Raw genomic sequence first — 288358 nt, forward strand, 5'->3', positions numbered from 1 at the left:
AGCCGCATACTTTCTAAGCACTGTGTGCATCAACGCAAACGTTAAAAAATTTATGAACAATGCAAGTCGAAGGATTAATAGAAAGCGAACCTTCCTTTTTAGTCATCATTGCCATTAAAGTTTATTCCTTGCCTTGGTTAAAAATTATTTCCAAGCACCGAGTACCTAGAATACAAATTTAAAACAACATCCAGTATGTAGGAATGATTTTGTCTTCAAATAGAAACTTCCAGTGCCTTCACGCAATATCATTTTGTGTTTTCCTAATTACCTGCTGTCTTTCTGTAGGACACCGAGGAAGTCACAATGGAACTGTTAGGCCCATTCATTTATGCCATGCACAATCTGTGATTGAAGTCCAGTAGGAATTTTATACAAATAATATTTCCCAGTAACACATTTCACAATTTCCTACTGTTTTGTTTTCCCCCAAAGTAAAACCAGGAGCATGTTACAACTATGTTTATGGCTATAAAGTAGCAATTCTGACATTAGAAATCCCTTGTGTAGAGGATTAGTCTTTGAGCGAGTAAGCTTTATAAGATGCAATTGTTGGCAATGAATTCATAACTGCCTCACTAAATCCTGCATAGTAATCAGATCTGTTGAACCAGAGAGGTCATTGTCTTGAATATCTGCCCTCTTTTGCTGTTTGCTCATTCTGACTGATTGTGTGAACTGGAATAAATTATGTGACTACCTGGAGACATGAATTTTGAACAACTCGATGTAAATGCATTTCCATATATAGGTTTTCTGTATTCTTTTGCAGGATGTGAATATCATTGGCTGGCCAACATTTTTATTGTCCATTCCTAATTGCCCTTGAAGGTGGTGATGAGATGCCTTTTTGAACCATGTCAGTCCACCTGTAGGTGTAGTCCACCTGACCCACACGGCGTTAGGGACCAAATTACAGAATTTTGGCCCAGTGCCAGTGAAGCGATGGGTGATATATTTCCAATTCAAGATGGCGAATGGCTTGGAGGGGAGCTTGCAGATGGTGGTGTTCCCATGTATCCACTGTCCTTGTCCTTCGAAAGGGAAAGGTTCGTGGGTTTGGAAAGTGTTGCCTGGGGATCTTTGGTGAATTTCTGGGGTGCATCTTGCAGATAGTACACACTGCTGCTACTGAATGTCGTTGGTGGAGGGGGTGGATGTTGGGCCTGTGTGAAAGTCAAGCAATCTGTTCGTCCTAAATGATATGAAGCTTATTGAGTGTTGTTGGGGCTGCACCCATCCAGACAAGTAGTGGTACTCCATCATACTCCTGACTTGTGCTTTGTAGAGAGTGGATAGTGTTTGGGGGTGTTAGAAGATGAGTTACTTGCCACAGTATCCCTAGTCTCTGACTTGTTCTTGTAGCCATTGTGTCTGTGTGCTGAGTAAAGTTGAGTCTTTGGTCAATGGTAACCCCAAGGTTGTTGTTAGTGGGGGATTCATTGATACCATTGAATGTCAAGGGGTAGCGATTGAAATGGTGATTTCCAGGTATTTTTGTAGCATGAATGTTACTCACCATTTATCAGTCCAAATGTGCATATTGTTCAGAGCGTCTTGTATTTGAAAATAAATTCCTTCAACATCTGGGGAAGTGAAAATGTGTTGCTGGAAAAGCACTGCAGGTCAGACAGCATCCAAGGAGCAGGAGAATCGACGTTTCGGGCATGAGCCCTTCTTCAGCCCGAAACGTCGATTCTCCTGCTCTTTGGATGCTGCCTGACCTGCTGCGCTTTTCCAGCAACACATTGTCAGCTCTGATATCCAGCATCTGCAGTCCTCACTTTCTCCTCAGCATCTGGGGAGTCATGAATGGTGCTGGACATTGTGCGATCATCAGCAAACATCCTCACTTCTGACCTTATGTTGGAAGGAAAGTCATTGATGAAGCCTCTGAAGATCGTTGGACCTCGGACACGACTCTGGGTAACTCATGCAGAGATGTCCTGGAGGTGAGATGACTGACTTCTGACAACCACAGCCATCTTCCTCTGTACCAGATATGACTGTAACCAAAGAAGAGTTTGCCCCCGATACCAATTGATTTCAATTTGGTTTGGATGCCTTGATGCTACATTCATTGAAAGCAGCCTTGATGTCAAGGGTTGTCATTCTTGCCTTGTTTCTGGAATTCAGCGTTTTTCTCCATGTTTGAACCAAGGCTGTAATAAGGTCAGGAGCTGAGTGGCCTTTGTAGAACCAAAATTGGGCATCACAGAGCAGGTTATTGCTCAACAGATGTGTTTGTTTACATTGTTGATGACACCTTCCATTACTTAACCGATGATGGAAAGTAGACTGATGGATGGCAATTGACTGGGTTGAATTTGTTCTGCTTTTTTGTGTACAGGACATACCTGAGCAAACGTCCACATTGCTGGGTGGATGTCAGCATTGTAGCTGTGTTGGAACAGCTTGGCTGGGATGGCAGCACATTTTGGGCCACAACTCTTCAGGACTTTTGCCGGAATGTTGTTTGGGCACATTGCCTTTGCAGGGCCCAGTGCCTGCAACCATTTCTTGGTATCACATGGAATGCAAAGCATTGGCTGAAGATTGCTATCTGTGATGATGGTTACTATAGAAAGAGGCTAAGATTGATCGTTCATTGGGCACTTGTGACTATTGATTGTTGTGAATGCTTCAGTCTTACCTTTTGGCTTGGGCTATTCCATCATTGAGGATGGGGATATTTGCAGAGCCCCCTCCTGCAGGGAGTTGTTCAGTTGTCCACCACTATTCACGACCCAATGTCACAGGACTGCAGAGCTTAGATCTGATATGTTGATTGGTGGGATCATTTACTCTGTCTATCACTTGATGCTTAAGCTGTTTGACATACAAACTGTTTGGTAGTTTCACCAATATGACAACTCACTTTTAGATATGCCTCATACTACTCTTGACAATCACTCCTGCGCTCTTCACTGAAGCAGGATTGATCCCTGGCTTGATGATAAGACCTGAGTGGAGGATATGTTTAGCCATGAAGTTACAGATTGTGTTGGAGTACAATTCTACTGCTGTTAATGGTCCACAACACCTCATGGATGCCCAGTCTTGAGTTGCTAGATTTGTTCAAAGTCTGTTCCATTTGGCTCACTGATACCGCCACACAGCAAGTTAGATGGTATTCTTAATGTGAAGGTCGGGCTTCATCTCCACAAAGAGGCACTATGGTGGCTCAGTGGTTAGCCCTGCTGCCTCACACCACCAGGGGCCTGTGTTCGATTCCAGCCTATGGTGCCTGTCTGCACATTCTCCCCATGTCTGTGTGGGCTTCCTCTGTGTGCTCTGGTTTCCTCCCACATTCCAAAGATGCGCAGGTAAGGTGGATTGGCCGTGCGAAATTGCTCATAATGTTCAGGGATGTGTGGGTTAGGTGCATTAGTCAGGGGTAAATGTAGGATAACAGGGGAGTGGAATGGGCCTGGGTGGGTTATTCTTCAGAGAGGTCAGTGTGGATTTGTTGGACTGAAGTGTCGGTTTCCACACAGTGGGGATTCTACGGTCACTGTTACCGATAAGGACATAGACAGATAACTTGACTCTTGACTGATTTTGTGTTGAAGTGGATATTAGTAATCGAGAAAATGAAGGTACTGAATCAAAGTGTAATGCTTATTATTCACTCATTATGCCATCCTAAATGAATCTGAGCATCCCTAATATACTGCACACATCAAGAGGAAGCTACTTACCGGATTCCAAGGAGATGATCAGAAAAAGAAAGACAGATTGCCAAATAATGTATTAATACCACAACAAAAAGAACATTTTTAACAGCAACAGAATGAAAATAAGATCTCATTTGGATCAAAAATTTCAAAAGTATGTAGGGGGAATCAATAAAAACTTGGTGCCTGCCTTCCTCCACTGATTTCAACTATAATATGTACTTATGCAGTACCTTGAATGGACTGAAATGCCCCAGACTGCTTTGCAGTTTTGATCAACAAATGTAATTTGACAATGAGCCCGCCGGGAAACATTAGCACATGTGACCGAAAGCTCGGTTTAATCCTAGGTTTTAAGAAATAAACCATGTGAGCAGTAATGAGACTTCACAGGGAACATCAGAGTTCAGAGTTGTCAGTCTTGGAGAGTTTAAAATAGATATGGACAAAAGTCCATAACTGCGAAGGGAAAATATAGTGGTGGGATATTGGGCCAGAGATAATTCCAGGAGAGAGAGGGCACATCTGTGTGGTAAGGTTACTGGAAAACAAATGTAATTGTACTGATTTATTTTGGCTTTTTTTTTAGCTATCTGATTACTGCCCCGAATATCATTCACATTGGGGTGGAAGAAACTATCACTATTCAACTACATGATGGCAAAGACACTGTTCACTTTCAAGTTTATTGCTGGGACATAATCAGAAGGAAGAAATGTTCAGAGACGGTATTGTTTACACTAACTGCAGCAAACAATTTCCAGGAGACAAAAACGATCACGGTGAGTCCCCAACAAAATATAATTAAGAACCAAGATCGAAGTTGAATATTTAGATTCAACTAAATGTTGAATATATGCATTCAACATTTATCGCCCAGCACACTCGTCAGAATGGCGTCCCTGCCGCAAAGAACAAAGCTTAATTAAAGAAGTCAATTTTAATCCTTCTTGCAAAGTGGGAAATGAAGATGGAGATATGAAGGCAGGATGGATCCTGACCGTTGTAATCTAGGCCCATAATGGTGACGGCATGTCAAATTTTACTTTCCCTGAATGGCATTCACAATAATTTGACAGGGTATGTAATCCTGAGACCAGGCAAGACATCACATAGATATATGGTGCATCCCAAACATTCATATCCATCAACCTTCCAACCTGATGAAGGAGCGATGCTCCGAGAAGTAGTGCTTCCAAATAAACCTGTTTGACTGTAACCTGGTGTTGTGTGATTTTTAACTTTGTCCAACCAAGTCCAACACCAGCACCTCCAAATCTCGGCAACCTTCAATTGATTTCCTTCAATTTTACCCTCTCAGTGATCCATTTTTAGAGTCATTGAGTCTGGCAACATCGTTGTGTCTTATTCTATGAATTTAGAAACCAAACGTATGATCCCAGTATGATTTCTTTGGCTTCTAACTGCAGGGTGATCTGGATTTGTCTTCATAAATCATTTTGTACATATTTTATTGAAGCATTTATAGTCAATTATCATGCTAGGAGAAAGTGAGCACTGCAGATGCTGGAGACCAGAGTCGAGAGTGTGGTGCTGGAAAAGCATGGCAGGTCAGGCAGCATCCGATGAGCAGGAGAATCGACGTTTCGGGCATAAGCCTTTCATCGGGAATGATTCTGTAATTTTACGTTCAAATTCTAAATTCAAACATTTAGCCTTCCGTTGCAGCATTTGAAGTTATCTCCAATCCTCACCCTTGATGCATCTTTTAGCCAATGTTATATGTCTCCTCTCTGGACCTAATGATATCTGTATTCCAAATAGCACTCCCAACAATGGAGTCGTGGGGCAGAAAGCAAACATGCATTTTTGGAAGCATCTTGCACACTGTTCCACAGCTTTTTATGTCAGTGTGTCATTCACAAATTATATGTGCATCTGCACAGAAACACGCAACATTGAAACACTATTTGGAGGGCTAGGGCAAGGGTGGTGTGCTGTGTGTTTGGGTCCACCACTTATTAAAGATTCTCCAATTTATTCTCGCTAATTATCAATTTTTTAAACTAATGTTTCATCTTATTAGATTCAGGTTTCGAGGTTTGGATTCAAGTATTTTCCACTTTATCTTAACAAAGTGTTCCATCATGATGCACACTGGGGAACCCACGCAACAAGTTTGTTCCATTTAATATTTTCTTATTGCACTGTGCACAGTCTGATTGTTTCCTCAATGTATTTTTTCAAGCAGAATCATCATGTGCACACTACAGGAAATGCCCCACCATAATTCAATCACGAGTTTTGTTTGTCCAAACTCTACGTGATTAAAGTCACCCATGGTTACAATTGTACTCTCATCGCATGTATTTCTAATTTCAACTTTAATGTCCTCCAGGAAGTCTCCACTATTATTTTGAGGCTTATAGATTTTTTTCCAACAACATTTTCAGCAGCTTGGTGTTTCATATCTTGATGCATACAAATTCCACATCATGATTTTCTGAAACAAAAGTCTTCCTCAGCGTATACTCTACTCCTCTATAAACCCAACTCTCTTTACTTTCTTGTCTCTCTTTGAATACGCTGTGAGTTGAGTACTGATCCTTGGTCGACCTTCAGTCATGTCTCTGCAAGTACATAATATGATATATTATTGCTGATGCCTCATGTACATTATTACTAATTAACCATATATGAAGACATAAGTATTTAGACTTGTTATCTTTAGCTTTGCTTGAAATTTTTTTTTAATCCATGATGGTCCAATCATTCCTCCATGTTTTATTCCACATTGCAATTTTGCTTCTTACACTTGTCCATTGATCCTAATCTTCTTTCAACCTCTTCTGCTTCCTTGCTTAGCTTTCTACACCCAGTAACATTCTTGGAAAATATCAGAAAGCACCATCTCTTCCCGAACTGAGATCACTGGAGTGTGGCTTGCCCAGATACCTCCAACCTTCTTTTACTTGTTTATCTTGCCCAGAACATGCCTAGAATCTTACTCCCACTTCTCCTAAATAATCATCTGGCTTACACTTTTAATTTTGTTCTTGTGAGCAGTATCATTGGAGGTAATTCTGAGAGTACTGCAATTGGGATTCTTCCTTTCAATTTAAGTACTAACTCTATATATCTGGCTCTAGGACTTAATCATATACCACAGCATTGGCCATTTACCCCCAACCTTCAAAATATTGTGCTGCTGCTCTGAAACAAGCTTGAATCTGGCAATAGGGAGGGACCACATTCTTCTGGAGTCTCTCTTTTTTCTAGTCACTAAAATGTGGAGATGATATTTCCCCACTGCTCTGCTTGGACCCAACATCCTTTTGGACCCCATGCCAATCATTGGAACACCAAACATAAAAGTTAACCTGAAAATTTTCTACTCCAAAGTATCACATTTACACCATACACAACATCCCCTCTGTCACACCAGATAGAAGCATTGAGCCCATTTTGTCCGTGCTGACCTAAAGACACCTAGATGCCCTTTCTAATGTCATACATGCAGCCTGTTCTTGCAGTTTACAACACTTACATAGAACATAGAACATAGAAGGATACAGCGCAGTACAGGCCCTTCGGCCCTCGATGTTGCGCCGACCGAATCCTACCTAACCTATACTAGCCCAATAACTTCCAAATGCCTATCCAATGCCCGCTTAAATGACCATAAAGAAGGAGAGTTCACCACTGATACGGGCAGGGCATTCCATGAACTCACAACCCGCTGTGTGAAGAATCTACCCCTAACATCTGTCCTATACCTACCACCCCTTAATTTAAAGCTATGTCCCCTAGTAACACCTGACTCCATTAGCGGTAAAAGGTTCTTAGTATCTACCCTATCTAAACCCCTAATCATCTTATACACTTCTATCAGATCTCCCCTAAACCTTCTCTTCTCCAATGAGAACAGCCCCAAGTGCCTCAGCCTTTCCTCATAAGATTTTCCTACCATTCCAGGCAACATCCTGGTAAACCTCCTCTGCACTCGTTCTAAAGCTTCCACATCCTTCCTATAGTATGGCGACCAAAACTGCACACAATACTCCAGATGAGGCCTCACCAGAGTCTTATACAACTGCAACATGACCTCAGGACTCCGGAACTCAATTCCTCTGCCAATAAAGCCCAGTACACCATATGCCTTCCTCACAGCACTATTTACCTGGGTGGCAACTTTCAGAGATCTGTGTACATAGACACCAAGATCCCTCTGCTCATCCACACTACCAAGTAGCCTACCATTAACCCAGTAATCCATCATCTTGTTATTCCTACCAAAGTGAACGACTTCGCACTTAGCTACATTGAATTCCATTTGCTACATTTCCGCCCAGCTCTGCAACTTATCTATATCCCGCTGTAACCTATCACTTCCTTCCTCACTATCCACAACTCCACCGACTTTTGTGTCATCCGCAAACTTGCTTACCCAGCTTTCAAGTCCTTCCTCTAGATCATTTATAAAGATAACAAAAAGCAATGGTCCCAAAACAGATCCTTGTGGTACACCGCTAGTAACTGCGCTCCAAGATGAACATAATCCATCAACTACTACCCTCTGTCTCCTTCCAGCCAGCCAATTCCTAATCCAAACCTCTAATGTATCCTCAATGCCATACCTCCGAAGTTTTAGCATTAGCCTACCATGGGGAACCTTATCGAACGCCTTACTAAAATCCATATACACAACATCTACTGCTTTACCCTCATCCACTTCCTTAGTCACCTTCTCAAAGAACTCAATAAGGTTTGTGAGGCACGACCTGCCCTTCACAAAACCATGCTGGCTATCCCTGATCACGTTATTCCTACCCAGATGTTCATAAATCTTATCCCTTACCATTCTCTCTAAGACTTTGCCCATCACTGAAGTCAGACTCACTGGCCTATAGTTACTAGGGCTATCCCTACTCCCTTTCTTGAACAATGGGACCACATTCGCTATCCTCCAGTCCTCTGGTACTATTCCCGTTGACAATGACGACATAAAAATCCAGGCCAATGGCTCTGCTATCTCCTCCCTAGCTTCCCATAGGATCCTGGGGTAAATGCCATCAGGCCCCGGAGACTTATCTATATTCATCCTTTCCAATATTCCCAAAACCTCTTCCCTGCATATTTCCAGGGCATCCATTCTAATTATTTGTGATTCCATATTCACATCAGCAACAGTGTCCTGTTCCTGAGTGAATACTGATGAAAAGTACTGATTTAATGTCTCTCCAATCTCCTCCGCCTCCACACACAACTTCCCACTACTATCCTTGACTGGACCGATACCTACCCTAGTCATCCTTTTATTCTTGACATACCTATAGAAAGCCTTTGGGTTTTCCCTAATCCTACCAGCTAAAGACTTTTCATGTCCCCTTCTCGCTTCTCTTAGCTCCCTCTTTAGCTCCTTCCTGGCTACCTTATAACTCTCAATCGCCCCTACTGAACCTTCACGCCTCATCTTTACATATGCCGCCTTCTTCCCTTTCACAAGGGACTCCAATTCCTTACTAAACCACGGCTGCCTCACAAGGCCCTTTACACCATGCCTGACTGGTACATACCTATCGAGGACACGCAGTAGCTGCTCCTTGAACAATCCCCACATCTCATTAGTGTTCTTCTCTTGAAGCCTGTTTTTCCAATCCACACATCCTAAGTCATGCCTCACTGCATCATAATTTCCCTGCCCCCAGCTATAGCTCTTGCCCTGCGGCGCACGATTATCCCTCTCCATCACTAAAGTAAAAGTCACCGAGTTGTGGTCACTGTCCCCGAAGTGCTCACCTACCTCCAAGTCTAACACCTGGCCTGGTTCATTACCTAGAACCAAATCCAATATAGCCTCCCCTCTTGTTGGCCTGTCGACATATTGTGTCAGGAAACCCTCCTGCACACATTGTACAAACACCGACCCATCTAATGAACTCGAGCTATAGCTCTCCCAGTCAATATCTGGGAAGTTAAAGTCCCCCATAACAACCACCCTGCTACCTTCACTCTTTTCCTGAATCATCCTCGCAATATTATCCTCTACTTCTCTAGGACTATTAGGAGGCCTGTAGAAAACACCTAACAGGGTGACCTCACCTTTCCTATTTCTAACCTCAGCCCAAACTACCTCAGATGGCAAGTCCTCTTCCATCGTCCATTCCACTGCTGTGATACTGTCTTTGACAAGTAATGCCACGCCTCCCCCTTTTTTACCCCCATGTCTGATCCTACTAAAACATTTGAACCCTGGAACGTGCAACAGCCATTCTTGTCCCTGTTCTACCCACGTCTCTGTAATGGCCACAACATCGAAGTCCCAGGTACCAACCCACGCTGCAAGTTCACCTACCTTATTCCTTATACTTCTGGCATTGAAGTATACACACTTCAATCCACCTTTCTGGTTACAGGCACCCTCCTTAGAGATCGCTGCATTATTCCTAACCTCCCTACACTCAAGGTCCTGTACCCTAAAGCTACAGTCCTGGTTCCCATGCCCCCGCGGAGTTAGTTTAAACCCTCCCAAAGAGCACTAGCAAACCTCCCCCCAAGGATACTGGTGCCCCTCAGGTTCAGGTGTAGCCCATCCTTTTTATAGAGGTCCCACCTTCCCCAGAAAGGACCCCAGTTGTCCAGAAACTGGAATCCCTCCCTCCTGCACCATCCCTGTAGCCACGCATTTAACTGCTCTCTCTCCCTATTCCTCGACTCTCTATCACGTGGCACGGGTAACAAACCAGAGACTACAACTCTGTTTGTTCTAACTCTGAGCTTCCAACCTAGCTCCCTGAAAGCCTGTCTGACATCCTCTCCCTTCTTCCTACCTATATCGTTGGTGCCAACGTGGACCACGATCTGGGGCTGCGCCCCCTCCCCCTTAAGGACCCGGAAAACACGATCAGCGACATCACGTACCCTTGCACCTGGGAGGCAACATACCAAACGTGAGTCCCTGTCGCCCCCACAAAACCGTCTGTCTGTACCCCTCACTATCGAGTCCCCAAGAACTATTGCTCTACCTTTCTCCACCCTACCCTTCTGAGCAATGGGGCCAGGCTCCGTGCCAGAGGCCTGAACCTCGTTGCTTGCCCCTGGTAAGTCATCCCCCCCACAAGTATCCAAAACGGTATACTTGTTCTTGAGGGGAATGACCGCAGGGGGTCCCTGCACTGGCTTCCTCCTCCCACTCCCCCTCACTGTCACCCATCTATCTTGAACTTTCGGAGTAACTACTTGCCTAAAGCTCCGATCTATGACCTCCTCTGCCTCCCGAATGATCCGCAGTTCATCCAACTCCAGCTCCAGTTCCCTAACACGGGTTTGGAGGAGCTGGAGATGGGTGCACTTCTTGCAAGTGTACTCAGCAGGGACGCTAATGGCTTCCCTCACCTCATACATGTTGCAAGAGGAACATTGCCCTCTCTGCACTGCCATCCCTCTAAAAGTAAGCTTTCCTTAAAAAAAAACAACAACAAAAACCAACTAAATCTAAAGAAACAAACAAGGAAAATGCAGCACTTACCCACTAGTCACAATTGGTCTTATTATTAGGTTAGAGGAGGTGGAAGGGTGGGAGGCACTACTCGTGTAGTGCCTCGGGTGACTCGCCTACGCGTTTAAATAAGGGGAGAAAAAAAACACCTTACCCAGGTAACCTAGCGCGCCTTCCAGTCTGCTACCGCTTTTTTAAAGGAAAACTTTAAATTTTTAATTATTAAATAAACGACCAAACTTACCCACCAGCCGTCGCGAAGTCTTTCGAGAGACTTGAGGTGTAGGTTCAGGGATTTTTAAAAAGATCTGTGTCTCTGCTTCTATCGCCAACTCTAGCAGTGAATTCCAGACACCCACCACCCTCTGCATGAAAGAAGTTTTTTCTCACCTTCCCTCAACCTTTGCCACTTAGCTTGAGCCCATGACCACTACTTTTTTAACTCTCTACCAAGGCAATATATTCCTCCTCTCTAATGTACATCTCCCTCTTACAATTTTGTATACCTCAATTATGTCATTCTTTAGCCTTTTTTGTTTGAAAGGAAACAACTTCAACATCTCCAAGCTTTCCTCATAGCTACAAGTTTTGATCCTTGGCAACATACTAGTAAATCTTTTCTGCACTACCTCCACAGCAATTATATCGTTCCTGTTGTGTGTTGACCAGAACCTCACACAATACACCAGATGTGGCCTCACCAGTATCTGATACAGTTTCATCATTCTATTCATAATTTTGTGTTCCACACTATTGCTGGTGAAGGAGTGCATTTCATATGACTTTATTCCTACCTTATTTCCATGTACTACTACCTTTAGGGACCTGTGTACTTGCACACCAAGATGCATCAAATTCAATCAAATTTGGAAAGCATTAGGTTCCCTTAACAAAGCCATGCTGACTATCCCTGACTAGTCTGTCTTGTCAGTTAATCTGATCACTTAGGATTGATTCTAACAATTTGACTACCGCAGGAAGTAAGACAAACTAGCTTACAACATTATCCTCAGAGCATTCAGTGTATCGTCCCTTGTTTCTTTGACAACCTAGGATGCTATTTATTTATCTTTCCACTTTCAAGTTGGTAGTTTCCTGAAGTACTTCACTTCTGAGTATGCTTAATTTAATGAATAGTTCAAATTATTCTTAAGTAGAATATGTCATCATTGTCTCCTTTGAAAATAGAAATAAAAACTATGTAACACACTTGATCGGCTGTGTTAGCTCTGTTTTTTATAACTCAAAGAATATAGATAGAAAAATGATTCAACATTTGAACATTTACTGGGTAGTTCTTGCTTTGCACCATTATACATCGACAGATATTCAATTGGCAACAAATGTTGTGACTTTCTCAAAAATCTTCTTTTCCTTTGTTTAGCAAGAAACAAGCTCGACAATCTCCACCTGATTCTGCTTTGTAATTATAAACCGACTAATCATTTCTGCATTTGAGTCCACCTCTGAAAAGAATGGGGAAAACTGAAATATTTGATTGATTTTCAAGAAGGATTGGTGAAGGCACTTATGTAATTGTGTAACTGGGAGTAAAAGAAAAAAGAAATTGACATTAAGCATGGTTTTATTGCTGAAGTCAATAATTAATCTTCAGACATATTTGACATCTAAATATGCGTTTAATATATGAGTATTCTTATTTATTTGATGGTATTTACATTTATGGGTTCCGTACTGTTATTTCAAGCTGATGATTTGGTCTTTGAAGCAAAACAACAGGAGGAGGAAATGAATGACATGAACAATATTGAGCGTGGGATACTCTTTGGAGGGTCGGTGTGGACTTGTTGGGCTGAAGGGTCTGTTTCCACACAATAGAGATTCTAAGCAAAAATTGTAACAGAAGGAAAAAGAAAGGTAAAAAAGGATGTCTTAAATATAAAGCAAAAAGTATTGGAGAAGCAGAAGCAGAAGTGGCAGCGATTGTGGAATAAGAAAGAGAATTAACATGTGTACACGTCTTTGTTAACACTTGCAGGTTTCCTCAAAGAAGGTAAAGGAGCTTTCTCTGTGGCGACGTCGGCGAAAGTATATTTACCTGGCCGCTGAGAGTCGGGAACTTCTCCAGCAGCGAAGGATGGTCCCTATCAAACTGTCTGACAAAAAGGGTTACATTTTCATTCAAACCGATCAGCCAGTATACACCCCCGGCCAAACTGGTGAGTCCCACAGTGCATGAGGTAGTGGGGGTTTGGGTGAGCTCAGAATTGTAAATAGTTCTGATCAACACGAACAGATATAATAACAGTTAATATAATAAAACCAACAAGGAAACTTGCAGTTCTTGACATTGAACTTAAAACTGGCTATGTATGGACATGTGAAAGTTCATATCCCTTTTGATATGCGTTTGGGTTCCTAAGTGCCATCACAACTTGAAAGGGTTCAGACAAAAATAGACAAGGATGTTGCTAGAGCTGGACAAGGATTTGAGCTGGAGGCAGAGTTTGAATGGGTTAGGGCTGTTTTTGGAGGCTAAGGAGTGACCTGATAGAGGTTTATAAAATCATGAGAGACATGGATAGGGTAAATAGACAAACTTTTCCCTAGGTAGGGGAGTCCAGAACTAGAGGTTTAAGGTGAGAAGGGAAAGGTATGAACAAGACCTAAGAGACAACTTTTTCACACAGAAGGTGGTGTGTGTATGAAATGAACTGCCAGAGGAAGTGGTGGAGACTGGTACCATTACAACATTTAAAAGGCATCTGGATGGTGATATGAATAGGAAGGGTTTGGAGGGATATGTCCAAGTTATTTCAATGTAAGGGGCCTAACAAGGAAGGCAGATAAACTCAGAGTATGGTTAGAAACTGGAATATTATAGCAATTATAGAAACATGGCTCACGGATGGACAGGACTGACAACTTAATGTTCCAGGACGCAAATGTTACAGGAAGGATAGAAAGGGAAGCAAGAGAGGAGGGGGAGTCACGTTTTTGATAAGGGATAATGTTACAGCTGTACATAGGGAGAATATTCCCAGAAATATATTCAGGGAAGTTACTTGGGTAGAACTGAGAAATGAGAGAGATTTGTATCATCAATAGTCACAGATGAAGTGCTGGAAGACTGGAAGTAGGCTAACGTGGTACCATTATTTAAGAAAGGTGATAAGGACAAGCCAGGGAACTATACACCAGTGAGCCTGATGTTGTGCTGGGCAAGTTGTTGGAGGGAACACTGAGAGTCAGGATTTCCATGTTTGGAAAGGCAAGGACTGATTTGGGGTAGGCAGCATGGCTTTGTGTGTGGGAAATCATGACTCACTCACTTGATTGAGTTTTTTGAAGAAGTAACAAAAAAGATTGGTAAGGGCAGAGTGGTGGACATGATCTATATGGACTTCAGTAAGCGTTGGAAAAGGTTTTCCATGAGAGACTTGTTAGCAAAGTTGGATCTCAGGGAATACAGGGAAAACTAGCTATTTGAATACAGAATAGGCTTGAGGCTAGAAGACAGAGTCATACAGTAGTAGAGTCATAGAGATGAACAGCACGGAAACAGACTCTTCGGTCCAATGTGTCCATGCTAACAAAATATCCTAACCCAATCTAGTCCCACCTGCCAGCACCTGGCCCATATCCCTCCAAACCCTTCCTATTCATATACCCACCCAAATGCCTCTTAAGTGTTGCAATTGTACCAGCTTCCACCACATCCTCTGGTAGCTCATTCCATACACGTATTATCTTCTGCATGAAAAAGTTGCCCCTTTGATCTCTTTTACATCTTTCCCCTCTCACCCTAAACCTATACCCGCTAGTTCTGGATTCCCCAACCCCAGGGAAAAGACTTTGTCTATTTATCCTATCCATGCCCCTCATAGATTTGTAAACCTCTATAAGGTCACCCCCCAACCTCCGACGTTCCAGGGAAAACAGCCCCAGGCTGTTCAGCCTCTCCCAATAGCACAAACCCAATGCTGGCAACATCCTAGTAATTCCTTTCTGAAGCCTTTCAAGTTTCACAACATCTTTTTGATAGGAAGGAGACCAAAATTGCATGCAATATTCCAACAGTGGCCTAACCAATGTCCTGTACAGCCGCAACCTGACCTCCCAACTCCTGTACTCAATACTCTGACCAATAAAGGAAAGCATAGCAAATGCCTTCCTCACTATCCTATCTACCTGTGACTTCACTTTCAAGGAGCTATGAACCTGCACTTCAGGGTCTCTTTAGATCATAGCACAGTACAGCCCAGAACAGGCCCTTCAGCCCAGGCTGTTATGCCGACCATTGATCCTCATGTAAGGTAAACCTAATGTATGAACCTTCAAATTTCTGTGACCATATGCATGTCCAGCAGTCTCTTAAATGTCCCCAATGACCTCACTTCTACAACTGCAGCTGGCAATGTATTCCATGCTCTCACAGCTCTCTGTGTAAAGAACCCGCCTCTGACATCCCCTCTATACTTTCCGCCAAACAGCTTAAAACTATGACCTCTCATGTTAACAATTTCTGCCCTGGGAAGAAGTTTCTGGCTATCAACCCTATCTATGCCTCGCATTATCTTGTACACCTCAATTAGGTCCCCTCTCTTCCTTCTTTTTTCTAATGAAAAATGTCCGAGTTCAGTCAACCTCTCTTCGTTAGATAAGCCCTCCAGTCCAGGCAGCATTCTGGTAAATCTCCTCTGAACCCCCTCCAAAGCATCCACATCGTTCCTATAATAGGGCGACCAGAACTGGATGCAATAGTCCAAGTGTGGTTTAACCAAAGTTTTATAGAGTTGCAATAATTGTTCAGCAACATTCCCTAGGACCCTAAGTGTGTAAGTCCTGCTATGATTTGCTTTCTCAAAATGCAGGACTTCGCATTTATCTAAATTAAACTCCATCTGCCACTTCTCAGCCCATTGGCCCATCTGATTAAGCTCTCATTGTAGTCTGAGGTAACCTTCTTCCACTACACTTCCACTTTTGGTGTCATTTGCAAACTTACTAACTATATCCCTATCCTCAGATCCAAATCATTTATGTCAATGGTGAAAAGTAGTGGACCCAGCACTGTCCTTGTGGCACTCCACTGATCACAAGCCTCCAGTCTGCAAGAACACAGCGTCGGAGGCTGAGAAGTGACCTTATAGTGATTCATAAAGTTATGAGGGGCATGGATAAGATAAATAGACAAAGTCTTTTTCCTAGGGTGAGGAATTCCAAAACTAGAGAGCATAGATTTAGGGTGAAAGGGGAAAGATATAAAAGAGACCTAAGGGGCAACTTTTACACACAGTGGGTGGTGCGTGTATGGAATAGAGGAAGTGGTGGAGGCTGGTACAATTGCAATATTTAAGAGGCATTTGGATGGGTATATGAATAGGAAGGGTTTGGAGGGATATGAGGTGGCACTAGATTGGGTTGGAATATCTGGTCGGCATGGCCGAGTTGGACCGAAGGCTCTGTTTCCACGTTCTACATCTGTATGACTCTATCAGTGACAGTGACTGTTTAAGTGGGTCTGAGTTTGTTTGCAAACATGACTGCATGTGTGCAGACTCAGCATCTACTTATCATTCCGGAACTGGCAATTGGTTATTTGTGTTTATGTTAATATTTCTCTAAAACATTTGTCTTATTTGTGTGAATGTAACTGTGAATGTGTCTGTGTTAATGATATTTGTGTACCTTTGTGTGTCTTCTGTATCTGTATGTAAGTGTGCATGCCTGGCTGACGGAGTATATCATGCTCCGTGTCTTTGTGAATGGCTGTAAGTAATTGTGCAGAAGGTTTAATGACAGCATGTTGGTGACTATATGAGACTGGCGTCTGTATCTGAAAAGTACGGACAGTTTGATTCAATGTGTAGTAGACAGTGTGATTCAATGTGTAGTAGACAGTATGATTCAATGTGTAGAAGACAGTGTGATCCAATGTGTAACAGACAGTGTGATTCAATGTGTAGCAGACAATGTGATTCAGTGTGTAGCAGACAGTGTGATTCAATGTGTAGAAAACAATGTGATTCAATGTGCAGCAGACAGTGCGATTCAATGTGTAGAAAACAATGTGATTCAATGTGCAGCAGACAGTGTGATTCAATGTGTAGAAAACAATGTGATTCAATGTGCAGAAGACAGTGTGATTCAATGTGTAGAAAACAATGTGATTCAATGTGCAGAAGACAGTGTGATTCAATGTGTAGAAAACAATGTGATTCAATGTGCAGAAGACAGTGTGATTCAATGTGTAGAAGACAGTGTGATTCAATGTGCAGCAGACAACGTGCTTCAATGTGTAGCATAAAGTGTGATTCAATGCGTAGCAGACGGCGTGATTCAAGGTGTCGCATACAGTAAGATTCAATGTGTAGTAGACAGTGTGATTCAATGTGTAAAGACAATGTGATTCAATGTGTAGTGGACAATGTGATTCAATGTGTATCAGACAGTGTGATTCAATGTGTATCAGGCAGTGTGATTCAATGTGTAGCAGACAGTGTGATTCAATGTGTAGCAGACAGTGTGATTCAATGTGTAGCAGACAGTGTGATTCAATCAGTAGCAGACAGTGTGATTCAATCAGTAGCAGACAGTGTGATTCAATCAGTAGCAGACAGTGTGATTCAATGTGTAGCGGACAGTGTGTTTCAATATGTAGAAGACAATGCAAATCAATGTGTAAAGACAATGTGATTCGATGTGTAGCAGACAGTGTGAATCAATGTGTAGAAAACAATGTGATTCAATGCGTAGCAGACAGTGTGGTTCAATGTGCAGCAGACAATGTGATTCGAAATGCAGCAGACAGTCTGATACGATGTGTAGCAGATAGTGTCATTCGATGTGTAGCGGACAGTGTGATTAAATGTGTAGCAGACAATGTGATTTAATGTGTAGAAAACAAAGTGATTCAATGCGTAGAAGACAATATGATTCAATGTGTAGCAGACAGTGTGATTCAATGTGTAGCGGACAGTGTGATTCAATGTGTAGCAGACAGTGTGATTCAATGTGTAGCAGACAGTGTGATTCAATGTGTAGTGGACAGTGTGATTCAATGTGTAGCAGACAGTGTGATTCAGTGTGTAGTGGACAGTGTGATTCAATGTGTAGTGGACAGTGTGATTCAATGTGTAGTAGACAGTGTGATTCAATGTGTAGCGGACAGTGTGATTCAATGTGTAGTGGACAGTGTGATGCAATGTGTATCCGACAGTGTGATTCAATGTGTAGCAGACAGTGTGATTCAGTGTGTAGTGGACAGTGTGATTCAATGTGTAGTGGACAGTGTGATTCAATGTGTAGTAGACAGTGTGATTCAATGTGTAGTGGACAGTATGATTCAATGTGTAGTGGACGGTGTGATTCAATGTGTAGTAGACAGTGTGATTCAATGTGTAGCAGACAGTCTGATACAATGTGTAGCAGATAGTGTCATTCGATGTGTAGCGGACAGTGTGATTAAATGTGTAGCAGACAATGTGATTTAATGTGTAGAAAACAAAGTGATTCAATGCGTAGAAGACAATATGATTCAATGTGTAGCAGACAGTGTGATTCAATGTGTAGCAGACAGTGTGATTCAATGTGTATCAGGCAGTGTGATTCAATGTATAGCAGACAGTGTGATTCAATGTGTAGCAGACAGTTGATTCAATCAGTAGCAGACAGTGTGATTCAATCAGTAGCAGACAGTGTGATTCAATGTGTAGCAGACAGTGTGATTCAATGTGTAGCAGACAGTGTGATTCAATCAGCAGCAGACAGTGTGATTCAATCAGTAGCAGACAGTGTGATTCAATGTGTAGCAGACAGTGTGATTCAATCAGTAGCAGACAGTGTGATTCAATCAGTAGCAGACAGTGTGATTCAATGTGTAGCGGACAGTGTGTTTCAATATGTAGAAGACAATGCAAATCAATGTGTAAAGACAATGTGATTCGATGTGTAGCAGACAGTGTGAATCAATGTGTAGAAAACAATGTGATTCAATGCGTAGCAGACAGTGTGGTTCAATGTGCAGCAGACAATGTGATTCGAAATGCAGCAGACAGTCTGATACGATGTGTAGCAGATAGTGTCATCCGATGTGTAGCGGACAGTGTGATTAAATGTGTAGCAGACAATGTGATTTAATGTGTAGAAAACAAAGTGATTCAATGCGTAGAAGACAATATGATTCAATGTGTAGCAGACAGTGTGATTCAATGTGTAGCGGACAGTGTGATTCAATGTGTAGCAGACAGTGTGATTCAATGTGTAGCAGACAGTGTGATTCAATGTGTAGTGGACAGTGTGATTCAATGTGTAGCAGACAGTGTGATTCAGTGTGTAGTGGACAGTGTGATTCAATGTGTAGTGGACAGTGTGATTCAATGTGTAGTAGACAGTGTGATTCAATGTGTAGCGGACAGTGTGATTCAATGTGTAGTGGACAGTGTGATGCAATGTGTATCCGACAGTGTGATTCAATGTGTAGCAGACAGTGTGATTCAGTGTGTAGTGGACAGTGTGATTCAATGTGTAGTGGACAGTGTGATTCAATGTGTAGTGGACAGTATGATTCAATGTGTAGCAGACAGTATGATTCAATGTGTAGTGGACAGTGTGATTCAATGTGTAGTAGACAGTGTGATTCAATGTGTAGTGGACAGTGTGATTCAATGTGTAGTGGACGGTGTGATTCAATGTGTAGTAGACAGTGTGATTCAATGTATAGCAGACAGTGTGATTCAATGTGTAGTGGACAGTGTGATTCAATGTGTAGTGGACAGTGTGATTCAATGTGTAGTAGACAGTGTGATTCAATGTGTAGTGGACAGTATGATTCAATGTGTAGTGGACGGTGTGATTCAATGTGTAGAAGATAGTGTGATTCAATGTGTAGAAAACAATGTGATTCAATGTGTAGCAGACAGTGTGATTCAATGTGTAGCAGACAGTGTGATTCAGTGTGTAGTGGACAGTGTGATGCAATGTGTAGTAGACAGTGTGATTCAATGTGTAGCAGACAGTGTGATTCAATGTGCAGCAGACAGTGTGATTCAATGTGTAGCGGACAGTGTGATTCAATGTGTAGCGGACAGTGTGATTCAATGTGTAGTGGACATAGAACATAGAACATAGAACATAGAAAAATACAGCACAGTACAGGCCCTTCGGCCCTCGATGTTGCGCCGACCGAATCCTACCTAACCTACACTAGCCCAATAACTTCCAAATGCCTATCCAATGCCCGCTTAAATGACCATAAAGAAGGAGAGTTCACCACTGCTACTGGCAGGGCATTCCATGAACTCACAACCCGCTGTGTAAAGAATCTACCCCTAACATCTGTCCTATACCTACCACCCCTTAATTTAAAGCTGTGTCCCCTAGTAACACCTGACTCCATTAGCGGTAAAAGGTTCTCAGTGTCGACCCTATCTAAACCCCTAATCATCTTATACACCTCTATCAAATCTCCCCTAAACCTTCTCTTCTCCAATGAGAACAGCCCCAAGTGCCTCAGCCTTTCCTCATAAGATTTTCCTACCATTCCAGGCAACATCCTGGTAAACGTCCTCTGCACTCGTTCCAATGCCTCCACATCCTTCCTATAGTATGGCAACCAAAACTGCACACAATGCTCCAGATGAGGCCGCACCAGACTCTTATACAGTTGCAACATGACCTCAGGACTCTGGAACTCAATTCCTCTACCAATAAAGCCCAGACAATGTGATTCAATGTGTAGCAGACAGTGTGATTCAATGTGTAGCAGATAATGTGTTTCAATGTGTAGTGGACAGTGTGATGCAATGTGGATGAGAAGTTGGCTAAAAGATAGGAAATAGAGGGCAGGCATAAATTGGCATTTCTCAGATTGAAGACAAGTTGAAAGTAGCGTTTCCCGGGAATTGGTGTTTGGATCCTTATTTGTTCTAATTTATATAAATGGGTTGGAGAGGGATGTCGTCAGCATAATCTTGTAATTGGCAGATGATAGTAAGCCAGAGAGAATAGCGAATTGTGAGGATGATGCTGAGCAACGTTATTATTTAAGGAAGGTTGTTGAAGCCCTGGAAAGAATTTAAATGAGGTTTACACGAAAGATATCAGTAATGAGGGATTTTAGGTACAGCGAATGATTAGAAAGATTGGACTTATTCTACTTGGAAAAGCGATGACTAGGAGTTGATAATACATTTTAAGGTTTAAATGCAGTTTTCAAATGGACTCAAAAACAGCCTCTTCCCACTTCTGTCAGACTTTGAATGGATCTCTCAAATGTGACTTCTGATCTCTCTCCCTCATATAATACAATATATCCCTATAATCCCTATACAATACATCAATCAGTAATGAGGGGTTACAACTTCAAGATTGTCAGCAAGAGAGCGAGGAGGGAGATGAGGAGAAATGTCTTTACTCAGAGTTGTTAGGATGTGGAATACGTCATGTGAGAGAATTGTGGAGGCAGATTCCAAGGGACATTTCAAAAGACAGCTGGATACAGAGTTGAAAGTAGTGAGTTTAGAGGGATACAGAGCTAGGGCTGAGGGAGCAATGGTATGAGCTTGGGAGCTCTTTTGGGAGCCGATGCAGAAATGTTAGACTGAATGGCCTAAAACAAAAAACTGCACAGCACAGAAATGAGCCCTTCAATTCACGATATTGTGCCAAACCTGACACCAAATGAAGCTAATCCCTTCTGCCATTGGTTTATATCCCTCCATCCATAGAGATTTGGACTCTATAGCATGGAGACAGGCCCTTTGGCTCAAACTGGTCCATGCCAACCAAAATGTCCATCCATGCAAACCCCATTTCCCTGCACTTGGCCCATATACTTCTAATCCTTTCCAATACATGTATTTGCCCAAATGCCTTTTAAATGTTGTTAATGTACCCTCCTCCAACCACTTTTCCTGGCTGCTTATTCCATACACGTACTACCCTTTGTGTAAAAAGGTTGTGCCTCAGGTTCCCTTTATTCTTTCCCCTCTAATCTTAACCTCTAGTCCTCGATGTCCCAAACCTGGGAAAAAGACAGTGCCTCTCGTGGTCTTATATACCTCTATAAGGTCTCCCCTCAGTCTCTTTCACCCCAAAGGAAAAAGTCTTAGCTTGTCCAACCTCTCCCTATAACTCAGACACTTGAGTCCAGGCAACATTCTTGTAAATTTCTTCTGCACTCTTTCCAGTTTAACAATATCATTCCTATAACAACATGATCAAACCTGAACACAATACTCCAAGTGCGGCCTCACCAATGCACTGTATAACTGCAACATAACTTCCCAACTTCTAAGCTCAATGCTGTGGCTGATAAAGGCCAGTGTGTCAAAAGCCTTCTTCTCTGCCCTGTCTACCTGTGGCTCCACTTTCAGTGAACTGTGAATGTGAACTCCAATGTCCCTCTGTTCCACTACACTCCTTCAGGCCCTATCATTCACCGTGAAACTCCTATCTTGATTTGACTTTCCAAAATGCAAGACCAGACATTTATCTATAGTAAACTCCACTTACCATTTCTCAACCCACTTCCCCAGCTGATCAAGGTCCTGCTACAATTTATGATAACTGTCCTCACTGTCCACAATACTGCCTACTTTAGTGTTACCAACAAAATTACTAACTGTGTCTTGTATATCCTCGTCCAAATCATTGAAATAGATAACAAACAATAATGGATGCTGCACGGACTGCTGAGGTGCTCCACTACTCACAGGCCTCCAGTCTGACAAGCATCCTTCCATTATTACCCCCTGCCTCCCACCATCAATCCAACATTGTATCAAGTTTACAGCTTGCCCTTGATTTCCAGAGCAGCCTACCATGTGGAACCTTATCAAAGGCTTTACTGAAATTTCTTGTATATCCTTGTGCTAATCTAAAAGTCCCATAGAGTACCCAAAGTGTGGAAACAGGCTCTTCAGCCCAACAAGTCCACACCGACCCTCTGGAGAGTAACCCACCCAGACCCATTCCCCTAGCCTATCATCCTATGTTTACCCCCAACTCATGCACCGAACCTACACATCGCTGAACATTATGGATAATTTAGCATGGCCAATTCACCTAACCTGCACATCTTTGGATAATGGGAGGAAACAAAGCACTCAGAAGAAACCCACGCAGACACAGGGAGAATGTGCAAACTCCACACAGTTGCCTGAGGTTGGAATCGAACCCGGGTCCCTGGCGCTGTGAGGCAGCAGGCTACCCACTGTGCCACTGTGCTGCCATAAATGCCCTCAGTTTACCGGCCTCCACAATCATGTATGGCATTGTAATCCAGACTCTTATCAGTCTCTGTGTCAAAAAAACCTGACCCTTATGTCTCTTTGAACTTAGCCCCTCTCACCTTCAATTCTTGCCACCCAGCATTGGACATTTTAACCTTGGGGAAAAAGATCCTGACTCTCAGCCCTAACCATGCATCACGTAATTTAATAAACTTTTAATAAGTCCCCCCACAGCCTCTGCCACTCGAGAGAACAACTGAGCTTTTTCTAGCCTCTCCTTAGCGGTCAGGCAACATCCTGCCAATCCTCTTCTGGTAAAGCAGTCCTGAAGGAGGGTTATGCCTGAAAGGTTATACTCTTTAAGTACTATGTGAGCTGCTGTGCTTTTTCCAGTGTTACACTTTATTGACGACGCCTCTCTATCCTTCCCGTAACTTGCCGACCAGAATTGAATGCAATGCTCTAAGTGTGGCCTAAACAAAGCCTTATAAGACTACAACATGACATCTTAGTTTCTGTACTCATTTTCCCCAGCAATAATTGCAAGCATGCCATATGCCTTCTTCTACTACCTTATCTGCTTCTGTGGCCACTTTCAGGAGGCTATGGACTTGAACCCCAAGATCTTTCTCTAACATCAGGGAATGAACTGATGGGAATTTATATTTGCCAGGAATTGGTGTTGGAGAGACTGTTAGGTCTGAAGGTTGATAAGTTCCCAGGGCCTGATGGTTTACATCCCAGGGTACTGAAGGAGGTGGCTCAAGAAATCGTGGATGCGTTGGTGATTATTTTCCAGAGTTCGATAGATTCAGGACCAGTTCCTGCGGATTGGAGAGTGGCTAATGCTGTACCACTTTTTAAGAAAGGTGGGAGAGAGAAAGCAGGAAATTATAGGTCAGTTAACCTGACCTCAATGGTGGGAAAGATGCTGGAGTCTATTATAAAGGATGAAATTACGACACACCTGGATAGTAGTAACAGGATAGGTCAGAGTCAGCATGGATTTATGAAGGGGAAATCATGCTTGACTAAGCTTCTGGAATTCTTTGAGGATGTAACTCTGAAGATGGATGAGGGAGATCCAGTAGAGGGAGGTCCAGTACCTGGACTTTCAGAAAGCTTTTGATAAAGTCCCACATAGAAGGTTAGTGAGCAAAATTAGAGTGCATGGTATTGGGGGCAAAGTACTAATTTGGATTGAAAGTTGGTTGGCTGACAGGAAACAAAGCGTAGTGATAAACGGCTCTATTTCGGAATGGCAAGCAGTGACCAGTGGGGTACTGCATGGATCAGTACTGGGACCGCAGCTTTTTACAATATATATTAATGATATAGAAGATGGTATTACTAATAACATTAGCAATTTGCTGAGGATACTAAGCTGGGTGGCAGGGTGAAATGTGAGGAGGATGTTAGGAGATTACAGGGTGACATGGACAAGTTAGGTGAGTGGTCAGATGCATGGCAGATGCAGTTTAATGTGGATAAATGTATGGTTATCCACTTTGGTGGCAAGAACAGGATGGCAGATTACTACCTAAATGGAATCAATTCAGGTAAAGGGGCAGTACAAAGAGATCTGGGTGTTCTTGTACACCAGTCAATGAAGGTAAGCATGCAGATACAGCAGGTAGTGAAGAAGACTAATAGCATGCTGGCCTTCCTAACAAGAGGGATTGAGTATAGAAGCAAAGAGGTTCTTCTGCAGCTGTACAGGGCCCTGGTGAGACCATACCTGGAGTACGGTGTGCAGTTCTGGTCTCCAAATTTGAGGAAAGACATTCTGGCTATTGAGGGAGTGCAGCGTAGGTTCACGAGGTCAATTCCTGGAATGACGGGATTACCTTATGCTGAAATACTGGAGCGACTGGGCTTGTATACCCTTGAGTTTAGAAGACTGAGAGGGGATCTGATTGAGACATATAAGATTATTAAAGGATTGGACACTCTGGAGGCAGGAAACATGTTTCCGCTGATGAGTGAGTGCCAAACCAGAGGACACAGCTTAAAAATACAGGGTAGACCATTTAGGACAGAGATGAGGAGAAACATCTTCACCCAGAGAGTGCTCTGCCCCAGAGGGCAGTGGAGGCCCAGTCTCTGTATTCATTTAAGAAAGAGTTGGATAGAGCTCTCAAGGATTGTGGAATCAAAGGTTATGGAGATAAGGTAGGAACAGGATAGTGATTAAGGATGATCAGCCATGATCATATTGAATGGTGGTGCAGGCTCGAAGGGCAGAATGGCCTACTCCTGCACCTATTGTGCATTGTCTATCAGTGCTGTTCAAGGTCCTGCAATTAGCCGCATACCTTTCCTTAACATTTGATCTCCTAAAGTGCAGCATCTCACCTTTAACTGGATTAAACTCCATCTGCCATATCTATTTCCCATTCTATCCTTTGACAACCTTCTACACTAACCACATCTCCAATGACCTTTGTATCATCTGCAAACTTATTCACCCATCCATTTATATTTTCATCCAAGTCTTTTATTTATATATAAGTATCACAAACAGCAGAAGTTGTAACATAGATCCCTGCAGAACACCAGTAGTCACGGACCTCCCCCCTAAGGAAAAACATTCTGCCAACATTCTCTGACTTCTCTGGGCAAGCCAAATCTCAATTCACGTGGCCAAATTCATTGTGGATCTCACTGCATCTTAATGTTCTGGATGTGCCTACCATAAGGGACCTTGTGAAAAGAATTACTGCAATCTACATAAATAACATAATCTACCCTCATCGATCACTGTGTCACTTCCATGAAAAATTCCATCAGGTTAGTAAGTCATGACATGCCCATGCTTTTCCAAACGTGCATAACTCCAAGCCCAAAGAATTCTCTCGAATAGCATCTCAAAAACTGATGTGAAACTCACCAGTCTATAGTTTGCTGGATTATCCTTATTTCCCTTCTTGAAAAGAGGAGTAACATGAGTTACCCTCCAGTGGTCCTGGACCTCTCCAGTGGTTAGCAACGATCTCAGCCTGTAAAATTGCATGAATCTATGTTTCTAAATATTAATTATTCATAGAGTCATCGAAAATGAAAACAAACCATTTGATCCAATTCATCCATGCTGACCCAGTTTCCCAAACTAAACTAGTGCCCATTTGCCTGTATTTGGTCCATACCCCTCCAATCCTCTTCTGTCTATATACCTGTCCAAATGTCTTTGAAATGTTGGTTGGTTGTTCTGCTATAATGCACATTTGGTCAATGCTAATTGGCAATAACACAATTGATGAAGTGGGGACACTGTTTCTAAAGTGTGAGCTTTTAAAACATGTGTTGGCTAAAACGCGATGGCATCACCAACTCTTTAGGTGTGATTTTTATATAGCGCACAAGAATGCAACCAGCACATTACAGAAGAACTACCAAAAATTATACCCTCTTCTACCACTTCCTCTGGCAGCTCATTCCATAAATACACCAACATCTGTGTGAAAAAGCTGACCCTTTGAACTTGTAAATCTTTCCCCTCATCTTAAAGAAGGATTCTGGGTAATCAAAGATGGAGGATGGGACAAAATTGTGGCTATAAGAGGTTTTGAGGATTTTGTTCAGTGTTGGGGCTGATTTCCTCGAATTCTAGAAGGAGTAGTTGCTATTTTATAAACTGTTGCATTGTTTCGAAACTTTGGGAAAGAAGATCAAAGGAAGAAGGGAGACAAAGACAGTGGTCACATGGACATTGAGTCATACAGAGAAAGAAACCTACGCTGCTGTCTGACCTAGCAGGGACCTGCACAGCTACTGCCTTTGCTGTCTATTTGCAAGTATCTCTTAACATTGGAGTTTGTTTAAAGAAAAATAAGCAAACAGTGAAATTCACAGCTGAACTTGGAGAAACCTGTGCGTGGGAGCCCACAGCAGGGGAACAGTTTGGTGGCTTTTTAAGGTGCAACATTACTGGTTTTGTAGTGTAAGTATGCAATAGTAAATAGAGTGAGGTTTTTTATTATATTTTGTTATTGAGATCTGTCTCTTGATTAAAGGTTAAAAATATAATAACATAGGTACCAAGCTCGCCTGGAGCAGTGTTTTAATGTAGTAAGACTGTGCTACTTTCTGGGTCTGTAAATTGTTAACGTGCAAAGATGGCCTTTAATAGAGTAATGTGCCCTTCCTTTTGGATTTGGGAGTTTAGGGAGAGTTTCTATCTTATGTCTGCAAGAAGTGTGTTTGGTTGTGAATCCTATTGGATTGTATAAGATTGTTTGGAGTGACAGTTAAAAACAATGAGAAATTTACAGAAGTTATGGGGTGTGATGGATGGCAGTTAGCGAGAAGGAGGTAAATCGAAGATATAGCCAGGTAGTTGGGTGACTTCCAGGACAGGTAGGAAATGGAGGCAGGAAGTGCAGGAGACTTCTGTGGCTAACTCCATCACAAACAGGTACATTGTTTTGGAAATTGTAGGGAGAGATGGAACTCTCAGGGGAATGTAGCATTGATAGGTTTCTGGTACTGAGATTACTTCTAATGTAATGAGGGATATGCCCGGTTCCAAACGATCGATTGTGATAGGAGACTCCCTAGTCAGAGGCACAGGCAGATGATTCTGCGGCTGATAGCGAGACATTAGAATGATGCGCTGCCTCCCTGAAGCCAGGATCTAGGATATCTCAGACAGGCTGCAGAACATTCTCAAAAGGGAGTGGGATCAGCAAGAGGTCATTGTACACATTGGAACTAATGACATAGGAGGAGAAAAGGACAAGATTCTGAGGACAGAATATAGGAAGTTAGGCAGGAATTTACAAAGTAAGTCCTCAAAGGTAGTAATATTTGGATTACTCCCAGTGATACAAGCTAGTGAGAGTAGAAATAGAAGGATAGAGCAGATGCACAGAGCCCAGGGAGACAGTAAGAAAAGTGATCAGCTAGAGACTGGTATAGTTGGGGAAAATGAGTAAGTGAAATAGATAGGGCAGGCAGGTAAACAAAATACAGATCATTCTGCTATTACATGTGTTTCATCAACATGAATTCGCTGTAACATGATTGAATAAGGGATACTCTTTTTCGAAAATAAGAACTTTTAAAATGTGTGTTGGCTATAGGGTGATTGCATTGCCAACACCTTAATGTTATTTGTATTGCGTGATTCATGTATAGCACAGGGTCATACAGGAACACAACTATTGTGCTGTGGATGAAATAGCTGTAGAGAATGTGGTTGGACTGATTAATTTAACTGCACTTATTTCAATGCAAGAGGCCTAACTGGTGTAGCTGATGAACTCAGGGCATGGTTAGGATCTTGGGACTGGGATATCATAGCAATTACAGAAACATGGCTCAGTGATGGACCAGACTGGCAGCTTTATGTTGCAGGGTACAGATGTTACAGCAAGCATCGAAAGGCGGGCAAGAGAGAAGCAGGAGTGGAGTTTTTGATTCGGGATAACAGCTGCATTTAGGGAGGATAATAAGTGCAGGGAATTCCTGCAGGGAGGGTATTTGGTTGGAACTGAGAAATAAAAAATGGATGATCACCTTATTGGGATTTCCAATAGATGCCCCCTAGTAGTCATCAGGAAATTGAGAAACAAATTTGTAAGGAGATCTCAGTTATCTGTAGGAATATTGGGGTGATTATGGTAGGAGATTTTAACTTTCCAAACATAGACTGGAACTGCCATCGTGTCAGAGGCTTGGATGGAGAGGAATTTGATACAGTACATGGATGTACCTATTAGAGAAGGTGCAAAACTTAACCTACTCTTGGGAAATAAGGCGTGGCAGGTGACTGAGGCGTCAGTGGGGGAGCACTTTGGAGCCAGTGACTTTAATTTCCTTACTTTTAAAATAGTGATGGAAAAAGATAGACCAGATCTAAAGGTTAAAGTTCTATGTTAGAGAAAGGCCAATTTTGATGGTATGAGGCAGGATTGTTCAAAAGTTGATTGAGGGCGGATGTTCACAGGTGAAGGGTCGGCGGGAAAATTGGAAGCCTTCAAACAGGAGATAATGAGATTCCAGTGGCAGTATGTTACTGTTAGGGTGAAGAGCATGGCTGGTCAAAGTACGGAATGCTGGATGTCCAGAGAAATTGAGGTTTTGGTCAAAAATAAGAAGGAAGCATATGTCAGGTATAGACAGAAGAAATCGAGTGATTCCCAAAAGTGTATAAAAGCAGTAGAACAGGGAAATCAGAAGAGCAAAAAGGGGACAGGAGATAGCTTTGGAACATAGGATTTAATAAAATCCAAAGAGATTCTACAAATACATTAATGACAAAGGGGTAACTAGGGAGAGAATAGGGCCCCTCAAAGATCAGCAAGGCCACCTTTATGAGCACCCGCAGGAGATGGAGGGGTGGGGGTGCATACGAATGAGTATATTGCACCAGTGGTTCCTAGGCAAAAGGATATCGAAAACAGACATGGGGAAATATATAGAAACACCTATACATGGTGCTGGATGTCTTAAAACGCATAAAGGTTGATGAATCCCTGGGACCTCATGATGTGTGCCCTTGAACACTGTGGGAAGCTAGGGAAGTGATTTCTGGACCCCTTGCTGAAATAGTTGTACCATCGATAACCAGAGTTCAGGTGTTGGATGTCTGTAGGTTGGTTGACATTCTGCCACTATTTAAGAGAATTGTTAAGGAAAAGCAAGGGAACTATTGACCAGTGAGTTTGACAATGGTGGTGGGAACATTGTTGAAGGGAATCCTGAGGGACAGCATTTACATGTATTTGGAAAGGCAAGGACTAATTGGCGATAGTTAACATGACTTTGTGCATGGGAAATTGTGTCTCAATAACTTCAGTGAATTTGTTTTTGTCGAAGTGACAAAGAAAATTAATGAAGGCAGAACAGTAGACATGATCTATATGGACTTCAGTAAGGCATTCAACAAGGTTTCTCACTGTAGACTGGTTAGCAAGGTGAGATCATATGGAATTGAGGGAGAATTAACTATTTAAATACATAATTACTCAAAGGTAGAAGACAGAGGGTGATGGTGAGGGTTGCTTGTCAGTCTGGAGATCTGTGACCAGCAATGTGCCATGGGGATTGGTGCTGGGTCCGATGCTTTTCATCATGTATATAATTGATTTATAAATTCATAAGATATAGGAGCATAATTGGGCCATTCAGCCTATTGAGTCTGTTCCGCCATTCGATCATGGCTGATCTGCCCATAACCCCCATTTTCCTGCCTTCATCCCATAACCCTTCAACCCATTCCCAAAAATCTTTCAAATTCTTCCTCAATCTTACTCACTGTGCCAGCATCCACCACACTTTGTTGGCGTGAATTCCACAGATTTACAATCTTTTGGGCGAAGTGGTTTCTCCTCAACTCTGTTTTAAATTTGCTAATCCTTATCCTAAGGTTATGTCCTCTCTTCCCCACAAGAGGAAACATGTGCTCAATGTCTACTTTATCCACACTTTTTATCATCTTGATTATGTCAATTTGATGTCCCCTAATTCTTCCAAAATTACAGAGAGTATAGGTCCTAACTGTTTCATCTCTCTTCATATGACAAGCCCTTCATGTCTGGGATCAGTCTTATGAACCTCTCTGAACTGCCTCCAATGTCACTCCAGATGCAGTCTCTGCCTTACCTTTATATTCTACTCCAACAACTTTGAAGGCCAATATTCCATTTACTTTCTTTACTATCTGTTGTACCTGCATGAAGAGGACTCGTGAAGAGGACACCCTGGTCCCTCAGTACCTGAGCACCTCAAAGTCTCTCCCCATTAGATAATAGGTCGCCTTCCCCATTTTTTCACCAAAATGTATGACCTTTCACTTCACCATTGGCCACATTTTGGCCCACTCTCCTCACCTATCAACATCCATTTGTGAGGTTCTTCGAAGAACTCTAGTAGATTATTCAAACATGATTTGACCTTCATAAAACCATGCTGACCCTGATGGATAGCATTTTGTCTATCCAAATGTCCTGATATTGCTTTCTTCATAATTGATCCTCACACTTTCGCAACAACAGATGTTAAACTAAGTGGTATGTAATTTCCCACAAATTACCCCACTACCTTTTTAAATAACAGTGTTACGTGAGCATTTTTCCAATCCACTGGAACCTTTCCCATGTCCAGAGAACTTTAGAATATTGTAACCAATGGATTTGGAATATTGTAACCAGTATCTCCGCTGCCAGTTCTTTTAATAACCTAGCTTGTAGATCATCAGGCCAACGGACTTGTCTGCCCTCAATCCTAATAATTTTGCAGATTACCTTTTCCCAATTGATCTTGGTTGTTCTAAGTTCTATCCTTTCTATCACTCTGACTTGCCTGATCCAACAGGAATGGTAGGTTTGTCCTCCACAGTGAAAACTGAAGCCAAGTTTTCAGGTATTTTGTTCAGTTTTGGTCACCTTGATACTGGAAAGAAAGTAGATTAAATTTATAAGGGTGTTGTCAGGATTCAACTGTCTGAGTTACAGGGAGAGGTTGGACACGCAAAGAAGTTCTTCTTTAGAATGTAGGATACTGAGGTGGGGGTGGGAACCTTCTAGAAGCGTGTAAGATCATGAGAGTCATGGATAAGGTGAATGCACTCAGTCTTTTCATCAGGCTGGTTAATCAAGGACTGGAAGGTATCATTGAAGTTTAGAGGAGGAAGAGTATTCACATGTGGAATGAGCTGTCAGTGGAAGTAGTTGAAATGGGTACATTAACAACATTTAAAAGGCATTTGGACAAATACATAGATAGAAAAGCTTAATAGGGAGATGGGCCAAGTGTAGGGAAGTGAAGTTTGTATGAATTGATATTTTGGTTGGCATGGACCAGTTTGCGCCAAAGGTAAGTGCCTCTTGTAAGTGCCATTTCTTCCCTGGAGAAATAAAGATTCCATCAATCTGTTCTATCCACACCTCTCATAATATTGTAGACGATAATCAAGCTCGTTCATTATCCTGTGATATTCGAGTGAAAACAAGCTACGTTGGTCCAATCGCTCCTCACTATTAATACCGCCAAAATGTGGGGCCCTCTCCAAAAGCCTCCACATCCTCCCGGCAGTGCGATTAGATTAGATTAGATTCCCCATAGAATGGAAACAGGCCCTTTGGTCCAACAAGTCTGCACTGACCTTTTGAAGAGTAACCCACCAGACCCATTCCACTACCCTGTATTTATCCCTGATTAATGCACCTAATGCAATGGGCAATTTAGTACAGCCAATTCACCTGACCTTGGACTGTGGGAGGAAACTGGAGCAAACCCACGCAGACATGGGGAGAACATGCAAACTCCACACACAGTCACCCGTGACAGCAATCAAACCAGGGTCGCTGGCACTGTGAGGCAGCAGTGCTAACCACCGAACGACCGTGTGATGATAAGGACGATACACAGGATTCAAACTGTGGCCCAGCTGAAGTTCTAAACCAATGCACCGTGACTTGCCAATTTTAATGCACTATGCCCTGACCAATGAAGGCAAGCATGCCATATGCCTTCTTGATCAGCTATCCAGTAGATTAGATTACTTACAGTGTGGAAACAGGCCCTTCGGCCCAACAAGTCCACACCGACCCGCCGAAGCGCAACCCACCCATACCCCTACATTATTCCTTACCCCTTACCACTATGGGCAATTTAGCCTGGCCAATTCACCTGACCCACACATCTTTGGACTGTGGGAGGAAACCGGAGCACCCGGAGGAAACCCACGCAGACACGGGGAGAACGTGCAAACTCCACGCAGTCAGTCGCCTGAGTCGGGAATTGAACCCGGGTCTCTGACGCTGTGAGGCAGCAGTACTAACCACTGTGCCACCGTGCCACCCACTGTGCCACCAATCTGCCCACATGTGCTCATGCTTTGTCTCTGTTGCTCACACTCATACTCACAGTCTGTCCTTCTCATGCTCTGTCTCTGTCTCTGTCTCTCTCTCTCAATCGTGCTCACCCTCTGTCCTTCTCTCTCTCTCAGTCACTCTCACCTTATCTCTCTCTCTCTCTCACTCACATGCTCACGCTCTGTCATTTGCTCTCTCTCTCTCTCTCTCTCTTTCACACAGGATCACATTCTCTCCCCCTCTCACCCTTGCGCTCACGCTCTGGCCATCTCTCTCTCTCTCTCTCTCTCTCTCTCTCACACACACACACACACACACACACACACACACACACACACACACACACACACACACACACACACATGCACTCATGCTCTGTCTCTCATTCTCAAACCCACACTCTCACACTGTCTCTCTCTTGCTCTCACACTCAGGCTCTGTATCGCTCAGGCTCTCTCTCTCTCTCTCTCTCTCTCTCTCTCTCTATCTTTCATTCACATAGATCCTCTGTCACTCTCTCTCACTCACAGTCACACTGGTTCTCAATCTTACACTCATGCTCATCCTCTGGATCGCTAATGCTCTGTCTCTCCCTCCCTGTCTCTCTCTCTCTTTCTCATTCACGCTCACCCTCTGTCACTCTCTTTTACACATGCTCACACTCTGACTCTCAATCTCACACTCATGCTCACCCTCTGTCTATCTCTCTCTTACTTGCACTCTAGCTACGTTTCTCTCTCTCTCTCTCTCTCTCTCGCTCTCACTCATTCTCAATCTCCATCTCTCTCATGCTCTATCTCTATCTCTCTCTGTCACCTTCTGTCTTTCACTCTCTCTCACTCATGCTCATGCCTTGTCTCTCTCGCTCTCACCCTCATGCTCACAGTCTTTCTCTCACACACACACTCACACACCCATGCTCACACACTACCTCTCTCTTGCTCTCACACTCACACTCAGGCTCAGGATCTCTCATGCTCTGTCTTTTTGTCTCTCTCACTCATGCTCACCCTCTGTCTCTCACACTCTGTCACCTCATTACAGGAAGGATGTAATAGCGCAAGATGGGATACAGAGGAGGTTGACTTGGATGTTGCCTAGGATAGAGAAATTGAGCTACAAAGAGAGACCAGATAATGTTGGATTGCTTTCTTTAGTGCAGAGATGCTGAGTGGGGATACAGTTGAGATGTGGACAGAGTGAGTAGGAAGCAGCTGTTCCCCTTGGTTGAAGGGTCAATCACAGGGGAGCACAGATTTAGGTAAGGGGGAGGAGGGAATTCAGAGGGGATTTGAGACAAAACATTTTCACTCAGAGGGTGGTGTGAATCTGGAAGGGGCTGTCTGAATAGGTCATGGAGGGCTAAACTGTACAACTTTAAAAAAACATTTGGATGAGCTCGTGAAATATCATAGCATTCAAAGTTATGGGACAAGCAGAAAATTGGGATTAGCGGACCTTTAGTGGTAGTTATTGTCAATGAAGACTTGATGGAGTGAAAGATCTTTTCTACATTGTATAACTGAATTTTCTTGTCACTGATATAGCGCTCACTGGCCTACAATTTGCCAGATTTTCCCTGTTGCCCTTCATATGTTAAAAACAAACAACGTTCGCTGTTTTTCAGCCTTCTGTGATTTACGAGAATACAACAATATCATACAAGGCACCTGAAATTTCCTCACCTGCTTTGGTCAGTATTCTTCAATAAATCCCATCAGGTCCTGGAGATTTGTCCACTTTAATGTTTTTCAAAATACCCAACACCTCCTCTATTTTTATACCCTGTTTGCCAAAGATGACCTCTTTTAGCCCTCCTAAATACTTACTTCAGCAATTTCCTACTATCTTTGTGTACTTCAAAGACTCAGTCTGATTTCATGTTTCCTATATCTTATGCACGCCTCCTTTTTCTTTTTGACCAAGTTCTTAATTCTCTTTGTTGTCCAAGGTTCCAGAACCTTGCCAAATTTACCTTTCACTTTTACCGAGTAGTGCTGGCCCTGAACTCTAATCCAGTGGTGTTTAAAAGATTACCACATGCTAGATGTGGCTTTACCCTCAAACAGCCACCTCCAGTTGACCTTCTCCAGTTATCGATGAAGAGTTTACGTCCTAAACATCAATTCTCATGGTCCTCGGATGCTGCCTGACCGGTTGTGCTTTTCCAGCACCACACTCTCAATGTTTCACTTCTTGCCTAAAAAGCTCCCCCACTGTAACGTCAAACCTGTGGCCGGGCTTATTCCACAGCGGCAAGTCCGGCATATCTTCTCCCCTAGTTGGACTATTCATATATTGTTTCAAAAATCTGTCCTGGACACATTCTACCCATCCAAGCTCCTGGCATTAAGCAAGTCCAGTCACTATAAGGGAAGCTGTAAATTCCCACCTGAACAGCCCTGTTGTTTTTACAGTTTTTCACAATTTGTCCACATATCTGTTCCTCGATCACCCACAGGCTGTTCCGAGGCCTGCAGTACAATCAAGTCAAAGTAATTGCACCCTTTGTATTCCTGAGTTTTAACCATATTGACCTCTCTGGATGGGCCAACAAAGGTGTCCTCCCTCAGGGCACCAAGGTAGGTGATAGTGGACAGTGAAGAAGATTATCTCGGCCTACAACAGGAACTTGATCAGATGGGCTAATGGGCCGAGGAGTGGCAGATGGAGTTTACTTTATAGAGTTATAGAACTGTGCAGCTTGGAAACAGACTTTTTGGTCCAACACAGGTATCCAAAATAAATAAGCCTCCATCTGCGAGAATAAATTGTCCCTTAGTTTTCTTTTGTACCTTCCTGCTCTCACCTTAAACCAATGCCAGTGGACTCTCCACCATGGAAAAAAAGAGCTATTTACCCTATAAATAAAATCATAGAATCCCTTGCCTGCAAACAGCTCATTAGGCCCAACAAGTCCACACCAACCCTCCAAGAAGTATCCCAACAAGACCCTATTACTTCACATTTCCCCTGACTAATGCACCGAACCCACACATCCCTGAACGCTATGGGCAACTTAGTGCCACCAATTCACCTAACCCGCACATCTTTGAACCACGGGAGGAAAACGGAGTACCTGGAGGAAACCCACACAGACAGGTGCTGGGTGCCTAGTGCTGTAAAGCAGGAGTGCTAACCACTGAACCACCATGCCCCCATGCCTCGTTTACAAACCTTTATAAGGTCACCCATCAGCCTCAGATGCTCCAGGGAAAATAGATGAGGTGTTGTATTTTGGTAAGGCAGACTGGTGCAGTATTTACAGTATACAGCTAATTGTTGGCCACTGGGAATGTTGCTGAACAAAGAGACTTAGAGGTCAAGATGCATAGTTCTTTGAGAATGGAGATGCAGGTAGACAGGATGATGAAGACATTGTTTGACACACTTGCCTTTATTTGTCAGAAGACTAAGTATTGAAGTTGGGATGTCATGTTGTGACAGTATAGGGCATTTTTGAGGCCACTTTTAGAATACTACAAACGATTTTGCTTGCCCTTTTATAGGAACGGTGTTTAACAAGAAGGATGTTGTTAAGCTTGTGAAGGATGCTGCTGCGACTGCAGGGTTTGAGCTATAAGAAGAGCATGAATAGACTAGAATTTTTCCCCCTGGAGCATCAAAGGCTGAGGGGTGACCTGAAAGATGTTTATAAAACATGAGGGGCAGAGATAAGGTGAATAGCTAAGGTATTTTTCCTCTGGTTAGGAGGTCAAAACTACAGGGCATAGGTTTAAGGTGAGGGGGAAAGATTTCAAATGGACCTAAGAGGCAATCTTTTTACTCAGAGGGTGGTGCGTATATGGAACAAACTGCCAGAGGAAGTGGTAGAGGTGGGTACAATTACAATGAAGGGTTACATGGACAGGGTTAGGGGTGGGTTGTGTATCTGACCCTCTTTGGAGGGTCAGTGGACTTGATAGGCCGAATGGCCTCCTTCTACATTATGGATTTTAGAAAAAAATCAACCTCACTTTTTTTCCCTTCATCTAGTTCAGATGTATCATGCTTGATTCCCACAGTCTAACTTTTGGTATATATTTGGGGTAGGGGGTGACAAGAACTGCCTATTAAGTGCCACTTAACTGCCTATTAACTGCCACTCTGAAAAGAATATCTATGAATTCTTGCTCTCGGTTTCCAATTCTTAATACAGACCCAGGTCTTTTTCCACTGCATAATAATGCCTTGTGTAAAACGTTACCAAAAATATATGCAAAAATATGATAACACCACAAACACTGGTTATGACTTATCTACTGCTTATGCCCAAAAATAAATCACACTCTAGTCAGCTTTATACATATCATATTCGTAAATCTATGTTAATCTGTAAAATTGTTCAAAGTTTGGGAGAAGATTTGTAGCTCGGGTGCTCGTTGTTGTGGTTCTGTTCGCCGAGCTGGGAATTTGTGTTGCAGACGTTTCGTCCCCTGTCTAGGTGACATCCTCAATGCTTGGGAGCCTCCTGTGAAGTGTTTTTATGATCTTTCCTCCGACATTTGTAGTGGTTTGAATCTGCTGCTTACAGTTGTCAGTTCCAGCTGTCCATTGCAGTCGTCGGTATATTGGGTCCAGATCGATGTACTTATTGATTAAATCTGTGGATGAGTGCCATGCCTCTAGCAATTCCCTGGCTGTTCTCTGTTTTGCTTGTCCTACAATAGTAGTGTTGTCCCAGTCGAATTCATGTTGCTTGTCATCTGCATGTTTGGCTACTAAGGATAAGGTCGTGTCGCTTTGTGGCTAGTTGGTGTTCATAGACGCGGATCGTTAGCTGTCTTCCTGTTTGTCCTATGTAGTGTTTTGTGCAGTCCTTGCATGGGATTTTGTACACTACATTGGTTTTGCTCATGCTGGGTATCGGGTCCTTCATTCTGGTAAATTGCCACTCTTAGACAACAACTCCATCACCAGCCTCTGTCTTCTACCTGCGAGCCAGTTCTGTATCCATATGGTTATTTCTCATGATCTTCCATGTGATCTAATCTTGCTAACCAGTCTATCATGATTGTGTGTACATTAGCCAAAGCAAATGCTGGCTAAAGACAGGAAAGAGCATCAATACAGAAAAAGGCAAGAAAGCCAAAAGGTATGGAAAATAGAAAGAATAGTTACACAAATCTGATCTGCAATGACCAAAGTTCATCTTTCATATCATATTTGATAATATTGCGATGCCAACTATAGCATAACATTATTGGGAAGATAGAACATAGAACATAGAAAAATACAGCGCAGTACAGGCCCTTCGGCCCTCGATGTTTGCACCGATCAAAGCCTACCTAACCTACACTAGCCCAATAGCCTCCATATGCTTATCCAATGCCCGCTTAAATGACCATAAAGAGGGAGAGTAAAAAATGAGGTCTGCAGATGCTGGAGATCACAGCTGCAAATGTGTTGCTGGTCAAAGCACAGCAGGCCAGGCAGCATCTCAGGAATAGAGAATTCGACGTTTCGAGCATAAGCCCTGAAGGGGCTTCTCCCAAACTTTGAACAATTTTACAGATTAACATAGATTTACGAATATGATATGTATAAAGCTGACTAGAGTGTGATTTATTTTTGGGCATAAGCAGTAGATAAGTCATAACCAGTGTTTGTGGTGTTATCATATTTTTGCATATATTTTTGGTAACGTTTTACACAAGGCATTATTATGCAGTGGAAAAAGACCTGGGTCTGTATTAAGAATTGGAAACCGAGAGCAAGAATTCATAGATATTCTTTTCAGAGTGGCAGTTAATAGGCAGTTAAGTGGCACTCTATTCCTGAGATGCTGCCTGGCCTGCTGTGCTTTGACCAGCAACACATTTGCATAAAGAGGGAGAATCCACCACTGCTACTGGCAGGGCATTCCGTGAACTCACAACCCGCTGAGTTGGGCTTTAATTCCATTTATTTTAGATAGAATCAAGTTTTTAAAAAAATGTCCAATTGCTCCTGAATAATCAAATGAATTAATTAATCTTTCTTCTATTCATTTACAGTAATGTACAGAATTTTTACGCTGGATCACTACATGAGACCAGTAAATGATAAACTCAGGGTTTCTATATATGTAAGTAAACTCAGTTTGGAGAGGGAGAAAATACGGTGGGTGCGTGAAATCAGTTAAAAAAAAGACAAAATTGCTGGAAAAGCTCCATCAGTTTGGCATCATTTGGGAGAGAAAGTAGATTTAATATTTTGGGTCAAGTGACCCTTCTTCAGAATTTATTTTGCAGGGAAAAGTTTGGTGTATAGGCTGAAATGGGCAGAGGAGAGTAGGAAATGATAAGCAGAGTTGGGGCCCAGGATAAGAAGAACAATTGGTTAGACAAAGGAATGGGTCTGGGATAATGAATGATTTACAAATGGGGACCATTAGTGGCTGAAAAAGAGTTGTTTGAGTGAGCAACCCATGCAGGTCTGGTGTGTGGGGAAATTGGTTCAGGACATGGAAAAAGTTGCTCAGCTTTAAAATTGTTGAACTCGAACTTGACTCCGGAAGGTTGCAGTGTTTCCAAGCAGGAAATGAGGCATTGTTCTTCCAGCTTGCACTGAGTTTCGCTAGAGCGCTGCAGCATGCCCAAGACAGAGATGTTGGTCAACGCGGTACAGTCAGTTCTGAAAAAGGGTGACTGGATCCAAAATGCTAACCGCTTTCTCTGCACAGATGCTACCCGACCTGCTGAGATTTTCTAGCAAATTGTATTTTTCTTTACAATCTGGGCAAATGCGAAGTGATGCATTTTGGAACATTCAATTCAAAACAAACTATACAGTAAATGGAAAAGTCCTGGGCAAAATTGATGTACAGAGAGATCTGGGTGTTCATGTCTATTGTTCCCTGAAGGTGGCAACACAGGTCAACAGAGTGGTCAAGAAGGCATATGGCATGCTTTTCTTATTGGACGGGGTATTGAGTACAAGAGTTGGCAGGTTATGTTACAGTTGTATAAGACTTCAGTTCAGCCACATTTGTTGGAAGTGATGTATGCTAAACTAATGGGGTTTGCAGACAGGAAAGATATAGGGAGAAACTGTGTCTCTTTCAAATTAATAGTATAGGTGACATCCATTTTCTGAATTGTTTGCACAGGCAATGCCTCAACCAACCAAATGTATTGCATTTGGTTTTAAATTGAACAAATCTTGGCAATTAACTGTCAGTCATAATTACCTGTGTAGTCTCCATAGCAACATTTCTACAGTTCAGAGTCCATTTTCATGTACTCTGTTCTCATACAGAATCTGTGCTATGTTTTCCCCATTTAGTGGATGATTGCAAGATGCAATGTTTCAACAAAATGTGTCTTTTTTCCCCACAAAGTTCATGCTCTACACTGTGAAATGATGATTTGGAATATTTTGAACCTGTTGTTGTTAAAAAAAACAAAAAAAAACAAGTATTGCCAAAATGGTGTAATGTTGTATACTGCTTCCTGACAGAATGTGTGACTTTACCATTGTCAATTTGCCTTGATAACAAAAGCTGACCACCCTATACATGAGCCCCGCCCTTGAGCAACGTGATCAAGACTTGTGGTTTCACACTGAATCTATTTTGGCTTTTTTATGTACCAGAACTCCCGCAACATGCAACTCATGGCCGCTAACTGGATGTCAGAGAAAATGAAATTGCTCCGCACAAAAATCCCTGATATTGAAGAGTAAGTTATTAATATATTTCATTTCACATAAGTGTGGGGAGATGCACTTATGCAGGACAGACAAGAAAAAACATGATCCGTAGCATGGCCCTTGGAAGCACTGAAGATTATATTTACTCACTGGTGTGAATGCCCTCAGCCTTATTTCAGCAGGGCTGGTTGATAAAATAGTTCAGAAGATCTATTTAATAGTTGCCTTCATATGCTGAGGTATGGGGTTCAAGAGCAGGGAGGATATCCTGGAGCTGCATAAAATGCAAGTTAGGCCATAAATAGAATGGCCTTACCACACAGTAAGTCCAACTTCATGATGTAAGTGGTTTGTCCAACTTTCTCTTCACAGTCCTCCAACCTTGATATTGAATAGGATTTCGATTTAGTCACTAGACTGACCTTCCGACAGTTCACAAAAAATCGTTGAGTCCCACCAGGTTTGGAAACTAACACAATTGACAAACTCCACCCGCTCAAACTCGGGTCGATGATGTCTTCCTTCTGGACCTGTGTGGCTCTGAGAGGATTAAGCCTGTACGGGTGTTGTTTTATCGGAACAGCAACTCCATGTTGCTCACTTCCACCTCACGCACAATAGCATTAGTCTTCCCTACCTTATTCCTGCACAAGTCCTCATACAGCTGCAACAAACCATTCAACTCTGTTCATTGGTCCTGAGATAGATAGCCCACTAACCTATCCCACTCCTCAAGGGCGTCCCCATTATTCACCTCATGTTGAGGCACATCAAATCCATGTCACCTGGATTTGATTCCCCACCCTGTGGGGCAGTAACTAACACGTGTTGCTCTAGTTCTCTGTCTGTAGTATACTAAGGTTTCAACACACTCACATGCCATACCTGATACAGTTTTCTTTCCATCCGGCATCTTTACCAGATAGTTTACCTGACTCAGCATCTCCTCGATTTGAGAGGAACTACTAAACCTGGTTTGGGAGGGATCTCCTACAACTGGTTACAACAATTATATGTTATCCCCTTGGGAAAACATTGGAATTTTAGAGTTTTAATCTGTCTCCTGCTTTGTTCTATGCTGTTCCCTCTTCAGGTGCTGTTTAGCTAATCCACCTAAATTTACTCCCTCCCTCAGCTCAGATACATAATCCAAGTGTGAGGTCTCCGACTTCAGCCCGATCAATTTTTCATTAATTGGTTTCAAAGGTCCTCTCACTTCAGGTCAAAATATTAACTCAAGGGGACTAAACTGAGTAGATTAATTTGGGACACCTCTAATTGCAAACAATAGGAATGGGATACCTTCATCCCAATCATTTTGGTAATCCTGACAGTACACTCTTAACATGTTTTTCGTGGTCCAATGCTATCTTTCCAAGGCTTCCTGAAATTCAAGATGGAATGCAATTGTTTCAAAGTGCTGTCTGCTTAAAATAGCCATGACACCCATTAACTTAAGGTCTTCCATTAAATACATACCTTGTGAATCAGCGACCTCCGTGAGAGCAGTGGGAGTAATGTTCAATTCTGATGTCCTCATTACAGGAATGATGTGGAAGCTTTAGAGACAGTGCAGAGGAGTTTTACCAGGACACTGCCTAGACTGGAGAGCATGTCATATGAAGGAAGGTTGAGGGAGAGAAGCCTTTTTCTTAAAGGAGCAAAGAAGGGTTAGAGGTGTGGAAGGTGATGAGAGGCAGAGATGGAGAGAGACTCCTTCCCAGAGTAGAAATGGCTATCAAGAGGGGGCATAATTTTAAGGTGATTGGACGAAGGTTTAGGGGAGATGTCATAGGTTGGTTCTTGACACAGAGCGTGCTGGGTGAGTGGAATGCACTGTCAACAGTGGTAATAGAGTCAAATATATTAGGGGCATCTAAGCGACTCTTGGATAGGCACATGGATGATAGTAAAATGAAGGTAAGTTAGTTTGATCTCAGAGTAAGATAATAGATCAGCACAACATCAAGGGCAGAAGGGCCAGTACTGTGGAGTACTGTTCTACAATCTATGTTCTATGCTGTAATTACATTTGAGAAGATGTTTCATACAAGTGATTAAAATCACGAATAGAATCAAAGAATCATACAGTTCTGAAACAGACTCTTCGATCTAACTCATCCATGCCAACCAAACTAAACTAGTCCCATTTACCTGGACTTGGCCTATATCCCCCTGAATCTTTCTTATTCATGTACCTGTCCAAATGTCATTCGAATGTTGTAACTGTACCCGCAGTTACTACTTCCTCTGTCGGTTCATTCCACGTGCGAACCACCCCAGTATGAAAAAGTTATCCCTCAGGTCCCTTTTAAATCTTTCTCTACTCAGTTAAAAATATCCCCTATAGTTCTGAGCTCCCTTACCCTAGGGAAAAGACCACTGCTATTCACCTTATCTAAGCCCCTCATAATATTATAAACCTTGATAAAGTCATCCCGCAATCTTCTATGAATCTGTGAAAAATGTCCTGGGTTATCCAGCCTCTCCTTAAACTTGCAGTCCCAGTAACATCCTTGTAAATATTTTCTGCATCTTAATCCTGAATGCTGAGGAAAAGGAGGAAGAATTGTGCAAGGGGCTAGAAGGTGTGGATTGAAGGTGGGTGTCACATGAAGCTTTAACAGCATTATTATATTCATGACTTTGCAGTTTACAATTGGGTTGTGGAATGTACTGCCTAAGCCTGCTTGACAAAAGTTCATTCAAAGCACAAAATTAGAAATTGAGTAAATTGATGAGCTCTTGCAACAGATATACATTGCACTGGTGAGGCCTCATCTGGAATACTGTATACAGCATTAGTCAGCCAATTTAAGGAGGGATAAAGGCCCATAGTCTTAAGAAACCACAAGGCTGCTCTCTCATTAAAAAGAGAGATGACTGGTGGTAGTTTGACCTGAGGGTCATCGTGCTTCTGGAGAGGTTACAGTTTAAGAAAGAGAATCTTTCACAGCAGCCTCAACCACTATCAGAACTGAGACCATGCTGTTACTATCATTTTCCAAAGCAAACCAGTGGTCTAGCCAACAGAGCTAACCAATCCCATTAATAAGTGATTGAAATTCATTGGAAGTGGTTCGGTGCAGTTAGACTTATAGAGTCATAAAGTCATGGAAACAGACCCTTCTGGCCAACTCACCAGATATACCAAATAAATCTAATCTCATTTGCCATCACTTGGCTCATAAACCCTTCCTATTCAAATATCCATCCAGATGCCTTTTAAAAGTTGTAATTGTACCAGCGTCCTCCACTTCATCTCGCCACTTATTCCATACACGCACCATCCTCTGCATGAAAAATGTGCCCCTTATTTCCCTTTTAAATACCTATGCCCTCTTCAGACTCTCCCTATAGCTCAGACCCATTCTCCCTTAGCATGCCACTCATGATATTATCAACCTCTCAAAGATCACCCCTCAGCCTCTGGCACTCCAGGGAAAATTGTCCCAGCCTCTTCACCCTCTGCCTATAGCCCAGACCCTTCAACTCTGGCAACATTCCTGTAAATCTTTTCTGGACCTTTTCAAGTTTCACAACATCCTTCCTATGGCACAGAGACCAGAATTGCATGCAATATTCCAATAGTGGCCTCACCGATGTCCTGTACAGGTGCAACATGACCTCCCAACTCGCACTTGTCAGTAAAGGCATTCATACCAAATGCCTTCTTCACTGTCCTATCTACCTGCGATCCCACTTCCAAGGAACTATGAACCTGCACTCGAAGGTCTTTTTGTTCAACAAAGCTCCCCAGCACTTTACTCTTAAGTGTATAAGTCCTCCCCGATTTGTCTTTCCATTTATCTAAATTAAACTTCAACTATCCTTCCTCGGCCTATTGGTCCATCTGATCAAGATCCCTTTGTTCTCTATGGTAACCTTTTTATGGAAGTCCTAACTGAATAATACTTCAAAAAGTATTTTCTCTTCTGGTCATATGTTCAACAGATTCAGCTTTAGTCCATTGAAATTTATAAGCATTGGAGCCAATGCAACTGAAACATAACAAACCCCGAGCAGTGTGCACATTACCGATGTAGGGAGGAAATATTTCATTACAGGATAATCTTGAGCTAACTGTCTATTTCTAAAGGCCATAGATAAAACATTGGAACTAAAAATCAGACTTCTTTCCCACACAACATCATTAGTATTTGACTTTGTCTACTTGAGAATATGGTGGAAACTGGAATATATATAAGCCAAAGGTATATCATTTCTTGGTAAGCAAGGATGTGAAAGTTTATCATGGGCAGGCAGGAAGGTTTAAAATCAGGTAAGCCATGACTTTTTTCATTGGAGGTTGATAATATCATGAGTGTCATGGTTAGGGAGAATGGGTCTGAGCTATAGGGAGAGGCTGAATTACATTGTTGTTTCCTATGTTCATATATTCATATATGGAGGTAAGAACTTATAGTGCTGGAAGAGGAGAGTGAAGGGGCACTCTGTTTTCACAAACAACACTGTATGTAATGATCAATGTTATGCTAGAATTGTGGGATTCACCGATTCTGTTTTTCTTCCCCCAATTTAAATATTTATTTGAATGGCGGGAGGTACCATTTGCTTTCAGGTTAAGTTGAATATGAGTTGGTCCTACATCTGCTGGAGTTTAATAAGTGAAATGCAATCTTAGTCAAACATGTAAGACAGGAAAGGATTTGACAGAGTGGATGCTAAGAGGTTCTTTCACTTGACTGTACAAACCAAAGGGCAGAACAAATAAATGTTTTATTCATTCATGGGATGAAGGCATCGCTGGCCAAGCCAGCATATATTGTCCATCCTCATTGCTCACAGGGCATTTATGAGTTAACCACAGTGCTGTGGGTCTGGAGCCTGACCCAGTAAGGATGGCAGATTCCTTCCCGAAAGGACATTAGTAAACCAGATGTCTTTTTTCCCAACAATCAACAATGGATTCATGATCATTATTCGACTCTTAAATCCAGATTTTACTGAATGCAAATGACATAATCTATCCTGGCAGGATTCAAACTGCAATCCCGAGAACATTACCTGGGTCTCTGGATTAATAGTCTAGCAATAATGCTACCTGGCCATTACCTCCCCTTCTGTTTTTATTCTCTGAATACATTCACAACTGAGGAGCATTTCTCTTTCGGTTCATGGTGAACAAATGGGAGCACAGCAAAGAGCATTTCAAACTGCAAATAAAAATGATGCAGCCTCCAGTGATATGTGACTTAATACTTCTAATCTCATGTTCTTCTGACATATTTTATATGTAACAGATTCCCAGGAAATTATTGAGAAAAGTACATCAGAAAATGAGCCTTAGTGCAGTTTTTTTTTCTTAAAGTGTCACATTGATAATTTACTTTTTTTCTCTACCTTTTGTTTGTACATTAACACAAAAGGCCTGGAAATTGGCGAATAGAGGCAGAATTTTTGGATTCACCTCCGTCCAAAGTGTCAGCGCAATTTGAAGTGAAGAAATTCGGTAAGTGATCATTCATGATCGATGACACAATCCAAACAATCCTGTGATCTGTTATTTAAGTTTATCGTATATCGGGAATACAAGTCCAGTACAATTTCTCATTTCACCAAACTTAGGATGTGGTGTTTCATTCTTTTGAGAACACACGTAGCCACAATATCTCAAAATCAAGCTGAATGATTTCTCGACACACTTTCAGGTATATTTCAGAAAATCAGAACATCCAAAACTAATTTATAACCGTGGAGTACCATTGAAGTGTACTTGCTACTGTGTTTCAGGAAACGTAGTAGCCACATTTTTCAAATCCAATTCACATTGAGACCAAAAGAAAGGCAAGACCAAGAACATCTAACTTGTTTTCGATTGTACAGATAAGTCGGGGATAAATGACCTGCTCTTCAAGTTAAAGGTTATAAGGTCAGCTCTGAATGCATAAAGGGAAAGGGTTCTTTGTCATACCATCTAATCCCCAGGACTGGTATGTGGCAGAGTAATATTTCCTCAATACCACACTTTGAATGTCATGATACATTGCAACTAAATCGAATCAATGAAACTAACCAGAATAGCTAGCTTAGTCAAATTGGGGAATATCTCAAAGCTTCACTTACTCAGTTGGATACACATAGTTAAATAGTGCAGGATGAAATTGCTATGGAAACCCTTTCTGCATACTTCATTTTGAATATCAGAGATGTTGCAGAAGGCGACACATTCAACATAATGAATGGCCTTCCCTTCTGTATAATCGATTGCACCCATGAAAAGTTAATATTTAATTGAATTTAGAACCATTTCACGACTGGAAATGTTTGGAATTGAATGAGTCCTTGCCAGCATCCTCAAGGTGATTAATGATTTGGAGGTGAATGTTGAGAGCAGAATCTCTAAGTTTACAGAGGATACTAAACTGAGCAGAACAGTAAATTGTGAGGATGTTGCTGAGTGCCTTCAGTGGGACACTGACAAAACTGGCAGACACCAGGTCGTGGAATTTCAGTGCAGGGAATTGTTGGGTAATGCACTTTGGTCGAAGGAACATAGAGACAATACGGGCTGAATGGTACAAATCTGAGGGGAGTACGGGAGCAGAAGGACTTCGGGGTTCATGGATATAATTCTCTGATGGTAGGCAGGGAGACAGGCTGAAATATTTGAACAAAGATTAGGCCTTGGCCCTCTCAGACTGCGCCAGCACATGATGCTCACCTACACTAAAAATCCTTTTCATCTTGTCAGTCCATTTCCCTTTATTCCCTGTCTATTCATATATCTGTCACGACGCAGCTTTCATGTTGCTGTTGTAGCCAGCTTCATCATGTACATTCCACCTTCATCGTGTACATTCCACCTTCATCGTGTACATTCCACCTTCATCATGTACATTCCACCTTCAGCATGGACTCTGGCAGTGCATTCCATGTACTGTTTGCTACCCTCTGAGCAAAAAAACCCTTGCCTCCACAAAGCTTCTTCAAACACACCCTCCTTGCCTTAAATATATATCCCTAGTATTTGACATTTCTACCCTGGGGAAGAGATTCCAACTAACCATTCTGTATATGCCTCTCATAATTTCTTAAAATTATATCAGGCTGCCCTTCATTCAGTTGAAAATAAAACACGTTTGTCCAATCTCTCCCCACAGCAACAATCCTCCAAACTGGGCAACATCCTGGAATATAGGACATAGAAAAGTACAGCACAGAACAGGCCCTTCGGCCCACGATGTTGTGCCGAGGATTAATCCTAATGTAACATAAAATAACTTAAGCTACGCACCCCTCAATTCACTGATGTCCATGTGCATGTCCAGCAGTCACTTAAATGCCCCTAATGACTCTGCTTCCACCACCACCATCGCTGGCAACGCATTCCATGCATTCACAACTCTCTGCGTAAAGAACCTACTTCTGACATCCCCTCTATATCTTTCTCCTAACATCTTAAAATTATGACCCCTCGTACCAGTCAATTCTGCCCTGGGGAATTGACTGCCCTGGGGCTATTGACTCTATCTATTCCCCTCATTATCTTGTACACCTCGATCAGGTCTCCTCTCTTCCTCCTTCCCTCCAGAGAGAAAAGTCCGATCTTAGTCAACCTTTCTTCATAAAGCAAGCCCTCCAGTCCAGGCAGCATCCTGGTAAACCTTCTTTGCACCCTCTCCAAAGCCTCTATATCTTTCCTATAGTGGGGCAACCAGAACTGGACACAATATTCCAAGTGTGGTCTCACCAGGGGCTTGTAGAGCTGCAGCAAAACCTCACTGCTCTTAAACTCGATCCCCCATTAATGAAAGCCAAAACACCATATGCTTACTTAACAACCCTATCCACTTTGGTGACAACTTTGAGGTATCTATGTGCTTGAACATTAAGATCCCTCTGTTCCTCCAAACTGCCAAGAATCCTGTCTTTACTCCTACATTCAGCATTCAAGTTTGACCTTCCAAAATGCATCACTTCGCATTTATCCAGGTTGAACTCCATCTGCCATTTCTCAGCCCAGCTCTGCATCCTGTCTATGTCGAGCTGCAGTCTGCAGTAGCCCTTGATACTATCGACGTTTCCTCCAACCTTTGTGTCATCTGCAAATTTACTAACCCACCCCTCAACCTCCTGATCCAAGTCATTTATAAAAACTACAAAGAGCAGAGGCCCAAGAACAGACCCTGCAGGACCCCACTCAACACTGACTTCCAGGCAGAATAATTTCCATACTTGTAGCACTATTTTTTCTAAATGCGTCCTAACCAACGTTCTGTACAATTGCAATATGTCCATATTTATACTCTGTGCCCTGATTGCTGAAGGTAGCATATCACATGCCTTCTTGACCAACTTACCCATTTATGTTCCTACTTTCAGAGAACTGAGGACCTGTACTTCTAGATTCCTCTGCGATGTGACTAAAGATTCTGCCATTTACTATGTGTTTCCCACTTGTATTAGATCTCCCAAGTGCATGAACTTGCATGTGTCTGAATTAAACTCCATCTGCCATTTCTCAAGTGTCCAACTTATCTATATCCTGCTGTATTCACCGGCAATCATCCTCACTATCTATGCCTCCCACAATTTTTGTGACATCTACAGGCCACTTACACTCTCCTTCAAAATATTTATACAACAAACAATACGGATCTGAGCACTGATCCCTGCACAGCAACATTGGTCACAGACTCCCAGTCAGAAAACACCCTTCCACTGCAACACTTCACTTCCTATGACTAAGTTTTGTATCCATCTCACACAGTCACAGAGTTATATTGCATAGAAACTGACCCTTTGTTCCAATTCATCCATGACATCCAGATATCTTAAACAAATTGAGTCTAATTTGCCAGCATTTGGTCCATATCGTCAATTCATGTAGCCATCCAGATGCCTTTTAAATGTTGTAATTGTACCAGCCGCCACCACTTCCTCTGGCAGCTCATTCCATACACACACCAACCTCTGTGTGAAAACATTGTCCCTTAGATCCCTTTTAAATCACCTTAAACCTGTGTCTCTTGGTTGGGATTCCCCTACCCTTGGGAAAAGACCTTACCTATTCACCCTATCCATGCCCTTCATCATTTTATAAACCTTTTATGAGGTCACTCGTCAGCCTCTGATGCTCCAGAGAAAAGTGCCCCAGCCTACTCAGCCTTTGTGTATAGCTGAAACACTCAATCCCAGCAGCATTCTTATAATCTTTTCTGAACCCTTTCACATTTAACAACATCTTTCCAATAACAGGGAGACTAGAATTGAATGCAGTATTCTAAAAGTAGCCTAACCAATGTCCTGTACTGCCACAACACTTGTTGGGCCGAAGGGCCTGTTTCCACACTGTAAGTCTAATCTAAACATGACTTCCCAGCTCCTATACTTAATGCAAGACTGGTGAAGTGTTTTCTTCACTATCCTGTGATTTTTCTTTCAACAAACTATGCATCTGCACCCCACAGTCATCATTCTCCAGGACTCTACTATTCGAGTCCTGCCTGATGTTCTTTACCAAACTTAATGCCTGACATTTATCTAAATTAAATTCCACCTGCTATTCCTTAGCCCATTGGCCCATCTGATTAAGAGTCTGCTGAGAGACCCTTCCCCACTATCTATTACACTACCAATTTTGGTGACATCTGCAAACATCCTAAATATTCAGATATATACACAACAAAAAGCAACAATACATGCAGCACAAACCTGGTTACAAGCCCACAGTTAGAAAAAGAACCTTCCATCACCACTCACTGTCTCCTCCCTTCAAGCCAATGTTATATTGGATTTATTAGCTCCCCCCGGATTCCAAGTGATGTAACTCGCTAACCAGCCTATCTTCTGGATCCTCACCTTGCTTAAGTTCATACAGACAATGTTTACTGATCTGCCTCCATCCATCTTCTTTGTCACTTCTTCAAAAGTAGCTGAAAATGTGTTGCTGGTTAAAGTGCAGCAGGTTAGGCAGCATCCAAGGAACAGGAAATTTGACATTTCGGGCATAAGCCCTTCATCAGGAATGAGGAAAGTGTGTCCAGCAGGCTAAGATAAAAGGTAGGGAGGAGGGACTTGGGGGAGGGGCGATGGAGATGTCATAGGTGGAAGGAGGTCAAGGTGAGGGTGATAGGCCGGAGTGGGGTGGGGGGGCGGAGAGGTCAGGAAGAAAATTGCAGGTTAGGAGGGCGGTGCTGAGTTCGAGGGCTTCGGATTTGTTGTAGGTACAGGTTGTCCTGGTTGGGTCCAAATTTTGTTGGTTGGAATGTAGTCCGGAGTCCGTGCGGGATCAGTCGGTTCCATAGTCCGTGCGGGATCAGTCGGTTCCGTAGTCCGTGCGGGATCAGTTGGTTCCGTCAAAAAACTCAAACTTCTTCAAAAAACTTCTTCAAAAAACTCAAACAAGTTAGTGAGACAAGATTTCCCAGTGCAACACCATATTGACTCTCCCTAATCAGTCCTTGCCTTTCCAATTACATGTTAATCCTGTCCCTCAGGATCTCCTCCAACAACTTACCCACCACTGACGTCAGGATCACCGGACTATAAAGCATAGACTAGACTCATGGAATGTATAGTTCTCTGCCTTTTCCTTACCACATTTTTAAAATAATGGCACCACATTAGCCAACTGCCAGTGTGCTGCAACCTCACCCATGGCTATCCATGATAAAAATCTCCCAGCAAGAGGCACGTCAACCTCTTTAGCTTACCACAACATTCTGGGATACAGCTGATCAGATCCCAATGGTGTATCCTCCTTTATGCGTTTTAAGACATCAGGCACCTCCTCTTCCTTAAAATGGACACTTTTGAAGATGTGGTTGTTTATTTTCCACAAGTTCTCTATCTTCAATATCCTTCTCCACAGGAAACACTTACATGAAATATTTGATTAGTATCTTATCCATCTCCTGTAGATGTTGGTCTTCAAGGGGTCCTATTCGCTCTAGAGTTAACTCTTTTTGACTTAATATATTTACAGAATCTCCTTGGATTCTCTTAACCCTGTTTGCCAAAATATTTCATGCCTCCTTTTTGCCCTCCTGGTTTCCCTTTTAAGTGTATTCCTATTGCCCTTACACTCTGCTAAGCTTTCACTCGATCCCAGCTCTCTATACCTGACACATGTCTCCTTTTTCTTGACCAGAGCGTCAATTTCTCTAGTCATCCAGCGTTCCCTCCACCTCGCAGCTGAGCTCACCTTGGGTCCCATGTGCCTTCACCTCGTGTATTAGCCTGCCATGTATGTCCTTATCAAAGACCTTGCTAATGTCCATGTAGACAGCATTTACAACCCAGGCCTCATCAACCTTCTTTGTCACATCCTCACAAAACTCAATCACATTTGTGCAAGGCAGCCTTCCCTGCACAAAGTCATGCTGCATATCACGAATAAGTCATTTTTTAATCAAGTGTGACTAAATCACATCGTTAAAAATCTTCTCTGATAGTTTCCTTTCCACTGATGTAAGATTTACTGGCCCATTATTTCCCGCATTATCCCTGTTGCCCTTCTCAAACAAAGGAACAATGTTGGCTATTCTCCATGATGCAGAGGGGCCACTGTTGGACTGGGGTGGACATGATTAAAAATTACACAACACCAGGTTATAGTTCAACAGGTTTATTTGGAAGCACTAGGTTTCAGATGACTGCTCCTTCATCAGTTGGTTGACAACTACCTGGTGAAGGAGCAGCGCTCCGAAAATGAATGCTTCCAAACAGGCCCATTGGACTGTAACCTGGTGTTGTGTCATTTTTAAACTTGATTATTGTCCAGTCCTCTGAGGCCTCACCTGTTCTATGTTTAATGATTTATCCACCTCCCACTCTGCAAGGCTATACTGGTCGAATAAAATCCCAGATTAAGTTAACAAAAAAAAAGTTTCAAAACTAGCCAGCTCTTTATCTTCCTCTGTAAGCTTTCCAGTGTCTTGTCTTCAGTCTTCTGCTGTACAGTCTTTCATTGATCAATGTACCTTTCAGACAGCAAGTTTGCAGGCAGTCTGTATTGGTGCTCATGCCTCTCTCTCTGGCTAACTGTTCAAAATACCTGATTTTTATACCTCAAAACATCAAATCGTCTCATTGATTTGATGTTGTCAAGACAGTGAAATTCAGATGTGATTGAATTTTGTTATCTTGGAGCATAATTTAAACTGATTGGCTAAATTTGAATTGTTCTGTAACATAGCAACTCAGCTCCAGCTGTTTGTTTCACAGCCAAATGTCACATCTTTAAATTTTTCAGCACACTGTGTGTCTGTTAAGTCCTTGCCAGCTTTCACTCTCTTCAAAGTACAGTGCACACCTACAACTTCATAGCAAAGGATTTCACTCACTTCCTTTCCTTGCATTAAAATTTGCTCTTTGTCCTTGTGTAGACCTATCCTTTTCCTCGTTACCCTGTTGTTCCTAATATGTGTAAATTTCCTTGAAATTTCCCTTAATCCTGTTTGTCAAAGACATTTCCTAGCACCTTTTTAACCCTCGTAATTCCTTCTTTGAATTCTTTGCTGCCAGCTTTGTTTTCTTCAAGGGCTCCATCTGTCTCCAGTTTCCTAGAGCTGAAGTATGCTTCTTAATTTGGATGTACATCGTTGTCCCATTGTGAAGCTATGTGCTTGTCTGAGTGTGAAAAAATGTCATGTATTTTCGTGTGAGTGCAAGAGTTTCTTTGTATTTGCCTCCCACAGACGGCAGCCACTGCCATCCTTGACGCTGATCTCCATAGAATTGTTTCGCATGATATTGTCATTGCATAATGCCTCTTGCTTTCAGTTTCCAAATCATAACCAGCATAGCACTAACACTGTCTCTGCACATATAGATATACACACATACCTATATATCCAAGCTCACTAGTAATACAATGTATGAATAAAGAATTTTAAATCCTCATACCGCCAATGGAATACTGCTCCAAAACTGCAGATTCTGTGAAGATGAAAGAGTCTTGTTTTTCAGTCTCTGAAAATGAGCAGATTAATTATGTAATGGGGACCTCTGTCAACTTGTCACATATAGGTCTCGTGTGGAACTGATGGAGAAGCTAATTTTGATAAGAATGTGCATTGCATTTAAAACATTTTGAACTGTCAGTTTTTGCAAGATTCTCCAATGATTGAAACATAACTATATGCTGATGAAGTTCTCCCCAGGTTTGATGTCAAGATACAAGCAGATCAAATGTTCTACCTTGTGACCAAGGAGGAGTTCAAGTTCAAAATAGTGGCAATGTAAGTGAGTCCACAGGTAATACAGCAGCCAATATATTTGCAGTATTTTAAAGGGTGAAGTTTGCTGTGGTTTCTAATGACATTGTTTAAAATGACATTGTTTGCATCCTAATTAAAATATCTTTAATTCATAAATTATGGATCCAGAGCTTCTTATGCACAGGCGAATATCTGTACCTTTATGCAGTGAGTGTCAAACTTCCTTGCTAAAAACTTGAGAGACCTAGCCAGGGTTTGAAAAAATAAGCATTTATTTAATCAGAATCAATAACACATTTTGAATGAGGGATTATGCATTTTGACCATGGATAGCTCAGATCTTGGTGTATTGTCACAGAAATTGCAGAGTTGCTTGTTCTATGATCAATTGGTCACTGCTTGCAATGGCATCAGTTGAAACAGTGCAAGTGCTGCTGTTAGCAGACTTCGAGCTGTTAGGTGAGGATGAATCATTCACTGACAATGATTGGCTTGTCCTAGGATGGATGTGTCCCAGTCAACTGGGACAACACATCCATCCTAGGATAAGCCAAGCAGAGACATGCACAAAAATTCCTCGAAGCATGGCATTCCAACCGGAACTTTATTAGCAAATGCGTTGACTTGGATCCCATTTGCCACTCCCTGAGAAAAAGAACCGGAAATGACATCACCATAGGAAATGATATCACCACAAGAAATGACATCACCAACCAAGGAAACCCAAATATATAAATATAAAGTGGACTACACCATCAGTGCTTCATCCGGAGGCTCACTGTAGATGTTACTTAGTCTGGCGACCAAACGTCTGAAAATGAACCTTCCAGCTCAGTGATCAAACCTACATCCAGAATCGATGTAACTGTACGTTTTTGGTAATGGTCATTTTCCAACTGTGTGACAAATTTTCATGTTGCAATATTTGCAAGGGCCTCCATTTATGGTAAAGCATTCACCTTAAATGCTTTACCATAAATGAAGTTGATAATCTGTAATATTGCCTCTAGTCATGTTGATTATCTGGTTGCATTTACATGCAGGTTAATAAATCTAATTAGAGCTGTTTTTAAAAAAAAGGTCGTAAATGCAATAAATTACAAGTTATGCATGTTATGTCATTACCTTCTTCTAAGATCAAACTGTTATTTTGAAAGGCATACATTTGGGGAGGCTGTCGAGGGAAAGGCATATGTAAGATTTGGAATCCTTCATGGAAGGAACAAGACGTACATTGGAGGTCTTGAGCAAGAACTAACAGTAACTATGCCTTTATTGCTTTACTTTGTAGAGATGGCTAATTGATAAAAATATGAGTTATACCTCAACCAAATTTGGATTAATCATTCTCACCTGTATATTCCTTGTTTATTTCTACTGTCCTGACTCTACAAATGGAAAATTGGAAGAAACAAGTTAATGTTCCATATTTTGGCACAGTTTCAGAAAGTCCCATTTAGCTTAGCCCACAACATCTTCCTGCATGTTTTAAGCTTTAAATGCTTTTAGAATGATATTCTAACTGTGTTGAAATTGAATACATTCAACAGAGTTTCACCCTCAACATTTCATCCACTCACACATCAATGACGATTTGTTTTCTCTTTTGCATGTTTGTTCGAATGTTGAAATCTGTTTTGAATTTTTCACTTGAAGTGATAAAACTCTTGGACTATGCAGCAACATCAAATCATGGTTTTGTCTCAACACCAGCATATTTGTCACTTTGAATTTATTACGTCATTTATTAAATCGTGACTGGTTGGATTGCGATCTCATCTCCACTCTCACATCTGCACGCCTTAGTCCTTGACCCCTTTTAGTATCACAAGTGGTTGATTCTTCTTTACATAAGGTGGCAAAAAGAAATACATGAAATACAAGAACAGGAGTCAAACATTTAAAAATCATGAGTTTGTTCATGATAAGATTAATTCTTGAATTGTCTGTGGTTTATTTTCATTTAACCATATCTGTTGCAAGCCCTCCTTAAACTTAGCCAACAAAAGATAATCTATCAATCAATGCTATTTTGGACATTTTCAACTGTTCCTCACAAATGGATGAACAGTATCTTCAAAAATACACACCTTCACTAACCTCAGAACAATGAAATGTTATCTGTAAGGATGTTTGGGTTGCGGCTATCCCTAACCCTAACTCTAATGCTAAATCTAACCCTAATCCTAATCCTTTTACTATATAATAGTAATGTTAGGTGTATTCATTTATTTTTCTTGCAAGTTTCGAAAAATTAGCCAGACAATAACTAACATATCAACTCTTTTAATCATTTTATAAATGCACACTTATATACACTTGTTTATACTCTCAGAGAAGAATGTAATGTTTAAGCACCCTGCACATAATCTGTCAATTTCTTTCCTTTTATACTCTGGGCCGATGGGTGTCTTTTCTCAAATAAGATATCCTCAATATAACACACAGGCGACTTCAGTACATGAGGTAGTATCTCAGAAATACATTGTGTATCTACAAAGTTTTGCTTTCATGTACTATTACCTTGTAGTTCAAAAGCAAACCAATATATTAAGGCACTTGTCATGCTTAGGTTATTGATATGCAAATTTATTTTTCATTATTTTTAGATGGTGAAGGGTGAGGTCGAGTCATCTCTCAACACACAAAGACTATTGGAAAAATCCAACCTGCTGTCCATTGATGAGCTTGTGGGTTTGCATCTCTATATGGCAGTGACTGCTGTGGAATTAGTCAGTAAGTAAGCTGAATTATCCAAACCACATGTACGTTTCTCAGTCCCTAACCCTGACTGAGGTTACAGCAAAGTCCTAACTCAAGGGTTAGGCTGTTTGCTGCAGATTTTGTAAAATATATTGCAGCTTGAATGTAGAACTGCACATGGAAAGCAAGAATTTTTTGAAGAATTAGTTCCCCAGGATATGAGTGTTGCTGTTTGGGTCAGTATTTATTGCTCAGCCCTAACTGCCAAGAGAACAGTTGGGAGTGAACAGTGGGTTTAGAGTCTATGTAGACCAGACCGAGTAAGGGTGGGAGATTTCCTTCCCCAAAGGACATGAGTGAGCCAGATTGTTTCATCCAGGTTTTGTTTTTAAATTTCGCTAACTGCTTGGTGCAATTTGATCCATCTTCTCCACAACATTAGCTGAATGAGAGCTGAAATAATAGTCTCCAATTAGTACCACTAAGCTATTGTTGGACCAAGAGAATTATTTGCTTGTAGATGCCAGTTATGTTCAGGTTGAGCTATGGCAGTTTTTGCTGCATTAATTCAAATTTATCTCAAACATACGAAGAGTTCATCCAGTTAGTCACCTCAGTACAATATGGAGCCAGATGTGCTAGATACAGAAAAAAAGTCTAAAAATGAGGCCAACTCAAATGAAAGTAAAATATTGTTGCACACAAATGTAAATAAAAAGAGATGATTTTTCCACTTATGCCCTTGACCAATCTTAATCCTACACGCAAGCATTTTGTTTGGAAATTATAGCTTAGAGTTCATTACTGATCTCATGATCCAACTTGTTTGCCTGAATTCTCACAATATGAATTCACATCTGTCAAAAATGGAACAGCAGTTCCGGTCTCAGATGCATTAAGCAGAAATTGTCAGCTTTCATAATGAGAAAGAAAAATCTACTCCACTTCAGTATTGATGAAGGAAATCTGCAATGAGTGACCCTACGCACATGACTATGTGATGCTGAATGATTGGATTCTCTTATGATGCATTTTCGATGGAGAGTGCTTGTTTAAAATGAAATTGAGAGTGTGGTGCTGGAAAAGGCACAGCGGGTCAGACAATATCCGAGGAGCAGGAGAATCAAAGTTTCGGTTTGCCTGAAACATTGGTTCTCCTGCTCCTCGGATGCTGCCTGATCTGCTGTGCTTTTCCAGAGCCACACTCTCGACTCTAATCTCCAGCATCCGTTTAACATCTTTTTTCACCTTGTTTACACTGGAGTTTATGCAAATGAAGGGCGACTTGAGAGAAGTGTATGAGATCCTGGGGTCTCACTGATATGATTCTGGAAAGGAGTTTTCCTCTTGTGGGCCACTTTTGATCTGTCTCAGATTCAGGGCTCACCATTCCAAGATAGGGACTTTCTTGTCTTTTAGAAAGTTTGGGTGCAGCTTTGGAACTCTCTATTCAGAAGACAGCACAGGAGAGCTATTAAATAATATCATTATAAAGACTGACTCCTGTTATGAATGGATTACAGGGACAAGAGGGGTATCGGGGATATGTAACATGAAAGCAAAAGGATCAGCCATGCTTGTATTGAATAATGGAGCAGCCTTGAGGGCTACATGAGGTATTTCTGCTCCTGTTATTTTATGATGTGGAGGTGCCAATGTTGGACTGGAGTGGGCAAAGTTAAAAACCACACAACACCAGGTTATAGTCAACCAGGTTTGTTTGGAAGCACGAGCTTTCAGAACATTGCTCCTTCATTAAGTAGCTAGTGGGGCAGGACCGTAGGACATGGAATTTATAGGAAAATATCATCCCATACAACTGATGCGATATATTGAACAAACCTAGATTGCTGTTAAGTCTTTCATCTTTTAGAATGGGATGCTAGTTTTGATTAATTAATATATGAATCCCAAAACTTCTTTCAAGTCACATTCCTGAGATAGCGTAAGGTTTTATTTTTTAAAAAGTGACATCTTAGCTCAGACAATTCATTTACGGTGTCTGGTTAGAGTCTGTCTGTATTCCAATCTTGAGTCAGATTGGTTCTATTTCCAAAGTAGGAATTTATAAAATGTCTGCCGACGGATTTGGTGCTTTTTCAAAAAAATAGAATGCATCTGTAAATACAATCCTGCAAATGCAAGTTGACTCCATAGAGTTAGATGTCAGTGTGTGTGCATGTGAGGGAGAGAGGGAGAGAGGGAGAGAAAGAGATAGAGAGAGATAGAGAGAGAGAGAGAGAGAGAGAGAGAGAGAGTGTGTGTGTGTGTGAGAGTGTGTGTGTGTGTGAGAGTGTGTGTGTGTGTGTGTGGAGGAGATGGAGAGAGTGTCAGTGTTTGTGTGTGCATGTGAGAGTGTATGTGTGGGGTGTGTGAGTCTGAGAGAGAGCATGTGCATTAGAGAGGGTCTGCATTTGTGTGTGTGTGTGTGTGTGTGTGTGTGTGTGTGTGTGTGTGTGTGTGTGTGTGTGTAAGAGTATATGTTATGTGTGCTCGTGTGCGTGTGGAGTATAGTGCACTGGGGTCACTATAGTGTGACATGAACCCAAGGAGCTGATTGAGGCCCTACTCATGATCACAGAACTTGGCTATCAGCCTCTGCATTCTGTGTTTCTGCATATCCTGAAGTCCACCTTGGAGGACGGTCACCTGAAGATCCGAGGTGAATGCCCCTGACCACTGACAGGTTCCCCGACTGGGAGGGAACACCCCTGTTGGCGATTGTTGTGCATTGTCCATTCATCCATAATCATAGCATCTGCTTGGTGTCTCCAAATTACCATGCCTTGGGGCATCCTTGCCTGCAATCTGTAGGCAGTGAATCCATGTGACATTGTATAAATTCCTACTTTGGAAATAGATCCTGTCTGACTCAAGATTGCAATACAGACAGATTCGAACCTTACACCTTTCACGCACCAATTGAGCTGAGTTGTCACTTTTCTATATAAAATTTTAAGTTAACCCGGGAATGTGACTTGAGAGAAGTTCTGGGATTTACATGTTAATGAATCAAAGCCTGCAACCCATTACAAAAGATGAAAGACTTAACAGCAATCTAGGTTTGTTCAATATATCACATCAGTTGTACGACACTCTGATCTTTTACTATAAATTCTGTGTCCTATGATCCTGCCCCACTAGCTGACAAAGGAGCAGCGCTCTGAAAGCTTATACTTCCAAACAAACCTGTTTGACTATAACCTGGTGTTGCCTGATGTTTAACATTATTTTGCATGTTTATGTAAGAATCTCAAATGAGCCCTGAGATGGATTCAGTTCAAGGAAAAAAATTGATGAAATATTAATGTGAGCTTTTAAATCGGTCATCATGATCTGAGAAAGGATAATATGCAAATATAAAACAAAAATCACCTTTTCTCAAAATTCTGTTCTGAAGTAATTGTTCTTGGGAAGAAATTAGATGCATTGTTTTCTGCAACACAGCAGGGAGTACTCTTTAAGACCACAGGACCATAAGACATGGGAGTGGAAGTAAGGCCATTCGGCCCATCGAGTCCACTGCGCCATTTAATCATGGCTGATGGGCATTTCAACTCCACTTACCCACACTCTCCCTGTAGCCCTTAATTCCTTGTGACATCAAGAATTTATCAATCACTGCCTTGAAGACATTTAGCGTCCCGGCCTCCACTGCACTTCGCGGCAATGAGTTCCACAGGCCCACCACTCTCCGGCTGAAGAAATGTCTCCGCATTTCTGTTCTGAATTGACCCCCTCTAATTCTAAGGCTGTGTCCACGGGTCCTAGTCTCCTCGCCTAACGGAAACAATTTCCTAACGTCCACCCTTTCCAAGCCATGTATTATCTTGTAAGTTTCTATTAGATCTCCCCTTAATCTTCTAAACTCCAATGAATACAATTCCAGGATCCTCAGCCATTCCTTGTATGTTAGACCAACCATTCCAGGTATCATCCGTGTGAATCTCCGCTGAGCACACTCCAGTGCCAGTATGTCCTTCCTGAGGTGTGGGGACCAAAACTGGACACAGTACTCCAAATGTGGTCTAACCAGAGCTTTATAAAGTCTCAATAGCACATCTGCTTTTATATTCCAACCCTCTTGAGATAAATTACAACATTGCATTCGCTTTCTTAATCACGGACTCAACCTGCATGTTTACCTTTAGAGAATCCTCAACTCGCACTCCCAGATCCCTTTGTACTTTGGCTTTATGAATTTTCTCATCGTTTAGAAAGTAGTCCATGCTTGTATTCTTTTCTCCAAAGTGCAAGACCTCGCATTTGCTCACATTGAATTTCATCAGCCATTTTCTGGACCACACTCCCAAACTGTCCAGATCCTTCTGCAGCCTCCCCTCTTCCTCAGTACTACATGTCAGTCCACCTAACTTCGTATAATCAGCAAACTTTGCTAGAATGCCCCCAGTCCCTTCATCCAGATCATTAATGTATCACGTGAACAGCTGCGGCCCCAACACTGAACCCTGCGGGACACCGCTTGTCACTGGCTGCCATTCCGAAAAAGAACCTTTTATCCCAACTCTCTGCCTTCTTTCAGACAGCCAATCCTCAATCCATACCAGTAGCTCACCTCGAACACCATGGGCCCTCACCTTACTCAGCACCCTCCCGTGTGGCACCTTATCAAAGGCCTTTTGGAAGTCTAGATAGACCACATCCACTGGGTTTCCCTGGTCTAACCTACTTGTCACCTCTTCAAAGAATTCTAACAGGTTTGTCAGGCACCACCTCTCCTTACTAAATCCATGTTGACTTGTTTCAATCTGACTCTGCTCTTCCAAGAATTTAGAAACCTCATCCTTAACAATTGATTCTAGAATTTTACCAACAACCGAGGTTAGGCTGATTGGTCTATAATTTTCCATCTTTTGTCTTGATCCTTTCTTAAACAAGGGGGTTACAACAGCGATCTTCCAATCATCCGGGATTTTCCCTGACTCCAGTGACTTTTGAAAGAACTCAACCAATGCCTCCGATATTTCTTCAGCCACCTCCCTCAGAACTCTAGGATTTAGCCCATCGGGGCCAGGAGATTTATCAATTTATCAATTTTAAGACCTTTTAGCTTTTCTAGCACTTTCTCTTTTGTAATGGCAACCGTACACAACTCAGCCCCTGATTCCCTTTAATTGTTGGGATATGACTCATGTCTTCCACTGTGAAGACTGACGCAAAGTACTTATTAAGTTCTCCAGCTATTTCCTTCTCTCCCATCACTAGCCTTCCAGCATCAGTTTGAAGAGGCCCAATGTCTACTTTTGCCTGTCATTTGCTTCTTATGTATTGAAGGAAACTTTTACTATCATTTCTAATATTACTGGCTAGCATACCTTCATATTTGATCCTCTCCTTCCTTATATCTCTCTTTGTTATCCTCTGCTTGTTTTTCTAGCCTTCCCAATCTTCTGATTTCCCACTGCTCTTGGCCACTATATAGGATCTCTCTTTTTCTTTAATACATTTCCTGACGTCCTTTGTCAGCCATGTTTGTCTAATCCCTCCCCGGATAATCTTTCTTTTCTTGGGGATGAACCTCTGTACTGTGTCCTCAATTATACCCACAAACCCTTCCATTTTTGCTCTACTGTCTCCCCCACTAGCCTCTGCTTCCAGTCAAATTTCGTCAGTTCCTCTCTCATGCCCTCATAATTACCTTCATTTAACTGTAACACCATTACATCCGATTTTGCCTTCTCTCTTTCAAACTGCAGACTGAACTCTACCATATTATAAACTCTGCTTCCTAAGTGTTCCCTTACTTTAAGATCTTTTATAAAGTCTGGTTCATTGCAAAGCACTAGGTCCAGAATAGCCTGCTCCCTTGTGGGCTCCATGACAAGCTGTTCCAAAAAGCCATCCTGTAAGCATTCCATGAATTCTCTTTCTTTGGATCCACTGGCAACATTATTTACCCAGTCCACCTGCATATTGAAGTTCCCCATGATCACCGTGACCTTGCCTTTCTGACATGCCTTCTCTATTTCCCGGTACATGTTGTGCCCCTGGTCATGACCACTGCTAGGAGGTCTGTACATAACTCCCAATATGGTTTTTTTGCCTTTATGTTTCCTCAATTCCACCCACACAGACTCCACATCATCCAACCCTATGTCATTCAGTGCAATAGATTTAATTTTGTTCCTAACTAACAAGGCAACCCCGCCCCCTCTGCCCACCTCCCTGTCTTTTCGATAAGTTGTAAATCCTTAGATGTTTAACTGCCAGTCCTGAGCCCCCTGCAGCCATGTCTCTGTAATGCCTCCCATATCATAATCATTCACGATGATCTGTGCTGTTCGTTCATCTACTTTGTTACGAATGCTACGAGTATTCAGGTAAAGTGCCTTAATGCTAACTTTCTTATCATTAGAGATATTGGAAGTCATAAGATATCCTAAGTTACCCTTCCTTTTTGCTGCATTTCTAGTCTGCCTCAATCTTAAATCCACCTGCATACATGCTATCCTCTGCTTATCTTTCCATTTAACTCCATTCTCCCTGTCGCTTTCACTTTCCCTTCCTCCCAACTCAGAAGTTTAAAGTCCTCCTGACCACCCTATTTATCCTCTTCGCTAAAACATTGGCACCAGATCGGTTCAGGTGGAGACCGTCCCAACGGTACAGATCCCCCCGGTTCCAAACCTGATGCCAATGCCCCATGAAATGCAATCCCTGTTGCACAAGGTCCCCTAAGGTCCAACTTTGGTTAAAAAAAACTTGGAGATGCTAGCATGCTGAACTTCAATGCATTTAATGTTTTTCTTCCTCTGTGCTGTTGTGTTTAAGCCATCGGATTCTATTTCCCCTAAGACCATTGTTATATTTACTTCACAGTTATAAAATATTCCATGATTATTCCTTTCGTGGATTTGTAAAGAGAAAAAGTTCAATCCTGCTACAAAATGTTTCACTTCTGCAAAGTGAGCCTTTGCCTGGAGTGGAAAAAAATATTTATATATTTACAAGTAATGTTCTGTGACAGCAAAGCAAATGGAACATCGGTGTCACTGAAATGGCCAACATCTAGCAGTTATCTTTTTGTTAGCCCTCAAGAAACTGCTTGTGAATCCCTTGCCTATACAACTGCTCTCGATCTGTTCAATATAACAAGACAGACCTGGTGGGGTGGGATTTCATGGAGCTTAGATCAGAGTGGTGATGGAAAAGTACAGCAGGTCAGGCAGCATCCGAGGAGCAGGAAAATCGATGTTTCGGGCAAAAGCCCTTCATCAGGAATGCAGGTAGGAAGCCTCTAGGGTGGAGACATAAATGATGTGGTGGGGTGAAGGAATGCTGAGGAGAAGGTAGAAAAGGGTACAAAAGGTGAATTAGGGTGGGGATGAAGGTGATAGATCAGAGGGGAGGGTGAGAGAAGTAGCAAAGCGTATAATAGGCAAATAGGAGTGGGGACGGAGGTGATAGGTCAGAGAGGAGGGTGGGGGAAGGTAGCAAAGAGTCCAATAGGTGAATGTGGGTGGGGATGGAGGAGATAGGTCAGAAGGAAGGGTGGATCAGATAGGTGGGAAGGAAGATAGGCAGGTAGGACAGGTTCTGAGGACAGTGCTGAGCTGGAAGGTTGGAACTGGGGTAAGGTGGGGGGAGGGGAAATGAGGAAGCTGGTGAAGTTCACATTGATGCCCTGGAGTTGAAGTGTCCCATGAAGTTTTCATGGAATTTGTCCTACAGTGCAGGATTCACGATATTGTTTGACTGGATTATTACGTTCATTTTGTTGTGATGCACTTGCTGATCTTGTCCATTCTGAGTTCATAGGTTTTGTACTTACTGTCAAAGGAAGTCAGTCAGAAATCAAAACTGATTAATTTTCCGTGTCTCCGACTGTGCGCAGGTGGTGAAATGGAGGAGGTGGAACTCAGCAGCATAAAGTTTGTTTCTTCACCCTACGTCATCGATTTGTCAAAAAACAGGCGCTTCTTCTCTCCAAAGTCTTTTTTCACTGTCATCGTAAGTAAATCTTAAAGTGGTTGATATAGTATTACATTCAACCCCAATTAAATTGTTCCTCTGGCATGCTTTAGCATGATTTGGAGATGCCGGTGTTGGACTGGGGTGTACAAAGTTAAAAATCACACAACGCCAGGTTATAGTTCAACAGGTTTAATTGGAAGCAGTAGCTTTCGGAGCGTCATTCCTTCATCAGGTAGTTGAAGGAGCGACACTCCGAATGCTAGTGTTCTTCGAATTAAACCTGTTGCACTATAACCTGGTGTTGTGTGATTTTTAACTTTACGCTTTAGCACAATGGCGAGAATCGCACTTGCTGCCAAGATAAATCCAGCCGATCACAGTTTTCATCTGCACATGTGGTCTTACTGAACAATCTCTTCACATAGTCTCTGAGATTTGCAGATAGCAAAACAATATTACGACAGAGGAGGCTGCTGTCACTTCAAGTGTAGCACTCTCTGCTGCTTTTGGAGTTTGCGAATTGAACACATTCCTGTGTTATAGATCCTACTTAAGAAGTTAACTAAGGTCATAATCTTAAAATACTCAAGAAATCTGATTTAAATAAGCCAGATCGATGTTTTGAATTGGTGGACAAGAATTTGAAAGAGATATTCTTATGAACGATTTCCGTTAATTTTGTCAACAGGCAACCATAACCTATCCGGATGGGACTCCAGCTGTCAATGTGTCGGTAAATATTGATGGAGACCAATCAACAAACACCAATGAGCAGGGCCTTGCTGTCTTTCAAAAGGAGACTCCAGCAGATGCAAGTGTTCTGAGCATCAAGGTAAACACAAATGATTTTGGGACATTAATAACCAAAATACATGTTATTCGTGTTGCAATTTGAAAACCAAAGCCAAAACTATAAAGTCATAATGTGAAGATGCTGATGTTGGACTGGAGTGGACAATTTCAGAGGTCACCCCACACCAGGTGATAACAGGTGTAAACAGATCCAACAGGTTCCTTTGAAATTATAAGCTTCTGAAGCCTTGCTCCTTCCTTGGTGAAGTGCTCTCGGGACTTCATCTGATGAAGGAGCATCTCTCCGAAAGCTTGTTGTTTCGAATAAACTTGTTGGATCAAAGTAAAAAAAAAATCTATTCTCTTTTGTTTTATGATTTGGAACCACCTGATGAGGCAGCAGCGCTCTGAAAGCTAGTGCTTCCAATTAAATCTGTTGGACTATAACCTGGTGTTGTGTTCTTTTGCTTTACTATTTCTTAACTGTCCAATTACTGCTTTACTGTCCAATTCTACTTTCTGTCTTTTTAACAGCTTTTGAGTTGTTGCTTGTGAGTTTATAAAGCTTTAACAACCTTCGGTCTTTCAATACTATGGTTCTCCTTTGAAACAAGTAAAACACTGAAGTTCTTGAATGAGTAGAGATGCATATTCATCTTTGACCATTTTTCGCTGTAATGTACTTTTCTGGCAATCCTTCCCTCATATATAAGTATTTTTTTTTGGAATCAAACATATGTTTGCCTTTGCTTCACAAACCTAGAATCATAGCGAGATCCAATTGTATAATGATCATATTCTGTGAGGATCATTGATGACAATGATACTAATTGTGCGAGATTCATTACACAATATTAAATATTAACAGGTTTACAACCTTGGCTGGTGATACAATGTCACACTGACACACACACGTTCTAAAACTCGTCCTCTTCAGCACTCTTAGCAATTCTGTTGTGTCAGAAAGCAATGCATGTGCCCCAAGATCATCATGTTGCCTCTTCTAAAAGCTTCCATATTTATTATTCAATGATCCTTCCAATATTACATGACTGTTAAGGATTTTTCTAAGAGATCCCATGAGCTCTTCATAGAATCCCTAGAGTGTGGAAATAGGCTATTCGACCCCAACAACTCCATACTGACCCTCTGAAGAGTATCTCATCTTATCCCTACACATTCCTGGATACTACGGGCAATTTAGCATGGCCAATCGACCTAACCTGCACATCTTTAAACTGTGGGACAAAATCAGAGCAGCCAGAGGAGACATGGGGCAAATGTGCAAGCTGCACATAGACAGTTGCTCAAGGTTGGAATTGAACTCCAGCTCCTGCTGCTGTGGGACAGCAGCACTAACCACTGAGCCACCCTAGAGTCAGAGCACTGCTGACTGATGTTATTCCTAAGTTCCAGCTACACTGAATATTTATTATGATCCTCCTGAAGACAGATTTATTTCACATGTGACTTAATGTCAACATTTACTAAGAGGTAACTCCTCCTTTGTGAATATTCTGCATGTCTTTACCAAAAATTGTGTGCCCTGGAATATTTATTCACCAACATGATAGTTTATAACCATTATAGTGTCTATAGCTCTGACCTCAAGTTCAGCTGGACCATCACATATACCTCCCTCCCCTTCCTGGACCTCTCCGTCTCCATTTCCGGTGATTGACTCGACATGGACATTTACTTCAAGCCCAACGAATCCTACAGCTAGAAAAAAATTTCTGATAAAGGGCTTATGCCTGAAACATCAATTCTCTTGCTCCTCGGATGCTGCCTGATATGTTGTGCTTTTCCACCACCACGTTTTTTGGCTAACATGCAAAATAATTTCAATCCAATTATGACACTAATTAATTTATTTTATTGCATATGTGCCTTCAAATAAAGGCTAACTTAATTTATTTAATGTCTACTTTCTACAAAGATAATTTTCTGTGATGTACAGTTTTAGTTAATGATTTTGTCCCTCATTTTCAGAATCTGCTTCTCTTTACTCATGTCACTACACTGTTCTGATCTTTTCGTTTTTCTCTCATTTCTATATCATTCTTCTCACAAGACAACCGTTTTGGACCTCTGTTAGTTTAACTCGATGCCCGTAAGTAGTAGAATATGGAACGTACAGCACATGAATAGGCCCTTCTCCTACCACATCTTTGTCGATTCCATTCTAAACTAATCCCATGTGCCTGTACATAGCTTGCATTCTTTTATTCATAAAATATTCATTTATGTGTCTAAGTGTCACTTAAATGTTCCTGTCAATTCTACCTCTACCACGCCAGAGACCTGGGCTCAATTCCCGCCTCAGGCAACTGTCTGTGTGGAGTTTGCATATTCTCCCTGTGTTTGCATGGGTTTCCTCCGGGTGCTTCCCACAGTCCAAAGATGTGCAGGTCAGGTGAATTGGCCATGCTAAATTATCTGTCGTGTTAGGTGAAGGGGTAAACATAGGGGAATAGGTCTGGGTGGGTTGCCCTTCGGAGGGTCGGTGTGGACATGTTGGGCCGAAGATCCTGTTTCCACACTGTAAGTAATCTAATCTAAAAGTAATCTAATCTAAAAACACCTCAATTGCGAAAATGTGTCTCAAGAATCTCCTTTATACTTTCCGCTCTCACCCTGATTGGATGCCATGAAGGATTTGACATTTGGCCCCGGTAAAAAATTTGAATTAAGCACCTTATCCATGCCTGACATAATTTCATATCTTTCTATCAAGTCACCATTCAATCTCCGAATCTCCAGTGAAAATGATCCAGGTTTATCCAATCTCTCCTTCTATCTAACCTAGTACGCTGCAATGTAGGCAATATCTTGGTAAGTCTTTTCAGCACCTCTCCAAAACTTTCACACCTTTTCTGTAATATGGTGGCCAGAACTGAACACAGTACTCCACGCCTGGCCTAATGAAATTTTTATACAGCTGCATCTGACTTGCCAACTTTTATATTCAGTTCCCCAACCAATGAAGGCAAGTATGCCATATGCCTTCTTTATCACATTATCCAAATGTGTTGCCATTCTCAGGGAGTTGTAGACTTGCATCTCAAGATCCCTGTGATCAATCCTCCTAATGGCCCTACTATTTACTGTATATTTATCTCTTGCAGCTGGCCTCCCAAAATGCATCACTTCAATGTTGTCTGGATTAAACTTTGTCTGCAATTTCTCCCTCCAACTTGACAACTTATCCTTCTGTGTCCTTAAACAACCTTCCTCTCTATCCATAACTCCACCAATTTTTGTAACGTCTACAAGATTACGAAACAGACCACCTACGATTTAAACCATTACATTTATTTTTGTATGACAAAGAACAGAGGTCCGAGCGCTGATCTTTATGGAACACCACTGTTCTCAAACCTTCACTTAGAAAAAGACACCCCTCCACTGTTACCCTCTGTCTTCTATGAACGAGCCAATTTTGTATCCAAGTTACCGATTTACCATGGACCCAGTGTGACTTATTCTTTTGGTACAGCCTACCATGAGGTACCTTGTCAAATGCTTCAGTAAAGTCCATCATGGAGACATCCACGACCCTACCTTCATCACTCATGCTTAACACTTCCTCAAAATACTGAACCAAGTTTGATTAGATTTCCTACAGTGTGGAAACAGGCCCTTCGGCCCACACCGACCCTCCGAAGAGTAATACAGCCAGACCCATTTCCCTCTGACTAATGCACCTAACACTATGGGCAATTTAACATGGCCGATTCACCTAACCTGCACATCTATTGGACTGTGGGAGGGAACTGGAGCAACCAGAGGACACCCACACAGACACGTGGAGAATGTGCAAACTCCACACAGCCAGTTGCCCAAGGCTGGAATCAAGCCTCGGTCCCTGGTGCTATGAGGCAGCAGTGCTAACCACTGGGCCACCGTGCAGCCCCGTGCATATGAAACATGAATTTAACTCCACCAATCCACGCTCACCATCCCTCAAATGTCTCTATTATTTTCCAAATGTGAGCAAGTTCTGCGCCTAGGAATCTTGAGCAATAATTCCCCTATCGTTGACGGAAGGCTCACTGGACTATCATTTTCTACATTATCCTCATCGCCCTTCTTAAACAAAGCAACAACATTGACTATTCTCCAGTCTTCTGAGACACTGCCTGTAGCTAAAAAAGATAGAAAGATCTCTGGCAAAGCCCCAGCAAGCTTCTCCCTTACCTCACTCAGTATCCTGGGATAGATCAAAGCAAGCTCTGCAGATTTACCTAACTTAAGGTTTTTCACAACACCCAACAATTCCTCCTCCTTAATGTCAACATGCCCCAGAATACCAACATACCCATCCCTTGTGCTACCATCATCCTTGCTCTCCTTGTTCAATACCGATTTAAGAATCTCACCCAGATTCAGAACCTCACCCACTTCCTCTGGCTACTGATATAAATCACCTTTTTTTGTCACTGAGTGGATATACCTTTTCACGAGCTAGCCTCCTGTTCCTGATATAATATACATATTCTTAGGGTTCTGCTTAATTCTACTTGCCAAATACATTTTAGGTCCATATTAGTCCTTCAAAATTCTTGTTTAATTTGTTTCTGCTTCCTTTGTATTCCTCAAGAGCCCTGCCTGATTTCAGTTTTGATTTCAGTTCTGTAAACCTTACATAAAGAACATAGAACATAGAACAATACAACGCAGAACAAGCCCTTCAGCCCTCGATGTTGCACCGACCTGTGAACTAATCTAAGCCTATCCCCCTACACTATCCCACATTCATCCATATCCTAATCCAAGTACTGTTTAAATGCCCCTAATGTGGCTGAGTTAACTGCAGGTCATTCCACGCCCTTACCACTCTCTGAGTAAAGAACCTGCCTCTGACATTTTTTAGATTAGATTAGATTACTTAGATTACTTACAGTGTGGAAACAGGCCCTTCGGCCCAACAAGTCCACACCGACCCGCCGAAGCGCAACCCACCCATACCCCTACATTTACCCCTTACCTAACACTGCGGGCAATTTAGCATGGCCAATTCACCTGACCCGCACATCTTTGGGCTGTGGGAGGAAACCGGAGCACCCGGAGGAAACCCACGCAGACACGGGGAGAACGTGCAAACTCCACACAGACAGTCGCCTGAGGCGGGAATTGAACCCAGGTCTCTGGTGCTGTGAAGCAGCAGTGCTAACCACTGTGCCACCGTGCCGCCCTGCTGTCTTAAATCTATCACACCTCAATTTGCAGCTGTGCCCCCTCGTACAAGCTGACATCATCATCCTAGGAAAAAGACTCTCACTGTCCACCCTATCTAATCCTCTGATCATCTTGCATGTCTCTATTAAATCCCCTATTAGCCTTCTTCTCTCCAATGAGAACAGACCCAGGTGCCTCAGCCTTTCCTCATGAGACCTTTGTTCCAGATCAGGCAACATCCTGGTAAATCTCCTGTGCACCTTTTCCAATGCTTCCATTTTATTCTGTATGCTTCCTTTTGTTCTGTATCATTGAACTCTCAATAGCTTTTATCATCCAGTGTTCTTGATTCTTGCTCTCGTTATCTTTCATTCTCATAGAAAAATGCTGATCCTGAACTCTGACAATTGGCATTTGAAAGACGCCAACATATCAAATGTGGATTTTCCCTCAAACAGTTGGGCTCCCCCCTCCCCCCCCCAGTCTAATTCCTCCATTTTCTACCTAATACTGTTGCAATTTGTATCCTGCTTATTCCATACATTAACCAGAAAACCAAACTTATCCTAACCCATGATAATCTTCAAACTTACAGAATTTTGATCAATGTTCCCAAAATGCTCTTCAACCAAACTTTTACTCACCTGATCAGGCTTTTCCCCCAATAGAAGGTCTGCCTAGGATGGCCCCTTTCCTCATTGTACTGTCTGCAGATTAGGAGAAAGTGAGGACTGCAGATGCTGGAGATCAGAGACAAGAGTGTGTTGCTGGAAAAGCACAGCAGGTCAGGCAACATCCGAGGAGCAGGAGAGTCAACGTTTCGGGCATCAGCCCTACATTATTCGTAGAGCTGTACAGCATGGAAACAATTCCTTCAGTCCAACTCATCCATACCAACCAGATATCCTAAATTAATCTAATCCCATTTGCCAGCATTTGGCCGATATCCCTCTGAACCCTTCCTATTCCATATCCACCCAGATGCCTTTTAAATGTTATAATTGTGCCAGCCTCTACCACTTCCTCTGGTAGCACATTCCATACCTGCAACACCCTCTGTCCCTTTTTCGGTCCCTTTTAAACCTTTCCCCTCTCATCTTAAACCTCTGCCTTCTAGTTTTGGATTCCCCCGACCCTTGTGAGTAAACCGTGTCTATCCACCCTATCTCTGCCCCTCATGATTTTGTAAACCTCTGTGAGGTCACCCCTCAGCATCAGGTGCTCCAGAGATAACAGCCCCAGCCTATTGAAACCCTCCAACCCTGGCAACATCCTTTTCTGAACCATTTCACATTTCACAACATCCTTCCTTTGGCACAGAGACCAGAATTGTATGCAGTATTCCAATCGTGGCCTAACCAACATCCTGTACTGCCGCAACATGACCTCCCAACTCCTATACCCAATACCAGTAAAGGCAAGCAAACCAAACACCTTCTTCACTATCCTATCTACCTGCGACTCCATGTTCAAGGAGCTTTGAACCTGCACTCCAAGGTCTCTTTGTTCAGCAACACTTCCCAGGACCTTATATCCTGCCTTGATTTGTCTTTCCAAAATGCAGTACCTCACATTTATCCTAGGCCCATTGGTCCATTTGATCATGATCCCGTTGTACTCTGAGGTAATCTTTCCTGTCCACTACATCTCCGATTTTGGTGTCATCTGCAAATTTATTAACCATACCTCAGGTGTTCATTCCAAATCATTTATATAAAAGATGCAAAAAACCAGAGGACACAGCACCGATCCTTATGGCACACTCCTGGTCACAGGCCTCAAGACTGAAAAACAACCTTCCACCATCACCCAATGTTGTTTCAAGCAATTTCATGGATGCACCGAAATGTTACTGCAGCTAAACCCATGGCACTTAATGAGCCCCAGTCAATATTGGGGAAGTTAAAATCATGCATGAGAACAATCCATAAGACCATAGACCATAAAACATAGGAAGTAAGGCCATTCGGCCCATTGATTCCACTCCGCCATTCAATCATGGCTGATGGGCATTTCAACTCCACTTACCCGCATTCTCCCCGTAGCTCTTAATTCCTCGAGACATCAAGAATCTATCAATCTCTGCATTGAAGACATTTAGCGTCCCAGCCTCCACTCCACTGCACTCTGCGGCAATGAATTCCACAGGCCCACCACTCTCTAGCTGAAGAAATGTCACTTCATTTCTGTTCTGAATTGACCCCCTCTAATTCTAAGGCTGTGTCCACGGGTCCTAGTCTCCTCGTCTAACGGAAAAAGGTTCCTAGCGTCCATCCTTTCCAAGCCATGTATTATCTTGTAAGTTTCTATTAGATCTCCCCTTAACCTTCTAAACTCCAATGAACGCATTACCAGGATCCTCAGCTGTTTCTCGTACGTTAGACCTACCATTCCAGGGATCATCCGTGTGAATCTCTGCTGGACATGTTCCAGTGCCAGTATGTCCTTCCTGAGGTGTGGGGATCAAAACTGGACACAGTACTCCAAATGGGGCCTAACCAGAGCTTTATAAAGTCTCAGTAGCACATCGGTGCTTTTATATTCCAACCCTCTTGAGATAAGTGACAACATTGCATTCGCTTTCTTAATCACGGACTCAACCTGCGTGTTTACCTTTAGAGAATCCTCAACTCGCACTCCCAGATCCCTTTGTACTTTGGCTTTATGAATTTTCTCACCGTTTAGAAAGTAGTCTATGCTTTTATTCTTTTTTCCAAAGTGCAAGACCTCGCATTTGCTCACATTGAATTCCATCAGCCATTTCCTGGACCACTCTCCCAAACTGTCTAGATCCTTCTGCAGCCTCCCCTCTTTCTTAGTACTACCTGCCTGTCCACCTAACTTCGTATCATCGGCAAATCCTGCTGTTTTAACATCTTTCCATGATTTGCTTATGTATCTGCCCTCTATGTCCCACTGGCTGTTAGGTGACCTTTCATTTAACCCCTATCCCTGAGTTCTCCCCATATAGCTTCTCTTGATGAGCCCTGCAAAATGTCCCCTCTGAGAGTGATTCTCTCTTTCGTCTGTATTGTTATGCCCTTTCACTTGTTATATTGCTCTGTAGCTCTCCTGAAACATCTAAATACTGGAATGTTAAGCTGTGAGTCCTATTCTTCTCTCAACCAAGTTAATGCGATATCCCATATACTAATCCCAACTCGAAGTTCAGCTGCTTTACCTGTTATACTCTTTGTATTATACACGTAGGACCGCCAATCCCGCTGTGTTAGTTAACCCCACACTGCCTCTTCTTTCTGTTTAGACTTACTTGACCAAACCTCTACCTTCTCCTCAATCATTCCAGGTGTTGACTTACTGTTCTCATTCCCATCCCCATAACATTAGTCTAAAGCATCCTAAGTGGAACTAGCAATCGAACTTCAGGTACGCAGTGCATCCTGCTGTCCAGGATGCTTCTAAAAATATGAAAAGAATGGCAAGTGAAGTTATCTCGGGCCTGCTCATGAAGTTCCTGCCTTCCGTAGAGTCTTGCTGCATGATTAGAGAATTACAAACCTTGCAATCTTAACAAAGAAGTTGTGTAAATGTGGACTCTCAATTTGAATTTAATGATTGAAATATGCTATAAATCTTATCTCCAAGCAAAATTAACAACCACTCAGACAAATTAACTTTTTCAATGCAATGCATTTCTTTAGATCAAACAGAACAGCTGGGTGTTTCAGGTATGAGTGAAGAGTTGACTGTTGTAGAAACCGTTGTTGATGTGCAGTTGATGGATGTACAAATACTTGTGTTATAATTCCACACAGCAGATTGGAGATAAGAGAACACTTTTAGAATGCATAGCATTGTAGGAGGATAGCTACAATATTTGCCTACAGAAAACAGATATTATGTATAATGAATATTTATGAACTGAAGAAATATCAGGAGGAGAGTTTCCCAGGTGTTGGTGTTGCTTACTATGTTCGTTCTTAACTACTGCTAAGTGAACCTCAGGGCCAGAGTTACTGATGTGTTCATTGTGGAGCATTCATAATGCTGCATATGTTCAATAATGCTGTCACACCACAGGGGAAAAATGGGCACGCTGAAAAGGCATGGCTGGAAAGCAGGCGGAGTAGAGGAGGTCCGGGGGGGCAGGGGGGTGGGGTGGGGGTGGCGGTGCGCAGAAGCCCCTGCAGCCATTTCCTTTCTAACAGACTTGGATACAGTTTGTATATCTTTGGAATCAGTGTTTATGCAGTGGGAGCCAACATCATGGTGTGTCTGCTGACCATGATGAAAGGTGCAGCAATGGTATTGGGGGATTTAACTATCAGGAGAACAGAGAGGTACTTATTGTTGTCTCAATGAAACTACATAATGGCAAGTTGCCTCAGGATGTCACTGAATTCTGAAGCCCGTCAGCAAACAGCCAAATACCGTGCTGTATGTTTTAATCAATGGCGTAGGCAGTAAAAAGAATGAGTTCCTGCAAGTAAAGTTTGGAAAGCTAGGAAGTCTATAACAAAGGTATTGTCTGGATCACTTTAGTGCCACCTGCTTGTGAGTATGGAAATAGAAGGTTAGCCCAAATGAAAGTCTGTTTGGAAGGAGAGCACAAGAAGGATGACTTGAGATTTCAGGGATGTTGAGGATGATTTAGGATTGGTAAGACATGTATAAGGTGAATGGATTGCAATTGGTTGGATCAGTTTATTGGAATTGAAAGGGATCAGCATTCCTGCAGGGAAGTTTTTGGAAAAGTTATAAACAAATTCCATGAAGTGTGGAATCCTGTTAGAAAGCTCAGTAAAGGAACTGCATGGTCAAATGTTGAAGAGACAACAAATGACTCAGGACAGCTCATATATTGTAGCCCCGGTAAAAGTATAAAAGATTTTGTCAAAGTTGCATGAATAAAAACTTTAATGAAAGGTGTTTGACGAGTAAGGTAAATGAGTTGAGTGTACAAATTAAAACATGGGTACATGATGTTACTACATCATTAATCTAAGGGGCAACTTTTTCACAGAGAGGGTGGTGCATGTGTGGAACGAGCTGCCAAAGGAAGTGGTGGAGGTTAGTACAATTACAATATTTAAAATCTTTGCCTTGGTTTATCAAGGCAAGTACCACAAATGCCTTCTTGACCACATTCCGTAACTCCCACAAAACCTGAAGGGACCGGTGGAGATGCAGACCATGTTTCTATTGACTGTGGGAACAGACCACCACAGGCGTAAATCTTTTAAGTAATAGAAGGTGCCAAGTGCATTTAAGTTCTGGCTAATGAAGTAATGTCTTGTTAAAAGCCAAAAGAATACACAAACAGACAAATAATGTTAAATTGCGTGAAGCACTGTTTCATTATTTCTTGTTATGTTGCTTTGACTTCACCTTCAAGCTGCCATTGTCAATTCCTTCATGGATATTAATAGTTTCTCTGATTAACTCTGTCAAGACACATCATGATGTTGATGCTTTAATAAATCGTGCATCAGCCTTATTTTCAAGTAAGACTGCACAAGCAATTTTTGCAAGTTTACCACAATATCTTTGCTCTATTTATGTATATTTTTATGATCAAAGCTTAAAATGTTTCCACAATAATTCTCATGAACTGTCTTGCATACTCAGTGATTTCTAGATTTGTGTAGTCTTTACATTCCTGCAACTTAGGATAGCAAATACGGTTCCCTTGTTCAAGAAGGGGAGTAGGGAATAACCCTAGTAACTATAGGCCAGTGAGTCTCACTTCTGTTGTGGGCAAAGTCTTAAGAGAGAATTGTAAGGGATAGGATTTATGAACATCTGGATAGGAATAAAGTGATCAAGGATAGTCAGCATGGTTTTGTGAAGGGCAGGTCGTGCCTCACAAACCTTATTGAATTCTTTGAGAAGGTGACTAAGGAGGTGGACAAGGGTAAACCGATAGATGTGGTGTATATGGATTTTAGTAAGGCATTTGATAAGGTTCCCCATGGTAGGCTACTGCAAAAAATGCAGAGGTATGGCATTGAGGGTGAGTTGGAGGTTTGGATTAGGAATTGGCTAGCTGGAAGAAGACAGAGGGTAGTAGTTGATGGTAAAGCTTCATCTTGGAGTGCAGTTACTAGCAGTGTTCCGCAATGATCTGTTTTGGGGCCATTGCTGTTTGTCATTTTTATAAATGACCTAGAGGAGGGGCTTGAAGGCTGGGTGAGCAAGTTTGCGGATGATACGAAAGTCGGTGGAGTTGTTGACAGTGAGGAAGGATGTGGCAGGTTACAGCGGGATATAGATAAGCTGCAGAGCTGGGCAGAAAGGTGGCAAATAGAGTTCAATGTGGGTAAGTGTGAAGTGATTCACTTTGGTAAGAGTAACAAGAAGATGGAGTACTGGGCTAATGGTCAGATACTTGGTAGTGTGGATGAGCAGAGGGATCTTGGTGTCCATGTACACAAATCTCTGAAAGTTGCCACCCAGGTAAATAGTGCTGTGAAGAAGGCATATGGTGTACTGGCTTTTATTGGTAGAGGAATTGAGTTCCGGAGTCCTGAGGTCATGTTGCAGTTGTATTAGACTCGGGTGCGGCCTCATCTGGAGTATCGTGTGCAGTTTTGGTCGCCATACTGCAGGAAGGATGTGGAGGCACTGGAACGGGTGCAGAGGAGGTTTACCAGGATGTTGTCTGGTATGGTAGGAAGATCGAATGAGGAAAGGCTGAGGCATTTGGGGCTGTTTTCATTGGAGAAAAGAAGGTTTAGGGGTGATTTGATAGAGGTGTACAAGATGATTAGGGGTTTAGATAGGGTTGACAGTGAAAACTTATTTTCACTAATGGAGTCAGCTGTTACTAGGGGACATAGCTTTAAATTAAGGGGTGGTAGGTATAGGACCTATAGGTGTAGGTTAGGGGTAGATTCTTTACTCAGCGAGTTGTGAGTTCATGGAATGCCCTGCCAGTAGCAGTGGTGGACTCTCCCTCTTTATGGGCATTTAAACGGGCATTGGATAGGCATATGGAGGTTATTGGGCTAGCGTAGGTTAGGTGGGCTTGGATCGGCGCAACATCGAGGGCCAAAGGGCCTGTACTGCGCTGTATTTTTCTATGTTCTATGTTCTATGTTTCTCAGCATTGGGATGTTTAATGTATTTTTTTCTCTCCAGTTTTTCTACTAAAATAAATGACCTTCCCTTCTTCCAGAAGACAGCATTGAATTGCAGAATAACAAAATAATTATGGTGAAACGGAAGGCACTATTTCTGCTCTCTGGTGCCAATCTCCTCCTTCTTCTCCCTATCCCTACATACTATTTCTATCCAAATAACCACCCAATGCTCTCTTGAATGCTGTCAGCACATTTCCAGGTGGTACAATTGATACCCTCACTATCCACAGTTTGGAAAAATATGTATTTTTTTAATCATATCACCCCTTCTCCCTTTGCACATTATCTTAAATAGTAAACCTCTCTTCATTTTAACTTTATTTTACAAGCAGTAACAGCTTCTTCCTATCTCTACACAACCCACCCAATGATGTTGAAAATATATCTGAAATCTCCTCTTAATCTTCTCCTTCCAAGGAGAACTGCCCCAGATTCAATAATCCAATCAGTCAACTGAGCTTTCTCTTTCCCTGGAACCATTCTTGTAAATCACATCTTGATGAATACATTTACAATTTGATATCGACTGAGGAAATAAAAGCTGCCTGTATGCAAACAAAACCAACAGGTATCTTTTTTTTTACAGAACACCAATACAGGCACAAAGGTCAAATTGATCTTAGATGAGAAAACAACTCAGCTTTTGTTATCAGTTATCAATTATCTTTAGTGTGGATATGTTACAAAATAAATAGAATATTCATGGTTGAGTAAGAGCTGTGGTGTATGATTCAACTTTGATGGACCTTTTAAAGGGGTCTTCATTCTCTAATACAGTTGACATAAATAACTAACAAACACGTGAACAGGGCAATATCACATCATTGCAATATCACATCATTGCAATGTACATGATCAAGGATGTCTTGAACCTATAACCTGTTGAGAACTACCAACAACAATGCCACTCACTGAATAATGGGTTTAAAACTCCATTTTCACAGTAGCAACAAAATACCTTTGATCAGGTATGATGAACTGGGATCTCAATTGCATTATCATTTGGTGGCCCATTGTGGTTTTGTTTTTGTTTAGGTGACGGCTGGTGATAGGAAATCTGGGACAGAATCCCAAGAAACAATGGTGACAGCAACTGTCTATCAATCTCCCAGCAAGAGTTTTCTTCATATAGAGGCACCTCACAAGGTGCAGAAGGCGGGTCAATACATGATTATCGAATTGACAGCTATCACAGAACTGGGCAGCAGAGACATTGATTACTTTTATTACACAGTAAGTAGAATTATACAAAATTATGACTTGCTTACTTTTTTTAAAAAAGGAAAAGACATTAGGCAGGACAATAATCCATTGGCAGTTTGAAGTAACTTTTCCACAAGTACAATGCTGACCGAAATATACGAGAAGCACCCACACTCTTGTCTCTGTATTGTGCTGTGGGATCTTCTACGTCCACTTAGATATGCGGAGAGACTCGCATTTTAATAAGGCACCCAAATGCAATATGACCAGCAGTGCAGTCCTCCTTTGTTTTGAGAAAAAAATGGATTGTCAGCCAATAATATTCACACAAGTCACTTGAAAAAGCCTGAAATTGTTGCACATATAAAAGATGTACTATCTGTGGATCTTATACAGGGATTATCCATGAAATCAGTGAAATGATTGGAATAGCAGGTTTGACTGCAAACATGCTTTGCTGCAGCCAGCATAATATGATGTCACAATTTGTAGACTGATAATTTGTCAGTAGATGTTTTGTGCCTTCCTGTTTGCCAGGGAATAGGAGCCAAAATGTGCCATTGTTCCCTTATGTCTTTTTCATCCACAGATCTTAAGCAAAGGCAGGGTGATTGCATCTGATAGGATTCACAAGGCTGATCCTACAAAGCTCCGCCTTCAAGTGGTACTTGACATGGTACCCACATTTCGCTTTCTTGCCTACTATTACATTTCCACTGGAGGAAGAAAGGAAATTGTGGCAAACTCAGTGTGGATTGATGTGGAGGATCAGTGTGAGGGGCAGGTAAGCATATTTTGGTGGTTTCCCCTGTGTTTTCTTCTGTCTCTAAGTGTCATTGGATGTTATGAAGTTATTGAGTCATACAGCACAAAAACTGGTCCAACCCAGTTCATGCGGAACATAACCTCAAAATAAACTAGTTCCACCTACCTGCTCCTGTCCAATATCCTTCAAAACCTTTCCAATTCATGTACCTATCCAAATATCTCTTAAATATCTAGATTCACCATTTCCTCTGGAGTGTGATTTCACATGTGAACCACCTTCGGTGTAAAAAGGTTGACCCTCATCTTTTTAAAAAATATTTCTCCTGTTAGTTTCAAAATGTAAAACCCTAGTCTTGAAACCCCTTTTTTGGGGGGGGGATCCTGATGAAGAGCTTGTGCCTGAAATGTCGACTCTCCTGCTTAGCGGATGCTGCCTGACCTGTCGTGCTTTTCCAGGGCCAGAATTTTCGATTCTGACTCTCCAACATCTGCAGCCTTCCCTTGCTCTCATTATTGGGCAAAGACAAATACCATTAACTTTATCTACATCCCTCATAATCTTATAAACTTCTAACAGATCGCCACTCAACCTCCTATGCTCCAGTGAAAAAAGCTCCCAGCCTATGCAGTCTTTCTTTCCAGTTCAAAACTACTAAAACTGGAAATACCTTGATAAGTCTCTTATGAACCCTCTTCCGCTTAGCAATATACTCCTATAACTGGAAAACCAGAAATATGCACAATATTCCAGAAGAGACCTCACCAATGTCCTGTACAACTTGAACATGACTTCTCAATTCCTACACTCGAAGGATTGACCAACAAAGGCGAGTATGCCAAATGCCTTTTTAAACACCCTGCCTATATGTGATGCTTGTACATTAAAGGATACTATTTACCTTTCTTACTTGCACAAGAAATTATAAACTCTCTGGCATTTGGAACGCACCACATATATCTGCATGAAAAGAATCACAAAAAGAAAAAAAACTAAATGTTCATATTCTTGGCCTCTCCAAGGATGGAAACATCAAAGTACTTGATTTATGTTTCCCTGCCACACCCCCCAACAATCCTTTGTTTGCCAGTATAATATTCTCCACTGTGGAATATTTCACAGCTGTACTTCATCCTCATACATTGAAATGAAGGCCTGGCCTTACTTGGGGCCTGGCCAATTAGACTGTCCAATTAGAGTTTAACATTTCCTCATTTGAGTTTTTGAAACTTTTTTTTGTGTGAAGCCTGATTTTGATAGATAGCAATGGAGCTAACATTTTGCTATTAGGATTGCTGATGCAAAGTGAAACTCAATCCATTCTACCTGTTTTCCAATCCAATGTACTTCAAAGCCCGAGAAGCTTAGCTTTCAGTTTTGGATTCTGCTTTATGCACATCAATGACAATATTTTCAAATTTAATACAATCACCCCACAAAAATATGCATTATTAAGATTTCTGAAAACTGCCCCTCATGATTCCAAGAAACTATGGCAAGATCGCCTTTCAACTAAAAACAACCCAAATTTAATCAGACAGAATGGACTGAGAAATACCAATGTATGCACTTTCATTCAACTTCCAGAATGATCCCACAGCATTTGCTGCCCCTTTTGAAGAATGAAGAGACATTTCCCTCTTCAGATAGTCTTCCTGGAGAAATGCTACTTTAATATTAATTGATTTACATTGGAAGAAAAACTAAATCAATCAAGGAGAAAGCAGCCCTGTAAAAGCAAAATATTGCAAATGCTGGGAATGTGAATATTAAGTTAGTTGTATTTTAGCTCCTGCCTCCCAGTTTGGACCCTCTGTTGTCAGCCTTTGACCCTGTTCCAGTGCAGGTCAGCAGGAGGTCACATCGAAGTATGTCAGCTTCTGCTTGGCCCTTGGATATCAGTCTTAATTTGGGAGGACATGCTGTTGGAGTGATAATTGGACTTTAACCCAGGCCCCTCTGTTGCATCCCTGAGCGCATGGAATAAAATTGCCTCAAGGCACTGAGTGGAATTTAATTTTAATTCACGTGAATATAAACTTCTCAGAAATAGAATAATTATGATATCTTAGATTGTTCTATGAATGTACTTGGTTCACCAATGGCCTTAAGAAAGGAAATCTGTCTGTCTTACTGAGCTGGGCTGACATGTGGCTCTGGAAATACAGCATTTTGATTGACAGCATTCTCAAATGCCTTATCAAGCCACTCGTAAAGTTCAGATAGACAAGCAATGTTGTCTCATACCTACATCAATGTCTCATGGAAATGCATGAAATAATGAAAAGCTTAGCCATTTCTAGCATTTAAAAAAATGGGCGCATGGTGGTTCAGCGGTTAGCACTGCTGCCTCACAGCACCAGGGTCCCAGGTTCGATTCCACTCTCAGGTGATTGTCTGTGTGGAGTTTGCACTTGCTTCCCCTGTCTGCATTGGTGTCCTCCCATAGTCCAAAGTTGTGCAGATTAAGTGAATTGACCATGCTAAATTGCCTGTAGTGTCAGGTACATTAGTCACAGCTGTGTGTTACTCTTCGGAGGGTTGAGGCCAAAGGGCCTGTTTCTACACTGTAGAGAACCTAATCTAAATGATATTGTGCATGCAATTTTGTCCTTACCACTCTTCCCTTCTTCTGTATTCATTTAAAATGAATTAGATATTTCACGTTTCTTTTTATAGTTCTTATGAAGAGTCACCAACTTGAAAGTTTAACTAATTTTTCTCACCTCAGTTGCTGAAAATGATGCCAGGTAGACTTAGACTTAGACTTACAGTGTGGAAACAGGCCCTTCGGCCCAACAAGTCCACACCGACCCGCCGAAGCGCAACCCACCCATGCCCCTACATTTACCCCTTACCTATCACTACGGGCAATTTAGCTTGGCCAATTCACCTGACCCGCACATCTTTGGATTGTGGGAGGAAACCGGAGCACCCGGAGGAAACCCACGCAGACATGGGGAGAACGTGCAAACTCCACACAGTCAGTCGCCTGAGTCGGGAATTGAACCCAGGTCTACAGGCGCTGTGAGGCAGCAGTGCTAACCACTGTGCCACCGTGCCGCCATAGTAATAGGTATAGCTTGTTTTAATTGCAAGTTTCAAATATTTGCATTATTTTTTATTTCTGATGAGCATTTTCATTTGCTCAACAACGAAAAACGACAGTTGATTTTCACTGATGGGTTTTCCTATATTGCACGAAGATATCTGCTGATAGAAAATGCATTACTTACCTTGGCTTCGCAGCCAGCCACAGAATGGGAACAACAATTAAAAGACTAGAGGGAATAGCTAATGATTTTTTTATGCAATTCCTATCTTTGGATTATGGAGACGTTATGCTAAATATAATTAAAATTTCTTTGAGACATATTTATGGTTATGGATAATTGCTTATTTGAACATTATGAGACTCAGAGCTCAAAAGCAGCATGCACATTCCTCTCTGCTATGATGTTTTACATTGTTCTACATGTTGATTTTCTCTCCTGCCCATGCTTATATGCAAAAGTACCTATATAGCAGATGGTTGTATTTTGCTCACTTAATATCAAAACATCTTTTTCCAAAAAATGTGGCAACTGTGGCATTGTTAAGAACTTTTGATTCTATTCACATCTGCTTGAAACATGAATGAAGCATAATTTAGAATTTTTATCAAGATTTGTAAAGACTTCCTATGCATGAAGGTGAAAAAACATTACAGTGAATGTGTTTTCCATATGTTTGTGCTTTTGACAATTGAAAGGTTGGTTGATCTATTCTGATTAAATTAAACTTTTACAGATAGAAATAACGGAAAGCGATGTTCCCTACGAACCAGGTGATTCATTTGACCTGCAATTCTCGACCAACGATGCAGCAAACGTGTCTTTTGTTGCTGTTGATTCATCAATGTACATCCTAAACAACAAGAATAAACTCACAGTCCGGAAGGTACAACTTGTGCTTGTGATCTTTCCTTTCTGTATCTTTCCTGTTATTTTGTAATCAAAATACAAAACAATTATATAAGCAAAGAAAGGTGGTTAGTTGAATGAGTGAATTACTTTTCGAACATGAACATGGATCTTGGGACCCATTTGTATTGTTTCCCTGGTGCTCTTGTCAAGGACATCATTATTGCGGTACAGAACTGCCTGGCTCGGAAACTGGAGATATGCGGGAGATAGTCAGGCGCTGTTGTTAGGCACAAAAGATCTGGAGCTGTTGTCCCATGTTATCCCAATGACACGTATAGAAGGAGGGGTGGAAATCTACCCACAGAGTATCTGGAGGGAAGAAAAGGATACAAATGCATTTCAGTTCTGCATCATTTGAGTACCAGCATTTTCTGAGGAATTGTAGAGTTTTTAAGAAAAATATGGTGTCATCCAGATAAGTTCAAGGAGCAGTTTTCTGGGTATTAAAATGTTTAAGAATAGTCCAGTCAGAAAATGTGATGCTAATTATTTGAAATTCAAATTGAATGGGCTGAGATCAGATAATGCCTATGTAAATTTCAACAACAAAAGGTATGCAAAATTGTAATTGATGAATATGCAGTCTTTAACTGGTTAATAGTTCTGGTAGGATTAAGGTACAGTCTCAGGATGGGTTAAAAAAAGTAAAAATATCCAGAGCTCACTGCATAATGAAACAAATGAAGCAGAGAAACAAAATACAAATGACTTTTCAGTTCCATTTGATTAAGATGTTTAAGTTTCTCATGTTGTGTGAGGTAGTGGAGGGAGGAGGGGGTATTTTGAACAAATAACAAGAATGCTTGTGATAAGCTTAAAGGCTAGGTAGCTAACACTGCAATGGTTTCAGGCTGAAAGAGCATGTAATAAAGATAGGAAGAATAGGCACAAAAGGTTCGTGAATTGAATTATATAAATGTTTTGAACGTATGATGCAAAATATAAAGTACAAGACAAAAAGGTGCTAAACAGGCCGAAATGAATCAGAAATATGATCTGGGATAATCTGGATACAGGGGTTATGATCGAAAGTGCTTGTTTGTAAAGTTGAGTCTGTAGACTTTAGAGCACTAAGTCAAATGACAGTCATGTCCCATGGGCTGGCTTTGAAATTTCCCACAATCCTATAGTTAGCCCTGGGGTAATGTGTCAGTCACGAGTTTCAATGTGATTGTTGTTACAACACAGGGATTGCAGGAAAAATCAAATCAGCCTCATTATCACTGGATTCAGATCACAGTGATCTCAAAAGGTTCACTGACCACAGATTTCCTTCAACATATTTTACAGATCAGAGTTCTTGGACAGCATGCTTATAACTTCAATGCAGATTAACCATTTATTGTAATTGAAACATGCCACCCATTAACTATTAGGCAATCTAATTAGGCAACTATCACAGCACCAGGGATACAGGTTCAGTTCCACCATCAGGCCAAATAGCCTGTTTCCACACTGTAGGAATTCTTATGATGGAAGTTCTGAGAAAATAATCCATTCTGTAAGTAATAGGTCAGATATTTCCAGAGATCTGTTGAAGTTGTTTGTGTTGGCTTTCAAATTTAAGCAAGGGATATAATCCTACGTGCTTTTAATACAGCCCATCATCAAAGGACTTTCTGAAGGCCTGACAGTCATCACTGAAAGAGTTATCAAACAAGCATATCATGATTTGTTTAACTTTTGATTTATCCCTGAACTGTTTGGTCTGTAAGTAGGGGTTAATGTTGACATGTGATTGAGCTTAGATCGCAGATATTTAGATAGAATCTTTACTGGGCAGAAGCAGGCCATTTGGCCAATCGAGTCCATACCCACTCTGAGGCGCATTCCGTATAACTCTGCATATCACAAGACTAATCCTCTTAACCTTCACTTTCCTGGACACTCTAACATGATCAATCCATGAAACCTTAAATACTTTGAACTGTGGGACGATTCCAGATCACCTGGAGGAAACGCACACAGACACAGGGAGAATGTGCAAACTCCACACAGACTGTTGCCCAAGGCTGGAATTGAACCTGGGTTCCTGGCGCTGTGAGGCAGCAGGGCTAACCACTGAGCCACAGTGCCGGTGTAATGCTTAGGAAGTTAAAATTGGACAGGGCCCATGAGGAATATAAAGAAAGCATGAAAAAACTCAAGCAGAGAATTAGGAGAGCCATAAAATGATCTTGGCAAGTAGGATTAAAGAGAATCCTAAAACATTCTGTAGATACCTTTAAAAAAACAGCAGGATAAACCAGGAGAAGATAGGACACTCAAGGATAAAGGAGGGAACTTGTGTTTGAAGGCAGGGATGTGGGAGAGATCCTAAATGAGTATTTGCATCAGTACTCACTCTAGAAGGGAAATAGGGATAATCCAGGGAACTTGACACCGGTAAGTCTCACATCAGTGCTTGGTAGCTATTGCAAGTAATGCTTAGGGCTAGGATTTATGCACATTTGGGAAAACATGGCCTAATTAGCAACAGTCAGCAATGCTTCATGCAAGGCAGGTCATGTCTCACTGATGTGATTGAATTTTTCGAGGACGTGACAAAGGTGATCCGTCAGAGTAGAGCAGTCGATGTTGTCTACTTGGATTTTAGTAAGGCCTTCGACAAGGCACATACAGAGGATTTAGATGCACTGAATCCTTGGCGATTTGGCCACATGCATTTAGAATCAGCTCACCCATAGAAGATAGAGAGTGGTGGTAGAAAAGTGTTCTTCAGGTTGGAGGTCTGTTACTAGTGGTATTCCGCACAGATCCATATTGGGACCTTTGCTGTTTGTGATATATATATATAAATGACTTGGATGAAAATGTTGCTGGGTGGGTTAGTAAGTTTGCAAACAATACAAAGATCAATGGAGTGGTGAATAGTATAGATGGTTGTCAAAGGATAAAACGGGATAAAGTTTAGTTGCATATATGGGCAGAAAAAGGGAATATGGAGTTTAATCCAAGTAAATGTGAGGTGTGGCACTTTGTTAAAGTGTTAAGGAAAAGTATATAGTTAATGGCAGGACCCTGAACAGTATTGATGTACAGAGGCATCTTGGGGTTCAAGTCCATAGCTCCCTGAAAGTGGCCATGCAAGTAGATAAGATGGTAAAGAAAGCGAACGGCATGCTTGCCTTCAATGTTTGGGAAACTGGGTGCAGGGGTTGGAATGTAATGTTGGAGCTTTATAAGACTTTGGTCAGGCCACGCTTAGAGTATTGCATTCAGTTCTGGTCGCCACATTACAGGAAAGATGTGAAGGCTTTGGAGAGGGTGCAGAAGAGGTTTACCACGGTACTGCCTGGATTAGACGGTATGAGCTGTAAAGAAAGGCTAGAAAATCACAGGTTGTTTTCTCTGGACTGGTGGAGCCTGATGGGAGACGTGATCAAAGTCTATAAAATTAGGAGATGCACAGACAGGTTTGAAGGAAGACTTCCCAGACGTAAATCCATGGTCTCATGAGACGAACAGATGCCACCACCAGATACGTTTGGCCATCTGAATTCTTTTCCCAGAGTTGAAATGTCCAATACTAGGGGGCATGTCTTTAAGGTAAGAGGAGTGAAGTTCAAAGAAGGTGTGAGGAGAAAGTCCTTTTACACAGAGAATAGTAGGTGTCTGGAATGCACTACCAGACATGCACATAAGTACACAAATATGCAAGGACTGGTGGCATATGGACCAAGGACAGGCAGAAGGGATTAGTTTTTATACGGTGTCACGTTCAGCAACCATCGTGTGCCGAATGGTCCATTCCTGTACTGTAAAGTTCTACATGCTAAGTCAGTAACTGGTGCGTAGCTGAACAGAACAAAATAAAAATAAAACTTTCCAGTCAAGAATCTTCTAAAATAAAACTGCTTCCTGTACCAAAACTAAGTCAGAGCCAGTTCAGTCTTAATTCCTTGTTTCCCCTTTTTTTTAATCACTGTCTATGGCTGGGCTGAACGGAACTGTTCCTCTCTCTATTAAGCCAATCAACATCTAACCAGCAGCATGTGCCTGAGCACAGCAATGTCTTGGTACTGGACTGTCTGCAGTATTCTCAGAGTAGAAATTTAACTGCATTATCTTCAAAGTTTAATTCTCAACTCCAACTGATGGTTCCAAACTGAAATTGAGAAAAAAATGGAAAAATTGTGATGATCGATACATTACTATTTCAACTGGATCAGTACTGACTTCTGAGCACAGCAATCAGTTATCTCTCAGGAAGGATTACTTAAGGATATTGTTTTATAAAAGCCACACTCACATGTTCAAGTTGACGCAAAATTTTATACTGCATTTCCAAATGTGTTTACCTTGGTGTCTTGGTGACATTTTTTTCTCAAGAAAGAGACCTACCAGATCAGATAATCTCACCATCAACCACATAGCAGTCTGTGAGAGCTTTTACAATGTTTCATCATCCTCAGGATTGAATGGTCATACTCCAATATTAGCAGTTGAATAGTTGCCCGGTGTTTTGAAAAGTGTGAGAACCTTGATTAATTTAATGTGTTAATTTAATAAATTACCGTATACGGAAAGAGATTTTAGCAGTAGTTGATATTAAGTATTTAGTGCATAACTTTCTTTTTTTTTAATCTTTGTGTAGGCATTTGAAGCGATGAACGCTTATGACCTGGGATGTTTCTATGGAGGTGGAGTTAACAGCGTTGGTGTTTTCAAGGATGCCGGACTGAGTTTTATTTCTGATGTGGGAGTAGCCTCTATTAGACACGGTAAATCTCACACCACATTAAAGATTATTTTAAAATTGATAAATGGAGAATCAGTAAATGACTGCTCTGTGCATAGCTAAGGCTGTCTGAAAGACTGACCAATCAGCAAAAATTGGAAGAAAGATAGAAAGTCCGATGTCCAGAAATGGTGCACAATGGATAATGCAGATAGATTCACAGTCAAACTGCTAGTGGCAAATAAATTAGCATAGGAAAAGTTTTCTTAAACATATAAAATGGGAAAGGGTAGCTAAAGTGGACATAGGTCTCCTGCAGGATGAGGAAGGGGAAGTAATAATGGGTATTGCTGAATGAGTCAGTCTGCACAATGGGAGATGTGTCTAACATGCCAAAAAATGATGCTAAAGATACGCTGGGAGGTGAGGACCTCAATTCAGTTGTTATCATTAAAGAGGTCATGTTGAGCAAATTTGAGGGCTTAAAGGTAGATAAGTCCCAGAGTGCTGAACAAAAGGGCAGAAGCAGTAATTTACTTAAATTCACTGGATTCTGGCCAGATCCTGGCAGACTGGAGGACAGCAAATGTCACACTGCAGGTTGAAAAGGTCTCTAAGCAAAAGGTAGGTAGCTCTAGGCCAGTTAGCTTAACATCTGTATTTGGAAAATGATCAAAGAAGAAATAATGGAAAGGGTTCCATCAGGCAAACACAGCACGGATTCAGGAATGATTTGGAGGTGTCGGTGTTGGACTGGGATGGACAAAGTTAAAAATCACACGACACCAGGTTATAGTATAAAACAATCTGAACATTGGGACACAGACATGCATTAACTTCACACCTTCAGTGCAGTATCTGAGCTGAGATGGCAGCTGTTCTTAACACTAACTTGAGGATGTAACTTTAAACAAGTTCTGGGATTTACATATGAAAGAACTAAAACTATAATGGTCATTGGAAAAGGTTAAAGACTTAACAAAGAATCCCATTTTTTTTCAGTATATCATTTCAGTGGCATCACATTGTAATCTATTGCTATAAAATTTGTTGTTGTGGTTCTGTTCGCCGAGCTGGAAGTTTTTGCTGCAAACGTTTCGTTCCCTGGCTAGGGAACATCATCAGTGCTATTGGAGCCTCCTGTGAAGCGCTGCTTTGATCTTTCTTCCGATATTTATAGTGGTTTGTTCTTGCCGCTTCCGGGTGTCAGTTTCAGCTGTAGTAGTTTGTATGTGGGGTCCAGGTCGATGTGTCTGTTGATGGATGTTCTTGCCGCTTCCGGGTGTCAGTTTCAGCTGTAGTGGTTTGTATATGGGGTCCAGGTCTATGTGTCTGTTAATGGAGTTTGTGGATGAATGCCATGCCTCTAGGAATTCCCTTGCTGTTCTCTGTCTGGCTTGTCCTATGATGGTAGTGTTTTCCCAGTCAAATTCATGTTCCTGGTTGTCTGAGTGTATGGCTACTAGGGATAGCTGGTCGTGTCGTTTTGTGGCTAGCTGATGTTCATGGCTGCGGATTGTTAGCTGTCTTCCTGTTTGTCCTATATAGTGTTTTGTGCAGTCCTTGCATGGTATTTTGTAAACTACGTTAGTTTGGCTCGTGCTGGCTATTGGGTCCTTTATTCTAGTGAGTTGTTGTCTGAGTGTGGAAGTTGGCTTGTGTGCTGTTATGAGTCCTAGGGGTCGCAGTAGTCTGGCTATCAGTTCTGAGACGCTCCTGACGTATGGTAGTGTGGCTAGTCCTTTTGGTTGTGGCATGTCCTCGTTCCATGGTCTATCTCTTAGGCATCTGGTGATAAAGTTGCGTGGGTATCCGTTTTTGGCGAATACCTTGTATAGGTGTTCCTCTTCCTCTTTTCGCAGTTCTGGTGTACTGCAGTGTGTTGTGGCTCTTTTGAATAGTGTCCTGATGCAGCTTCGTTTGTGTGTGTTGGGGTGGTTACTTTCATAGTTTAGGACTTGGTCTGTGTGTGTTGGTTTCCTGTGTACCCTTGTGGTGAATTCTCCGTTCGGTGTTCTCTCTACTAACACGTCTAGGAATGGGAGTTGGCTATCCTTTTCCTCTTCTCTCGTGAATCGCATTCCTGTGAGTGTGGCGTTGATGATTCGGTGTGTTTTTTCTATATCTGTGTTTTTGATGATTACAAAGGTGTCATCGACGTATCTGATCCAGAGTTTGGGTTGGATTTGTGGTAGGGCTGTATGTTCTAACCTTTGCATAACTGCCTCTGCTATCAGTCCCGAGATTGGTGATCCCATGGGTGTTCCGTTGATTTGTTCGTATATCTGATTGTTGAATGTAAAGTGTGTGGTGAGGCACAGGTCTAGTAGTTTAAGTATGCCGTCCTTGTTGATAGGTTCGGCCTCCTGTGTTCTGTTATGTACGTCTGTTATGTCTCTGGCTAGGGTTTTGTCAATTGATGTGAACAGTGCCGTCACGTCGAATGATACCATGGTTTCTTCTTTGTCTATGTGTGTATTCCTGATGATGTCCAAGAATTCCTGTGTTGATTGTATGGAGTGTTTGGATCCGCTGACTAGGTGTTTCAGTTTTTGTTGTAGTTCTTTGGCCAGTTTGTATGCTGGTGTCCCTGGTAGTGATACTATGGGTCTGAGTGGGATGTCTGGTTTGTGTACTTTGGGTAGTCCGTAGAATCTGGGGGTGTTGTTGCTTTCAGGTTTCATTCTTTGCTGGTCCGCTTTGGTTATCTGGTTGGCTATAAAATTTGTATTGTATTATCTTATATTCCATAATCACCTGATGAAGGAGCAGCACTCTGAAAGTTAGTGCTTCCAAATAAACTTGTTAGACTATAACCTGGTGTTATGTGATTTTTAATGGATTCAGGAAGGGAAGGTTGTGTTTGACAAGCTTCCTGGAGTTCTTTGAGGATGTAACAAGCATGGTAGATGGAGGGGAATAGGTGAATGTTGTGTGTTTGGATTTCCAGAAGGCATTCAATAAGGTGCCACATAAAAGACTCGTTAATAACATAAGAATGCATGGCGTTGCAGCAAATGTACTAGTATGGATAGAGGGCTGGGTAACCATTGCAAAGAGAAAGTTGGGATAAATGGGCATTTCTCTGGTTGGAGATCAGTGGTGAGCAGGTTGCTGCAGGGGTCAGTGTTGGGCCTGCAACTGATGATGATATATATACAAATGATTTGGAAAAGCACACTAAGTGTAGTGTAGTGTATCCAAATTTGCTGCTGACACTAAATTGATTGGAATTGCAAACTGCGCAGAGGAAGTTAGGGGTCTGCAGAGAGATTTAAACAGGTTAAGTGCGTGGGCAATGGGGGTCTGTCAGATGGAGTATAATGTTGGTAAATGTGAGTCTATCCACTTTGGAAGTCAAAATAGTAGGACAGTGTGTTATTTAAATGGTGAAAGATTGCAGCATGCTGTCGTGTGGAGGAACTTCAGAGTGCTCGTACACAAAATGCTAAAAGTTGATTTGCAGGTGCAATAGGTAATCAGGAAGGCAAATGGAATATTGGCTTTCATTGCCTCAGGAGACTGGATTGTAGAGCAGGGAGGTTCTGCTGCAATTGTACAAGGTGTTGGTGAGGCCGCACCTGAACTATTGGGCACAGTTCTTTGCTGACTTTGGTGACAGTGACAAAGGAGGTTCACCAGGATGATTCCGGTGATGACGGGGTTACGCTCTGAGGAGAGATTGAGCCACATGGGACTGTACTTGCTAGAATTTAGCTGAATAAGAGGGGTTCTTGTCAAAGCATATAAAATTATGACAGGGATAGACAAGATAGAGGCAGATAAGTTGTTTCTGCTGGTGGATGAGTGTTGGACTCGGGCTCATGGCCTCAAGTTTAGGGGAGTAGATTTAGGACAGAGATGAGAAATGAGTTGCTTTTCCCAGAGAGTAAGTCAACCTGTGGAATTCTTTGCCCAAGGAGAGCTTCATTAAATATATTCACAACACAGTTGGATGGGTTTTTTATTGGTCGGGGAATTGAGGGTTATGAGGATAATGCAGATAGAGGAACTGAGACAATGGATCGATCAGCCATGATCTTAATGATTGGTGGAGCAGGTTCAACGGGAAAATAGCCTACTCCAGCTTCTATTACTATAAAAGTATGAAATTGAACAGTTAGATAGCTGTCCATTCATAAAGGTAGATGGTGATGGAAAACAATGAACACACAATATAAGATTCTTTTCTTCTCTTTGTTCTTTAGCCAGATGTTCACAAGCCAAGATCTTTCTTTTACATTTCATGATTATTTCTTGAAGGTCATTTCTTATACTGCTAACTTATAGAGCAGTCAATAGCAAAAGACTTTATTGTAAGCCTGAACCCGCAGGCAGGGCAGACCAGGCAATGATGCCAGACCTCATTCTGTACAAGGACATTGGAGAAGCAGGAAGTTTGATGCAGTCAGTGATTATTTTTAATGGTCTGAATTGTTAGATCGAAACATATTTATTTTCAGGTTTGTTGATATGATTTAATTATTGCCATGTGTTTTGGTGAGCTTTGAAGCTGTGATGGCAAAACATTAGCCAGGACTTCTGGCATGGATGCTAGTGATGGATGGACAGTAAGATAGTTATGCATCAACTGGCATAGAATGATACAAGGAAATATCAGGAATCACAAAGGCTAAAAACAGCTTATTGTAGCTCTCGAATAGGAGTTTCCTGTAAATTTCATTTAACTTAGTTCAGCAGTGCATCCCTGAATATCATTCGAATGTATGAGCAGCAAACACGAGTAGGCTGCTCCATTCTTTAAATGTGCTCCAGCATTCACTAACATAATGGCTGATCTGAGGTAAGCTCAACCCTCCATTCCTGTATATCTCTGATAATCTTTCATTCTGCTCTGTTGAAGAATCTGTCCACTTCTGCTTTTAAAATATTTCATAATTCTACATGCGCTGGCTTTTCGAGAAAGGAATTCCAAGGTTTCACAAAGCCACGAAAGGAAAAGCTAAGTTTCCTCAGAGCTGACTTAAATGGATGGCTCCTTTTTTTTAAACTATGAGGCCTAGTTGTGGATTCTCCCACAAGATGAGCATCCTTTTAACATCCACTTGCTCAAGTCCTATCAGGTTGTTGCATATTTCAATTGTGTAATCTCCGACCCTTCAAAGATTCATAAGGCAATCCACTTATTCCGGGGATTTGTCCAGTAAACATTTTCTGAACTCCTTCCAGAACATTAATATCCTTCCACTGGAACCATGACCAGTACAGTACAGAGTAGTCCACCTGGGATCTCACCAGTGCTTCATCACAGTGTCTGTGGTGGTGATTATTCACCAGAAATTCAGATTCTGTTAAACAACGTCATGTCACCATTTGCGCATCTGTTCATATCTATCTGATTCCATATGCAGGCTACTATCATCTACTAACTTGTTAGTGTTATACAGGCACACATCAATATAGTATGGCAGTCCCAATATAGGTATGCGAGTTAAAGAGGTTTGAGAATGAAATTTCAGACTTCAGGGGACAAGAAATATAAATTGTAGTTAGTCCGGTTGACATAGCTGAAATCAAGAGTGTGCAAGAGGAAGGGGATGAACAGAGGACCATGATCTAGGATCCGTGGGGATGTGGGGGGAGAGGGGCATAAGGAAATGCTTCAGTTTGCAAACAAGTGACAGAAGTTGATATTAAGCTTTCTTTTCTGGATAGCATATGGATGTAAAAACTGGAAGGTAAGGAGAATTGTCCAGTTTGATTCATGTTTCTCAAATGAATAAAAGTTCAAAAATTTATGTTATTCGCTGTCGCACAACTTTGAGTTGGAATTTGCTTTTGTTCAATTTTTTTCAGAGTACTCTTGCGGTAACGAGATCAGGAGGATGAGGAGGGAACTAAATCTGCAACGGCAATTTGCTGGAAAATGTGAGTTGGAAAGGACAATCTGGAATTTGCCATCATCGGTCTCTATTAATCACACTTGCTTCAAATATTACCTAAATGTCAATCTTTTCCATCAGTGTTACCAAATGTTTTTAATACATGAATGATACCGATCCACGATGTATGGGACATAGAACGTAGGAGTGGGATATAGAACGCAGGAATGGGCCCTACAGCCTACGGCATTGTTGCAAGTTAAATAATATTATAAAAAATGCATGAATGCATTGGCAAAGAGTAGGATAAAATAGATCTGATTCATAAGGCTGACATCAAAACAGAAATGTTATACATATGACACTGCAGCATTTTCTTTTGAAAAGAGAAGTTTGAGGATGAGATATGATGGTGTGCAGAAGTCAGAAATAGCATAATGGGTAACCATGGAACTTGAGTTTAACACAGAAGTGGTCGGAGAAAAGCCTAAGGAAATATTTAATCCTCATTTTTGCAGCAAAGGTTTGATCAGCATTGTCAACATGACTTGACAGATTTGAATTAATTTTTCGAGGAGGTGACCAAATGTGTAAATTAGTGATATAGCTTATATGGATTTCAGCAAAGTCCTTGATGAGCACCCACATGAGAAACTGATAAAGGGGGTAAACACACCACAGGATCCAGGATAAATTGGACCCAAAGTTGGCTTAATGGCAAGAGACAGACCATGGCGATAGAAGGCAATTTGTGTGACACAAGGCCAATGTTCTGTGGTGTACCATAGGAATCAGTGGGGTGTCCCTTATTGGTTGCAAACCATACTAATGATGTAGATGAGTATGTTGGGAAGGGGGAGGATGATGAGTAGGTGTTGTCCACAAATCCCTGGAGATAGTAGGCCAGTTGAAAACGGTAGCTTAGAAGGCCAACAAATCACTTATCTTTATTAACTGAGGTGAAGATTATAGCAGCAGGAAAGTTTTGTTGGCACTGTTCATGACTTTGTTGAAGACACAGTTGGAGAATTATATTCAGTTCTGGCCTCCACATATGAGGAAAATGTTACTTGAAGTGTATTAATCAATGAAGAATGGCTGGAGAAACTCATGTTATTTCCTTTGGAAATTGATCATTTGACTTTGCCTGTGATAGAAATCTATGCTATTAATGGAGACATGGACTGGGTGAATAGAAAGCAGCTGTTCCATAACAATAGGGCATATCTTTAACTTTAAGGACAAGAGAGTTAGAGGGGATTTGAGGAAACAAAACAGACCTTGCTGGGATCCTGGAATGTCTATAAAAGGAGTTGAAACAAGTAATCCTACGACCTTTGGAGAGTATTTGGATGCCCTCTTGTAATGTTCTAACATTCAATGTTATAGGTATCATGTTAGAAAATGGGACTAGTTTATATTTAGTGCCAGATAGACAGGACAATGAAGAAGGCAGTTGGGATGCTTGCCTTTATTGGTCAATGCGTTAAGTATTGGAGTTGCGAGGTCATGTTGCAGTTGTACAGGACATTGATGAGGCCAGTTTTGGAACATTGTGTGTAATTCTGGTCTCCCTCCTATAGGAAGGATGTTGTGATACCTGAAAGGGTTCAGAAAAGATCAAAAAGGATATTGCCAGGGTTGGAGGGTTTGAGCTTAGGAAGAGGCTGATAAGGCCGGGGATATTTTCCCTGGAGAGTCAGAGGCTGGTGGGTGGGACCTTACAGCGGTTTACAATATCGTGAGGGACAAGGATAGGGTCAACAGCCTTGGTCTTTTCACTGGGGTGGGGATGGGTCCAAAATTCAAGGGCACAAATTTAAGGTGAGAGGGTGGTGTGTGTATAGAATTTGCTTCCAGAGGAAGTGGTGGAGGCTGGTACAATTACAACGTTTAAAAGGCACCTGGATGGGTATATGAATAGGAAGGGTTTGAACGGATATGGAAAATGGGACTGGATATATTTAAGAATTTTAGTCATGATGCGTGAATTGAACCAAATGGTCTGTTACCATGTTGTACAACTGTATGGCTCTATGACGATTTGATGGATGGAAGGGCATCTACTTTGTTGTGTGACTCGGTGTTTCTCTGATGCACGAGACAAGAATCATAAATATATCTTAAACACTACTAATTTTGAAGAAATCTCTTATTGCAGAATATATTTGAATGTTGAACTCACTTCAGGGAGGGAAAGCTATAATATATAATGGAGAACCATTCAACAAAGTTGATTCGAAGCATGAAAGCGAAGTGAGAGAGCAGAATACTTGCTTTTCAAAAAGAGAATCTTAGAAATATCAACAGGCCATTTCACCTTTCATGGTAAAGTCACCCAAATGCAATCTGAGATTAGTCATATTAGAAAAGGCATATGTCCAACCGGGGTCCTTGGTGATCTCATGTGTAGAAATGACCCAATGCACAGAAACTTGTAGGTGTTCTGCCACATCTGTGAGATTGACAGGTACATGAATTTGCAAATTTAGAGGAGTAGTCAGACCAGAGCTCAAAAGTCAGTGGATGACCACCAGCCGTCTGAACTGATCAGACAGGAAGTGCAGAATGTCTCCGGGATCCTGCTCACATATCCATGTTCCAGTTTGGGCACTGGTTAATCAAAGGACTCGAGACAAAGCCAAGGGGCCTCACAAGCGAAGAAAGCAAGTGGGAAAGAGAAGTGATACTAATAGGGGATTCGTTTGTTGGGGGAGCCAATAGATATTTGTGCAGCCGCAACTGTGACTCCTGCATCGTGTGTTATCTCCGTGGTGCAGAGGTCACGGATGTCATTGAGCATTCTAAAGTGGGAACTTGATAGGTTAGAGGTCGTGGCTCACATTAATGCCAATGGCACAAGTAGGATGGGGATGAGAACTTGCATTCAAATTCAGGCAACTCAGCAGGAGACTAAGGAACAGAGCCTCAAATATTTGGGTTACTCCATGCTTCCATGTGCTAGTGAGTTCAGGAATAGGAGAACAGGGCATATTAATATTCAAAGGTTGATACAGGAGAAAGCATTTTGGAATTCTGGCTGACTGACCATTTCTGGGGAAGGTGAGAACTGTACACATGGGATTGGCTGAAAGGGTCATTCAGAATTGGCTAGGAGTGCAATTGAGGCAAGAGACGTTACAACTTTCAATATGTATTTGAATGAGCATTTAAAATCTCATAAGGCTATTAGCCAAGTACTGGAAAATGGGACAATTTCAGAGTAATTTTTGTCTTCATTCAGATTCGATGGTCCAGAGAGGTGTTTCTGCAATGTTTGCTTTTATGATTTCATGAATCTATCCCTCCTCCTCTACTCGAATTCTCTCATAGTTGTGGCCAAAGGGCCATTTTTTGCCTTCTCCACTGATTACACTGCATGCTTCATTTCAGGGATGTTCACTTCTCTCTTTCCCATCCTATCACAATTCAGACAACAATCTGTCTTCTGATTTTTTTTAAACTGTGTGGAGAACCTCACAGTGATTTACATTATATTTCATTCACTTGTCTTGTTCAAACTACACTGAAGTTTTGCTGCATTTTCGTTACAACTCATCTCCACAGTTCGTCTGTTTAGTTCCCTCATGTAAAACATCAATACATATTGTGAACAGTTGGGGTATGAGCACTGATACCTCTGATGCACCTTTATTCACTTCCAGCCATTCAGAGGAAGACCTGTTTACTTGGTTCCTGTCTACCAACCAAATCTTTATCGATGTCAGTACCCTGCACTCAATTCCATGCACATTTATGTAGAACCTTACTCATACCCCTCAGAAAGTCCAAACAAGCAGCATCTACTGTGCACCCTGTCCCTCCACCCCTGCTTCCGAATCGTGGAAACTCTGCAATGTGGAAGCAAACTATTTGGCTCATTGACTGTGTACTAATCTTTCTCAGAACAAGACCTATTCCTTTTCCCCTACCTAATCCCTGTAACCCTGCAAACCCACAAACCCACCATCCCTTGACACTATGGGCAATTTAACATGGCCTGCACAAATGTGGACTGTTGGAGGAAACCGGAGCATTCGGAGGAAACCAAAACAGGCATGAAGCAAATGTCTGCTCAGGCAATCACCCGAAGGTAGAATTTGACCGGAATCCCTGATGCTAGTAGGTACCAGAAGTAACCAGGTAAAAAATGAGGTCTGCAGATGCTGGAGATCACAGTTGAAAACGTGTTGCTGGTTAAAGCACAGCAGGTTAGGCAGCATCCAAGGAATAGGAAATTCGACGTTTCGGGCATAAGCCCTTCATCAGGAATGAGGGCTTATGCCCGAAACATCGAATTTCCTATTCCTTGGATGCTGCCTAACCTGCTGTGCTTTAACCAGCAACACATTTTCAACCAGAAGTAACCAGAGCCATCATGCTGCTATAATAGCTATAATATAGCAAAAGATAAATCAGTACCCTTTTCAAGCATAAATCTTTGGCTCAGTGGTTAGCACTGCTGCCTCACAGTACCAGGGACCCAGGTTCAATTCCAGCCTTGGGCGACTGTCTGTGTGGAGTATGCACATTCTCCCCGTGTCTACGTGGGTTTCCTCCCACAGTCCAAAGATGTGCAGGTCAGGTGAATTGGCCATGCTAAATTTCCCATAGTGTTAGGGGAAGGGGTAAATTTAGGGGAATGGGTCTGGTTGGGTTGCTCTTCCGAGGGTCGGTGTGTGGACTTGCTGGGCCGAAGGGCCTGTTTCCACACCGTAAGTAATCTAATAAAAGCTTGCTCTGCCTGATCCTGTCACTGTTTTCCAAAAGCTTGACTTTGAACTCACTTCGAAAAGACGATATCATTTCTCACACTTCAGACCTTAGGCCTAAAGTTCTATGAACCTCTGCTTTCTCCTTGCCTCCTTTTATAAATGGTTGAGTTACACTGGCTACATTCTGATCAATAGGAATTGTCTCAGAGTATATAGAATCTTATCAGGCAATCACCAATGCATATTCATTATTTCTTGGTCATATCCTTGAGTGCTCTGGGAGGTAGACCATCAGGACTTGAGGATTTATCCAACTTTAAAATCACAGACATACCCTTTACCTCCTTACACTGATTTCTTTCAGTTAATCCCACTCAGTATATCCTGCGTTTGTCAGCATTCTTGCTAATTTTTAATGCCGTATTTTGTGAGGGCAGACCTACAGTACATATTTAATTGTCATCTGCCACCATTTTACTTCCCATCATAACTTCCCCTGGTCTTGACCGTATGGCATGGCACTTGTCTTGTCTTTTTGTTTTATCTTCACTTATCTGTTGAATCTTTTTCATCACTTATTGTCCCTGCAATATATTCCTCTTGCCCTAATCAATATCTTTGCAAGATCAAATTTGTAGTGGAATTTGTCAAATGTGCCCAAGAATGTTTCATAAATTAATATGTAGAGGGCCTACTCAGCAGGGAGGAACAAGGGAAATTCTCTTAGACAATGAGGCCGGGCAAGTGACTGAAGTGTCAGTCAGAGAGTACTTTGACCATGACTCTCTTATTTTTACATAGTTATGGAAAAAGATAGGAGAGGTCCACAGGTGAAGGTGCTAAACTGGAGCAGGGCCAATTTTGGGGCCATTAAGCAGGATCTGGAAGGACACAACAGGACAGGCTGATCAGGAGGTGGAGAAGGGTTTCGGGTGTAACCCTTCTTCAGGACTGGGACAGGGTAGTGAAGTGATGATTATTAAAGACAGGTAGAGGGTACAAGCTAATTGGCCAATAGGAGGAATGAATCCAGTTGGTGGCAGGGAGCAGTGGAAGGGAAGGGGAGAGGCTGGGCAGGGAGTTAGGGGATGAGAAGGGAGGTTATTTGAAATTGGAGAACTCAATGTTGAGTCCTTGGCTGTAGGCTGGCAGGCGGAAGATGAGGTGTTGTTCCTCCAATTTCCGGTTTGGTTTGTTGTAACAATGGAGGAGGCCGAGGATGGTCATGTCTGAAAGGGAGTGGCTGGGGAAATTGAAAGGGGCAGTGACTGGGAGGTCTGGTCGGCCCCTGCAGGCCCTGCTGTGCTGCTGGGTAAACCTTTCCCTCAATTTACGTTTGGTCACCCCAATGTGGAGAAGACCACACCGGGAGCACCTGATGCAATAACTGAGGTTGGAAGAGAGGCATCTGGACAATATTGTAAAGTTCAGTTTGTTGAAAAATACAACTACAACATTTGATTTCTTCAAAATAAATGACCACACCTCTTGACACGATGATTTTGCTCTTTCGTTTCTCAGACAGTCACAGCTCCAGCTTCTGGGCCAAAATAAAATTGTTAAAAATCCAAATGAGCACTCACATTCTCTTACAAAACTCTCAATGACCTTAATGAGTTTTTTTTTATAATGTACTAGATTCATCTTCAAGTTCTACCTTATTATCAATATAAACAACTATTATTCGTCTTGTTCCTTAACATTCTATATTATTTGCCTGTTGAATAATAATAACGCACTTTTATTTAGAAATCTGCTAGGAATCACTTTTCTGAACTCAAATTTCCAAATTTTGTATGCGCATTTCCGTTTAAATTCTTCTAAAATCTTATTTTCCATTTATGTTACTCTAACTAATCAAAACGCTGTTAGGATTGACCTTACACCCTGCTTTGATCAACATTTCTATGCTTACTTCTTGACTCCGTCCTAATGGGTGATTTATGAAATATTAAATATTCAAAGAAGACTTTTTTAAACCATTTTTTGATTCATTTCAGAAGGATGTTCATCACAAACTCTGTGGTAAATTAGAACTTTGACTTGCTCTTGTAGACCACTACTGACTGAACGGTGCTGAACGTTAACATTGGGCCATAGGACTCCATAATGAGATAGTAATGTATGCTGGTTTTGAGTCACTGTAACTCTTGATACCTCAACCTGCACCAGTCAGCCCTGCATCAGTATTAAATGATGCCAGTTGATGTTTTGTTGATTCTGGACAGATTTCTTTTTCTAGCTGAAAATGTGTTGCTGGAAAAGCGCAGCATCCAAGAAGCAGGAGAATCGACGTTTCAGGCATGAGCCCTTCTTCAGGAATCCTGAAGAAGGGCTCATGCCCGAAACATCGATTCTACTGTTCCTTGGATGCTGCCTGACCTGCTGCGCTTTTCCAGCAAGACATTTTCAGCTCTGATCTCCAGCATCTGCAGTCCTCACTTTCTCCTCGAAGATTTATTTTTTTAGCATGGTGCGGGGTGCCTGCAGTTTTATATTCCTCAATATAGCTTCATTCTCAACAATTATCAATGGCAAAAAGAATGAGCCCATCCTTGGAAAAGAAGTCAGAATGCTCTAAATAGGGAGTACTATCAGATTTTCTTTCAGGATTAAGATTATCAATTTATGCTTTCTTTTGAGGACACGAGGTCGATATCTTGTGATTCGGAACACAGTACTTACTTCGTTAAACCTCCTAAGCTGCATGATTGAGTCACTTGTCTCCTGTATGCATGCAATAAGAACTGCTCAAATAACCAATTGTTGTTTCCTATTGCTTATTTTATTTACAGTAAACGAATACCCAGATCACAGACTGCGGAAATGCTGCACAGACGGCATCACTCAGATCCTAATGCAGCTTAGCTGTGAGAAGAGAGCAATTCGAGTCAAGCAGGCAGATTGTCAACAGGTTTTCATGAGCTGCTGTATCTATGGAGTGGAACTGAGGAAGAATCAGACGCTGAAGGCGAATTCGATAGCGCGATGTAAGTGATAGTCTTTTTTGCCCCATATCTTTTTCTACCACGTGGAATCAAATTTCATATAGCAAGTGAAATCAGTTTTAAAGTTCATGCATTTCAATCACACTACTCACTGAAAATAGAGATGCAGGTAAATAAGGTCGTAAGTCAAAAAACCCCAAATAACCAGGCACATTTCTGGTGGGATAGCTAAGATAAAAAACAATACATAAGCCATGTGCGAAAACTTGACTGCAACACCTGGTCTACTATCCTGGTTTGCATTGTTGATCTGGGGGGTTTTGCTATCAGAGATCCCTGAGATACTCAATGAGTGTGTAATGATGATGCTCCTTTAACAAAGTTATGCTGTCTTTAGCTTTATTTTTCAGAAATAGCAGCGATTCCGAAAAGTCTGCTTTTGGAGGGACTTTAGGGCCATTTTGATTATAGCTAACAGATTCTGCCTCAGACACAAGGCTTCCAAGTCTTTTAAAAAAAGGAATTCTTGTACACTGACAGAGGAGTGGCCAGTTCTCCCAGCTCACCCTTGGTTTGGTTTGGTTTTAGCATTCTAGCTGTTCACTGAAAACAATCAGTCAGTTTGAGGCTAGTGGTTCAAGAAATAGCTTACTGGAAGAGGGTGTCCCATGCTGCCATTTCTCTCTCTCTCATTCCCCTGTAAGATCCTGTGTTAGATTTTACCTTTTGTGCCAAGGAGCGTTTATGAGAATTGTTGCAAGTATTTGGAACAGCATCATTAAGTTGGCATAATCTGTTGGGTTTTCGGGTAGTTTAAGCTATTTGGTATTCTGTTCTCTTTTGTCTTTCTTTCATTCAGTAATCTTGTAAATAAATTCTGTTTTGTTTAAAACTAAGTGCTTTGACCAGCTGCATCTCTGCTGGGATATCCACTATATAACTGCTTGAAAAAAATATCAAAGTTAGGTTGCGGCCTACTTTCTTGTAATGTTTTGTGGCAGTCTGACCCTGGTCCATAACCGACAGGGGCTCATTGTGGGGTTTGTTCTATAGTTCTGATTTGGGATTAGGATTGCTGGACTTAAGGAAAGAGTGGTAGGTGTCAGTGTCTTTTGTCCCAGGTGTTGAATTTGTTTAGTTTAGATTGTCTTTGGGATAGCAATGGTTCTTTCAGTCAGCAAGAGTGTTCTGGGGGAAGAAGTAACTTTGGGAGGTTTTGTAAAATGTGATTAAAGCCACGCTGTTGGAATTAGCAGACATGTTGGAACTGGAACTGTCTCCTTCTGTGAAGAATGAAGAGATAAACGTGGCAAAATTTAAATTTGGTGGAAACTATAAAGATGGCTAAACCTCAATTGAAAATGAAGCAGCTTGAGTTAGAGACAAGAGACAAGGAAAGGGCAACAGAAATGACACAGTTTGAGTTTAAATTAAAAACAGAAGAAAGAGAAAAGTAAAAACAGAAGGAGATAAAGAAGAAAGCGAGGGAGTTTGAAGTTCAGAAATTGGCACTTTAGACAGGAAAGTCATCTTAAAAGGATAGAAATGAAAGCTGAAGGTAAGCTCAGTGAGGACGAGAGTGCGGATCAGCAAACCCATAGTAGGCAAAGGCCTGGTTGGGATCTGTTTAATTCTATTCAAGCACTGCCTAAATTTGCTGAGAAGGATGTGGAAGTCCTTTTCATCTCATTTGAAAAGGTGGCTAAACAAATATGGTGGCCAGTGAGTTTTGTTGATCCAAACAAAACTTGTAGGTAGAGGTAGTGAGGAATTTACCTCACTATCAGAGAGGTATCTGGGGTATATGAGGAGGTGAAGAAAACCATCTTAAATATATATGAGCTTGTGCCAGAAGCCTCCTCTAAGGAGGGATTCTGGTCAAACCTACATTGAGTTTGCAAGGATCAAACAAAGTAATTTTGTTAGGTGGATAACAGCATTAAAAGTAGAGCAAACCGATAACACTCTCAGAGAGATGGTTATTTTGGAGGAGTTCAAACATTCACATCCTGAAGTAGTGAGAACTCCTGTGGAAGAGCAGAGAGTTAAAACAGTAAGGTTAGCAGCTGAAATGGCTGATGATTAGGAGCTAGTCCATAAAGCCAAGTTTGGCTTCCAGAATCAATTTCACTCCGTGAGGGATAGAAACTGGGAAAAGAGAAATCCTCACGTGGCAAGGGAGGTGTAGATTAGATTAGATTAGATTTACAGTGTGGAAACAGGCCCTTCGGCCCAACAAGTCCACACCGACCCGCCGAAGCGAAACCTGCCCATACCCCTACATTTACCCCTTACCTAACACTACGGGCAATTTAGCATGGCCAATTCACCTGACCCGCACATCTTTGGACTGTGGGAGGAAACCGGAGCACCCGGAGGAAACCCACGCAGACACGGGGAGAACGTGCAAACTCCACACAGTCAGTCACCTGAGTCGGGAATTGAACCCGGGTCTCAGGTGCTGTGAGGCAGCAGTGCTAACCACTGTGCCACCGTGCCGCCCACTATCATAAGGGTAACTTACCACAGGGTAGAAAGTTAACCCTTGAAGGGGACAGAGAAGTTAAAAAGCTCTGGTGTTTTCACCACAATAAAGTAGGCCACATGAAGTCACTGTGCTGCAAGGTTAGGAAAGTCACTAAGAAGTCAGATGTAGGTAAACAGGATAAGCCAGTGAATTTTGTTGGGGTGGTAATGGAAAGCACAGTGGAGGCTAGAAAGCTGCACCAAAATGTACAAGCTGGTCAGAGGTTGGATAAGGAGGAAGTGCCAGATCTTCTTAAACCATATACCTGCAAAGGTAAAATTTACTCGCATAGGCCAAGGAGCAGCATTTAAAGAGGTTACAACATTAAGAGATACAGGATCCTCTCGATCTGTGATGTTAAAAGATGAGGAGATATGTACCTCTGAAGGACTATTGCCAGAAAAAAGTGCTAGTATGGGAATTCACAGTGAGGTAAGAGTGCTCTCTTATGTAAAGTGGGGTTAGAGCATCCAGTGACGAGTGAAGAAATTGTGGTAGGAGTACTGGACAAACTCTGAGCTCCAGGAATATAATTTGTCCTTGCTAGTGATAGAGCTGGTCCTCCGGTAGGAGTGCTGCCTCCTGTGGTTGAAACGCCTGGTTATTTCCTGAATGTGTGGTAACAAGGTCACAGAGTCACCAGTTGAAACAAGAGAGATCAAAGAATACAGATGAGAAAGTTGAAGTGAAATTAGCAGAGATCCTGTTTGATCAGATCATTGACAGAAACCAGGAGCAGATAGATGGCAATGCAGATATCTTTAGCTCAGATAGATTAACAGAGTTACAACAGAAAGATTTACAGCAATTGTATCAAAAGGTAAAAATAAAAAAAGAATACGAATGCATCCCTGAATGTTACTATCTCTTAAAAAATGACGTCTTAATGAGGACATGGAGACCATGACCTATTCAAGCAGATAAGAAATAGACAGAAGCTCATCAAGTCATTTTGTCAGTGGGTTATAGAAAGGAGGGGTTGTGGGTGGCGTATGAGCTACCAAAGTGGGGAGGTCATTCCAGAGTAAGAAAAAGTCAAACTAACATGCAAAAACATTTTTACTGGCCGGAACTGCACATGGATGAAGTTGAATTTTGCCAAACATTCCATACATGTCAAGTAATTGGAAAACCACAGTCTGTAATAAAACCTGGATCGTTAATACCTATTGCTGCATGTGAGGAACCTTTTACAAGAGTCTTAATTGATTATGTAGGACACCTACCTAAAACAAAAAGTGGGAATCACTATTTGTTAACAATAATGGATGTGACCATTAGATTTCCACAGGCAGTTCCATTATGCAGTATCACAGCCATATTGTAGAGGAATTACTTCAACTTTTCACTAGCTACGGACCACCACAGAGATAGAATCAGATCAAGGGTCAAACCTCACATCGAAATTATTCAAGGAGGTTATGGACAGTTCAGGAATGAGACAATTAAATTCTACTTTGTACCATCCAGAATCGCAGGGAGTGCTTGAAGGGTGGCATTAGACAGTAAAGACCATGTTGAGGGCTTATAGTCAGGACTGTCCAAATGATTGGGATAAGGGATTCAGCTTTTACATTTTGCGATCAAAGATGCAGCAAATGAATCGACCAAATTCAGTCTATTTGAATTAGTTTATGGGCATGAAGTGAGAGGTCCGCTAAAATTAATTAAGGAGAAATTGGTAAGTAAGAATTCAGAGATCACATATTCAGACTACATGTCAAAGTTTAGGGAATGATTAAATAGAGTGGGGAAGTTGGCTAGACAGTGTTTAAAAATATTGTGGGCGGCACGGTGGCACAGTGGTTAGCACTGCTGCCTCACAGCGCCTGAGACCCGGGTTCAATTCTCGACTCAGGCGACTGACTGTGTGGAGTTTGCACATTCTCCCCGTGTCTGCATGGGTGCTCCGGTTTCCTCCCACAGTCCAAAGATGTGAGGGTCAGGTGAATTGGCCATGCTAAATTGCCCGAAGTGTTAGGTAAAGGGTAAATGTTATGTATGGGTGGGTTGTGCTTCGGTGGGTCGGTGTGGACTTGTTGGGCCGAAGGGCCTGTTTCCACACTGTAAGTCTAATCTATACAATGAAACAGGAAGCAGAAATGAAATTAAAAACTCGTAATTTTGATAACGGGGTGAGGTGTTAAGTTATTTGTAGTGAAAGGTGACCTTTAAAAGCAAAGTTCAGTGGGCCTTATCAAGTTGAAAGGAAATTCCTACTCCAGACAGAAAGGAATCTCAGTGTGTGTCATGTGAATATGCTCAGAAGGTATTTTTGACAGGGAAGGAAAGTCAAAGGAAATTGTGTCAATTCAGAGGATTCTGGATTGGACATTCCTCAAACTAAATTGGACAATGAGGAAGTTGTCAAAAATTGGGATAAATTATTGAGTTACCTTCAAGAGGAATATCAAAATAACCTGAAAGAGTTATTGTTGTTGCATGGGGAGATATCTGGAAATAAACTGGGAAGTGCTCACCTAAATATGCATAATGCAGATATAACAGATGCTGTTCCGATTAAGCAACGTCGTTACAGGCCTAGCCTTCTAAAGTTGGCACAGGTTCAAAAGAGGATTGAACGCATGCTCTGAGACAACGTCCTCAATGTGAGATACAGTGATTGGAGCTCACCCACAGTAATGGTACCCAGTGGTTATGTAGGGACTATGGCAAAGTCAACGCAGTTACAAAGACTGATGCATATCCAATTCCATGTTTGACGATTGTGTTGAAAAGATGGAACAAGCAACTTATATTTCAAGGGTTCAAGAGTATGGTGTTGGAAAAGCTCAACAGGTCAGACAGCATCCGAGGAACAGGAGAATCGACATTTCAGGCATAAGTCCTTCATCGGCTGAGAGATAAATGGCAGGGGGACAGGGCTGGGGCTGGGGCAGAGGATAGCTGGCAATGCAATTGGTAGATGAAGGTGTTGGGGGGGCAAGGTGATAGGTCACAGAGGAGGGTGGAGCAGATAGATGGGGAGGAAGATGGACAGGTCAAGATGGTCAGGCCGCGTTGGAGGCTTAGGACTGGGGTAAGGTTGGGGGAGGAGAAATCAAGGAACGGGTGAAATCCACATTGATACCGTGTGGTATTTCTCTCAGAGACTGAACAATCATCAGCAGAAATTTTCGACAGTTGAGAAGGAAACTTTGAGTTTGGTGTTGGCGTTACAGCATCTCAGTGTTTATGTTACCAGTAACGTATCTGAGACAAATCATATACACTGATCATAATCCATTGAAGTTTGTGGAGAAATTTAGGGACAAAAATTCCAAACTATTTAGATAGACCTTGTGTTACGGCCACTCAATTTGAAAATTTTGCAAGTAGCAGAATGAGAAAATGTGACAGCTGACACATTGTCAAGACTTGAATGAGAAGCTGAGGCATTTGGTGGCAGGAGTTAAACAGTCTGAAACAAAATGTGGTTGTGAATGTTTGCATGATTATTGCCGCTATAATATACAGGTGTGTTGTAGAGTACTAACAGTTTAAGATGAAGGGGTTTTAAAAAGAAGACATCTTTGAATACTTGATCTTAGGGTAGGGTAAAAGGTCACCACAACTTTGAGGACGAGAGGCTTATACTCTGCGGTACTGTTCAATGTTCTGTGTTCTTTTATTAAGAGGGGAAGATGGAATGATGCTGCTCCTTTAAGAGGGTTACGCTGTCAATGTCTGCTTTGGATGGGTTTTAGGGTCACGTTGGCAATGACTAACGGATACTGCCTCAAGCAAAAGACATGAGTGTTTAAAACAAAACACTTGTACAATGAAAGGGGAGTGGCCAGTTCTCCCAGTTCACCTTTCCCTTGGTTTGGTCTGGCTTTAGCATTCTAGCTGTTCACTGAAAGCAGTGAGTCAGTTTGAGGCTGCTGGTTCAAGAAACAGCTCACTGGGTGTCCCATGCTGCCATCTCTCCCTCCCTCTCTCTCTCTCATTCTCCTGTAAGACCCTGTGTTTGATTTTATCTTTTGTGCCAAAGGGGTGTTTATGGGGATTGTTTCAAGCATTTGGAACAGCATCATTAAGATGCTGTTGGGTTTTTGGGTGGGTTAAGTTATTCGGTATTCTGTTCTCTTTTACAAGCAGAGAACATAGGACACTACAGGCAGTACAGGCCCTTCGGTCCTCGATGTTGTGCCGACCTGTGAAACCAATTCAAAGCCCATCTAACCGACACTATTCCATCTTCGTCCATATATCTATCCAATGACCATTTAAATGCCATTCAGGTTAGTGAGTCTACTCTTGCTGCAGGCAGCAAGTTCCATGCCCCTCTGAGTAAAGAAACTAGCCCTGACATCTGTCCTATATCTATCACCCCTCAATTTAAAGCTATGCCCCCTCATGCTAGCCATCACCATCCGAGGAAGAAGGCTCTCACTGTCCACCCTATCTAACCCTCTGATTATCTGATATGTCTCAATCAAGTCACCTCTCAACCTTCTTCTCTCGAACAAAAACATTTAGCCTTCCCTCATAAGAGGATTTTGCAAGCATTATTAAAATCAACATACTTTGCACGCTGTGTTAAAGGAAGCAGAAGAACTGGAGATATTTAGAGGGGAAAGTGAAGACGTTAGGGCGATTACATCTGAGAATAAATCCTCCAAAGGTGGAACGCATGATTAAAATTAACATTGGGTGGCTGAAGAAGATCAAGACACTAGAAAGGGGAATAGCCTCAATAAATTTGGAAATCTTCAATTAATATTCAAGACTAAAAATATTAAGATCACGTTTTTATTTAACTGGAAACCAAAACAGGTCAGGGAACAGTGGAGATACTTCTCACAGTCAATTATTTTGCTGTTGTTAAATTTTACACAAGGGAATGGTAATACATGCAATCTCCTCACGATCCAAAAATAAATGGACTTTGAAATGCATGTAATTTTTTTTTTCAGCTGCTGTGACTTTAGAGGAAGAATTTTTCGATGAAACGTCCGTTTATGTGCGTAGCGTATTCCCACACAGCTGGCTATGGCAAACAGTCGAGGTTTTCAATGCAGGAGATCACAAGTAAGGTGGTCTTGAATGACGAAATTGTTATAAATATAATCGGGCATTCAGTAAAAATGTCACTTAGTCTTCATATCATAACTTTTTTTGTTGTAATGAGAAAAGCCATGTAGCCTTTATTGCAACTAATTACATACCTATACATTCATGTGTGGAAGTGTCACCACAGGTCTGGCAACACGTGAGAGGCAGAGGTAACGTTTTGAATCCAATGTGAACCTTCTCTGGTAACTTTAAGCTCAGAACAAGAGAACCCATGTTGACCTGGAATTATAGAATCCCTGCAGTGCAACTAGTAGCCATTTGGCCCATCGAATCCACACTGACCCTCTGACATGCACCTCAGACCCACCCTATCTCCGTAACCTCACAATGGTAACTGTCTATCTCTTCATAGGTGTCTGCCAGATCTGCTGAGTTTATTCTGTACTTTATATTTTGTATCTATGAAAAATTGACTTTCATTATATCTTGCTGTTCTATATTCTGAGAGAATACACATCAACTGATAAGTCCAAGCAATAGAAGTGCACAGACCAGAATGTTTCAGTTGACATTCTTGGTTTATGCTCAACGAATTATGAGAATGATGAGAGCATGAACTACTGTCGGCCTTCTGCCACTTAGGGCTGATGATGAGCCATGTGCATGGTCATATTGTTTACAAGTGCATCCAAAATGAATTTAGTGATAGAAAAACAGCATTTTGATCGAAAGATGCTTTTGTGACAGGAGCCTGGTGCAGAGATCACATATTGTTTATGAAGTGCATAATGACATAGTATATGAATGTGAGAAGTGTGAGAAGTAGGTTTTCGGATGCCACAAAGTTTGCCTTGGTGATTGACAGTGAGGAGGAAGGTGTTAACAGGAAGATTGAAACAAATTGGTCAGATGAGCAGATGCATGGGAGGTGGAACTTGTCCCAGTTAGGTGTGAGGTCATGCTGTTTGCAAAAGGTAATAAGAGAGTGCTCAATGAATGGCAGAGCACTCGGAAGCTCACAGGAACAAAGGTATCCCGGGATACTTGTCCCTGGAAGTGGTAGGGTACGGGAATAAAGTAGGTAAAAAGACAAACAGGATACTTATCTTTCTCATCATGGCTTAGATTATAAGAGCAGGAAGGTGATGTTAGAGTGATAAAGAATTTTGGCTGGTGTCATAATGATGGTCCGATTCTCAAATTTACTGTGCCCTTGAGATTTTTTTTCAGAGAGGCGGGTAATTGGCCAGGCTGCAACTAAGCTGGGTTTGAAAGGTTTATTGGGGCCCTTTGTGTTTATACCTAACAGGTAATACTTCAGGAAGAGAGCTTTTGTGTCTAAAAAAAACTGGCATCATCAAGGGGGTGTGGCCAGCTCTCTAGCTGCACATCTCAGTTCAGTTCAGGGGTTAGTTAAGTCAGGGCCACAGTTGAAACTGGAAGTTCTCTCCCTCCTTCCACCTTCGGCCTTCATTACCTGTAAGTTGTCTGTGTCACTTTTACTCTTTGTGCTAAGGGTTCTGTTTATGGGGATTGTTGCAAGCATTGTTGGAACAGCATCATTAATTTGGGATAGTCTGTTGGTCTTTTTTTTAGATTAGATTACTTTCAGTGTGGAAACAGGCCCTTTGGCCCAACAAGTCCAAACCGACCCTCTGAAGAGCAATTCACCCAGACCCATTCACTTACATTTACCCCTTCATCTAACACTATGGGCAATTTAGCATGGCCAGTTCACCTAACCTGCATGTTTTTGGACTGTGGGAGGAAACTGGAGCACCTGGAGGAAACCCATACAGGCATGGGGAGAATGTGCAAATTCCACACAGACAGTTGCCTGAGGCGGGAACTGACCCCGGGTCTCTGATGCTGTGAGGCAGCAGTGCTAACCACTGTGCGACCGTGCCACCCATAGGATAGGATAAAATAGGGTAGGTTGGTTGGGTATCCTGTTTTTGGTTCGTTGTGTTTCATTCCATGATTTGTAAATAAATTCCTTTTGGTTAAATCTTGGCAGTTGGATCAGCTAATTCACTCCAGGAATATCCACTGTAGCCTTACCTGAAACAAATAGCAAAGTTACGGTCTGGGCTACCTGCTTAAAAATATTTTGAGAGGTCTGACCTGGTCCATAACACGAGGCCTCGGTACTGTGTGCTGTTCTAGTCACCACATACAAGAAATACGTGACTGCATTGAAAGGGATCTGAAGGTGCTTCACCAGGGCATTGCATGGGATTGAACATGTCAGTTGCGTAGAGAGACTGCATAAGGTCGGGCTTTGGAGCCGAGAAGGTTGAAGTGAGCTCGGATAGAAGCGTATCAATTTTGAAGGATATGGAGTGGGTGGATAGGAAACAATAAGGGTCAATAACATGCCTGCATAATTTTAGGGAGAAAAGCAAAAGGTTTAGAGGGGATTTGAGGAAAATATTTTCAGTTGTCGGGGAGCATTGTTTGGGAGAGCAGTGGAGTCAGGCAACTTCACAGTCTATAAAACAAAATATTTCCATAAGCACTTGAAGTATCGTAACACTCAAAGTTATGGGTCTAGTGCAGTAAAGTTGGACTCGTGGTTAGTAGTGCAGTCTCAATGGACTAAAGCGCTCTTTGTACTGTATCATTCTATGGTGAAAATGAATGTCTATTTTGCACGGAAGCATAGCCTTCAGTTTTCATCATCGCCACACACAATGGGGATTGAATTGGATGTGCAGCACTGGTGAAAATGGGAAGGACTCAGTTGCTTACAATAACTGATCTCCTGCTCATACAAACACAAAATTCTCATCTAGATGCGAGCGTGATCAGTCCAAAAGTCTAACAATTCCGTGCACGCTTCCCTTGACTGATAGAAAAACAGGCAAAAGTGAGGATTGCAGATGCTGGAAATCACAGTCTCAATTCGAGTGGTTCTGGAAAAACACAGCAGGTCAGGCAGCATCCGAGGAGAAGGAAAATCGACGTTTCGGGCAAAAGCCCTTCATCAGGATGGAAGGCAGGGAGCCTCCAGGGAGGAGAGATAAATGGGAGGGGGTGGATGGTGGGGATGAAGGTGATAGGCCAAGAGAGGAGGGTGGGGGAAGGTAGCAAAGAGGAAAACAGTAATATCATCACATCTTATCATTATTGTTGCATCTTGTTTGACCTGCTGAGTGTTTGCATCAATCTCATTGCACTGGCATGAGATTTTCCAAACTAGATTTGGAAACTAAGCTATGAATTTAACTTGATTCCAAGCATTGCTTTTAATTGAAAATCTGTTTATTTTTTTTAAAGGTTAAGAAACTACATTCCCGATTCCATAACTACTTGGGAAATACAAGCAATTGGCATGTTTGCAAATAAAGGTAAAGACCTGCAAATGACTGTTGGGACATATATCAGCTCCTTTTTTCTCTAGATTCGCAGCATTTATTGATGGACAAGTGCAGGTAAGTAAACATTATGTTCAGAGAACACAGGGGGCCAACACCTTCAACATATTGTCTAGCTATCACCATTGTTAACAGCTAGCCCGAGAATGCAACTTCTAAAAAAAAGGTTTTGTGATTTACACATGAAAGAAGTGAAACTATCACTGTATTCTAACAGATGAAAGGCTTAACACGCAACCAATTTTTCAATGTATAACTTCAGTTACATCACACTGTAAATTTTTTGCTATAAATTCTGTGTATTAGGATTGAACCCTCCACAATCACCTGATAAAGGAGTGTCGCTCTGAAAGCTAGTGTGCTTCCAATTAAACCTGTTGGACTATAACCTGGTGATTTTTAACGTTGTACACCCCAGTCCAACACCGGCATCTCCAAATCATCACTAGTTCTCTGGTATTGATTTTAAGTTAAATGTTATGAGTCCAGTGAACAACATGATTCATTTGCAAATACTAGAATCTACATGTGTTCTGACACAGAGTCATTCACTTATCAAGCAAGAAAGTTCAAGGATTGTATTTTGTTTTCCACAAGAACAGTGCTAAACAAAAGTCCCAATTCTCCATTATATCCCCAAGCCTAAGCAATCAATAGCAACATGCTTGGATTGGATTGATTCAGTTAACAAACTTATTTGCATCTCCCATCCAGCCATAGTAAAAGCAATCATCATCTTTTTCTGGAGTTCCCTCTGAATGAGTTTAGACTAAATTAGATCACTTACAGTGTGGAAACAGACCCTTCGGCCCAACCAGTCCACACCGACCTGCCGAAGCGCAACCCACCCATACCCCTACATTGGCAATTTAGCATGGCCAATTCCCCTAACCCGCACATCTTTGGACTGTGGGAGGAAGCCGGAGCACCCGGAGGAAACCCATGCAGACACGGGGAGAACGTGCAAACTCCACACAGTCAGTCGCCTGAGGCAGGAATTGAACCTGGGTCTCTGGCGCTGTGAGGCAGCAGTGCTAACCACTGTGCCACTGTGCTGCCCACAATTCTATCTTTTAGGTTCATCATGATCAGGTTTCAGCCTTAGATCAAACCACCTACTAATATTTTTGATGTAATTTTGTCAGGAGTCGTGGAATGTCACTCCATTTATATTTTTTAGATTAGATTAGATTCCCTACAGTGTGGAAACAGGCCCTTCGGCCTAACCAGTCCACACAGACGCTCCGAAGAGTAACCCATCCAGACCCAGTTCCCTCTAATTAATGCAACTAACAATTCACCTGACCTGCGCATCTTTGGACTGTGGGAGGACACCGGAGCACCCGGAGGAAACCCGCGCAGAATGTGCAAACCCCACACAGACAGTCACCCGAGGCTGGAATCAAACCTGGGATCCCTGGTGCTGTGAGGCAGCAGTGCTAACCACTGAGCCACCATGCGATTTTGATCTTGAAAAACATCCCTGTGGTGGAAAACCCTGAGATGCACTGTCTTTTGTGCGAAGAAATTACTTCTGAGCTGGGTTCAACAGGATCAACATCTCATCTTGAGGCTGTGTCCATGTTTTCCCATTTAATTGTTTTAGCAGCCAGGAAGAGCAACCTTTCAGTGCTGTATGTCCCACCGATGTGACCTCATTCATCAATCAAGCATGCTAATATCATAGGCTCAAACAACTGAGATTCTAATCATCAAATCATCTAATCATCTCTTCAGTTGGTTAAACAAACAACACTGAACAGCGTTCTGCAGAAGGGTGACTGAACCCGAAATGCTAACTCTGATTTCTCTGCACAAGTGCTGCCAGGCCTGTTGAGCTTTTCCAGCAATTTCTGGTTTTTGTTTTGCTTTCATTAAAAGAAAATAATTTTAAAATCATTTTGAGAATGGTGATTTGAATATGGTTTTATTATCGATTTCCAGAGTTGTAGCAATGCTGAATTATTAGATTAGATTAGATTACTTACAGTGTGGAAACAGGCCCTTCGGCCCAACCAGTCCACACTGGTATTATTGCACTCAAATCAAGGACAGTGTGATACTTATTGTAATTAAGCCAAAACTACTTGCTTTTGTGTAAGATCCGAAGGTGCTGAAGGAACTTACGCAGATCTATTAGCATTTCAAAATCATTGGCTTGTCACAGAAGGAGACTATTTGGCCATTCCTGGCTACTTTGGTTCTGTGGCGATACAAACAGGGATAACTTCTCAACTCCAATATAATTCTTCGGAGAACCTCCATTGCTTCCATCTTAAACATCTATGTTTCTTGCTGTTTCCGAAAATCAGAATTTATAAGGTTTGCATCTTCTTGGTACTTGTACTGCTTTATCATGATCTTACATTTGTGGCCTGATATCCCACCCACACATTATAACTACATTGTAGAATCATAGATTACCTGCACTGTGATAGTAGGCTATTCAGCCCATCCAGTCCACACTGACACTCAGACCCAGCCCACTACTCTATAACCCACATTTCGCATAACTAATCCACTTAACCTGCACACCTTTGGACAATGGGAGGAAACCGGAGCACCCATGCAGAGACAAGGAGATTGTGCTTAGACAGGTGCCTGAGAGTGGAATTGAACCTAAGTCCCTACTGCTCTGTGTCCGTCATGACGCAGTTTCAGTATTGGCTCTCCACGTAGTGGTTTTAACAACGTCACTGTGTCAGGAAAGTTAGTTTGCCTTCATCTCGACATTGAGGTTAGATTCTCTGCAGTATGGAAACAGGCCCTTCGGCCCAGCAAGTCCACACCCACCCTCCGAAGAGTAACCCACCCTGACCCATTTCCCTCTGACTAATGCACCTAACACTATGGGCAATTTAGCACGGTCAATTCACCTAATCTGAACATCTTTGGAGGAAACCGGAGCACCTGGAGGAAACCCACAGAGACAGGGGGGGAATGTGCAACTCCACACAGACAGTCGCCTGAGGCTGGAATCGAACTGGGACCCTGTTGCTGTGCTAACCACTGAACCACCGTGCTGCTCATGTTAATGCTACTTGAGGATTTAGCAACAAATATTTTTATTGTCATAGCACACCCACCTAAAATTGCCTTTTGTAAAACTGAAAGCTGCCTGTCTGTTAGTCAATCCTTTATTTATTCAGAGAATAGTAGTATCCCGAGAGTGCAGATAGAGGCAATTAGACCCATCAAGTCTACATCGATCCTTCAAAGAATATCCCATACTCTCCACCCGATCAGTGTAATGCTGCATTTACCATCGCTAACCCAACTATCCATACAACTCTCGATGCTTCAGGACATATCGCATGGCCAATCCACTAGCCTGTATATCTTTGGACTGTGGGAGGAAACTCGAGCCCCTGGAGGAAGCAAGAGGAGGTGGGGGGAGTATGGAAACTCCACACAGTCTCCCAGGAATTAAGCAAAAGCGAGCACTGCAGATGCTGGAGATCACAGTCGATAGGTTAGGTTACCTACAGTGTGGGAACAGGCCCTTCGGCCTAACAAGTCCACACTGACCCGCAACCCACCCGTACCCCTTGCCTAATACTAGGAGCAACTTAGCATGGCCAATTCACCTGATCCGCACATCTTTGGATTGTGGGAGGAAACCGAAGCACCCGGAGGAAACCCACGCAGACACGGGGAGAACGTGCAAACTCCACACAGTCAGTCGCCTGAGGTGGGAATTGAATCCGGGTTTCTGGAGCTGTGAGGCAGCAGTGCTAACCACTGTGCCACCGTGCAGATTGGAGTGGTGCTGGAAAAGCACAGCAGGTCAGGCAGCATCCGAGGAGCAGGAAAATTGATGTTTCGGTCAGAGCACTCTCATTCCTGATGGAGGGCTCCTGCCCAAAACGTCAATTTTTCTGATCCTCAGATGCTGCCTGATAAAACCCTGGAATTAAACCTAGTCCCTGCGAGCTGTCGTGCCAGCCCTTCATTCTAGTGTATTCTCACCCCATTCTGTTAACTTGGGAATTAACTGTTCATTCAGCAACTTATCGAATCACTTTTGAAACTTGAAGTACTTTGCAAGTAATGGGGACAGCAGCAGGAGTACAGCACTGCAGAGTGAACCTGGGAGTGAATGGCAGTGGGAGTTACCAGGTTAGTCAGAATAGGACAGAGGACAGTTAGAATAACGGCAGAGGGAGCGGAAATGAATCCAGAGGCAAAGTTCCAGATGTGATGTCACACTCCAAAAGTGACATAGACTTGGCTTCTCAGATACTAGACACAGAGTCTGAGTGACTAGTATCTGGAGGGAGGTAAAGTATGAACTATTTCTGTTTGTCATTGTAGTTTGTTAGGATGAAACACTTAGATTATTGCCAATTGTTCAATAAGTTCAAAATGTCAGAACTCTGCCCCATGGAATGTTCTGAAAATGTGTTGCTGGAAAAGCACAGCAGGTTAGGCAGCACACAAGGAACAGGAGTTTTGACGTTTCGGGCATAAGCCCTTCATCAGGAATGAGGAAAGTGTGTCCAGCAGGACCTGGGGTGTGCAGTGAGAGAGGGACTCACTGAAATCCTTGTAGAGGGAGGAAGAGAGCTTCTTCAAGGAAGGCAAGAGGATTCGCAATAGGTTAAAATCTTCGAGGAGGAAGTGAGGACTGCAGATGCTGGAGATCAGAGCTGAAATTGTGTTGCTGGAAAAGCGCAGCAGGTCAGGCAGCATCCAAGGAGCAGGAGATTCAACGTTTCGGGCAAAAAGAGAGGCAAGGTCTTACAAAGGGGATGTGGGAATAAAGAACATAGAACAGTACAGCACAGGAACGGACCCTTCAGTCCACAATGTTGTGCTGAACATGACTCCAAATTAAAGTAATCCCTTCTTCCTGTCTTTGATCCATATCCCTCCATTTCTTGCGTATTCATGTACTTATCTGAAAGTCTCTTAAACGCCCTTGTCATATCTGTTTCCACCTGGAGTGTGTTCCGCACTCTTATCACACTGTATAAAAAGGCTTGCACCTCACACATTATTTGAACTTTCTCTCTCAACTTAAATGCATTCATCAGGCTCTGGCCCGAAACGTCGAATTTCCTGTTCCTTGGATGCTGCCTAACCTGCTGTGCTTTAACCAGCAACACATTTTCAGCTCTGATCTCCAGCATCTGCAGACCTCACTGTTTACTTAATGAAAACAGCAGGCCTAGCGGTCTGGGTGCATTTATTTTCATGCAGGAAATATAACAAATAATTCAAATAAACTCAGAGCCTGGATTACCACATGCTACTCTAATGATGTAGCCATTGCAGAAACCTGGTAGAAGGAAAGGCAGGAGAGTGTCTTGATGTTACAGGCATGATAGAGAGGGCTGTAAAAGTGGAAGAGGATTAACATTGTTGATTAAAGAGAATATCACAGCTGTACTCAGAGAGGACATTGTGGAGGGCTCATCAAACGAAGATATACTGAAGAACATAGGAATAAGAAAGTGCCGTCACTATGTTGGGAATATGTAATATGACTCTCAATAACCCACAGAAATTAGAGCAAGCTTATCATGGAAAGATATAAAAACAGTAACATTTGGTAGTGAATGATATTAATTTACTCAATCAATATTCACTGGGATTCTCTCAGCGCCAGATGCTTAGTTGGTTCAGAGTTTGTGAGGCACATCCAGGTGAGATACTTGAAACAATATGTAGGTAGTCCCACTGAGGGAGGTGCCATGGTATTAGTTGTGTTGGGAATGAGCCTGGCCCGGTGATAAAAATTTCAATGGGGCAGCATTTTGGGAAAAGTGAGCATAATTCAGTTGGTTTTGGGCAGTTATGCAAAAGAGTAAGACTGGTCCTTGGGTAAAATTGGGAAATTTGGAGAAGGCCAATTCCGACAGTATTAATCAGGAATTAGTCACATTGGATTGTGGGAAGCTGCTTGAAGGTAAGTTCACATCCCAGGTGTAGGAGTCCTTTCAGGGTTGATGAGAGGTCAGGACCAGTATGTTCCTGTGAGAATGACACTGAAGGTGGTAACATTCAGGAGCCTTGGATAAAGAGATATGTTGCAAGTTGAGTTGAAAGAACAAATCAAGCATTTTAGGAAACAGGACATTAAGAAAGAAGACATTAGGAGGGGCCATGATATAGTTTGCATAGAGGATAAAGGAGATTTCCAAGGCATTTCGGACACATAATTGGGAGCAAGATGGTAACTTGGGGGAAAACCAGCTCCACTGAAGGACAAAGGAGGGAATTTACTTGTGGAGCCAGAAAAAGTGGGTGAGGTCCCGAAGGAATATTTTGTATTCACAAAGAAAGGGAGAGATGATGGTAAGTTTAAATATGAATTTACGCTCAGGCATGTCAGGATGAGGTGTTGAGTATCTTGAGAAAATGTTAAGGTCGATAATTGCCCACGTCCTGACGGGATCGATCCAGGATAAGGCAGGAGATTGCTGGAACTTTGTCAGAAATCATTGTCTCTTCTTTAGCCATAGGTCAGGTCCAACATCTGTAGAATAGCCAATGTGATTCATTGGTCCAAGAAGGGCAACAGAGAAAATCCAAGAAATTATCAACTGGTGAGCCATATAACAGTGGTAGGGAAATTATTGAAGAAGAGTCTTAGGGACAGGATGCAGTTCGAGATGGCTGTTCTTATTAACGATAGCAAGCATGGCTTTATGCTACGGAGGTCTGATCTTACAAACTTGATTGAGTTTTTTGAGGAAGTGACAAAGGTAATAATAATTTATGAGGCTAAGGCGGTGGTGGATATTGTCTACATAGAAGCAGGTAAATGTGAAGTGATGCATTTTGGGAGATCAAGTACAAGAGGAAAGTATACAAGCAATGATGAGAACATTGATGCACAGAGAGATTGCGAGGTGTCAGTACAACAATATATAATACATGATTGGAACCATAGCAGCATTGAGATTCAGAGTGATTATGGGGTCTAAGTCTATAGCTTCCTGAAATTTGGGAAAGGTTAAAAGAAATGTACGCAGAAAGTTTTTTTTCACAGAGAATAGTAGGTGCCTAGACGGTGCTTCCAGGGAAATGCTAGAAGCAGATACAATGGCAAAGTTTAAGGGGAATTCAGATATACACATGAACAGGGAGAGAACAGAATGGTATCAACCACAAATGTAATTAATTTAGAATCCCCTCATGATCAGTGCAGACATGATTGGCCAAAGACCTGTTTTGGGGATGTCCTATTCTATGTTCTAATCATTCTGCTTAATCTCAACGAATGATTCTAAATTCAGCACAAACTCAAAAGAATTTTCTTTACATACAGCCATGTTAACCTTTACTGATGATGCCAGTAGTGTTTAAACTGCATCAATAAATGATTTGAGCTTTTCCACGATTATTTAATTCAAACCAATGTACACTTCATTCCCGGTTTTCTTTTTCTTTCCTTTCTTAAATGAGAGATTACATTTTGTGTCTTCTAATACGTTCAGGCAATTCTAGAATCATGAATTTGTGTTAAATGCTGTCACAGACATTATCTCTGCAGACACCTCAGTTGGAACCTGTTATCATTGTGTGCAGGATATACCAGGTTGAAGGTTAGGGTTTGTCCACTTGTCTGCCTCAGCAATACCCATTGGCTGATGTGTGACTACCATACGTGCAGTCCACAGTGACAATGAGATTGGCTAGCAGTTATTTCTTTTGTGCTGTCGCTGAGTTATTGTGTAGCTATGTAAATATTTCAAGGAAGCATTGGACGTTTTTAAAAATGAATTAAACAATGGTGACAATATCCTTTGTTTTTTTTTAACTTTAAGGATTCTGCATAGCTGAACCAAAGAAGATGAAAGTGTTCAAACCATTTTTTATATCCATAAAGCTACCATATTCTGTCAAGAGGAATGAGCAGTTGGATGTGAGAGCAGTGTTGTACAATTACCTGTCGGAGGAACTTGAGGTAAGAAAATTAATTAGTTCAGATTATGCATTCTATGCCAAGCAGGCTGATATGATACCGATACAAGTAAGTGTGTTATTATGCGACTATGTTAGTGTGTGTGTGTGTGAAAGTGTCTCTTTTTTTTTAGATTAGACTTACAGTGTGGAAACAGGCCCTTCGGCCCAACAAGTCCACACCGACCCGCCGAAGCGCAACCCACCCATACCCCTTACCTAACACTACGGGCAATTTAGCTTGGCCAATTCACCTGACCCGCACATCTTTGTGACTGTGGGAGGAAACCGGAGCACCCGGAGGAAACCCACGCAGACACGGGGAGAACGTGCAAACTCCACACAGTCAGTCGCCTGAGTCGGGAATTGAACCCGGGTCTACAGGCGCTGTGAGGCAGCAGTGCTAACCACTGTGTGTGTGTGTGTGTGTGTGTGTGTATATATTATTGTGTGTGTGTGTCTATTATTGCGTGTGTGTATGTGTGTGTTTGTGAGAGACAGTGTGTGTATTACTGTTTCTGTTTGTGTTATTGTGTGTGTGCACACTAGCTGGAGAAGGTCACACATTAATTGACAGTAGCTCAGTGATTGGCACTGCTGCCTCACAGCATCAGGGACCTGGGTTTGATGTCATCCTTGGCTGACTGCCTGTTGGCACGTTCTCCTTGGGTCTGTGTGGGTTTCTTCAAAGTGCTCTGGTTTCCTCCCCCAGTCTGAGGATGTGCAGATTGGTCATGTTAAAATGCCCATAGTGTCCTGGGATGTGTAGGCTAGGTGGATTATTCCCTAGTAATGCAGGGTAACATGATAGATGTTGCGGGTCTGGGTGGACTCAATTGGGCCGAATGGCCAATTCTTAGAGATGTCTAAGTAAAGAAACCAGACACCTTGAAGGTTATGGTTTAATAAGATAAGCTGTGTTGCTCTGCTCACATGTGTACGTCAGCAACTTCTCTTCAGATCGAAATCACTGACCATCTCTTACACTTTTTTGTGGAATGTGGGCATCCCTGGCTGGCCAACATTTATTAACCATCTCTAGTTCCATTTGAGAAAGTGGTGGTGAGTAGCCTTCATGTAGGTCACCTGCTCTGGGTTGAGGGAATTTCAGGAATTTGACCAGCAGCAGTGAAGATATTTCCAAGTTAGGGTGGTAAATGTCATGGAGGGAACATGCAAGTGATGTTCCTATGTGCCTGCAGAACTTCTCCCTCTCTATGGAAGTGGCTGTGTGTTTGGAAGATGCTGTCTCAGGATTGTGGTGAATTGCTGCAGTGCATCTTGGAGGTAGTACACACTGCTGCTGTGAAGCTTCAGTGATGGAGGGAGTGTATGTTCGGGGATCTGGTGCCAAACAAGCATGCTGCTTTATCCTGGACAGTGGTAAGCTTCTTGAGTGTTAGAGCTGCACCCATCCAGGCAAGTGAGGAGTATTCCATTGCACTCCTGACTTATGCTTTGGAGATGATGGACAGACTTTCGTGACTCAGGAAGAGCTGCAGTATTCCTAGCCTCTGACCTACCCTTGTAGCCTCTGTGTCCATCTGGCGAGTCCAGTTGAATTTCTGGTCAATGGTAAAACACAATGATGCTGATTGTGGGGAATTCAATGATGGTAACACCAATGAATATCAAGGGGTGTTGGTTAGATTGTCTCTTCCTAATGATGGGCTGAAAATGTGTTGCTGGAAAAGTGCAGCAGGTCAGGCAGCATCCAAGGAGCAGGAGAGTCAACGTTTCAGGCATAAGCCCTTCTTTAGGAATGAGGAAAGTGTGTCCAGCAGGCTAAGATAAAAGGTAGGGAGGAGGGACTTGGGGGAGGGGCTTTGGAGATGCGATAGGTGGAAGGAGGTCAAGGTGAGGGTGAGACCGGAGTGGGGTGGGGGCGGAGAGGTCAGGAAAAAGATTGCAGGTTAGGGAGGCGGTGCTGAGTTCGAGGGATTTGACTGAGACAAGGTGGGGGGAGGGAAAATGAGGAAACTGGAGAAATCTAGGTTCATCCCTTGTGGTTGGAGGGTTCCTAGGTGGAAGATGAGGCGCTCTTCCTCCAGCTGTCGTGTTGCTATGGTCTGGCGATGGAGGAGTCCAAGGACCTGCATGTCCTTGGTGGCATGAGAGGGGGAGTTGAAGTGTTGAGCCACGGGGAGGTTGGGTTGGTTGGTCCGGGTGTCCCAGAGGTGTTCCCTGAAACGTTCCGCAAGTAGGCGGCCTGTCTCCCCAATATAGAGGAGGCCACACTGGGTGCAGCGGATGCAGTAAATGATGTGTGTGGAGGTGCAGGTGAATTTGTGGCGGATATGGAAGGATCCCTTGGGGCCTTGGAGGGAAGTGAGGGAAGAGGTGTGGGCGCAAGTTTTGCATTTCTTGCGGTTGCAGGAGAAGGTGCCGGGAGTGGAGGTTGGGTTGGTGGGGGGTGTGGACCTGACGAGGGAGTCGCGGAGGGAGTGGTCTTTTTGGAACACTGATAGGGGAGGGGAGAGAAATATATCTCTGGTGATTTGGGGTCCACCTCCAAATGAGCCCCACCACCAGAGATATATTTCTCTCCCCTCCCCTATCAGCGTTCCAAAAAGACCACTCCCTCCACGACTCCCTCGTCAGGTCCACACCCCCCACCAACCCAACCTCCACTCCCGGCACCTTCCCCTGCAACCGCAAGAAATCCAAAACTTGCGCCCACACCTCCCCCCTTACTTCCCTCCAAGGCCCAAGGGATCCTTCCATATCCACCACAAATTCACCTGCACCTCCACACACATCATTTACTGCATCCGCTGCACCCGATGTGGCCTCCTCTATATCGGAGAGACAGGCCGCCTACTTGTGGAATGTTTCAGGGAACACCTCTGGGACACCTGGACCAACCAACCCAACCACCCCTTGGCTCAACACTTCAACTCCCCCTCCCACTCCACCAAGGATGTGCAGGTCCTTGGACTCCTCCATCACCAGACCATAGCAACACGACAGCTTGAGGAAGAGTGCCTCCAACCACAAGGGATGAACCTAGATTTCTCCAGTTTCCTCATTTCACCTCCCCCACCTTGTCTCAGTCAAATCCCTCGAACTCAGCACCACCTTCCTAATCTGCAATCTTCTTCCTGACCTCTCCGCCCCCACCCCACTCCGGCCTATCACCCTCATCTTGACCTCCTTCCACCTATCACATCTCCAACGCCCCTCCCCCAAGTCCCTCCTCCCTACCTTTTATCTTAGCCCGCTGGACATACTTTCCTCATTCCTGAAGAAGGGCTCATGTCCGAAACATCGACTCTCCTGCTCTTTGGATGCTGCCTGACCTGCTGTGCTTTTCCAGCAACACATTTTCAGTTCTGATCTCTAGCATCTGCAGACCTCACTTTCTCCCTCTTCTAATGATGGCCCAAGCCTGGAGTTCATGTGGTGCAAATATTACTTGCCACTTGTCAGACTATTTCTGAGGCATCTCAGGTGCAAAGAATGTCACCCGGCGGAACCTAAACAAAGTCCAAAGAGGTGGCTCACAGCATCAGGGTCCCAGGGTCGATTCCCACCTTGGGCGACTGTCTGTGTAGAGTTTGCACATTCTCCTCGTGTCTGCGTGGGTTTTCTGCTGGTGGTCCGGTTTCCTCCCACAGTCTAAAGATGTGCATGTTAGGTGAATTGGCCCTGGGAAATTGCCCACAGTGTTAGGTGCATTCGTCAGAGGGTTACTCTTTGGAGGGTCAGTGTGGACTGGTTGGGCTGAAGGGCCTGTTTCCGCACTGTAGGGAATCTAATCTAATCAGATAACACCAAGAGGGAAATGCATTTATGGAGGATCATTCAGTGATCTAACCCATGTTTTCTGGATCCATTCCTGATGAAGAGCTTATGCATGAAACATTGATTCTCCTGCTCCTCAGATGCTATTTGACCTGCTGTGCTTTTCCAGCAACACACTCTTGACTCTAATCTCCAACATCTGCAGTCCTCACTTTCTCCTGACCCATGCTTTCCACTAATACATATGGGGAAGGCAATAGAAACCCACCTCCTGTGATACTTTCACTTGTTATATTACTCACAAACCTTTGATGTTAAAGTTAGGTTGTGAAGAGTTAGTATGGAAGAGAGTTCCAAATTCTTACCAGTTACTTGTTAGTTTCTGAACAGACCTGGGGATGTCACTGTACCCAAAAGACTGGAGTGGTTCGAAAAGGCAGTTCAGCTCCATTGTCACAAGGGGAACTGGGGGAAGGGGAATAAATGCTGTTAAACCCGTGGTGCTTACATGCCATAAATAAACCAAAAAAATTCTGTTCGATTTATCAGTTGTTATATTAAACTACATTTTGTATTTCTTGTCTTGCCAAGCCACGTTAGTATCTTTACTCTACCTAATTGACCTCTCTCATGATGTTTGGAATCAATGTTCGTACAGAATTCATGATTTGTACTCTTGATACAAAACAGACAAATCCTCCCTAATCCTTACAATCTCTATGTCCTCTCTGATTTTCCTTTCTGACAGATGTGTTTTGCATATTTTCAGCTGCATCTATGTCCTTTGGTATCTGTATCACAGATATTCCTTGTGCAAACGCTCTTCACAGCACAATTCCAATCTAATTTTCATTGCTACGATAATATTGCACAAGAAAATACTTCAATGATATGTGCATCAATTTAGTTATTTTTGTGAAAAATATTGTGTGTGTGTATTTGCTGTAGGTTTTCGTGTACATGAGAGAAGCAGAGGGGCTGTGCAGTCCAGCTGTTTCAAGGAATAATGCAAGGAAAGTTCTGATCAAAGCAAATTCGGCCACCTCGGTTCACTTTGCTATTGCTCCATTGGTCGTTGGCAACATGCCTATCAATGTTATTGCTTTTAGCAATACCATGATGTACGAGGATGCTGTGTTAAAATATCTTAAAGTTGTGGTAAGTAGGATAGTACATGTTGATTAGCAGGTTCTGCTGCATGATATGTTAGAGTAACACGATATAACAGTTTGTGTGCCATTTTTGTAAATTCTGAAATGCCTTACCTTCAAAGGAGTACTGAATTAGATAGTTTATAACACCTAAATTTCAAGATAGTGGAATTAGCTGTTTTGCTGTTTGAAAGGGACACAAGGAATTAAGTTAATCAGAAAGTGGTTTGTGTGCGGTATTATCTTATAATACGGCACAGACTCTGCTTAGCCACATAAAGGTAGGAGATTTATCTCTGCCGAATTAGGAAAAATGATGACATGTGTAACAGTCAAGGACACTCACATTGGTTAATTCTTAGTTATTAATCATTAATTAAGAACAAGTTGCAAGCTGCTTCATTTCGAGCAAGTGAGAAAGTGTTGACAGGCACAGGTTATTTAAATTTCTTTTTCTGCTTTGTGCCTTTGTAACTGTGAAAGGGACAATGTTGCATTCTAGTGATACAAAGTCTCAAGTTTGTCATTGAAGCTATACCGTGTAAAGTTGTAAACACCTTCAGGAAGGATATCCCGAGAATAAAGGCAGCACCAACTGCACAGCATCTCACCACAATCACATAGTTTATGTTCTAAGTAAGGATTTCAGTAATTGAACTCATTATCCCCAGAATACATTAGTTAAGTTCTGATAAAATTTAATCTTCACGGTGTTCAATTAAAATTGCCTGGAATGATTAAAGATAATGTTTTCAAATGGTGCCATTTTCTAGGGTGAAGATGTAAATCAAAGCTCTGCCGTTCAGCCTGTTGCTGAAAACAAAGCTCTCCAGTGAAAGTAATATGTGAACTCAATTCAACATTTTGTAACTGAAAACAAAAGCGTTTGATAACTCAGCCAAGCCAAAAATGATTATTATATTGGCTAAGATTGTGTTTAATGGCATTCCAGATCTAAGAAATTACTGACTTTATAATATTTTAATTAACTTCTTTCTCACTCTGCTTGGCAGCCTGAAGGTGTACTTGTGTCAGAGGAATCAAGCATCCCCATAAATCCCAAAGGTGAGAGAAATTTAGCTTCCAATAGGCATTTCATTTCATTGAACTCACAAAGCAGCAGTTTGACTTGATAAGGGGAGAGTACAATTCCTTATACGTAACTTGTAAGATTGGAATTCACCTCATAAATTGCAGACAAAATTTCGGAAAGCACAAAATAAGATAAATTTTCGCTACCTGCTGTTAGTTTTCTAATTCTCAATTGTGTGCAACTCCAAAACCAAAGCACCATGCTCACTACCAACCCTGCCTCAACTTTGAATGAGTCTTACACATAAAAAGATAATAAGACCTGCAATGTTACTGCAGGTGTCATTTAAGAGAACCATAGACAGCACCGTGATATATCCCAATCTTCCAACATTTGTTTTCCTGCCAGATTGTTGTCATAATCTATATGTACTACAATCCCAAAAAACATATTTCCAATTGTAATCAGTTTTGCTGAGAAGAAAGCTTCTGCTTATGGCATATTGAAACTGCAATGAAAAATAAAAAGATCCACAGTAAAGTGAAGTCGCGGTAAAGAAAAATATAAAAGTAAGTAGACATTGCTGCAACTGGATAAAATATTAGTGAGAGCACATCTGTGCTATTGTGTATTACTTTGGTCCTTTTACTTGAGGAGGCCTGTGGCTGAGGGCTGAGGCAAAGCAGAGTAGGTTCAATAAATTAATTTGTTTCATTCCTGATGAAGGGGTCCTGCCTAAAACATCGATTTTCCTGCTCCTCGGATGCTGCCTGACCTGCTGTGCTTTTCCAGCACCACTGTAATCTTGACTCAGTAGATAAATTCCAGGGACGAGGGATTTGTCTCGTGAAGAACGATTGAGCAGTTAAAGCCTATGCTCTGGAATTTAGAAAAACGAGAGGAGACCTCATTGAGGTACAGAACATAGAACATGCATCACAGTACAGGCCCTTCGATCCTCAATGTTATACCAACCTTTTATCCTACTCTAAGATCAGAATAACCTCCATTCCTTTCACTTTACTATCATCCATGTGCCAGTACAAGAGTCGCTTAAATGTCTGTAATGTGTCTGACTCTGCTGTCACTGTTGGAACTAAATTCCACGCACCCACCACTCTCTGTGTAAAGAACCTACCTCTGACATCTCCCCATAACCTTCCTCCAATCACCTTAAGATCATGCCCCCTCCTGATAGACATTTCTGCCCTGGGAAAAAGTCTCTTGCTCCACACTCTATATGTCTCATCATCTTCTACACCTCCATTAAGTCACTTCTCATCCTTCTTCACTCCAATGAGAAGAGCCCTAGCTCCCTCAACTTTTCTTCATAAGACATACTCTACAGTCCAGGCAGCATCCTGGTAAATCTTTGCGAATGAGAGGAATGGGTGAAAACGGGAGTGTGAGAGATGGGTCAGACATGGCTAAAGTTGACCATGTTATGTCAGGTGCAGCCCTGTAGAAATTGGCATCACAAACCAGACATGACACAGATGGGGAAAATGTGAGGATGGAATGAAGTCTTATGCAGGAAGCACAGTTTGAAGACGTTTAGACAAGCCATTGGCAAGTGATGACATGTTAGGAGTCATGAAAAAATGTTTCAGATTTGCAGCATCCATGGGATTATGTATTTTCTTGTACATTCCAGGGTTGTCATCCTAAACACTTTGTCTTTTCCAGTGAGAAGCAGCTATGAAGTATTGGAACCAGAGCCATCTAACTTGGTACCGGACACCGATAATTATATGTACATCCGAGCCACAGGTAATTATAAATTGCATTTTTGATTTTGCAGCGTGTCTTTTGGCGAAGACGATGAGGATATTTCATTGCGTCCTTGAAGTGTTCAAGTCATAGCTGAATAAACATGGGTGTACATTAGCCTAACTTAATGGAAGTAATATAAGATTGGTTCACAGTTCCTCAAAGTAAGAGAAGTGAGGGACATAGAAAATGGAAACAATAGTCGTCAATTTACTCCCTATGCCATTCAACTATGTTATGAAAAATCACCTCACATTTCTCAACCCATCTGACTGTGAAGCTTCCAACACATAATGTGGGCGGCACAGTGGCACAGTGGTTAGCACTGCTGCCTCACAGCACAAGAGACCTGGGTTCAATTCCCGACTCAGGCGACTGACTGTGTGGAGTTTGCGCATTCTCCCTGTGCCTGCGTGGGTTTCCTCCCACAGTTACAAAGATGTGCAGGTTAGGTGAATTGGCCATGCTAAATTGCCTGTAGTGTTAGGTAAATGGGGTAAACGTAGGGGTATGAGTGGGTTGTGGGTCGGTGTGGAATTGTTGGGCCGAAGGGCCTGTTTCCACACTGTAAGTAATCTCTAATCTAATAATGTTTTTTGTGTCTGCACAGTTGTCTCTATCAGTAAAAACCTCACAGCACCAGAGACCTGGGTTCAATTCCCGACTCAGGCGACTGACTGTGTGGAGTTTGCACATTCTCCCCGTGTCTGCGTGGAGGTGCTCTGGTTTCCTCCCACAATCCAAAGATGTGCAGGTTAGGTGAATTGGCCAAGCTAAATTGCCCACAGTGTTCAGGATATGTAGGTTAGGTACATTACTCAGGGCTAATGTTGGGGAATGGGTCTGGATGGGTTACTCTCTGGAGGGTCAGTGTGGACTTGTTGGACCGAAGGATCTATTTGCACACTATAGGGATTCTATGATCTATTATTGCATTAGAGTCTCAGCCTGAAATTTGTATTTCAATCTGAAGCGAGGAGCTCATTCTTTGGCTCCAAAGACATGAAGAGTAACTGAAAACCGTAGGAACAATATATACTGGGAATTAGGAGCAAAATCAGAAATAGCTGGAAATCCCCAGCAGGTCTAGCAGCATCTGTGGAGAGAAATCTAAGTTAACATTTTGGGTCTAGTCACCCTTCTTCAGGACTGAATTGAAGTTCTGAAGAAGGGTTGCAGGACCCTAAATGTCAACTCTGATTTCTCTTTGCAGATCAGTTGAGATTTTCTAGCTATTTCTGTTTACGCTGATGAAAAATAATTGTTGACCTAAACAATCTCAGAATTTTTTGCATCTCGAAAATATTGCTCTTGAAATGACTCCACAAAGGCCAGTATTCTGTCAACAAGTCACTGTTTATTTACCCCAGCAATGACCATGTCACTGGTATAGCTCCATCAGAGTCAAATAGATGCCTGAAACTCCAGTTTTTATTTGTCACCAGGGCTCCCTGACTGGATCAGATTAATAGCCCCAATCAGGGAACTTAAATTCCATAAGGTCCACAATGGCTGACATTGTTACAATCCGTACATTCCTATCCCTCTGACATCAAGGACATAGGCCAGTTTTTTTTTCATCGCTCCTTCTAGGGTGTTTGAGTCGGGCTCCTCTGCCTCTTCCTCAGATAAGGGCAGCGTGTAATGCACAGTAGCTCATCTCTTGTGCCCAGAGTGACTCAGAAAGAAAATCTGGTTGTAACAGCCCTTTGGTATTCTCTATCACCACCAGCTGTTTTGGTTTTTGCCAGGACTGGATCTCTCTACAATAAAGGTGTGATGCTATATTGGCTGTGACTGGAAGTGTGTCCTGAAAATTTAAAACCATTACAGACTCTTACAGTGGCTGCGCCATCAGTGGTGTATCTGCCATTGGGAGGTGCTCAATGCATCTGCATTCATTATTTGGCCTCCCAGATATACACTTCCTGTTAGAGCCCTCGACTACCAGCCTGAAGTTATGGGCAGCAATGTTTTGTCCTTTTCACTGGACCAAACAGGTGTTTGTGGTCCATTATTATTGCAAATTGATATCTGGATTTATTGGTGAAACGTCCTGACTCCAAATATGAGTACTAATCCTTCTTTCCCTATCTGGGTGTATTTATGCTCTACATTAGCCAAAGTCCTGGTTGCATATACTCTTGGATTCAAGGTTTATATAAAGATTGGCATCTTGGGTGCCAGTTGCCATGGTTATGGGTATGTTCGCCGAGCTGAGGATTTGATTTGCAGATGTTTCGTCCCCTACCTAGGTGACAACTTCAGTACGTTGGAAGCTCCTGTGAAGCGCAGCTGTACTGCGTCTTGTGGAATTTATTTGGTTCCGTTCCTGCCGCTTCCGGTTGCTGGTTCTGATAGTTCACTGTAGTGGCCGGTATATCGGATCTCGGTCTATGTGCTTGTTGATGGAGTCTGTCGCTGAGTGCCATGCTTCTCGAAATTCTCTGTTTAGCTTGTCGTATGATCGTTATTTTGTCCTTGCCATCTGTGTGTATAGCTACTAGGGTCAGCTAGTCATCACATTTAGTGGCTAGTTGGTATTCATGGATGCGGATTGCTAGTTGTTTGCCTGTTTGTCCTGTATAGTGTTGTGTGCAGTCTCTGAATGGAATATTGTAAATTATGTTTATCCTGCGCATGTTGGGTATAGGGTCATTTGTTCTGGTGAGTTGTTGTTCTTATTGGGTGTTCTCCTCCTTTGGGCCACCTATGAGCCAGTGCCAACTTGATACCTTACTTGGGGTCATACTGTGCTGACACTTGAGAGGACAGCAGCTATTCTTCACTTCCCTGAAAGCTATGGCAAGGAAAGACCGAACCTTCCGTACAAAAGTGGAAGCCGGACCATTTTTGATCATTCTCATTTTTTTTTCCAAAGGGTGTAATCCAGTTTTGTTGACTCTGTAGCCCAAATAAATAAGTTGGGATGCCTGGAACACACATTTCTCCCTTCTAAGGTGTAGGTTCACCTGGGAGAAATGTCCAAGAACTGTGTCCACGTTCTCTGAGTGCTCCTTATTGGTCTTCCTGGTTACTAGCACATAGGAACCTAAGAACATAAGAACCAGGAGCTGGAGTAGGCTGTCTGGCCCTTTGAGTCTGCTCCACCATTCAGTAAGATCATGGCTGGTCTCTTTGTGGACTCAGAACCACTTACCCACACTCTCACCATATCCCTTAATTCCTTCATTTTTCTTTAAAAAAACCCTACCTTAGCTTTAAAAACATCAACTGAAGTAGCATCAACTACTTCATTGGGAGACAAATTCCACAGATTAACAATGCTCAGGGTGAAGAAGTTCCTTCTCAGTTTAGACCTAAATCTGCTCCCTCTAATCCTGAGGCTATGTCCTCTTGTCCTAGTTTCACCTGCCAATGGAAACATTCTCTCTGCTTCTATCTTATTGATTCTCTTCATAATTTTCCAATGATAAAACCAGATGTAGTGCCTATTTGTGGTCCAGTTAGGCTTCAGCGAGTAGATGATTTTGCATGGTTATGTCATTAATGTGCATACCAGTCGGTCCCTCAGCATCTCATTAAGGGTAAAGCCAAACTCACATGCCTCTGCCAGTCATCTGAACCACATCAACCGTTCTGAAACAGACTGCCTTGTTTCTCAAATAGCTGAATAAAACTGACAGTGTTCCAGAATTAGAGGAGGGTTGGAGTTGTCACATTCCTGAACCAAACCTGTCAACTCTTGAAAGGTTCAGCATCAAAGAAAGTTAGGCTCCTCATAACTGATAAAGTTTTTAGGATGATTACTCGTTGCTTTTCAATTGCACTAATGTTATTTTCCCAGAAACAGTAAGACATCCTTTCCACATTCTGGGCCCAGTGTTTGACAGCAGCATTGAATGAGTTAAGCTTTCCAAATAATGCATGATGCAAGCAATCCTTACTCCAACTTTGAGATGACTGATGTGAGAGTTTCTTCAGGACGTGCTTTGCTCTTGCTACCACTGAAATAATTCCACAGAGGCTGGTATCCCATCACCTATTCATCATTTATTTACATGTGAAAAGTCCTTGACTCTGGCACAGCCTCATCAGAGTCAACTCCAAAAGTGAACAGGATATGTGTCACTCCTGTTTGTACCTGTCAGCCAGGGCTCACTGGTTGACCCAGGTTAACAATTCCAAACAAAGATCTCATATTCTGTGCGGTCCACTTGACTGACCTTGCTACAATCCCTGCAGTTCAATGCAGGAAACCATTTCCATACTGCAAGAAGAGTATTAGAAGTGCAATAAACTCTGTTTAGATCTGAGAAGAGAAACATAATTTGTCACTTTCTAAACCAATACTTCTTCACTTGAACCCTGCTGTTTTAGGGACAATAATGGGAGATGCAGTGGAAAATTCACTAAGTGCTGCTGGAATTGACAAGCTGATCAAAGTGCCAACTGGCTGTGCAGAGCAAACGGCAATGCACATGGCCCCTACAGTCTTTGTCGTCGAATACCTCGACCAAAGCGACCAGTGGCTGTCACTTAAAGCTGAACGCAAGGATGAAGCAATCTTTCACATTGAAACAGGTAAGCTTATTTCCTTTAGCTTAACATGGAATCCAGCAACAAACCTTTTGAATTAAATTCATCCCTTATTGCTTCTATTCTATCCATTCAGCAAGAAAGTATTTAGCTGTGCATGTTTCCTCCTCTATTTCCGGACGTTACTCCCATTCGATTTGATGCTCACTGCAAATTGACCTTGACTACAGTTTGAACTGTATTTATGTTGTATTTATGTTGTATGAACCTTAAGTTATTCTGTAAGAGAAGCATTCAAACCATTTATGAGGCAATGCTTGATAGAAAGTCCTGCGTTTGATTTGTCAGTGAACTCAATCATCAAGATTTAACATGAATTGAGTTTACTTTGCTCATGTAACTGGAACAATTTTAACTGCTTTTGCAAAGAGATGGCACTTGCATTGTACTCAAGTAGCCTCTTGTGATGCATCCATCTCTGGGTACGTTACATCACATTTGTTGTTTCAATTGACTGAAGAAAGGGAATGTCCAAACTGAATTGTCAGAATGTTTCTACATCCTTTTTAAGCTGACAGTTATAGAGTCAGAGAGATGTACAGCATGGAAACAGACCTTTCAGTCCAACTCATCCCTGCCTACCAGATATCCTAAATAATTCTAGTCCCATTTTTTAGCATTTGGCTCATATCCCTATAAATCCTCCTATTCATATCCCCATCCAGAAGCCTTTTAAATGTTGGAATTGTACCAACTTCCTCCACTTCCTCTGGCAACTCATTCCATACACGCACCACCCTCTGCAAGAACAAGTTGCCCTTCGGACCCTTTTAAATCTTTCTCCTCACTTCTTAAACTCATGCACTCCAGTTTTTGATGATGTGTGTGGAGGTGCAGGTGAATTTGTGGCGGATATGGAAGGATCCCTTGGGGCCTTGGAGAGAAGTAAGGGAGGAGGTGTGGACGCAAGTTTGTAAGGGAGGAGGTGTGGGCGCAAGTTTACCTACAAATTCACCTGCACCTCCACACACATCATCTATTGCATCAGCTGCACCCGATATGGCCGCCTCTATATTGGGGAGACGGGCCGCTTACTTGCGGAACGCTTCAGGGAACACCTCTGGGACGCCCGGACCAACCAACCCAACCACCCCGTGGCTCAACACTTTAACTCTCCCTCCCACTCCACCGAGGACATGCAGGTCCTTAGACTCCTCCATCGCCAGAACATAACAACACGACGGTTGGAGGAAGAGCGCCTCATCTTCCGCCTAGGAACCCTCCAACCACAAGGGATGAACTCAGATTTCTCCAGTTTCCTCATTTCCCCTCCCCCCACCTTGTCTCAGTCGATTCCCTTGAACTCAGCACTGCCCTCCTAACCTGCAATCTTCTTCCTGACCTCTCCGCCCCCACCCCACTACGGCCTATCACCCTCACCTTGACCTCCTTCCACCTATCGAATCTCCATCGCCCCTCCCCCTACCTTTTATCTTAGCCTGCCTGGCACACTCTCCTCATTCCTGATGAAGGGCTCTGGCCCGAAACGTCGAATTTCCTGTTCCTTGGATGCTGCCTGACCTGCTGTGCTTTAACCAGCAACACATTTTCAGCTAGCTTTACAGTGATCAGATGAAGCAAACCTGTGCAGACATGAGCTTAAAACAGCCACTTGAAGTTGAACACCTTGATCATATTGACTCTACATTTTCTACCCTCAAAGGAAAATCAGCACAGGCTGGGTCAGCACAGGCTGGGTCAGCACAGGCTAGGTCAGCACAGGCTGTATCAGCACAGGCTGTATCAGCACAGGCTGGGTCAGCACAGGCTGGGTCAGCACAGGCTGGGTCAGCACAGGCTAGGTCAGCACAGGCTGTATCAGCACAGGCTGGGTCAGCACAGGCTGGGTCAGCACAGGCTGTATCAGCACAGGCTGGGTCAGCACCCTCATTATTGAAATCCTTTAGTTCAGGCATCATTCTGACAGATATGATTTCCATCATATCTGTGCAAATAATCTTATTCCACAAATGAGATGCTATTACATCAAATTGCATCTTGTTTATATTAAATTGAGGTAATTGCGATATAATTATTTTTTTTTCTTTGTTTGTAACAAACATGATATATTCCTTTCCAGGGTATAATAGGATTTTGGGATATAAGAAAGACGATGGGTCCTATGGAGCCTGGAAAACTCATCCGAGCAGCACATGGTGGGTGTGCCATACTGCATTCACTTACATGTTTCATCTCATCTTAATCTACATCGGTTTTCACTCAGATTTTCGTTACAATACCCAGCACTTTTGAGAAGTGATAAATCATTGGAGGATAATATTAAGGGTAGAATTTGTTATAATTCACATTTTGGTGTAATTAAAAAGCACAGGACAAGCCAACGTTTTCTTTCAATTAAAGTAGATTGTTTGATAATTGTGAGAATGTTTATTCAGGAAAAAAACACAATTAATTAAACTAAGATTGCATCTTTGCTTATTAGAATGCCCAGTCATATTGAGCTTCATGGGACAAAATATGACCTAGACTGCCTAAAGGTGGCATGGTGGCACATTGTTTGGCACTGCTGCCTCACAGTGTTAGGGATTTGGGTTCAATTCGACCCGCAGATGACTGTGTGGAGTTTGCATAGTCTCCCCATTCCTGCAGGCTTTCTTCTGGATGGTCCGGTTTCCTGTATAGTTGAAATATGTGCGGGTTAGACGGATTATCCATAGTGTCTAGGGATATGCGGTATAGGTGGATTAACTATGGGAAATGCAGGGTTACAGGGATGGGGTGGGATAATGTTTGGAGGGTCAGTGTGGACTCGATGGGCCAAATGGCCTGCTACCACACATGAGAGTTTAATAGACGACTGGTCAAGGAAATAAATGACAAGGTCCATCTCAAATTGAGCCAAGGAAGTTGGAGTGCTGAAACTGAATTTCTAAAGTTTTTGGATAAGGCCACTAAAAATGACATGTACCAAGTTAAGAATGTGCCATTGTAATTTGAGTGTTCCACCGTGTACACATTACAGTTTTGTTTCTTTTCAGGTTGACTGCGTTTGTTGTAAAAATACTCTCAATGGCACGAGAACAAATTGTTGTCAATGACAAATTCATCCAGGAATCTGTGGCCTACCTCATCTATGAACAAAAAATATCTGGAGCATTTGAAGATCCCCATCCAGTGATAACCAGAAACATACAGGTCCTGCCCATATACACTGCTTCTACTTCTTTTGTTAATGTTTCACTGAGTGCACTTTGTTCCTTCTTTTTGGTATTGCTGTACAATTGTTGGCTGTTACATTCTTATGTGTCGTTGCACATTCAATGGTCTCAAAACTGCCAGCAGTGTGTATACATTCTCCACCCCAATAATGCTGTCAGCTCACTCCAGACATAGTTCTTACTTAAAATATTCTGATCAATCAAAGTTCATTTTGAGGGAAATGTAGTTATCTGTCCACAAAAACTGATTTTGATTGGCATGAACTGTAGAGAAATTGAATATAGTCTCCAAAACGAGATTCCTTACAGGCTTATATGCACTACAAAATAATTCCTTCCCACAGGTATTGTGTGCATATTTATTTTTTCTCAGATTACCTAAGATCTTTGTTTATTCCTGTTGAGTAGATTTCCAGTCAGACCCATAAATACAGGTTGATATAGTCACTGTTTTAACGTGGTATTGAAGGATAATGTGTGACCTTTGGAGTCTCATTCCATCATAAACTGGAGTGAATCATCAAACTGCTCCAAATCTCTATTGGTGACTCATCAGGGCTGTAAATTTCCAAGTGTTAGCAATGGCTACATGAAGTATGGCACTTTTTTTGTTGCACTATTCATCTTAGTTGCTCCTCATCAGCCATTCAGGCTTTGGACCCATTTTAATTTTTCTTTATTGACTTGTTCAAGATCGGTCATGATTGTGAACATCATAACAACAATCTGTTAGATTGACAGGACATATAGGATTGGATCTATTTTATCCCATCTATAAATAGAAATGCAGTATAGCTTACAAAACCACTTCTGGGCAGCATGCTGGCTCAGTGGTTAGCATTGCTGCCTCACGTCATTCGGGACCCGATTTCAATCCCAGCCTCAGGTGACAGTTTATGTGCAGTTTATGTGTTCTCTCTGTGTCAGCGTGGGTTTCTGCTGGGTGCTCTGGTTTCCTCCCACACTCTAAAGAAGTACAGATACTTATATGTGCTTTCTTATGCATGACCTAAATGCTTGACCTCCTGCCAGCAATCAATGACTTGGACAAACTAACTGGAGATGAATTAAAGACAATTCACCTTTTGACATGATTTCCTGGCAGATTCTCTTCAATTCCTCTATGTGTACATGACAACTTCCATGATCTTTTTTGATGTGATGTCTGAATTGACAGTCTAGTTCCAAATATTTGTAATGCAGTGTTTCCAGGTGCCTGTTTCGACATGCCCACAACTGTACACTTCAAAAGATACTTTCATATCCTCATTGGATTTTGATTAGTATCATTGAATACAATCCTTCAAACTCTGTAATAAATATTTAAATTTCCAACAATATTTGCATGTTGTTTTGAGTGCACATTATTGATTAGTTGATGTTATTACTCATATTATATGCATTACTGATGTTATTACATATAAATATTGTATATATATGCAAGTTAACAAGTTGATGGTGATGCTGTCCCCACGCACAGGATAATAACACTGTCCTTCTTCTACATCCCACAATTCCCTGTGCAAATTGGTGGAAAAGAAGGAAGTTTTCATCAAATTGATCTGTGTTTCCATTAGTTGATTGAGGTTAATTCAGGAGTTTGTACAGGCCAATAACTGCAAGACTTTGCAAGCCTGAACAAAACTACTGGTTCATATTAGTTCAATAGAGAGAAAGGACAGGAACAGAGTATGTTTTAATTAAGTCACTAGATGTATCATATGAGTTTGTATTCCTTAGGGTGGAGTCAGTGGCACTGAAATGGATGTTTCCCTCACAGCGTTTGTGGCAATAGCATTGCATCATTCCTTGGCGGCTTTTCAACAGAATAATATTGCAGTGATTTCACGAGTGGTAAGAATGTAACTTCTTTTACTTCTCTTTATCTCACTTTACAACAATTGGAAACTACAGAAATAACTTTCAGCTGATGAGGTGTGAAAATAATGGTGTTTCCAAGTTGCTTTGGAAAATACACAAAAATGCAACACTGAAAATCTGTATCATTAAAAATAACCATTGCATGGCTGACAAATCGAATGCATTTTGTTCAGTGTACTAAAGCTCTGAAAAAAATCAACCATGGCTGACAAAAGAAACAAGGGATTCTAACATATTAAAACAAAATACGTTTACAGTGGCCAGAAATAATAGTAAGCATCAGGATTAGATTATCTTTACAATACAACAAATCAGGGTTAAGAAACTGAAAAGGAAACAAAGTTGTGTAGTAAGACCACTTTGACAAAAAGCACTATGAAAGCTTGTTGAGGTATGGGGAAAAATTGCCAATGACAAATGAAGAGCAATTAGAAGCAAAATGAGCAGTATTGGGAAGTAGAGAAATGATAAAGAAAGTTTTGTTTGTGTCTGTTTTTCACTCAGAAGATACAGTAAATCTCCTAGGATTAGAGATCAGAGTGATGTGGGAGAATGAGGACTAGAATGAAATTTGTATTAGTAACAAATTTGCACTGGAGAAATTAATGGTACTGAAAGCTAACATGGTCCCAGTGCCTGATATTCTGCATTCCACAGCATTAGCAGATCTGACTCCAATTTTTGATGAATTTGTATTTATTTAACAAAATTTCATAGATTCTGGATTCCTGGAGGTTAAAATTGTAAGAAGGCCCATCAAACTATTTAAGATAAGGAAAAGGAGAAAGAAGGTGAAAATGAGCTACACAAACATCAGCTATACATCAGTAGTACGGAAAATGCATGAGTCCATCATAAAACGTGTTAAATTAACAATAGGAGTTTTTAGAAAATGCTGAGTAGAGAACAGCGTCAATATGTCAATGGAAAATCATCTTTGAAACCTTAATGTAATTTATTGTATGCTAGTCGCTGACAAAATATTTAATATGGGGGAGAGATCAACGGACATTTTATATTTGAATCCTCAGAATGTTTTTGATAATGCCCCACACAGGTGGTTGGTTAACAAAGCTGAATAGTTAAATGGAAAATGCTCTGGTCTGGGTGAAGAGTTGGGTACCAGTCAGCAAACAAAGAGTAGGTGTAGTCACTGGAACAAGGTCAGCTACAGCTCCAATCAGGGTGTCCTGGCTGACAGATATAAACAGGAGAGTCCACAGTTCTGCTCACTCTAGGAGCCAGCTCTGGGCTAGCTGAGTCAGTGTCATGTACTATGCAAATATAGATAAATGTGATTTGGTGGCGGGATACCAGCCTTTGTGGGTTACTTGCATAGGTGTATCTTCATCATTGTCAGATTATGACTCATCATGTATCTGAGGAACCTTGGTTGGGATGCGACTGTTCACAGCATATGCTGATGACGTAAACATGGGAACAAAATGTAATATATTCTGTTTTGGAGATGATTCAAAGCCAGGGATGAATAAATGTTCCAAGGAATTTCTTTTCCTTTTCAACATGATTTGGAAATGGTTGATGATTAGGCTAGCATATGGGAGATAGAACATAACATAAATGAAAGATATGCGTTTATCGACTTTGACATGAAGAGCAGATGGTGGACATTTTGGATGTCAAGGACCAGTTTGGACCAATGGGTCTGTTACAGTTTTGTCGGACTCCATGACTCTATGAATCCACTGATGCTGTCAGACCAGCTGAATTTCCCACTGATTTCTGTTTTTGTTTCTGATTTCCAGCAAACCACATTTCCTTGTTTTGTTTGATTGTGTTGAACAAGTTTATTAGGTCGGATTAATTTACTTTTCGAAAATGTATTTTCACTTGCATACTTATGTATTCCGTTGGGCAATTCCAAAAGACTCTGATGTAAATAAAAGAAAGTTTATCACTTTCCTGTCACTCGCCCTGCACTTCATACCTTGCTCCCTTTCAACTTTGTGTAAATTATTCGAGCTAAATTTAAGTTGAAATTGATGGCTTGTTGAAGATCTCACTCTCATGATGTGAAAACTGCTAGCTTGCAGATATTCCTTACTGAGATATTTGTATAACCGAAAGCCACAGCTATCTAGCCTTTCTTTATAACTCAAACTTTCTGTACCTAACACATCCTTCTAAATCCTTTCTGAATCCGGTCCAGCTTAATAATATCCTTCCTGTAACAGCGAGGCCAGAACTGGACGCAGTACTCTAGACAAGACCTCACCAATGTCCTGTACAATCTCAACTTCTCAACTCCAATACTAAAAGGACTAACATTGAAGGCAAGCACATCAAATGCCTTTTGATCACCCTGTCTATATGTGACACAAACTTCAAACAATTATGTACCAGGACCCTGAGAACCCTCTGTTGTACAGCACTATCCTAGACCCTACCATGAATTGTGTAAACCTTATCCTTATTTGTTGTTACAAAATGCAATGCTATTAATTCAAATTGAACTCCATCTACGATTTTTAGCTCATTGATGTATTCAATCAATAACCCTCTTGAAATGAATTTGCATTTGCCTTCCTAACTCACAGATGATCCTGTATTTTAAACTTAAAAGAATCATGAACAAGTCCTCTCAAGTCCCTTTGAGCATCAGATTGATGAAGCCTTTCTCCATTTCGAAAATATGCCTCCATTTTCTCTATAAAAGTGCATTTCCTCACAATTCCGACATTGCATTCCATCTGCCGCTTCTTTGCCAATAACCTAGCCTGTCCAAATCCTTCTGCAGCTTTCCTGCATCTTCAGCACTACTGTCCCCCCACCTATCATTGTATCATCTGCAAATGCAGCAATAATGCCTTTAGTTTCATCACCCACATTGTAAAATAATAAAGTGAATACTTACAATCCCAGCACTGTCCAATGCGGAACTCCACTAATTACTGGCTGCCATTCTGAAAAAGATCCCTTTATCCTTTCCCTCTGCCCTGTCCCAATCTGCCAATCCTCTATGCAAACGCTAAACCTTTCTCCAAAGCAATCCTCTGTCACAAAATTCATGGCCTTTTATTGTGGCCTCCTCTTGTGTGATACGATATCAAAGGGCTTCTGAAAATCTAAACAGGTCACGTTCACTGACTGTCCTTTGTCTAACTAGCTTATTCCCTCCTGAAAGAATTCAAACTGATTGGTCAGATATGAGTATCCTTTGACAAAACTGAGTCAGTTCTATTTTACCGTGCCATTCCAAGTACTCTGCATTCTCATCTACAATAATTTTCTTTAAAATTTCACCAATGACTAAGATCAGGCTAATTAGTGTATAATTTCCTGTCTTATGCCTGAGCAGCATGGTGGTTCAGCGGTTAGCACTGCTGCCTCATAGCACCAGGGTTCCAGATTCGATTCCAGCCTCAGTGACCACCTGCGTGGAGTTTGCACATTCTCCCCGTGTTAGTGTGGGTTTCCTCTGGGTGCTTCGGTTTCCTCACACAGTCCAAAGATGTGCTGGGTAGGTGAATTGGCCATGCTAAATTGCCCATAGTGTTCAGGGATATGTAGGTTAGATGCATTAGTCGGGGTAAATATTGGGTATGGAATAGGTCTGGGTGGGTTACGCTTCGGAGGGTTGGTGTGGACTTGTTGGGCCGAAGGGCCTGTTTCCATACTGCACGGAATCTAATCAACCCTTCTTAAACAGGTGTGTTACATGAGCCATTTTTTCTCTGATTCCTGAAAGATCACCAGCAATGCCTCTACAATCTCCCCATCTATCTCCTTCAGGACTCTGGGTGTGATATGTCTGTTTTGAGTTATTGATCTTCCTTCAGACTGTTCAGCTTCCTGCACACCTTCTTGATGATGGGCCAGAGCCCTCACATCTGCTCCTTGAAGTTCTGGTGTACTGCTGGTGTCTTGCACTGTTAAATCTAATGCAAAGTTCTTCTGCCATTCCTTTGCCCCCATTACAACTTCTCCAGCCTCATTTTTGGGAATTCAATGTGCACCCTTGCTCTCTCTTCCCTTTTACTTATTCAAACCAAAATAAATCCTTGCAATCTCCTTTTATAATAGCTCAAATTTAAAAATCATTCAACACCAGGTTATAGTCTAATCTTCGGAGCACCAAAACCTTGTGTTGTGTGATTTTTAACTTGAATGAAGAAGGGCTTTTACCCGAAACGTCGATTTTCCTGTTCCTGGGACGTTACCTGAATTGCTGTGCTTTTCCAGCACCACTCTAGTATTGATTTTTAACTTCGTCCACCCCAGTCCAACACCAGTATCTCCACATCATTTATATTGCTCGCTGGCTTGCTCTGATGTTTCATTCTCTGAACAACCCCTCCCCACACCACCCCCGCACACACACACACTCACCTGCCTCCCTCCCCTCAACTGCCCCATTGGTTTTTAAATGATTCTTTGCTGTTTTTAAAGTCTTCTTAATCCTGTAGCTTCCCACTAATCTTCAGTACAGTGTATGCTTTCTCTTTTGTTGTTATCCTGCCTCTGACTTCCCTTGTCAGCCATGGTCAGTTGTAGTGTGTCCCTTTTTCCTTGGGATGAATTTCTGCTGCCCTTCAGAAACTACTGCCATTGCTGTTCCGCCATCTTGCTAGTGAGGCCCCCCGCCACTCTGCTCTCGCTAGCTCCTCCCTCGTGTGTTTGAAGTGACTTTTACTCAGCCTAATACATTTACTATAGCCCTCAAGGGAAGAGACTGCCAAAGTTCAAACATAGGGCTGTAGATAGTGTTGACTGGCTGTGGTTTAACATGAGCTTCACCGCACCTCAGGAGAGGGGAGAGGCTGTGAAGGAAAGTCCTTCATGGTTACCTCAGTGGGTGCAGGAATTCAATGCATGATGGTTGCATTATTCTACAACAAAAACCCAGCCAACGGATCTGACTGATCTCTTAAAAAACCCAATTAAAATCAGATTAAACCCAATAAGTGCCGAGGATCTAATATTCTACATCTCAGAAGAGGCCCTAGCAATAGCGGATGCATTGGTGATCATTTCCCTGCATTTTCCAGACTCAGGAAGGGTTCCAATGGACTGGAGGATAGCTAATGTAACTCCACTCTTGAAAAAATGGAAGGAGAGGGAATTATAGGCCAGTTAGCCTGACATCAGTGGTGGGGAAATACTGGGGTCAATTATTACGATGGCTCAGTGGTTAGCACTGCTGCCTCACAGCACCAGGGTTCCCAGGTTCAATTCTAGCCTCGGGTGACTGTCTGTGTGGAGTTTGCACATTCTCCCTGTGTCTGTGTGGGTTTCCCCCGGGTGCTCCGGTTTCCTCCCACACTCCAAAGATGTGCAGGCCAGGTGAATTGGCCATGATAAAATGCTCATAGTGTTAGGTGCATTAGTCAGAGGGTAGTGGGTCTGGGTGGGTTACTCTTCGGAGGGTCAGTGTGGACTGGTTGGGCCAAATGGCCTGTTTCCACACTGTAGAGAATCTAATCTAATAACTGACCATTTGGAAAGCAGTGATAGAATTGGTCTTAGTCAGCATGGATTCCTTAAAGGGAAATCATGCTTGACAAATATTCTGGAATTTTTTGAAAATGTGACCAGGAGAGTGGACAAGGGTGAATCAGTAGATGTTGTGTATCTGCACGTTCAAAAGGCTTTTGACAAGATTCTGCACAAGAGTTTAGTAAGCAAAATTAAAGCTCATGGTATCAGAGGTAATGTTTTGACCTGGTTAGAAAACTGATTGGTAGACAGGAAGAAAAGATTTAGAATAAACAGGTCATTTTCAGAGCGGCCGGCAGTGACGAGTGGGACCCCAACTGTGTACAGTATACATCAACAATCAGGATGAAGGGATTGAACGCAATATCTCCAAGTCTGCAGATGACACTAAGCTAGTTGGGAGTGTGTGCTGTGAGGAGGATGCTAAGAGGTGACAGGGTGTCGTGGGCATACTAGCTGAGTGGGCAAATACTTGAGAAATGCAATATAATGTGGATAAATCTGAGATTATCCACTTTGGTCACTAGAACAGGAAGGCAGGTTCTGATCCGAATGGTGGCAGTTCAGGAAAAGGTGAGGTGCAATGAGACCTGGGTGTCTTGGTGGAATAGTGGCTCAAGGTTGACATGCAGGGGCAGTAGTCAGTGAGGAAAGCCAATGGCATGGTTGGTCTTCATAGCCAGAGGATTTGAAGATCAGAGCAAGGATGTCTTACTGTTGTTATACAAGGCCACACCTTGAGTATTGTGAGCCATTTTGTTATGCTTATCTGAAAAACGACATTCTTGCTATTGAGTCCAGCAAATGTCTCCCCCACCACTGATTCCCAGGATGGCAGGGCTGACATATGAGGAGAGAGGAGATCGACTGGGTTTGTATTTGTGGAAGTTAGAAGAATGAGAAGGGATCTCATAGAAAAATATGAAATCCTGATGGGAGTACCTAAATATGAAAAGAATATTCCCAGTGTTAAGGAAGTTCAGAACTAGGGGTCACAATCTAAGAATGAGGGGTAAGCCATTCAGGAGTGATATGAAGGAGAACCTCTTCAATTGGACTGTTGTGAACTGGTCAGCCATGAACATATTGAATGGTTTTGCAGGCTTGAGGCACCTCAGGAGAGGGGAGAGGCTGTGAAGGAAAGTCTTCATGGTTACCTCAGTGGGTGCAGGAATTCAATGCACAATGGTTGCATTATTCTACAACAAAAACCCAGCCAACTGATCTGACTGATCTCTTAAAAAACAATTAAAATCAGATTAAACCCAATGGCCTACTCCTGCATGTATTTTCTACATTTCTGAAGTCACCATGGCCCGAGAGAATCAAACAGTTGCTCTCTCATTGGAGAGAGACAATTTGTGGTGGTTGAACCTGACAGTTACCACACTTTATATAAGGGGAGAGGTTCAGAATGCAAGGGCTTGATGGTAACTGCAGCCAGTTTGGGAATCGAACCCATGCTGTTGCTGTCACTCTGCATCACAATGCAGCTGTCCAGCCAGCTGAGCTAAGTAACCCCCAAGAAAGAGCATGCCATCAATGTATCAATTTTCTCATGTCTCAATCTCCCATGGTGGCTCAGTGGTTAATGCTGCTGTCTCACAGCGATTCCAGTCTTGGGTGATTGTCTGTGTAGAGTTTGCACATTCTCCCTGTGTCTGCGTGGGTTTCTTTCGGCTGCTCCTGTTTCCTCTCACAATCCAAAGATGTGCATGTTGGATGAATTGGCTATGCTAAATTATCCATAGTGTTCAGGGATGGGTAGGTTAGGTGCATTCATCAGGGCTAAAGTAGAGTCATAGGTAGGGGAATGGGTCTGGGTGAGATACTCTTCGGAGGGTCAGTGTGGATTTGTTGGTCTTAGTGGCCTGTTTCCACAAGGTAGGGATTCTATAAGAATGTTTTCTTTCATCTGCTGTCCATTGTGGGCACCAGCATTGCGAATTACCATGGAAGAGATGTTGTCATTTCTCCTTACTGACTGCAGCCTATTGGGCAGCACAGCAAGAATCCAGTTACAGAAGGGGAGCAGCGTTGTAAGATGAGTTTGTTTGGAATTATCTTGTTGAAGATGGATCTGTGATCAGTAAGTAGGAGCCTGGTGTAGATACCCTTGTGTCTAGGTGTCCCAGGGATGAGCACAAGGCATGGGAGGTGGTGTCTACTGTGGCCCTTTTGCACTGGTAGGTAAATTGAAATGGATCAGGGTTATATGGCAATGTGATGAGAGCCATGACTAACCTCTCAAGCACTTCATAATTATAAATATGGATGTCAGAGCCACCAGGCGGTAGTCATTGAGGCATGCAATATGGCTTTGGAAAAAATAACAGACATTCAGCACAGGGAGATGAAAGCATTACTGTGAGAAGCCAGGAGTATATGAGCACAGATAGCTCAGAGTAGGGAGAGAGAGAATTACAGAGGTCAAAAAAGGCCAGTCAGAGAAAGAGAGAGAGAGAGAGAGTTAATAAAAAAGAGAAGTCGAGGTCATGAAGAAATGTTTGGTCAGCCTCTGTTTTGAAGTTGAGGGACTAGCCTGGCAGGAATTGGAAGTACATGATTTCACATGGAACATGCAGGCATTTTTGATAAACAGGGTATTGTGTTTTTGAAATGTTGGAAATTAGTGCTGCAGCCAGTTTAAAATGAATCAGTTTAGTTCTGACTAATGATGAATGGATGTTCCCTTCTGAGAATAAAATCTGCGAAAGCTTTCAAAATTTGTTCATGTTCTCAACTTTCTGTTTTCACCCCCAGGAAAGAAGCATTGAAAGTGCCGTTAATTTTTTGCACACCAAGCTGCCGAATATTACCCAGCCTCACACCATTGCCATCACAGCGTACGCTCTTGCCCTCGTGAAGGCTGATGTGGATAAAGTCCTTGAAGCTGAAAGAAAATTGAAAGCAATTGCATTCTATGACGGTGGTAAGCTCCCTTTGAAAAAAGCGTGAAACTTAATTAGTATAAAAAATGAAGGACATTTTATTGAGTGCAAGGGTATGAAATTGGCCGGTCATATTTATCTCATTCTTTACATGTTGATAATAATGCTTTAATTTTAGTTCCTCTGTCTTTTCGACCTGTCTGCTGTCATTAACTGGTTTGACGACATTGCCTCCTGTGATACCTGTATCCTGTCCCCGAATACATGAAAGTGACCCTGGCCTTTCGTTTATTACAGTCAATAAAAGTAGCAGCCTCCGTATTACATTCGATGGCTTCTCTTGATGCTCATACTCTGTTCTATTTTCATCCAAGGATTGATTAATCCTCATCTCCTATTCCCCATCATGGGCGGCACGGTGGCACAGTGGTTAGCACTGCTGCCTCACAGCACCTGAGACCCGGGTTCAGTTCCCGACTCAGGTGACTGACTGTGTGGAGTTTGCACGTTCTCCCCGTGTCTGCGTGGGTTTCCTCCGGGTGCTCCGGTTTCCTCCCACAGTCCAAAGATGTGCGGGTCAGGTGAATTGGCCATGCTAAATTGCCCGTAGTGTTAGGTAAGGGGTAAATGTAGGGGTATGGGTGGGTTTCGCTTCGGCGGGTCGGTGTGGACTTGTTGGGCCGAAGGGCCTGTTTCCACACTGTAAGTCTAATCTAATCTAAAATCTCTGTGCTTTCTCTCTCCTGTCCCTGCTTCCTCCCCCCACCCCGACACACACCTGCTCACACAGAAGCTGACAGTCTCTTTGTCACACTAGGATGCATACACTTCACACACAAAACACACGATCCACACACATAAATATACACATACACAAACACAAACGCACTAGCCCCACCACACACAAACACACTCTCACCCCCCTCCACACGCAAACACACTAGCCCCACCCCCCACACACAATCATACTATCCCCACACACACACAAACACACTAGCCCCACCCCCCACACACACAAACACACTATCCCCCACACACACACACAAACTCACTAGCCGCACCCCACACACACACACACAAACACACTATGCACCCCACGCACACACAAACACGCTATACCCCCCCACACACACAAACACACTATGCACCCCCACACACACCTAAACACACAATCCGCACACACAAAAACACATGCATACATACACACAAACAGATGGTAATACATACTCTGTCTCTCACACGCACACACACACACACACACTATCCCCCCAACACAAACACACTATACCCCGTCCACACACACAAACACACTATTCCCCACACACACACAAACACACTATTCCCCCCCCCACACACACACTATCCCCCACACACATTCACAAACACACTATCCCCACACACACACAAACACACTATAGCCCCCCCACACACACACAAACACACTATACATCCCCACACACATAAACACACTATATCGCCCCCACACACTCACACACACAAGCATATCCCCACACACAAAAACACATGCATTCATACATACACACAGATGGTAATACACACTCTCTCTCTCACACACACACACACACTATCCCCCCCACACAAACACACTATACCCCGCCCACACACACAAACACACTAGCCCCCCCACACACAAACACATTATCCCCCCCAACACACACACAAACACACACTATTCCCCCCACACACACATAAACACACTATAACCCCCCACACACACAAACACACTAACCCCACCCCACACACACAAAAGCACACTATCCCCATGCACACACACACAAACACACTATCCTCCCCCCCCACACACACAAACACACTATCTCCCCCCCCCACACAAACACACTATCCATACACACACACACTATCCCACCCCAGACACATACAAACACTCTATCCCTCCCATACACACACAAACACACTATCTCCCCGCCCACACACACAAACACACTATCTCCCCCCACACACAAACACACTATCCCCACACACACACACACACACACACACAAACAAACACACTATCCCAACACACAAACACACACATGCATACATACACACGCACACATGGTAATACACACACACACACACACACACACACACACACTCAAAACTCTACCTCACACACAGTCTTGCAAAATCTCTCTCGCTCTCGCTCACAGCAGTCTCGCCCGCGCTCTAACATTCCCTCTTGTGAGCACTCTCCCTTGCACACTCTAGCACATTCACTGGTACACACATTCTCTCGCACACACGTTCCCTCACATTCATTCATACACTTTCCTGTACTGTCTTGCACACACTCTTGAACACACACATTCTTGAACTTTAATCACACACTCAAACTGTCTCTCACACAAACTCGATTCGATTTAATTTATCATTGTCATATGTACCTTGGTACAATGAAAAGGTTTTGTTTTGTGTGCAGTACAGACCGATCATACCATACAAATTTAATTAGGGTAATCAAACAGAGTGACGATAACAATGTTATGGCTGTAGAGAAGGTGCCCAGAGTGCGAGGTCAAAACTAAATTAAAAATTGGAGAGTTCCATTCAGAAGTCTAATAACAGTAGGGGAAAAAAGCTAATCTTCAATCTGTTGGTCCATATACATAAACATTTGTATCTTTTGTGTGGAAGGGAGTATAACCGGGGTGGGAGGTGTCTTTGATTAAGTCAGCTGCTTTCCCACTGCAGCAGAGGTATTGATGGAATCCATGGGTGGAAGGCTGGTTCATGTGATGGAGTGGGTTATTTGTAGTTTATGCAGACTTAGGAATTGCCAAACCACATTGTGATGCATCCGGATTGGATGTTTTCTATGCTGCATCAATAAAGTCCTTGTGGACATGCTGGATGTTGTTGTGGGGAAAATCACCAGTCTCGGAGTCAGAGCCGCTGTTCAATGACAGTGCAAGGAAATACCAGAGCTCCGGGAGAGAAAAACACCAACAGCATAGTGGTCAGCTGTGAATTTTCTCTCGGTGTTGCCAGGGTTGGAGGATCTGAGGTACAGGGAGAGGCTGAACAGGCTGTGGCTGTTTTCCCTGGAGCGTCGGAGGCTGAGGAGTGACCTTATAGAGGTTTACAAAATTATGAGGGGCATGGATAGGATAAATAGGCAAAGTCTTTTCCCTGGGGTTGGGGAGTCCAGAATTAGAGGGCATAGGTTTAGGGTGAGAGGGGAAAGATATAAAAGATACCTAAGTGGCAATCTTTTCACAGAGAGGGTGGTACGTGTATGGAATGAGCTGCCAGAGGATGTGGTGGAGGCTGGTACAATTGTAACATTTAAGAGGCATTTGAATGGGTATATGAATAGGAAGGGTTTGGAGGGATATGGGCCGGGTGCTGGCAGGTGGGACTAGATTGGGTTGGGATATCTGGTCTGCATGTACGGGTTGGACCGAAGGGTCTGTTTCCATGCTGTACATCTCTATAACTCTATGACACATCAAGATACTTTTATACATTTTGTAATAACAGGCCAGTGATGAGGTTATTGTCTCTGTGAAATGGTTTGTTTATTGTAAAAGTTGCAGAATTGTTGATAGTTTTGGTGTAGTCATTGGCAGTTCCAGCGCAGCATTTATTAATTTCAGTGTAGTCATTGTCAGTTTCTGTGTAGACATTGTCAGTTTTCAGTGTCTGTGCGGAAGCCCATTGCTGTAATAATGGGACAATCGCTCTTCCTGAGAAGGATGATAACTGCAGCCTTGGCTATTATCACTCTGTATTGAGTCCATATTAAAGTGTTAGCATTTCAATCAAAGGTATTGGCTGGACCCAGACACTTTGACAGGCAGTATATGCTACTCATGTGTATTCTCTCCCCCACCCACCCTTGACTCATCATTTAAGTTGTGAGTGCTTTGTGCTGACATTCTGGTGGCCCCAGGCAGTGTCTGTATTTGCTCTGCTGTCTCTCTCCATAATGTGGTCCAGCAGCCAACTTGTGTGTCAAGTGGCCAACTTGTGGCTCAGCGGCCATCTTGTATGTCCAAGTGCCTAATGTCACCCTGCCCCATGCCATCTCCCACTTCACCCCCTGCTTTGTGGTTAAGGAGGCGACTTCGGAGATTTCCCACAGACCACCCAATTCCCATGTAAAGGCAGGTCATCTCTAGGGGCTCCTCTTCCCGAGGGGTATCATGGAGTGCCAGTTTCAATGTGGGCAATGGTGACACTCGCTGCTGGTACATTTCCCGTCGGTAGCACCTTACAGCAAAGCTTTAAACATCCGAGGCCCACACAGGATACCAGCATGAGTGCAATGAGGAGAACTATCCCGTGTGCCATAGGGTCCCCAAGATTTACCTAGCAACCAGTTTAGCCAGCTGTCTGTTATTGTGACTCCCTGTTGAACATTATCGAGGCGGTCTCTGATACTCCCGATAGCTTTAGTAATGTTATGCGAGTCATCAATATCATGGGTTTTACAACTGTCACCAATAATTGTACAAACTCCCCCTTGCTGTGCTAATTGATAATCCATTGCATCACGTATCTGCTGTGTACAGAGTCTGAGTTGAGCCAGCTCTGTATTACTTGCTTCCAGAGCTTTTGAGGTACTATTGACGAAGGTCGTGAGGCCACATACAAGGTCACTTCAGAGTTTAGCACTGACGACCCCTGCTGCGCCCCCCCCTCCCCCCCCTCAAAAATAGAGATCCCAAGAATCCATAATCCCACTGATGGCCCCAAAGTGGTGGGGATCTACCAGTCAGCACAGACCTCCTGGCTGATGGAGCGGGTCACTATCCTTCTCCGAACATGTCCCCTCCTGGGGCATGCTATCGTAAGGGGAGCAATTATCCCCACAGTGAACAGGTTTGGGAGGTGTGGGCTGTCTGTCACGTACGTGCCTTCAGTAGAAAAATAAATCCCTTCGCAACTCGGTAACATACATTGTCTTGTCCTTCCGTCTGTCTGTCCATCCATGTCACCCCCAATCCCCTGGGTGTTCCCCCAGCTGGTAAGTATCGAATGGATATGTCCATGTGGCAGAGCTGACATGGCTGCCATTGCACTGACCACATATGAACTGTCTGTCCGCGGTCACATTCAAGCATGCCTGCTCACTGCAGGTGCTGTATACTGTACCCTGGTGACTGTGCAGGGCTGATAAGTGCACTACGTCTGGAAGCATGAGTCATTTTTGGGAACCAGGGCATAAACGCATCCCCATCCCTGCCCTGTGAAACAGACTGGGTAATTACCGAGGTTTAATTGGATCTACCCTTCCCTAGGCTGGGGGACCCAGCCCCATGGGCCAGGGGTCCTGTCCCCAGCTGTACACACCTATCCTGGAGTCTCTGTTTGTATTATCCCAACTGCCCCTTACACGGTGCTCCCCAGGTGTCCATTGTATACAGGTCACGAGGGGCCCACATTGATGTGGCCACAAATAGAGATGCTACTGGTCGCGCCAGTGGGTAGCAGACAGTTCAGTTCCTATGTGAACTTAGGTGGGTTTTATGGGAGAGGTTATCTTCAAATCCTGACTTGCTTGTGCCGTGACTGCATGCTTCGGTGTGGTTTGTTCTGTTGGGTTTTCGGTACTCTCCCCTGTCTTGTCCGCTGTTCCTGTCCGCACCTGGGGAGTGGTCAATGGCATTAGTTTGGTCACAGGGTTCTTTAAATGGTTTGAGTTGGGTGCAGTACTTCCATGTGCCTTTTCCGTCACTGTCTAGGCGGGTACAGGTGTCCCGACTTATCGCCGTGCTGTATGGCCCATTCCGATTTGGGGTAAAGCCTGGTTTGTCCGGCAATGCTCACACCAGGATCCAGCTTCCTGCTGCTGGGTAAATCCTCACGGAAGATTTCGAGTTCTCCAGCCTTTTATCTTGTTTATCAATTACAGATTTCCACATCCCTTTCAATTGGGAGCTTAATTTTATCACATCCCACCGAAATTTGCCTTTTAGTGGACCCACATCGGTGCCACCTGTGATTATTGTCTCTGGCAATTGCATTAATTCATATGGTGTTAGCCCAATTCCCTGATTCATGATGGCTCTTCATTTCATGAGTACGGCTGGCAGCACGTCAGTCCATGTTCTGCCTGAGGTTTGCATAGCCTTTGCTAAAGTATTTTTAAGCATTCTCTTCATTCTCTCTACCATCCCTGAGCTCTGGGGGTGTAGGGAATGTGACATTTTTGTCTGATGCCGAGTAATTGGCAGACAGTCTTCATGACCTTGCCTGTAAAATGCGATCTGGAGGGATACCCCCCCCACCTCAGGATTACCTCCTCCACTAATATCCTGGCTGCAGTGGTCTCAGTGCAGCTTTTGGTTGGGAAAGCCTCTACCCACCGGGTGGATTGGTCTCTGATGACCAGACAGCACAGGAAGCTGGTAGCAGCCCTGTAAAATCTATCTGAAGGTGTTCTCAGGATCCCCTAGGTCTGGGCTGGTGTCCCATCCTAACGTTTATGGGTCTCTCTGGGTTATGTTGTACACAAACCATGCACCTGCGGCAGGAGTTGGCCGCATCTCTTCCCATTCAATTTCACCACCACTCTCTCCCTCGGCTTGCTATCGTGGCCTCTCTACCTGTATGGGAGAGCCCAGTGTGCAGTTTAAGCAATGTGTTCTGTATACACACTGGTGCTACCACCTTGTCTGCTCACCTCCAGACCCCATCCTCCCCTTTGCATGCCCCCTGCAGTTTCCATTGCTCTCTCTCTCTCTCTCTCTTTTCCTGTGGGGTGTCTTTCTGTCACTGCTGAATTTGGATAGCATCCTTTGCTCATTCAATAGTAGCTATTGCAGGTTTGTTAATGGCTTCTTGTTCTAGTGTTTTCTGTGCAGCTCGGTCTGCTGCCGGGTTTCCTTTGAATTTTAGCCAACCTGGGCTCTCTTTTACTGGCTCCTTTTGATGGGCTTTTATTTTTATTACTGCAGCCTCTTTCAGCTGTTCACTGGCACACCACAGTGCCTGAATTCTGAACTGGTGTCTGATAGGGGTTCCCCCTGTAGTGGTGAACCCCCTTCTACCTCATACCACCATGTAGTACTGGACTACACCAAAGGCATATTGACTGTCTGTATATATATATATATATATTCACAATATTTCCTTTTGCTAATTCCAGTGCTTTGGTAAGTGCTCCCAGTTCTGCTACCTGTGCGGACTCACTTCCATTAATCTTTCCAGACATAACTGTTTCTAATTTATTATTTACCACAGTCCTCCTGTTTGGGGGCGACACTGCTACGTTTTTTCATGACCCATCCATGAAGATGGTCTCTGTGACTGTGTCTAGGGGAGCATCTTTTACTCTCTCCCTATCTTCATCCCTATCTATATCCCCACAGGCGTGCGGTTCTCCTGTGTCTAGAATTCCCTCAGCTGGGTTTTCTCCCATGTCCCTAACTATTACCACGGACTGACTTGGGGGGGTAAAGGAACTGCCTCCCAATTTGCCCTTCTCATATTGGAGACAGCCCTCACTTTCCCTGTGTTTTGCATTTCTATTAGGGTGCGTTTAGTGTGGATCGGTTGAGTCGATTTTGTGAACTCGGGTATAAACCTCTGACTGAAGTAGAAAAGCCCCATGACCTTTCTGACCCCCCTGACAGTGGCAGGTCGTGGCATCTGTTGGATTGTCTTCTTGCTGTCATTGGGTATTTCTTTGAGTACCTGGGATATAAGGTGTCCCAGGTATAAGACTTATGTCTTGCTCATCTGTGCCTTTGTGGGGCTGACCTTTAACCCTGCAGTTGCCAGTTCCTGCAATACTAGCCCTAAAGCTTCCTGGTACCCTGACTCAAACCCTGAGGTGATTAGGATATTATCTACATATTGGAGGGCAGTATTACCCTCTGGTAAATCTATTCTCTTCAGGATGTCCGTCATCACCCTGTGAAAAATAATGGGGCTGTTGTGAACCCCTTGTGGCAGGAGAATGCATGTATACTGCCTGTTGCTTACTGTCAAGGCAAATTTATTCTGGGACTCAGGTTGTAACGGGATAGACCAGAAACCTTGGCTATGTCTAAAGGTCTTGCGCTTGGGGGCCAAGCTGTTTAAAATGGTGGAGGGGGTCTGTTACAATGGGGTGCAATTTGCGGGTGACCTTACTTAGTCCTGGATAATCAATGGCGAGCTTGTAGCTTCCATCAGGCTTTATTACTGGCCATGTCCGGGAATTAGTTGCACTTATGGTTTCTTTCAGGATTCCCTGTCTCGCTAGTCTTTTCACTATCTCCACAACAGCTTTTCCTGCTTCGGGTTTTATTGGGTATTGCCGGTGGGGGGTTATGCTCCGGTCCGGGAATCCTTACAGGGGTCTATGTTAACTAGATCTGTACCTCACTTTGTTTCTGCCCAGGCTCCGGGGACAGAGGGACAGATGGCTCTGAATCCCCCTTTTTCCAGGTTCCAGTCCCTAATGGTGACTGTAGCCACTCTCATAGTTTCAAGTTGATTTGTAAGTTTCATAATCTCAGTCTTTTGACCGTCCTGTCTGAGCCAAATCAATTTCCCTTTTGCACAATGGACTAGAACATTATATTCTCTCATGAGGTCAGTGCCCATTATGGTGCCCTCACTGTTTTGGCAGACATAGAATCTCATGGGGTCATATAATATTGTTTATTTCTACAAGGGTTGTTTCACTTCAGTAAGCTGGTGTTTTATCCCCTCCTACCCCGGCTAAGTGAATAATTGTATTTGTGTGGGGTCAGGGTAAGTTTGTGATGCATGCAGCTGCTCCTGTTTCTCCTAGCATCGCACATTTCCTCCCCTCTCCCTCAGCCTCCCTCCTGGAAGCAGCTGGCTGTCAGCTGTGCTGACCTCGGGATCCTCGCGGTTCCACGGTGTTCCGGGTGGTGTTTGGGGGTGCCCCATGCTTTTCCCAGCACACTACTTCTGTGTGTCCGATTCTGTTGCAGTGGCTGCAGTGTTTTACATTGTTCCCTGCTCTCACTCGTGTATTCTGTCCTGCAGCTCTTTAACTTGTTCTTGCTCCTTTCTCCATCTACTTGCAAAGTAACTCACTTGTTCAATTAGGCCTGGAAATTGGTACACCAACATTATCCTTCCTTTTTAGTTTTATTCCATTTCTGTTTATCTATCTGTTGTGCTGATGTCTGTGATGGATACCAGCCACTTTTCTTCATTTCCTCTGTCAACCCTTGTCTGTTTGACTTGTGTTTCTCAATAAGGGAACCTGCAATACCCCCCTTAAAACTTCAATATCCTTCCTGTCCTGAGAAAGGGGAGGCATTGTTGTGCTTTCTTACCCATTGCCATGACTTGAATGGACCAGGAGAGATTATTGGTGATCATCAATTCCAGGAACATGAATATCTCAACCATCTCCATTTCAACAGCTTCTCTCAGACTCTCTGTTGTGTGAGCTGCCACACGTGCTTTCACACACCCACACACACAGTCGTACACAAACACAGTCGCACGCACACACAGTCTCGCACACACAGTCACACACACAGTCTCACACACGCAGTCTCTCACACACACACAGAGTCTCACACACATGCAGTCACACACACACAGTCTCACACATACAGTCACGCACAGAGTCTCACACACACTGTCGCACACACACACACACACAGTCACACACAGTCTCTCTCTCACACACACACAGAGTCTCACACACATGCATACAGTCTTACACACACAGTCACACACAGTCACACACACAGAGTCGCGCACACACAATCTCTCACACAGTCACACACAGTCACACAAACAGTCACACACACACGGAGTCTCTCTTACACACACAGTCTCACACACGCACAGAGTCTCTCTCTTACACACACAGTCACACACAGTCTCACACACATAATCACACACACGGTCACACGCACACAGTCTCACACACACAGTCACACACACACAGTCACACACACATACAGTCTCATACACACACACAGTCACACACACACAGAGTCTCACATGCACGCATACACACACTCACACACATGCACACACACAGTCACACAAAGTCTCACACACACAGTCACACACACGCACAGTCACACAAACACACACAGTCACACACGCACACACACACGTACACACATACACAGTCTCACACACACGCACACACAGAGTCTCACACGCATGCACGCACATACACAGAGTCACACACAGTCACACACACACACACACACACACACACACACACAAAGAGTATCTCACACACACAGTCTCACACACACACACACATACATACACACACACACAACCTGCATCTTGCTGTTGTGTTCACCTCTCACATACCTGCTCTCACTGTCACGCTCACACTCTCTCTCTTTCTTTCACACCCACACTCATGCTGTGCCTCTCACTCGCTCTCAAACCTGCACTCACCCTCTGTCCCTCTCTCTCACACACCCGCACCCATACGCCATCTCTCGCTCTCACATCCGTGCTCACGTTCTGTCTCTCTCACTGTCACACCAACACTCAAACTCCATTTCACTTGCTCGCTCTCACAGTTGCACTCACATTCAGTCATTTTCATGCTCTTTCTCTGTCTCTCTCTCTCTCTCCCCCTCTCTCTCTCACTCACACACACACACCTGCTCACACTCTGACTCTCGCTGTCACACTTGCTTTCAGGTATGCAGTCACGAACTGTCTCTCACTCTCACACTCCCCCTCTGTCTCAGTTGCGCTGTGTCTCTCTCTCCCGCTTCTCTCACTTCTGGTCAGAGTCCGTCTTTCTCTCTCACATTCTCTCACTCACCCTCATGCTCTGATCCTCCTTCACTCTCACACTTGGAGTCACCCTCTGTCTCCTCACGCGCTGTCTCTCGCTCTCTCTCTCACTCATGCTCATCCTTTGTCTCTCTCTCTCTCTCACACACACGTTCACTCTCTCCTTTCTCTCTCACTCACACTCATGCTCTGTTTCTCTCTGGCTCTCACACACTCATGGTCTGTTTATTGTTCTCACAATCGTGTTCTCGCTGTGTCTCGCTCTCATCCTCACACTCAAACTTTCTTATGCTCTGACAAAGAGTCAACTAGACTCGAAACGTCAGCTCTTTTCTCTCCTTACAGATGCTACCAGACCTGCTGAGATTTTCCAGCATTTTCTCTTTTGGTTCCTTATGCTCTATCTCTCTCTCTGCCACTCGCACTCACGTTCTGTCTCTCTCACACACAAACTTACGGTCACCCTCTATTTCGTGCTCTCACTCTCTCTCTATCACATGCTCTACCTCTCTTGTGCTCTGTCTCTAGCTCTCTCTGTCACTCACACTCACCTTCTCTCTCTCTCTGACATTAGATTAGATTACTTACAGTGTGGAAACAGGCCCTTCGGCCCAACAAGTCCACACCCACCCGCCAAAGCGCAACCCACCCATACCCCTACATTTACCCCTTACCCCACACTACGGGCAATTTAGCATGGCCAATTCACCTGACCCGCACATCTTTGGACTGTGGGAGGAAACCGGAGCACCCGGAGGAAACCCACGCAGACACGGGGAGAATGTGCAAACTCCACACAGTCAGTTGCCTGAGTCAGGAATTTGAACCCAGGTCTCTGGCGCTGTGAGGCAGCAGTGCTCACCACTGTGCCACCGTGCCACCCACTGTGCCACCAATCCGCCCACATGTGCTCATGCTTTGTCTCTGTTGCTCACACTCATACTCACAGTCTGTCCTTCTCATGCTCTGTCTCTGTCTCTCTCTCAATCATGCTCACCCTCTGTCCTTCTCTCTCTCTCAGTCACTCTCACCTTATCTCTCTCTCTCTCTCTCTCACTCACATGCTCACGCTCTGTCATTTGCTCTCTCTCTGTCTTTCTCTCTCTCTCTCTCTCTCTCTCTCTCACACACAGGATCACATTCTCTCCCTCTCTCACCCTTGCGCTCACGCTCTGGCGATCCCCCCCCCCCCGCTCTCTCTCTCTCTCTCACACACACACACACACACACACACACACACACACACACACACACACACACACACACACACACACACACACACACACACACACACACAGACATGCACTCATGCTCTGTCTCTCATTCTCAAACCCACACCCTCACACTGTCTCTCTCTTGCTCTCACACTCAGGCTCTGTATCGCTCAGGCTCTCTGTCTCTCTCTCTCTCTCTCTCTCTGTCTATCTTCCATTCACATAGATCCTCTGTCACTCTCTCTCACTCACGGTCACGCTCTGGTTCTCAATCTTACACTCATGCTCATCCTCTGGATCTCTAATGCTCTGTCTCTCTCTCTCCCTGTCTCTCTGTCTCTCTCTCTCTCTTTCTCATTCACGCTCACCCTCTGTCACTCTCTTTTACACCTGCTCACACTCTGACTCTCAATCTCACACTCATGCTCACCCTCTGTCTATCTCTCTCTTACTTGCACTCTAGCTACGTATCTCTCTCTCTCTCACTCATTCTCACACTCCATCTCTCTTATGCTCTATCTCTATCTCTCTCTGTCACCTTCTGTCTTTCACTCTCTCTCACTCATGCTCATGCCTCGTCTCTCTTGCTCTCACCCTCACACTCAGGCTCTGGATCTCACATGCTCTGTCTTTTTGTCTCTCACTTATGCTCACACTCTACCTAGATCTTACACTCATGCTCACCCTCTGTCTCTCTCTCTCGTTCTCTCTCTCTGTGTCTCTCTCACTCACACTCACCCTCTGTCTGTCTCTCTTTCACACTCATGCTCATGCTCTGTCTCCCTCTTTCTCACACCCACACTTACTCTCTCTCGCGCTCTCTTCCTCCCTCACATGCTCATGTTTTGTTTCTCTCTCTGACACTCTCTCTCCTGCCCTGTCTCTCACTCTGACACCAACAGTCACACTCTGTGTTCTCACACCCATGCTCACACTCTGCCTTTCTCTTGCTCCCACACTCACACTCAGGTTCTGGCTCTCTCACGCTCTGTCTGTCTGTGTCTCTCATTCACACTCCCCCTCTGTCACTCTCACACACACTCCCCCCCCCGTCACTCTCTCACACACACACTCACACTCTGTCACTCTCTCACACACCCTCTAACTCTTGATCTCACACCATGCTCACCCTTTGTCTTTCATACCCTCTGTTTTTCTCTCTCTCTCACTCTCGCTCTCTGTCTTTCCTATGCTGTGTCTCCATCTCTCTCTGTCTCTCTCTTTCTCTCATTCGCACTTATGCTCTGTCTGGCTGTCGCTCGCTCGCTCGCTCGCTCGCTCTCTCTCTCTCTCTCTCCTATATGTTGTTTCTCTCTCACCCTTGCACTCACGCTCACCTTCTTTCCCTCTCTTTCACACACATGGGCTCACTGCGCCTCCCTCTCTCTCACTCACCATGCTCTGTCTGTCTCTCTCTCTCTCCCATGCTTACATTCTTTCTCTCTGTCTCTCTATCACACTCATGCTCACTCTCTGTGTCTGTCTGTCTCTCTCTCTCTCTTTCACTACCGCTCACTCTCTGTATCTCTTTATCACTCATGTTCTGTCTCTCTCACACAGTCGCCCTCACGCTCTGGCTCTCTCTCTCATTCTCACCCATGTGCTCACCCTCTGTCTCCTTCATGTGGTCTCTCATTCACTCACACCCTCTGTTTCATCCTCCTTCTCTTTCTGTTAGTAGCTCTCACTCTCTCTATCTTTCACTCTCACTCACCCTTTGTTTCTCTCTGTCTCTCACCCATCCTCACCCTCTCTCTCTTTCACTCATGCTCTCACTCTGTCTGTCTCTGTATCTCTCACAGTCATGCTCTGTCTCTCTCTTGCTCTCACACTCGCATTCACACTCAGTCTCTCTTACACTCTGCCTCTCTCTCTCACTCACGTACACCCTCTGTCTCTCAGTCTCTTGTGCATTCACCCACTGTGTGTGTCTCTCTTTCTCACTCGTGCTCATCCTCTGTCTCTCTCTCTCTCTCTCTCAATCATGTTCACCCCTCTTTCTTTCACTTGTGCTCACACTCTATCTTGCTACTTAACTCGTACTCAAGCTCTGTCTCTCTCTTTCTCTCTCTAACACACTCATGCTCTGACTCTTGCACTCACAATTGTGCTCATTCTCTGTCTGTCTTTCTCACTCACGCCAATGGTCTATTTATCTCTCTCTCTCTCTCTTTCTCTCTATCTCACACACATTCTTACATTCAGTCTCTCTCTCACACACTCATGCTCACCCTCTGTCTGTTGCTCTCTCACTCATGCTCTCGCTGTCTCTCTCTCTCACTCCTATATTCACACTCACTCTATCTCTCTTATGCACTGTCTCTATCTCTCCCTCACTCATGCTCATGCTCTGTCTCTGCCACGTGCATGTGCTCACCCTCTGTCTGTCTCTCACTCGTGCTTCACCCTTTCTCTGTCTCTCTCTCTTGCACTCACACTCCATCTCTCCCTCTCTCACCTACACTCACAGTCTGCCTTTCAAACGCTTGCTCTCTCTCTGTCACAGTCAACCTCTATCGATCAGGGTTCGATCATCCAGGTGCTGACATGTTGATGGCGGGGGTGGCCCCTAAGCATTCATTCCTGGAGGTGTTGGGGGCACATAGCCCTCTCCAAGTAAGGGTGTGGGGCACCCCTGTGTCTGGCAAACAAGTGGATGATTCCCATTGTCCTTGGGATGTCATTCAGGTCAATTCCATTCTATTCAAATTCAAGTGTTGTCTGCAGCTGATGGGACAACAGCAAAATGTCTGTCTGGAGCTGCAGCCTGTCTGGATTCTGCAGCCTGTTTATCCTCGAGTCTGAGCAGAGACACTGTTGGCCAAGGTTTGTCCCAGTTCCCCTGCGTGCCTCATTTATTGCCCATTTTGCATACATCCATCATTTTGTGCAGCCTGTCCTGCCACATCCCTATAACAGGACGGGCAGAACTTTGTACTGTAGAAGTCTTCAGGCCTGAAAGAAAGCATACAAAGAAGGGGAGGAAGGGATCAGATCCTAGCTCAGGGTGTGGAAAATGGGATTGGCTTGAGTGCAGCATTTTGTGGGTTGTATACACGGTAGTTCTAAAATGGCATTGCTCTGATGTTGGTGTAGAATTGCAGATGAATTTTTGCAAGGTTTGTGAAGGTTTGTAGCTCAGGTTCTGCGTATATAGAAAACTGACAAACACTGACCAAATACTTAACTACACCAGCAACCATCCCAACACACACAAACAAAGCTGTATCAGAACACTATTCCAACGAGCCTCCTCACACTGCAGCACAGACAAACTTCGGAAAATAGAGGAGAACCACCCATACAACATATTCAAGAAGAATGGATACTCAAAAAATACAGTGCGCAGATTCCTCAGGAACAAACCACAACGAGCAGACCAAACACAGCCAGAAACCCTAACCACCTTACCATACATCAAAGAAGTTTCAGAAACTACTAAGACCCCTCGGAATCCTAGTAGCACACAAACCCACCACACTCTCCAACAAAAACTAATAAACTTAAGAGACCCAGTACATCCCATGGACAAAACCAACGTCATCTACAAAATTCCATGCAAGGACTGCCACAAACACTACGTAGGACAAACAGGAAGAAAGTTAGCCACCAGGATACACGAACACCAGCTAGCCACAAAAAGACACGACCCTCTCTACCTCATAGTCCTACACACGGATGAAAAAAACACCAATTCGACTGGGAAAACACATTTATCCTGGGACGGGCTAAGTAAAGACATGCCAGAGAATTCCTAGAGGCCTGGCACTCCAACCACAACGCCATAAACAAACACATAGATCTAGATGCCATCTATCAACCCCGTCAGAAAATGAACAGGAAATGACATCACCACAAACCCCAGGAACCCCATCCAGGAGAAAGATATAAATAGAAAGCAGTAGACAACAGCTTCGCTTCACTTGGAGGTTGCCACTGATAATGATACCTAGCCAGGGACTGAAACGTCTGGATATCAACCCTACAGCCTAAATTGCAGATGAAACCATGACTTGATCTCCATAACCCATCCCTCAAATTGATGTTGGAAATGCCTTCTGATGAAGAATCCCAGAATTAGCTGATATCCAGTCTTCAAACAGTTTCACATTGATAGGTTGATTGTTAATTGTCAGTTAGTTGGCTGTTCTTTGTACAACATAATCATGATTGCACATCAAATCAGTGGGGGGAGCGGGGAATGTATTTGAGACATTATGAAGTCAGAGAACTTTTATAATCAATGAATATCAATAGTATGTTGTCATTATAATTTTTAAAACTAATGGAAATGTTATTGATGTCGCTTGCTGGGCCAGCATGAACTATCAATCCTTCATTACTATTGACAAGGTGAAAGAAAATTTGCCCCTTGTACAGCCACAATGAATGTTGTGTGGATTGAACTGCTAAGAAGGGGGATTCATTATATTTACTCAGTGAAAATGAAGTCATGGTGACATGGTTCCACATCAGGGTGGTGCTCATTTTGTCAGGGAACATGCACATTCTGGAGCTCCTCTTTATTTCTCTCTGGGTGGGAGGAGTTGCACGATTATAAGGTACTGGAGTGTGGAAAGAGTTTGGTGAGTTGGTGCACTGTATATTTGTAACTCCCTTTCACAAGCAGCAGTTGATGATACAGCCTGCCGGTCTCAACATTGAATTCAGCAACTTCAGATGATTATCCCATCTTGACCCCTCTGTTTTCATTCTGCTCCGTAATTCTATTTCATTTATTTTATTTATCTTTTTGATATGTATTTTTTCTGTAACTCTTATTTCTTGATTGTCTCTCTTTCTCTCGCTCCCCCCTCTCTCATCACCTTTTTCCTCTCCTCTTCCCCCTTTGCTTCCCTTCTCCCCTGGTTTTCATTTTCCCTCTGCTTCACCCCTTAACCCCCCCCTACCCCCCCCCCCCCCCCCGCCCCATCCCCACAAAGTTTGTCACAAAGTTAAAATTCACACAACACCAGGTTATAGTCCAAAAGTTTGTCACTGGATTCAACCTTGGTCATTCCTGGTGACCGCTCCTAATCTCCCTATAATCTCTCTCTGCACTGTCATTCTCACCTCTCTATTGCTACCTTTGCTTCTGGAGCCATGACTCACCTTCTCTCAGCCTGGTATAAATACTCCCTATTTCCCTCCTTTTTTTTAGCTTTGACATAGGGTCAGTTAGACTCGAAAAGTCAGCTCTTTTCTCTCCTTACAGATGCTGTCAGACCTGCTGAGATTTTCCAGCATGTTCTCTTCTGGTTTCAGATTCCAGCATCCTCAGTAATTTGCTTTTAAGCACTTGATGATAGATCAATTGTTAATTTTAAATCTGAAAGTGATTTTTTTGGTGAGGCAAAGACATTGAGGGTTGTAGACCAACGGCCGTATGGAAGTAGGCCACAGTTCAGTTGGTAATCTCATTGAATGGTGGAACAGGCTTAAAGGGCTGAATGATCTACGTGTTTTCCTATATTTCTGTGTGTTGTGTAAGAGTTGGCATCGAACAATGGGATGTTTTGACTGCATTGCTGTTCATTCTCATGAGCATTATGGGAGCCACACTCATCCAGGCAATTGAAGAGTATTTCATTGACTTCCAGACTTGTACTTTCTACGTGGTCAACAGGGACTGAGAAATCCAAAACTGGTTAGGTGCTATAGAACCCATTGTCTCTGATCTATGGTTCCAGCTCCATTGGTTATAGAACTGTTCCAATTTAGTTTTAGACCAATGTTAACCTTTAACACATTATAGAACTTAGAACTTAGAATCCCTACAGTGTGGAAACAGGCCCTACAGCCAGCAGGTCCACACCGACCCTCCAAACAGTAACCCACCCTGACTCATTCCCTTATTTCTCGACATTTCTCTCTGACTAATACACCTAACACCATGGGCAATTTAGCATGGCCAATCCACCTGACCAGCACATCTTTGGATTGTGGGAGGAAACTGAAGCACCCACGCAGACATGGGGAGAATGTGCTAACTCCACACAAACAGTTGCCCGTGGCTGGTATCAAGCCTAGGTCCCTGGTGCTGTGAGGCTGCTGTGCTAACCACTGAGCCACCATGCCACCCCGGTGCTACGGTTTCTAGCAGTAGCATCATAGTAGTCTACAATACAGAAGAAATTGGTTCTTAAGCTCATGGATTCTGCACCAGTCAAAAACAAGCACCAATTATTCAATCCTCATTTCCAATACTTGGCCCGTAGCCTAATAGGGTTTGCATCGTAAGTGCACATTTAAAAACAAAAGTAGGGATAATGTGATGGTAATGACATTGAATGTTGCGATATGATCGTCACTTTCTCTTCTGTTGGAACTGATTGCTGCTCAGCATTGTGTGGTGCAAATGTTACTTATCCTTTACCAGGCCCAGCTTGATACTTGTCCAAGTCTGGGCATGATTTTTATAGTTCACTCCACTATTATAAGATGAACAGGGGAATAGATAGAGTAGACAGTCAGAGACTTTTTCCCCGGGGACATAAATTTAAGGTGAAGGGTGGAAGGTGTAGGGGGGATGTCAGGGGTAGGTTCTTTACTCAGAGAGTGGTGGGGGCATGGAATACGCCGCCTATGGGAGTGACAAAGTCAGAATCATTGGTGACCTTTAAGCGGCAATTGGATAGGTACATGGATAGGTGCTTAAGCTAGGACAAATGTTCGGGACAACATCGTGGGCCGAAGGGCCTGTTCTATGCTGTATTGTTCTATGTTCCATCTGAAAAGACATGAATTCTGTGAGTTACTGGACAACACTCAATGGACATTGACATATCCCCTTTCCTTTAAGTGAAGACATGACTTCAACCACTGATTGCTCCTGACTCGAGTTTCTCTTCAGCTGCTTAATGCCACATCCGATCAGAAGCTGCCTTGATATAAATGAACAGCTGCACTTTCCTTCCTTCTCAAATTCAGTTTCTCTGTTCATACTTACACCAAATGCTGAAGGTGGTCATGAGAAAAGTGTGTAAGACAAAAAATAAACTGAGCATTAGTAACAGTGTGTTGTCATTGAGCAAGTGTTGATTGACACCACTTTGCTATCATGTGATAATAGATTGATGAGGTCGCAATTGTCCAGGTAGATTTGTCTGATTGTTGGGAGAGAGGTCATACCTGAGCAATTTTCCATCTTTCTAGCTAAATGTAAGTAATACAAGTGTTAAAAATCTACTGGAAAACATTCACCATGGATGTGGTTAACCTTGGACCATAGTGTTTCAGTACAGTTGGTGGAATCCTGCAAAGATCCCTGGCATTTGCAGTATCTAGAACATCCTATCTTTTCTTAACATTGTGTGAAATGATTTGAACTGTGTGAAAGCTAGGTTCAGTGATGCTCCCTCAGGAGGGGAGTGAGAAAATCATCCAGACCGAGGCTATGAATTGCTTCATCTGCCCCTACGTTCTTAACATCTTGTAAAAATTGTAGCATCATCTGATGAGATCCTAAAGCTCATCCTGGAGCCTTTCAATTCTAAGATGCCTCTGTTTTTCAACCAAAAGGACCCATCACTGAGCTGGAAGCAGAGGAAATGTTGTAGACATCAGTGATGAGGTTTTCACCAGCAAAACCTTTGTTCTTTTGGTCAAATGCAAAATAAAATCCTTGACATATCAGCTTTATTCTCAGCTAATTCCTTTTCCCAAATGACAGATTCTGATGTTCGTTACTGGGAAGCTGACAAAACATTGTTGGAGAGTGAGAACCTGTATTCAGTTGAAACAGCACAGGCTTCAGCTATAACCGTGGAAACCACTGCATATGCCTTACTTCAGGCATTGTCAAGGAATGACATTGACTATGCAGCACCAATTGTGAGATGGCTAACTCAGCAACAGAACTATGGTGGTGGTTTTCAATCGACACAGGTAAACGCTTGACTTCCTACTGACAGGCATTCAGATATTCCCATGGCTGTTAATGTTTATAACAGGCATTCACGTATTCCCATTGCTGTTAATGTTTATAACAGGCATTGAGATATTCCCATTGCTGTTAATGTTTATAACAGGCATTGAAATATTTCCATCGCTGTTAATGTTTATAACAGGCATTCAGGTATTCCCATTGCTGTTAATGTTAGTAACAGGCATTGAGATATTCCCATGACTGTTAATATTAATAATAGTTAGTTGTTACTGTTTGCAATCAAATTGGACAGTGATTTTTTTTATCTGCATGGTTAATGCATTGGCACAAATTCTAATTCTTTGAAAATGTTGATCCTTAATAAACTGATACATAGCTGGGTATCTTGACACCAATTGGCAACTAAATTCTCAAACACTTTATGGCTCTGCATCAGTTTATCTTTTGGCACTGTCCTTGAACCCTATCTGTTTCTGCAACATTCACAAACCTGTCATAAAATGGTTGAAGGTCGGCATAATGGAGTGCTCTGGCAGTGGAAGAGGCCCTTCAAAGCCCAGAGGCCCAGAGCCGTGTATGCTTTGGCATCACAAATGCCCACCTAAATACTTCTTCGAAGTTATCAGGGTTTCTGCCTCTCCCACACTCCCACCATAGGTTTGACGCAAAACAAATAAGGTTCCTCAGATCCTCTTTAAATCTCCTGCTGGATATTTTCAATTTATCAACTCTACCTATTCTTCTTGTAATTTTCGAGATGACATCATGCCCCCAGTCAGTATCCCCTGCTCCAGTAACATAGACTCAGGGAATTCTGCAGCATGGAAGGAGCACTTCATTCCACTCAGTCCAAGACCACAAAAAGCACACTAAATATGCATTTGTCTCACATGCTAGCTGTAAGCCCAGAATCTTGAATGCTATTGCAGTTCAAGTGCTCATCCAACCACGTTTTAAATGTTCTCAGGTTATCCATCTCAACGAATGTCCCGGGCAACATTCCAGATTCCCACCATCTTCCGGGTATCTTTTCTTTGCTGAAACTCCGTCTAAGACTTTCACCTTAAACATATATCCCCTCGTTAATGACCTTTTGCTAAGGGGGTTTTGGTGGGGTGGCTTCTTTCTATTTATCTTACCTCCACCCCTCGTAATCCAGAAGCTTCACCCCAGTAAGGATTCCCCTCAACCTTCTCTACTCCAAAGAAAACAACCCAACTTGATCCAGACTCTCCGCCGAGTTGAAATGCTTTAACCCAGATAACAACCTGGTGGATGTTGCCCACACACACTGCACAGTGGGAAGGAGAGAACTGCACACTGTACTCCAGTTGTGGCCGAGCCAAAGCCCTGCACAACCGTTCGGCCATCTGCTTTCTTAACTGTCCTTTTCAGCTGCCATGCCATGTCCAGGTATCTGTGCACGAGCACCCCGAGATTATACTGTTCCTCTGTCCTTCCTAAGATCCTGCCATTTACTGTATGAGTTTTCTTCTTCGTCGAAGAGTGTGGTGCTGGAAAAGCACAACCTGTCAGGCAGCATCAGAGGAGCAGGAGAATCAACATTTCAAGTGTAAGCTCTTCATCAGGAAGAACTTCATTCCTGATGTAGACCTTATGTTTGAAACGTCGATTCTCCTGCTCCTCGAAAGCTGCCTGACTGGCTGTGCTTTTCCAGCACCACACTCTTCGACTCTGATCTCCAACACCTGCGGTCCTCACCTTCTCCTAGATGATTGGTCTTCCTGTTTGTCCTTCCTGATTACATCACCTACACTTATCAGGGTTAGCACTCCATGTGCCACCGGCCTGCCCCTTTGACCAATCTGTGACTTTGGATCCAACTAGGTGACACAGTGGCTCAGTGGTTAGCACTGCTGCCTCATCGCACCAGGGCCCCGGGTTCGATTCCAGCCTCAGGTGACTACCTGTCTGTGTGGAGTTTGCACACTCTCCCCATGACTGTGCATGGATTTCCTTTGGATGCTCCGGTTTCCTCCCACAGTCCAAAGATGTGCAAGTTAGGGGAATTGGCCATGCTAAATTGTCCCATAGTGTTCAGGCATGTGTATTTTAGGTGAATGAGTCAGAGGAAATGTAAATGTAACAGGGAATGGGTCTGGATGGGATACTCTTTGGAGGGTTGGTGCAGACTTGTTGGGCCAAATGGCCTGTTCCACACTAGGGGATTCTATGATTCTATGAACTTGCTGTATGACCTTGGACCCCACAGCCTTGACCTTCTCTATCAGTTTCCCATGTGGGACCTTGTCAAAGGCTTTGCTGAAATCCATATGCACTACATCAACTGCACGACCCTCATCTCCACACTCTGTCACCTCATTGAGGCTTAGATTAGATTCCCTACGGTGTGGAAACAGGCCATTTGGCCTAGCAAATCCACACACACCCTCCGAAGAGTAACCCACCCAGACTCATTTCCCTCTGACTAATGCACCTAACGCTATGGGTAATTTAGCTTCGCCAATTCATCTAACCTGCACATCTTTGGATTGTGGGAGGAAACCGGAGCACCAGGAGGAAACCCATGCAGACACAGAGGTATGCAAACTCCACACAGACATTTGCCTGCTGCAGGAATTGAACCTGGGACCCTGGTGCTGTGAGGCAGCAGTGCTAAACACTGAGCCACTGTGCCATTTGTGAACCATGACCACCATGCCCCAACCCCCGCCCACCCCCCGACAAAGCTATGCTAAGCATTACTGATCAAACCTCACTTGTCTATATGGAAATGAAGCCTGCCCTTCCAAACTTGCTCCAATATTTACCCCTGCACTGATCGGAGACTCACCAGTCTGGGAGACCCTGCTTTGCCTTTATCACACATCGTGATGAGTGGAACCATGTTAGCTGTGCTCCAGTCCTCTGGTACTGCTCCTGTGGCTAGAGATGTTTGAAAGCTCTGGATTGGGACCAATGGAATTTCTTCCCTCAACTCCCACAGCATTCTGGCATCTAACTCATCCAGACCTGGGATTGTCCAGTTATAAATGCACTAAAAATTCTAGTACCTCCCCACTCACTATTAAACCTGCTCAAGAACCCTCACAGTCTATCTTCCCAAATCCACCTTCTCCTGAATGAAGGCTGATGTGAAGTCCTTACTTAATAACTGACTAATGCTCTCTGCTTCAAGCCACAGATTTGCCCCTTAGTCCCACTATTTCCCTGGTTTTTCTCTTCCCTGTAATACACTTGTAGAAGATTTTGGGATTCTCCCTAATTCATATCTTGCTCACCAATGTTGGTTAAATGTCCTTGTTTTGATCTCCTAATTGCTTTGGCAAGCTTCCCCTGCACACAAAACATCATTATCATTGGCTTTCCCTCACAGACATGGGTGATTCTCCTCTACCCTCAGGATGCGTCCATTGGTGGCTATCGTAAGCTCTGTTAGACTTACAGAAGGTTGTTGTGGGTCGGGATGGGTGGGGAAATTGATGTGGCATTGTGCTCCTTTCACTGTTTTTGTCTGGCTTCCACTTTTTTCCAAAGGTGAGTCACAATGTGTTTGACATATTCCCAGATGCTCCTCTTCTGCTTTAAGCAGTCTTGGGCCAGTGATTCCCAGGTGTCAGGGGAATGCCACTCTTGAGTTTATCACTGAAGCTCTTCCTTTGTCTACCTGGGGCTCATCCGCTGTTTTAAAGCTGGGAGTAGAGCATCTGCTTGGGGGGGGAGGGTCTCGTGTCAGTCAAAAGGATGATACACCCGGCCCATCGCAGCTGATTATGGGTGGGCAGTGCCTCGATGCTGGGTGATATCGGCCTAATCGAGGATAATGGTGTTTGTGCATCTATACAGTTCACTGGGACTCCATTGATTTGCTCCTTTGATACCTGTTATACACCTCCCTTTTCCTTTCTTTAAAATCTGATCCTGAACATTTATAGACCTCCAGGGCGATTGGCTTATTGTTCCTACATTTAATCTTAAAAAACATATTTGACCTATATTGTCCTCAACAACTTTTGAACACTCCCACTGTTCTGCTATAGATTAAGTATCTGCTATTTTGAAATATCTTCCCAAATAATAATAAAATCTAACTTCCCAAAATCCAATTTTTCCCAATCCATTCTTATCCCTTTCTCATTTAAATATATTACATTGTGTTCGCTATCACTCATACCTCAAACACATGTCAAGCCTTGTTCCCCAGTATTTGGTCCAGTACTGCAGTGTTCCTTGCAGGACCATCTAAATGCTTGGAGAAGAAGTTATCCTGAATACTGTGTCAAGAAACCTGCACCTTCTGAACCATTATTGTTATCTTCACACATTCGATTTTCAAAGGCTATGGATAGAAAGCTGGAGAATGAGACTCATTTGGCAGTTCTGTCAGGAGCCCGTACAGACACAGTGGTTGGAATGGTCTCCCTCTGTGCTGTAAATTCTATGATCATATGATTCAGTAAATTGTCTCCGTATCTCCTCTTCCTTTCCCTACTGACTGTTTTGGGGCCTATAATACATTCCTCACAGTAACACTGCCCCCTTTTCATCCTAAACTCTATTGGACAAAGCCTCACTTGACAACTCTTCAAAGATATCATCCCTTCTCATTCGAGGAATTGATTCTTTCATTAATAATGTTTCACCATATCCTCTTTTATGCTTTCTTCTATCTCACCTGAAGATCCTAGATCCCAAAATGTTGTGTTGGTAGTCCTGTCTGTCCCTCAACCCTGTCTCTGTAATACAAGAACAACACAATTCAACCTGTCAATCTACATCCTTATCTCATCTGTCTTTCTATAGTACACCGAACAGTAAAAGTGAGGTCACATAGCTTCACTTTTATTGAATGAACCTGCCCTGCACCAGCACCTGACAAAATAGTTTAAGTTCTTCCTAACAGCGTTAATAAACTTTCTGGCTCAGAGGTTTACTCCTTTCAATGGATGAGGTGAAAGTGAGGGCTGCAAATGCTGGAGATCAGAGTTGAAGAGTGTGTTGCTGGAAAAGCACAGCGGGTCAGGCAGCATCCGAGGAGCAGGAGGGTCGATGTTTCGAGCAAAAGCCCTTCATCAGCCTCATTCCAGTTGAAGGACTTATGCTCAAAACATCGATTCTCCTGCTCCTTGGATGCTGCCTGACCTGCTGTGCTTGTCCAGCACCAAACTTTTCATCTCCTTGTTATGAATGTATCGTAAAATAATCTTTAGGGGGAGGGAGAGCAGCCGGAAGCTGTGGTACACATCTGTAAGAGTGACATCGGTAGGGAAAGGGAGGAGGAATTGAAGATAAAATATAGGGAATGAGGATGGAAGCTAAAAGGCAGGACGAGCCAAGTAGTAATCTCAGGATCGCTACCGGGGCCATGTGCTAGTGAGGCTAGGAACAGAGGGAAAAACAATGACTGCAGATGCTGGAAACCATATTCTGGGATTAGTGGTGCTGGAAGAGCACAGCAGTTCAGGCAGCATCCAAGGAGCAGGCTAGGAACAGAGAGCGAGTGCAGATGAACATGTGGCTGCAGGGCTGGTGGAGGAGAGAGGGCTTCAGAAATGTGGATCGTTGGGATATTTTCTGTACAAGAAGGATGGGTACCACCAATATCCTGAGCAGGAAGTTTGCTAGAACTCTTTGGGAGGGTGTAAACTAGATTGGCAGGGGGTGGGAAACGGAGCTGATGGAGTAGGTAGTGATCAGGTAGATACAGCATGCAGAGAGTCTCTCAGGTGGAATAGGCACTTACGAGGGCAAAGGTGTAGTCAGTGTGATGTGTTGAAGAGGGACTATTTTAATGCAAGAAGTATCTGGAATAAGAGTGATGAACTTAGAGAGCATGCATCAGTTCTTGGAACAATGGTGTTGTGGCCATTCTGGAGACTTGGATATCACAGGGGCAGGAATGGTTCTTGGATGTTCTAGGGTTTAGATTTTCAAAAAGAATAGGGTGAGGTAACAGAGGTTCACTACCTTTGGCATTGCTAATCAGCGAGAGTGTCACAGCTACTAAAAAGGAAGTCATCGAGGAGGGTTTGTCTTCAGAGGCAGCATGGGTGGAAGTCAGAAACAGGAAAGGAGCAGTCACTTAATTGAGAGTTTTCTACAGAACCCCCACCCCCTCACAATAGCACCAGGGACACAGAGGAGCAGATTGGGAGGCAGAGTTTGGAAAGGTGCAGAAGTAACAAGGTTGTTGTCATGGCTTTGACAAAGGGTCAGTTAGACTCGAAACATCAGCTCTTTTCTCTCCTTTCAGATGCTGCCAGATCTGCTGAGATTTTCCAGCATTTTCTCTTTTGTTGTCATGGCTAACTTGAGAAAGTACCTACTGATTAGCGCTGGATAGGTTTGTCCCACTGAGGCAAGGAAGGGATGGTAGGGTGAAGGAACCTTGGTTGACAAGGGATGTGGAACATCTAGTCAAGAGGAAGAGGGAAACTTACTTAAGGTTGAAGAAGCAAGGATCAGAAAGGTCTGTAGAGGGTTTCAAGGTAGCCAGGGAGGAACTGAGGAATGGACTTAGGAGAGCTAGCAGGAGGTATTCAAAAGATTTAGTGGGTAGAATTAAGGAAAACCCTAAGGCATTCTACACTTATGTGAGAAACAAGAGGATGGCCAGTGTGAGGGTAGGGCCAACCAGGGATAGTGGAGGGATATTGTGCATAGAGTCAGCCGAGGTAGGGGAGGTCCTTAATCAATACTTCGCTTCAGTATTCACTACTTAGAGGACCTTGACATTTCTGTGGACGGCATGAAACAGGCCGGTATGCTAGAACAGGTTATTGTTAGGAAGGAGGAGGTGCTGAAAATTTAGAAAAACCTAAGGATAGATGAATCATCTGGGCCAAATGGGATATACCCAAGGTTACTACAGGAAGTGAGAGAAGAGATTGCTGTGACTTTGGTGATGTTCCTTATGCCCTAACTGTCCTCTGGAGTAGCACCAGATGATTGAAGGGTGGCAAATATTATTCCGTTGTTCAAGATAAGGAATAGGGACAATCCTGGGAATTACAGACCAGCCGGTCATATGTATGTGATAGGCAAAGTATTGGAGAGGACTCTGAGAGACAGGATTTATGATTACTTGGAGAACTGTAACTTGATTTGTGATAGTCAGCACAGCTTTGTGACTCACAAAGCTTATTAAATTCTTTGAGGATGTGACAAACACATTGTAGAGTCATAGAGTCATAGAGATGTACAGCATGGAACAGACCTTTCGGTCCAACATGTTCCTGCCAACTAGATATCACACCCCAATCTCGACCCGCCTGCCAGCACCCAGAACATATCTCTCCAAACCCTTCTTATTTATATTCCCATTCAGATGCCTTTTAAACCCACCTCCACCACTGCTTCTGGCAACCCATTCCACACACACACCACCCTCTGCATGAAAACGTTGTCCCTTAGGTCTCTTTTATATCTTTCCCCTCTCACTCTTTACCTATGCCCTCAAGTTCTGGACTCCCCCACCCCAGGGAAGAGACCTTGTCTATTTATCTTATCCATGTGCCCCTAATAATTTTATAAACCTCTATAAGGTCGCCGCTCAGCCTCCGGTGCTCCAGGGAAAACAGCCCTAGCCCATTCAACCTTTCTCTATAGTTCAAATCCTCCAACCCTGGCAACATCCTTGTCAATCTTTTCTGAAACCTTTCAAGTTTCACAACATCCTTCTGAAAGGAAGGAGATGAGAACTGCATGCAGTATTCCAAAAGTGGCCTAACCAATATCCTGCACAAGCACAACATGACCTCCCAACTCCTGTACTCAGAACTCTGACCAATAAAGGAAAGCATACCAAACACCTTCTTCACTATCCTATCCACCTGCAACTCCATTTTCAAGGAGCTCCGAACCTACACCCCAAGGTCTCTTTGTTCTTCAACACTCTCTAGGACCTTAGCAGTAAGTGTTTAAGTCCTGCTAAGATTTGCATCCCCAAAATGCAGCACCTCACATTTATCTAAATTAAACTCCATCTGCCACTTCTCAGCCCATTGGCCCATCTGATCAAGATCCCATCGTAATGTGAGGTAACCTTTTTCTCTCTTCACTATACCTCAAATTTTGGTGTCATCTGCAAACTTACTGTATCTCTTATGCTCACATCCAAATGATTTATATACATAAACGAAAAGTAGTGGACCCAGTACCGATCCTTGGGGCACTCCACTGGTCAGAGGCCCCCAGCCAGAAAAACAATCTTCCAGCACTACCCTCTGTCTTCTGCCTTTGAGCTAGCTCTGTATTCAAATGGCTAGTTCTCCCTGTATTCCATGAGATCTAACCTTGCTAACGGTCTCCCATGGGGAACCTTGTCGAACGCCTTACTGAAGTCCACATCTACTGAAGATCACATCTACTGCTCTGCCCTCATCAATCCTCTTTGTTACTTCCTCAAAAAACTCAATCAGGTTGGTGAGACATGTTTCCCCACACACAACACCATGTCGATTATCCCTAATTAGTCCTTGTCTTTCCAAATACATGTACATCCTGTCCCTCAGAATTCCCTCCAACAACTTGCCCACCACCAATGTCAGGCTCACTGGTCTATAGTTCCCTGGCTCTGAATGAGTCTGCCATGAGGGACTTTGTTGATTGCCTTACTAAAATCCATGTAAATAACATTAATTGCTTCTACCCTCATCAATCACCTTCGGCACCTCCTTGAAACATTAGTCAAGTTAGTAAGACATGACCTGCCCCACACAAAGCCCATGCTAACTGTCCCTAATGAGGCATGCTTTTCCATATGAATGCAAATCCTATACTGAAGAATTGCCTCCAACAGCTTCCAATTCACCGATGCGACACTCACCGGTCTATTATTTCCTGGATTGCCTCTATTTCCCTTCTTGAACAGAGGAACAACATTAGCTACTTACCAGTCTCCGGGATCTCTCTAGTGGCCAGCATAGATACCAGAAATACCAGATCCTATTGGAAGTCGTATGTTGATGCTTTTGTGTAACTTACGTGTTTAGTTTTTAGCCATAGCATTCAAAGCTGTGTAAGAGTGTCGCTGTGCAATAGGCAAGTTGCCATACAGTCTAAGAATCCTACAGCATGGAGACAGGCCCATCAGCCCAACCAAAATGTCCATCCAAGCTAACCCCCTTTCCTTGCACTTGGCCCATATCTTTCTAAACCTTTCCGATCCATGTATTTGCCAAATGCTTTTAAATGTTGTTGATGTACCCGCCTCAACTACTTCTGCTGGTCAAAAGACTTGGTGCATTCACCCTTTCCCTGCTTTTCACTTTACACTTGTATCAGCACCCCCTTGTTTCCTATCCTCTAAATAAACAGTCCTAGCTTATCTAATCTCTCCCCATAACTCAGAGCCTTGAGTCCCGCCAACATTCTTGTAAATGTCTTCTGCACTCTTTCCAGTTTGATAACATCCTTCTTAGAGCAAGGTGACCAAAACTGAACAAAAAGTTCCAAGTGTGGCCTGACTAATGTCCTGTACATGTGCAACATAACTTAGATACTCAATGCCCTGACCGATGAAGGTCAGTGTACAAAAAGCCTTCTTCACTGCCCTGACTCCACTTTCAGAGAGCCATGCACCTGAATTCCAAGGTCCCTCTGTTCCACTACACTCCTGAAGGCCCTACCATTCACCATGAAACTCCTATCTTGATTTGACTTTCCAAAATTTACACCCTCACACTTTTCTATCTTAAACTCCATTTGACCTTTCTCAGCCCACTTCCACAGCTGATTAAAATCCTGCTGCAATTTCCACGCCTCATTGTCCACAGTACTGTCTCTTTTAATGTCATCTGCAAACATACTAATCACGCCCTGTACATTCTTATTCAGATCATTGATATAGACAACAAACAGCAGTGGGCCCCTGAGGCGCACCACTAGTCACAGGCCTCCAGTCCGACAAGCATCCTTCACTCTTACCCTCTGCTTCCTACCGTCAAGCCAATTGTGTATCCAGTTTGCCAGCTCTCCCTGGATTCCATGTGATCTAATCTTCCAGAGCAGCCTATCTGTCAAAGAGCTGAAAAATGTGTTGCTGGAAAAGCGTAGGTCAGGCAGCATCCAAGGAACAGGAGAATCGACGTTTTGGGCATAAGCCCTTCTTCAGGAATGAGGAAATTGTGCCAAGCAGGCTAATATAAAAGTTAGGGTGGAGGGACTTGGGGGAGGGGCAATGTCAAAGACCTTACTGAAATCCATATAGACTACATCTACCACCCTTCCCTCATTAACCCTCCTGGTTATGTCATCAGAGAACTCTGAAAAAATTGTGAGGCATTTTCACCCATGCACAAAGCCGTGCTGACTACACCTAATCAAGCTCCTGTCTTTCCAAATGCATGAAGAATCTTGTTAAGTTACTTACCGACCACAGAAGTTAAGCTCACTGGTCAATAGTTCCCAGGCTGTTACTTGCCTTTCTTGAATAATGGCACAGCATTTGCTACCCTCCAGTCTTCTGGAACCTCACCCTTGGCTAAGGATGATGCAAATATGCTAGCCAAGGTCCTCGCAATTTCTTCTCTAGCCTCTTGCAGCGTTCTTGGATATATCCATCTTCAGGAGCTTTATCCATCTGCATACATCCTAATACATTCAACATCTCCTCTACTGTGATATGGACTATCCCCAAGATGTCACCACTAACTTGCCCAAGTTCTCATATCCTGATATCTTTCTTCACAGTGAACACAGAAGTAGTCAATGAAAACCTCGTTCATCTCCTGCGGTTCAACACATACATGCCCAATTTATGACTTGGAGATGCCAGTGTTGGACTGGGGTGTACAAAGTTAAAAATCACACAACACCAGGGTATAGTCCAACAGGTTTAATTGGAAGCACACTAGCTTTCGGAGCGACGCTCCTTCATCAGGTGATAGTGGAGGGCTCGATCGTAACACAGAAATTCTGTGTTACGATCGAGCCCTCCACTATCACCTGACGAAGGAGTATCGCTCCAAAAGCTAGTGTGCTTCCAATTAAACCTGTTGGACTATACCCTGGTGTTGTGTGTTTTTTAACTTTGTATGCCGAATTTAGTCTTTCAGGGGTCCTATTCTTTCTCCAACTATTCTTTTTCCTCTGCTATACTTAAAGAATCTCTTTGGATTCACCCTAATCTTCTCAGAAAAACTATCTCGTGCTGGCTTTTTGCCCTCTAGATTTCCTTCTTCAGTAAAGTCCTGCAGTAAACTATGTATTCCCAGGGAACCCCTTGATCCTACTAGCCTGGATCTGACCCATGCCTTTTTTCTGGTCAAAGCCTCAATATCTCTTGTCATCCAATGTTCCCTATTCCTGCCCCCCTGGTCTTTCACCCTCACAGGAACATATAGACCTTGAACTCACATTATCTCATGTTTCAAGCCCTCACACTTTCTGGAGGTCCATTTGCCTGCATATAAACTACTCCAATTAAACTCTGCAAGCTCCTGTCTGATTCCATCAAAATTTGTTATTCCCCAATTTAGAACTTGAACCCGTGGACTGGTTTTGTCCCTCTCCATAACTGTTTTAACATGAACGTAACTATGGTCACTGGTCCCAAAGTGCTCCCCTACTGTCTGTCACCTGTCCCACACTGTTTGCCAAGAGTAGGTCGAGTTTTGTCCCCTCCTGATTAGGACCCTCTCTCCACTGCATGCGGAAACTTTCCTGAAAACACTTAACAAATTTCACTCTATCTTTTTTGAGCTATAGGGAGGGGCTGAACAGGCTGGGGCTGTTTTCCCTGGAGCGCCGGAGGCTGAGGGGTGACCTTATCGAGGTTTACAAAATAATGAGGGGCATGGATTGGGTAAATAGGCAAAGTCTTTCCCCTGGGGTCAGGGAGTCCAGAACTAGACGGCGTAGGTTTAGGGTGAGAGGGGAAAGGCATAAAAGAGACCTCCAGGGCAACTTTTTCACACAGAGGGTGGTATGTGTGTGGAATGAGCTGCCAGAGGATGTGGTGGAGGATGGTACAATTGCAACATTTAAGAGGCATTTGGATGGGTATATGAATAGGAAGGGTTTGGAGGGATATGGGCCGGGTGCTGGCAGATGCAAGATGTTGAAAATCTGCCATAAAGTTTAAAAACAGTGACAATTTTCCATGATCAACATTTCTAAGACATTGCAATGACTATCCTGTGAAGTGTAAAATTGGAACCGTATGATAAATTGATGTCTGAATTGCAGTTGAGGTCAGTATGCAGGGAAAATGTCTGCCCTTCATATGCTGAAATAATTCCATGAATCTAAAAGTCAGTTTTTGCTTCATTGAAGGACACTGTGATTGCCTTGGAAGGTTTATCACGATATCACATTGCATTTCTGGAGAGGGAAGAAGAAATCAATATGCAAATTCAATTCAATGTTTTTGGAAGCTCCATGGAGAACACAATTCAGTTACGCAGACGTAATGCTCTGACTGAGAAAGAATTGAAGGTAAGTTTGTAGTTAGGAAAATCACAGCAATTTATGTGTCAAATTATTCATCAATAAGGTTCCATTGCTTTCAAATTGCATTTTCCACTATGCAAAATAATAACATGTTAGAGCATCATAGGTGTATGGGGAAAGAAATCATACAAAACCCAATCCATTCAGCAACATATTTTACATATAGAGTCATACAGCATGCAAACAGACCCTTCTGACCAATCAGTGCATGCCGAACATAATCCCAAAATAAACTAGTTACACCTGCCAGATCCTGGTCCTATTCAGGTGCTTTTCCAAATGTCTTTTCAATGCATAATTTCAGTTATCACACTGTAAATGTTTGCTATAAATTCTGTGTTACGATCGAGCCCTCCACAATCACCTGATGAAGGAGCGTCGCTCCGAAAGCTAGTGTGCTTCCAATTAAACCTGTTGGACTATAACCTGGTGTTGTGTGATTTTTAACTTTGTACACCCCAGTCCAACACTGGCATCTCCAAATCATTTTTAAATGATGTAATTGTACCCACATCCACCATTTCCTTAGAAAATTCATTCCATATGCAATCCACCCTCTGTAATATCTTGACAAGTTATAAATTCCAGCATAGGGATAAAACAAAGACGATGAGGGTAAGGAGGAAATGTTCCTCATGACAAAGAACACAACTTTACCTTTATCCATTTAAGCAAACAGTAATCACAGGTGTCAGGACACAGTCAACTGGAGTTCAGCCAAGGAATTCAGCTACCCCCCACTCCTTTTCATTGCATGGGCACGGCATGGTGGCTCAGTGGTTAGCACTGCTGTCTCACAGCACCAGGGTTCCAGGTTCGATCCTAGCCTTGGGTGACTGTCTGTGTGGAATTTGCACATTCTCCCCGTGTCTGTGTGGGTTTTCTCCCACAGTCCAAATATGTGTAGGTTAGGTGAATTGGTCCATAGCATTAGTCAGAAGAAAACGGGTCAGGGTGGGTTACTGTTTGGAGGGTCGGTGTGGACTTGTTGGGCCAAAGGGCCTGTTTCCACATCGTGGGGAGTCTAATCTAATCTCAACCAAACAGATACACAAATAAATAATCATCAAAGGAAACCGCAAGGGGACTAAAAATGTCTGATTGTTATCATGTGTATCATCCGAGAGGTTGATTGAAATACATTCCATGGTAAACTTCAAGAAATACAGATAATAGATCACAGGATGCTGGAGGAAGAGCAGGTCGGACTGGGATGAATTTTATCGCCGTTTTCAGGAGTTACTGCATGTATAATGATTGAAAGTCCTCCTGCTGCGCTGAAACTTTACATTTGAAAACATTGGTTGAGTTGCTGTAACTCCTACATCTGGATCACAATTTATTTTCCGAGAAAAGTTTAGCAAATTATTAAAGGTGGATTTCAGTGTGCAGAATTCCAGAAACGTAACTTCAATAGCGATCTTCAGCTGAGAACATGTTAGAAGGATATGATGGGTTGCCTCCTCTGATATTGCATGATTTGGCTACTGAGGCAATGGATGCACTGATAACAATCTTCCAAGTATTCTTAGATTCTTTAAAATTGCCAGAGATTTGATAAACTGTGAACATAATGCCGTTATTAAAAAAAGATATTCAGACAAAACAAACAGCGAGTATTGCCCATTTAGATGAACCTGAGTAGATATTCGAACCAGCAATAACAAGATGGAATAAGAAAGTACTGAGTATCTATTATAAAATCACGCAGAATTAACATGGCTTCATAAAGGGGAAATGAAGCCTGATGAACTTGTTACATTGCTTTGAGAAGGAAGGAAACAGTGTGGATGAAGGAGAACATTCTGTGGAAGTAGTGCATTCTGATTGCGAAAAGGCATTTGATGAGGTGCAACACATAGCATGACTCAATAAGGTAACAGCCCATGGACTCAAGGGTAATATGAACACAGGACTTGATCGCTAATAGAAGTAGACAGGTTGGGAGTAAAAGGGGCAACAGGACTGCAACTTATAACTATTGTTATAACTATATAACTTAGAACACGCCACAGCGATCTGTACTGAGGTCCCAATCATTTATACTTTATATATGAACTAGAGAAAAATGAAATTTTGTCAAATTTGTAGATGACATAAAAAATAGCATGAACACAAGGACTGAAGATGACAGGAAGAGTTTACAAAGTGACAGAGGCAGTTTTCGTAAACAAGCAAATAATGACGGAGTAGATATATAATATGGGAAAATGTGAGGGTATACATTTTGACAGGAAGAATAGATAAGGTTACAATGTTTTAAACATGAAAATGCTACTCAGTGCTGGAGAAGAGCATTGATCAAGGAGTCACAATGCAAGAATCACAAATAAATGAGGTTACAATCTTTTAAACCTGAAAATGCTGCTCAGTGCTAGAGCAGAGTGATCAAGGAATCATCACGCAAGAATCACAAATAGTGAGCATTCAACTTCAGAGAATAATTTGGTTGGCAAATGGACTTCTGCCAATTATTGCCAAGAAAACTTAGTACAAAAATGGGGAGATCTTGCTCAAGCTAAGCAAGGCTTTCGTCAAAATAAAAATGGTGTAATGACAACAGTTTTGGTCTCTTAATCTAAACAAATACACTGATATACGAGACCATACAGCCTATCTGAGGTGATGATCTTTGCCTCCTCATTGTCCACTGGGGTAGGGCCAGGTGATTGAAGTGTGGCAAATGTTATTCCCTTGTTCAAGAAAGAGAATAGGGATAATCCTGGGAATTACAGATCAATCAGTTTAACGTTGGTTGTAGGCAATTTATTGGGGAGGATTCTGACAGATAATTTATGATTATTTAGAAAAACATAGCTTGATTAGAAATAGTCAGCAAGGCTTTGTGAGGGGCAGATCATGCCTCACAAAGCTTATTTAATTCTTTGAGGATGTGAAGAAACACATTAATGAAGGTAGAGCAGTGTATGTGATGTTCATTGATTTTAGCAAGACATGGTAGACTTGTTCAGAAATTACGGAGCCATGAGAAACAGGGAAATTTGGTGGTTGATATATAGAATTGGCTGGCCCATTGAAGACAGAGGGTGGTAGTAGATGGAATGTATTCAGCCTGGAACTCAGTGACCAGTGGTGTCCAACATGGAACGGTTCTAGGACCTCTGCTCTTTGTGATGTTTATAAATGACTAGGATGAATAAATGGATAGGTAGGTTACCAAGTTTGCTGATGACACAAAGTTTGGTGGAGTTGTGGATAGTGTGGAGGGCTGTTGAAGGTTGCAACTGGATATTGACAGGAACCGGGCTGAGAAGTGGCAGATAGAGTTCAACCTGGAAAAGTAAAGAGTGGTTGATTTTGGGAAACGCAAATTTGAATGCAGATGACAGGGTTAAAGGCAGGATTCTTGGCACTGTGGAGGAACGGATGGATTTTGGCATCCATGTCCAATAGATCCCTCAAAGTTGCCATCCGAGTTGATGGGGTTGTTAAGAAGGTGTAAGGTGTCTAAGCTTTCATTAAGCAGGAATTAAGAACTGCGAGGTATCCTGCAGCTCTATAAAGCCCTGGTTAGACCACACTTGGAGCATTGCATTTGGGTCTGGGTCACCTCATTATATGAAGGATGCAAAAGCTTTAGAGAGGGTTCAGAATAGATTTACCAGGATGCTGCCTGAACTGGAGGGTATGCCTTATGAAGAAAGGTTGCAGGGCTAAGGTTTTTCTAATTGGAGCGAAGAAGGATGACTGATGACTTGATATGAGTGTTCAAGATGAATGAGATGTGATTTGGAGGTGCCAGTGTTGGACTGGGGTTAAAAAAAATCACACAACACCAGGTTATAGTCCAACAGGTTTATTTGGAAGCACTAGCTTTTGGAGCACTGCTCCTTCATCAGGTGGTTGTGGAGCACCGTTCTGAAAGCTAGTGCTTCCAAATAAATCTGTTGGACTATAACCTGGTGTTGTGTGATTTTTAACTTTGAAGATGATGCGAGGCATAGTTAGAGTGGATAGTCAGAGAGCTTTTTTCCCATGGCAGAAATGGCTATCATGAGGGGGAACAATTTTAAGGCAATTGGAGGAAGGTTTAGGGGAGATGTCAGAGGTAGGTGCTCAGAATGCACTGCCAGCAGTGGTAGCAGAGTCAGATACATCAGGGAGATTTAAGCTACTCTGGAGAGATGGATGGATGATAGTAAAATGAAGGGTATGTTGGTTAGTTTGATCTTAGAGTAGGATAAAAGGTCAGCACAACATCAAGGGCTGAAGGGCCTGTACTATACTGGACTGTTGTATGATCTGTGTTCTATGATCAACCTGGTTTGATTTCAGGCACGGGAAAGAGAGCTGTTGAGTCGGGAAGATTGAGCAGTCTGGGATTTTATTCACTGGAGTTTAGAAGATTGAAATAAACCCTATTTTTTTTAAACATTGAAGATTCTTAAGGAGCTTGATAGTGTACGTGCGGAGATACTGTTCTCACTTGTGGCCAGAGGCCATATTTTCAAAATGATTGCCTGCTATGTCAGGGGTGAGGAAGAATTGCATCTTGCAGATGCTAGCCAATCTGTTGAACACTTCAGCACAGGCTCAGTTTATGGTTAACCTCTTGTTGCCTCTCTCCCTTTTGAAATAGGAATGTCACATTCTCAGTTTTCCAGTCCTCTGTTACTTCTCTCCAATCTAAATATTTTTGGAAAATTACAATCAATCCATACATCTACTCTATAACTATTTTATTGAGAATCCCAGTGTGTGAACCATCAGGGTCAAGGCTTTGATCTGCCTTTAGCCCACTAGTTTGTTTAATACTATTTCTCTAATGGTAGCTATGATTCTTAATTCCTCTCCATGAACTAAGTAATTGCAGGGCATTTGCAAAATCATAATATAATCAAACAGAATCAGAATATCCTGATGAAGGGAAATCAGGCCTGGCTAATGTGTTAGTATTTTCCGAGGAAGTCTGAGCGAGAATTGACAGAGGGAAACCAGTCGATGTATTGTATTTGGACTTACAAAAAGCAATCAAAAAGATAATCATAAAAAGTTCATTAATAAGGTAAGAATTTAGGTTTTGAAGGTAACACTTTAGCATGGATCAGGAAACTTCACACAATCAGGAAGGAGAGATCACATGAGAGTGAAATATAGCTGGAGTGAGCATAAAGTTCGGGTAATTTGACGGCAAGGTACGAGACCAATACAGAAGGGAAGAGATGATACTTGCTTGCCTTTTTGTTGCCTGATTGCTCGTAAGTTCTTTTTTTAAACAGGGTAAATTCAACTCAGAATCAGGGACCCAACACAAAAGAGGGACATCACAGGTGAATCATAAGTTCATTGGTTGGTGATCGTGATTAATTTGACAATATATTGCATGTCACTTTCAAATTGAGAGTAAATTGGAAAAATAGTTAGTACAAATTAAAAGACCAGAACATTTTCCTGAATCAAATTAAGAACTGAGAAATTAAAATGGACTTACCAGGTGATGATTTGTAACGACATGATGGGGGAGCTGGTAGACCTCGTTGTGGTTCGCAGTGACCAGATTTGTAATAAATATTAGCTGCTCAAGGAACCCTAGCTCAGCATTGATGACCTGAAACCCGAGTTTCAACCAATCAAAAATTCATGAAGGGGAAGATGTGTTTTAGGAAGCTAGGATTAACTGCCTCAAATTCGCTCAGTGGCCAGGGACACGAGACTGTCGGGGGAGGGGGTGGCGTGGAGGTACCTGCCTATCTTCTTTTCCACCTATCCACTCCCCCTTCACCCCGACTATCACCTTCATCCCCTCCCCCTCTCACCTATTGTACTCTATGCTACTTTCTCCCCACACCTACCCTCCTCTCATTTATCTCTCCACCCTTCAGGCTCTCGGCCTGTATTCCTGATGAAGGGCTTTTGCCCGAAACGTCGATTTTACTGGTCCTCGGATGCTGCCTGAGCTGCTGTGCTTTTCCAGCACCACTCTAATCTAGACTCTGGTTTCCAGCGTCTTCAGTCACTTTTTTTTTACCTGTCTTGGAATATGTAAGTTCGGTGTATTAGACATGTGAAATATAGGGTTACAAAGATAGGATGGTAGGGGGGAGGTGAAGCTGGGTGGGATGCTCTTTGGAGAGTCGGTCTGGACTTGTTGGGCTGAGTGGCCTGTTTTCACACTGTCAGGATTCTATCATGATGCTGCTGCTCCTTAAACAAGGTTATGTTGCTCCGGCCTCTTTTTTTCAGCAAGGTTGTAAAAGACACAGACTTCGAAAAGTCTACGTTTGAAGGGTTTTAGGGCCAATTTCAATACAGCTATCAGGTACTGCCTCAGGCAAAAGGCTTTCAAGTTGAAAATAAAGCACATATACAATGAAAGAGGCGTAGCCAGTTCTCCCAGCCCAGCTTTTCTCTGGTTTAATTTGGTTTTGGCAGTCCGGCAATTCACTGAAAGCCGGCAGTTTTGAAGCTGCTGGACTCAAAGAATCCCTCTCTGCTGGTACTCTCTGTCTGACCTCTCTCCTGTAAGACCCTGTGTTTGATTTTACCTTTTGTGACAAGGGGTGTTTATGGGGATTGTTGCAAGTGTTGTGAACAGCATCATTAGGTTGGTATAATCTGTTGGGTTATTTGGTATTCTGTTCTCTTTTGTTTGTGTTTCTTTTGGTAATCTTGTAAATAAGTACTGTTTGGTTTATAACTAAGTGGTTTGACTAACTGCATCCCTCCTGGAATATCTGCGTTACACCTGCTTCAAACAACTCGCAAAGTTAGAGTCTGCGCTACTTTCGTGAAATGTATTGAGGGCTTCTGGTGTGGTCCATAACACTATGAAGATCAAAGATTGTTGTGGCAGAATTGAGTTGGAATTCATGAGATCCCCCAGCACCAGTACTGGGGAGGGAGAGAGGGGGCTGTTCCGATCATATGCGCTCCACCTGAATCATATTGGGGCAAGAATCCTGGCAAACTGCATAATTCGGTGTGACAATGCTGTGCCTTTAACAAGGTTATGTTCTGTTCTTTTTCAGATGGGTCATAAAGGCAGAGGGTTCAAAATGTTTGGGTTTATTGACTTGAAGCAGCTTTGCAGTGTTTTGTATTTTTTAAAGCACTTGTACGATGAGAGGGGAAAGGCCAGTTCTCCCAGTTTAAGATTTGGATTGGTTTCGTTTTAGCAAGCAGTCAATGTTTGAGGATGCTGGTCAAAGAAGCTGTTCCATGCTAATTCTCTCTCTCTCTCTCTCTCTCTCTCTCTCTCCCCTCCCTGTAGGAACCTGTGTTGGATTTTACTGTTTTTGCCAAGGGGTGGTTATGGGGAGTGTTGCAAGTGTTTGGAATAGCATCATAAATTTGTAAAAGTGTCAGTTGGGTTTTCAAATGGTTATGTTATTCCAAATTTGGTTTTCCTTTGTTTATGTAGAAGTAGATCCTCTTTTGTTGAAAACTGAGTGGTTGGGCCAGCTGTATCTCTCCTGGAATAGCCACTGTACACCTGCTTAAAGCAACAAGACAAGTTAAGGTCTGGGCTACCTTCTTAAAATGTTTTGAGGGGGTTTGGCCTGGTTGATAACATAGAGCATTAAATTTAAAAGTGTGGAGTGGGTGGGTTCAGTTGCACGGAAAATTCTGGAAAATGTTAGAAGGGCTCGACAGAGTTTCTAGAACAAGTAATCGGACAGAGAGTATGGAAAGGACCAAGAATCTCACTTCAGGTATAGCAGACGAGAAGGGTGGCTGTCAATGCAGGACTGAGGGTATTGTATTTAATTGCAGGGAGTGTATGAAACAAGGTGAATGACCTTGGAGTGCAGACTGAAATTGACAGATACGAAGTTGAGGGTACCACAGAGACGTGATTGGAAGGGATTAAGAGTTGAGAACTAAATGCCCAATGACCCCTTTCCTGTAGAAAGGACAGGCAAATGGGCAGAGGAGGCAGGGTTGCTGTGTCATTAAGAAATGAGCTAACACTCAGGGATCGCACCTGTTGAGTTTGTTTATTCGTAATTTGGAAGAAAAAAGCAAATGTACCGCGGTTCAATTCGTAGGTGATCCAGACATATTTCAAATGACAAGGTATGTCATGGAAACCAACAGGGATGTCACCTGGATTGGAGTGTATTAGCTAAAGTTTGGCGAAAGTGTTTTGTTCTCATAAATGTAATCAGATCAGCCATAATCTCGCTGAAAGATGGAGGAAATGCAGTGGGCCAAATGACTCTTATTTTGAGAGTCTTATTGTCTGACAATGCACTCTTGCAGGAATTCCTCTTTCTCTTGGATGAGATGTGAAAATGAGGTCTGTACACTTGCTTTTCATCAGGAAATAAAGAATTGTTTTGAACTATTTCTTTTGACTAATAGCGATCTGAGAGGTATCATGATGAAAAGAGATTTTCAATGTTTTTTCAATCATAACACTGTTCTTTTGAATTAATTTGGCATTTATTATTTGAAACTCAGGAAATATATTCATCACTGCTTCTCAAAATGTAGTGAATTGTATAAGAAGAGCTTTTTAATGAACACTGATCTTCAATGGTTGTGATTATTAGTTCCCACAACACACAAGATTGCATTGTTGGTCAATCTGGTCATGGTCATCTCATTATTTTACATTTCAATCTAACAAAGAAACATTGGTGATGCAATGAAGAATCTGATAATGAAATATAATTCCTGTTATAGTTTCCACTTGGAACCAAGATGCGCATTGAGTTGTCTGGTCAAGGGAATGGAACACTGACTGTGAGTACTTTGAATGTTGATATTATTCCTAAAACAAATGTGATAACCTCAATGATTTCTTTCGCATTCAGGTATGAAGAGTTTATTTTAAAATATCCTTGAGGTTAGTAGTTCAGGCGTAAATGTGTTGTGTGTGTGTGTGTGTGTGTGTGTGTATATAAATATATATTACATATGTATGCACATATATACAGTAATCTGAAAATAAAATGACAGTAAGTTGCTTGTTGCATGGCTAGAATGATTTATTATCCAGATTGGAACAGATACCCCACTTGTATTGATATATACCAGCAGATATTGAAAATGGATTCCTATCTCAGTCAAAAGCTGAGAGGAAATGTTAATATTGGTGTTTTTTGTCGGTGTGCTTTCGTCAATCGCATGACAGTTTGAATGGTTTGTTGAAAGTGAGGAATTTATGGGCTCACTTGGATGGAACTTTAGTCTAAGAGCAACTCCTTTTTAAAAGAGTTCCCTGCTTTTTCAAGTCTCAATAATTTCATTTCATTCTGTCCTATGCGTGTGCAAGTTTAGCTTAATGCTGCTTCAGTAGGAATTAGTGTTTAACAGGAACATACTTGTGATACTTAACAGTTCCGAAAGCTGTACCATAAACTGGAGGAGCCTCTCGGTGCTTGCAAAAAGGTTCACCTCTCTGTTACTATCGAAGGAAAAGTGGAGTTTAAGAGTAAGTATAACTGATCAGGGAATGAAATGTCATCTTGACTCAAATATAGTTTTCTTTTTATAAAAGTAGTAAAGTGTAAAATTAAACTCAAATTAAAATATAGATATACTAGTTTTACTGATGGTGGGGTATTGGATTTGTATTAAATTAGGCTGAGGATCATTTTGAAATTCAGCATATTTTTGAAGAATAGAAAATAGCATGTCAAACAAACTTAACTGTGTAGCTCTGCATGGCCCTTTATAGAGAATTTCCTCATAAACCATGAGACAGTTACGACCCCAGACTTCCTCATCAATTCTCATGTCAGGAGTAAGATTCACAGTTGAGTGTGATGTGCATTGCATGGAACAAGATTCAGAGAAGAATGAGATTTAAAAGAATATGGTGATCAGTTGTAAAAGCAAAATGGCATTGAATGCTTCAAGGAATGTATTACAGGACAAGCGGGAGAGCATGTGTAACTCAGAGAATTGAATAATGCACCAGAGACTGTGGCACAGATCAAACAAATCAGCTGGTCTCCTGTGTGCTAAAATGTATTCTACCTTTCACATTGAACAGGACTATTTGTACAGGTTGGAAGGAAACAGACACATCAGTGAAACCAATGAAATTGCATATTCTGTTCATATTCTGAGCAAAATTATGGGCAAACATGAGTGGTCTGTTTCTTCCTTTTCTTTTATTGCACAGGACCAGATGATTACACTAATTTTGATGAGGAATGTATAGACGATGACTCTCAACCGCTTGACTCACAGTTTGGCACCATAGGTTGGCACGATGTTCGTTCAAGAAGGAAAAGGGATGTTCCAGATACAGAAAATCGTCAAACCATTTACTATAAAGTCTGTTACTGGTTAGTATTAATTAAGATAGTAAACATTTTTAGATAGAGATGATTGATCAATGAAGTCAATGAAAAATTCTGTCTTGCATTCAGCATGAATTTTAGCCCGATATTAAAGCTGTTAATTTTTATTCCCATCCTTTTTGCTGTATTCCAGAATGGTTGCCTTTTCTCAACATGTCATACTTTCACTCAATGGCTTCCTCCATTAGCTCACGTTAAAACACACGTTTCTTTCACTAAGTGTGTACATCTACCCAATTTTGACCAGTATGTATCTTCCATTTGACACCAGCTTGGCATGTTGACTTCCTGGAACTAGTGTTAAGGAACTCTCGGAGTGGTTAGAGGGCATTCTGGGCAAAGATGTTTGAACAGTCAGTGGCACACATTGGTACAAATGACATCGGTGAAGAAAGGGATGAGGTCTGACAAAAAGAAAACAGAGGGCTAGGAAGGAAGTGAAGAAATCAGACCACAAATGTAATGATCTCAGCATTCGTACTAGTGCCACGTGCTAGTCAGAGTAGGAATGACAGGACTGATTGAATGAATGTATGGCTGAAGAGATGGTTTCAGGAGGAGGATTTCAGATTCCTGGGATATTGGGACCAGTTCTGGGGGAGGAGGGACCTGTGTCAATTACACCTGAGCAGGACTGGCAATTAGGGGGAGTGTTTGTTCAAGTGGGAGAGTTTAAACTAATATGCCAGAGTGGGAGAAGGAGGAGCAAGACAAAAAACAATGGGAGAAAAAGGAATGAGGAAAGAATAGACAGAGAAACCAAGGACAAAATCCAAATAGGGCTATTGAGAAAAGTATTGGGAGCGAGACAAACATTGTTTAAAATAAACAAGCCTAAAGGCTTTGTACCTTAATGAGTGGAGAATTTACAGCAAAATGGATGAACGGGGCACGTAGACAGATGTAATCAGGTATGGTATAATGGGCATAATGGAGACATGGCTGTAGAGTGAGTAGGAGTGGAGTCTGAATGGGTATTCAGTATTTAGGAACAACAGGCATAAGGAAAGAGGTGGTGGAGTGGCATTACTGCTTAAAGAGGAAATTAACACAATAGTGAGGAAGGATGTTAGCTCTGAGAATGTGGAGTTTCTATGGTAGGCTGAAAAATACCAAGAAGTAAAAAAAACCCCAAACTGCAGTGTTGATGTTGGCAATGGCATTGAATAGGAAATTAGAGATGCATGTGATAAGGGAGTATTGGTGATTCATGGGTGATTTTAATCTAAGCATAGATTGAGCAAGTATAATTAGCCATAATACCATAGAGGAGGAATTCCTGGAAGATATACAGGATGGCTTTCTTGTCCAATATGTGAAGGAACCAATTAGAGAGCAAGCCATCTTAGACTGGGTACTCTATAATGGGAAAGGAATCATTGCCAATCTCACTGTGCAAGATGGCTTGGGGATGACCATAACATGATAGAATTTTTTTTTATCAAGATGGATAATGAAATAAAATTTAAAAGCAAAGGTCATTGAACATTTCAAGGAATGTATTACAGGATAAGAGGGAGAGCATGCGTGATTAATAGAATTGAATAACACTCCAAAGACTATGGGACACATCAAACAGACCAACCCAGGTGCTGAATCTCAATTAGGAAAACTTGGAAGATATGAGGTGTGAATTGACCTTGATAGACTGGGAAGAGTTACTTCAATGGATGCCAGTGGATAGACAGCAGCAAACATTCATGAAACACATGGGGGAATCACAACAACTGTTTATTCCTGTCCGGCACAAAGTAAAATGAGTAAGAGGGCTAATCCATGGCTTACAAAGGAAATTAGAGATAGTATCTGATCCAAGAAAGAAGCATACATATTTGCCAAGGAAAAGAAAGATCCGAGGTTAGAATTCAGCAAAGAAGGACCAAGGGGTTGATGAAGAAGTGGAAAACACAGTACAGAAGTAAATTTTACAGGGAACATAAAGACTGACACTAAGAGTTTCTCTCAGTACATGAAGAGAAAGAGATTGTTGAAGACAAATAGTGGTGTCCTGCAGAAACAGGGGAATATATAATAGGGGACAAAAAAAATTACTGAGCAACTGAATATATATTTTGGTTCTGTCTTCACAAAATAGGACAGAAATGTTGGAGAAGTAAGATTTAGTGTGATGGAAGAACTGAGGGAGATCTATATTGGTAGAGAAATGATGCTGGGAAAATTGATGGGATTGAAGGCAGATAGATACTCAAGGCCTGATATTCTACATCCCAGAGTACTTAAGGAAGTGGCTGTATAAATAGCGGATGCATTAGTTCTCATCTTACAGGATTCTGTGGGCTCTGGTCCAGATTGGAAAGTTGTTAATGCTACTCCAATATTCAAAAAGGGTGGTTGAGAGGAACCAGGGAATTACAGCCAATATTGGAAATTGAGAAAATTCTCGAATCCATTATCAAAGACTTCATTAGAGAGCATTTGGAAAGCAGTGGCAAGATCAGACAGAGTCAGCATGGATTTATGAAGCAGTCTTCATGCTTGACACATTTGTTGGAACTCTATGAAGATGTAATTAGTAGAGTTGATACGGAGGAGCCAGTTGATATGGTACATTTGAACTTTCAGAAAGTGTTCGACAAATTCCTGCGTAAGAGATTATTGTTCAAGATCAAAGCACATGGATTTGGGGAAGTTTATTGCAATGGATAGGAAACTGGTTGGCAGAGAGGAAACAAAGCAAAGGAATTAATGGGCCCTTTTCAGATTAATAGACATTAACTAGTGGGGTTCCACAGGGATCAGTGCTAGGACCACAGCTATTCACAATATATATTAATGATCTGGATGAGGGAACAAAATGTAACTTCTCAAAGTTGCAGATGATACCAAGTTGGGTGGGAGGGTGAACTATGAAGAGGATGCAGAGATCCTTCAGCATGTCTGGACTGGTCGGGTGAGTGGGCAAATCATTGGCAGATGCAGTGGCATTTAGATAAATGTGAGGTAATTCACTTTGGAGGCAAAAACAAGGAAAGATATTACTACCTGAGTGGCAGTAAACATGGACAGGGGAGTGTGCTGTGGGACACGGTGTCCTTATGCACCAGTTACGGACTGTATGCAGGTATGCAGGTGCAGCAGACCTCATCGCGAGAGTTTTGAGTATAGGAACAGGGATGTGTTGTTGCAGTTTTATAGGACCTTGGTGAGGCTCCACCTAGAATATTGTGTGCAGTTTTGGTCTCATTTTCTGAGGAAGAATGCTCTTGCTCTCCAGGGAATGCAGTGAAGGATAGCCAGGCTGTTCCTGGGGGTGGCTAGAATGACATATGAGGAGAGATTGACCAGGTCAGGATTGTTATTACTGGAGTTCAGATGAATAAAGGGGAACCTCACAGAGACTTATCAAATTCTAACAGGACTAGACAGGGTAGATGTTTCCGATGGTGAGTGTGTCCAGAACCAGGGGTCACAGTCTGAGGATTCGGGATGAACCAGTTAGGACAGAGATTAGATTAGATTACTTAAGTGTGGAAACAGGCCCTTCGACCCAACAAGTCCACAACGACCCTCGACAGAGTAACCCACCCAGACCCATTACCCTACATCTAACATACGGGCAATTTAGCATGGCCAATTCACCTAACCTGCACATTTTTGGACTGTGGGAGGAAACCGGAGCACCCGGAGGAAACCCACGCAGACACGGGGAGAATGTGCAAATGCCACACAGATTGTTGCCTGAGGCGAGATTTGAACCCAGGTCTCTGGCACTGTGAGGCAGCAGTTGTAACTACCGTGCCACCCAGGATGAGGAGACATTTCTTCACCCAAAGAGTGCTGAGCCTGTGGAATTCATTACCACAGGAAGTAGTTGATGCCAAAACATTGAATGTATTCAAGAGGAGGCTGGATATACCACTTGAGGCAAATGGGGTCAAAGGTCATGGGCAGAATTAGGTGCTTGAGTTGAATGATCAGCCATGACCGTGATGAAAGGAGGCGCAGGCTTGAATGGCTGAATGGCCTCGTCCTGCTCCTATCTTCTATGTTCTATGTTTCCATGTAATGCCATGCTCATTCAAGATCTTCCATACGCATTAATCAACCAATCCCCTGCTGCATACATCTCAGTGCCCTTCGTGTTTCAATGCTGGATGCAAATTTGTCTTGCTTTCCTCATCAAGATTTCTCAGAACATTCTGCCCCCAGCAGAGAGCACGATGAACAATTAGCACTAAGGGGAATTTAAATGGCAAGAACTGAGTATCAAAATATCACTTGCGAAGTAGCAAAGCAGAAATTGGATTGTGTACAGCTTAAATATAAGTGTGCAGTGGTCTGAGCATGCTGCAGATTGTGTGTAATTCACTGACCAGTTTAAGGAGTACTTATTTCCAATTGCCTGTGCATGTTTTTCCATGTCTGAAAAGCAAAATAAGCAGCAGTTAGCATTCAGAGAAAATTATTAGCCACCTAATTGTCCTATTTTAAAATTAGCATTTATGTAAATAACTTTCATCTAAACTGCAATGAATTGATTTATTAATCTTAATGATTTTATTTCTAAAGGCGAGATAGAGACGATGAGACTCATTTCCAGTCTGGAATGGCAATTGTCGATATTTCACTCCTCAGTGGTTTGGAACCTGAGCTGGTGCAACTTGATCAGGTAGAATGGATTGGAGAGTAAGAAGTCATAGATTTTATTTTGAATGAAGTTTGAGAAATTTAAATCTAGTCAAACAACACCAAAAAAGATTCCGCTTTCACATTAGAAAAGAAGATAAAATCACATTAGGCGATGATGAGTGGATGGGAGATGGGTTAAAGAGAGGAAAGTAATGGGCGATAATAGGTGTTTGAGAAAAAGACCATGGGAAAATTCAGTAGGTGAATGGGCACAGGAGGAGTAGATGAATCAACTTTACCACATGAAGGGAGAGGAACAGAAGTCAAGAATTGTGGATGGAGACTGGGAACAGGAGATTGAGGGGTAAGGAAGAAGAAACAGTTCTGAAAAGGAAGGAAAGAGAATGTTCGCAGGAGGTAATGTCAGCTTGTAGCTTTAGTGATCAGCATGCAAAGTGAGCTCTGCTTTAGAACGTGGAGTGGATGGTCAGGAAAAGCCTTCTCTAAATTTAATCCTGATATTTCATAATTTACTTTCTTGTCGAATTAACATTTGATTTAATGGCTCTGATTTTTACTCCTTTGGCTGAGCTCTTGCATAATATTGTATGAGTTCAGTCCATGAAACACAAATGTGGTTTTGCTGATTACATAAAGGAAATTCACTAAAAGAAATGTTCTGATTGTTTTTCAGCTGAAGAACGGAGTTGACAAATACATCGATCACTATGATTATAAAGATGGAAGGGTCTTACTTTATTTGGAGACGGTAATTCTTGTTCTTAGCATTGATGTTGATATCACGTTCAACCATTTATTAACTGAATCAAATTGGAACAAGCGAATATTAGTGATATTTAGCTGATTAAATCTGTAGAATTAGGATGTTATTCAATTTGAATATCAAACTACAGAAAATTCGCTCAAAATTATATCTCTGTTGCAATGCGATATTTGAACATCCACCTCTATGAGTTGATATTTCAATGTTTGCTACTTATCTGCACTTTTTCCCATTGGGTTACAAGTATTTCCTTTGGTAAATTATGTCTCATTCTTAAGATTTTATCGTCATTATAAGATTTGGGCGGCACGGTGGCACAGTGGTTAGCACTGCTGCCTCACAGCGCCTGTAGACCTGGGTTCAATTCCCGACTCAGGCGACTGACTGTGTGGAGTTTGCACGTTCTCCCCGTGTCTGCGTGGGTTTCCTCCGGGTGCTTCGGTTTCCTCCCACAGTCACAAAGATGTGCGGGTCAGGTGAATTGGCCAAGCTAAATTGCCCGTAGTGTTAGGTTAGGGGTATGGGTGGGTTGCGCTTCGGCGGGTCGGTGTGGACTTGTTGGGCCGAAGGGCCTGTTTCCACACTGTAAGTCTAATCTAATTTATGAATTTTAGCAAAATCTCTCTGGTTATGTAGCAGGCAAATTATTTCATTATCCTTTGGTTCCCATCTATCTTGACAGTGAAAACGGCTTTCTCCTATTTTTGGTTCAGTTCTTTCATGGGATGTCAGCATAACTAACAAAACCAGCATTTTTATTCATTCCTTATTGGTGATCAGCAGTGTTTTATACTGGGATAATTTCAGAGGGCACTTGAAAGTTGTACCCATTGCTTTGGGCCTGGATTAACATCTAGTCCACATTTATTTAGAACAATAGATTATCTCCCCAAAACGACATTAATGAAGCCTGGGACTTTGTACAACATTCAATCAATATTACAGATTTATGAATTGCATTTAAATTCCACCAGTTCCTCTGGATTTGAACCCATGCTGTCAGAACATTTCTGTGGGCCTCTGGATTTCTAGTTCAGTCATATTATCACATCACCCCCACTATTTCCCTGGCTGTATCAATTGAGGGGGTCAGTTTGCTCAGTTGGTCAGGGAGATGGTTTGCAATACAGATCAATGCAACAATTCCTGCACTGTCTGAGATTACCACAAAGGTCTCTCTTTCTCAATTTCTCCCTTTGTCTGAGGAGTGTGAACCTTCAGTTTAAGCCATTAATGGGTGGCACAGTACTCCGGGTACCTGGGTTGGATTCCAACCTTGGGCACCTGTCTGCACCGAATTTGCACATTTTCCCTGTATCTGCATGTATCCTCCTCACAGTCGAAAGATGTGCAGGTTAATTGGATTAGCCATGGTAAATTGGAATTATGGGGATAGCATGTGATGCAGAGAAGGTTGGTGCAGACCTGATGGGCCAAATGGCCTCTATCTGCATTGTAAGGATTCTATGATGATTTGATGTTGATTTAATTATGTGATTTCAATTATCTCCATTCAACCCTTTTTCTCAAAACCACTTCACACTCACAGTAACAACACTCCTTCCTTTTCCCCAAGTATGCTGTACATTTTCCAGATTCTCATGGTGATATAATCTAATGTTCTCTCAGCAGGTCCTAAACATTGTGTATCGCGACTTAATGAAAAGAACAATTTCCAACAGAGCATTTGGGTTTTGTTTTCCAAAGAGATCGATTATTTTTCACATTAACGCTGAGATTTTTGTTCTTGCCCACATGTTTTCATCTGGGATGGGATCATCTCCAAAATGATTCCCTTCAGATCATTTCAACTTCATGCATAATTCCTTATGTTTCTCTTTGCTGTGAAATTTTTTCTTTTCTGATCTGTTTCAGGTCCGCGAGGAGAAAGAATGTGTTGTATTTGCCACCAAACAAATTGTTCCAATGGGTTTAGTGCAGCCGGCATCAGCAACTCTGTATGATTTCTATAACCCAAGTAAGTGACAGCGTCCTTTAGGTTTCATCACCTCACTTTAAGCAGTAGGAGGAGGAGGCGATGTCACCACAGCCTCCTCTCTGCTATGTTTCGAAGAAGACTTCAAGGAATTGCATTCCTACTTTACAGAAATTTATCCTCAGACAGCGTCGTTCCACTGGTCCATTGGCAGGAAACAGTGAAGGTTATTTTTCAGGTTGACATTCTGTAACAAGTGAGGTTTCTGAGAGATCAATGTGAGGATCATAACTGTTACAATATATGTTCTTGACTTGGATGAAGGAAGTGTAGCCAATTTGCAGGTGATGCAAAGGTAGGTGTAAGGCAAGTTGTGAGAGAGATACAAATAGTTTAGAGTGATCTTGAGAGTGAAAGTAATTGAGCAAAATGTGGGAAAGCACATTGCTGTTTATTATAGAAGGGAGAACAAAAGAGCAAAATATTGTTCAAATGGAATAACTGCAGCAAGTTGCAATACAAAGGAACTTGAAGGTATTTGGGCATAAAAACCAGAAGAAAATACACAGATGACAGATAATTAAGAAAGACAGTGGAAAGTTGGCCATTATTTTAAGGGGTTGGAGCCGAAGAGTACTAAAGTAACTCTGCAATTGCACGAGATGCTGGTGAGACCACATCTGGAATATTGTGAACAGTTTTTGTTCCCTTATTTAAGGAAATACGTCATTTAATTGGAGGCAATTCAGGGAATGTTTATTCGAATGACCTCTGTACAGATAGATTGCCTTATAAGGAGAAAGTGAGGACTGCAGATGCTGGAGCACAGAGTCGAAGAGTGTAGTGCTGGAAAAGCGCAGCATGTCAGGCAGCATACGAGGAGCAGGAGAATCGACATTTCGGGCATTGGCCCTTCATCAGTAATGAGGCTTGTGGGTCGGGCTCCTGGTGTGGTCTCCTCTACATCGGGGACACAGGACACCTTCTTGAGGATCATTTCAGAGAATATCTCTGGGACACCAGCACCCACCAACCCCTCCACCCTGTGGCTGAACACTTCAACTCCCCCTCCCACTCCGTCAAGGACATGCAGGTCCTGGGCATCCTCCATTGTCAAACCGTTTCCATCCAACGCCTGGAGGAAGAATGCCTCATATTCTGTCTTGGGACCCTGCAACCACACGGGATCAATGTGGATTTCAACAGCTTCCTCATTTCCCCTCCCCTAACACTATCCCAGTCCCAAGCCTCCAACTCAGCATCACCCTCCAGACCTGTCCATCACTCCCCCCGACCAATCAATTCCCCAGCTACCTTCCCACCCTCCCTCCCATTTATCTCTCAGCCCTGACCCACAAGCCTCATTTCTGTTGAATGGCTTATGCCTGAAACGTCGATTCTCCTGCTCCTCGGATGCTGCCTGGCCTGCTGTGCCTTTCCAGTACCACACTCTCGACACGGATTGTCTTATAAGCAAAGGCTAAACATTGTGGGACTCTACTCACTCGAGTTTAAAAGAATCAGAGGTAATCACTCTGAAACATAGAGTCTGGACAGTGTTGCACCTGTCAGACAGTGTACTTTTATTCTTATATCTAACAAAAAATCTGCAAGACAACTCTTATCAGCAATAAGCGATAATATTTCTTGACTTAATATTGAAGTAACAAAATTCACTACAAACCAATGATTTGCATGATAAATCAAATCAACTATCTTTAACTTATTTCTGGATGATCATCTGCCACCACATTGGATCTTGGCCTTGCCCACTGGTCCCATATGTGCCTTCCCTTCACGGTAGTTAGTCTTGAGATACCGCTCTGAGGGTGGTGTTGCGATGATTCTTATATTTAGAAGTCTTCGTGCCCTTTTGGGAGGGTCTTCGATGTCCACCAACAAATCGATCAGAGCTTGATCACCCTGATCGATGAGACCAAACCAGCAGCTGACAAGTTGATGGCAGAGTGGTCCATGGGCATCCATTCCTAGAGGTGTTAGGAGCATGGAGGTCAGGTACCCTTCCCAAATAAGTGTGTGCGGCTCCCCTACGTCTGGTAAATAACTCATGTTTCTGATTGTCCTGTGGATGGCATTCAGTTCAAATTCAAGTGCATTTTGTACTCTCTGCAACTGCTGAGTCAGTTGTATATTGTCTGTCTGAAGCTGCAGCCTGTCTGGATTCTGCAGCTTGTTTATTTCAATGTCTTTGAGCAGTCATGTTAAGCCACGGCTTGCCTCAGTTTCCCAGCATGCCTCATTTATTGTCCCTTTTATCATAAGTCCATCATTTTGAGTGGCCTATCCAGTCACGACAAGGTAAATGCTGAGAGGCTGTTTTCCCCCACACAAGAGTTTAGGACTACAGGGCATAGACTCCAAAATAAAGCCTCAATTTAAAACTGAGATGAGGAGGATATTTTTTCTTTCAGAGGTTTGTGAGTCTTTGGAACTCCTTACCACAGAGACCTTGTGGCGGCAGAGCCCTAATGCATATGTATGACTGAGGTAGATAAATTCTTGGCAAATAGGCAATTCAAGGATTAAGCTGAAAAGATAAGGAAGGTCAACATGAGGCACTTCAGATCCGTCATTGTCCTATTGGATGGAGGAGCAGGCTCAAGGGACTTCTTTGTGGTCTTAAAACTATGACCTTTGATATCTAATAGGGCAAGAACAATATATACACAGGGACCCACCAGCAGCAAGTTCCTATCCAGGCCACTCATGATCCTGAAATGAAATATATTGCAGTTCCTTCAGGGTCAAAATCATGAAACTCACTCCTTAATGAAACAGAATTGATTGCAGTGTATCAATACAGCAGCACACCCTGACTTTGACAAGGGCAACTTTCTCTTGAGTCAGTGACACCAACATTTGTGGGCGGCACGGTGGCACAGTGGTTAGCACTGCTGCCTCACAGCGCCGGAGACCCGGGTTCAATTCCCGACTCAGGCGACTGACTGTGTGGAGTTTGCACGTTCTCCCCGTGTCAGCGTGGGTTTCCTCCGGGTGCTCCGGTTTCCTCCCACAGTCCAAAGATGTGCGGGTTAGGTGAATTGACCATGCTAAATTGCTCATAGTGTTAGGTAAGGGGTAAATGTAGGGGTATGGGTGGGTTTCGCTTCGGCGGGTCGGTGTGGACTTGTTGGGCCGAAGGGCCTGTTTCCACACTGTAAATCTAATCTAATCTAATCTCGTGAAAGAATTTTAAAAAATGACGTGTTACATTTTTTGAACTCGATGAGAGGCTGCTGGCTAAGTTACTTGATATTCCAAGCAGTTTTGGTGGTCTCTCAAGGCCTGAGACAATCTATATCCCTATCCTGCCCCATCAAAGAATTTGAGATGAACCAATAGGCTGTGGTATGGAGCTAATTCCCGTGGGCTGTGGTATGGAGCTAATTCCCGTGGGTTGTGTTACGGAGCTAATTCCCATGGGTTGTGGTATGGAGCTAATTCCCGTGGGCTGTGGTATGGAGCTAATTCCTGTGGGTTGTGGTATGGAGCTAATTCCCGTGGGTTGTGGTATGGAGCTAATTCCCGTGGGCTGTGGTACGGAGCTAATTCCTGTGGGTTGTGGTATGGAGCTAATTCCAGTGGGCTGTGGTATGGAGCTAATTCCCGTGGGCTGTGGTATGGAGCTAGTTCCAGTGGGTTGTGGTATGGAGCTAATTCCCGTGGGCTGTGGAAACTTGTTGTACTCCAGTATCGGAAGTATAATGTCTTGGCTGCTGTAACAATGCATTGTGGGCATGTGTTTTCTTTCCATTTGATGGATCATTATAAAAAGTCTGCCTTCTCAGGCAAATACAAGGTTCTGCCATGAAGTACTGGAGCATTTTTGATAATTTTCTGTTCAATAACAATGAACCAAGTTGTATTCCAAAAACAGTGTATGAGAACTTAATTAATAGAATTAAAGTGTGTATGTATTGAGAAAGTGATTGGGAGCTGTATCCTGGAACAGCTACAGCCCACGTCCTACAGATAGACTCACAATTTCATGAAGGAGTGAATTCCAAGATTGTCACTCAGGATTCCTACATTTCTGTTGCCCTTGTCCTTCTGAACAGAAGTGGTTGTGCGTTAGAAGGTGCTAACAATGGAGTTTTGGTGAATTCCTGTGCCTGCTATGTCCTGCCCAAGTGCACCACATTATATGTGGCTGGATTGAATTCCATATGCCATGCCTGAGTCAATCTGACCTGCCTGTCTCCATCACCCTGCAATCTATGGCTATCCTCCTTGCTATTTACCATCTCAGAATTCTCGTGTCATTCACAAACTGACTGATTACCCCTATTATTTTTAAGTCTTTATCATTTAGGTATACCACAGCAGTTCAGGCCCCAACCCTGCTCCCTGCAGAGCCTCCCTGGACACAGATTTCCAGTCACAAAACACCTTCTGCTTTCTGTCAACTCAGCCCATTCTTTGTCCAACTTGCCAAATGTCTTTGGATTCCATAGACTTTTTTTCCTTTGCGAACAGTCTCCCATGTAGGACCTTGTCAAAAGCCAAGTAGATTATATCAAATGCATTGCCCTCATCCACACATCTGGTTATCTCTTCATTGAGTCATACAGCACAGAAACGGGCCCATCGGTCCAACACATCCTTGCTGACAGGTATCACAAACTTAACTGGCTCCATTTGCTTACATGGGGTTTGTTCCCTCTCAACCTTTCCTTTATGTGTATCTGTCTAGGTGTCTTAAATATTGTCATTGTATCCACCTGTACTACTGCCACTGACAGCTCAGGTGTCTTTTAAATCTTTCCCCTGTCACATTGAACCTATGCCCGCTAGTTTTAGACTGCTCTACCTTGGTTATTCACCTTATCTATGGCCCTCATGACTGTATAAATCTCAATAAAGTCAACCCTCAGCCTCCAAGGCTGCAGTGAGAAAAGGTCCCAGCCTATCCAGCCATTCAAGTCCTGGCAACTTCCTTGTAATTCTTTTTCTGCCCCCTTTATAGTTTAACAACATTCTTTCCATAGTACGGAGATCAGAATTGTACGCAATATTTCAATCAAATTCTTCATAAATGAACCTTCCTTCACATAATTATGACATTGATTATTCCCTGCCTGTTCAAGTATGGATTAATTACTCCCCTCAGAATTGCTTTTGACAGTTTTCCTACTACTGAAGTTCAACTCAATAGCTTATAGATTCTTGGATTGTCTCTTGCTCCCTTCTTGAATAATGGCTCCACATGGTCTGTCCTTCAATCCTCTGGCATATTTCCTGTGGCCAAAGAGGATTTTAAAATTATTGCCCTGCTACTTCTCCTCTTGCCTCACTTAACATGAGATATACTTCAGTTAGTCCCATAGATGTATACTTTTAAGCCTGCCTGATCATAGAGTCATAGAGATGTACAGCATGGAAACAGGCCCTTCAGTCCAACTCATCCATGCTGACCAGATATCCTAACCTAATCTAGTCCCATTCGCCAGCACTTGGCACATATCCCTCTAAACCCTTCCGATTCATATACCCATCCAGATGCCTTTTAAATATTGTAATTGTACCAGCCTTCACCACATCCTCTGGTGTGAAAACGTTGCCCCTTGGGACCTTTTTATATCTTTTCCCTCTCACCCTGAACCTATGCCCTCTAGTTCTGGACTCCTCCACCCAAGGGAAAAGACCTATTTATCCTATCCATGCCTCTCATGATTTTGTAAACCTCTATAAGGTCACCCCTCAGCCTCTGATGCTCCAGGGAAAACAGCCCCAGCCTGTTAACCTCCTATTGCTCAAATCCTCCAACCCTGACAACATCCTTGTAAATCTTTTCTGAACCCTTTCAAGTTTCACGACATCCTTCTGATAGGAAGGAGACCAGAATTGCACACAATATTCCAAAATTGGTCCAACCAACATCCTGTACAGCTGCAACATGACCTCCCAACTCCTGTACTCAATGCTCTGACCAATAAAGGAAAGCATGCCAAATGCCTTCTTCACTATCCTATCTAACTGCGACTCTACTTTCGAGGAACTATGAACCAGTACTCCAAGGTCTCTTTGTTCAGCAACACTCCCTAGGACCTTACCATTAAGTGTATAAGTCCTGCTCTGATTTTCTTTTTTCAAAATGCAGCACCTTGCATTTATCTAAATTAAACTCCATCTGCCACTTCTCAGCCCATTGGCCTGTGTGATCAAGATCCCGTTGTACTGTGAGGTAGCTTTCTTCATTGTCCAAAAGCTTCCAATTTTGGTGTCATCTGCAAACTTACTGACTATACCTCCTATGGTCACATCCAAATCATTTACATAAATGATGAAAAGTAGTGCATCCAGTCCCGATCCTTGTGGCACTCTACTAGTCACAGGGCTCCAGTCTGAAAAACAACTCTCTGTCTTCTACCTTTGAGCCAGTTCTGTATCCAAATGGCTAGTTCTCCCTGTATTCGATGAGATCTAACCTTGCTAACCGATCTCCCATGATGAACTGTGTTGAATGCCTTCCAGAAATCCAATCTGCACTGTTCTGCCGTCATCAATTCTTTTTGTTACTTCTTCACAAAACTCAATCAGGTTCGTGAGACATGATTTCCCACGCACAAAACAATGCTGATTTCCCTAATCAGTCCTTGCCTTTCCAAATACATATAAATAGCTATCCCTCAGGATTCTCTCCAACAACTTGCTCATCACCGATGTCAGACTCACCAATCTATAGTTCCTGGCTTTTCCTTACCATCCTTCTTAAAGAGTGGCACCACATTAGCCAACATCCAGTCTTCTGGCACCTCACCTGTGACTATCGATGATACAAGTATCTCAGCAAGGGGCCCAGCAATCACTTCTCTAGCTTCCCACAGTGGTCTGTGGTATACCTGACCAGGTCCTGGGGATTTATCTACCTTGATGCTTTTCAAGACATCCAGCACCTCCTCCTTTGTAATATAGACTTTTTTCAAGATGTCACTATCTATTTCCCCACATTCTATATCTACTGTGTCCTTCACAGTAAACATTGATGCAAATAATCCCCCATCTCATGTGGCTCCTTGCATAGGCTGTCTTGCTGATCTTTAAGTGCCCTATTCTCTCCCTAGTTACCCTTTTGTCAACCCTTTGAATTCTCCTTAACCCTATTTGCTGAAGCTACCTCATGTCCCCTTTTTTCCTTCCTGGTTTCCCTCTTAAGTATGCTCATACTGCCTTTATACTCTTCTGAGGATTCACTTGATCTCTCCTGTCTATGCCTGTCATATGCTTCCTTCTTTTTCTTAACCAAAACCTCAATTTCTCAATTCATCCATCTTTCCCTATACCTACCAGCCTTTCCTTTCACCCTAACAGGAATATTCTGTATCTGGACTCTCGTTATCTCATTTTTGGAGGCTTCCAATTTTCCAGCCGTCCATTTACCTGCAAATATCTGCCCCCAGTCAGCTTTTGAAAATTCTTGCCTCATACCAAAATTAGCCTTCCCCTATTTAGAACTTCAACTTTAGATCCAATCTATCCTTTTCCATCACTATTTTAAAACTAATAGAATTATGGTTGCTGGTCCCAAAGTGCTCCCCCACTGACACCTCAGTCACCTGCCCTGCCTCATTTCCCAAGAGTAGGTCAAGTTTTGCACCTTCTCTGGTAGGTACAAATAAATACTGAATCAGAAAATTTTCTTGTACACACTTAATAAATTCCTCTCCATCTAAACCCTTACTACTATGGCAGTCCCAGTCTATATTTAGAACGTTAAAATCTCCTACTATAACCTCCCTATTATTCTTACATGAAACTGAAATCTCCTTCCAAATTTGTATCTCCATTTCCTGTCGACTACTAGGGGGTCTATAATACAATCCCAATAAGGTGACCATCCTTTTTTATTTCTCAGTTCCATCCAAATAACTTATCTGGATGTATTTCCAGGAATATCCTCCCCAAATACAGCTATAATACTATCCCTTACCAAAAATGCCACTCCCCCTCCTCTCTCGCCTCCCTTTCTGTCCTTCCTGTAGCATTTGTATCCTGGAACATTAAGCTGCCAGTCCTGTCCATCCCTGAGCCATGTTTCTGTAATTGCTATGATATCCCAGTCCTGTGTACCTAACCATGCCCTGAGTTCATCTGCCTTCCCTGTTAGCCCTTTTGCATTGAAGTGAATGCAGTTTAGTTGATCTTGTTCTCTGCTTTGTCCCTTCTGCCTTGACTTGCTCCTTTTCCCAATTATACCAGTCACAGATTGATCTCTTTCCTCACTATCACTCTTCTCTCTGGTGATGCTAACTTAAGAACATAAGAAATAGGAGCAGGGTTGGCCATCTGGCCCTTCGAGCGTGCTCCATCGATCTTTAAGTACATCATAGCCCAACTCCCTGACTACCATAACAAACTTCTCTCTCACTACTGAACAACTTACACAAAGTGTTCATTTCGCATAACAATGGACTCTGGCTGCTCGCACACTTAATTCTGCTGCCTTAATAAGCCCTATCCTTTCCCTAGTTCTCCTTTTTATTCTTAATAATTAATTACAAAATCTTAGAATTTATCTATATTTTACCTGCTGTACTTCATGTATGTCACTGTTTTGCTCTCCTGATTTCCTTTCAAAGTTTCCCTTTGTACATTCGATATTCCTCTTGCGTTTCTGTTGTTTGTAGTCCTTGGTAAATGCCGTCAGCCTCCCTTTTTTCTAGATATCTGATTCTGTATATCCTTTAATACCCACAGTTCACAAGACTTGTTAGCTTTGACATTACTGGAACATGTTGACACTGCACTAATTCTAATTCCTTCTTGAGTCTGTCCCATTGTTCTGACAGACATTGACTTGAAATTATAGACTGTCAGCCAACTGTGGGCGAATTGTACTTGGTTTTATTAACCTGAGCCTTCCTCCAAATTAGACTGTTGTTTCCAGGCCCGTTTCTACCCTTTTCTATCGCTATCTTGAATCCACGTTTTCTGCAAAATGCTCCCCCCACTGTTAATTTGAATATTTGCCTGACTCCATTAACCAAAAATAAGACCACTGCTGTCCCTGCATCCTTACGGCCTTACACAGTCAGATGTTAAAAGCTCTCCTGGATGTATTTTCAGCATTCTGCATTGTCTGAATAGTTCACAACTTGACTACCTCTGTTAGTGTTGGAAACGTTCAAGTCCCGTCCATTTGCTACCCTCTGCGTTTTAAGCTTCTCTGTAATGTTCCTGCATATTTGCCCTACAATTTCACTTGGGCTGTTTGGGTACTAGAATCCAGCCTCAGCAATTTGCTTGTTCCTTTTGATTTTTGTATTCTACCCATGTGGATTTATTTGAGGAGACTTCATAGCTATCATTCCTCCTTAATGCTTCAGTAACTTCCTTGATCAATACAAAAACTCTTTATTTTTTCACCTTTCCCTGTCTCACCTGAAGATCCGATATGCTGGGCTACTGAGTTACCAATCCTGCCTCTCTTTGGTTCAATTGAATCTGTTAATTATTATAAAATGTGTAGGACATTCTTGAGAAAGAAACCAAGAAGGCAAAGAGGGGATATAGGATAATATTGACTGGCAATCCAAGGAGATCTTACACATATATAAAAGTAAGGGAGTAACCAGAGATAGGGTAAGACACCTTGAAATTCAAGGAGTTCACCTTTTTGTTGAATCCCAGGAGATGAGAGAGATACTAAATGAATACTTCACACCAGACTTGCAAAGGAGAAATAAATGAATGCTGGAGAATGGGAGGATTTTTTTTATTTTAAAAACACCTCACATTGCAGAAGAGGAAGTTGGAGGTCTTAGAGAATATAAATTTGTTAAATCTCAGGGACCCAATCTAATGGAACATAGTGGACAGTAAGGGAGGAAATTGCGAGACCCCTTGCAGAAATATTGCATCATCTATAACTAGAGTGAGGTGCCTAATGGCCTAAGGGTGGCTAACATTGTATCTTTGTTTCAGAAAAAGTTGGAAGGAGAAACTGGAAAGCTATAATCTGTGAGTCTGACTTGGGTTGTGGGTAAATCATTGGAGTTGATTTCAAAGGATAGGATTAATGGACATTTAGAGAGGCAAAATTTCGATTAGGAACAGTCAGCATGGTTTTGTGAGGAAAATCACATCTCACAAACTTGATTGAGGTTTTTGAGGAAGTTATCAAAAACACTGATGACGGCAGGGATGTAGACATTGATTACTTAGGCTTTAGTAAAGCCTTTGACATGGTAGACAAATTGGTAAATTTAGGTCACATGGGATTGAGGGTGAGCTTGCCAATTGGATCCATAATTGGCTGAATGGAAGGAGACAGAGAATAATGGTGGAGTGTTTATTTTTGGACTGGAGGCCTGTTACCTGCAGTGTTCCACAGGGACCAGATCTGGGTTCTCTTGTTTGTAAATTTAGATGATTTTGATGAGAATATGTAAGACATGGTGAGTAAGTTTGCAAACGACAATAAAATTGGTTTCATTGTAGACAGTAGAGAAGATTTTCTAAGATGATGAAGGTATCTTGATGAAATGGGTCATTGGGTTGAAAAATAGCAGATGAAGTTCAATCTGGATAAATGCGAGATGCTGCATTTTGGTACAACAGGTAGTGGTAGGACTTATACAATTAATGGTCAGTCGTTAAGTAGTGTTATAGAGGAGAGGGACCTACAGGTCTTTGATGTTTGCGTCACATATAGACAAGATGCTTAAAAGGGCATTTAGCATATTTGCCTTCATTGCTCAGTCCTTCGAGTATGGGACTTGTGAGATCATGTTGTACAAGACATTGGTTTGGTCTCTTCTGGAATACTGTGACAAATTCTGTTCGCTCAGTTAAAGGAAGGACATTATTACGCTGGAGAGGGTTCAGAAAATATTCATCAAACGCTGAAAGTTTGAGTTACAAAGAAATTAGATTGGCTGAGACTTTTTTCACTCGAGTGCAGGAGGTTGAGAGGCGACCTTGTAGAAATTTATAAAATAATGAGTGGTCAAAATAGAATTAACGGGACATGTCTTTTCCTGAGGATTGGTGAGTCCAATACTAGCAAGCACATTTTTAAATTGATGGAAGACAGATTTGAAAAAAAGACACCCTCTTTTTTTCCTAGAGGGTGGTTTGTGTGTGGAATGAACTTCCTGAGGAAATGATGGATGTGAGCATAATTACAACATTTAAAAGATATTTGGATAAGTACAAAAAGGTTTGGAGGGATATAGATCAGGAGCAGGCGGGTGGGATTAATTTAGTTTGGGATTGAACTCGGCATGGACTGGTGGGACTGAAGGGTCTGTTTCAGTGCTGGATGGCTCTACAATTCTGTCTTTATGATAGCAATGACATTGTGTCCCCATGTTTTAACTTGTGCCTTGTTCATCAGACTCCTTACATTATAATAAATACTATCGAATAATGCTAAACACTCTTGCACCTTAACTGAGTCGAAATGTGCGGTGCTAGAAAGCACAGCAGGTCAGGCAGCATTCTAGGAGCAGGAGAGTTGACGTTTCAGGCATAAGCCCTTTGTCAGGAAAGTGGAGGGGGAAGGGGGATGAAAGATAAATAGGAGGGCGGGGTTGGCACTGGGGAGGATGGTAGCTGGGAAGGCAATAGGTGGATGCACATCGTAGGTAATCGTGATAGGTCGGTGGGATGGGTGGAATGGGCAGGTGGGAAGGTGCAGAGTTGGAGGGTTGGATCTCGGGTGAGGGATCATTTGGAAACTGGTGAAGTTCATGTTGAAGCCGTATGATTGAAGGGACACAAGGTGGAAAATAAGGCATTCTTCCTTCGATTTGCGGGTATCTTTGATTTGGCAGTGGAGGAGGCCCAGGACTTGCATAACCTTGGGGGAGTTGAGAGAGGGGAGTTAAAGTGACTGGCTAGAGGGCAGTGGGGTTGTGTGGTATGTGTGCCCCAGAGATGTTCCCTGAAATGCTCTGTGAGTTGGCATTCTATCTCCTCGATGTAGAAGAGACTAAATTGAGAGCAACAAATGCAGCAGACGAGGTGGATGGATGTGCAGGAAAATAAAGCCCACTGTCTCCCACAGCTACCTTGACTACATAACCTCCCATCCCCATTCCTGCAAAAATGTGATCCCTTATTCCCAATTCCTCCACCTCCATGTATATGCTCCTAGAAGGAGCAGCAGGTCAGGCAGCATCCAAGGAACAGGAAATTTGATGTTTCGGGCCAGAGCCTGATTCCTGATGAAGGGCTTTAGCCCGAAATGTCGAATTTCCTGTTCCTTGGATGCTGCCTGACCTGCTGCGCTTTAACCAGCAACACATTTTCAGCTCTGATCTCCAGCATCTGCAGACCTCACTTTTTACTCCTAGAAGGAGCAGTTCCACTCCTGGACATCCCAAATGTCCTCCTTTTTCAAGGACCTCAGTTTCCCTTCCCACATGATCAAAATAGCCCTCCAGGGTATCTCTTGCATTTGAGTAAAAAGTGAGGTCTGCAGATGCTGGAGATCAGAGCCGAAAATGTGTTGCTGGTTAAAGCACAGCAGGTCAGGCAGCATCCAAGGAACAGGAAATTCGACGTTTCAGGCCAGAGCCTGACTCCTGATGAAGGGCTCTGGCCCGAAACGTCGAATTTCCTGTTCCTTGGATGCTGCCTGACCTGCTGTGCTTCTATCTCTTGCATTTCCCATACTTCCGCTCTTGAACCCACCCCATCCAAATTGTAACAATGATAAAATGTCCCAGTCCTGACCTTCAAACCCACAAATCTCTGGATACAGCTTATTATCCTCTGCCATTTCTGCCACCAACACTCAGACCACACTACCAGAGATATATTTTCTTCCCCATCCCTATCAGCATTCCACAGAGACCATTACCTCGTCAGGTCCACGCCTGCCCGCCTCCCCCCCCACCCCCCCAAACCAGCCACCATCCACTCCCAGCACCTTCCCTTGCTGCCGCAAGATGCATAAAATCTGCACCCACACCCTCCCCCTCACCTCTATCCAAGGCCATAAAGGATTATTTCAAATTTAGCAGAGATTTTCGTGCACATCCACCCACCTCATCTACTGCATCCATTGCTCTCAATGTGGTCTCCTCTACATCAGTGAGACAGAACGTCAACTCATGGAGCAGTTCGGGGAACATCTCTGGGATGCACACACCAAATGACCCCACCGCCCTGTGGTCAACCACTTTCAATCCCCCTCCAACTCCCCCAAGGACATGCAATTCCTGACCTGCTGCGCTTTTCCAGCAACACACTCTTGACCTGATCTCCATCATCTGCTGTCCTCACTTTCTCCGAGTTGCACTTTAAGTGGCCAATAATTTTTATGCCTTCTGGACGCCTTTGTTGTCTGTTCTAACTTTGGCATTTCATTTCTCCTTGTTGAGTCTTTGTCTAGATTCTATCCCCCATCATAAGATCATATATATTTGAGCAATAGTCAAATTTTTTTTACTACTTTTTAAGACCATAAGACCATAAGACATAGGAGTGGAAATAAGGCCATTCATCCCATCGAGTCCACTCTGCCATTCAATCATGGCTGATGGGTATTTCAACTCCACTTACCAGCGTTCTCCCCGTAGCCCTTAATTCCTTGTGACATCAAGAATCTATCATCCTCTGCCTTGAAGACATTTAGCGTCCCAGCCTCCACAGCACTCTGTGGCAATGAATTCCACAGGCCCACCACTCTCTGGCTGAAGAAATGTCTCAGCATTTCTGTTCTGAATTGACCCCCTCTAATTCTAAGGCTGTGTCCATGGGTCCTAGTCTCCTCACCTAACGGAAACAATTTCCTAGCGTCCATCCTTTCGAAGCCATGTATTTTAAGCTTAAATATTACGGGGTCAACTATTACATGGATACTATTTTTCAGGGGCTGAAATTCATGCCTGTCAAAAATTCAGACTGTATCAGTAACAGAAGCCCAACTGATGTCTAAATAAATAAAGGGGGAAAAAAACCCAAATTATAGGAATTCTGAAAACCTGGAGAAGAACACAACAGCCAGTGGGCTGGAAGAGCGGGAGCGAAACAGAACAACCACCTGGAATACTGGAGCGGAAGTGATGGTCGGCACACTGACTCACTGTCTGTGAGGAACTAGGGCCAACATTTACACAAGATATGTGGAAAGTCCCAGGGTATTTGGCCGAAACTAAGTGAGTTGACCTTTACATGAGATTGACTATTACTCAAGTATATACGGTAGTTTAAACTCCGTCAGATCGAGCAAACCTCCCTGCAAGAAATTTGGCCCCATTCCAGTCCAGAATGGTGCTAATGTCCCATCAATCTAAAGGTCTCTTTCCCGTACCTTCTCTCCAGTCATGCCTTCACCTTGGCTAACCTACTTCAATACTCACTCACATGTGGCACTCAACATAATCCAAAGATTGCTACTCTTCGAGTTCTATTCTTCAATCTATTTCCTGATTCCATAAATTGTACGAGCAGGATTTCTTCCTTTTATCTACCTCAATTATTGGTACCAATATGTACCATGATCTCTTTTAATTTGTCCCTCTCCCTTCAGAATAACCTTCAAGTGTTGAGTGACATCCTTGACCCTGGCATATATCATGCCAGAAATTCGTTATTGGCCTCAGAAATGCCTGTCTGTTCCCTTCTCAGTGGAAACCCTGTGTATTGATGTTCCTCTTCTTCCCTCTTGTTCATTGTACAATATGGTAGGTTCCTGCTGAGGTTCTCTGTACAGTCATATCCACCATATGCAAAACAGATATCTGCTGGAAAGGGGATGGCCACAGAGGATTCCTGCATAGCCTGCTTTCCTCAACTGTGTCTCATGGTTATCCATGTCCTATCAGCTTGATCATTCTTCACCTGGGTTGTAACCGCCTCACTGAATGTGCAATCTCATTTCTGTCTTAAAGTTTTTAACTTTCTTTCTGGTTTGAGCATCTTTTGTTATTTTTACACTTGACATTGGCGGTTTACATTGATAGATGGAAGAACTGTATGACTCTCCATCTTGAGCTGCCTGAGGAAGTGGTGGATTCTGGATTAGTGGTGCTGGAAGTGCACAGCAGTTCAGGCAGCATCCAAGGAGCAGTAAAATCAACGTTTCAGGCAAAAATCCTTTATCAGGAATAAAGGCAGAGAGCCTGAAGCGTGGAGAGATAAGCTAGAGGAGGGTGGGGGTGGGGAGAAAGTAGCATAGAGTACGATAGGTGAGTGGGGGAGGGGATGAAGGTGATGGGTCAGGGAGGAGATGGTGGAGTAGATCGGTGGAAAAGGAGATAGGCAGGTAGGACAGGTCCGGACAAGTCATGGGGACATTGCTGAGCTGGAAGTTTGGAACTAGGGTGAGGCGTGGGAAGGGGAAATGAGGAAACTGTTGAAGTCTACATTGATGAATAAGAAGGGTTTGGAGGGATATGGGCTGGGTGCTAGCAGGTGAAACTAATTGGGTTGGGATATCTGGTCGGCATGGCCGGGTTGGACCAAAGGGTCTGTTTCCATGCTGTACATCTCTATGACTCTCAAACTCTAATATTACGTTTTGGATCTTTAGGTATAAAATGCACTGTGGCATACAATGCACCTGAAATGAATGCTATGATCTCCAAGATCTGCAACAGTGAAGTTTGCGTTTGTGCTGAAGGTACGTTCTATGTACAATATTAGGCTGCAACAGTAAGTTATTCATTAGATTAAATCATCCTTTCCTTTTCTCTGCCTGTGTTTAATTTGAGAAGACCATGAAGGCCATGTAGTTGGCATCCTTGCAGTAATCCTGCAGTGCAGGCACATGTGCTGAAAGGACCAGGAGCTTCAGCCCATGAAAGGTTCATCGATGAAGTTGCTTCAGAATGTTAGCTTAGATGATATGACTAACACTATTCTGTTCTGTATTCTAGTTGTGTGAGACGTGCGGTTTGATAAATTGATAAGGAAGAAACATGCATATGTTCTCTCTGTGAACATATAAAAATGCACTCAGGGTTTGGTAGTAAGGTAGTAGCATGCAGGTGACAAAATCTTAATAAAAGACCATTGTCTCCGACATTATAATTCATTATATTTACACAATGAAGTGAATCTATTTAAAATAAAATGTATAAATTCAGTTAATTTGAACTGTTCACGTCTTTTTTTCTTTTAATACAGAACAGTACAGCAGCCCTCGATTTTGATTTGATCTTTTATTTTACTCCCAAAACTAACCACAGACCCTTCATTTTACTCTCATCCATGTGTCTGTCCAAGGGTCGCTTACATGTCCCTACTACCACCGTTGCGAAAGTGAGGACTGCAGATGCTGGAGATTAGAGTCAAGAGTGTGGTGCTGGAAAAGCGCAGCAGGTCAGGCATATCCGAGGAGCAGGAGAATCAACACTTTGGGCAAAAGCCCTTCATCAGGAACTTCCCTGATGAAGAACTTTTGCCTGAAATGTTCATTTTCCTGCTCCTCGGATGTGACCTGACCTGCTGTGCTTTTCCAGCACCACACTCTCAACTCTACTACCACCAATGGCAGTGCATGGCACACACCCACCTCTCTCTGTGTAAAGAACTGACCTCTGACATCTCCCCAAAACCTTTGACCGAAACCTTAAAATTGTGCCCTTTGTGACAGCCATTTCTGCCCTGGGAAAATGTCTCTGACTATTCACTCTATCGATGCCTGTCATCACCTTGTACACCTCTGTCAAGTTGCCTCTCACCCTTCTTCGGTCTAAAGAGAGAAGCCACAGCTTCCTCAATCTTTCTTCATTAGACACACCTTCCAGTCCAGGTAGCTTCCTGGTTAATCTCCTCTGCACTGTATCTGAAGCTTGCACATCCTTCCTTTAATAAGGTGACCAAAATTGAACACAATCTTCCAGATGTTGTCTAACCAGGGCTCTTATAGAGTTGCATCATAACCTCGCAGCTCTTAAACTCTATCCCTCTGCTAATGAAAACCAACAGACCATTCGCCTTCTTAACAACCCTATCAACTTGGGTCCCAACTTTGAAGGATCTTTGGATATGGACTCCAAAGTCCCTCTGTTACTCCAAACTGCCAAGAATCCTGCCTTTAACCCTGTATTCTGCATTTGAATTCAACCTTCCAAAGTGAATCGCTTCACACTTTTCCAGGTTGAACTCCATCTGCCACTTATCACTCAGTTCTAGATCCTGTCAACGTCCCGTTGCAAACTACAACAGCCCCCCACTACTCCACCAACCTTCATGTCATTGGAAAACTTACTAACCCACCCTTCCACTTCCTCATCCAAGTCAATTATAAAAATAAGAAAGAGTAGAGGTCCGAGAACAGATCCCTGAGGAACACAACTAGTCACTGAGCTGCAGGCTGATATATAGTTGACAGTAATGCAATATCAGTAGGTTATCAATACTTATGCCCATCTCTCATATTTCCAAATACGTAGAAATGGCACTAGAGTATGTGTAAAGTTATCAGCATTTATCCAATTATCACCTCCTTTTTTCTCTCTCTCTCTCTTTTTCTGCCTGTTTCTATGTTGATTCTTTCTAACCTACCACACTAACAATCAACCTGTTAATACTGATCCGTCAACACTGGAACTGTATTCAATTTTTCAACCATTGTCATAATTAATCCATATTTTCAGTAATTGTAGCATTTCATTCATGCTGCAAATGTGTTGCTGGTCAAAGCACAGCAGGTTAGGCAGCATCTCAGGAATAGAGAATTCGACGTTTCGAGCATAAGCCCTTCATCAGGAATAAGAGAGAGAGAGCCAAGCAGGCTGAGATAAAAGGTAGGGAGGAGGGACTAGGGGGAGGGGCGATGGAGGTGGGATAGGTGGAAGGAGGTCAAGGTGAGGGTGATAGGCCGGAGTGGGGTGGGGGCGGAGAGGTCAGGAAGAGGATTGCAGGTTAGGAGGGCGGTGCTGAGTTGAGGGAACCGACTGAGACAAGGTGGGGGGAGGGGAAATGAGGAAGCTGGAGAAATCTGAATTCATACCTTGTGGTTGGAGGGTTCCCAGGCGGAAGATGAGGCGCTCCTCCTCCAGCCATCGTGTAGTTGTGTTCTGCCGGTGGAGGAGTCCAAGGACCTGCATGTCCTCGGTGGAGTGGGAGGGGGAGTTAAAGTGTTGAGCCACGGGGTGATTGGGTTGGTTGGTTCGGGTGGCCCAGAGGTGTTCTCTGAAGCGTTCCGCCATTACATCCAAGAAACATACAATGGTCCATCTGTCTGGATTGTTAGAAATGTTTGTGCATCTGTTTGTAACCATTGTCACATTATTCATTGTGAGTTAAATTGTTTGTCTTTAACACATTGCGTAACAGGTTCCTGTCCTCAACTTAAACACGTCTTGTCCACTGAGGTGAGTGGATCAGCTCGGGTAGAATTCGCCTGCTACAGTCCAATTGTGGATTACGGTATGTAATGCTTATCACAAAGCTCTCTTGTCTCCTGCTAGTAAAGGAACAATGATAAGCTCAACTTTCTGACAGTGAGGTTCTGACAGGGACTCAGGTTCGATTTAGCCTCAGACGGCTGTTCGTATGGGGTTTGCACATTATCCCTGTGTCTGCTTGGGTTTCCTCTGGGTGCTCCGGTTTCCTCCCACAGTCCAAAGATATGCAGGCAAGGTGAATTGGCCATGCTAAGTTGCCCATAGTGCTCACGGAAGTGTAGGTTAGGGGCATTATTCAGGGGAAATGTAAAGTAATACCATAGGATTGCGAGTCAGGGTGAGATACTCTTTGGAGAATTGGTGTGGACTTGTTGGGCCAAATGGCCTGTTTGCACACTGTCAGGATTCAATGAATCAGCAGTATCTTTTTCTTTCTCCCATGAGTTGGTGTACATTTAGTTTGATATTAAAGGTGCATTTGGGGGGAATGCGTGAGAGTAAATGAGGAGGAAGTCACATATGATATTCTCATGCATTGGCCACAGTATTGGTTGAATTTTCTGAAATCGTCCAGAGCCATGTTTCAACAACAGAGAGGTTGACATGGAAAGGAAACGTTACATTGGCTGACTTGGTGGGGAGGAGGTGGTTGAGTGATGTGACAGAGCTCAGGATTAGTGTTCACCTTCCAGCCAAATGTGAGAGGATGCATTTTGGAAGTTAGACAGTTAATGACAGAACGGTTAGGAGTATTGATATGCAGAGGATTCTGGGTGTCCATGTCCAAAGATCACTGAAGGTGGCTGTGCAGGTAAATAAGGTTGCAAAAAGGATTCATGGCATACATTCCTTCATTGCAAGGGCCATTGAGTATAGACACGTTATGCTGAAGTTTTATCAAACTTTAGTTGAGCCACACTTGAAATATTGCATACAGTTCTGGTCACCACATGATGTGGATGCTTTGAAGAGGGAACAGAAAAGGTTTACAGAGGATACAGAAAATGATGTTCCTTGGTATGGGGGATATTAGATGGGATGAAAGGTTGAATAGACCGGGTTTGTTTTCATTGGAATGCAGGAAGCTAAGGGACGACCTGACAGAAGTTTGTAAGATTGTGAATGCCATGGAGAGAGTGAAACATATCAGGTTTCTTTTCCCACAGTGGAGAGGTCAATTACAAGGGGACACTGATTCTAGGTGTGAGGGGGGAATGTTGAAAAGTGATGTGTGAGGGAAGGCTTTCACACAAGGAGCGATGAGTGTCTGGAGTACATTGTCAGAGGAGATGGTGGAAGCAGATACAACAGTATTCAAGAACCACCTGGACGAATACATGATAGACAGGGTGTAGAGGGATCTGGATATTGTAAGTGAAGACAGTTTTTACATGGAAGGGCCGAAGGGTCTGTTCCTTGTTCTTTGTTGTCTTCTGTAGCTAGGGGTCAAATAACACTCCATGAGGAAAATCTGGAATTCCAGATAAATCCAGTTGGCATACATGATGCATTGCCTCCTGTCTCCAAAGCAGTTGCAAATAGCCATCAAACATCCCAGGAAACCCACCCCAACGACTGCTATAAAATGGCAATATTCTTGACACTATACTTTTTCCCTTGGAAACTGATAAATCTGAGAACCCGAATGGGGGAAAGAAAAATCACGCCATGAAATTACAGAAAAGTCAGCAAGTTATTGGCAGCGGAATACATTTTGTTTTGTTTACGTTTCGTCTTTGTTGGTGCTGACTCTAAATAACAGGTAATCCAAACCATTCTCCATTTCAAAGCCACAAAGTGAGGTTTGCTTAGCATATTTTTGATACTACAAGAGAGGAAGTGTGTGTGTACATTACATTTTTAAGTAAAGTTGATTAGTGTTGGTATGTTTAATAAATGTATTCAGTTTTAACTAATGCAGTTTGTTGGCAATAGAAAGTTTCATTACCTAACAGAAAGAACAACAGAAATGCTGCTTTAATCTCCAAAGAGTTCAATGTGGGAAGTCCAGTCAGTATATTGTGTCTTGGAGAACTACAGGTGCAGGAAGGATTCTCAATAATGGCAGCTTGAGGTCCATGTTTAATGTATTGAGCAGGAGCTGGTACCAGTTGATGCACTTGTGAACAATGAGGTAAACTGGTGTAAAAACATCACACTATCGCAGTGAAACAATGAGGTAAACCTAAGTGGATGCCTGTATTTACAGCTCATCTATGTAGGGAAGTTTAAAGAGGTCTTTGAGAAGAAAATTACTTGAATCAAAAGTTATCCAGATAGTTGAGAATTCTATTTTGTATTTGCCTTCCTTAGGCAAGGGCCAAGTGTTATCGCACAGAGGCCAGCCAACCAAATCAAATGAGCTTTCCTATCCTGTATTCATTTCTCACAGTAAAATCAAAATACTCAATGACCCTCCAAATTCACCCCAACAGTTCCTAACATTCTGTTTCACGAACACCAGATTTTACAAATAATCGATGGAGACATTGGGTTTATAGCTCAAACAAAATGTTTAACAATTTATTGATAATGCAATACCTGTAGCCGAGAAAGTTTAAATCACAGGGGAATGTAATTAATGTTTAAGACTCAAATGTGAGTTGGAGGAGCTTGTACTTCCAAATAAACCTGATGTTGTGTGATTTTTAACTTTGTCCACCCCAGTCCAACAGCAGCACCTCCACCTCAAAATCATGTGCATCGCAACATTATCAATCTCAATCTCCTCTGCTGTAAGGGAAACAATCCCAGTTTGTCCAATTCTTCTTCATAACTGAGACGCTCCAGCCTCAACAACATCCTGAGAACTCTCCTTTTGCAACCTCTCCAGTGCAACCACATCCCTTCTCTCATGTGGATTCCAGAACTGCACACAGTACTTTAACGGCTGCCTTACTAACGTTTTACACATGTCCAATGTCCTCCCTGTCCTTAAACTCTATACATTGGCTCATAAAGTGCACAAAATGCATTCTGAACCAATTTATCCACCTGTCCTGAAGGAATAGATACCTTAAAGGACTCATATAAATAAAGACCAAGATTCTTCTGATTCACTGACCTTCCTCGCCTTTGACTGTTCATGATGTACACCATTGCCATTTATATCCTCCTCCTATATTCCACAGCTTTCCTCCTCACTGTTTACCATGTTACCAATATTTGCATCCTCTCGGAACTTATTCATTAAATCTCTTACATTCAAGTCTAAATCTTTTACTTTGTTCGTAAACAGCAAAGGCCTGTGGGACCCAAACAGTCAAAGAATTCCAATCAGAAAAGCACCTCTCAACCATTGCCTGCTACTTCCTAGCCATTTGTTAATCCATTTGCCAAGTTGCCTTGGATCCCTTGTGCTCTTCCCTTTGCTATCAGATCGCCAAGCAAGACCTTTATCAAGAGAAACTTACACAATAATTATAGGGCAGTGAACGAGCACGTGGCTGTAAGCAATGTGCAGAGGAAAGATCTTTGTTCCCCACAACATTTGGAAATACGTTTGGCTAAAATTGAGCTATACAAGCTGTAATATTTTGGTATAAGTAAGAGTGGAACTGAATTCCTTGCTGGACAATTCACTGGGACTGTTGGGGAATGCAGAATCGAACTTACATCGAGTCTGAGAACAGCAGTTAATGACAGAAGGCTATTGCGACATGCACACAGTATATCGAGATAAAGAGCGCAAGATCAAGATACAGTAAATTATTAAACCGTTTCCCAGTAAAGGAAGAAGTAAGAATACCCAATGTTATATGAATCAATATTCATTATTTTCAAATTTATTAGTGAGACTGGTGCCACATGACCATGGCAAATGCAAATGTTTTATCTGAACAAAACCTGTCCCATAGAAGGCAGCACTGCAAATTAACCATCCATGGATACAAAATTATGGAATCCCTGCAGAGTGGAGGCAGATCATTCAGCCCGTCGAGTCCAAACCGACCCTCCAAAGACCATTCCACCCAGACTCTCACCCCTACCCTAATCCTTCCACACAGATGATCCCTAAAATGGTAGACCTAACATATGACGAATGGCTGAGGATCCTGGGATTATATTTGTTTGAGTTTAGAAGGTGGAGGGGAGATCTAATAGAAACGTACAAGATAATGCATGGCTTAGAAAGAGTGGATGCTGGGAAATTGTTTCTGCCAGGTGGGGATACTAGGACTTGTGGACACAGCCTTAGAATTAGAGGGGGTCAATTTAGAATGAAAATGACTAGACATTTCTTCAGCTAGAGAGTGGCGGGCCTGTGGAATTCACTGCCACGGAGCACAGTGGAGGCTGGGACATTAAATGTCTTCAAGGCAGAGATTGATAAATTCTGAATCTCGCAAGGAATTAAGGGATACAGGGAGAGTGTGTGTAAGTGGAGTTGAAATGCCCATCAGCCATGATTGAATAGCGGAGTGGGTCCGATAGGCCGAATGGTCTTATTTCCACTCCTATTTCTAATGGTCTTATGGTCTTATCCCTGTAACCCTGAATTTCCCATGGCTAATCCACCTAGCCTGCACATCCTTTGACAATATAGGCAATTTTATCATGGCTAATCAACTTAATCTGCACACCTTCCAACAGTGGGAGGAAACTGGAGCACCCGGATGAAACTCACACAAACTCAGGGAGAATGTGCAAACTCCATACAGACAGTCGCCCGAGGCTGGAATCGAACCAGGGTCCCTGGCGCTGTGAGGCAGTAGTGCTAACCACTGTGCAGCTGCAATGTTCAAGAGCAATTGGAAAGCCAGCCCAGCAGCAAGAGCAGTGGTGGAGATATTGGTGGCAAAACACTGCTGGGGATAAAGAACACCGCAGCATGATGAGCGGCAAAAGCAATTTTGTAAGAGAAAGGACCATATGCAAATGTATACCCCATCGCAATATAGTCCACCAATAGTGGGTAGAAGGTCAAATTTGTATTTAAAACAAAGCCACGCAATATTCTTTGTAGTAATAATAGGCAAGTTTAATTTAAAATATATTCTGGGAGATTATAGCACATATGGCAGAAAGGGGCAAGCTTCCTTAATGTGTGCTTAGGATAGTTTCCATCGCAATATGTTTCCATTTCAACGACAATGTAGGGACTTGTTTTTTGGAAAAGGATCATTGAGATGCTGAACAAATCACATTTGTACAAGAAAATACAGGAATGCAGTGATCGTTACATGGATTAAGTTGTCTTAACAAAGGACAATGAACAAACTATACTGAAAAGAATAAGCTGGAGGAAATATAGTTTTAATTGGATAAGATTGTTACTGTTCCAAAAGCTTGGCCTCAAATGGTGAGAGAGAATATCTGAAAAATCAAATAACTTTATACAAGTGATCATGCATTAAATGCATTTTGGAGGGAATAAGTGGGGACTGCAGATACTGGAGATCAGAGTCGAGAGAGTTGTGCTGGAAAAGCACAGCAGGTCAGGCAGCATCTGAGGAGCAGGAGAATTGATGTTTTGGGCATTACCCCTCCTCAGGAACGAGGCTGGTGGTGGACTGTATACTAAGTGGAGTGTGCATTTATGTTGGTTCATTCTCAGACCTTTGACAAAGCTGATTTTGCCCTCATCTTGCTGTGGTTTTCTTTATCTCCAGCCTCATTCATGTTGTAGGGCTGATATCTGAAACATCAATTCTCCTGCTTCTGGGATGCTGCCTGACCTGCTGTGCTTTTCCAGCACCACTCTCTCGACAGTAAATGCACTTTGTAGAGTAGCAGAGATGTAGAAAGAAAAATGCAGGGAGGCACAGTGGCTAGCACTGCTGCCTCACAATGCCAGAGACCCGGGTTCAAATCCCGCCTCTGGCAACTGTCTACTGCCTGTGCGAAATTTGCACATTCTCCCTGTGTCTGCTCCGGTTTCCTCCCACAGTCTAAAGATGCGCAGGTTAGGTGAATTGGCCATGCTAAATTGCCCGTAGTGTTAGGTGAAGGGGTAAATGTAGGGGAATGGGTCTGGGTGGGTTGCTCTCTGGAGGGTTGGTGTGGACTTGTTGGGCCGAAGGGCCTGTTTCCACACTGTAAATAATCTAATCTCCCTGGAAAATGTAACATAGAGATTATAATGAACAAAAAAATGTAAATGAACAAAAACAAGACTGAAGTGTGATGTACTGTGAAAGATCAAACTGACAGCAAGACAAGATAAAAGGTTGATGGCAAAAATGAAGAAGAAAATAAAAGTTGTCATTAGAAAAGGAACTCACAGCTCAAATGGAATCCTACAGTCATCTGCAAGCACATAAATATCAAAAGGACGACTAAATTAGTAGAATAGTGAGTACGATACAGAGAAAAGACTTTTGAAGTTAATGGAAATAGTTGATTTAGAAAATGACTGGCTTGTGTCAGTGTTTATCAATACAGAAAATCATGTCAGCTCACCATGAAGCGAAAACTAATTCAGACTCTCTAGAGGTTGTACACTTTAAGGAGATGATACTCAAAAGACAGTCTGGACTTACAGTTGAGAAGACACCAGAAACACATGTAATGGGTTCAGTGTACCGAGGGAAGTGAGAGTTGAAGTACGGACCCACCAACCATAACTTTTCAAGACTTTTTAGATTTAGTCGTGACACTAGAAAAATACTGGGTAATTTCAGAACAGCTAGCTTTAATAGTGGGCGAACTTCTGTAAATAATGATTTAGAAAAACATTACCAACCAATAGGGAAATGCATGTCAATTAAGTGAATTCAACATAGGGCTATCAAAGGCGTAAATAATTGCTGGAGGTTTACAGACGATCACAAAGTGGATTAATGGCCAATGTTACTGATACTGCACATTGGATTTTCTATATGGATATATTACATTAGAACAGTGAAAAATTGCAGTTTATGGACAAAGGGAACAGTAGAAACATGCAGAAAAATGTCTAAGACTGTAAATAAAATGTTAATTGGACTGTTTGCAACGAGATAAATGTTTGCAGTGTATTTCTTCAGGAGGATGGCATCAGCTCCCTTGTTTTACTTGATTTACATATTAAAGACTTAACCCTTTTATGGCACATGACTTCATGTCAATAATTGAGAGGAAAGGTGGCTTGGAAACCTTATCTTGAAAAGGATGCACGGTGGTTGAATCAATTGGCAGGCTAGTGGCAGATGAAATAATACAGTGATGTGTGAGATGTTTCATTTTTGAAGAAATAATGGAGGATAAAGTTTTAAAAAAAGAGCTGATGCAAATCTAAAGGGTTTACAAGAGCATGATGACCTGGAGGTATGTGTGTATAAGACACTAAAGGTGGTTCAATAGATTTGAGGGATGTGCAATGAAGCATTCAGTGTCCTGCGCTTTATTGATGAAGGCATCGATTTCAAATGGTAGGCTGTTTTCTAAAATCTCTATGAAAAATTGGTTTAGCCTCAACTGGAGTATTAGATTCATTTCTGTGTGCCATACTTGAGGAAAGTTTAAATAAGATTTCAGAGTTACTTTTACATTGTTAGATATCTGGACAGAGTTAGTGGGTTTGCGATTGATGCACATATTGAGTTTACCATGAATTTTGGGAAACTGATTTGAGTACATGGAAAACAAAATACTGGAATCATGAAGATTTTCACTTAGGGAGTTGTTAAGTTTTGGACTGTGCTGTTTCAGAATCTGGTAGAAACAAATTTAGAACATAGAACGTTACAGCACAGTACAGGCCCTTCGACCCTCAGTGTTGCTTCAACCTGTGAAATTAATCTGATGCCCATCGAACCTACACTGTTCTATTATTAACCATATGTATGTCCAGTGCCCTTTGAAATGCCCTTAACATTGCAGAGTCTACTACTGTTGCAGGCAGGCCATTCCACACCCCGACTACTCTCTGAGTAAAGAAACTACCCCTGATATCTGTCCTAAACCTATCACCCCTTTTTAAAGTTGTGTCCCGTCATGCTAGCCATCACCATCTGAGGATAAAGGCTCTCACTGTCCACCCTATCAAACCCTCTAATTATCTTATACGTCTCGATTAAGTCACCTCTCAACCTTCTTCTCTCCAACAAAAACAGCCTCAGTTCCATCAGCCTTTCCTCATAAGACCTTCCTTCCATCCCAGGTAACATCCTAGTAAATCTCCTCTGAAACCTTTCCAAACTTCCACTTCTTCCCTATAACTGTACACAATACTCCAGGTGTGGCCTTACCAGTGTCTTGTACAACTAAAGCATGACCTCGTGGCTCTGAAACTCAATCCCCCTACCAATAGATGCCAACACACCATATTCCTTCTGAACAACCCTACCAACTTGAGTAGCAACTTTCAGGGACTTATGCACCTGATACTGAGATCTCTCTGGGGTAAAAACAATGACTGCAGATGCTGGAAACCAGATTCTGGATTAGTGGCGCTGGAAGAGCATAGCAGTTCAGGCAGCATCCAAGGAGCAGCGAGATCTCTCTATTCATCTACACTACTATTTCCACACTATAAGTAATCTAATCTAATTTTACCATTACTCCAGTACTCTGCATTCCTTTTACTTCTTCCAAAGTGAACTATCTCACACTTTTCCTCATTAAACTCCATTTGCCAATTCTCAGCCCAGCTCTGCATTTTAATCTATGTCCTTCTGTAAACCACAACATCCTTTGGCATTATCCACAACTGTGCGTACTTTTGTGTCATCCATAAATTTACTTACCCATCCTTCTACACCCACAACCAGATCATTTATAAAAATGACAAACAACAGTGGGCTGAAACCGATCCTTGTGGCACACCACTGGTAACTGAGCTCCAGGATAAACATTTCCCATTAACCACCAACCTCTGTCTTCTTTCAGTCAACCAATTTCTGATCCAGGTTGCTATATTGCCTTCAATCCCAAAACTCTGTATTTTGTGTGATGGCCTACCATGTGGTGGAACCTTATCAAATGCCTTAGTTATGTCCTTACACACCACATCAACTGCTTTACCTTCATCCGCCTGTTTTGTCAACTTCTCAAAGAAATCAATAAAGTTAATGAGGCACGACCTACCCTTCATAAAACCGTGTTGACTATCCCTAATCAAATTATTCCTTTCTAGATGGTTATACATCCTGTCTCTTATAACCTTACCCACACCAAAGTAAAGCTCACTGGCCTATAATTACCAGAGTTGTCGCGATTTCCCTTCTTAAACAAGGGAACAACATTTGCTATCCTACAGCCTTCCATCACTAATCCTGTCGACGATGACATAAAGATCAAAGCCAAAGGCTCTGCAATCTCCTCCCTGGCTTTCCAGAGAATCCAAGGATAAATCCCATCCGGCCCTGGGGTCTTATCTATTTTTCAGATCTTCCAAAATTGCTAAACCCTCCTCTTTGTCGAGCACAATCCCATTTAATCTTGTAGCCTTTATCTCCGTATTCTCACCAACATTGCTCTTTTGCAGTACTGACAAACAGTATTCATTCAGCGCTTCCCCTGTGTCCTCAGATTTCACACACATTTTTCCACTACTATCTTTGATTGGTCCCAATCTTACTCTAGTCATTCTTTTATTCCTGATGTAGCAATAGAAGGCCTTGGGGTTTTCCTTGATCCTATCCACCAACAACTTCTCATGTCCCCTCCTGGCTCTTCTTAGCCCTCTCCTTCGATCATTTCTGACTAACATATAACTCTCAAGCCCCCTAAGTGAGCCTTCATGCTTCATTCTCACATAAGCCTTCCTCTTCCTCTTGACAAGAGCTTCAACCTCTTTAGTATACCATGGCTCCCTCTCTCGACAACAACCTCCGTGCCTGATAGGTATACTTATCAAGCACCCGCATTAGCTGTTCCTTGAATAAACTCCACGTTTCAAGCTTATCCATTCTCTACAGTTTCCTTTCCCATCCTATGCATCCTAAATTTTGCTTAATCACATCATAATTGTCTTTCCCCCAGTTATACCTCTTTCCCTGTCGTTTATACCTATCCTTGCCCATTGCTGTTGTAAACATAACCGAACTGTGGTCAGTATCGCCAACGTGCTCACCTACCTCCAAATCTAACACCTGGCTGGGTTCATTCCCCAGTACCAAATCCAATATGGTATCTCCCTTTGTTGGCCTGACTACATACTGTGTCAGAAAACCATCCTGCACACATTGAGCAAAGAATTGACCCACTTAAACTGGCAGGGGGGTGACTCAGTGGTTAGCACTGCTGCCTCACAATGCCAGGGACCCGGGTTTGACTCCAGCCTTGGGTGACTGTGTGGAGTTTGCACATTCTCCCCGTGTCTGCGTGGGTTTCCTACAGGTGCTGCGGTTTCATCCCAAAGTCCAAAGATGTATAGGTCAGGTGGATTGGCCACGCTAAATTGTCCATAGTGTTAGGTGCATTAGTCAGCGGGAAATGGGTCTGGGTGGGTTACTCTTTGGAGGGTCGGTGTGGACTAGTTGGGCCGAAGGGCCTGTCTCCACACTGTAGGTATTCTCAGTCAATATTGGGGAAGTTAAATTTCCCCCCTAACAACTATCCTGTTACTTTTGCTTCTATTGGGAATCATCTCTGCTATCCTTTCCTCTACATCCCTGGAACAATTCAGATGTCTATAGAAAACTCCCAACAGGGTAACCTCTCCTTTCCTGTTTCTCATCTCAGCCCAAAACACCTCAGTGGATGAGTTCTCAAACGCTATCTCAGCTGCTGTAATACTCCCCTTGATTAACAATGCCATTCCCACCCCCCACCCCCCTCCTCCTTTACCATCATCTCTGTTATCACTGAAACATCTAAATCCCGGAACCTGCAACAACTATTCCTGTTCCTCCTCTAGTCATGTCTCTGAAATGGCCACAACATCGAAATCCCAGGTACCAACCCATGCTGCACGTTCACCATCTTATTCCGGATGCTCCTGGCATTGAAGTACACACATTTCAAACCAACATCCTGATTGCCGGTGCCCTTTCGCAACCTTGTAAACCTATCCCTGACCTCATTACCCTCAACTTCCTGTACACTGGAACTACAATCAGGTTCCCATCCCCCTGCTGCATCAATTTAGACCCCCCCAGGATACTGGCACCATTCTGGTTCAGGTGAAGACCATCCTGTTTGTCGAGGTCCCACCTTCCCCAGAAAGAGTTCCAATTATCCAAGAATCCAAAACCCTCCATCTTGCACCATCCCTACAACCACATGTTCAGCTCTGCTCTCTCCCACTTCCTTGCTTCACCAGCACGTATCACGGGCAACAAACTAGAGATAATAACTCTGTTTGCTCTAGCTCTAAGCTTTCACCGTAGCTCCCTGAATTTCTGCCTAAAATCCCCATCTCTCTTCCTACCTATGTCATTGGTGCCTATGTGGACCATGACTTTGGGCTGCTCCCCCTCCCCCTCAAGAATCCCAAAAACCCTAGCACCTGGAAAGCAACACACCGACCGTGAGTGTCTCTCATTCCCACAGAACCTCCTATCTCCCTCCTAACTATGGAGTTCCCAATGACTAATGCTGTGCTCCTCTTCCCCTTTCATTTCTGAGCAACAGGGAGAGACTCTGTATCACAGATCTGTGCCCCATTGCTTACCCCTGGTAGGTCATCCCTCCCAACAGTATCCAAAACAGTACATTTGTTGTTGAGGGGAATCCCACAGGGGTTCCCTTTCCGTCCCCTGACGGTAACCCATCTACCTTCTTCACGTGGCTGTGGAGTAACTCCCTCCCTGCAACTCCTCTCAATAACCCTCTCCACCTCCAGAATGATCCCAAGTTCATCCAGCTCTAGCTCCACTTCCCTAACATGGTTCTCGAGGAGCTGGAGTTGGGTGCACTTCCCACAGATGAAGTCAGCAGGAAGCTCCCACATACTGCAGGAGGAACACTCAACTGCCCTAATCCCCATTCACAAACGGACAGATGAAAAAATGAAACATGAAAGAAAACACATCAGCTTACCAACCGATGCATGGAACGTATTTTTGGTTAGAGGAGGAGAATGGGTGGGAGACACTGTCCGAGTAGTGTTTCGGGTAAAGCAACCACCAAAAAAAAACCTCGTGACCTGTCCGACTGCCTGAAGGAGCTGAACAAATCCCAACCTGGAAGTAAGTCATTTATACTGTGTACTCACGTATCCCGACAGACTATGCTGCTCCCTGGTATTTACCTAAGATTTTCAAGGTGAATTGTACAGTTATGTTAATGAAAGTGTATAAAGGGTTTTGAAGAGAAATTTGCAGATTTTGTACAGAGTTGAAATAGCCATTCAGAAAGTTAGCACATACTTGGTTTTATAAGAATTATATGGTTGTGTGATTCTCATATTCTTCAAACAAAATTGGGCATTTCTTGACTCACTTGTTGTAGTGTGGACAAGGAATGTCACAGCAACCTTCATAGAAAGTCACTGGTGATGCCAACTGAAATATTTTTATCTATAAATTTACTTTGCAGCTTATCGAGTCAGAGTTGACAATATTACTACCACCGGGTATTTTAAAAACTACCAGGCGACGATTACTCGAATTCTGAAAATGGGCCGTAAGTCTTTTTGAAAATTGTCTTCTTTTTGAACTGAATGCTTCTGTGAAACAGATGTTTAATGAGCATTAGTCATTTAATTGCAATTTCAAATCAATATTTTCATCATTTCTCAAGAAATTTTCTCCCTAAATATTGCTAAAATATTCATGAACTTCTCGGTACTCATCTTTTCACGAAGACTGACCTGAAGACTCACAACTCTTTCAGAGTGAGGAAATATCATCATGTTCTGTTCGAAATGGACTCCTCCTGATTTTGAAGAGTTAACCTGAGTTTTCTCTTCTCCCATAATGAAAAACCTCTTTCCACATCAAGTCTGTTAAGGCTCCTTAAGTTTCAATTGGGTTGCCCCTTGTTGTTCTGAATTTTAGCAGAATGAAGCCGAGACTGCCCAGCCTTAGCTCATAACATGATCATGCCCATTATAGATCTTAGTCTAGTAAATCTTCTTTCATGTGGAAGGAGACCGAAGGGGGGGCATCTTTTTCATGCAGAGAGTGCCAGAGGAAGTGGTGGAGGCTGGTCCAATTGCAATATTTAAAAGGCATTTGGATGGGTATGTGAATAGGAAGGGTTTGGAGGGATATTAGCCAGGTGCTGTCAGGAGGGACTAGATTGGGTTGGGATATCTGGTTGGCATGGACGTGTTGGGCCGAAGGGTCTGTTTCCATGCTGTAAATCTCTATGACTCTATGTTTCTCCAGTGTATTTGCACGCTTCTTTAAAGAAGAGACCTTTACTCTGTGCAGTCCTCCAGACATGGTCGAACCACTGCCCCGTAGAAATGAAGCAGAACTTTTGTATTCATGTCCACGTGCAAAAAAAAAGGCAGAATTCTATTAACTTTGCTAAATATCTGTTAAACCTGTGTGCTAACCATGTGCAATACATGCATGAGGGAAACTGTATACCTGTGCATTTAGACCGCTGCAGTCTATAGCCATGTGGATAATACGATGTATTTTTAATTGTTCCTGTCAAAACTGACGAAATCACACTTTCCCCAATCCAAATGGTTTTGAAAGTTTAAGAATATAATGTCTACCAATTTACCACTGTCTACAGTATATGTTTGCTCATCAATGAAGTTAAACATCACATCACACCAGGTTATAGCCCAACAGGTTTATTTGGAAATAAACCTGGTGTGGTGCGATTTTTAAAACTTTGTCCATCCCAGTCCAATACCGGCACCTCCACCTCCTCAGAGCAGTTCACAAGATTGATCCACCATGGCTGCCCTTTCTGAATCTGCCTGACTGCCTTCAGCTTATCCAAGTGCTCTGGTATTCTTTATTTAGTAATAGCTTCTTTCATTTTACCTATGACATAAACAAAGCTGACCAGCCTAAACTTTCTCGCATTTTTTTCTCTGCACTACCTCAGCTATCTTCCAAAGTAATAGAGGAGCCCCTTAATCAGGAGAGTCTTAGAAAATGTAAACCACTGACAAATACCTCACTCAACACTTCCTTTAAGATATTACTTTCAGGACGAAGACACTTGGCAGCTCACAGCTCCTGCAGCTTACTGAGTATCAATTTTCTGCTGATTCTAATTTTCTTGAGTTACCATTTTGTTGATTTAATAATATGTTCTTGCATCACAGATGTTATTGTATATAATGAGAGTTATTGTATGATGTCTATTCAATTCATCCACATTTGAATTTTGAAAACTAGCCCTCTAATATGACTAGTCATCTAAGTTTTGTGAGAAAGCACTGGGAAAAAAAGCGTGAGGCCTCTACGGGTGTTTTAAAGTTTAATGGTGGTGACACCATCACACTGAGCATTAACACTGCTATTGTTGTGGAAGAATCACCTAATGTTCTATAAAAAATTACCAGGAATCGCAGAAAGTCCTTCGTAAACTTCAACTTTAATCCTGCTAAATCAAAGCTGTAGGAGCCAGCAAAATGTCTTCCCTGACTCCTCGCAAGCTCTTTAATTTCCTCCAGTTTCTACAATTGTTGGTCCTGTGTTTATCAGATAACATTAACATAGCCAATCATGCTGGTTCGCTTTGACCTTTTGAACTAATCATCGTCTGCCACACTGGTCCCCTCCATCACACTGAACCTATCACATTACAATATCTTCAGCATTAACTTGTCTCCCAGTGATTTAACTGACCTCTCACAATGCACTGCCATTATCCAGTAACATGATCCCAGGCATACATTGCAACACTAAGGTAAATACATAGCTGCCCGAATAACTTCCATACTACCTCATTCAAGAACAAAGTTAAAAATCACACAACACCAGGTTATAGTCCAACAGGTTTAATTGGAAGCACACTAGCTTTCAGAGCGACGCTCCTTTATCAGGTGATTGTGGAGGGCTCAATCCTAATACACAGAATTTATAGCAAAAATTTACAGTGTGATGTAACTGAAATTATACATTGAAAAATTGATTGTCTGTTAAGCCTTTCATCTGTTGGAATACAGTGATAGTTTCACTTCTTTCATCTGTAAATCACAAAACCCTTTTTTTAATTAAAAAAGTTGCATTCTCGTGTTAGCTGTTAACAATGGTGATAGCTAGACAATATGTTGACGATATTAGCCCCCTGTGTTCTCTGTCTATGCCATGATGTTTAGATTGATTCTAATCTAAAAAGTGACATAACAGAGTTTTACATAAATTCATGCAGTGGTGTGTGTGTGTGTCTGTCTGTCTGTCTAGGGTGAGGGTTGTGAGTGTGAGAAAGTGTGAGTGTGTGTAGTGAGTGCAGTGTCTTAAGTCTGTGAGGGGGTGCATGTGTGAGTGTGGGAGTGTGTGTGTCTGTGTGCGTGTACGTGTGTCTGTGTATGTGTATATAGGAGTGCCTGTGTGTGAGAGAGTGTGTGTGTGTGTGTGTGTGTGTGTGTGTGTGTGTGTGTGTGTGTGTGTGTGTATAGTGCAATGGTGGTCACCTGTAATGTGACATGAACCCAAGGTCGGACCTTCGGGTGACCATCCTCCAAGGCGGACTTCAGGACGGGCATCAGAGAAAAGTGGCTGAGCAGAGGCTGATAGCTAAGTTCGGTACCCATAGGGTGGGCCTCAACCGGGAGCTTGGGTTCATGTCACATTACAGGTGACCACCATTGCACCATACACACACACACACACACAGACACACACACACACAGACACTCCTATACACACATACACACGGACACACGGACACACGGACACACGGACACACATACACACGGACACATCCCTACAGACACACACACACACTCACAGATGCACCCCCTCACAGACTTAAGACACTCTGCACTCACTACACACACACATACACTTTCTCACACTCACAACCCCCAACCCAGACAGACACACACAGACAGACAAAGACCCACATGCAGACATATATTTTGTGGGGTGAATTTGTACTTGCAGGATTACATTGTACTTTGCTCAAAAACTACATGCATTCATGTAGAATACTAAGCTCAAGAACTGCATGAATTTATGTAGAACTCCATTATCTCACTTTTTAGATTAGAATCAATCTAAACATTATGGCATAGACAGAGAACACAGGGGGCTAACACCTTCAACATATTGTCTAGCTATCACCATTGTTAACAGCTAACCCGAGAATGCAACTTTAAAAAAAGGGTTTTGTGATTTACAGATGAAAGAAGTGAAACTATCACTGTATTCTAACAGATGAAAGGCTTAACAGACAATCAATTTTTCAATGTATAATTTCAGTTACATCACACTGTAAATTTTTGCTATAAATTCTGTGTTAGGATTGAGCCCTCCACAATCACCTGATGAACGAGCGTCGCTCTGAAAGCTAGTGTGCTTCCAATTAAACCTGTTGGACTATAACCTTGTGTTGTATGACTTTTAACTTTGTACACCCCAGTCCAACACCGGCATCTCCAAATCATTCAAGAACGGTTTTCAGTTATACATTCATGGAATGTTATCAATGTCAGATGCAATTTACAGATTTTTTTTTAGTGCAAAAGGTGACCTGGCAGGTTTTTGGGTAATGCGGGACAGTGGAATTTGATGTGGGTACTATTAAGCAGACAGTTTTGTTGTCTGGTCATGTCTTTCTGGAATTCCTGAAGATAATGCCTTTCCTTTCCATGGTCTGCAATCAGATAAGGATGAAAGGGTTGAAGTAAATGATGTCCGACATTTCCTGAAGCGGAATTCCTGTCAGCTTCAGCTGAAGAAAGGTGAAGACTATTTCATCATGGGCCAAGATGGGAGAAGCACTGATGGAAGTGGCAAGTAAGTCCATTTTTATGAATTGTCAGCAGAGCCAGTCAGATTTGATTGGAAATCATCAGGATATCATAGGAGTTTCGTCGCTGCCATTTCTCAAGCCACTAGGAACTGATAAAAATGCAGCCACACCCAATCAATTCAAAAGAAGTGAAGTGAAATAACAAGGTACATCCTCACTGAAACTCTTCATAGAAACCATCAGAGAATAATGTAAAGTGTTGTTGCATTCTATGCAGGATAGTGCATAGTTTGAGCTTCTGCACAAAGTCCTATTTTCTGCACAAAGTCCTATAGTCATGACCTATTTTCCCATCATTGTTACTTGCCAGTAAAATGGTCCAGCAGATTTCTTCCGCCATTACTAGGAGTCAACACCTTTCTCTTGAGATATTCCTGAGCCAAATGTTGCCAGAACTGCTTCTTCCTCCAGGATGCTCACGGTGAAGAAATAGCTAATTCCTGTTTTCCATCTGCAGGATTCAGTATTTATTTGATGCCAAATCATGGATTGAGGAAATTCCATCAGCTGATACCTGTGAGCTTCGGAAATACCGCAGTGCCTGCAAAAGCCTGAACGATTCCATGAATGACCTTTTAAATCGTGGGTGCCAAATGTAGCATGTGCCCAAACAGAGCTTCGAGGCTGACATATTAAATACATACTCTTAAAAGTAATACATTAATTGGTCTGTATAATAAAGTTATGAAAAATCACACCATTTATGAAACTTCAAGTAGTGTTCCTCCCCTTCATATGTCTTAGCTCATATGTGAGTCAAGATTACAGAAATCTCTTTTGTGATGTTATCATGAGGCACGTTATAATAATGCTTTTGCATATCTGTCATCAGCATAATGCATTCTGTTCTCAAGGTTGAACTGGGTCACCAATGTTTGGGTCACTTATAGCTGAAGCTATGAGCTGGTACTAAAAAACAGAAGTTGAAAGAAATTCAACATGAATACCTTGATTGTAAATCCTGTCTATTAACTCTTTCCTCTCCATGATGTGATGCTCCAAATATTTCTTCCAGGTGAAAGCTTCTTTCTCTTTGTGTTTCCTTCCATTGTCTGCAAAAAAAAACCAAAATTCTGGATAGTGAAGAAGGTGTTTGGTATGCTTTCCTTCATGGGTCAGAGTATTGAGTACAGGAGTTAGGAGTTCATGTTGCAGCTGTACAGGACATTGGTTGGGCCACTGTTGGAATATTGCATGCAATTCTGGTCTCCTTCCTATCAGAAGGATGTTGTGAAACTTGAAAGGGTTCAGAAAAGATTTGCAAGGATGTTGTCAGGATTGGAGGATTTGAGCTCCAGGGAGAGGCTGGGGCAGTTTTCCCTGGAGTGTCTGAGGCTGAGGGGTGACCTTATAGAGGTTTACAAAATTATGAGAGGGCATGGATAGGATAAATAGACAAAGTCTTTTTCCTTGGGTGGGAGAGTCCAGAACTAGAGGGCATAGGTTTAGGGTGAGAGAGGCAAGATATAAAAGAGACCTAAGGGGCAACTTTTTCACACAGAGGGTGGTGCATGTATGGAATGAGCTGCCAGAGGATGTGGTGGAGGCTGGTACAATTGCAACATTTAAAACGTAAGTGGATGGGTATATGAATAGGAAGAGTTTGGAGGGATATGCGCCAGGTGCTGGCATGAGAGACTAGATTGGGTAGGGATATCTGGTCGGCATGGACGGGTTGGACCGAAGGGTCTGTTTCCATGCTGTACATCTTTATGACACTATGACTCTAAGTGCAAACAGTGCGGTTTCCTTGAAAAACTCCTGAGAACATCTGTTCTTTTAGTTTTTAATTTTAATACTGAACTTCTCTTGTACTCTGCAGCATTACACTGAACATTCATGCAAATATTGGGGCAATGAGTGACATCTCGGGTTAAAAACAAATCCTGACACCTAAAACTTGACAATTGACTTCCCATGAATGCTTTGCAGCTGGCGCACAGAAACCACTTGAACAATCAAGGAACTGGCAACTTGCCATTAAACTGACATGACATCATCCAAATAAATTCTAATCAGGCTCTGACTGGCAGCACCAGAGTCCGTACACCCAAGGAATCAACGAATAATCTCAATCCGCATCATTTACCTGCCTCATTCTCACCAGTACCCAAAGCTTCACAAGCTATGGGAAGCACAGTGGCTCAGTGGTTAGCACTGCTGCCTCACTGTGCCAGGGACCTGGGTTTCACCGCCATCTTTGCTGACTGTCCATGTGGAGTTTGCACGTTCTCCCCAAGCCTGTCAGCCTTTTCATCGGGTGCTCTGGATTTTCTCCCCACAGGCCAAAGACATGCAGGTTCTTGGATTGGCCATGCTAAATTGTTCATAGTGTCCAGAGATGTGCGAGCAGGGTGGATTAGCTATGGTAAGTGTGGGGCTAAAGGGATAGAGTACGGGGCGGTAGGTCTGGATTGGATTCTGTTTGAAGGGTTGGTACAGACTTTAAGGCAAATTAGCTTCTTTCAACAGTGTTTCTATGATTGTAGTAACCTCCTGTTTAATTACATGTTACCTTAACTACACACCCAACAAATGGCCACAACCATTTGCTAATTAAGCACTCCCACTCAAGGGACAACCAGACATTTCACTGACTTGGCCCTCTTAATCTGCAAAACAATTGCCCCCACCACTCACTCACCATGCCTCTTGCCCACAACTGTACCTGGCACCTCTTCATGGCTCACTCACCTGGCAAATGTTTGCCAGAAAAAAAAGTATTCACCAAAGCTAAATGGGCATGGATCTGGGACTAATCTGCATTGATTATACTTCTTGAGCTTTTAAGGAACAACATTTGGGGCTGTCTTTTAATATCTGTAAATTACAGAAGTGTATTAGAGTCATAGTCACAGAGTAATACAGCAGGGAAAAGACCCTTCAGCTCAAACTGTCCATACTGTCCATGTGCCCACTCAGCTAGTTCCAGGACCTGTATTTTTGTCCATATCCCTCTAAGCTTTCCCATCCATGTACATATCCAAATGTATTAATGTTAATATTAATGTTGCTATTGTACCTGCCTCATTCACTATAACTCAGGATTCCCAGCCCTGGCAACATCCTCATAAATCTTCTTTGTGCTCTTTTCAGTTTAAATATGTCTTTCCTATAACAAGGTGACCAAAGCTGTAAACAATACTCCAAGCGCTGCCTCACTAACGTTTTATACAACTGTAACATAATATCCCAACTCCTACACTCTGTCTCAACCGATGAAGGCCAGCATACTAAATGCCTTATTCACCACCATATCTACCTATGACGGCACTTTCAAAGGACTATGTACTTGTACTCTTCGGTCCCTCTGCTCCACAACACTCCTCAGGAACTTACCATTTACTATACAAGTTCTAGGAGATAGTGTGGACTGCAGACGCTGGAGATCAGAGCTGAAAAATATGTTGCTGGAAAAGCGCAGCAGGTCCGGCAGCATCCAAGGAGCAGGTGAATCGATGTTTCGGGCATAAGCCCTTCTTCAGGAATGATTCACTGCCTTACCCTCATCTATCCTCTTGGTTACCTCTTCAAAAAAAACTCTAAAAGATTTGACAAACATGACTTCCCATGCACAAATCCATGCCAACTATCCCTAATCAGACTTTGACTATCCAAATGTTGGTTGATCCTATCCCTCAGTAGGCTCACTGGCTGTAGCTCCCTGGCTTGTTTCTGTTATCTTTCCTAAACAATAGAACAACATTTTTTACATGGGGTCAGCACAGTAGCTCAGTGGTTAGCACTGCTGCCTCACAGCACTAGGGTACCAGGTTTGATTCCAGCCTCGGGTAACTGTGTGGAGTTTGCACATTCTCCCCGTGTCAGCATGGGTTTCCTCCACAGTCCAAAGATGTGCAAGTCAGGTGAATTGGCCATGCTAAATTGCCCACAGTGTTAGGTGCATTAGTCAGGAGGGAAATGGGCCTGGGTGGGTTACTCTTCGGAGGGTCGGTGTGGACTGGTTGGGCCTAAGGGCCTTTTTTCCCCACTGTCTGGAATCTAATCTAATCTCACATTAGCCACCCTGCAGTCTTCTGGAACTTGGCCAGTGGCTAAAAACGAAGCAAAGTTCTCTGCAAGGGCCTCGGCAACATCTTCCCTAGCCTCCCACAACATGCGAGGATGGACTTGATCAGGCCATGGGATTTATCCACCTTAACGTGTGCAGCCTAAAGCATCCCCACTGCCTCTCTTCTATCCAGATTCTCTCCTCAGTAAACACTGAGGAGAAATATTCATTAAATAATTCCCATAATTTCTTGTGGCTCCACACATGGACACTAATGCTGATTCTAAAGGGAACCTATTCTATCCCTAGCCACCCTTTTCCACTTAATATAGCTCTTGAATCTCTTGGGATTATCTTTAACCGTGTCTGCTAGAGTCATCTCATTCCCTCTTTTAGCTCTTGTGATTTCGGGAATTACTTAGGGAATAACTGAAACTACCAGAGATAAATGAAAGTCAGTGCCTCCATAACAACAATAGGTAATAATAGGATAGGTGACGCAAATAGAACATGACAAGTGAAATGTGAATGCAAATTAATGAGTAAACAAGTATCTAAGATTAAGTAAGTTGAAGACACAGCAGCTGAGATTGGCCAACTAGAATGAGTTACCTGTCATATGTAGGAGGTCATGGAACCTACTGGTGTCCAAGATGACGAGTTAGTTCCTTGAAAGTGGACTTGCAGGTAGATGGGGCTGTGAAGAAGGGGTTTAGCATGCTTGCCTTCATAGGTCAGAACATTTGAGTATCAGAGTTAGGATATCATGTTACATCTGTACAAGATATTGGTGAGGCAACTTATAGAATACTGCACACAATTCTGGATGCCCTTCTGTAGGAAGTACGTTGTTAAATGTGAGATGGTACGAAAAAGATTTATAAGTATGTTGCCGCAACTGAATGGTTTGAGTTATCGAGAGAAGCTGAATAGCCTGTGGCTTATTTCTGCTGCAGGCAGAGGGATGATCTTGTAGAGTTTTATATAATCATGGGTAGGGTGAATAGCTGAGGTCTTTTCTTAAGGTGAGGGAGTCCAGAACTTAGCTTCAAGGTGAGAGGGGAAAGATTTAAATAGGACCTGAGAGGTAACTTATTTGCACAGACAATGGTGAATGAATGGAATGAGCTGCCAGAAGGACTTGATGTAGAAATTACAACATTTAAAAGACATTGTGATAGGTATATGAAGAGGAAAGGTTAAGAGGGTTATGGGCCAAATGCTGGCAAATTGGACTAGGTCAGATTGAGGTGTATCACTCTATTACTCCATGTCCAGGAAATGATCCAAGCTATAGAAACGTGAGCTCTGTATTTCAGAAGTCGAATAGTGGCCGAAGGCACAGTGGCAAGGCCTCAAGCTTGAAAGTTATGTGGATGCCATGTTTCAAGATGTGGTCACATCACATCGTAAGGGACAAGAGGAACAAGTGAATGATTGACCACTAACCAGTCCAAGAGGAACAAACAAGTCATGCACAAATCAACTAGGATCTTGCTAATAAATCAGTACTTTGCCGTTTTGGAAGATGACGAGAGCACTTACTCATCAAGGGAGTGCAATCAGAGTCAGGCTTCTGCTATCCCAGATGGCCCGATTGCCCATACGCGGAGGAAGACCACAGAAGCAGAGATAATGACATGGTATTCATTGGATAACAGAACATTGAGGGGTGACCTTATAGAGGTTGACAAAATTATGAGGGGCATGGATAGGGTAAATAGGCAAAGTCTTTTCCCTGGGGTCGGGGAGTTCTAGATGGCATAGGTTTAGGGTGAGAGGGGAAAGATAAAAAAGAGACCTGCGGGGCAAATTTTTCATGCAGAGGGTGGTACATGAATGGAATGAGCTGCCAGGGGAAGTAGTGGAGGCTGGTACAATTGCAACATTTATGAGACATTTGGATGGGTATATGAATAGGAAGGGTTTGGAGGGATATGGGCCAGGTGCTGGCAGATGGGACTAGATTGGGTTGGGATAACTGGTCAGTATGGACAGGTTGGACCAAAGGCTCTGTTTCCATGCTGGACATCTCTATGACTCGATGATTCTATGTGCTCCTGCTGCCATCATCGCAAATCCTGTATGGAGTGTCACCTCCATGGCGCAGGGTCAAGGATAGCACAAAACGGCGATTGAGGGCATTCTTTGGCTGGAGTGTGACCAGCCAGAGGTTGTGATCTACATTGTTCCCAAAGGCCTATTTGGGCAGTAGGATGTCAACATGAAATCAGAATTTAAGGTGCTAAAAAAAAACTTTGCAAGCAGAACCAGAAATATAATACTCCCCCAATAACACATGAAATCGAGAATGGAAATAGAATAATAGAAAATAATAATAGAATAATAATAATAATAGAAAAATAGAATAAATAGTCCAAAGATGTGCAGTTCAGGTGAATTGGTCATGCTAAATTGCCCGTAGTGTTCGGTCAGGGGTATATGTAGGGGTATGGGTGGGTTGCACTTCGGCGGGTCGGTGTGGACTTGTTGGGCCGAATGGCCTGTTTCCACACTGTAAGTAATCTAATCTAATAACTCAGATGAATTAATGTTTGGAAAACATGGTTCAGAATTGTTGGCTCTAAATTCCTGGAACACGACAACTGACTGGAGGGAAGATGGCTCAGATACAAGCCAAATGGGTTACAGCTGATTTTTAATGAAGTCCTTGTGGTGTATTTTGTCCATGCCATTGGGAGGGCTGGAAACATCGAATTTTACAGCACAGAAGGAAGCCATTCAATCCACACGTCATCACCAACTCCTGATACAGCCATCATACTATTCCCATTCTCCAGCTCTATCTCTGTAGCCCTCTAAATTCATCAACTTTCTGAATAGGGATTGAGGAATGATGATGGGAGAGACGAGGAAAACATTAGGGCTTGGAGAATACTTTAAGATAAAGCTAGCGCTATTGTAGAGAAAAGAAATTTAGTTGTACTCAGGGAGAAAGAAAGGATGTCCAAAACACATGTGGAAATGCACAGAGTACAGTACATAAAGTCAGTGAGTTTAAAATACGGTTTGCAATGTCTAATCATGATGGTGTGGCTGTGAAAGAGACGCAGTTAAAAGAATGGTAAGATTGTGTGTTAATATATGTGTGTGTAATTTGATGAACAAGATGGAAATTGAAGAGCAGTAGTAGTATTTGTTAAGGAGTTAGCAGTGCAAGAGAAGGAAAACATTTCGGGGAATCCAGGACAGAGTCCATTAGGCGACAACTACAGTACAATTAGACTAGAATAAGGACAGTACAATTAGACAGCTCAATGTAATCCATAGACTGCATAGCAGTGAAAAAGTTTTAGAGGAACAAAGTTACAGTGAAATTACAATGAAGTGCTAAAATTAGAGATTTTTTATCTTTCAAAATGATTGGGGAGGGAGATAAAAGAGGTGGGGGAGTCGCATCGCTAATCAGGGAAAGTATCAGAGCTGCAGAAAGGGAGGTAATCGGGGAGGGTTTGTCTACTGAGTCAGTATGGGTGGAAGTCAGAAACAGGAAAGCAGCAGTCACTTAATTGGGAGTTTTCTGCGGACCCCCCTAGTGGCAACAGAGACACGGAGGAACAGATTGAGAGGTAGATTTTGGAGAGGTGCAGAAATAACAAGGTTGTTCAGGGGTGACTTCAACTTCCCTAACATTGTTTGGAACCTCCTGAGTGCAAATAGTTTGGATGGAACATATTTTGTCAGATGTGCATTTAGGAAGGGTTCCTGGCTCAATATGTAGGGAGGCCATATTGGATTTGTTGCTTGGCAACGAACTAGGTCAGGTGTCAGATCTCCCAGTGGGAGAGCAGTTCAGTGATAGTGATCACAACTCCCTGACCTTTAGTATACTCATGGAAAAGGATAGGAACTGATGGTATTGGACAGTACTTAATTAGAGGACGGGGAATAACATTTCTATTAGACAGGAATTGTGGAGCATAAATTGGGAACAGGTATCATCAGGGAAATGCATGTCAGAACTATGGAGGTTGTTTATGGAGCACTTGCTGCAAGTGTTAAGTGGGTTTGGCCCACTGAGGCAAGGAAGGGATAGTAGTGACATGGAACATTGGATGACAAGAGATGTGGGACATCTAGTCAAGAAGAAGAAGGAAGCTTACTTAAGTTGAGGAAGCAAGGGTCAAGCAGTGCTCTAGAGCGTTACAAGGTAGCCAGGAAGGAACTGAGAATGGACTTAGGAGAGCTAGAACAGGACATGATAAAGATTTAACGGGTAGGATTAAGGAAAACCATAACGCACTTTACACTTAAGTGAGGATGGCCAGAGTGAGGGTAGGGCTGATCAGGGATAGTGGAGGGAACTTGTGCCTGGAATCAGAGGAGATAGAAGAGGTCCTTAATTAATACTTTACTTCAGTATTCACGAGTGAGAGGGACATTGTTGTTTGTGAGGACAGCATGAAACAGGCTGGTATGCTCAAACACGCTGATGTTAAGAAGGAAGATGTGCTGAAAACATGTGTCCTTGGGGCCAGATGGAATGTACCCAAGGTTACGATAGGAAGCCAGGGAAGAGATTGCTGCACCTTTGGCAACGATCTTAGCATTCTCACTGTCCACTCGAGTTGTACCAGACGATTTGAAGATGTTAAATGTTATTCCCCTGTTCAAGAAAGGGAATAAGAATAACTCTGGAAATTACAGACCAGTCAGTCTTACATCAGTGGTGGACGAATTAATGTAGACGATGCTGAGAGACAGGGTTTATGGTTATTTGGAAAAGCATGGCTTGATCAGAAATAGTCAACATGGCTTTGTGAGGGGGCAGGTCATGCCTCACAAGCCTTACTGAATTATTTGAGGATGTGACAAAACAGATTGATGAAGGTAGAGCAGTGGATATGGTGTATATGGATTTTAGCAAGATGTTTGATAAGGTGCCCCACAGTGGGCTTATTCAGAAAGTAAGGAACCATGGGATACAAGGAAATTTGGTTGTCTGGACACAGAATGGGCTGGCCTATGGAAGGCAGAGTGTGGTAGTGGATGGAAAATATTCAGCCCAGAGCTCAGTGACCAATGGTGATCCACAGGGATCTGTTCTGGGACCTCTACTCTTTGTGATTTGTAGAAATGACGTAGATGAGGAAGTGGAAGGGTGGGTTAGTTCACTTGCTGATGATGCAAAGATTGGTGGAGTTGTGGATTGTGTGAAGGACTGATGTATTTTGCAACGTTAAATTGACAGGATGCAGAGCTGGCCGGAGAAGTCGCAAATGGAGTTAAAAATGGAAAAGTGTGAAGTGATTCATTTTGGAAGTTTGAACCTGAATGTAGATTACAGAGTTAAAGGCAGGATTGTTGGTAGTGTGGAGGAACAGAGAGAGGTCTTGGGACCCACATCCATAGATCTCTCATGGTTGCCACCTAAGGTTGTTAAGAAGGCGTACAGTGTGTTGGCTTTCATTAGCAAGGGGATTGAGTTTAACAGCCATGAGATTATGCTGCAGCTCTGTAAATCCCTGTTCAGATCACAATTGGAATATAGTGTTCAGTTTTAGTCACCTCATTATAGGAAGAATGTGGAAGCTTTAGAGAAGGTGCAGAGAAGATTTACCAGGATGCTGCCTGGACTGGAGACATGTCAAAGAACAAAGAAAATTACATCACACGAACAGGCCCTTCGGCCCTCCAATCCTGTGCTGAGCCAGATCCTGTATCTAAATGTGCTATTTACTTTTTAAGGATCTGTATCCCTCCGCCCCCTGCCCACTCATATATCTGTCGAGATGTGTCATAACTGATATTATCATGCCTGCCTCTACCACCTCCATTAGCAACGCATCCCAGATACCCACCACCCTCAGTGTAAAGAACTTTCCACACATATCTCCCTTAAACTTTTTCGCTGTCACCTTGAACTCGTGACCCTAGTAATTGAATCACCCACTCTGGGAAAAAAAAGCTTCTTGCTATCCACCCTATCTATATCTCTCATGATTTTGTAGGCCTCAATCAGGTCCCCCTGGAATCTCCATCTTTCTAATGAAAATAATCCTAATTTACTCAATCTCTCTTCATAGTTAGCACCCTCCATACCACGCACCATCCTGGTGAACCTCCTCTGTACCCTCTCCAAAGCATCCACATCCTTCTGGTAATGTGGCAACCAGAACTGTACGCAGTATTCCAAATGTGGCTGTACCAAAGTCTTATACAACTGTAACATGACCTGCCAACTCTTGTCCTCAGTACCCCATTGGGGATGGAAATCATGCCATATGTCTTCCTGACCACTCGTGTGACCATCTTCAGGGTACAATGGACCTGAACACCCAGATCTCTCTGTACATCAATTTTCCCCAGGGCTTTTCCATTTACTGTATAGTTTGCTCTTGAATTAGATCTTCCCAAATGCACTACCTCGCATTGGAATCCAGATTGAACTCCATCTGCCATTTCTCTGCCCAGGTCTCCAATCTATCTATATTCTGCTACGACAGTCCCCTTTCACCATCTGCCCCTCCACCAATCTTACTATCATCTGCAAACTTGCTAATCAGCCAACCTATACCTTCCTCCAAGTCATTTATGTATATCGCAAAAAACAGTGGTCCCAACACTGATTCCTATGGAACACCACTGGTCACAGGTCTCCATTTTTAGAAACTTTTTTCCACTACTACTCTCTGTCTCCTGTTGCCCAACCAGCTCTCTATCCATCTAGCTGGTACACCCTGGACCCCACGCGCCTTCATTTTCTCCATCAGCCCACCATGCACATTTGATATGTGGGAAGCTTTTAATCAAACAACTTTCTGAAATGCTTGTAGATGACATCTGAAGCCCTTCCCTCATTGATCAAATTTGTCACTTCCTCAAAGAATTCTATTAAGTTTCCTGCACAAAGCCATGTTGCCTATCACTGATAAGCCCATTTTCTTCCAAATGGAAATAGATCCTATCCCGCACTATCTTCTTCAGCAGCTTCCCTACCACTGAGTCAGGCTCACTGGTCTATAATTACCTGAATTTCCCTGATACCCTTCTTACACAAGGGGACAACATTAGCAATTATCCAGTCCTCTGGGACCTCATTCGTACCCAAGGATGCTGCAAAGGTATCTGTTAAGACCACAGCCATTACCTCCCTTCCTTCCCTCAGCAATCTAGGATAGATTCCATCCGGACCTGGCAACCTGTCCACCTTGATGCCTTTTAGAATATGTAAAACTTCCTTCCTCCTAATACAAAGTTGACCGAGAGTAATCAAGTATCTATCCCTAACCTTGTGGGTGGCACGGTGGCACAGTGGTTAGCACTGCTGCCTCACAGCGCCAGAAACCCGGGTTCAATTCCCGCCTCAGGCGACTAACTATATGGAGTTTGCACGTTCTCCCGTGTCTGCGTGGGTTTCCTCCGGGTGCTCCGGTTTCCTCCCCCAGTTCAAAGATGTGCGGGTCAGGTGAATTGGCCATGCTAAATTGCCCGTAGTGTTAGATAAGGGGTAAATGTAGGGGTATGGGTGGGTTGCGCTTCCGTGGGTCAGTGTGGACTAGTTTGGCCGAAGGGCCTGTTTCCATACTGTAAGTAATCTAATCTAATCAATATCTGTCATGTTCCTCTCCTCGGTGAATACTGATGCAAAGTACTCACGAAGAATCTGACTCCATGCATAATTTTCCTTCTTTGTCCTTCAGTGGACCAACCCTTTCTCTTAATACCTTTTTGTTCTTTATATTACAAATAAAAGGCTTTGGGATTTTCCTTAACTCTGTTGCTAAAGATGTTTCATAACCCTTTTAGCCCTCTTAATTCCTCATTTCAGATTGGCCCTACTTTCCTGATATTCTTGCAAAGCTTCATCTGTCTTCAGTCACCTAGACCTTATATATGCTATCTTTTTGCTCTTAGCTAATCTCACAATTTCACCCATAATCTTGCCATTTCTATCCCTCATTTTCACAGGGACATGTCTGTCTCCACTCTAATCAACCTCTCTTTAAAAGCGTCACACATATCAAATGTGCATTTGCCCTCAAACCGCTGCTCCCAATCTACATTCTCCAGCTCCTGACAAAATTTGCTGTAGTTGGCCTTCCCCAATGTAGTACTCTTCCTTTAGGACTACTCTAGTCTTTGTCCATAAGTATTCTAAAATTTACGGAATTGTGATCACTATTCCCAAAGTAATCCTTTACTGAAACTTCAACTACCTGGCTGGGCTCATTCCCCAACTCCAGGTCCAGTATGGCCCCTTCCTGAGTTGGACTATTTACATACTGCTTTATAAAGCCCTCATGGGTTTTCCTAATAAATTCTGCTCCATCTAAACCTCTAACACTAAGTTTTAGAGTCAGTCAAACCCTGTCAGCTTTAGGAAAATGATTATCTCCCATCACTACCAGCCTGTTGCTCCTACATCTTTCCATAATCTGTTTACATATCTGTACCTCTCTCGCACGCTCACTGTTGGGAGGCCTGTAGTATAGCCCAACATTGTTACCGAACCCTTTCTATTTCTGAGCTCTGCCCATATTGTCTCACTGCTTGAGTTCTCCATTGTGCCCTCCTTCAACACAGCTGTGATATCCTCCGTGACCAGTAATGCAACTCCTGAAGCATTTCTGTCCTGGGATATTTAATTGCTAATCTTGCCCTTCCCTCAACCAAGTCCTTCAAAAAATAAAGGTTGAGGGATCTAGAGCTTTTCTGATTGGAGCATAGAAGGATGAGTGATGTCTTGGTAGAGGTGTACAAGATGATGAGAGGCATAGATAGAGTGGATAGCCAGAGACTTTTTCCCATAGTGGAAATGTCTATCACAAGGGCACATAATTTGAAGGTGATTGGAGGAAGGTTTAGGGGAGATGTCAGAGGCAGGTTCTTTACACAGAGAGTACGTGGAATGCATTGTCAGCGGTGGTCATAGAGTCAGATACATTCGGAACATTTAAGCTACTATTGGATAGGCACATGCTTGAGAGTACAATGAAGGGGATGTGGGCCACTTTGAACTTAGAGTAGGATAGATGGTTTGCATGAAATGGAAGGCTGAAAGGCTAGTACTGTGCTGGATTGTTCTACATTTCTATGTTATTTTTTAATGGGGGCTTCAATCAGCCATTTTAAAACTGCATTTCTGATAGTATAAAAGACGTAGAGAGGAAATTGTTCCTTGATTACATTCAGGAGAGTTTCCCCCAGGGAAACCTGAAAGATTATAGTCTACCCTCAACTTTTTCAATACTTTGGATATATCACAATCATCCCTATGATCTAATCAATGTGAGGTGTTATCAATCAAACCATGTGGCCACTCCTATAAGCAAGGAGAAATTCTAGGATGGGGTCCTTGGGGATGATGTGGGCCAAGTGGATCAAACATCTCTGAGGCAACGTGTTTCAGAATGGTGTTAGAGCAACAATCGAGAGTAAGAAAAACAACTAGCAGAGAGTTGATTTTCAAAGAGCAAGAATTGTTCTGAGCACGATTGATCGCACTAAGAGGTTGGCAGAAGAGAAAACACTAATTAAACAGCAGGCCTCCCTGAAAGAGCAGAGTGATGAGATAGAATTGAGATATATTTCCTTTCATTGAAAAGTTAAGACAAACAAATCCAAAGTTTCCTGGGGATGACAGAGCAGGTAGAAATACAAATTTGAGTGTAAATCTGTGTTCATTCCAAGTGTAAATCAAAATATCTCAAAGAGAATCATCACCAATGCCTAAAATTGTTTTGGGGTTGATGGGCGTGCTTCCATAATCAACTCAGAGAAGCAAAGAGGAACTATGGGAAGAGATTAGAAGCGAACATAAAGTTGAAACTCAGTCTTTTCTTGGAATACAAAAATTAAAGGGAGATGAAAAGGTGGAATGGGCAGATCAGAGACCAAATGGAGGGAGGAGCACAGCGAAGGGATTTAGTGAATACCTTGCATATATTTTCACAAAAGAGGAATATGCAACCCAAGGTCATGGTGACAGGAAAAGAAACTTGTCATCAGAGGGACTCAAGAATAATAAGGAAGAAGTGTTGGTTTGATAATGACACTTCACATTGTTAAGCTCCAAGAGATGGCTGAGATACATACAATCATAGAGATATACAGCATGGAAACAGACCCTTCAGTCCAACCCATCCATGCCAACCAGATATCCCTACCCAATCTAGTCCAACCTGCCAGCACCCGGCCCACATCTCTCCAAACCCTTCCTCTTCATATACCCATCCAAATGCCTCTGAAATGTTGCAATTGTACCAGCTTCCACCCCTTCCTCTGGCAGTTCATTCCATACACGTACCACCCTCTGCGTGAAAAAGTTGCCCCTTAGGTCTCTTTTATATCTTTCCCCTCTCACTCTAAACCTATGCCCTCTAGTTCTGGACTGCCTGACTCTGAGGAAAAGACTTTGTCTATTTACCCTATCCATGCCCCTCATAATTTTGTAAACCTCTATAAGGTCACCCCTCAGCTTCCGATGCTCCAGGGAAAACAGCCCCAACCTGTTCAGCCTCTCCCTCTACCTTCAATCCTCCAATGCTGGTGACATCCTTGTAAATCTTTTCTGAATCCTTTCTAGTTTTACAACATCTTTCCGATAGGAAGGAGACCAGAAATGCACGCAATATTCCAACATGGCCTAACCAATGTCCTGTACATCTGCAACACGACCTCCCAAATCCTGAACTCAATAGTCTGACCAATAAAGGAAAGCATACCAAACGCCTTCTTCACTATCCTATCTCCCTGTGACTCCACTTTCTGGGAGCTATGACCCTGCACTCCAAGGTCTCTTTGTTCAGCAACACTCCCGAGGACCTAACCCTTAAGTGTACAAGTCCTGCTAAGATTTGGTTTCCCAAAATGCAGCACCTCACATTTAACTGAATTAATTCCATCTGCCACTTCTCAACCCATTGGCCCATTTGGTCAAGAACCTGTTGAAATCTGAGGTAACCCTCTTCACTGTCCACTACACCTCCAATTTTGGTGTCATCTGCAAGCTTACTAACTGTACCTCTTATGCTCACATCCAAATCATTTATGTAAATGACAAAAAGTAGAGGACCCAGCACCAATCCTCGTGGCACTCCATTGGTCACAGGCCTCCAGTCTGAAAAACAACCCTCCACCACCACCCTCTGTCTTCTACCTTTGAGCCAGTTCTGTATCCAAATAGCTAGTTCTCCCTGTAACTAACACCCCGTGAGATCTAACCTTGCTAACCAGTCTCCCATGGGGAACCTTGTCAAACGTCTTACTGAAGTTCATATGGATCACATCTACCACTCTGCCCTCATCAATCTTCTTTGTTACTTCTTCAAAAAACTCAATCAAGTTTGTGAGACATGATTTCCAATGCACAAAGCCATGTTGACTATCCTGAATCAGTCCTTGCCTTTCCAAATACATGTACATCCTGTCCCTCAGGATTCTCTCCAACAATTTGCCCACCACCGACGTCAGGCTCACTGGTCTATAGTTCCCTGACTTGTTCTTACCACCCTTCTTAAACAGTGGCACCACGTTAGCTAACATCCAGTCTTCCAGTACCTCACCTGTGACTACAAATATCTCAGCAAAAGGCCCAGCAATCACTTCTCTAGCTTCCCACAGAGTTCTAGGGTACATATATTAGTTCCTGGGGATTTATCCACCTTTACCAGTTTCAAGACATCCAGCACTTCCTCCTCTGTAATATGAACATTTTGCAAGATGTCACCATCTATTTCCCTATAGTCTATATCTTCCATATCCTTTTCCACAGTCAATGCTGATGCAAAATATTAATTTGGTATCTTCCTCATTTTCGACACAAAGGTCACCTTGCTGATCTTTGAGGGGCCCTATTCTCTCCCTAGTTAGCCTTTTGTCCTTAATGTATTTGTAAAAACCTTTGGATTCGCCTTAATTCTATTTGCCAAAGCTATCTCACATCCTTTTTTTGCTCTCCTGATTTCCCTCTTATGTATACTCCTAATTCCTTTATACTCTTCTAGGGATTCACTCGATCTATCCTGTCTGTACGTTACACATTCTTAACCAAACCCTCAATTTCTTTAGTCATCCATCATTTCCTTTACCTACCAGCCTTTCCTTCCACTGTAACAGGAATGTACTTTCTCTGGATTCTCATTATCTCATTTCTGAGTCCAAAGTTACTGAAAAAAAATTGAGGGTAGAAACTTTAAAGGCATTGACCTCACCTTTCAGTCATTCCCTTGAGCGAGGGAATGTATCAGAAGACTGGAAGAATACAAATATTATGGCCTTGTTCAAAAACATTTGTACAGATGATACAAGCAATTACAGACTAGTCAGTTTAATGTGAATTAAAAGCTACAATGAAAGAAATGTTTGATTAATTAGAGAAAGTCAGCACAGATTTCTAAAGATAAAAATCATGTCTAACTAATTCTGTCTTGCTGAACTTCACGAAAGATAACAGAAAGTGTCAATGAAGTAATGCTGTTGATGTGGTGTACATGAATTTCCAGAAGGTATGTGAAACAGTGCCCATAACATATTTATTGGGGAAGATTATAGGGCTCAGTATAGAAAGGACAGTAGCTAGATGAATGCAAGAACTGAGGTAAAAACAATGACTGCAGATGCTGGAAACCAGATTCTGGATCAGTGGTGCTGGAAGAGCACAGCAGTTCAGGCAGCATCCAACGAGCAGCGAAATTGACGCTTCGGGCAAAAGCCCTTCATCAGGAATAAAGGCAGTGAGTGAGCTGGAAGCATGGAGAGATAAGCTAGAGGAGGGCGGGGTGGGGAGAGAGTAGCATAGAGTACAATGGGTGAGTGGGGGAGGAGATGAAGGTGATAGGTCAGGGAGGAGAGGGTGGAGTGGATAGGTGGAAAAGGAGCTAGGCAGGTCGGACAAGTCTGGACAAGTCATGGGGACAGTACTGAACTGGAAGTTTGAAACTAGGGTGAGGTGGGGGAAGGGGAAATGAGGAAGCTGTTGAAGTCCACATTGATGCCCTGGGTTGAAGTGTTCCGAGGTGGAAGATGAGGCGTTCTTCCTCCAGGCCTCTGGTGGTGAGGGAGTGGCAGTGAAGGAGGCCCAGGACCTCCATATCCTTGGCAGAGTAGGAGGGGGAGTTGAAATGTTGGGCCACGGGGCGGTGTGGTTGATTGGTGCGGGTATCTCAGAGATGTTCCCTACAGCGCTCTGCTAGGAGGCGCCCAGTCTCCCCAATGTAGAGGAGACCGCATCAGGAGCAACGAATACAATAAATGATATTAGTGGATGTGCAGGTAAAACTTTGATGAATGTGGAAGGCTCCTTTAGGGCCTTGGATAGAGGTGAGGGAGGAGGTGTGGGCACAGGTTTTACAGTTCCTGCGGTGGCCAGGGAAAGTGCCAGGATGGGAGGGTGGGTCGTAGGGGGGCGTGGACCTGACCAGGTAGTCACGGAGGGAACGGTCTTTGCAGAAGGCGGGAAGGGGTGGGGAGGGAAATATATCCCTGGTGGTGGGGTCTTTTTGGAGGTGGCGGAAATGTCGGCGGATGATTTGGTTTATGCGAAGCTTGGTAGGGTGGAAGGTGAGTACCAGGGGCGTTCTGTCCTTGTTACGGTTGGAGGGGTGGGGCCTGAGGGCGGAGGTGTGGGATGTGGACGAGATGCGTTGGAGGGCATCTTTAACCACGTGGGAAGGGAAATTGCGGTCTCTAAAGAAGGAGGCCATCTAATGTGTTCTATGGTGGAACTGGTCCTCCTGGGAGCAGATACGGCGGAGGCGGAGGAATTGGGAATATGGGATGGCGTTTTTGCAAGAGATAGGGTGGGAAGAGATGTAATCCAGGTAGCTGTGGGAGTCGGTGGGTTTGTAAAAAATGTCAGTGTCAAGTCGGTCATCATTAATGGAGATGGAGAGGTCCAGGAAGGGGAGGGAGGTGTCAGAGATGGTCCAGGTAAATTTAAGGTCAGGGTGGAATGCGTTGGTGAAGTTGATGAATTGCTCAACCTCCTCGCGGGAGCACGAGGTGGCGCCAATGCAGTCATCAATGTAGCGGAGGAAGAGGTGGGGAGTGGTGCCAGTGTAATTACGGAAGATCAACTGTTCTACATAGCCAACAAAGAGACAGGCCTAGATGGGGCCCATACGTGTGCCCATGGCTACCCCTTTGGTCTGGAGGAAGTGGGAGGATTCAAAGGAGAAATTGTTAAGGGTGAGGACCAGTTCGGCCAAATGAATGAGAGTGTCGGTGGAAGGGTACTGCTGGAGATGTCTGGAGAGGAAAAAACGGAGGGCTTGGAGGCCCTGGTCATGGCGGATGGAGGTGTAGAGGGATTGGATATCCATGGTGAAGATGAGGCGTTGGGGGCCGGGGAAACGGAAGTCTTGGAGGAGGTGGAGGGCGTGGGTGGTGTCTCGAACGTATGTGGGGAGTTCCTGGACTAGGGGGGATAGGACAGTGTCGAGGTAGGTAGAGATGAGTTCAGTGGGGCAGGAGCATGCTGAGACAATGGGTCAGCCAGGGTGGTCAGGCTTGTGGATCTTGGGAAGGATGTAGAACCGGGCAGTGCGGGGTTCCCGGACTATGAGGTTGGAAGCTGTGGGTGGGAGATCTCCTGAGGTGATGAGGTTCTGTATGGTCTGGGAGATGATGGTTTGGTGATGGGGGTGGGGTGGGGTCATGGTCAAGGAGGCAGTAGGAAGAGGTGTCCTCGAGTTGGCATTTAGCTTCAGTGGTGTAGAGGTCAGTGCGCCAGACTACCACTGCGCCCCCTTTATCCGCTGTCTTAACGGTGAGGTTGGGATTGGAGCAGAGGGATTGGAGGGCTGCACGTTGTGAGGGGGAGAGGTTAGAGTGGGGAAGGGGGATAGACAGGTTGTGGCGGTTAATGTCCCAGCGGCAGTTGGAAATGAAGAGATCGAGGGCGGATAATAGGCCAGCATGGGGTGTCCAGGTGGATGTAGTGTGTTGGAGGTGGGCAAAGGGGTCCTCGGAAGGTGGGCGGGAATCCTGATTGTGAAAGTAAGCTCAGTGGCGGAGGCGACGGAAGAATTATTCGACGTCACGGCGTGTATTAAATTCATTGATACGTGGACGGAGGGGGATGAAGGTGAGTCCTTTGCTGAGGACTGATCGTTCATCCTCAGTGAGGGGGAGGTCTGGAGGGATGATGAAAACTCGGCAGGGCTGGGAGCTGGGATCTGGTGTGGGTGTGGAGCTGGGAGTGGGGTCAGAGCCAGTACCTGGAGTGGGTGTGATGGTGGGGGAATGGGGGTGGAGTCATGAGCAGGGGTAGTGTTCCCCTCGGGGTCCTGGGGGGTGGGGATAGTGACAGTGGGATCTGTGGGGGGGGGCGTGTCAGCAGACTGCAGGTGAGTGGCGCTGGTGGGGGCGCAAGTGGTGGCAGATACGATAGTAGGGGTGGCGGAGGTCACTGAGCGTGTGGCATCAGCGATGATGTGAGGGCTGGAAGTGGCTTTGGGAGTGGCCATGATGGGGGCAGAAGTGACATCATCAATCAGCATGGGGGTGAAAGCTGCATCAGCCGCATGGCTAATGGCGTTTCCGAGGCCGGGAGAATCTTCTGGAATGTTTGAGGAGCGCTGGTTATGGAGGTGGGTGGATAAAAGTTTGTTGTACTTACAGTTTTTGATGTTTGAGATGGAGTTGAACTGGCTGAGTGATGGGAAGTAGATCAGATAGTAACGTTCAAGAGTTATTTTAGTTTAAGCTGCCAGAAGATCTGTAGTGGAGTTCCCCATGAGTTGGTATCAGAGTCCTTTCTTCTTCCGAGACAGAACAATGATCTTAACAGGGTGGGCAGAGGACAATCTCAAAGGGTGCAGACAATACAAGACAGTTGTTCAACCTCATTTGGAGTATGGGATACAGTTCTGAACCCCACCTTATAGGAAAGATATGAATATAAAGGAGATAATGCAGAAGCGATTTACAGAAGTGGTTCCAGTAATGAGCAACTGTTGTTCTGAGAATGGATTAATGAGGAACGGTGGAGTGCTACAAGGATCGGTGCGGGGTCCACTGCGTTTTGTCATTTATATAAATGATTTGGATGTGAACATAGGAGGTGTAGTTGGTAAGTTTGCAGATGACACCAAAATTGGAGGTGTAGTTGACAGTGAAGAAGATTACCTCAGAGTAAACGGGATCTTGGTCAGATGGGCAATGGGCTGAGGAGTGGCAGATTGAGTTTAATTCAGTTAAATGTGAGGTGCTGTATTTGGGAAAGCAAATCTTAGCAGGACTTATATACGTAATGGTAACGTCCCAAGGAGTGTTGATGAACAAAGCGACCTTGAAGTGCAGGTTCATAGCTTCTTGACAGTGGAGTCGCAGGTTGATACGATAGTGAAGAAGGCGTTTGGTATGCTTTCCTTTATTGGTCAGAGTATTGAGTACAGGAGTTGGGAGGTCATGTTGCGGCTGTACAGGACATTGGTTAGGCCACTGTTGAAATATTGCGTGCAATTCTGGTCTCCTTCCTATTGGAAAGATGTTGTGAAACTTGAAAAGATTCAGAAAAGATTTATAAGGATGTTGCCAGGGTTGGAGGGTTTGAGCTATGGAGAGAGGCTGAACAGGCTGGGGCTGTTTTCCCTGGAGCGTCAGAGGCTGAGGAGTGACCTTATAGAGGTTTATAAAATCATGAGGGCCATGGATAGGATAAATAGACAAAGTCATTTCCCTGGGTTCGTGAAGTCCAGAACTAAAGGGCATAATTTTAGGGTGAGAGGGGAAAGATATAAAAGAGACCTAAGGGGCAACGTTTTCATGCAGAGGGTAGTGTGTGTATGGAATGAGCTGCCAGAGGAAGTGGCGGAGGCTGGTACAATTACAGCTTTTAAAAGGCATCTGGATGGGTATATGAATAGGAAGGGTTTAGAGGGATATGGGCCAAGTGCTGGCAAATGGGACTAGATTAGGTTAGGATATCTGGTCAGCATGGACGGGTTGGATCAAAGTTTCTGTTTCAGTGCTGTACATCTCTATGTCTCTATGACTCACAGTTGGGACTTGATCTTAGACTGTGAAGACAGCAAGTCTGCGAGGAGACTTGGTTGACATTTTTAAACCCAAGTGGGGTCTGCATAGAATAATTAGGGACAAGCTGTTCCTGCTTCAAGAAAAAAAGGAATACAAGGTAAAGCCATGTTCAAACTAGGAATGGTGATGGAAGAGACAATATGAAACTGCAGAAGCTGGGATACAAAGAAGCCAAGCAGGAAGCTGACAGAGCACAGCAAGGCAGGGAGCATCAGGAGGTGGAGTCATCCACCATTTCAGGTATAAGCCTTCTTCAGTAATGGAGGTGGGGAGTTGCAGATAAAGAGGAGGGGGAAGGGTTATGGGTGGGAGGGGGTGTGCGGAGTGGTGAGGTGGTAATAAGTGAAGAGATGGTAGGTATGACCTGGTAGGTCAATAGGAGGAATGAATCCAGTTGGGAGATGAAAGGAATGGTGGGAAGGGATGGGCCGGGCTGGGAAAGGAAGTTGGAGGAATGGCTGGGGAGGTTATTTGAAATTGGAGAACTCAATGTTGAGTCTCCGGGCTATAGGCTGCTCAGGCAAGGAAAGGTGTTCCTCTAATTTGCGGTCTAATTCACTGTGGCAATGGAGGAGACAGAGGATGGACATGGTGGAGAGGGGGTGGGAAGGGGAATAAAAATGGGTGGTGACCAGGAGGTCAGGTTGGCTCTTATGGGCCCAGCTGAGATGCTCAGCAAAACGTGCCATTAGTTTACATTTGGCTTCACTGTTGTAGAGAAGACCACATCAGGAGTACAGGGTACAGTTAGCTAGGTTGGAAGAGAGGCAGGTGAACCTCTGTCTCACCTCTTTGGGAGGCTTGATGGAGGTGAGGGATTGGTGTTCCAGCAGGTTTTGCAACTTTTACTATTGCAGGGGAAGGTATCGGGGGGTTGGTGGGGAGGTGGCGCAAACCAAGGAGTGGTCAAGGGAATAGTCCTTGTGCAAAGGAGAGATGGATGGATGGGGAAAGATGTTCTTGATAGTGAGGTCCAGTTGGAGTTGATCAAAGTGTTTGATGCGTTGGATGTATAGACTAGTGGGCTGGTAATTGAGGACAAGGGGGACAGTGTTTTTGTTATGTTTGGATGAAACTATTCACTTTTCGCTCAAACAATCCATACATCGAACATATCACTTTACAATTGTGAAAGATGCGAAACCTGCCAGCACACCACTCCATCACCTCCAGGTGGGGGAGGACTCCCCGTGGCACGCCAATGGCACTGTCACTCTCCAGGGGGCTTGCCCCTTTCTGCCTTTGCTGCACCATGGCCTGGCCTTCCCGGAGCCCCTGTGTTGCTGCCAGTATCCCACCGATCCCCGGGGAAGAGTCACGGCCCCATGTAGGCTGCGGTGCTGGCTGTAATACTTCTAACCCTGCTGGGTCATCATGCAGTGGTGGGGAGAAAGATGTTTAACTCCCTCCCTGATGGCTTTTCTGGGCACCTTGGCTCTGGGGGAGGACCTTTTCCCAGAGGAGTTGGGCGTCCCAGTGTCAGGAGAGCAGCAGGGCCCTGAGCCTCCGTTGCCCGATTACCCAACCTCAGAGCATTCTGGGAAGGGGTGTCCTAAGGAAGTTACCACCGGTGACCCTCAGGGTGGGGTGGCCAGGGGTTTGAGGCCAGTTGGCGGTGCCAGCCCAGCCCAGCCCCCACTCACACCACTGGGGGTGGGGCCGGTGACTGTAGGCGACTGCCCAGAGGAGGGTTCAGGTTCGGTGGTGGGCACTGGGGATAATGTGGAGTCCAACTCCAGCAGGTTTTTGACTCCCAGGTGACCCCCACTGAGCTCCCCCTCATCCCCCAAGGGAACTTTGGGACTTTGTCAAGGAGACGCACAGTCATCAAGATAGAGCCCAGCTTGACCGCTGGAACTTGATTGAATTAGTCTTCTGTTCAGCCCAGACTGCTCGCCAAGCACCTGGGCTGGACCTGATAGAGCACAAGCGGTTCAGAAACCTTCTCGGTGCACTCCTGGGAAGGGTGTAGGCCTCCCTTACCCTGCCCCAGTCCGCTCAATAGTGAGACTACTTGGTTTTAACTGTTTTGATGGTGGTTGCACATGACTACCGATAGGCCCGACACTCCCGTCACTCTTGTCGAGCTGACCGGTGCCCTTGACCAGCTCTCAAGGGCAAGACCCTCGGGCTGGACGGGCTGACTGTGGTGTACCCCAGGGCATTCTGGGACATCGTTGGATTGGCTCTGTGTACTGTGTACAAGTAAAAGGGTGACTTGGTGATGGGATGCCGGCCTCTGTGAAGTTATTTCACGCTTATTCCAAAAAGAGGAAGAAACAAAATGACAGGCAGCCATATATAAATTATGATTTGGAGATGCCGGTGTTGGACTGGGGTGTACAAAGTTAAAAATCACACAACACCAGGTTATAGTCCAACAGGTTTAATTGGAAGCACTAGCTTTTGGAGCGACACTCCTTCATCATATAAATTATTTTAGTAACTTTAGATAGAAACAAAGAACTCTTCTTATAAAATAACAGGACAACATAGAAATCCATGAACCAACAAATCAGAGTCAGAATGCAGTCATGAAACAACTTGCTAGAATGTGCTGTGTTCAAGAATTTGAACAGCTTGCCCACTCTCAGACGCAAATAACCCATTCAATATCTGACACTGAACACTGTACCCCCTAACCTGAAGAAACAATTTCCACCCAACTAGTCTTTCGAGCCCTGTCAGAATGGGATCTGGTTCAATTACTGTGCCTCAGGTACATATAGACAGGTTAGAGTGGGAGACAAATACATGGAAATAATTTTGTAAATATTGCGGTTGTGCACATTGAAATGAAGAGTAGAGGAGCTATATATTAACTAAATGAGAAAAAAAACATGTGCAGACAGCTGTAGCACAGAGAGATTGGAGGTCTCAATGTGAATCAAAGAACAACTTGCATAGAAGTTAATCAGGCAATAGGGAAATCAAACCAAATGGAGAACTTTATTTCATAGTAAGTAGAAGATATATACAGAGGAATATTTCTAAAGCTAAGTAAGGCACTTGTTAAGCCAGAATAAGAATACTATGAACACTTTCAGTCCTATCAACTAAGAAAGTGCTATTGGTGTGGATGCGGTCCAGGAAAGGTTCAACAGGTTACTCCAGAATTTGGAGAGTTTCTTTTTTAATAAGGTGATAGGTTGGGTGAACACATGCTGGGGTTTAGGTAAATGAGATGTGAACCTAATGCTGTGAATATATATTTGATCCTGAAGGGCCTTGATTAAATAGATGCTGAATGATTGTATCCCATTGTGGGAGAATCATGAACCACGGGACATAATCTCAGAGAAAGAGTTTTTAGAAATTTATGAGAGGCGATGATCAGGACTTCCTTATTTCAAGACAATAATATGTCTTTGGAATTCTTCACCAGAGGCAGCTCCAAATGTTGGGTCTTTATTGAGGCTGAAATTGACAGATTTTTAATTCCTAAAGGAATTTGGAGTTATGAGGAAGGGGGAGGGTCTGATTATTAGATCAGCCATGGTCACAGGGAATGACAAGAGCTGAGACAATGGGCTGAATGGGCAAGTTTTGTTACAGAGTCACAGTGTCAAACAGCATGGAAACAGGCCCTTCAGACCAACTTATACATGTTCCTGAAACAAAACTCCCAGAAGTTTTCCTCGCAGTGACTTTGGTCTCAATAACCAATGTTCGTGTAAGTTTATTCCTTTACATTTTGTTTTAAAAAACAAGGTGTATTCCAATCACCATCTCGGTTACTATTTGGATATTTTAAAATGATAGAAATATTCTGGCCAAGCTTTTTCCATTTTTGCCCTGAAAACCCCTCAAAATAACACATCAACACTCTGCTTTAGCCTGGATTGGATTAGAAGGAGTTAAGAGGATCAGTTTGTTCAGCAGGCATGAAATTAATAAACATCTCTAAGGATCCCAATTATGCCACGAGAGGGTTCTGCTCATCTATTAATTGGAGGCTGACTGCATGCTGTTATAGTGTAAGTGAGAGTGTCACCTACAGCACGAATAAAAATCTACAGGTTTTGCGATTGAGAAGGTGGATGGGAATTTGGCAATTAATGGGAATGTTGAAATGGATTGGAATCTGAGAAAAGCAAGTTGAATGTTTTTTTTGACAGTAGCTCACAACCTGAAAACAACAGAATAGAATATCACAACAGCCCTTCTTGATATCTGAACAATGGATCCGAATTTCACAGCAGTGGGTCAGGACGTGAAAACAGTGCACTGGGATATTAGAACTGTTATCCGGAGCTTTTCCTGGGAGCTTGACCACCTTTCCGCCCATTATGATGTCCTGCCATTAGAAAATCGGATATATCTGCTCCTTCGAATTTTTGAAAAGATTTACTATCCTGTACTAGCTCTTGTAGGTGCTTCTGGTAAGAGCTTTTAGCTGTGAGCTTTCTCGCTCAGTAATGTCACATTACTTCAATGTTGTTGCAATCTCCTTGTTGCTGCTGTTGTTGGTGAGCCCAGCATTAATTATACAAGCCATTGCAAACACTGATCGTTACCTTTCATTAGCTGTGTCATTTCTGTTACTATCGGGAATGCCTTCTTCAAGTCTGTACTTCAAGTCTCAATATTAGGTACATTGTAATCATCCCCTTTGATGATATCGGTTGCTTACTCATCAACAGCATTCTCTTCTTCCCTGGGAAATAGCTGTGCATGGATAAGGCAGGTAGACAACATTGGTGTTTATTTGGCACTGAACTGATTTCCAGTGCTATATCAGCATCAACTCTGCCTGCCAGAATATTGCCTGATTAATGCTAATATTTTTATGTTACCTCACTGCTCCAATTCCTGTCATTCTCCTGCCCTTGTCTTACTGTGATGTGCATCCTTTCCTTTTTTTAATGCTTATCAAAATGCTTTCTTCTGTGTTTCCCTTTTTGATCCTACCTCTGCTGCCCTGTCTCACTCAATGGGTTCAGTTTACTTCCTTTATGTATATTTCTTTGACCTTCTTTTCCATCCCCCATGCATACAATTGTGATCAGGCTCCCATTTTATTTGAAAGTCATGGCTGAGAAGGAATGCACAATTACAGCTCTGCTCCTTCAGTGGCATTTCTTTGTTTTCAGACACAGTAATATATCATCTGAATCCAGAGTCGAGAGTGTGGTGCTGGAAAAGCACAGCAGGTCAGGTAGCATCCGTGAAGGAGGAGAATTGACGTTTCGGGCATAAGCCCTTTATCAGCAAGGGCTTATGCCCGAAACGTTGATTCTCCTGCTGCTCGGATGCTGCCTGACCTGCTGTGCTTTTCCAGCACCACACTCTTGACTCTGATCCCCAGCATCTGCAGTCCTCACATTATCCTATATATCTGCATCCACCATGATTCCTGACAATTCATTTAAAAACATAGCAACAATAAAATGATTTCTTGCTTTACATGAATTTGATCAGTTACCTAAATATGTTGTCCTCAACTGAAATAATTTTTCATTGTTGTTGTACACCAACTGACTCTTCCGGACATTTCAACAAATTAACCTGATTTGCTCCATCGAAGCCCCCCATGATTTTGCAATGCCCACTTGTCTATTCACTGCACATCACCGATGATCCAAATTCCTTTTCACCTTTCCAGTCCGTGTATTCTGATTTCTGATCAAATCCTTTACTTCCCTGTGAAATATCAGTGATCCCAACTGTACACAAAACTCAATTGAGTGTTAAAGAATTGTTTGAGTTTTTTTGCTGGCTGCTTCTTTATTTGTTATGCTTTGTGGTTATTTCTAAATGACTTTCTCAATGTCTGATATTAAGTTCACTAGTTTTATATGCCCCACAAATCAGGTCATTTGATTGAAAGTTGGACCATTCAGATTTAAATTGATCCACTTAAAATTTATATACACTGCCAACTTTTATTTGAAAATAAAAAGCACTTTTTCAATCTGTATGCTGTACTTTAACAGGAATGGCATTCCAAATGTATACCAATTGTTGCTTGTTACGTTGCTTATTATTATGCTTATCCTCGTATTGCCATCCAACATCCAAATTAATCATGTTTTTTGTTTCTCACTGTTTATTTTAATCACTGCAAACAGTTTTTCTTTATTTTATTCCACCTTACCCACTCGTAATAGGAACATTGAAACAGAAGTAGGCCATTCAACCCCTTGAAGCTGTTCTATCTTTCAGTGGGATCATGTTTGACCTGGTTGATTTGAAAGTTCATTCTATTCTACTCTGGTCTAATCCCCTTTAGACTAGAATAGAACAGCCTCTTTTGTCATGTACTCCATACTAGAAGTACAGTGAAAAGCTTTTACAATATCTGCCTCTTATGGTGACATCTTAAGTACAAGTACTTAGGTACAAATCTTGGATACAACAGAGAAATAAAAAATAGTTGCATTATTTTATTGCAAACAGTGCAGTTTCACAATCCAGTAAATGTCATTGAAGTCCTTCTTCCTCAAACTGCTTTCTCAAATCTCAGCTGTTCGATCTTCAAAATCATCACCTCCTTTCTGGACTATTCAGTTCACTTGGGCAAAATGGGCCAAGTATAGCTTTTTAATATCAACCTTTTTAATGTTTATTAAATTTCACAAAGTCCTGTTTGTTTTTGAGCTCATATCCAGTTTTATTTTCGAATAGGGCTTTGTGAGCCTTGACCTGTCTGGTGTTCAATGTAACTGTCTCAGTGCCTACATCTTCTCAATGCCCCCGCCCCCCCTAAATTTTATTCTCAATTTCTCTAAATTTCTGCACTTGCATATTTCCGAAAATTATAAAATGGTAGCGTGGACTGCAATGTACTAGCCAATAATGTGGATTGGAAACAGCGGTTAGCCTGGTAAAAGACCACAAAAGAAAATTCTAAAATCTGTTCCTATTCTCTTCTGAATTTACTATTGGGCTGACACATTAAACAATTCAAAATATATGTTTAATGACCAATAGAAGTGGAGTATTAAATAGATGAATTTCTATTCCTTAAAGTGGCCATTCATCCTTTAAGTATCATTCGAAACCATCTCTGGCTAAAATACCCTGAACAATGTACAATTATTCTTTTCATTACTGGAAAAATCCACAAAGTTAAACATTTCACCTGAGAATCTACAAAGCTGCTCATCCCCTCTAAGTTTTGTGGTGAGAATTCTGTTCACTTCTTCCCTTGATTTTGTACTGCTAATATTCATAGTGCACTTTTGTGAAATAATTGAGCTCTGGCTGATCAGTGACAGGTGAAGGAACCTCTCGAACAGTCCAACATTTAATTTTCTATCATGTCCTTTGCTCCTATACAGCAAATATTCCAATCTGATTATTATTCCATTGGCCAAATTAAGAATTATTGGATCTATTTTGTTGCTACAATTTCCAATAGGACCGATAACATTTTAAATTTGAATCATCAGTGACTCTCCTGCAGTAATTGCAAGGCAAGGCTTTAATTTTTCAGAGGTAACTGATAAACACACTAAAAACCAACACATGCTTAACACTACTATTGTGGGAAACTTAGATTCACTAATTTAAACAGCATACCTTAAAGTCTGAAAATCCCAGGTCATGGTTATTTTTTATTCTGTCCCTGAATTGTCCCTGAATCAACAGCACAATGACTGAAGTCATAATCTTGCAATGATATGCCTCAACTGTATGATAAACATCGATTCTGTTAAAATTACATTTGGGAGGCATGATGGCTCAGTCGGAAGCACTGCTGCCTCACAGAGCTGTGCACCCAGGTTTTATTCCACTCTGTGTAGAGTTTTCACATTCTCCGCGTGGGTTTCCTCTCAGTGTTCTGGTTTCCTTCCACAGTCAAAGATGTGTATGCTAGCTGGATTAACCCTGGAAAATGCAGACCTACAGAAAGAAAGTAGGAGGTTGGGTCTGGGTGGGACGCTCTTTGGAGACTCGATGGGCTGCTTCTAAACTGTAGGAATTCTATGATTCTATACTCAGAGGAGATTTTTGGTTCCTGAGTGTTTACATCAGTTCTTTATCGTTTTTCTAGTAGCTACCACTACAAATTCACTCCCTGCACTCCACAAGTATTTTGGCTTGGCGAGAGTTTGTAAGGTGTTCAGGGATGCGAGAAAGAAAATAAGATTTATACTGTAAGTACTTTGGCTCAAGGTATTAACAAACGTACAGGTTCTCTGTAGTATTAACCCAACATAACCCTGCCTCCTCCACCATTACTGTTGATGAACTGAGCATCTCTGATTTGTTGCCTGTACAAAGACTAACATTCCAAATAACTGCTTCAATCATTCAGTTAAGCTGATGTAAATCACTGTCACAAAGATAACAATTCAGTGAGACCTTGTTGCAAAGGCAATATAGTCAGTTTAATACATTCAAATAATCATTATACTGGCATTATCTATCACCTTGCTGAAAATGTGTTGCTGGAAAAGCGCAGCAGGTCAGGCAGCATCCAAGGAGAAGGAGAATCGACATTTCAGGAATTCCTGAAGAAGGGCTCAAGCCCAAAACGTCGATTCTCCTTCTCCTTGGATGCTGCCTGACCTACTGCGCTTTTTCAGCAACACATTTTCAGCCCTTATCTGTCACCTTATTAAGTTAAATGCTGTTGAAAGAATTTTTAACACACCATATTACTCCAATATCAATGAGCCACTTACAGTGGCACAAGACAAGACAGAGCAATCCCAATTACATTGAAACATCAGTGTTGACCAAGACAACTATAACATGTGCTATAGCAAATCATTTATCAATTGACAACATAAAAGACAGCCAAATTATTAAGGTAAGCTAATTTAGAAAATATTAAGTTATAAACAATTTATGGACCTAATATATCCTCACCAGCTCCCCCCTTCCTATGATGATCTTGTGCTGAACTAGAATTCAGCAGGGGTATTCCTGTTTGTGGGATGGGATTGAGTTCCTTCAAATTCCTTGTTCACTGATTCATTTTCGAGTCCAGCCATTTGGATCCTGAAATACAGATTTCCATTGGAACTTGGTAAATGTGGATATATATATATATATATATATATTGTGTAGGTCATCAGGGCCATCATTCCTGAGGAGACGCATCCACATCAGGTGCTCATGTTCAATTCTGTCAAAACAGCAACAGTGCAATGACCAAACACACATTCTTGGATGGTATGCCTCCATTGCATGTTAAAATGAACAGCCGTAAGAGAGAGCAGCTCTCTCCCAGTAACTCAGGGCTAGTGGGTAACAATAAGGAGAACGAGCTCACATTGATATCTCCAACCCTATAGAGGAAAGTAAACCCAGCTTCAATTCTCTCATTCTCCATTTCATTGTTACATGCAAAGCTAACATTTTGTGCTCTAGAAACAGCAAATGGGATATTCTGACCAGCATTTGTCTTTTATTAAATGTTCCAATTTAGTTAATTTGTTTCAAATATTAATTGCAATTCAATATTACATCTAAGTAAATGGTCATCACATGATCCAAAAGGTAGCCAAGTCACAGGTACAATAATTTTGAAACATTTCAGGAAAATGAAGCATATTTGCAAATCTCAATGGTTCATTAATAAAATTTGTAATGTATCCTCTGTCTGATTAAGTTATTTTACTTCTTTGCAGCTAATTCACTAACAATTGTGATACTGTCTGGAGGAAATTGTGGTCTCTCCAAATGTCCAACACGTTATCTGGTGTCCATGGCAGTGGCAGATCTCCTGGTCATTATCATTGACCTGATGTTGAGGCACATTCCAATTGTATATGATGAACAGTTTATATTTGTGAAGTCCATTCCTGTATGTAATATCCATGCAATTCTCCTGTTTGCAGTCACAGACTGTTCTGTCTGGTTCACTGTCGTTTTCACTTTTGATCGCTTTGTGGCCATTTGCTGCCAGACGCTGAAAGTCAAATATTGCACTGAAAAAGTGGCATTTAAGGTCCTGGGAACAGTGACTGCGCTGAGCTGTTTAAAGAATGTGTTTTGGTTTTTCATATTTACAGCTGAATATTTACTGAGCAACTTTCCCTGGTTTTGTTTTGTAAGATGGGACTATTTGGAATCACCAGTCTGGGCAACAGTTGAGCTCTTTCATCATATTTTCACCCCTGGTGTCCCATTTGTTCTGATTTTGTTGTTAAATGCTTTAACCGTCAGGTATATTGTAGTTGCCAACAGAGCACGGAGAAGACTTTGCGGTAATAGCAGTGGATCAAAACAGAAAGACTTGGAGATAAAGACTCGCAAGAAATCTATAATTTTGCTCTTTGTTATCTCAGCCAATTTCATAGTCTTGTGGGTGATGCTGCTGGTATATTCTGTATTAGAAAGAATGCGTTATTTGGGATATAAAGTAGTAATGTTACCAAAGTTTATAAGAGAAATAGGATTTATTTTGCAACTGCTCAGTTGTTGCACAAATACATGCATCTATGCTGTGACGCAGACCAAATTTAGAGAACAAATGAAGATTATTATCAAATATCCTTTTCTCTTCAATTGTAAAACTAAATAATATAAAAGAAACCAAAAAAGCCCAACATATTAAGTCAATGATGCCTTGCATTATGTTTGGCATCATCATAATGGCCGCCTGAGCAACTCTGTTGCGTGCCCTTCTCAGCTTTGAGTCAGGTTGTTCAGTCAGTGTCTCTGTATTAAATCACTTCTGTGAATATCACTGAAGATGGTCATTTTGCAGATCAATGACAATTGCCACCACATCTATCACACTAAAGGACTTAACGCACTGGGAATGACTCTCCAGTATTAATCAATAGCAGCTACTATTCATTCAATTGAAAATTATTGGTAGCCATGAGAAAGGGTTCTCGGGTCATTATGGTAATGATTCTACCTTTGACCCAGGAGGCCTAAGCTCAAGTCCCACCTGTTTGAGCAGTGTGTACTAACATCTCTGAGTAGGGTGATCAGCAAAGGTTTTCAGCACTTCCTGCTTTTATAAACACAGGTCCCCCAGCTGATGAATGTTGACTGTTGTGTAGCTCTGACTGACATTTGTAGTATAGTCCCCACTCACCATAATTTTTTGTCTCACTACGAGGCAAACACAGACTTTTTGACCTTCAGAATAGCAAATGTAATCAGCACTCTCACATGTAATGGAAACTTAGGTTACACCTAAACTACAGAACAACAGCAAATGAAGTTTGCTCAATTTTACTCTATGTACAGAAAGCATTGTTCAGTAGGTATAGCTCAAAGGGGAGGCAGTGATGATGAAATGATATTTTAGCTGGACTAGAGCTTCAGAATTTCAGATATATTGCATGTCACAAATGCAGCTTTCATCACCTCCACAGATTCATTTTGAGATCCAAGGAGTCAAGTTGTTGGGTGTGCTTCTTTCTAATGTGATGATGATTCTGTTAATTTCTACCCTCTCTTCTTCCTCTTCATGTTTAACCAATCCTGAGATGTTTCATGTCCTCCACCATGTAACAGAGATACCTAGCATTTATTGGGAGAACCTTATATTCCCTTATTTAACCATAATTAAATCAGCATGCTCAGCATCTAACAAATAAATACTCAGGTTAGCCTCTTCTTCTTCTGGAATAGTTCACTGTCTGGTGTTTATTTCTGTTTCTAGTTTCTTCCAATAATTCCAATCAGACTTCAATTAGTTCAATTGATTGGATGGCTAGATCGCAAGGATGATGCCAACAGCATGTTTTAATTCCTACATGGCCTCAGAGATGCCTCACGATGCAGAAGTAAGCCATTCGACCCAACAAGTCTTCAAAGTTTGGGAGAAGATTTGTAGCTCGGGTGCTCGTTGTTGTGGTTCTGTTCGCAGAGCTGGGAGTTTTTGTTGCAAACGTTTCATCCCCTGTCTAGGTGACATCCTCAGTGCTTGGGAGCCTCCTGTGAAGCGCTTCTGTGATGTTTCCTGGCATTTATAGTGGCTTGTCTCTGCCGCTTCCGGTTGTCAGCTGCTGTCCACTGCAGTAGCCGGTATATTGGGTCCAGGTCGATGTGTTTGTTGATGGAATCAGTGGATGAGTGCCATGCCTCTAGGATGGCAACAAGTCTGCAAGACCCTCTGAAGAACGTCCCAGCCAGGCCTAGCCTAGCCCCATAATCCTGCACTGAGCTTACACATTCCCATGCGCTACAGGGCAATTTAGCACGGCCAATCCAACTAACCTACACATCTTTGGACCTTGGAAGGAAACCAGAACACCTGGAGGAAATCCACAGAGAAACGGGGAGAACATGGAAACTCCACACAGTCAGCAAACACTGGAATCGAAGCTGGGTCCCTGGTGCTGTGAGTCGGCCAGTGAGCCACTGTGGTCTCCTTCTGAACTTCTCGCTTTGCCTGATGCCTGGTGCTCCTCAGGTTAAACCAGTGGTTTATTGAGAGAGCAGCCCTCCGGTTCAGTTGGACTATGGCAACTTCACTTCTTTACTTTTGTTGCAATAAGACAAATGTAATAAATATCCAGAAAGCTGCAAAGTTTTAATTTTATGCTCTGAACTTGAATCAAATGTACTTTCCATTCAGACATTCCCATGTGCAGTAACTTCCCCGTCCTCTTTGTTGGCGACAGCAGCTCATGTTGTTCCAGTAAAGTCAACATTTCTTCCACAAGAAACGTAAGTAGTTTGCTTTCTCAACCATACAGGATTGACCGTTTTAATAAAATAACCATTTACAGGTTTATATCTAGCAGATAACTATGGGGAAAAGAATGATGAGTTCTCACTGGCTTATATCTCCAACTTAATGTACTTCAAAATGTTTTCACAATCAGGATTCAGATTTACTACTAGTTTTCTCCAATGCACAACATGCCCTTTCAAGCTAAAACTAACAACGAGTAGTCTATTACTATTTGCATTGATTCACAGGTGCACTAAGAGTAAAATGATAAAGAAGGGAATCCATTAAGGACAAGGTTAATAAGGACATCAGTGGCAATTTGTGCATAGAGCCAGGGAATAGGTAAGCATTTTAAATGAATACTTTGGAATAGTGTTCACTAGTGGACTATAGAGGTATAACAATCATAGGAAATGTCTATGATACAATTTTTAAAATTAGCATCGACAAAGAAGGGATCCTGTGTGGTTTAGAATCAGAGATTAGAATCCCAACAGTGTGGAAACAGACTATTTTGCCCAACAACTCCACACCGACCCTGTGAAGAGTATCCCGCCCAGACCCATTCCCCTAGCCTATTACTCTTAGATTTCCCCTGCCTCATGCACCTGACCTACACATCCCTGAACACTATGGACTTTTATCATGGCCAATTCACCTAAGCAGCACAGCTTTCGGTTGTGGGAGGAACCCGGAGCACCTGGAGGAAACCCACGCAGACACGGGGAGAATGTGCAAACTTCTTTAGCGGGCATAGAAATAGAAAAAGAACAAGGGCTGGATGAAATATATACCTTGGGTTGTTGAGTGGGGGAGAAAATAATGCGGACACTTGCAAAAATTTCAATTTCTCTGGTCACAGGAGAGGTCATAGAGTCATAGAGCCCTACAGCATGGAGACAGGCCATGTGGCCGAAATGGTCCATACTGATCAAAATGTTCATCATTGCTAACCCCATTTCTCTGCACTTGGCCCATATCCTTCTAATCCTTGTACTTGAACAAATGCCTTTTAAATATTGTTAATGTATCCGCCTCAAAACTTACCACTGGTAGCTTATCAATATGCATACCACCCTCTGTGTAAAAAAAAAAGTTGCCTCTCAGGTTCCATATTATTCTTACCTCTGTACCTTAAACTGATGCCTCTAGTCCTTGATTCCCCAACCCTAGGAAAAATACTGAGTGCATTCACCCCATCTGTGCTTCTCATGATCTTTTACACCTTTATTACATGCCCCCCCACAAATCTCCTACACTCGAAAGAAAAATGTCGTAGCTTGTCCAACCTCTCCCTATAACTCAGACCATTGAGTCCAGGCAACATCCTTGTAAATTCTTTCTGCACTCTTTCCAGTTTAATAATAACGCTCCTATTGCAAAGTGACCAAACTGAACAAAATACTTTAAATGCAGCCTCACCAATGTCCTATATAACTGCAACATAGCTTCCCAACGTCTATACTCAATGCCCTGATTGATAAAGACCAAAGGCCTTCTTCTCTGCCCTGTCTATCTGTGTCTCCACTTTCGGAGAACTGAAGTTGCCAGAGGATTGAGGACAACCATTGTCTGAGAAGCGAGCAGGACATAAACCCAGAAACTACAGTCTAAACTCTGTGGTTGGAAAATGACTGGGAACAAGTCTGAGAGTCAGAATTAATCTGCATTTGGTACGGTAGGGATTAAGAAAGAACAGTCATCATGGTTTCCTTCAGGCGAGATCATATCTGGCCAATTTGATTAATTTTTTGAAGAGGTAACAAGGTGTGTAGATATGGGTACTGTATTTGATATAGTCTCATGGACTTTAACAAGCCTTTTGATAAGGTCCCATATGGGAGACATGTTTCACAGCTATCAGCCCATGGGATCCAAAAACATTTGGCAATAGGATCCACATAGAATGAGTGGCAGGAAGTAGAGGGTGATGGTTGAGAGGGTGGCATGGTGGCTCAGTGGTTAGCACTGCTGTCTCACCCCACCAGGAACCCAGGTTCAATTCCCGCCTCGGGCGACTGTGCAGAATTTGCACATTCTCCCCATGTCTGCTTGGATTTCCATGGGGTGCTCCAGTTTCCTCTCACAGTCCAAAGATGTGCAGGTCAGGTGAATTTGCCATGCTAAATTCCCATAGTGTGTAGGTAGGTGTTATTAGTCAAGGACAAATATAGGGTATGGGAATAGGACTGAGTTGGTTACTCTTCAGAGGGTTGGTGTGGACTTGTTGGGCCGAGGGGCCTGTAAGTTTTTTAATAACTGTGTCAAATGGGGACTGACAGGGATCAATGTTGGTGTTTGCTGTATGTAGATTAAATAGATAATTTAGACTTGACTATAGGAGGGTTGATCAGTAAGTTCTCAGATGTTGCAAAAAATGTTGGAGTGGAAAATCGTGAGGAGCATAGTCGTAGATCACAGGAGGACAAATGTGGTGCAATGAACTTGGGAAAGGGAAAAGACAAGGGAATGCGTGATGAATGGTAGGATCTTTGGAAGCACTGAGGATTAGTGGAACCTTGCTATGCCTATATACCAGGTCCTTAAAGTATCTGGTCAATTTCTTTCAGTGTTTAAGAAAGCAGATGGCATATGTGCATTTATGAGTTGAGGCATAAAACCAAAGAGCAGGGAGGTTATGCTGAATCCAGTATAAAACTTTGATTAGACCACAACTAGGGTATGATCTGCAGTTCTTTGTATTGTAGGAGAGATATGCTAAAACTGGAGAGGGTGTATGGAAGATTTACCAGGGTGTGGACTGGGCCTGAGAATTACACTGATGAAGAGAGTGTGGATAGACTGAGTTTGTTCACCTTACAGCAGTAGAGATTAAGAAGGACATGATTGAGATGTGCAAAACTGTGAGGGCAGAGACAGGTAAGACACGAAGAAATAGTTCCTGAGATGGACAGATGAATAACAAATTTAAAATAAGGGACAGAAGGTTTAGAGGAGATGAAAGGAAAATCTTTCTCACTCTGTGGGTTGTCGGAATCTTGAACTCACTCCTGAGTCACACTGGGATATTAACAACTGTATTTCTCTACCTACACTTATGGACTGCAACAAGATGCAGATCAGCACCACCTTGTCAATGCTAATTAGAGATAAAGGTTAGCATACTAAAGATGGTGACCACTTCAATGAATGAAATATCAAGAACAAATAATAATCACATGATCAAGATGGTTAGAAAAGTTACAGGGTGGCTTTTGGATATATTCTGCAATCAATGCCATGAGGTTGCTGCTAAAGGGGGACATAGTCCATGGACTAGTGATGTTCACGTGTACAAACTTATGCACTGTTGTTCAGAGTAATGCACTTCCTTGATATACATTCAGTGGAAATTATGTTTAGTGGACCTTCATTTTATCTGAAGTATCAAATTCAAATATAAAAATCACACAACACCAGGTTATAGTCCAACAGGTTTAATTGGAAGCACACTAGCTTTCAGAGTGACGCTCCTTCACCAGGTGATTGTGGAGGGCTTGATCGTAACACAGAATTTATAGCAAACATTTACAGTGGATTGTAACTGAAATTATACATTGAAAAATTGATTGCCTGTTAAGCCTTTCATCTATTAGAATACAGTGATAGTTTCACTTCTTTAATGTGTAAATCACAAAACCTTTTTTTGAAAGTTGCATTCTCAGGTTAGCTGTTTAACAATGGTGATAGCTGGACAATATGTTGAAGGTGTTAGCCCCCTGTGTTCTCTATCTATGACCTGATGTTTAGATTGATTCTAACCTAAAAAGTGAGATAACAGAGTCATGCAGTTTTTGAGCTCAGAGTTGTGATGTATAATTTCAGTTACAATCCACTGTAAATGTTTGCTATAAATTCTGTGTTACGATCGAGCCCTCCACAATCACCTGGTGAAGGAGCGTCGCTCCGAAAGCTAGTGCTTCCAATTAAACCTGTTGGACTATAACCTGGTGTTGTGTGATTTTTAACTTTGGACACCCCAGTCCAACACCGGCATCTCCCAATCACAAGTTCAAATAATTTTGTTGCAGAACATTTATTTCCAGTGTTTCCTTTTAACCACAGATTATGCTGTGAACATACATAAAAATGAATATGTAATGATAAATTTAAGTGGAAATGGAACAAAAATTTTCTCTTGGTCCCTCTGAACATTGATGCTGCTTAGGGTTCTGCTATTTGTTGTATACATTCTTTCAGCTTTGACCAAATGCACCACCTTGCATTTGTTCGATTTAAACTCTGTTGTAGCAGCCTATGATTAAAGTTGACAAGATGGCCACCTGCGGTGTTTCAGCTGACACAAAATGTCTAAAAGGGATTTGCATCTACATATAGCAGGTATTCACAGGCAGACTTGTAGTCTCTTTATGGAGATACTAGAGAAAATAGGATTCTCTGTAGGAAGAAAGGTCGGGGAATTTAGTAAGGTTTCCGTAAACAGGCAGTTCTAAACAAATATTTTAATAGGGGTATTCTCAAATGACCTAGTTTAGCCACAGTCCCAAGATTATTATTTAGTTTAAAAAGTAGAAGGAAAATTCTGATCCTGACAGTATTTAAACTTTTTGGGTAATTACAAAATTAGGAATTCAAATACCAAATTATTGAATAAAGGTAAGTTGCATCCCTTGAGCAAATATTTGTAGGCAGACAAAGAGACCCACTGCATTGTTAGGGAAGACATAGCAAAACATTATATAAACATGACCTCTGAAAGACACAGGAGGGGGGCAGTGGAAGGTTGTAAAAAGAGAGACCAAGAGTGGGGATAGAGAAACAATTAAAGATTAAGTGTAGATGTAGATGAACAAATTCTTACAACCAATGATCAAGAGTGACAAATCCAGCTTACAAATCACAAAGTGAAGATGTGCTTTTGTCACTTAGTTATTTGTGGAATCTAAACAAGTCTTTTTTTACTGACTTGGTAAAGTTGTAAAGTGATTGATTTTCACCCTCATTATGAAATTTAATCAATGTTTTCTACTAAGAACCCCTCTCACTTTAGCCTGAGAGATCAAACAATCTCTCTGACTTGCAGTTGTCATCACAACCTCCACTGCTCATATTATAAGTGAGTTTTAAACCAGAGTTTAGTTCTTGAATGAATCTTTGTATTCTTTCTATAACTAACTTTCTCCTGTTCCTGCCTAATATTATTATAATTAGCCTTACCCCAATTTAATACTTTCATCCGACAATCTCCTCTCTTGCCCCACTGAGGATTCTGGAATAAATCACTTCAGGTCATGAGGGTTTATTTGTCTTAGTGTTTTTACCCATCGCCCTTCATAAAAGCAACAAACCCGAGAATATTGAAGTGGGAGATGGCATGGGGCATGGTGACACTAGGCACACGACACACAAGATGGCCACTGGGCCACAATATGGAGAGAGACAGCAGAGCAAACACAGACACGGCCTGGGGCCACCAGAATGTCAGCACAATGCACCCACAACCTAATTGATGAGTTTAAGGTGGGTGGGGGAGAGAATACACATGAGTAGCATATACTGCCTGTCAAAGTGTCTGGGTCCAGCCAACACCTTTGATTGAAATGCTGACACTTTAATATGTTATCAGAACATGGAAATATGTAAAAGTAGGTGATTTTAAAATTCCCAGTATTCATTGAGGCTCCCTTATATCTGGGGCCTCATTACTGGTCTTAGCACTGAAATGCAGAGCCACTGTTGCAATGAAGGCTAAGGTCAGACAATCATTCAAACCACTACCTAGTTAAGACCATTCAATCCATTTTACAGTCTGTCAACTCTATGGGCAGTGGTGTGCTCACATCATACTCCCTCGACCTTACCCTCAAACTTCACCTGGTGATCGGACATAGATTATCTGGTCATCTTTCTATCGGTTTTTCATCCTTGTGCCTCCCAACAAACCCCTAGATAGCATGAAAAAAATTGTATAATATCCCAGAATGCAGTTCAGTTACATAGTCTTGAAATGGCATGGTTACATTTCACTTATGCTAAACGTTTGTGTTTACTTAAAATGAAAGAGACAGGTTTGTGGACAATATATTTTGTAGACCAGTATCAGAAAGGCAGGTTTAGAGCAATAGAACTGTTATTGTGTGGGACTTAGTAAGGACACTCCCATTTCACATTTTCCTATGCTGCTATATTTTAAATGATCTACAGTATTTGATTTCTGAACAACTGGTTTCCTTCGGTTTGGCAGCCAGACTGTGCTCAGGATGGAACTAATGTCAATTCTATTGACCCATTCTGCATATTGTGTTCCATACAATGTCGGCAAATATTTCACCCAATATTTCACCCTCCCCTCTGAATTTCCTTTGTGTTAGTCCATGCATACAAGTGTTTGTATAGGAACAGAGAAGCCAGAGAGAAACATCAATCAGATCACTGCAATGCTTTCCAGCGGAGGTAAAACTTCACTAATGGCTAAATGACAGAATGCATACTATATATCATCTATAATAGTATAAAATTGACAGAGTTTGTCAAAAGCAAAATCTGACTTTTGCTGATTTTTTAATTTATGGATCATGCTGATAGTTCACTGTGAACTTTACTTGCTGCTGAAATACTCCTAATGGTCAGAGCATGAAACAACATATTTAGCAAGATCAGTAGAAGAGGAGCTGTTATGCTGTAAAATCACTGAGGGAAATCCCATAGGTGGGAAGGCAATTGCAAAGCAAAGGTCAATTGTATTATACAAAAATGGATGTTTCTCAAGCAACTGAAAACAAATATTATATTAACAACCACTGTTACTGCTTTCTAAGTGCAATTCTTTGATCGTAGCTTCTGGCAACAAATTCCACCCACAACAACCCACGCTCCTGGTCCACCCACAACAAAATGCACTCCTGGTACACCCTCAACAACCCGCACTCCTGGTCCACCCTCAACAACCCACACTCCTGTTCCACCCACAACAATCCATGGTCCTGTTCCACCCTCAACTATCTGTTGGTCCAAAGGGCCTGCTGCCACACTGTAAGTAATCTAATCAGATCAATAGGCTCCATTGTGCATTACAAACCTTGCTGTTTATATTGTAACTGTCAACTGCTCCATCTTGTTCACAGTTGCCTTGACTCTTGATTAATTTACAGTTAATACCCGCGATTGTTGAGTAGATGATACAGAACTCATATTTCGTTATGAGAAATGGTCCCCAATTCTCATGCTCCCTGGAGGGTTCAGACTCTTCCAAACGCAAATCTGTCAAACCGAGATCAAATTAACGTGACATTTAAGAAAATATATCAACTCACTTCAACAAAAATGTGAGATAGAAGCCATTTCTCAGTCATGGTCGAATTACTGTCCACTTGGTTTGATTTGTTGTCACATGTACCTAGGTACAGTGAAAAGTTTTGTTTGGCATGCAGTACAGGCTGATCATACCAGACAATGTGCATAGTGGCAATTGAACAGAACAAGGAATATAATATTACGGTTGCAGAGAAAGTCACAAAGAGCAAGGTCAACATTAAATTTGAAATTTGACAAGTCCATTCCGAAGTCTAACAACAGGCGGGAGGAAGCTGTTCTTAAGTATGTTTGCCCATGCATTTAGAATTCTGTCTGATGAAAGAGGTTGGGAGAGATTATAACCAGGGTCGAAGAAGCCTTTGATTGTGTTGGCTGCCTCTCTGAGGCAGTGAGAATTATAATGGAGTCAACAGATGGGAAGTTGGCTTGTGTAATAGATTGGGCTTTGTCTCACTAGTTTCTTATAGTCCTGGACAGAGTAGTTGCTAGACCAAGCTGTGATGGATCTGGTTAGAATGCTTTCTATGGGGTATTGATAAAACTTGGTCAGAGTCTTTACAGACATGTCAAATTTCCTTAGCTTCCTGAGAAAGTAGAGGCATTGTTGTGCTTTCTTGACCCTTATAGATGGACCAGGACAGAGAGCTGAAAGTGCTCACAGCCCCATGGCACCAGTTCGATTTGTTGAGTCCTCTTATTGGGACCTTGAGACACGAGACTCCCCAGGCAGGTGCTGTATTCCCAGCTTTGAAACATCAGGCGAGTCCGAGGTGAACAGAGGACGCACTTCAGTGATTCCCTCAAGGCCTCACTGGCAAAGTGCGACATTCCCACAGATACCTTGGGAATCGCTGGCCCAAGACCGTCCAGAGTGAAGGAACAGCATCTGGGAAGGCATTGAGCACCTCTAGATTTGCTATCAGGAGAAAACGGAAGCCAAGCAAAAACAGCGAAAGGGGTGCACTGCCACACCAATTCCCCATCCACCCGATCCCATGACCATGATCTGCCCCAAGTGTAATAGAGCCTGCAGTAGTCTTATCAATCTGTATTGCCACCTACGCCTTCAGTCTGTGAGTGGAAGAGAGTCATCCTTGTCTATGATGGTCCGCCGATGATGGTAACGTCCTAGATTTGGAAGGTGCAGTCTTAGTCAGCTCGGAATATTTCCAGCGTATCATGTCAGTTGGGCCTTAGTTTTGGAAAGAGTAATTTGTGTATAGTGCCATTCAAGTAGGTTGACTTAACTTGCATAGTGTCAAGCTTCTTGAGTGTTGTTAGAGCTTCACTCAGCCAGGTTACTGTGGAATGCTTCATCTCACTCCACGCCAGTTCCTCGTAGATTGTAGGCAGACTTCATAGAATGAGAGTATGAGCTACTCAGTGTCACACATTTCTAGCCACTGACCTGCTTTTGTTATGACTGTTCTTATAAGGTTAGTTTAATTCAATTTCTGATCAAAGGTTATTCCCAGCCCCTTGTATGGAGTAAAACAATGATAATGGCATTGAATATTAAATTACTTTGCTTAGATTCATTCTTAGTGATGATACTTGTTCCCTGAGATGTGTGTGTGGTGAACATTGCTTGTCACTTGTCGAAGAGTGTGGTGCTGGAAAAGCACAGCCGGTCAGGCAGCATCCGAGCAGAAGAATCGACATTTCAAACATAGGCTCTTCCTGATGAAGAGTTCATGCACGAAACATTAATTCTCCTGCTCCTCAGGTGCTACCTGACACGCTGTGCTTTTCCAGCACCACACACTTTGACTCTGATCTCCAGCATCTGCAGTCCTCACTTTCTCCCAATTGCTTGTCACTTGTCGGCCCAAGCCTCGAACCAAATCTGGATCTTTCAGCATTTGCCCAAACATTGCAATGGTATTTGAAGAGACACTAGTTGTGTCAACAGTTTTGCCATCATGAATGATCATTGCAAATTCTAATCTTATGATGAAGGGAGGTTCGTTGATGAAGCAGCTGAAGATCGCTGTGCCTTGTGCACTATACCAAGGAACTCCTGCAGAAATATATTGGAGCCAAGATTACCAACCTCCAGCAACAACACTGACAATGATTTTTGATGCTGCTTATTAGTTCAAACAGGGGAGATCTATTCTCCTTCCCAATTCTGTTTAAAGTTGCTCTTAGTGATGATTACTTAACTGATAAAACAGAATTGAGGATTTGATTTGATTGATTGTTGTTACATGTGAATTAGTGAAAAGTTTGGTTTTGTGAGCAGTACAGTAAGAGCATAACAAACAAACAGACCAGAGGGTACTTAGATAGAGTGTGGTGTACAATGTTACTAATGCAGGGAGGTACATAGAAGCAAGTTCAAACTTCAATTGAAATTAGAGAGGTCCAATCAGCAGGAAAGAAGCCGTTCTTCAACATGTTGCTGCGTATGTTTAAGCTTCTGTAACTTCTGGCTGAGGGAAGAGGTTAGACGAGGGTATAAGAAAGGTCGGAAGAGTCTTTGATGATATTGGCAGCCTTTCTGTGGGAACGAGAGTGTAGATGAAGTCCATCGATGGGAGGTTGGCTTCCATGATGTCTGGGCTGTGCACACAAGCTTCTATAGTTTCTAACAGTCCTGGGAAAAGCAGTTGTTATTACACATCCCAAGAGAGAGCTTTCTATTGTGCATCTGTAAAATTTGGTGAGAGTCTTTATGGATATTTTGAATTAGATTAGATTCCCAAAAACTATACACCGACCCACCAAAGAGTAAACCACCCAGACCCATTCCCCTCTGACTAATGCACCTAACATAACTGACAATTTAGCATGGCCAATTCACCTGACCTGAACACCTTTGGACTGTTGGACGAAACCGCAGCGCCCGGAGGAAACACAGGGAGAATGTGCAAACTCCACACAGACAGTCGTCCAAGGTAGGAATCGAACCTGGGTCCCTGGCATCGTGAGGCAGCAGTGCTAACCACTGAGATACCAAAGTTTCCTAAGCTTCCCGAGGAAAGAGAGATATTGTGCCTTCTTCACTGTCATATCTACGTGGATGGTCCTGGACAGATTGTTGGTTATCGTCATGACTAGGAATTTGACCCTTTCAACTCTCTCCACCTCAGCTCTTTGATATAGATAGAGGTGTGTTCTTCCCCCTTCTTCCTAAAGTCAGTATAGTCATAGAATCAGAGAATCTGATGGCACAGAGCCCTTTGGCCCAAACTGGTCCATGCCAACCCAAATGTCCATCCACGCTAACCCCATTTCCCTGCACTTGGCCCATATCCTTCTAAACCTTTCTTATCTATGTATTTGTCCAAATGCCTTTTAAATGTTGTTGATATACCCACCTCAACCACTTCTGCTGGCAGCTCATTCCATACGTGTACTCCCTCTGTGTAAAAAAGTTACCCCTCAGGTTCTTTTTTATTCTTTAACCTTAAACTGATGCCCTCTAGTTTTTGATTTCCCCAACCCTGGGGAAAAGACTAGGTGTGTTCGCCCTGTTCATGCTTCTCATGATTTCTATAAGATCCCCCCCTCATTCTACTAAGCTCAAAAGAAAAAAGTCCTAGCTTGTCTAACCTCCCCCTATAACTCAGACCATTGAGTCCTGGCAATGTCCTTGCAAATTTCTTCTTCACTCTTTCCAGTTTAATAACACTCTTATCATAGCAAACTGGCCAAAACAGAACACAATACCCCAAGTCCAGCCTCACCAATGTCCTGTACAATTGCAACATAATTTCCTAACTTCTATATTCAATGTCCTGACTGATGAAGGCCAGTGTGCCAAAAGCCGTCTTCACTGCCCTGTCTACTGTGATTCCACTTTCACAGAACCATGCACCTGGATTTCAAGGTCCTTCTGTTCCACTACACTTCCTTAAGGCCCGATCACTCATCTTGAAACTCCTACCTTGATTTGACTTGTCAAAGTGCAACACCCAAGCATATCAATATTAAACTCCATTTGCCATTTCTCGGCCCAGGTCCCCAGCTGATCAAGGCCCTGCTGCAATTTCTGATAACCTTCCTCACTGTCCATGATATCGCCAATTTTAGTGTCACCTGCAAACCTTGTACATTCTCATCCAAATCAATGATACAGATTACAATCAGCAATGGGCCTCAGACAGACCCTTGAGGTGTGCCACTAGCCACAGGCTTCCAGTTCAACAAGCAATCTTCCACTCTCTGCTTCTGAACCTCAAGCCAATTGTGTATCCAATTTGTCAGCTCCCTCTGGATTCGATCTAACCTTCCATGTGGAACCATGTCAAAGACCTCACTGGAATCCATATAGAAGTCAGCTACCACCTTGCCCTCATCAACCTTCCTGGTCACTTTATCAAAGAATGCAAATAAATTTGTGAAGCAGGATCCCCCACTCACAAAGCCATGCTGATTACTCCTAATCAAACTCATGGCTTCCTGAATGCATGTATATCTTATCTCTCAGAATCTTCTCAATTAATTTACCTACCACAGATGTTAAGCTTACTGGTCTATGGTTCCCAGGTTTTTTTGTTGCAGTGCTTCTTGACTAAGGGCATAACATTCGCCACTGTCCGGTCTTCCAGGACCTCACAGATGGCAAATGATGATACAAATATAGCAGTCAAGGCTCCTGCAATTTCTTCTCTAGCCTCTTGCAGTGTTCTTAGATATAGCAGGTCAGGACCCGGAGATTTATCCAACTTCATAAATTCTAATACATCCAACACCTCCTCAACTGTGATATGGACTATCCCAAGATATTATCACCATCCTCCCAAGTTCCCAACTCTTCATGTCCTTCTTCACGGTAAACATAGAGGAGAAATAGTCAGTGAGGACCTTGTCCATCTCCTGTGGTTCCACACATACATGTGCACTTTGGTCCTTAAGGGTCCTATTCTCTTTCTAGTTATTCTTTTTCTTTTAATATACTTAAAAATCTCTTTGGATGCATCCTAATCTTCACAGCCAAGGCTATCTCGTGCCCCCTTTTTTCCTTCCTGATTTCATTCTTCAGTAAGCTTCTGTATCATCTATACATTTTCAGGGATTTCATAGATCCCCGCTGCCTTTATCTGTGCCATGACTCCTCTTTTCCCTGGTCAAAGCCTCAATATCTCTTGTCATCCACGGTTCCCTATTCCTGCCAACCTTGCCCTTCACCCTCACAGGAACATTTAGACCTTGAAGTCCAGGTAGTTTGGTTTTTCAAGGCTCCCACTTACCTGAGGTCCCTTTGCCTGCGAACAAACCACTCCCATCAACCCCTGCAAGCTCCTGGCTAATTTCATCAAAATTCACTTTGCCTCAATTTGGGAGTTGAACCTGATCAGTTCTACTGTTTTGCTGACATTGAGTAAAAGATTGCTATCATTGCTATGTGACACCAGGCCCTGCTGCCACATAGCGCCAGGGACTCAGCTTCAATTCCAGCCTCAGGCGACTGTCTGTGTGGAGTTTGCACATTCTCCCAGTGTCTGCATGGGTTTCCTCTGGGTGCTTCGGTTTCCTCCCACAGTCCAAAGATGTGCAGGTTAGATGAATTGACCATGCTAAATTATCCGTAGTGTTAGCTGCATTAGGCAGGGTAAATGTAGGGTTGGGGTGGATTACTCTTCGGAGGGTCAGTGGGATGAAGGACCTGTTTCCACACTGTAAGGAACCTAATCTGATCTAATCATCTCCTTGTTGTATTCCGAGTCATTGTTCTTTGATTTCAGTCCTGCCATGTTGACTTTGTCAGGAGGCTTTGGGATGGCAATTGTATGAAATTTGCCTATGCAGTCATGGATGTATAGAGGATACAGTTAGGGTTGAGTATACACCCCTGTTTGAACAATGTCAGCAGCAGGCATTTTTTTATGCACCAACTATTAATCGTATTTCACATAACTACAGTGTTATGTCACAAAAAACAATGAAATTTCAGATTTGAACATGCCTAAGTTTCTCAGAAAGTATGTTTAAATTAGAACCGAAGGAGCAAATTGTCCTTATCATTATTTGTTACTCTTCTTATATGTAGAGATGAGTTACAGATGTAGAAGATAAAGAAGACGTTGCTCACACTAGTTGTGGTGCCCTTTTTGTCAGCTTTAACAAGTTCTTTGATCTCAATTGAGGTTATACGTCTACTTCGTGTAAATTAAATAATATATTATTGAAAATAAAGCTTAAGGCATATTACTGTTGTTACATACATCTGATATGTCAATGAATTTCACATGTGGAGAGGATTTTTCCTCCCTAAATCCAAATTACACTTCCGAAGATCCAATTTCAAGCAACACTACAAAAGAAATTCAAGAGTGAGAAATGTATGGTTTACTGTCATCTTGGCAGTAATTTTGTAAACTCCCGTCTTTTACAATTACAATATTACAAGTGAAATAGCCTTGAAAAGAAACATAAAATATGACTGTTTGTTCAGAGTCTGGCACTAATTTCAATCATTACACAATACCCATGGGTGATTTGATATTCCCCTCCTCTATGAATTGGAGCTTGTGCTGTAACTATAATACTTGCACGTCTGGAACACTAACAGACAACACCGATGATCCTTAGATATGGCTGAACCAGTGATCATTAGGATAATAAACATCTACTACCCTATTCTTGCCATAGTTGGTGTTCCTGGTAAGTATCTAATAATTATTCATATCATATGCTACATTGCTTTCCAGCATCACTACTCTGATAATTAATGTACATTCTGCATAATGTTTGATTTGATTTGAAAATTTCATGAAATGGCCCAGATTTTTAGTCGGGAGTTATGGCTCAGTAGATCTTGGCAACAATCTTGGCATGACTCTACAGCTGTTAAATTTTCAATGTATTTTTAAAAATAATAGTGTATGGAAAATTCAAACCAGGTCGGTCATGAATTAGTGCCTGCCTCTACAGCGGCTACAATAATGCAGTCAGTCAAGGAGCAAGGTATATATGATAAGAAAATTCATATTTCCATTTATATCATGGTGTTTATAGAAGCCTGAAATAATTGTCAGTATTGTGTAAGAATGATTGAGAGACAGAACCATTACAGTTTTTTAAAGCACAAAGTACAAAAGAGAAACAAAGAAACTGTTGCTAACTTTGTCAGTTGCTTTATGCACGAATGTGAAGGGAAGTCACATTTCCGCCGTTTCTTTTATTGAATGCTCCCATAGAAAGACTTTTTGAATTGTTACAGATTAGAATCCAGAGACTATCTAAATGTTTAATCCTAAAATCTATTGAAGATGCTGATTTCAGGATAGAGGGAAAAAAATGCTCATTAAATTTTGTTAATTAATAAGAAACAGAATGCATGTTTCTAAGTAGCACGGTGGTTCAGTAATGGCATGGTGGCTCAGTGGCAGCACGATGCTATCTCACAGCGCCAGGGACCTGGGTTCTATTCCAGCTTCAGGCGACTTTGTGAAGTTTGCACATTCTCCCCGGGGGCTGAGTGGGTTTGCTCTGCTTTGCTCCCAAAGATGTGCAGGTTAGGGTGAACTGGCTATGCTGAAGTGCCCATAGTGTTCAGGGATGTGTAAGTTTGGTGCATTAGTCAGGGGAAATGAGTAATAGGATAAGGGGATGGGTCTGGGTGGGATACTCTTCGGAGGGTTGGTGTGGACTTGTTGGGCCAAATGGTCTGTTTCTACACTGTAGGGATCCTATGATACCAAATGCCTTCTTCACTATCTGTTGATTTCTGAAAGACTGCCAAGAGTGCCTCCACAATCTCCTCTGTTATCTTCTTCAGACCCTGGGGGTGGGGCATCTTCTAGGTCATTTATCCACCTTCAGGTCTTTCAGCTTCTCCTTAGTGATGGTTCTTACACTCACCTCTGCCCGCCTCATTGTGTTGACATTCTGGTATAATACTGGTGTCTTCTGCTGTGAAAACTGATGCAAAGTACCTAATCAAGTCCTCCACCCTTTCTTTATTCCCCATTGCTGCATATCCAACATCATTTTCCTGCTGTCCAATGTCTACTTTTGACCCTTCTTACCTTTTAAATAGCTAGAAAGCTCTCACAACCTTATTTTATATTAGTGGCTATCTGACCTCAAAATGGTGGAGACAGTTTGAACTGAAGTTGTTCAGATTTAATTTGAGGTGTGCAAAGGTAAACGTAAAAGATTGGCACTGATAATAAATCTGATGTAGGCACAATTGCTCAAATAATCTATAATTACAATATGCTGTGATATACTGGAATATATCTCATCTCCTTTTATTGTGACTTTATGATTCTGTAATTCTGACACCCAGAAATGGCATTAAGATTGGAATTTAACTGAGACAGCTGGTACTTTTACATATAGAATAAAATGTGCCACATATAGGGCCAGCTTTAAAAGTTCAGAGTATTAGTAAATGCAGTGATCAGATGTGTGCTAAAATGCAAGCCGCAGTATTAATATATATAATAATTCAAGAAGGGACTGTGATGCATATTGATATCTAATCCAGGGGCTGCAATTAACAAGGACTTAACAAATGATAACACAGCAAGTGTTTTTTTCTGCCACATTGGATTACATATTGGATTTGGGGATGAATGCCCAAAATGCTTCTTTCTGACATTAGTCAGGGGTAAATGTAGAGTAATATTGTAGGGGAATGGGTCTGGGTGGGTTACTCTTTGGCGGGTCGGTGTGGACTTGTTGGGCCAAATGGGCTGTTTCCACACTTGGAGGCATTCTATGAATGAATGTTTCAAATCAGCTGCACTTATCACTCCACCAGACTTTCAATTTACTCATGTGACTGGGAATGAACCTCACCTAATATAATGTGGAAAAGCTGGAATTTGATCCACTGTAAATCTATAGGTCTAGGTTTGACATTGTCCAGATAGTTTCATTATTTTCTTTCCTTTCAGAAATAACTAACAAGAGTGAACAAAAATATCTGCAATAGATATGTTTTTTTTTAGATTTCTAAGATACAAATTAAATTTCAGTGAGGAACTAATTTATGAGTGATTGTGCCTTTACTTTTACAGCTAATTTTATAACAACAATAATTCTGTCACGTGGCAAATGTGGTCTCTCGAAATGCATTAGTCATTACCTGGTGGCCATGGCAGGGGCTGATCTAATGGTCCTGATATTTGAAGTAATTCTGCTTCAGATTAAGGATGCTTATTTCCCATATTCATTTCTTAACTATACTCCTATCTGCAGTCTCAATCTGGCCATGCTTTTTGTTGCTATTGACTGCTCTGTCTGGCTAACTTTAGCTTTCACCTTTGATCGATTTGTTGCCATTTGTTATCAAAACCTGCGCACAAAGTACTGTACTGAGAAAAATTCAATTGTAGTCATGGCTGTAGTGTGTTCTATAAGTATTTTACAAAATATCCCAGTCTACTTCATTTATGAACCTCGGGATGTGATTAATCAGATGCCATGGTCGTGCTACGTAAAATCAAGTTTCTACATCCTTCCCATATGGATTGCATACTTTTGGCTGGAAACCATTTTAACACCATTTGCACCATTTGTGTTGATTGTATTGCTCAACGCGCTGACAATCAAGAATATTTTACTGTCAAGCAAAGTGAGAAGCAGACTGAGAGGACACAGAAATGATCAGAATCACGTTGACCCAGAGGTGGAAAACCGAAGGAAATCAATCATATTACTGCTCTTTATATCAGGAAGCTTTATACTGTTATGGATGGTGTTTTTTGTATGTTTCATATGCGTACATTTTACAGATGTTCAATTTTTAGAGGATAATTACAATGACTCGTTCACTATTGCAGAGCAGTCCGGGTATATGCTTCGCTGTTTAAGTTCTTGCACAAATACGTTCATATATGCTGTATCTCAGAAGAAATTCAGACACGAAATTAAAAATATGCTTAAGAGTCCTCTCTCAATCTGTAGAAAACTAATTAATAAATAGTTTCAAAAATCCAAAATTGTCATTGCATCCTTCAATGTGAGAGAACGTATTCAATTGAATTGAACATTTCCATGGAGTTAATTGTCCTATCATATTACCCAAACTTAGAAAGTATACCAAGTTCGGCTAAATGGAAGTGTTTGAGAATAGTCCCAACAATGTTATGATAGACTTATTGTGTCAAGAGTTTAGATTAGAGTGATGCTGGAAAAGCACAGCAGGTCAGGCAGCATCCAAGTAGTGGGAAAATCAACGTTGCAGGCAAAAGCCCTTCATCAGGAATGGGCTTTTGCCTGAAACGTTGATTTTCCTGCTGCTCAGATGCTGCCTGACCTGCTGTGCTTTTCCAGCATCACTCTAATCTAAACTCTGGTTTGCAACATCTGCAGTCCTCACTTTCGCCTCACTATAGCAAGAATCAGACGTGCAATTCAAGTAGTTATTGGCAAGACAATACTGATGCATTTACAGCAATTATAAATACAATTCATACATTCTGATTTGGAAATTGTCAAGAGCAAGGGAGTAACTTTATGTCTCATGGAAATATTTCTGCAGATGGAAGATGAAACATTGAATCAATGTGGTCACACGACAGATAAAGCAGACCACAGTGGGCGGCACGGTGGCACAGTGGTTAGCACTGCTGCCTCACAGCGCCCGGGTTCAATTCCCGACTCAGGCGACTGACTGTGTGGAGTTTGCACGTTCTCCCCGTGTCTGCGTGGGTTTCCTCCGGGTGCTCCGGTTTCCTCCCACAGTCCAAAGATGTGCGGGTCAGGTGAATTGGCCAGGCTAAATTGCCCGTAGTGTTAGGTAAGGGGTGTATGTAGGGGTATGGGTGGGTTGCGCTTCGGCGGGTCGGTGTGGACTTGTTGGGCCGAAGGGCCTGTTTCCACACTGTAAGTAATCTAATCTAAAAGGGCATGGCAGTGTAGAGGAAGGTAGGTAGTGTAGGAGTGCCCTGTGACCACACTAGTATCTAAGAGATATAGCATTCTGGATACTGTTGGTCACATGACTGTTCAGGGGAACACAGTAGCAGGCAGCTTCATGGCACCATGAAGGTCTTGCTGTACAAGACAGAAGGAAAAAGAACAGCAGGGATTTAGTAGTTGTGGAACACACAGGTGTTTCTGCAGCAGTAAAAGGCAATCTAGGATGATGCAATGGTAGGGTCAGAGATATCACTGAATGGCAACAGAGGTGCTGAAGCAGCCTGGCACACAGACATGTTGTATATTTGGTACATATTGGTATCAACAACATGGGAAGCAAAAGGATGAAGTCCTGAAAGCAGAATTTAGAGAGTTAGGAAGCACATTATTATCTTTTGGGTTCTGTTTGTGAACCACTGGGTTACGTCTGCTGCATCGTGCGAGTAAATATAAGAATAGAAGGTTACGCCACATGAATGCATGGCTGGAAAGATGTTGCAGGAGAAGGGGCGTTACATTCCTGGGGCATGTTTGGGATGGGTGGTGGGATCTGTAAAATGCAGAAGGGTTGCATCTGAACCTGAATAGTACAGTTTTGCTGATGCTGTTGGGGAGATTTCACACTAATTTAGCAGGGGGTGGAACCTAGACCACATGTCCAGCAAAGGATGATGAATAGCCAAATTTAGAAATGGCATTCCATGTGTCAGGAAGGCATGGTTATTATAGGCCAGTTAATGGACAAGGGACTTTATTTTAATGTTCGGAATCTGATGAAGAAGACAGAGGAGTTGAATGCACAAATTAAAACATGGGGATATGATGTCATAACTCTCACTGCAACAGAGTTGAGAGAGGTCAGAAATGCAGAATAATCTTTGAGGAGACAGGGCCTTCAGCTGAGACAGGGGAAGGGGCAAAAGAAGAGGTGCCACAATGTTCATCAGGAATTCATTACAGCAGTAAGGAGTGATGGACCTCTTCCAAACTCCTCAAATGAAGTCATATGGGTTGAAATTAAGAACTAAACAGATGTAATCACATTGTACAATAGACTCCCGAACAGCCCAAGAAAAATTAAAGATCAGATAAGTTGGGAGATTTCCAGAAAGTGTAAAAGAAATAGGCATCTGATAAGGGGAGGGATTTCCACATCCCCAGCACTAATTGGGGCAGTTATAGTTTGGAAGATTTCAAATGTATTCAGAACAGCTTTGTTTTAGCCAGAAAGTAGAAGGCCTACAAGAAAGAGGGCAGTCCTGGAGTTTGTTTTAATTCATTTACGGGATGAAAGCTCATCCCTAATTGTCCATAGGGCATTTAAGATTAGATTCCCTACAGTATGGAAACAAGCCCTCCAGCCCAAATTAACCTTCCAAAAAGACCCATTCCCTTACCCTATATTTACCCCTAATGCACCTGACAGTGTGGGCAATTTAGAATGGCCAATTCATCGGACCTGCATATCTTTGGATTGTGGGAGGAAACCCATACAACATGGGAAAAAGATGCAAACTCCACACAGACAATTGCCTGAGGCTAGAATCGAACCCAGATCCCGGGTGCTGTGAAGCAGCAATGCTAACCACTGAACCACCATGACACCTTTACTTAAGAGTCAACCACATTGTTCAGGGTCTAGACTCACATGTAGGATGGTAGTTTCCTTCCCTCAAGGCGATTAGTGGCGAGGGTGACCAGGGTCAGGGACGTGCTGGTTGGCGGGCTCTGGGCTGGATGCCACCACAGGTCAGATATAGAGCAGGACAGCTGTAGATGTCCAGTTCATGGCTACTGCCATTCAATGCCTTAAAATGGTGGTGCTCGGATCCAACACAGTGTACCAGTTGGAGGATGCTCAGATATGCAGTGGAAACCCATCCGCATGTACCCCTGCCTGGGTGGAATTTCACATTGGCCCCAAGGTCCCGTACTTTAGTTTTGTCCCCTTCAGGCACGTGACACAGCAGGCCCTGTACAGACGCTGTTGCACACCGTCCACCTATTTTCCCTCATCCACTGCCCGGACACGCTTTGGCGTGCCTATTTGCCACCGGGCGGTGGGGATCCCCAGTGGAGGGCTCTCTACGCGGGAGTCCTCCCCCTTTCCTCTCAGGGATCTGGGGTGGAGGGTGCTGCACGTAGCTGTCCCCTGCAACTGCAGATTGTGGTGGTTCACGGACTCCCAGCCCAACTGCTTGTTCTGTGGTGTCCATGGACCATGTGTGTGTGGGCACTTGACCCCCATTTTGATCTTCTTAAAAACCTTCTCCCCTCCTTTTGGTTGCACTTCGTTGGGGGGGTGGGGTGTGAAGATGGTGGTATTGGGAGGGTGGGTCAGAGGATCTCCTCGTGGGTCTGCTCCTGGGCCTGGCCATACTAGCCATAAACAGGTCCAGGCAGCGGGTCATGGAGGGGGCCATTAGGGTCGATTGCCTGCCCCTCTTCCATGGTTACATCCGTGCCCGGGTGTCCCTGGAGAAGGAGCACACGCTGTCCACCAACACCCTTGAGATTTTCAGCGAAAGGTGGGCACTGCAGGAAGTGGATTGCATTATTTCCCCCTCCACCTCAATTTGGATTTAATCCCTATATAAAAGCAATGACTGCAGATACTGGAAACCAGAGTCTAGATTAGAGTGGTGCTGGAAAAGTACAGCAGCACTGCTCCTCAGATGCTGCCTGAACAGCTGTGGTTTTCCAGCACCGCTTTATTCCTGATGAAGGGCTTTTGCCCGAAACGTCGATTTCACTGCTCCTCGGATGCTGCCTGAACTGCTGTGGTTTTCCAGCACCACTCTAATGGAGACCCTTGGATTTAAACCCTGCCCACCCCTCCACTGTTTGATCACGCAGCATTGCCCCTTGATGTGAAGGGCACTGCTTGTCACTGGCCATTTGGGTGTTTCTTTTCTTCCTGGTGGTGGGATATAAATAAAGATTTACACACTTGTTGTTTTTCACTGTGTCTGACACCTGCACATACACAATATGGGTGCTGGGGAAAAATAAGCAGTGCTGCTGTCAGGGGGTGGTATTGGGGGGGGGGGAAGAGAAGAAACCAGGCGTGTCAGAGGTTTTGCTCACTCTGAGAGCTGGCTCTGAGGAAGCTGGATTGGCAAGAGTGAAAGACTGTCCGAGGGAAAAAGAAAACAAGAAAAAAACAGGAGTGTGAGACATCCTGTTCGCTCTGAGAGTTGGCACTGAGGAGCTGGGTCAGTGTCAAGGACTCTCAACTTCATGATAGGGTACCAGCCTCTGTGGAGTTATGAGAGGAATTCCTGAAGAAATTTAGGAATGGGGACAGCACAATGGCTCAGTAAAAAAATAAAAAGGTCATGAGTGAATGACATGGGTTTTTACAACAATTGACAGTGTATCATTTGTTATCATTAAAGTCCTTATTCTAAATGTTTATTGAATTAAATTATGCATCTGCTGTGGTGGGATTCAAACCCAGGTCTCCAGTACATTACTGGATCAACAGTCCAGTGATCATCACATCAGGCCATTGCCTGCTCTCGTAGTATTAATTTTAGACAAATAAACTGGGCAAGTAGTTGAAGCGTTAGTGGGGAAGCATTTTGCAGACAACAATCATAACTCCATTATGGGTGGCATGATGGCATAGTGGTTAGCACTGCTGCCTCCCACTGTCAATTCCTGCCTCAGGCAACTGATTGTGTGGAATTTGCACATTCTCCCAGTGTCTGCGTGGGTTTCCTCCAGGTGCTACGGTTTCCTCCCACAGTCCAAGGATGTGCAGGCTAGGTGAATTGGCCATGTTAAATTGCCCATAGTGTTGGGTGAAGGGGTAAATATAGGGGTCTGGGTGGGTTGCTCTTTGGAGGGTTGGTATGGATTTGTTGGGCTGAAGGGCCTGTTTCTACACTATAAGTAATCTAATTACTTTCAAAATGGTTTTGGAAAAGGACAAGCTTGGGCCTGAAATCAAGTTCTCAACTGGGGGAGGATGGTTTTAATAAGATCAGACATGATTTGAGTAGAATGGACTGGGATATCAGGTTCAGAACTGTGGGATGCATTCAAGAGAAAAATATGGAGGATTCAGGGGTCGACATGATCTCATGAAGAAAAAAGGGAGGGAATGACGAAGTCCTGTGGATCCTGGATCATTGCTGTCTCCTGAATCTGGCCCCAACAACTCCTGAAAAGGTAAAGAAGATTGCTATTTTATGCTTGCTTATAATATAGCTCCAACCACATACAATGGGAATTGTCTCCCATTACACTGGTTAGAGCATTTGAAATGGAAACAACATTCCCTCACCAGCAATGAATACAGTTTGGAGCACTTTCTGTGGAAGGTGGGATTTCTACAAACAGGATGGGCTTCACCTGAACTACAGGGGCACCAATATCCTGGCCGGGGTGGGGGGGGGGATTTGCTAATGCTCTTTGGGGATTTAAACTGATGCAGCAGCGGGATGGGAACCTGAATTGTTGTTCCAGTGTACAGGAGGTGGAGGGCAGTGAGGTCAGGGATAGGTTTACAAGGTCACGAGAGGGCACTGGCAATCAGGTTATAGTCAACACCAGGTTATAGTCCAACAGGGTTAATTGGAAGCACTAGCTTTCGGAGTGTCACTCCTTCATCAGGTAGCTCTGAAAGCTAGTGTGCTTCCAATTAAACCTGTTGGACTATAACCTGGCGTTATGAATTTTAACTTTGTACACCCCAGTCCAACACCGGCCTCTCCAAATCATGGTTTGAAATGTGCATACTTCAATGCCAGGACCACCCAATAACGTGGGTGAACTTGCAGCATGGGTTGGTACCTGGGATTTTGATTTGTGGCATTTCAGAGACATGGCTAGAGGAGGAACAGGAATGGTTGTTGCAGGTTCCGGGATTTAGATGTTTCAGCAAGAACTGAGAAGATGGTTAAGGGGGGTTGTGGGTGGCATCATGAAGGGTAGTATGACAGCAGCTGAGAGAACGTTGAGGACTCATCCACTGAGGTAACTTGGACTGAGGTTAGAAATAGGAAAGGAGAGGTCACCCTGTTGGGAGTTTTCTATAGGCCTCTGGACTGTTCCAGGAATGTAGAGGAAAGGATAGCAAAGATGATTCTGGATGGGAGTGAGAGTAACAGGGTAGTTGTTACGGGAAACTTTAACTTCCCCAATATTGACTGGGAATACTATTGTTCAAGTAGTTTAGATGGGTCAGTTTTTGTTCAATGTGTACAGTAGGGTTTTCTGACACAGTGTGTAGACAGACCAACAAGGGACTTCACTAGCACGTAGCATGGGCAACAAACCAGAGATAACAACTTTGCTTGTTCTAGCTCTAAGCTTCCACCCCAGCTCCCTGAATTGCTGCCTTAGATCCCCACCTTTCTTCCTACCTATATAGTTGCTACTATTGGATTTGGTACTGGGCAAT

At 42.7% G+C, this 288358-nt stretch overlaps 1 protein-coding gene across 1 annotated transcript; it reads left to right on the forward strand.

The window, feature by feature from the left end:
- Positions 1-1884: 1884 nt before the first annotated feature.
- Positions 1885-231930, forward strand: LOC132832662 (complement C4-like). Its single transcript, XM_060850740.1, has 41 exons — positions 1885-1952; positions 4267-4459; positions 13136-13316; positions 39148-39218; positions 40727-40812; positions 46174-46256; positions 53904-53991; positions 55128-55230; positions 56580-56706; positions 64529-64644; positions 65297-65440; positions 78720-78917; positions 79477-79671; positions 83443-83592; positions 88216-88342; positions 94117-94188; positions 101653-101847; positions 109252-109366; positions 112631-112701; positions 120504-120643; positions 125332-125541; positions 126548-126599; positions 128254-128337; positions 132679-132882; positions 134978-135053; positions 135897-136053; positions 137817-137930; positions 146178-146346; positions 165911-166125; positions 178385-178546; positions 187211-187270; positions 187868-187961; positions 188658-188823; positions 193369-193468; positions 194123-194197; positions 196088-196190; positions 211654-211743; positions 214407-214499; positions 226883-226969; positions 231090-231222; positions 231696-231930. Exons 1-41 carry the CDS (start codon positions 1885-1887, stop codon positions 231835-231837), a joined length of 5109 nt encoding a protein of 1702 aa, XP_060706723.1. The 3' UTR covers positions 231838-231930.
- The last annotated feature ends 56428 nt before the right edge of the window (positions 231931-288358 follow it).

This window comes from Hemiscyllium ocellatum, chromosome 35 (assembly GCF_020745735.1).
Source record: "Hemiscyllium ocellatum isolate sHemOce1 chromosome 35, sHemOce1.pat.X.cur, whole genome shotgun sequence".
Classification (NCBI taxonomy): Eukaryota; Metazoa; Chordata; class Chondrichthyes; order Orectolobiformes; family Hemiscylliidae; genus Hemiscyllium; species Hemiscyllium ocellatum.

Excerpts from the sequence above, each read along its gene's own strand:
- LOC132832662 (XM_060850740.1), top strand. The coding sequence starts at position 1,885 with ATGAAGCCTCTGAAGATCGTTGGACCTCGGACACGACTCTGGGTAACT. Across the intron at positions 39,219-40,726 it reads AACTCAGGGTTTCTATATAT|AACTCCCGCAACATGCAACT; the intron begins GTAAGTAAACTC and ends TTTATGTACCAG. Across the intron at positions 112,702-120,503 it reads TGGCATGTTTGCAAATAAAG|GATTCTGCATAGCTGAACCA; the intron begins GTAAAGACCTGC and ends TTTAACTTTAAG.